The sequence below is a fragment of the Amphiprion ocellaris genome, chromosome 6 (assembly GCF_022539595.1).
Source record: "Amphiprion ocellaris isolate individual 3 ecotype Okinawa chromosome 6, ASM2253959v1, whole genome shotgun sequence".
Taxonomy (NCBI): domain Eukaryota; kingdom Metazoa; phylum Chordata; class Actinopteri; family Pomacentridae; genus Amphiprion; species Amphiprion ocellaris.
Window position 1 is genome coordinate 25,343,835 of NC_072771.1, and position 247,536 is coordinate 25,591,370.

Sequence of the window (247,536 nt, forward strand, 5' to 3'; positions counted from 1 at the left end):
TTGGCACAAAAAAAAAACGCCTCACTATACTATGTCGAAAAAAAATGCCATTTTTCAAACATGTTGTAAAACCGTGCAATATGATGAAATAATGTAAAGTAGGGCATGAAAAACACTCCAGAAAGGTTTTCTTTGAAAAAAAAAAAAACATCATCAATTTTGGCGCAAAAAAAACGCAATAGAATACTATGCCGAAAAAAAATGCCATTTTTCAAACATGTTGTGAAAACGTGCCATATGATGAAATAATGTAAAGGAGGGCGTGAAAAACACTCCAGAAATGTTTTCTTTGAAAAAAAAATCATCATGAATTTTGGTGCAAAAAAAAACGCCATAGTATACTATGTCGAAAAAAAATGCCATTTTTCAACATGTTGTAAAAACGTGCCATATTATGAAATAATGTAAAGGAGGCCGTAAAAAACACTATGGTAAGGTTTTCTTTGAAAAAAAAATCATCATGAATTTTGGTGCAAAAAAAACGCCATAGTATACTATGTCGAAAAAAAATGCCATTTTTCAACATGTTGTAAAAACGTGCCATATTATGAAATAATGTAAAGGAGGCCGTAAAAAACACTATGGTAAGGTTCTCTTTGAAAAAAAAATCATCATGAATTTTGGCGCAAAAAAAACGCCATAGTATACTATGTCGAAAAAAATGCGATTTTTCAACATGTTGTAAAAACGTGCCATATGATGAAATAATGTAAAGGAGGCCGTCAAAAACACTCCAGTAAGGTTTTCTTTGAAAAAAAAATCATCATGAATTTTGGCGCAAAAAAAACGCCATAGTAGACTATGTCGAAAAATGTCATTTTTCAACAGGTTGTGAAAACATGCCATATGATGAAATAATGTAAAGGAGGCTGTGAAAAACACTCCAGAAAGCTTTTCTTTGAAAAAAAAAATCATCATGAATTTTGGCACAAAAAAAAAAACGCCATAGTATACTATGTCGAAAAAAAATGCCATTTTTCAACATGTTGTAAAAACGTGCCATATGATGAAATAATGTAAAGCAGGCTGTGAAAAACACTCTAGAAAGGTTTTCTTTGAAAAAAAATCATCATGAATTTTGGCGCAAAAAAACGCCATAGTATACTGTCGAAAAAAAAAATGCGACAGTTGTAGCTTTGAAAACACAGAGTCCGAATCCGCAAGAACATTGTCACCAAATAAGATGAACTCAGTCTTGTCCTCGTTTAGATGGAGGAAATTTTTCCCCAGCCATGACTTGATGTCATTGATGCAGTGTGTGAGGGACTGAACAGCACCACTTTTGCTTGGGAACACCGGTAAATACAACTGGAAATCATCGGCGTAGCAGTGAAATGCTAAATTATGCCTCGCTATAAGTGACCCCAGTGGCAACATATAAGTGAAAATAGCGAAGGGCCCAAAATGGAGCCCTGGGGAACTCCACAAAACAAAGAGGCAACAGAGGAGGACAAGTCGGCAATCATTACGGAAAAAGTCCTGTTGGTCAGGTAAGACTCAAACCACTTGAGTGCAGTACCACAGATGCCAACATAATTATTTAGGCGGGACAAGAGAATAGAATGGTCGGCTGTATCAAATGCTGCCGTTAAGTCAAGCAGCACAAGGACAACAGGACGCTTGGCATCAACAGACACAGCTATATCATTGTGAACTTTAAGCAGTGCAGACTCTGTGCTATGCCGTGACCTGAACCCAGGATTGAAATTTTTCCAGAATAAAATTGTTTTCTAAAAATGCCTGTAACTGTGTAAAAACAATTTTCTCAAGGACTTTAGAGATAAAAGGCAAGTTAGAAACAGGTCTAAAATTAGATAAAACATTAGCATCGAGATGTGTTTTTTTAAGAGTGGTCTCACAACAGCATGTTTAAAAGAAGCTGGAACACATCCTGAGCTAAGACAAGTGTTCATTAAAACCAAGAGGACAGGCCCAACAGTAGAAAACATATCTTTAAGCAATTTAGTTGGGAAAACATCCAAAGGGCAATTTGTTGTTTTCATGTGTTTAACTACATCAGTAAGGGATGAAAGGGAGATGGGCTCAAAGTGGTCAAACACTGGAGAGTGTGGGGTTGTAGCAGACTGATCTGGGCTGATGCTGCTGCTGCACAATGCTCTCACAGACATCACTTTGTCCACAAAAAAGCATAGAAAGTCTTCACATGTAGAAACAGTGGCGTCAGACAGAGGATCGGTGTGGGGGCTCACAACAGAATTAATTGTACTGAACAACACACGGGGGCAGTGTCCATTTGTCGAGATAATATCCGACAGATATTGTGATTTAGCCTCCTTCACAGCCTTCTGATACTGAACGAGACTGTCCCTCAGTATCTCCAGCGATACATGTAGCCTGTTCTTTTTCCAGCGTCGCTCTGCCTGTCTGCAGCGCTGTCTGAGGGCCCGGGTTGAATCATTCAACCAGGGATCAGTCCTGGGCTTGGTGGACCTGGACCTAATAGGGGCGATAGTGTCCAGGATTTCAGAACAAGCTGAGTAGAAAGATGACAGGAAGCTGTCTGGGCATCCAGTAGGATTAATTCCATCACAAGCATAAAACTCAGAGTCCATAAAAGCAGTCTCAAACTCTGCAGCTGTTGAAGAAGTAACAATCCGACAGCGAGATGCTGGGACAGGAGGCTTTCCAACAGGTGGAGGAGTAAGAACTTCAAAAATAACTGGGAAATGATCTGAGATGGGAGTCTCAGATATTTTAACAAGTGACACCACAAGCCCATGAGAAATAATTAAGTCCAGTGTATGCCCAGCACTATGTGTAGGAGCATCCACAGTTTGAATAAGGTCGACGGATGACAGTAGACGTTTGAAATCAGTGGCCAGCTGATCAGACGGACAACAAACATGAATGTTAAAATCCCCACAGATTAAAAGCTGTTCATATTTGGAGGCCACCTCTGCTATGAACTCAGAGAACTCCTGAATAAAGTTCTTGTTGTATTTAGGTGGACAGTAGAACACAGCACATAAAACTGGACAAGATAATTCCATTGTGAACAACTGTACTTCAAAACAGGAATAATTATTTACATGCAATGGTGTGCAAGTGAAATTATCCTTAAAAACTGTGGCGACTCCGCCCCCTCGACCTGACGTTCGCGATGTGCTGAGGAAAGAGCAGCGAGGGGGGAGGAGCTCAGTGAACGCGCTGTCGTCACCGGGTTTAATCCACGTTTCCGTCAACAAAAGGAAATCCAGCACGTGTTGAGAAGAAATCATTCAGGATAAAAGTTTTATTTGTTAAAGACCTCGTATTAATGAGGGCGACGCACATCGGTGTGTGGTCAGTTCGCTTGGAACTACGAGCAACAGGGCGGAGATTTTCCTGCGCGGAGCCTCGTCTGCAGATGCTGACACGCCGCGGGCGGCTGGGATGTGTGTAGCCGGCATCTGGAACAGCTGATCGGAGCCAGCTGACCTCCGAGGAACACCGCACGATGAAGCCGTCATATTCCCTGGGAAACCGCAGCAGGTGACGACGATCATACTTCGCCGACTGCGTCATGTAGGCTCTCAGTCGAACAAGGACGCCGCTTCGTTTCCCCCGCTTTCTGTGGCGACGTTTGCGGGGCGGGGGAACAGGTAGATGCCGCAGGTAGTGGGGCACAGACGCCAGGAACGGTGGGAGCGTCTTTGATTGTCCACTACAGTCATAGATCGTTGGCTTTTTCACTAAATCACTGAAATCTGGGAGGGTCTGGGGATCATACACCAGCAGCGGTGACACATTATTAACAAAAAGTGAAATTAAGAGTAGTAGCAGCAAAACATGGAGCAGAGGTATACCACCTGCCATACACAGTGGCGCCATCTTGGATAGTATAAACGTGCCATATGATGAAATAATGTAAAAGAGGCCGTGAAAAACACTCCAGAAAGGGTATACTATGGCGTTTTTTTGCGCCAAAATTCATGATGATATTTTTTTTCAAAGAAAACCTTTCTGGAGTGTTTTTCACGGCCTCCTTTACATTATTTCATCATATGGCACGTTTTTACAACATGTTGAAAAATCGCATTTTTTTTCGACGTTGCTCCTCGGCGACCCTAGACAGCGGGTCGTAATGTTTTTTGAGCAACACACCATACTATGACGTTTTTACAATAATGGTTCTACTATGAAACCAGTTTGACATGTTCAGGTGTTCTTTGTGTGAAAACTCAGAGATTTCAACTTTCTTTGTTAACTTTCTGCCTCAACTTTAAACTAAATTTCCTTCACTAACCCAGCCCTCTGGACTTCCAGTAAGCTGTGTTCCTATTGGCTGTCCAGGTGGCTGCTTGGTGTTATCAGGAACACCTGAGCAGCTCAGTGTCTTCCTGCTTTATTTAGCTGCAGCCAAACATTTCCTCTGCTTCTCTTCACTGGGTTTGGCTCTGTTGCTTCAGTTTGTTCTTTAGACGTTGGCTTGCAGCTTCCAGCAGTAAAATCGTCTTTAATGTGTTTCTTGGTGTGTTTTAGGGCTTTGTACTGGATAGTTGTCTTGGTAAAGGTGGTTCTTTAGCCACAGTTAGCACATGGTGCTAATGTGTGCAGTGATTAGTGGATTTGGTACAGCTGAGTTGTGTCTTTATCTTGGCTGTAGTGAGTCTGCAGAGGTTTTTGGTCAGACACATTCTGTATTCTTGTTTGTGAACCAGCGTTGGTTGTCCAGAAGGTAAGAGTTCCTGTCCTGATTCTCTGTTCTCAGAGGTTCTCTGGTAGGCTGCAGGAGACTTTAATGTTTGGGTTGTGCTAGTTTGGTTTTTGTACGGTTTCATTTGGACGACTATCTTGAGGCCCCTCCATGTGGTTTAGTGAGGTTTTCTGGAACAGTTCTACAAAGCAACCTGCAGCAGAAGAGACTGAGAGTTTTTAGGAAGTTCTGGAGAGCAGACTTTAGAGCAGCAGAAACATTTGTCAGCAGTTTGAGCAGGAGAAGGGGAGCTTCAGAGTAGAAATAAGGAGAAGGAAACCTTCTTGACCCGTGTGGTGAGGTCCTGTACCAAGAGTTTGAGCAGGTTGTGAAGAGTCTGTAGTTCTTTGGTCTGAAAGCACAAGAATCGACTCATTGGAGGAGAGAACAGGAGATATTGTTGGTTCTTCTGTCGCTCTGCAGTTTCCTTAGACTGAATATCAAGTTTATATTTTAAATGATTTCCCATGTGAGCCCAAGAAGACTTTAATAAACTCCCTCCATCCCCTGGACACAACATATTTTATTACCATGTCAAATCTTTTTTTTTTTTTTTTTTTTTTTTTTTTTTTTAATGTTTATGTTTTTGAGTTTTAGTTTTAATCATAGTTTTTTCTCTTTGCTTGTTTGGTTTTGCCATCTGTGTAAAAGGTGCTAAACAAATAAAGTTGAATTGATAAACTGAATAATTGACTAACTCATGATTGTGACAACAGAAGTATTTTCATTGTGATTTAAGGGTTTATTTCATTTTTAAGGTTGGGGTTAAGATCTTGACAGAAAAAGAAGATTAAAGAAATAAACTACATAACAAAAAGCAATTAAATCAAAGGAAAAAAATTTAATACAATAAAACTTTTAAAAAGTTTCATTATTAAATTGTATTTTTTAAATGTTTAATATTCTTCTTGTTTAATTGTATTTTTTAAATGTTTAATATTCTTCTAATTTAATTGTATTTTTTAAATGTTTAATTATCGAAAATATTTTATCTGTAATTTTTAATATTTGTATTTTAAAATTTTTGTTTAATTTCATAATGACGTATCTTGTTTAATTTTCTAATTCAATATTTTTCTGTTTAATATCATTTAATTGTATTTAATGTTTAACTATATTAAACAGACAAAATACATGTCATTATGAAAAACAAAATTTTTAAAATACAAATATTAAAACTTACAGATAAAATATTTTCGATAAACATTTAAAAAATACAGTTAAACTAGAAGAATATTAAACATTTAAAAAATACAATTAAACAAGGAGAATATTAAACATTTAAAAAAATACAAAACATTTAATTAGATTATGAAACCTTTAAAAAGACAAAACATTTAATTAAAAAATTAAATGTTTAATTAGAAAATTACATCTTAAAGACAATAAAACTTTAAATAGGAATTAAACAGAAAATACAATGAAGCATTTAAAAAGAAAATTAAAGATTAAAAAGTGGTAAAACATTTAAAAAGAAAAACCTTAAAGGTTTAATCGAAAAATTAAACACTGGGATAGAAAAGGAAGTTTTTCAAACAAGCTGATAAAACATTTGAAAAAACAACAAACATTAAAAAGACAAACCATTTGGAAATCAAATCAGACATTTGAAAAGAATAAAAGGTGAGAAAAGAGCAAAACTAAACATTTAAGAAGAATCAAACTAAAGACAAAACATTTGAAAAGACACCAGTTAGACTTTAGAAGATCAAATTAACAGAAGAGACAAAATGATCAAAAAGAGCAAAAACAGATAAAGGTCTGAAAGCGTTTTCTAGTCTGAAATGAAAACATCAAGTTGTTTCTTCAAACATTTCCTCTTTCTATGTTCTTGGTTTGATTGTGGACAGATTTACTAAGAACTCATTGAAGAAAACTGCTTTCCAGATAAAGTCTACTAGTAGTTGAAGGCATTTATCAAACTAATGTTACCTTCTGATCGCCACAAACTTTACTGTTCAGTGAAGAGAATCAAAGTTTATTGAGGATTTCTAAAAAACCCACAGGTGAAGGTCTGAGAAGAACTCAGATGGATGGTCTAAATGTGAAATCAAGACTCATGGTCACAAGTTTTAAGGCTTCTGTTAACCAGAAAGTTCAAACTAACAGAGAAGTACTAAGAAACTTTCAAAATTTCAGTCCTCAGACTGTCTGAAGATTCAAACTAACAGAGAACTACTCAAGAACTTTTAAGATTTCAGTCCTCAGACTGTGGAAAGGTTCAAACTAACAGAGAACTACTCAGGAACTTAGAAGATATCAGTCCTTGGACTGTCTGAAAGTTCAATCTAACAGAGAACTACTGTGGGACTTAGAAAATTTCAGCCCTCAGACTGTGTGAAAGCTCAGGTCCTGAGGACTCGGGAGGTGTGGAGGCTTTGGAAAGTCTTGGAACTGAGGGTTCCACCCTCCAGCACAAAGGCCGAAGTCCAACCTCCTGACAAAAACGGTCGAGTCGAGACTCGAGCTAAAAAAAAAACTCGAGAACGACAAAAAATAGATGATAAATGCGCAAAAAACTGAAGAATTAGTATCTGAGCGAGTAGCTCAGGGGGATAAGAAGAGAGACTACAGAGTGGAAGGTCACCGGTTCAAGACCAGCCACCGGCAGTTTTCTTTCTTTGTCTTTGTCAGGATTTTGAGAAAATTTAAGCAGGGTCTGGTCTTGAACCAGCGACCTGCAGCTCCATAGGCAAATCCTTAACTCACTGAGCTACAGATCAGATACAAAGAAGTAATTTCGTCGTCCCTTTGGCATCGTAGTTCCTGAAGTCACCACATGGGTGGAGCCAAGGCGGAGTCTGGGTGGGGTCAGGGCGGAGAGTAGGCGGAGAGGTGGGAGGAGTAGCGGGGGGGGAGTCCGCCACCCACCTCCCCGCCTACTCTCCGCCCTGACTCCACCCAGACTCCCCCACCACCCACCACACCTTCCCCCGCCCGACGAGTTCTTCGAGTCTCCACGGGTTTTCCCCAGTTTCTGGAGTTCCCACCAGGTCCCAGGCAGAACAACTTGTCATGAAGAGGTGTTGAAGTCGGCCAGGATGGACTGACTTTTTACAGCCACTGGAAGGAAGACCACTAGAAGAGCAGGTCTTTAACCACCATCCAGAAAATCCATGGAGTTGGTCAACTTTTATCAACCTCCATCCACATGTTCAACTTGATTTCTTTGAGATTTTTAGCACCACAAACCTTTAGTATCACGCTTTATTATCAATTATTAGGACTTTAATGGAATCCACCAGCAGATTTAGTTTTTGTTGACAAACTTTATTCTTGTCGTCGTGGGACTGCAGTATTTAAAACTGTTCCTTCTATTTGACCTCATGTTTATTAGTTTTAGTGGAGAAAGTTATTTTAATTGCCCATTAGTCTCTTAAAAACCAAATAATAAATTGGATTAGTCAAGAGGTTTAAATTTCTTACTTTGTCATATTTTAAATATGACAAAAAAATATAAAGCGCCTTGAGACAATTTGACCTGTAATTGGTGTTATATAAATAAAACTGAATTAAAATTGTATGTATCTTGTAATGTTGGAGTAATTCAGCCATATATGTTGGAAAACACATTTTCTTTGTCCATTAATCTGTTGATTGTTTTCTCCAGTAATTCATTTCTTGTTTTGGTTTATAAAATGTCAAACCCAAATATATTCAGTTTACTGTCATAAAAAAACAAAAAGATTTACATTCATGATTCAGGAATCAGGCAGTTTTTCACTTTTTATCTTAGTTTAGTCAGAAAGATAGTTGATAATGTGTGAATTGCTGCAGCTTGTGAGCCGTAAAAGGTTTTAATCTTTGGGGCCGAGTGTCAGAAAACATTTAGAAACCAACATCAACAAAACACTCAAAGATTTGAACATCATTAAAGGGAAATCCAACTTTTGCATGACAATGTCTAATTAAAGGACATTATTTCCAATGTAAATGTGTGATATTCATCCTCTGGAGCTTTCTCTTCACATCGTCTTCCACCTGGACTGGTTTGGTCAAGAGCATGTGCAACAAATATTTGAAAAACTGCACTTTAATATCAATGAATGACACTGAAGTTTAATCTCTACATAAATGAGACTGAATCTGGATGTGCTGCTCTGTCATTAACTCCTAAGTTTGGGGAAAGTTCAAACAAAAGAGGACAGTTCAGATAAGACTTGAGAATGAGCTTATTTTGAACAAACATCTGAGACTTTCTGAGCTTCAGCACCTCTAGCAAGATATTTTAACAACAAGCAACTCAACAGATCCAGAAGTTGGAGAGAGTTAGCTTTAGCTGAGCCAAAGAACATGTGGGATGCTAACCTAGCAAACATTTCAGACTTTTCTCTGTGAATTCTGAGAAAAAATTTCCTATTTAATGACAGAGCTACACATCTTAACTCAGTCTCATTAAAACAGACTCTAATTCATTGTCATCCATCCATATTAAAGTGCAGTTACCCAAAATGTTTGTTGCATGAGCTCCAACAAAACCTGTCCAGGTAGAAGGCCACTTTGACAAACAGGAAGTGGAAGATTTCAAGCAGATTTATAGAAGGGGGAACCGGACTGTACTAAGTGTGGTGGAACATAGAGGGGTGTTTTGTGGGTTTTTAAGGCTGATAATCATTATTAGTGACACATTTGGAGTAGACATTCATTTGCAGTAAATGAAAGTATTTAAAATCTTGCAGTTAAACTTAGAAGAACACAAACTCTAACAGAAAACTTTGTTGATACGTTTCTGTTTTGTTTACAGATGTTAAGTTAAAGGAGTTTTATTCGTGACGGATAACCAATCAAGTCACTCCAGAAGACAGAGTGACCACAGGTAGATAAAGGTTCAGAGCCAAAGTAGCACCATTTTAAAATGTATTTATTACAGTAAATCAGTAAAAAATAAAATACTGATAATCAGTAAATCAGTCAGCCCACAATTACTACAATTCTACAATGTATGTGTCTTTCCTTTGACTTGTTATTTGTACAATATACGATGTATATGATGGCGTTTTTTCATACCAAAGGTTATACTATGATGTTTTCTAAGATACATACGATGCTACTCTGTTTGTTGTGGCCCTGGGCTGCTGCACTCCTCCTCTGTTGTTTTCTGGATTGTACTCAGCTGCATGCCTTCGTCCACCCGGCCTCCGTTGACTCGTCCCGCCTGCCGTCTCTGGAGCTGAAGCTGGATTGGAACAGACCAAAGTACAGTCCAATCACGATGCCAGCTGCCTCTCAAAAGGTTCCTTCATCTGGCAGGTGGCGGCACTTCTTCTGAGGGGAAGCTGAGCTGGCCCGGCAGAACTTTGGAGATGTGTTCCAGTGGTTGGTGGATCTATAGGGAGATAGAGAGGGACCTTTGAATTGTTCAGAAAGGAAAACAGGAAACCCATTGGTAGTTTTAGTTTAGGGTGCTACTGCGGTGTGTTTTTGGGTTTTAAGAGGTGAACAGGAAGAGGTTTTTTTTGTATTGATTATGTTTTACTTTGTTCCTGGTTGTAATGCCCATCAATGTCAACATGAAGTTCACTTTTAGTTCTGTTTATTTTTATTTTACTAACACCCATTTGCTTTTAACCCCCTCACATGTTGTGTTGTTGTAAACTTCCTCTTTCAAATAAATACTCGTCTAACCCTCTGGAAACCAGCATTTGCCTGTTTTTGTGTTGCTCCTAACCTACTTCAGACAGCCAGGACATAACAACATTTTGTAAAGGCTTTTCTATGACATTTTTAGAGCGACATGCTATGCTATGATGATTTAAGAGCAACATGCTAAACTATGACGTTTTTTGGATGACCTGCTATACTATGACGTTTTTAGAGCGACATGCTATACTATGACGTTTTTTGGGTGACATGCTATACTATGACGTTTTTAGAGCGACATGCTATACTATGATGTTTTTGATGAAATAATGTAAAGGAGGCCGTGAAAAACACCCCAGAAAGGTTTTCTTTGAAAAAAAAAAACATCATCAATTTTGGCGCAAAAAAACACCACCATAGTATACTATGTCAAAAAAAAGTCATTTTTCAACAAGTTGTGAAAACATGCCATATGATGAAAAAATGTAAAGGAGACTGTGAAAAACACTCCAGAAAGGTTTTCTTTGAAAAAAAAAAATCATCATGAATTTTCGTGCAAAAAAACGCCATAGTACACTATGTCGAAAAAAAAATTAGTCGGTGAACTTGTTGGTCTGGTTTGAAGGTCTCCGTGTGGTCCAGTAGAAGTCCACATAGTCGGTGTTGGCTTTGAACCGCAGCGACTGGCCGCCATCAGGTGGACCAGCTCATCCTCGTAGGGCTCCTCCTGTAGCCTTGAGGGGACCACAGGAACATTCAGTAGCTGTTGGGAGTTCTTCCTGTCAGGCTCGTGGTAGAACGGCTCTGAAGAATCTTGTACTCGTCTTATCTGGAACAATCTAACAGCCTAAACTGTCAACAGCGATGTAAAGAAGCACACAGGCTTAGATTAGGACTCAAACTAGATTTATTTTAGAAAACAAATCATCTTAGAGGCATTTGTTCACACATGCGGTGGAATAGGAGGCCGTCCAATCAGATTCAAGGTCTTCACTCTGTAGGTTGTTTGTTGGGTGAGACTCTTGCACCTCCATCAGCTGACGTGGATGTCCCCACGCTGAGAACCCCAGGTTTCTCTTCAGCACTGTAGCCAGGCTGACAAAGAGTCAGTGCTCTGTTGAACCTTGTATTCCTTTAGCTTTGAGCAGTAAGGACTTCATGAGCTTCTTTACAAATAAAATTATTACGATTAGAGAAAAAATTTATCTGGCCCTTCCTACAAATGTCACAGATGTATCATCGAGTACAGATGCTTTAAAACTGGCTGTAAGACCAGATGGATATTTAGTATTTTTCACTCCCATACATCCCTCTGAACTAATTTCAATAGTTTCTACATCCAAACCATCATGTCTTTTAGATCCTATCCCAACTAGACTGTTCAAGGAGGCTCTACCTTTAGTTAATTCCTCAATGCTCGATCTGATTAATCTCCCTCTAGTAACAGGCTATGTACCACAGGCTTTTAAGGTTGCTGTCATCAAACCTTTACTTAAAAAGCCCACTCTAGATCCAGATGTTTTAGCCAACTATAGACCAATTTCCAACCTCCCATTTCTCTCTAAAATTCTGGAAAGAACAGTTGCAAATCAATTATGTGAACATTTACAAAGGAATAGCTTGTTTGAAGAGTTTCAGTCAGGCTTCAGAGTGCATCATAACACAGAAACAGCTCTGGTGAAAGTTACTAATGACCTTCTCATAGCGTCAGATAATGGACTGGTCTCTATACTTATTTTGTTGGACCTTAGTGCAGCATTCGATACAATCGACCACAAACTTTTATTACAGCGACTAGAACATTGTATTGGCATTAAAGGGACAGCATTGGACTGGTTTAAATCCTACTTATCAGACAGGTTCCAGTTTGTGCATGTCAACAATGACTCTTCTGAGCATACTAGGGTTAATCATGGAGTTCCTCAGGGTTCTGTCTTAGGACCAATACTGTTCACATTATACATGCTTCCCTTAGGCAATATTATTAGGAAGCACTGTATTAATTTCCATTGTTACGCTGACGACACTCAATTGTATTTATCTATGAAGCCAGATGAAACTAATCAGCCAACCAGACTGCAAGATTGTCTTAAGGACATAAAGACCTGGATGACCTATAATTTCTTACTACTAAATTCAGACAAGACTGAAGTCATTGTATTTGGCCCCAAACATCTTAGAAAATTGCTTTCAAAGCATATAGTTACTCTGGATGGCATTACATTGGCCTCCAGTACTACTGTGAGGAACCTCGGCGTTATCTTTGACCAGGACATGTCCTTTAACTCACACATAAAACAAATCTGTAGGACTTCCTTTTTCCACCTGAGAAATATTGTGAAAATCAGGAACATCCTGTCTCAGAGCGATGCAGAAAAACTAGTCCATGCATTTGTTACTTCTAGGCTTGACTATTGTAATTCCTTATTATCAGGTTGTCCCAAAAGCTCTCTGAAACATCTACAGCTGATCTAAAATGCTGCAGCCAGAGTACTGACGGGAGTCAGCAAGAGAGATCATATTTATCCTATACTGGTTTCTCTTCATTGGCTTCCTGTTAAATCTAGAATAGAATTCAAAATCCTTCTTCTGACATATAAAGCTCTTAACAACCAATCTCCATCATATCTTAAAGACCTGATAGTACCATATTATCCTAGCAGAACTCTTCGCTCTCAGACTGCAGGCTTACTTGTTGTTCCTAGAATCTCTAAAAGTAGAATGGGAGGCAGAGCCTTCAGTTATCAGGCGCCTCTCCTGTGGAACCAGCTCCCAGTTTGGGTTCGGGAGGCGGACACCCTCTCTATTTTTAAGACCAGGCTTAAAACCTTCCTTTTTGACAAAGCTTATAGTTAGGGCTGACTGGGGGACCCTGACAGGGTGAGCTGGTGTTTTCATTTGCACAACTGACTTCCCCTCTTGACGTCCCTTTAGTTTGCCACTAGTTATGCTGCTATAGGCCTAGGCTGCTGGGGGACCTCTCTTGATGCACTGAGCCCTTCTCTAACTACCTATGTATTTACTATATATACCATTATTGCATTACACTCACTCTGTTTCTCCCTGTGTCCTTTCTCCGAGTGTCCCTGGTCCCAGAGCTGGATGCTTCAGATGTGTGGTTGTTCTCCCACCAACTGTAATCCTCTACCCCTCTATCTCTACCTCTTCTGTCCCTCTCAACCCGCCCGGCCAGCAGGCAGATGGGTCCCCCCACATAAAGAACCGGGTTCTGCTTGAGGTTTTTTTCCCTGTTAAAAGGGTGTTTTCCTTGCTACTGTCGCCTTTTGGCTTGCTCTGGGGGTCAGGCATATGGGTTCTGTAAAGCGTCTCGAGACAATTTGACTGTAATTGGCGCTATATAAATAAAATTGAATTGAATGTCTTCCTCTCTAGCGCCAGATGATTCATCCATGAATTCAGCAGCTACAGACCGAAATGAAGCTCATGCTGCCGTGATTGAATTCCTGTTCCAGGTCAAATGTTCAGAGCTCACCTTGAATGCAGCCATCTGCTGTCTGGATAGTTTTTCTCATTGTAGTCTTCAATAAAGTCTTTTTCCTCATGTCAGGATGTGGTGAGACTCTTTCTCAGTCGCTGCAGACGTCCCTCATTGTGCATCTCCAGAGAAGAAACAGAAAAACTGGTCACTGCTTCAGCATCACAAACGCTCTCCAGCATTGAGAGTGTATTAGGAATTCATTCATTGTGTTGTGAACTTTGAAGGAGCAGAAACTTTACAGCTGCCAAAGATATGAGCTCCAATTCTGGATGTTTTAGGAAATGAAGTTCATCAAATCAAATCAAACACTTGATTTTTGCTGATAACTCACTAAATTACTGAAGAAATCTAACATAAAAACCTGTAAACTCTCAGGCAGCTTTTGTTAAAGTTTGTCTATAATTCTGTCATCATGTTCTGGAACCAGGACTCTGCAGAAGTTCCTTCAATCAGATACTTGTGTGTTTCTATTTCAGGCTTCAGGTTTGAACGTACAGCAGAGGATCAGGAAGGAGTGATTTTAATGTTTAAATCAGTCCAGTAAATGTTTGGAGTAAAAATTACTAAAATTTGGATTTAGATAGATTTGTGTCAAATAATATTGTAGAGTCTCACTTAAATATATCCAAATTAGTTCAGTGTATTTACACTTTATAGAATATTTGATTTCTTAATACTGTAGGGCAGGGGTCACCAACCTTTTTGAAACCAAGAGCTACTTCATGGGTACCGAGTCATGTGAAGGGCTACCAGCTTGACACACTTCTCTAAAATAACAAATTGTGTGTTTATATATATATATATATATATATATATATATATATATACACACACGCAAGCACGCACGCACGCACGCACGCACGCACGCACGCACGCACGCACGCACACACACACAAATAAATAGTTAATAATCAATAACTTAGAGTGGGTAACAGATAAGATCAATATTCAACACTTTATTTTTATTAATCTCAGCAATTGTTCAGATGATCACTTCTACATTAAAAAAATGTTCAGTTTTCACCAGTCCCTTTTAACCAGTCCCTTTTAACCACAAAGAACTAAACCCTTTTAACAATTCATGAACTATGTTGAACCATGTTTGAAAAGGTTATGCAACATTTAAGAAAAATCTACTTTCATATTAAATAAATCTTATCACATTTTTAACTGAACAAATCTGCTGCAATTCTGCTCAAAATCTGTTACATTTTATAAACACACTTTTGTGTGTTCTTCTTCACAGGAATTATATCCATACAGTTCTTGCCAAGAATCATGCTTGAGTACTAACCAGCACTGTCCTTTCATGAGAAGACGCTAAACAGCACTGAGAGTGGGCAGCAGTTTCACAGTTCACACTCTGAGTGCATCTCCTGATTTGAATAGGATTGTCCATATGCTGCAGTATCAGAAAGCAATATAGTACAGTGCAATTTACACGTCACACAGAACCAAAGAACAACAAAATGATCCTTAGATTCAACCAGGTGATTAACTGATGGTTTGCAGCCTTGAATTAAACACAATTTTTCAACATTTTAATTCACCTTTTCTATGACACTACCATGTTGCCACTGACAACATCTGGTATGTTTCTTTTTTTAGTGAGAAGACTGGCATTGTATATTGTTTACCAGTGTATCGTAGTCAGGTGTGTAACTTGACACTGTAACTCTGAGTGAATCTTGCAGATGTGCATCAGTGAGGCGTGCTCTGTGTTCTTGACAAAGTTCATATCAGAAAATGCACTCACACAGATAGGTTGAACCAAACAGGCTAGTGACCTTCATAGCTGCTGTGCACACACCACTGTACTTTTCTCTGTCAACAAGGCACCAAAAGTTTGGTGCAGCCTGGTAGGCTTTGAGGTGGAGGTCATTTTGTAATGTTACAATTTCAATCTCCACCTGTTGAGCATCCAAGTTGAACGTTGCACTGAGTTGCTCAGCAATGCATGTTGTGTCCATGTTCATGAAAGGATTGTAAATGAATGACACACATGGCTCAAGCTGATCAAGGTCACAAAACCTGTTATCAAACTCTTGTAGAAGTCTGTGTATGACTTCACAGTACTTTTCTACAATTCTGTCAAATGTCTCAGATGCAGAAGCATTGTCTTTCAGCACCAGCTACAGAGAGGGAAAGTGCAGCACCTTTTTTTTTCTGTAAATGCATACAGAAAACGTTCATCTTTGCTTTAAATGCATTTAAACCACTTAACATTTCAGCAAGTCTTACCTTTGCCTTGCAGCTCACAGTTCAAGTGGTTTAGTTTCCCAGTAATGTCTGTTAAAAACGCAAGGTCAAGTGTCCACTCTATATCCTCCAGCAGCGAAACGTCTTTCCCTTTGGACTGCAGGATCTCTTTGATTTCACCCAAAAGTGACAAAAAACGAAGTAACACTCATCCTCTGCTGAGCCATCAGATTTCTGTGTGCAGCAGCAGGTCACCATATTCAGCTGACATCTCCTCCAATAGCACCTTGAATGTCCTGTGCTGTTTCGCTTCGGAGCGGATGCTGTTAATGATTTTCACAACGGAGTCATTACATGCTCAAAGCCGATCACTTTTGCACATAACGCTTGCTGGTGAATGATGCAGTGGTAATGTAGAAATTTTGGGAAGTCTGGGTCACCTTTACAGTGAGCGATGAAACCTGTATGTCGGCCGGTCATAGCAGGAGCCCCGTCTGTAGTTACCGCTACCAGCTTCTCCAATGGTACCTTTTTCTGCACGAAAAACTCTTTCAGTGTTGTAAATGTCAACTCCACTTGAAGTTGTCTTGAGGGGCAATAGTGTCAGGAGTTCTTCTTTTGTGGAGAAATCTTCAAACGCCATCCGGATGAAGACCAACAGCTGTGCTGTACTACTGCTATCAACAGACTCATCGCACATTTTGAAAATGATAAATTTTCTGTCTTTTTTTTTTGCCATGTTTTTGGGGTAGGAAACTGCACTCCGCTCACCATTTTCACTGCCCGCTAGCTTACTCTCCACAAGCGCGAAGGTTTCATCATGCGTACAATACTGACCTTTGAACTAGGTCAGAGTTCACCTTAACTTTACGTATAATAAACATATTTTTATTTTTTTTTATTTTTAAGACATTGTCATTTTAAAATCTATATAAATGCAAGTGTGATTTTAAAAAATCTTACAATCTTAACCTGAACATTCATATTATTGAGGTAAATGTACATAAATCATGATATTCTAGAGTCTTAACTGGAATATTTCTAACATGAATCTTTTTGTATTGTGCTAATAAACAACAATAACCCGACTTTCAGATAATATTTATCATCTGTGATTGTGAAACTAAATTCCTCCACATTCTTCTCTCAGCTGTAGGAATAAATAAAAATAGAATCTGTTCATTTCCACATTATGCACAGTTATTTATTCTTAATATCTCAGACTGAATGGTAGCTGGCAGTAAAAACAGATTGATCTGCTGGACTGAATTTCCCACAATGGAAACATGGACAGAATTTAACACTCATGTATCCATGGCAACGCTAAACTTTCTGCTTCTTACCAAAGTTCACAACACAAGTAAAGATTTTAATGTAAAACTTCAGGGATGACTTCTGACCATAAGTATTCTGATCAATACTTCATGATCAATATCAGGACAGATGTTACAATTCCAGCTGTTGCATTAGACTGCAGTTATTCAGAGAAATTAAAACATCACATTCCTCATAAAAACTAGATGGGACTTTTATTAAATAAAGTGTTGGTGAATAAACGGTGTAAAAAGTGCAAAGCAGCTCCATTAAATCAGGAGATGTGAGACTTCCACAGCATGGATCACCATCTGCTGTGTTGATTCATAGCTGAATGTCAGAATGAACTGAGCTAGAAAAGCTGCTTTGAGCTGCAACATTACGGTCTGACAATCCAACACCATCACAGTTTTCATCTGGTTGTTTTGCTCCAACATGCTGTGAAGTTCAGTTTTTACCTGAATAAATACAGAGATTCTATTTCCAACCAAGACTGGAATAAAAATTAGAATGTTATGAGGTTATTAATGCAACTAAATCATTTCAGATGGAAGGAATTACTTCTAAGTTCTAATTCAAGTTTCAGTTGAAGCACATTGCATTCACCAAGAAAAACAGTGAAACCTTCATAGCAACATTTAATAAACCTAAAGCTTCCCTGTTGGCACAATGGTGGAGTTTGTTACTGAGCATCTGAACCTTAAATCCAGTGAGACGACCATCTTCAGTCGAGGCCAGTCAGAGAACTTCAAGACCTTCCATCGGCTGGACCAGATGTGGCATCATCTCCCTCTGAACATCTGGATGACAGGAGAAAAGACAGAAATCAAACACAGATCACAGAAACACAATTTAGTTACTTTCATCATTTTATAAAAGTAGCATGAACTTTATTAAAACTTGACAACATCAGTAATGAAAGTAAATGTTTTTATCTCGTGTTGAAGCGAAATTTAAAGTCAATTTTAATGACAGTTTATCCTGAGAGGAGTGAGAATGGAGTTTTTCTTTCCTTTTTAGAATATTACCTCAAAATACTCTGTTTATTATTGGTTTTAGAAGCATTTTTCTGTATTTATTTATTTTTAGATACCTCAGACTGATGCACTTTGCTGGTTTGCTAATACAACGTTCTGCTGGGAAACCTTGACATTCATGTGGATGTTTGACATGTACCACGACCTAAACACTGCAGGACAAACAACCCCCTAGTCTCCATGGCAACAGCAGTCCTTGATGCCAGCTGCCACCCTCAGCAGGACAAACTAAAACTGCTCAGGAGTGGTCTGAAGAACACGACAGAGCTAAGCTGTTCACCTGGGTTCCACACTCCCCACATCCAGATCTCATTGAGCATCTGTGGGATGGTCCAGGATCAGCCTGGTCTAGGTAGGACCCACCCTGCAACCCACAGGATCCACAGAATCCACAGGACATCCCCAGAGGTTCTGATGAACCACTGGGTCAGAGGAGTTTTAGCAGCATAAAGGGACCAACACAGTATTAGTCAGATGGTCATAATGTTATACTGTTATATTGTCATGCTGATTATATGATCATTAAATGTTACCATCAATTATAACGTCCACATTGATCAACAAAAAACAAACAAACTATCAGTTCATTCAGAAACTGTGGGGTTAAACCTAAAAACACAGACCTCAACAGCAGTTTGTTTCAAAGCAGAACACCAGCTGGTTTTCTCTAAAGAAGCTTACAGAGCAACAATTAAATGACAGTTTTGTTCTCATTAAGTTCAGAGTCGGCCAAAATAATGTACACACATCAGGAAAAGAAAAACTTTTATAAATATTTCATTTGTATAAGTACTTCTACATATAGATACATCTTTCTAAGTTTGATCAAATCATGATAACTCTGTGTCCTGTTGTACGATGTTTTCCCAACAGATGGCGCTACCCTCATGAACGGAGCATCAACAAGTGACGTCTACAACAGAACAGAAATGTCTGGAAGCCAGTGGCCACCACTTTGAGCACCTCTTGTAATTGTAGAGGCCAAAGACAACTTTTATTAATCTCATGATGTCTGAATAAATTTGGTATTGAAATATTTATTCAAGTTTTTCTTTTCCTGATGTGTGTAAACATTATTTTGGCTGACTCTGTATAATGGGTTTCTGACAGGTCACCAGGCAACATCTTTTTATAATAATGGCAAACATACCTGCATTCTACAGGAGTGATTTTCCTCATGTGCAGGTAAAGATGTGTGAGGAGCTTAGAGATGACAGGAGCAGGAGTCATCCTCACTAATTCAGCTTCCACCTAGAAACAGAAAGACCACAAACAAACACACTGATATACTCTCAAACGTTCAACCTCACAGCCTCAAATTATCTGTTTAGGAAGTGTTGTGTTTCTAAATTCTGCTGAAAGCATTGGCAGACATTCTCTTACAAGGTTGTGTAAAAAGCATCCTGTCCTCTGAGCTACTGAGAAATCTTCCTGAACAAAGTTTTGACTTGTAAATCGGCTCAACAAAAACTAAAGCCTCAGTCAGAGATAACAGGTATCGCAAATTATAAACAACTTTCTTTGTTAACTCAGACTCTGCTTCAATCTCACATAAAAAGCGGAGTTTATCTCGTCAGGTGACTGAAAATGAACGGCTTGTGCAGTTCTAGATCCAAAAGTAGGATGTGTCAAATCATGTTTTACTACAAATACATGCAATAATAAATAAATACAATGGCTGGTTGTTAGTTTATTCACTATTAATGTCATTTTATATACTGGATTGAACTTGAGCAGTGGAACAGAGAAGGAATTTAATGAAATTATGGAGATTCAGAGAGGTTATGTTGCGCAATGTTAAGGGCGGTTTAATTCAAACCAGCTGAATGTTAAACTTCAGTGCAGCTGAACGGTTTCAGTTAACCTTAAAGTAAAATATATTTTTTAAAAAGCTAAAATACACAGCAGAGAAATACAGGTTGAGAAATTTATTCTAATAATGACAGACAGCTGTGGCAACAACTAACACAGGTGTTCAGCGATAAGTTAGCCACCTGTGTTTATTAGCCCGCTAGCTAACTTAGCCGCTTAGCTAGCTAACGCGTCCGGACCAACTGCTCAAACACGACAAAACACAACTCTTCACAAGTCGCTGACTTAACGTACAACAAAACAACGCTACTGGTTAGAAGTATTTATCTTCTTACCGTGTTTTACTCCAAAAACAAAGAGAACAGCAGCCAGATATGCTACCAGACATGCCGACCATAGATATATATATAGAAGACTAGATCCGCTAGCGCGCTGTCTTTTACAGATATCTATGGTCTGACCTATCACTGCTCTCTGGCTCCGCCCTCTGAGAGTGTGTTGTCGTTTGGCTCCACACTTGCTGATGACTACTTCCGGTCACAGAAAATGAAAACACGGACTTTTTTTCGTTTCTGTCTCTTACTGATTTTATTTTTTTTTGTTATTCTTAATATAAAATGAAAATCAAAGCATTTTTAAAATTTCGTATATCCCTTTTTGATCATAAAAAGGAAAACGCCTTGTATTAGAATTTTATTTTTTGTATTTTAAAACGAAAATCAAATAACCACTCGTTTTTTGTTTTTCAATACCCGTTTCAGAACGGAAAATCCAATTGCCAAAATGTACACGGATCGTGCTGGTCACACTTTCTGACCATTGTCATTTAAAGTCACGCCTGACTTTGATATGATTAACATAATGATCGAAAATTTATCACCTGTTGAACTACTCTACTTTCTTTGCACAATTGGCCGTATTGAGTCTGTTGCGAACCATAACAATAGGGATGAGCTTTTTAGTCAGAAATTGAAGCAGGCATATGGCATTTATAATTCTATTCAGTGTACTTGATAATTAAAAAAATAATGTTTTTTGAAAACTCCAGCTCTCTGACCTTGTTAACCTGATCTATGTGGAGTAGATGTGGGTAAAGCTGAAGTACTTCCTGGTTTACGAACAAACTGTCATACTGTCACCACTTCAAACTGTGATATTTTTTTTATTTATGCACAAATCAACCCTTATATACTCACAATAAGCGTTCAAAACAAAAATAATGATTTTAAAAAAAGTATTTGTGTAAGTTTGTCTTTTCCCCATCGTGTTTATTTCCCACGTGACCCGGAAGTGCTTCGTGTTGCTAATATTTGTAGCATCTGTGAAATGAACTCATGTTGTAATGTGCCTCTCATTTAACTTACCGCCAGGAAATATGCGAAACGCGACAGTGTGAGTGCTACAGGAACAGTTCTACCAGTTAAACGATGTTAGTAGATCTAAAAGTAATAGCAAATTTTTAGCCACACATTGATTATTCATGATGAAGGTTGCTGCTACATCATGGACAGGATGAGCTAGCTAACATGAGATTAACTCTGGAAGATTTCTGAACTACTTGCTAAATCTAGCAAAGCAGCAAGTAACACGCAGATTAAAGTGATAATCTCGGTGTAACTGTACTTTTGTCTGTCATGATGTCAGCGCTGTATGGATGTGTTTTATTCAACTGTGTTTCCAAATTAAGAAAGCAAACAGCTTTGACACAGGTCAGGAGATTTGTGCAGTGGAAAATGTCTGGGGGTTTAATACGAGCTGGAAACACAGCAACACCACCGACAATAGTAGCGATGGCTAATAGGAAAAGGAATCTCAGTTTTCCTTCTTCGAGGTGCCTGTCAAAGTCAGCTGAGGAGGCAAAAGCTCGAGTGAAGAGAGTTTCTATCGAGGGCAACATTGGTAAGGTCATTATAGTTGTTCCACACTTAGACCAAACTGATTTTGCTAAGCTGTGAGTGTTAGTAATGATCTGCTTTGTTATATTCTTCCCATTAACAGCTGTTGGAAAGTCCACCTTTGCTAAACTCCTGCAGTCGGCTTGTTCAGACTGGGAAGTGATGGCAGAGCCTGTCAGCAAGTGGCAGAACATCAGGAGTGAGACCTCCAAGGTGGGCACAAAAATTAGAGAAGGACGAGCTGATATACTGTATACAGATGAAGTGGGTTCATGCCATGTGCAGCATCACTTAAACGTACAGCATTTTATCACCTTAGAGTAATTGTGTTATTCCTAAATTGAGCAGTATAGCATCTGCACTTTTGTAAACAGTTTAGATTTATCGTATGAAAAAACAGGTTCTTCAGTCGGAATTCTGTGCAGTACATCATTATTATTACTGAAATTTAAATCCTTTATTTTTCATACTCCATATGTCCACCTTTATTTTTGATGACAGACTCAAATCTCCTCAGCATGGACGAGCTGCACAAACTTCAGCATTGCACAAACTTCTGGAGAGATGCTTTGTTGTTGTTCAGAGTTTTTTTTTCCAGATTGGCTTGTTATCATGCTAGAACATTCCTCATCTGCCAAGCTTTGCTGGTCAGTACTTTAGGATATCCACAGACATTCACATTGCCATCTCTAAGTGTCACATCCCCAACACCTTTTGCACCCATGCAGCTCCATATCATTACACTTCCACCTCTGTGCTTCAGTACTGGGACTGTGCATTCACTGTTGTCCTGGCTGATGAGTGGTACCACGACTTGTTCTATACTTCCTGATTACTGCTGCATCTGTGCTTCGCCTGATTTTTAGTTGGCCACCTGTCCTCCTGTATTCTTTTCCATCTTTGTGAAGTCACTCAATCCAATTTTTCAGTTCCTCCATCAGTTCTTTTCCATGTGGGGCCATGATGCAGACATACAGGTGGACATTCACATGTTCACAGGTCATTTTGTAACCATGTTCATACAGTTAGACTGATTGGAATTCACACTTGTACTTTGTTTCACTGACATTGTTTACAGATATTTTCACTTTTGTTGCATTGAGCTTCTACATTTGTATTTTAATACAGCCTTTCAAGAATATGTGTTCCTAACTGTTCATGAGAGGTGATATTCTACTTTTAAACCTAGAAATAATTTAAATATTGAGAGGTGACACAAATTTATACCACACAGGACTGTACTCAGCTTTGGTGAATGCTGTATTTTCAGTTTCCCTGCTTGTGTCTTTAACAGGGGACAGAGCCCCAGTCAACAGTCAGCAACCTGCTGCAGATGATGTACCAGGACCCTCAGCGCTGGTCTTACACATTTCAGACATATTCCTGTATGAGCCGGCTGAGAACACAGCTACAACCTCCTCCAGCTTGCCTGCTTAACTCAGAGGGAACACCTGTCCAGGTGTATGAGCGCTCAGTCTACAGTGACAGGTGAGTGATAAGGGCAGGACCACGAAGTGAAAATGAAATGATGTGAAACTCCATTTCTGGGTCCTTGAATTCATTGTCCAATAAGGTGAGAATGTTTTACTAAAACTGTTTCAAATGGACTGCAGACTGACTCCAATATTTTTTTAAAAAGAAAGAAAAATTCATGTTATTACAGTATTATTATTGTTAATAATTAAAGTTATGATGAAACTGAAATATTACTTTTCTTTAGCATATTGTACAAATTCATTCTCCATCAATATTTATGTTAACTTAAACTTCATTCTGTTTTGTCAGGTACATCTTTGCTCTCAACATGTTTGAGCTGGGTTGTATCAACACTACAGAGTGGGCAGTCTACCAGGACTGGCACTCACTGCTGGTGGAGCAGTTTGGACACCAAGTGGAGCTAGAGGGCATCATTTACCTCAGAGCCCCAGCAAAAGTATGAATAAAATATTACATGCTCTGAATTTTCGACAAAAATTCAATGACTCACAAACAATTTTGTGTATCTCTCAGAAATGTATGGAGCGTCTGAAGAAGCGGGGAAGAGCAGAGGAGAAGGGAGTGAAACTGGACTATCTGGATAAGCTGCATGTTCAGCATGAGAGGTGGCTAGTTGAGAAAAGCACCGAGTGAGTGAATGAGATCACACGCCTGCGTTGTTTTGAATATTTTCAGTGACTACTGAAACTTGTAGAGTGAGATATTTAAAGGTCTCCCTCAAATTTCTAGATTTTCACCTTGTTCAGGTGTGCATTTTATATCCTGTGAAATAAGCAGTCAACACCATGGCTAAGCATTTCTACCTTGAAACTGCAGCATACCACTCTCAAAAACACAGCTGTTAGTCTCAAAAACACATACTCAGCCTTCCGAGGTTTCATATGTAGTAAACCTTAGGAACCAGTCCTGTTATCTTGTGAGGGGGGGCTTTTTCTAGGAATAGTCTTCTTCTGAATCGAAAACTCTGAAATGTCTTCTGTGCAGTATAATACAGTTGTAAGGCCACAGATAATTAGAAAGAAAAAAAACTAAAGTTAAATTACTTTGATTATTTTACAAAAATTGAAACAAGCAGGAATCAATACTTAGAACATTTTTTGAATAGTCCAGAGATTTTACCAATACCAAAAGAAAAATACTGACTGAAATTTTAATACTTGGATTTTTAAGTAATTCCATACTTGTCTCCTCGATCTGCTCTGTGTTACACAACCTGAAATTCAGCATAGTTCCACTTAAGTCCCTTCATTTTTGTTAAATGATTGTTGGTCCAAACTGAGTCAGTCATGGTTCCACGGTTACGCTAAGAAACACAGAATTTAAATTTTTTTGCCGATTATGATTACAGCAAATCATTTATTTTTTGACATTTTTTTGTTAAAAGTCAGACATATGTCACTTCATTCAAGCCAGACATATATGTCTGGCTTGAATGAAGTGATTATGATGACGCATTGTGATTTTAAGCCTCAATTTGTTTTTACAGTTCCCAGCTCTGACAAATGTTGTAATTTTGGCAATTCCAAAGACAACATGTCATTTCATCCTGTCTGCAGGTTTTGTGGTTAAGAGAGTTGAATCAATAACCAGAACGAGCCTTCAAAGTTATTCTTCTCTGCAGTTATGTATGATAAGCCTATCTCATTGGAATGCAGACCCTTTGTTCACACTGTTGCCATGCAATACATAAAGTATGCCTACTGTATAAGCAATATTAATATGTGACTGGTATGACACGCAAGTGAATCAGCCAGAACTTTATGTGAAATGCTTCAACGAGAGATGATTTTCCAGATGCTCTTAGGCAAACACCCTTTCTAAAATGTGTTTCCTCGCAGCTGTTGGTTGCCTCACTGTGAACAGATGACGGTCAGCAGTGTGTGGTCTGCAGACTTAAGGCTGTTAACGTAATAAAGTTTCCGATACAGCTTTGCTCTCTCTTTTCAGGATCCATTTTGAGAAGTTAAAACAGATACCTGTTTTAGAACTCGATGCCAGTGTGGAGTTTAAGAGTGATCCAGTTGTGCGGGAGCAATTTATTACCAAGGTATGTTTATCTACTGTGTGCCTTTTTGACCTATTGGCTGCTGTGCCAGAATCAACCACATGAGGGCCCTGTTCTAGTGTTAGAAGCACCGTTTCTCATCCTCAGACTCCTGCATTCATCTGTTGCACCAACACTTTTTTTGTATCCTGTTTCTGATCCAGTGTGATCCTAAAGTGTCTTTTCATTCGCAGGTGAAGAACTTTTTCAATGCTTTATGAGAAGATGGTCATCAGCAACCATCCACTGTGGGAAACAGATGAAACCGGTTGGACCTCATTCAGTCGAGTGTGTTGCAATCTCTCACAGGACCATACTACATGAAACACACAGACTGAGTTTGTCTTTATAAGAATATGTTACTTCTTAACATTATACTGCAATGTTTTTTTTTGTCTGTTCATTTGTTTTGACACACACTGTGTAGTTCTGAAAGTTACTGCTTGAACTGTACTGATAATTTCTACTGAAATCTACAGAGCTCTGCCTAAAGATAATTCACAAATGTGGCTGACACACACACACACACACACACACACACACACACACACACACACACACACACACACACACACACACACACACACACACACACACATACATACATCTATTTAGTGTTTTTATAGCTTTTATGAAGTATAAACAAAATCTATACAAGAAGAGTTGAAAATACGGTTTACAGTATGTGTACTGTTTCTGGCTACAACAAGCATGTAAAGCAGATAATGTTGAAACTTGTTAATAAATAAAAATCCTCTTTTGTAAAAACAATTCAGATAAACTGTCCATTTATGATATGATCTGTTTTATTCTTATAATCCTTACTTGCAATATTCGATTTACATTTACGGAGAGAGGTGCTAATTTCTGTATGATCTTTAATAGATATTTACATTTCAAAAGAATTTGGTTTCAGACTGAATATAAAAGGTCAGGTAGTTTGGCGGGACAATGACCTTGGCTAAATGTTTGCTTTTCTCTGGCCCTCTGATGTGCTCTGGTGATCAGAGGGGCCATTCAGATGCCTGCAGTGGTCAGGGGTCATCAAAGGGCAGCTGTCCACTATAAAAGGCCTGTCTGGAGCTCCGTCTGCACAAAGCATCACTTCAGCCTGAGACCAGCTGGAGGAAGGAACGAGATCTTTGCTCCTTTCTCATTCTTGTTAGGCTAGATTTTTGAGAGTTTCATTTAAAATGGATGTCAGAGTCCTCGCAGCTTTTTGCATCCTCTGTCTCTGTTTTTGCGGAGCTGTTGCCTCCACTCAGGGTCACAGATATCACACCGGCCTCGAGAGCAGTTTAGCTTTCAGAAATCTATCAGTTAATCATCGCAGCAGATATCCTCTGTACATGATGCAGCTGTACCGCTCCTTCAGGACTGCTGATTCCTCCTCGTCGTTAGCTGTCAACACCGATGCTACACAAAGTGACAACCTGTCGGCGCGTAGCTCCGATTCTGTCGTGAGTCTAATGGCCAGAGGTGAGTGAACTGGATATTAACTGTGCTATATATTGTATTTATTAGTTTCTACTCAGTGGTATCCAGCAGCTCTATGGTTGGTGCATTATCTGTGTTATCAGACCCTCCCTTTTTTACAGCCCAGCAAGTGTCAAGATGCTTATTCCACTTTAAAGGCTTGCTCTGTTTTATGTGTGTGGGGGTGTATATGAGCCCTCAGACGTCCTTGCACAGGGGGGTCCAATACACATCCTGTCCTCTTCACTCTGTCACTCCAGTGTTTTGACATTTGTCCAGGGATCTGGTTTGCCCAGATCCATCCAGACTCCTGTTAGTTAATTTCAATTCTCATCTCCATGTTTCATTTTTAGGTTGTCATCAAGTGGGTGAAAGATGGACAGTCACATTTGACATGTCATCCATCTCTACTAATGAGCTCGTCCAGCAGGCAGAACTTCAGATCAGAATACCGGCTTTCTCTGCCTCTAAGCAAGCCACCGTGGATTTATATCACTCCCGGAAGCAGAGCTGCGACCTCGACAGCACGTCATGTCTGGATGAGCAGCTTTTCTTGGGGAGCTTTGGCACGTCACCCAGCAGTGCAAAGTCTTCCTGGAAGGTGTTTAATGTGACTGCTCTTTTGAAATACTGGCTGTATCAGGGAGAGGAAGTGTTGAGCCAAGAGGCCTCAGGGGAACCCGAGAGAGAAGCCGGGAGCGGTGCTGGGGATGAAAGGAAAATGACTGACAATCCTCTCTTCAAACATTTGGGATTGAGGCAAAGAAAGATTCACCATCCAACCACAAACAGGGTCATGATGGTCATCTTCTCCAAACAGAATCGGCATCATGAAGGCGACTCGGCTTACAGCCTCATTCATACTGTGGAGAACTCCAAGTACGTGACCATGGACAGAGTCAACAGTGAGGGTCAAAGTCGGCGGCACAAGAGGAACAGGATGGAGAGGATGCGAGTAGCTGCTGGAGCTGCGCCTACTGTGACACCAGCAGCTGAGACGGTCCAGAAGCCGTTGTGTCGGAAGGTGGACATGTGGGTGGACTTCGAGCACATCGGCTGGGACGAGTGGATTGTGCATCCTAAGCGCTACAATGCGTTTCGCTGTGAGGGAGAGTGTCCTACACCACTGGATGAGACTTTCCACCCTACCAACCATGCATACATGCAGGTAAGATGACAACTGGATTCATAGTCCCGTTTACTTTTGAGAAACTTTAATAATCACAAGGTTTTGTAGAGATGCTGATCAATTAATTTGAATGACTGATGTTATTTTCCAGAGCCTTTTGCGACACCACCATCCAGACAGAGTGACCTGCCCGTCCTGCGTGCCAACGCGCCTCAGCTCGCTGTCCATGCTGTACTACGAGAATGATGATTTGGCCCTGCGACATCACGAGGACATGATTGTAGAAGAGTGTGGCTGCCACTGAAGACAGTCCATCACCACTGACAACACATACACTTGAACTTTAATTCAACTGTTGTGATGTAAACATTACTATTAAAATATTAAACTAAGAGTTCCACATTACGGCCTTTTACAATAAGCAACAGCAGGGTTGTTAAGGTGGAATGACTCAAAATAATTTTCATCACTACTGAAACACAATAGTATTATTTATCTTTAGTATCACTATAGCACCACTATGCAAATATTAAATGTTTTATACATAATATTTATACGTTATCATGTATATGTTGTACATAAAATATGAAAAATATATTAAAATGTTTTATTTTGACGTAAGTGTGCAGTTTTTTCTTTTTTGTACTCAGCTCTTTCAATATAAATTCTGTCAGTTTTCTGAAAAGAAAAAAGTAAAATATGCAAGTGCTATAAATTAAATATTTGAGTTTCAGCTTAAATTAAAGAGTATTTATTTGCATATAAGATTTCAGACTTAATCCTTATTTGCTACTAGTTTTTTAATGTTTCATTATTTGTAGCAATTTCCATAACATTTTTCATCAGACTAATATACAGAATACATACACTTTGCTTGTGATGCGCTTGAGTTAACAAATCCGTTTGTATTAACAAAAAGCACTCCAGAGAGGCTCGTAGATACTCATTTACATTTTAATCCCACTTGTCCTTACAGTTTAGTATATTTGCCTTTCTCACCTCACCAATACACATCATCAGAGGTCATTAGTGTTTCCCCGGTCAGGCGTCTCTTGTTGATTGTGATCAACAGGCGCACTGGGGCGGAATGACAAAAAACATTCTAAAGGATGGATCAGTGGGGGAGAAAGAAGCAGTAGTACTTGTTTATCTTGGAGAGGAGGGGGTTGGAGTGTCAGGAAGCAGAGGTGACAAGGGGATATTTAGACCCCAAACAAACGGAGCAATGTGAGGGCATAGAAAGACCTGACGGGTGAAGCTACTGTGGAGGAAAAACAGGGCGAACTGGAACTGCTCAGATGAAACTGTTCAATCCACACAATCCAGACAAGACCAGACTGAGTTCACATTTAAATTATGCACAGGCTTTTTACTAACAATAACACCTTTTAGATTTTAACCACTTAGAGACTGAAATAATGGAGAATGATCTGTTTCATGCTCAGTTAAGCAACAGTGAAAGTAACTGTTTGTGCTCAGGCTTCATATTCTGACCACATTCAGTGATGGGCCTTTTAGAATGAGTACATACAGAGGGACCTGGTGGTAGAAAAGTACAATAACAGGAGCAATATCATGAGACAGTTCTAACACATCGAACTAATCCTGAAATAACTGTCTCACTCCACCAGGGAAAAACTGAAAAAATGGGTACAATAATGGCACAAAACATGTCTTCTACTATGTATGACTTACGAGGCCTTGATCTGTATATTAATGCAGGATGTATCATGCTCATTGATGACAAATTATCAAGTTACTATAACTTTATGTGGATTATAGCTGGATTTCAGCTATAAAAATAAACTGCTGGCAGCGATAAATGAGGATAATTTAGTTACCCGTCCACCTGACTTGCAGATCTTTTGAAAGTGGAAACACACAAAAGAACTTGGAGAACATTCAAACAGTAAGTGCTGCCAAGGAACAGTGAGTAATTTAGTGCAGCACATTCATCTATTCAAGCACATTTACTTCATCCAGGTGATGAAAAATCTCAGATAATGACATCTTCAAAGTAAAAGCCTGATAAGCCACTTTACAATTAACTTAGAAAAAATGTGGGCACAGTCAATTAACAAGGTGCCAGCGATGGAAGTAGAAGTGCTGTATGGAAAAAGGAGTTTATCTAAGATATGTGCAGTTGTATATTGACCTCTCTTTATACAGTCCACTGACTGAGGTTATCAGTCACAAGTGAGCTCCTTGAGGAATTCCTCTGATGACTTGTGCTGAATCAGGGAGCTACAGGCTGCTAAGCAAGTCGCCAAACATTTATCACTCTGAAATGTATATTAGCTTTTCACTTTAACAGATAAAAATGCAATTGTGTGTGTGCGTCGCTGCAGGAACTACATTTATTGTTTTTTGCTCTTTCAGAGGGCTAAGAAGAAATTTGTTTTTAGAGTGATGAAAAATACAATCCATTGACTTGACAGCAAAACTCATTAGTAACACACATGCTGAAAAAACACATGCCAAAGACAAAACTTTAGTTTCATTTGTGTTTGCTTTAATACTTTATGTCACCCTACAAACCGTGAGAAAATCTGTTTCAAAATGTCTTCAAAAAATTTTGTTTTACATTCCTTGAACAACACTTCAGGAGATGAACTCCTTTTCAAGAGCATGACCGACAAATGATACAGTTTCTTAAACATTTCAAGGCAACATCTGAAAAGAGGTGTCAGGAAATGTGTGGAAATAAAAGCACATCAAGTGACAAACCCTTCTGGAATGGTAGTAAATTGTGAGAATTAGATCTTCATTTTCATTCATTTCTCTCTTTACTGAGCGACGAGGCATTGTTGGTGTTAAGTACTTCTCAGTGTTGATTTTAGCCACTACAGGAAGGCACACTTTGTCACACAAAAATCAAATTTAAGCCTTGAGGCAGACAGAAAAAAAAACTTCCTTACATGTTTGTTCTGGACAAAACAACCAAATGAGAATGACAAAGACGGACGTTAAAACGACGAGACACTAAAGAAGAACCTCTGATTGGATGATGGGGAAACAGAAGGTGCTCCTGAGCCTCTCTTCACATCATCTTCATACTTGTTCAGCCCCACTTAGATGTCCATTTCGAACTGTGCATCTTCACCTTGAAAGACAGAAACACACATTTCATGCAGAGCAGAACACTAAAACCTACATTCCATTACTACTTTACATGTCTAAGGGTGCAACACCTGACTGTCAAATTTCAGGGAGACTTTATTAACTAGCTGGTAAATAACATACAAGCAGCGAGTATGGCAGCAAATAACCTGTTGCCACTAAGAAAGAAGGGATGTCTACAACTAATCTGAAGTTAATGAGAGTGTCAGCAACGAGTAAAAATGTTGCAAAAATAAAAGCACTACCATTTTCTGACAGTTACTTCTTATGTATGTATTAGTGTAAGTGCTCAATCAATCATTTTAAGATCACAAAAGCTACAGATAATAAGAAAATTAATCACGGCTGCTTCTTTAGCTTGGTTTGAATCACAGCATACATCACATATTTGTTAACAATTAAAACGTACCTGATGAGCTTCATAAAAATGAAACATTTAGAATGAGGCACCACCACATTGTGCTGGAGCCAGACAAATGATGACAGGAAAAATGCTGAGAAAATGGTTCCAAGCACTGATGAAATGGATGCAGCTGTACAGAATACTGCAAGTTACTGAACAGAAATATCAACTCTTTAACTGACATTTTTCTCTGAAAGACGTGACATTGTTAAATGCTCCTACAACTACAACTCCTGAGTCAACTGAAAATGATGTCGATGGTCACTGAATGCCTCATTAGTGCCAAATTACAAACCTTCTCTACAGAAATCAGCTGACAGGAACAACCTCAGGCTGAACCATGAAGAGAAATTAAACAGCAAAAAAAACCCTCTTGTGTCTTGTGTTCAAACCGTCTTCTGTCATCCATTAAAGGCTGAGCATGGCAGCAAACTCAAAAACAGTTTCATGGTGACGGAACCAGGGATGCAGATTTATCAGAGGTTATAATCAGGGCTGGAGATGGCAGTGCCTTTATAGTGTGTGAGGTGGGAACATACCGGCGTTGCTACAGTCGGGTGCAATGATTTTGTTGTTGTTGTTCAGTAGTTCTCCATTATGGGTCTTCACATTGGTGTCTTTGGAGGGAGGACTGGTCACCCCTGGAATGTTGGGCAGACCTTGCGGAGGAGTCTTGGCCACCGGAGAACTGCGACACTCCAGCAGGAACTTCCGGTCGTAGATGATCCTGGTGCCTTTTGTGTGAAGAGGCAGCAAAAGACAAGAGAGAGAGATGAGATCAGACGGAGCACCGAGGTTACACTAGCATTAGCTGATTGCCGACAGCACCTTTGATGACACTTCACAATCAGTGGCTCGAACATCATTCAACTTGACCTGCAAAACCTGATTAGTACGTCTAAACAAGTGCACTTGGAGCATGTTTGTCTGATGGTTTACCAGCATGCACCAGGGCATTGGAATTATTCATTATATTGTGTGTGTTGTGCTGTCACTGATTCATTGCGTTCTGCAGGGCTTCCGCTGGTCACATTTCCATATCGTTAAACAGTTAATCAATATGAAAACACTCTGGTGGTGCCGGGTGCACAGTTATTTATAGTTATTGATATCGTCACTGTTGGCAGTCATCCGATAGCTTGCAATTTTGAAAATGAATTTAATTAAATATGTGAATCCCATTAAACAAGATTTTTTTTTTTTTACTTTTTTCCTGTCTGGAAACCTTTACTCTTGACTGGAGCTGCAACAATCAATTGACTAGCTGTCCACTCCTAAAGTAGTTGTCAACTATTTAATCTGTTTAAGTGACATTTTTAAGACAAAAGAGTAAAAATCATTACATCTTTGGGTACTATCATTCCTCTCATACAGTAAACTTAATATTTCTGGGTGTGTCATCTTGGTCTGCTATTCAGTAAAATAATCAATTGATTAATTCACAGTGAAAATAATTAATATTTGCGGCTCCATTCTTGACATAAGGAAGATTAGAATTTTTTAGCACAAGTCCTTGTACCTTTGGTATCTCACTAGTTGATAGAGTAATATTGTTCTAAACATTTCAGTCAGATCATATCATACTGTATTTGCGACTGTTTTTCTTTTGGACCTACTATGATGGATTATTGATGCTGCATATCTATAACCTGCTGTACGTTCAATATTTCTTGCAGTAAAAATGTGGTGACTGAACTGAATACACAGATGATTATTTTTGTGAGTTTTACAGCTGACAACATGCCCTTCTTGATAATCGGTAACCTTGTTTACAAAAAATGAAACAAGGGAGAAGTGACATCAGTGGCTACAGCCCAGAATGTTTTATTGTTGTTCTGTCATTTTGATCAGGCATTAAACTCTAGAAAATAGGATGAAGTTGTTAAGAGCGCAGGTAGCCTATGTTCTGGGTCCTCTGTGCGTCATTTAAGCAGCTGATCTACTTCACACTTGGCACTTGGACATTTTATATGTGCCAGTGTACAAAAAAGAACACAGCAGTTACAAGGCCTGTCATTGTTGGTATCTGGTGGCAACCAATAAATTAATTTACTGAGGCAAGACTGGGAGATTGTGTATATGAAAAGCTTTTTCAAGAAGTAAAAGGATGAAGGGGTGGACAGGGAAGTGGAGGAACATTTATATCCAGTTGCGGTAGTTACAGAAGTTGTCATCAGACTAAACTTGGACAGAATTTTCTGTGTGTTTTTTATCAGCAGTTTATCAGGTCTGATTATTATTGGTTATCTAATTAGATTTAGTCCATTAATTACGGGACTTGTTAGTTGATTTTTTTTCTCCCTCATCAGCACTTGTATCTTTTCTCCTCAACTATTTAAAGGGCAAGACACCAAGATTACAATTAAATCATATTCAAAAAATTTTAAAAGAGCATTAATAATTTGTAGAATATATGAATCTAGCTCTAGCTGGTAGCTAAAACTGGCAAATCTGGTCAGGCTCAGTGGTTTGCAAACATTTTTGTTTCACCTTTACACACGATTATAGCCGTAAATCATCATAAATCAGACTAAAGTAAACAGTCTGAGCACCATTCTTCTACTTGGCCTGCACTCTGTGATTTTACTTTGCAGAGAGCACAGTGGATACCATTTTATATTCATGTTTACTGTGGAATAATGTGAATATGTTGCAATTATCTGGTTAAAATCTAAACATTATACCATGAACGACACAATCTCACTTTTCCAGTTTTACAGTACTGCCTTTAAAGGAAGATGCACGGTAAATGATCTGCCATTTTAGGTATCAATAAAATGCACTGAGCTGAACTTACTGAACTTAAACCTCGAGTTAAAACATGTCTGCATAAAGATAAGATAAAACCTCACACACAGTGACCTTTAGAGGAGTTTATCTGACTCCTGCACAACACCTGGTGCAGACTGAAGCACAGGTGCAGTTGGAGCTGCACACAGGTTTGGTTATGTGACCCACTCAGCTTCAAACTACACCCGAGACCAGCTGATGAAAGACAGAACAAAACCTCGAAACACGTCTCATTCACTGAGAAACAACCCACCACAAATGTAGAAAAAAAAATCATTGCGACTGCGCCAGAGTCAGCACTTCTTTTCCAATAACAAACACTTGCTAGCTAGCGTTAGCCGCTAGCCGAGCAGAGCTACCAGCTGACTGCAGCCGACCTCATGGGGTTAGCCTGACACTAGCAATGCAGCTCTGTGGAGGGGGGCCGTGCTAGTCACGAGTGGCCGTGGGTAGTGGGCACAAAGGGGGTACATTTAATGTGTAGCGACAGTACGTACCGCCCGGAGTGGTGCTGAACAGGGTCCCTCCGGGAGTCGTGGAGTAGTCGTGGGGCATGTGCTCCGCGTCGCTGATGGTCACTCTCCTGCTCGACGGGATCGCCTTGGCAGTGGTCTTCTGGCAGTCAGTGGACATCTTCTCTAAGCTGGAATGAACTAAAACTAGCTAACTAAAGAACATGGGACACAAAACTAAGTCTGCACGAAACAACAAAGCCACGCCGTGCCAGCTCAGGTATTGCTTTGGCTCAACGGAATGGCTCCTTTGTGATAAATAAAAATAAATACCTCTATGTCATAAGTGCAAATGATGGTAGGTAGTATGTCTAAACGCGTCACATCACAACATGCACTCTCACACACACGGTGTCCAGGATCTTTGTTAAAAAGGACCTGAGCACACGTTGCACTCACTCTCCACACGCACACAAAACAACAGTCAGACAGACAGCCAGACAGGCTGCGGGGAAAGACTCCCAACGTGGTCAAAGTGGGCTCAGTCCGCCCTCTGCTGGAAAAGACTGGCTGTGCAAAGGCTGCAGAGTTCAACACGATGTTAGAATCACATTAACCCTTTTTCTTTTTTCTCTCTCACAAAAATGGCAGCTTTTACCTGAGCAAGACACTGTAAAAACAGAGAAAATTGTGCTGCTTTCAGCTTTCCGAGGGTCCTTGAACTAATCATATGTGATGTGCAGTTCCATTGGGAAAATGATCAGAATCTTACCTGGAAAATACAGTACATGTCCTATTTAAAATTTTTCCAAAAAACTAAAAATTCTGGGTTTTGTAGCGCAACTCACAAACCATGATCAACTCATCTGTGACCAACAGTCCCATGGGAAAAATTCAGAAAGTTTTCCTATGTGCTGTAGGCTGTTTTTTTGTTTTGTTTTTATTACACAGACCAGAGCGTGGACAATCATAGAAAGAAATGACTCTTTTAGAGGGAAATAAAGCATGCAGCATGGCTCAAAGACAGTATACAGATAAACAGTTGTTGTCTTGCATAGTTAGTCTTCTGTGGACTGTGTAGAATGGTCTGACTGCACTGCATTATCATTCTGAACCGGGAAAACAATTTCTGGCATGTATGTATTTCTTTATAGCAATCACAATTGTCTTGTGCAGAGCTAATAAAAAGCTGCAACAGTTGTTCCCTCAAAATATTGACATGGGATTTTTTTTTTAGTGAAACACTTGCATGCTTGAGACCAGCACTGTTATTAAAGTGGCTACATCACAGACATGGCACGATCCAAACCTTTGGCAAAACTTGAAATTTCTAGCATGTAGATTGCTTTTGAAAACAGTAACATGGAGATAGTAAAAGGGGAAGAGACAAGCACATGAAATGTACAGCCGTTGGCAAGCTGATAGCTGCAATCTACAGGTAGTGATGGCTGATCGAGGCTTTGTTGAAGCTTCGACACTTCATTCAAAACATGGTTCATTACTCGAGGCCTCAATGACACACAGTGCTCGAGTAGGACATCTAGTGGTCAATAATATGAAGTGCAATCAAGACGTGGTCGGTTCATGGATTGTTTTGGATTTGATTCGCCATGCACACATTCCTGTTTGACTACACTAGATGATTGTATGGGTTGTAGTGGACACAAAAATAATATTACTAGTAATAATAATGACAATAACTATTGAAGAGCACGTTTCTTATTTCCCATGTTTGTCTGTATCCCTATATACTCTTTGCTTATATTCTGTGTTATGAAACATTTAAACGGTGCTGCTACATTCATGAGATGCTCTACAAATACAGACTGATGTCATTTTCACATGGGGCTGGTGCAAATAAAGATTTTATGGATTATTATGGATTTTGGCAAAGTATGTCTTGGGGTTTATTGGTAAAGAGGTCAGTAAAGAGGGTGTGCTTATGTAACTGGTTATGAGGTTTTATTGAGAAATAATTTATCAACAGTTTTGGGACCACTGTTCCCTCTAAGCTGTGCGCGATACTTTTTTTTTTTTTTTTTTTTTTTGCGCATTTATCATCTATTTTTTTTTTTTTTTTTTGCCATTTTCGAGTTTTTTTTAACTTGAGTCTTGACTCGATCGTTTTTCTCAGGAGGCTGGACTTCAGCCTTTGTGCTGGAGGGCTGAACCCTCAGTTCCAAGACTTTCAAAGCCTCCACACCTCCCGAGTCCTCAGGACCTGAGCTTTCACACAGTCTGAGGGCTGAAATTTTCTAAGTCCCACAGTAGTTCTCTGTTAGATTGAACTTTCACACAGTCCAAGGACTGATATCTTCTAAGTTCCTGAGTAGTTCTCTGTTAGTTTGAACCTTCACACAGTCTGATGACTGAAATCTTAAAAGTTCTTGAGTAGTTCTCTGTTAGTTTGAACCTTCAGACAGTCTGTTAATGTTTTGATTAAATCTTTAAGGTTTTTCTTTTTAAATGTTTTACCACCTTTTAATGTTTAATTTTCTTTTTAAATCCTTCATTGTATTTTCAGTGTAATTCCTATTTGAACTTTTATTGTCTTTAAGATATAATTTTCTAATCAAACATTTAATTTTTAAATTAAATGTTTTGTCTTTTTTGGATAGATGTAGTGAGGACAGACAGGAAACAGGGGAGAAGAGTTGGGGGAAGACTTGCAGCAAAGGGCCACTAAGGGGACTCGAACCCGGGACGCTGCGTCAGGGACCAGCTCCTGTACATGGGTCACCCGCTTAACCCATTGAGCTATATGTGCACCCATGTTTTGTCTTTTTAAGGGTCTAATAATCTGATTAAATGTTTTGCATTTTTAAAAATGTTTAACATTCTTCTTGTTTAATTGTATTTTTTAAATGTTTAATGATGGAAAATACTTTATCTGTAATTTCTAATATTTGTCTTTTAAAAATTTTGTTTAATTTCATAATGACATGTATTGTACCTTGTCGAATGATCTCATTCAATATTTTGTCTGTTTAATATAATTTAATGTAATTTAATGTTTAACTCTATTAAACAGACAAAAATATTGAATGAGATCATTCGACAAGGTACAATACATGTCATTATGAAATTAAACAAAATTTTTAAAAGACAAATATTAGAAATTACAGATAAAGTATTTTCCATCATTAAACATTTAAAAAATACAATTAAACAAGAAGAATGTTAAACATTTTTAAAAATGCAAAACATTTAATCAGATTATTAAACCCTTAAAAAGACAAAAACATTTAATTAAAAAATTAAATGTTTAATTAGAAAATTACATCTTAAATTTCTTAAATCTTTTTAATAATAAAAATTTTTTAAAGTTTTATTGTATTTTTTTTGTTTGATTTAATTGCTTTTTGTTATGTAGTTTATTTCTTTAATCTTCTTTTTCTGTCAAGATTTTAACCCCAACCTTAAAAATGAAATAAACCCTTAAATAACAATGAAAATACTTCTGTTGTCACAATCATGAGTTAGTCAATTATTCAGTTTATCAATTCAACTTTTTTGTTTAGCACCTTTTACACAGATGACAAAACTAAACAAGCAAAGAGAAAAAACTATGATTAAAACTCAAAAACGTTAAAAAAAAAAAAAACATTTAACATGGTAATAAAATGTGTTGTGTCCAGGGGATGGAGGGAGTTTATTGAAGTCTTCTTGGGCTCACATGGTAAATCATTTAAAATATAAACTTGATATTCAGTTTAAGGAAACTGCAGAGCGACAGAAGAACCAACAATATCTCCTGTTTTCTCCTTTAATGAGTCGACTCTTCTTGTGCTTTCAGACCAAAGAACTACAGACTCTTCACAACCTGCTCAAACTCTTGGTACAGGACCTCACCGCACGGGTCAAGAAGGTTTCCTTCTCCTCATTTCTACTCTGAAGCTCACCTTCTCCTGCTCAAACTGCTGACAAATGTTTCTGCTGCTCTAAAGTCTGGTCTCCAGAACTTCCTAAAAACTCTCAAAGTCTCTTCTGCTGCAGGTTGCTTTGTAGAACTGTTGCAGAAAACCTCACTAAACCACATGGAGGGGCCTCAAGATAGTCGTCCAAATGAAACCGTACAAAAACCAAACTAGCACAACCCAAACGCTTAAGTTTCCTGCAGCCTACCAGAGAACCTCTGAGAACAGAGAATCAGGACAGGAACTCTTACCTTCTGGACAACCAACGCTGGTTCTCAAACAAGAATACAGAATGTGTCTGATCAAAAACCTCTAAAGACTCACTACAGCCAAGATAAAGACACAACTCAGCTGCACCAAATCCACTAATCACTGCTCACATTAGCACCATGTGCTAACTGTGGCTAAAGAACCACATTTACCAAGACAACTATCCAGTACAAAGCCCTAAAACACACCAAGAAACACATTAAAGACAATTTTACTGCTGGAAGCTGCAAGCCAACGCCTAAAGAGCAAACTAAAGCAACAGAGCCAAACCCGGTTCACTGGTGAAGGAAGCAGAGGAAATGTTTGTCTGCAGCTAAATAAAGCAGGAAGACACTGAGCTGCTCAGGTGTTCCTGATAACAGCAAGCAGCCACCTGGACAGCCAATAGGAACACAGCTTACTGGAAGTCCAGAGGGCTGGCTTAGTGAAGGAAATTTAATTTAAAGTTGAAGCAGAAAGTTAACAAAGAAAGTTGAAAACCACCTTCTGATCCCTGAAATCTCTGAGTTTTCACACAAAGAACACCTGAACATGTCAAACTGGTTCCATAGTAGAACCATCATTGTAAAAACGTCATAGTATGGTGTGTTGCTCAAAAAACATTAGGACCCGGCTGTCAGGGACAAACATGTAAGAAACATGAGAACAGAGAGAACCCAACCAGTAGGTCACAGTTTATCATCCCCCAGTCATCTCCTGAAGTCCATATGGTGAGAGACATCAGTATCTGGTTGTTAATTTACCAGAGGATGCTTATAATCATGCTGATGTGGTCTGTACTCTACAGTATTTTAGTGACTCAATAAATGCCTAAGTTGTTTTTTTTTTTTAATGCTTTTCAGTTTTTAATAAACATTTAAGAGCCTATATGTAATCAATAAATGGCCTTTGCCTATCTTAAGAAAAATTCACTCAGAACTCTGATATGTTAACAGTACTAAATAAGTCAATAAATACATGCATACACACAAAAATAAGTTAATACATTAACTGTGTTAAGATAAGATTTAGATTTTTTTTTTTAAAACGTTGTTTATGTTTTTGCAGAATCCAGTATTACTCACTGGTTGGTCATTACATTTTGTTAGTTTGATTTCACTGTTTAAAATGATGCCACCTCTTTTCAGACAGAACCTGTGATAATAAAACAATACAAAATGTTTAGTTCCGTGTTAATAAAGCACTTAAAGCTTTAAGTATGGCTAAATGCTTTTTTCAGAATTAAATATATCACTCCTTAGGTGGTAGTGACCCCAAGTTCAGTAAAGTTGGAAAGATATTCACAGATTCGGACTTCCAGCATCAATAACTCGTGAGATATAGGTTGTCAAAACATAAACGGTGCCTCTTTCCCATTGTTGCAAGGCAGACAATGTGCTACAAGCCCAGTTTTATCAAAAGTAGCTGTCTTTCAAGCTACAGGAATAACATTGGTGTCTATGGAGTGAACAGGGTCCGTCTGCAATTTGCAAAACCACTGCAACAGTAAAGAGAGACAAATATTCAATAACTTCACTCTTATACATTGTAGTGTCACTAAAATCACTGCAGCCTTCAACTGGCTCCTGTTGACAAAGTGTTTTAACAGAAATGTAAATGCTGTAATTTGATTCTTTTAATGAACCATGTAACTTGAATGGATGTGATGCTGGTGTGACCACAGTGCACACGTCTGATGTTGGTCACAGTGGTCCAAGGAACGCTCAGGGAGTTTGTGTGTTTGCTCACACTCAGGAAAAATTACAGGGAACATTGTTTGGGACTCAAGCAGTTCCTTCTTTTACTCACTATCTCCCCAGCCTTAGAAAAAAAAACGTGTTCACACAGCACAGATGAGGCTGAGGTACACAGGAAATGTTTGGCTCCATTGTACAAGTTTGGGTAAACAGTTTTGTGGGTTGCCCAGTAAGCCAGTGGGTCTGCCGTTCTTTCTACAATTGCATTCGTTGTGGCGCTTTGCATTTGCCAGGCTCTGCTTGCATCTTCGTCTAATAGGCTTCACAGTTGAACTGAAAAATATTGAAGATCATCATCATCATCACCAGAAATATCAGTCATTCCCTATTCAGAAGAGAAAAAGAATACCAGGTGCTGCTGGTGGTGGAGGACGAGGCTGTGGTGGTGCTTGTGACGTAGATGACTGCTGCTTGGCATTCTTTATGTTAATTGTTGTGCATTCTGTTATTAAACATTCTTTCACACTGGCTGCCACTCTGATTGGTGAATCCAAAAGTTTTGTACTGCAGAGCCACAAGTGTAGCAACAGTCAGTGAACTGTTCTTTTCTTTGGTTTGTAGTCTGTCAGCTAAGCACCTGACAAGGTTCTGTGCCAGGTGTTGTGGCATGGGGGTGGTGAGTTGGGAATATATATATATATATATATATATATATATATATATATATATATATATATATATATATATATATATAAAATCTATATATATATATAATCTATCTATCTATCTATCTATCTATCTATCTATCTATCTATCTATCTATCTATCTATCTATCTATCTATCTATCTATCTATTCTCTACGAAATACAAAATCTGACATACTACTAACTCTCAAAGCAAAAACAACAGCAAAAAAAACAATCTATTCTGCGAAAAACAATTCAAATGAACAACACTAAATAGGGATCTCCTATCCCGGAACACTCGATCCCGCTGAGTGATTCACATAACAAACCGAACCAATCAGGTGATTCGAAGCAGTTGAGTGCTTCAAACGTCACTGAAGTGATTCAAACGTCACGAGTCACGTGACCAAACCACGCCTCGGCACAGTGGCTCGATACGTTTGCTTCATCAGCTACAACGCATGTGTCGAAGCCTCGGGTATCAGAGGACCATCACTATCTACAGGTAGTGATCCAGGTTAGCAAGTTGTTGGTAAATACATTTCACATGGCGAAACATCTTTTTTTTTTGCATGCGCATGTTCAGTATGTTCATACCATCATATAAATTTGATCTGGGTACTACCACTAGTTTGATTTCACTGCAGGAAACCACATGCAACACCTGCTGGTTTTGTAGAGCTGTATCAATTTAATACAAACTAAAAATAGATAAATTACTATCCATATGATTCTCAGGAGTATGCACAGGAGCAGGATGGCTGCCATTCCGTATATTTATAACATTTGACTTGTGGTGATCATCAGCAGTTGGGTGCATATGGATGAAGCGCCTCACACAAAAGCATACACACTATACACAAAGACATTTCATTTCTTTATTAATTTTGTAAATGTTGAGCTGGTGTACAGAGTAAATTGTCAATAGATGTCCTCGGATTTGATTGGATTAAAAGGCTTTTACATGTATATTTTAAATCCATGTTTGACTCTCCATAACAATAAAAAAGCAAACAAAACAAGTTAAAATACCCACAAGACCCCTATTTATCCCCAGGTTGCAGGCATTACCCAGAACTCAACAGTCTCTTGGTAGCTACAGCTGTATGATGCTAAAAGTACATCCATAACATAACTAGAATCCCAGTTGACAAGTAAGGGTGCATAGCATTCTAAGTAAATATATATATTTATATATATTTTCATATATTTCATATATATATATAGCCTTTTATGTTAAAAACATTTTCTGTGCATGTGCGCAGTTGCATTCCTTAGTATTGAGTAATATGCTATTGCGTTAATAATGTCTTCAATCCATTCTAAAGGAATATACATGTGTTCTCTAGTTTTTGCAACAGTTAATATTTTTGCATGAACTTGGTGCATGGCATCATCTCAGTAGTCCCTCAGTGCAGGACTCTCCAGTGTTCGGTTTTCAGATGTAACCACAGCTCCGTCTGCTTGCACTTAGTTGGACTTCTTTCTAAACATGTCCAAACTGTCACCATGTGGAAGCCGGAGAATCGGCTCAGTCTCATATTTGGTTAGAGGGCAGAAAAAGATCAGGGGTGGGCTGTGTTGAGGAAAAATGCTTGTCATCTTGAAAGACTAGCCATCGAAGCCACCAAGCGTCCCCATAATTCCGTCTGACATCAAAGTGCTTCCTCTTATTATTTTTTCATCAGATCCCCTCTTGCTCTAACCCTGACATCAGCAGTGGATTTATAAATGGCCCAAGCATACCATAATATGAGCCCATAAAGAGCAAACCATATGTTACACTGGAAAGGGTACTGCTCACACTGCTGTGTAGCTTTTATTGACATCTAACTTTTAGTGGTTATCAAGCAAGATAATAAAACAAAGAATATCTGATGAAGGGATATTAGTTAAAAAGTCAAAAACCAATATGAGGCTTCGCTCGTTAAAACTCTCCTCTATATATGTTTGTGATGAAATGTGAATGAAGTCATATGTATTATAATCAACAGCAGATACTGAGTTGAAACAACAGTGTGAACACCCTACTACCTACTGAAGTACAGAGCCAACACAGATGACTACTTCATAACAAGACTCACAGTATAGCAAGACTTTACATTCATCATCTCTGGCTGTGAAGCCATACTAAACACTTATTGATGGGTGCTTATTGCAACGGTTTTGTGACTTACATATTTTCTATAATAAAGCATTCAATGTCTGACGCAACATTTGAAAGAAATGCATGTAGGTAATTGATATAATGTGAGATGGCACGCGTATTGAGGTAAATCAACTTTAAAAAATATGTGATTTAGAATTACACATATACTCTTTGTTCCATTTGCAATATTACTTTCTGTGATATTATCACAACTTTGACATGTCCCAATATCCAGGACTGAATATTAAAATCTCTTTCACATCCACACACACACACACACACACACGCACACGCACACATACAGCAGGATTTCTTCCAAGGTGCATATGAATGTCATTAAGGTTTAAAAACTGGCTGAACACACCTACATTCCCAGATGAGTAACAAAAAAACAAACAGTGGGCACTTTGCAGATGAGATGGCCGGTACGAAGTCATACCAAAATACTAAAAATTTACTATTCTAGAGAGGCAAAGTGAAAAAATGTGGGATACTTATGTACTGACATCATTTCTGAGTAGAGTGAGGAGGAGTCTAAAGCTGTGATTGAAAGCCCACGCTTAGCAATGACATAAACTATGATCCTAAAATCCTCCCTCTTCTGTCTCACACATACACACACACACACTTGCACACACACATGCACACACACACACGCACACACACACACAAACAATCCTTTCCTTTCGTAAGCAGTTATTGCTTCGTCTAAAGAACAATTAAGACAGTAAGTCATGAAAAAAACGACGCTAAAGAAAAGGAGTGAAACAAGAGACATGCTTCAGGAAGGGTCAGGCTCACAGTTACGGGTCAGTATTACAGTTTCTCATCACAGTGATTGGTGACCGACTGTCTTTGCTACACTCCTAAGATCCACCAAGGAGACAAACATCAAAGCTCAACACATCCTCGACCCTTGACACGACACTTTCCTTTCTCCAACTTCATCTTTAACCCAGTCAAACCAGTGCTACATTATTACCAGCATTTCAGCTACTTTACCCTCAGCAAGTGACATCTTCTGGTGGTGGTGGTGGTGGTGGTGAGATGGTCGATAAGTGCACCTCGTGTGGTGGTTTCATTTACTGCATGATGAGGTCAAACAGACACAGCTACAAGCTGAAGGTGGGATCCTGTTCCCCTTGCTGGAGGTGGACAGGACTGCTACATCTACTCTGAGAGGCTGACTGCAGAGGTGAGGAGGAGGAGGCTGGGTGATGAGGGAAAGATTGAGGGCCAAGGGAGACATCTTATTAACACAAACCTCATGAGGATACAGCACGAGAAACAGGTGGAGCAGAGGGATGGAAGAGTAGGTCGATCTCTCGTGATAATCTGTCACTCTGCCAAATATCTCATTGTCAACCTCTCACCAAGGCAAACCACTCTGAGAGAAGGTTGGGGAGGCAGGTTCGCTGCAGAAAAAACCTGCTTCCCAAAGCTCAAAACACCCCCACGGCACAATAAATGACTTACAGTGTGTCTTCCCTCTGCAGTTTGACATGTCAAAAGCAAATGATGAGAGCACGTGAAAAGCACAAAGAAACAAACAACCGGACACACATAAATCCAACGTTTAAAACAGGCAGAGCGACACAACATTTGTATGTTCTTGTACCCACAAAGATCTCAAGATATATAGAATAATATATAGCTTCTGACCAAAATGAACCAAACCAGGAAAACAGGGAGGAATTTCTTATGTACCTGAAACAGCAGCATCAGTGGCATCGCATAGGGATCTTATAACATAAACAACACACGTAACACACAGTCACGTAGAGAGCATTTTAGTGCATACATTATGTACAACACTGATATCCTTGGGTAATAATAGTAGCTTTACTGGACTTAGAGAGCACTGGGACAGGTTTTAAAACTAGTTTGTGATGCTCTTAGCTGGAGGAGTGTGGCATGGAGAAGGGGGAATAACCTGTTGCCTAGAGATGTTGTAATTCTCAGTATTTTAGTCTGTCTTTTTCTTACGTTTGACTGATAAACATTTCCCCGTTGGTTTAGAAAATGGGCCAGTGGTCGACCAAAGCCTACACTGCATGCCTGTCCCACACAGACGTGTCTCCTCCCCATCCCTCCCCTTTTACCCACCCCTATATTCCCTCAGTATTTGTAGTTAAAGACAGGCCATGCGGCAGCAGTCACTCATGCTGATACAGATAACAGGAAGCACGTTTTGGTTGCTAGTTTTTTGTTTTGTTTTTTTTTTTGTCGGTGTTTGTTTTTTTGTTGTTTTATACGAAATCATGCTTCTAGCCTAGTAGTAGATGTTTTTTTCCCAACGGTTTCTTTAAAAAAAAAAAAAAAAAGGTAATAAAAACTACAAGTAAATCCGTATCCTTTATCTTCTGGTGCGTGCTGATAGTCGGCATAGCCACTGTGGTTGTCATTGAGTCGGTGTCTGTTGCCGTTTGTTTCCATTGGTCTGCCTTTTTTAATGTGTGGTCTTCCTCCTGTCAGCTGCTGCTGGTCATGTGTCCATGTAGGATGGTTTTGGTGAAGGGGTCGAATCCTGCGGAGAACTCTGTGGAGAAAAGGGGGGATGTGATGATTTAGGACAAGAAACACATTTGTCTCAATACTGCACAGAACAGGTGGCATGCAGGCAGGAACAAGTCAATGCAGATGTCAGTATTTTTGAGTAGGAGATGTTCAAACTGCTCAGTACTATCTGTAAAATGACCTCTTTTTTTGAAATTCCCTTCAACTGATCTTCATATATCACCCAAATTGCTCCTTTCTTTTAAGATGAAAAAATAATGAATGTCTCATTTCTTATTAATGGAAGTCCTTAGTGCTGGTCAGCAGTCTAAAGAATGTCCAAGGCACTCTGATTTTAAATATACAGCAGTAGGTGGAGAAACCATCACATTTTCACTCTGTCTATTCATGTATTAATAAAAGCTTTTTATATTTAACATCAATTTTTGGACTGCCAATCAGAACAAAGGGCTTCCACTAAGAAGGTATTAACTACCAATACTTACCCTATCCTTGAAGAGCTCCTGATTTTGTCTAACATTACTGCTCTAAACCTAGTGCAGACCCTCTATGTTTCCTTCATTAGAGTTGTCTCTTTCTTCTTTTCAAATCATGCATTGTGTCACTCTACAACACATTAGTTCTGCAAAAGCGTTTAAGCAAAAATGGTTGGCAAAAGTGGTTTAACATTCAACTGTGAGTCACTTGAAATATCAGTAATCTCAGGAATGTCATGGCCTTTGCGTTAGAAAGGGCAAGTCTCTCTCTCTCTGTCACACACACCCACACGCACACACACACACACACACACACACACACACACACACACACACACACACACACACACACACACACACACACACACACACACACACACACACACACACACACACACACACACACACACACACTCCAATTCTCTAGACAACTGGCCTTGCAGCTTTGACCTTGAGAGCTGTCATTTCATGGGATCCTTCTTGGAACTTTGCTTTGCTGAGCACACGTTGTGCCAACCTTTTTACAGCCTCTCACAACATGCATGAACAAGAAAACAACTGAACTGATAGAATTTATTTCAATAAAAATTATTTTTCTATTTACATCAAACCCATGGCGTTATATTTGTGTTCCATTTTTGAGTGTACATGAGAAGCACAGATATATCTTACTGCTTTAAGATAAATTATATATTGTAGAAAAATTCTAAGACTAATTTGTTTAAGCAAAAAAAAATATTGTCCGTTACATGTAGTTATTCACAAATATAAGTCCATACTCAAATGTGAACATGATAAAGCATTTGCCAGGAGGCAAGCCGCTGTGATTTCTATTATTTGTTCAGGCTGCAGCGCTAGTATGTTTTGTGTGAAGCACAAGAGTCAAAAAGAAAATTACTGCAGCATTCACCTCAGGTTTCTAAGGATATGTCTTTCTACCCTGTATAAACTGTATTAAAACTAACTGAAAGTATCCAAATCAGTTCTATACTAGAAAGATTTGGCAGCATTTGTCATGACCTAGGACTTCCTGGTGATTAATTTATTAATTTTTTTGTACTTTCTAGACAAAAGAAAGTTGAAATATGGCAGCCATACATTTTTTTCTATATTTTTTGTGTCATTTATATTTTAACCATTAGTTAAACTGAAGATTCACTTTTGCTGTGCCAGCATCACGTTACATATCATTAGTATTGAATTAAAGGTACATTCAGATGCATTTAATCCAGAGAGACTGGATTAAATGGTCTAGCCCACAGGTCAGAAGAGGCACTGTGGGTCAGTCCCGTACCTGCGGGGACGCAGCACTCAGTCTGCCTCACTGCTTAACTCTCCGCAGACTGGCACATTTCACTATCTGAGCACCTTTCTTCACATCCACAGTATCGGGCTACATCGGGGGGGAGGGAGGGAAGGAAGGGAGGGTTGACGGCAGAAGAGGTGCGAGGATCGAGAAGAGGTGGGATGACAGGAGCAGAATGAGAGGGTGAGGGAATATTAGTAAGGGGAAAGTAAATAAAGGAGAAAGGGACAGAGGCAGAGAAATATGAGAAAAGAAAAACAGAAATAGACCCGCAGAGGAAGCAAACAGTACCACAAGGAGAGCGAGAGGACAAACAAACAGGGAAAACAACATGGGAGATGTAACAGAAATGTGAGAGACAAATAAGTGAGGAGAGAGGAAAAAGAAAGAAATTATGTATAAACAGTCGAGCAAGGACAGAAGTGATGGCTGGCAGTTGGAAAGACAGATAAGACACCATAATTGCAGTTCAGAGTAGTGTCAAATAGTATTCACAAAGACATTTTTAACAACGTTTTAAAGCTCCAAATGGATGGAGGTAAAGCCACATAAGACAAAACACCAATTTCAAGATATTTCGCACAATCAAGGTAAATTTTTTTTATGTACACCCGTTCAATGACTTTAAATATTATCTGACCCCACTCTGACTCAGAGACTTGTGTTGATTTGAGTGATAAGGCACACAGTCACAATTGAAGGACTACAAACTTTAATGAAGGCAAAAAGACACAAGAGTGAGATAACCGATGGGGAGAGGATGGAAAATAGACCCACTGCAAGGAACCACAATCAGTTCAGTCAGTCATTAATGTGCAAGAAACAAATACGTGAACTGTGGGTGTGGCTTAGTGACGACTGAAATGATGAAACCCTGAATGAGTGATGGATTGTGACCAGCAGCAGAGCAGAGTGGACTCAGCTGTTCCTCATACATGCAGAGGATAAACATTAGACAGGAGATTAATGTTACAGAAAGTCAACAATCAGGCAATTAACCAAACAGCCGTCCCTCTATCTTCTGTCTGAAACACAATGAAACAGGGCTTTAAAAATTCATAAGACCACAGACTGTGTTCATGCAGGTTAAGCTACATAAGGACTGTCAGAGAATCCATGATGAGGTGAGAATTTCAAGCCTGCTGCAGCACAGTGTCCCCGATTCACTATAACTAGCTACTATTTAAATCAAACAGGGCCTCGTGAGATGGTGTTCGGATGTAAACCCTGATATAATTCAGTCCATTTCGGCTCTAAGGGCTCCCTGAGCAACCTAAAGCTAACAACGGGAGCCTCAGGTGAGACAGAGCTGCCTGCAGATCAGAAGCCCACCTTGCTGCTGTCCCGACCCAAGATGGCGTAGCTCATGAACTGCTCAGCATCACCCTCCAGCTCGTTGGCGTCCAGCAGAGAACTCTCCACGCTCACCTCCTGAACCCCCTCCTCACCTGAACCCTTCCCTCTGCGCACCACCTTACGCACAATCTATCACATAGACACATATACACAACACAGGAGGGTGGGAGAAAGTGGTAGATAAGGTGGTGGAGAAGGTGGTGAAAAGACTGAGCTGGTGATATATGAATAAATGGAGAAATAACTCACTGTCTTTAAAAAAAAAATAATAACAAATTTATCCATAATGTGACGGCATAAAAGATGAAAAACTTTGTCATGATTATTAGTAAATAATCATTCTGAGGGGAGATGTTGAGTGAGTTTGGTGTCAGGAAAACAACAAATCTACTCCTGTTTAAAAAAAATACAATTTAAACACATTTAAAAATGGCTGACCTTTTTTGTGACAATGTTTCCATGTTCATCCGTGAACTGCTCCTCGCTTACTTGCTCCCCAGGAAGGTCTTCAACCTCATCGCCCTGCAGAAAGACAAACATTTGTACCCAGACGTCCTTCTTGAACTGTGGACCTAATTAGAGGAGCTGTCACTGCAGTGCAATTACTTGTATGCCATGAATCCCCCCATTAACTGGAAACACAGAGAAGCAGATGAGCGACAGATGGGTGAGGGGTTAGAGGCTTGTTTGTTGGAGTGACTAAATCCACAGTTCACAGGGATCCACTGTTCTCACCAATGTGTCTTAGCAACACTTTAAATTACATTTCATGAGGCTCATGACAATACTGTTAAACCCTCTAATAATCTGCAGCGCGTCTACACAGCTATTTATAGGTTCAAAGAAATTCCTGCAGCAGGACAATCAAGCCAAGCAGGACTAAATAAAACTCCTAACTTTTACAGCTCAAGTGTTTTGGTATTGAGAGAGTTGGATATACAGTAGGAACTAAATGCCAGAGAGCCTGTGTTTTTTATAGAACTGGAATCCAAATCTTTTGAGCTGAAGACAATCTATTTACATCCATAACAGCAGGTGATAAATTTAGCCACATTCTCAAAATAATTTGATGGTATTTTCACCAATTAAAATTATTGGAGAATTAATTGCTGTCATGCTATAGATTTGACTCATAGCTTTGTTATTGCCCAACATATATGCAAATGTCTTTATATCCACAGCATCCTTGGTTAATCCTCATTGCCACTCTTATCATGCTGACTCCACTCAAATGCAGTAAGCCTGTCCAATCGTTTACCCTTATTACCACAAACCTATCGTGTATCACTCCTACGTGGCAGCTGATCAGCAAGCAATATCAGGAAATCCTCTGTCCAAATCTGCTCTCGACTACCCTCTGCTCCTCTTTTTGTACCTTTAGAATGACTCTGCGGCGGACCACTCTGGTGGTGACGTTCTCCTCTTCGTCAGCTACTCCCTCGACCTCCCCAAGCTCATGGTCGAGCTGAGTGTGTATGTAGGTGAGCACAGACCTCACCGAGCCACTGGCTATGTGGAGGACATTCTGGCAGCTGATCACCAGGAAAGCCAGCAGCACGAAGCTGAAGAGGAGCTCGGTCACCAGGGCCCACATTGCCCCACGTTGTTCCCCAGCAAGTCAGCACAGTCTGCACAAGCCAATGCACGACTGCAGCTTCAGTCCCTCAGACCTTCAGTCACTTCCGTTTCTGTCGCTGCAGTGTTTTCTCCCAGCAAAGACAGAAGTTAACAGCTGCAGTCTTTTGTCTTTTGTAACTGGTTCAGTCAAACTGGCGTTTCAGTTCATGTCCGTCCTCCATTAGCTGGGCAGTGGGCCCCGTTTCCCCTGCTCTCTGTTCCTTCTCCTTCCACCCGTCAGGTCAGGAGTCCCCAGTCAAAGACATCAAATCCAACCTTGGGTGGCTTCTGTTCCCACCTCTCCCATTTTCTGATCATGTGATCTGTGGGCTTTAAATACCTCCAGCTACTCCAGTGTGGCTCTGTGTGCTGTGGTACGTACACTGAGAAACTTCCCTCTCATATTTACTACTGTAGCTACAAAATATTTGCAGTTCCTCAAGATCCATACAGTCTAGTAGGCACGCTTCTTCAAAAACACTATGCAGATTTAATTATGCAGCACACACCGCCTCCAAACAGAGCCTGCTTGGGCTCTTTAATCACCCATATGAGCCACGTACAGTATGAAGCCCACAACGGCCCTAAACGCAGCACTCTATTTTTGCTCTCACACAATTTTGTGGCTGAGATTGTCCTTTACAGTGTGATGCGTCTGTGTTGTGCCAGAAAGTGACCATGTGGGAATGACTGGGGTGGGGGATCATGTAACATGAGTGAGAGAGTGAGACGCTTTCTAATTTTGGCGAGACATGCTGTTTGTGCCCATCTTGGGCCGTAGACTATGTGTGTGTTTGTGGTTGTGTGTTTATGTTTGCTGTGTGATTCTAGGATCTATCTGCATAACATATTGCTGATTCGAAAGTGAATTCTGATTTCAAGGTATGATTTCTGGGAGAAACTCTAACAAATGACAAAGTGTGCCAGTTTTCTGCTTGTGTTTGATCAGCATGGTGGTGAATCTGCTGTACTGCATCATATCTGCCAAAGAAATTAAGAATACTGGCAGCAGTTGGACTGTGAGCTTTAACTCACTGTTCTTTGCAATATTTTTCTGCAAATGCAGGTTGAATTCGTTGAATCAAATTAATTGAACACTTTTGGGTCTTACTCTGAATATTTATTACAGTCAGTTAAAGTTGTACTTCATATACTTTTGTAAGGTTTTAACATTTAATATTGAAGTTACTCAGGCACACTGTATATACACACTGTACGGTCTTAACCTCAGCATTTAAACTTGTTAGGTGAATCTTATTGTCCTACTGAAAAGCAGTTGGGCTCAGCAGCTTTTGCTTTACCTGTGCCCTGAAAAATACAGTGGATTGAATGAAATTGACTTAATACCCAGGTAAAGATATCACAGTGGCTTTAAGCTGTGCTTGTGATGTGGTTGTAAGGATGATATGTTTTGATATATCTCAGATATTGGATAAACAGCCACAACATGTTGTATGGACATTCGTGCTTCCCAGAGGCTGACTCACCTGACCCTTCAGGCGTACGTCGTCCCAGGCCCTCAGCTCTGGTACCCGGTGTGGAAAGCCCAAACCCTTCTCAAATGGCTGGGTACCTCTGAAATGCCCCCGCAAGATCTCAGAATGCCCCATGTCCCTCACAGGCTGAAGCAAGGCCTCCTGGGACACGCGGGATTGGTCGTCCACAGCATTACGCACTGATGACATCATGGTCTCCATGGCCTGCCTGGGCTTAGGCTGGTTGCCCACCCAGGTCTGAGTAGGGTCAGTGACAGGGATCCACCCTGGACCTGTCTGTTCCTGCAGGTAGGAAAGGAAAGAGCCTCCACCACCTCCATTTCCACCATTACCTGACCTGAAAGGAAATCAGTGCATCAGTGAGGAGGTGGTACGTGCACTATGCAGTCTTACTGCAAAAACAGTCAAACAGCTTTCATAGTCCGTCAGTGATCATCTTCTCTACTTTCACTGGCATGCAAGTAAAATGGGATTTATTGTTTTGCTGTTACTTTGCAGCACCTGAGAGGTGAACAGAGGTCAGACTCACCTGTCTCCATTCCGATCTGCAACACAGCTCAGACCAGGTGACTCACTCAATCGAGCATACACTCTTTGCTGTCCTGCAACAAGAGAAAGCCCTTCCTCTGAGCCCGTCCCGCCTTCTCCTCCTCCTCCTCCCCCTCCTCCTCCTCCTTCTCCTCCAGCTCCGCCACCACCAGTCGTGCCCGTGACTGCTGATGCCTCTGAACTTGCCTCTGACCCCTGACCATTGTTCAGCCCGTTAAGATTGATCCCAGCGATGGTGCCCCCAAGTGAGGCTGGCGTGGTCGTGCTGAGCGAGTCTACGCCCATCTCTGAATCGTCTTCGGGTAGCTCAATGGAGCCACTCAGCACAACACCCCCTCCGCTGGCTGCACTGGCCTGACTGGCCGGCCGACCCAGACTTCCGTATGGCAGCCCCAGCAGACCTTCCGAATCATCAGCATTGCTGCACTCCAGCGAGGAGTCCTCCACAGGCACCAAGGAGGGACTGTTGCCTGAGGGCCACACCTGCACATCAGACATCTCCATCAGGGTGTCTTCTTCTGTGGTGGCAATGGGTGCACAGTCCAGACTGGAGACCTCCTGCCAGTAAGGCTCAGCACCCAACGGGGAGGGCAGGCTGTACTGCATGGAGGCCGGCGAGAGAAGCTCTTCCTGCGCGAGCCCATAACCTGGAGCGGGACAGAGAGAGGCACACTGACACCCGGCCCCCCGCCTCGCTCCCCACCTCACCCCCACAGCATCGGGACCCTGGGAGGGGGTAAGTGCCCCTGCCCAGGAGCTGGGCATCTAGGGGAGGAGTAGAGGAGGCTGAAGGGACAAATGGGAAAGGTGTGGTGTGGGGGGAGAGAGGGGGAGGGCCAAGACAATAGGAGCTAGAATAAAGGTGCAAGGAGCTTAGGACAAGAGAGCAAGGGCAGCTTTTAAAAGAGGGGTTGTCAAGCTCAATCAGCCAGCGCTGACGGTGAGAGCAGCAGCGGCAGCAGCAGCAGACACAGCCAGACGGACCGAAAGACTGAGACTGAGGTTCGAACCCAGCAGTGACTGATGCTGCTCTGCTGGCTGCCACCTGCAGGGAGACGGAGAGGGATTACTGACACCTGTCCAGCAGGGACACACACTCTCTGTCTTCATACTGACACGCACATACACTCACACTCAGATAAGCATGCTTTCAAACCCACTCAGAAACAGGCAGGTTAATGTTGTTGTCAGGCTGGATTGCATGCACGCAGGCAATCTCATTTTCTTCTCACATTCGAGTGCGCACACACACACACACACACACACACACACACACACACACACACACGTCAGCTCACTCCACACTGCTGCTTCCTCTCTCACTGACACATACATTTATTGTAATGCATTCAATATACCACGGCTATATAAACATAGAACTTACTGTATTGGTATTATTTATGCAAACACAATTAAAGCAGACATCAATTTGTCTTCTGCTGTGAAAGCCACACAGTTGCTGCCTCAAACAAAACTTTTCATTAGTTCTATTTGTTAAATGCAATTTTGTCAGTGAGTAAAACTGCACACTGGCAATGTGCTGTGGACTCAGGTCACTCCTACAGCTGGTACTTGAACACCACTGATAACCTTATTTTTTCCTTGTAAAACCAGACCTGGCACGATAGAGCGCAATGTCACAACATCAGGGAGGATTTTTGTTTTTTGTTTTATTGAGATAACAGTACACTCAAAAAGAAAGAAAAACCCAGTTGAAGACAACAAAGAGTGCACTTTTAGCCTACAGATATACAAATATGTCTGTAACCCTCCAAATGAATTATTCTGAAAATGACCCTGACCTAAGTGAATCATTTATGTGAACATTTTGATGAATGTAAATGCAGGTGAAGCAAAGTGTGACTGACAGTATGATGATAACATATTGCTAAGAGGTATATTATCCAGAGGATGAAACTGGAGATGCAGTGCAGAGCATACAGTATGTAGATAATAGCAAGAAGAGGAGACAGTTTCCTTAATGCATGGTCATGTGTATGCATATGAGACAGAGTGGTAGAGAGAGACTGACTGTATACAGTATAGTGATGCGAAAACTGTGCAGGGCAAAGGGTGTAACTTGATTCATGGCTGGCAGCAGACTACTGCTGAGAGTGCAGGGGACATTTGAGACACCAAGCAGCAAAATAAACCCCTTGTCCTACTTTCTCTTTCACCTTCCAAACTGCTGCCGGTTGTCTGTAGAAACTATGAATGAGAAATACATACAGTCTTTTAGTGCTTGGTCTTATGAAGATTTGTGCTAAAAAAGAAACAAAGAAAAAACAAGCTATACAAACAGCAATTGCTATTGAATTTTATTGTATTGATGTATTACTGTACAAGTTTAAAATTGGTGTTCATTTGTATCTTTGAATATACTGAGGTCTCTGCTTTGTCAGATACTTTAAAAGTGTAAGGGTCTCAGTCACAAAAGCCCAAATGGCATTTTGTTTAAGTTTAAATGTTGCTTTATATCTGTCGTTATACTGACAGTTTAAATCTGACTTACATCACCAGAAGAAAGAACAGTTAAAGCTATAATAATATCATTAAAATCTCATTTCAGTGCTTTCCTAATTCCACTGAAACTAAATTATCTGCCTTTTGCCTGTTCACTATTCTATAGATTCGCTGCCGATGAAAATGCGGGTCATGACTGTGGCAACATTTAACTTCTGTATGAATATATTCAATGATGTGAATATCTAATTCAGAAAAGACAAGTATATTCTGGACAAAAAACAATGACTTCACTAGTATCTGGACACATTTCTTAGTGCAAGATCAGCCATATACTGGGAATATATATTTGGTGATATGCTTTTGAAATATCCCGTATATTCGATCCTGAAGCCATGATTAAATGCTGTGAGTCTGTTTTTGGTGAAACAATACAAAATATGAGGTGAGAATTTTTGATTGCCATGAATTTGCCAGTCCTCTCTCCATGTCAGTAGATTTGGGCATGATAGTAAAAGAAATATATCTATTAAACACTAAAAAACCGATGAATGTTGAGTGTGAACTATGAAAAATGTGACTTCTTGACCCACCCTCTGACTGAAACACAGAAAAAACACAGAAAAAACAAGGCAGTGAAGCACACATAAAAAATATATAACACTCTTTTTGCCCAAACACACTGGGCAAATATGTATATGGAAACCACAAAACACTTATATTTTACAAATTAAAACACACATGAAGACGCTCACACTGATACACACACACACACAGACTGACTTGACAGGTCACAGTAAACAATAAGCACATTTACAATAAGGAGGGACAAGTTCAGATTGACCCTCATACGCCACTCACAGAGTCAATAAAAACATATATTTCACACAAAATAAGATGGACAGTTTATGTGGAATCACACAAAACAACCACAGCATTCATACATGAACAGAGCAGACACGAGTCACAGTTCACAAAAAAGGTCTGTGGCCTTTTTTTAACCCCCATTAGGACAGATCACTGAGGAGTAACAGAGACAGACTGTAGGATCATTCTCAGTACGCATGCCATGCAGAGACACGTCTGTTGGTCAAACAGCTTTAATGCAGTGTCTGAAGCCTTATCTCCAGCATGCCAATGTTACTGCTGCTCCTCGTCCCATTGTGTCCATGCAAACACAGAGGGAGACGAGCAATGAGAGTCTTGTGCACATGCCGACATGCAGGAGGGCAGGGAAAGAAGGGACAGGAAAAGAGTAGGGGGGGAAAGAGAGAAGGGCAGCAAGAGAGAAATAGAGGAATATAAAATAGGGTGATGAACACAGACAGAAACAGTGAGAGAGAGTGAGGGTCACCTCCCCCCTCCCAGTGGGTGCTGAGTACACAGTCTGTGTGAGGGGTATCTGTCACAGAGCGGACATTTAAAAAGGTGGGGTTTTCAAGAGTTAAAAAATAAAAATAAAAAATGCACTAGTCGCAAAAAACAAAACAAAACAAACAAACAAAAAAAGCTAAAGATATGGGTCAGAGGTCAACATGAGGTCGGCATGAGGTCAGAGTTCGGAGAGGAGTGAGAAGGAGGAAGAGTAGGGCGGCTAGGCTGCAGATGACATGTCCAGAGAAACACATAGAGAGGGACAGATTCACAGGGAATGAAAACAGGGCTCCCAATAGGACATTCAGTGCACCAACATTAACCCTAAAGAGAATACTCCTCATGCAATGACAGGCAGACAGAATTTAAATGCCCCCTTTAAAAAGTCTGAAAGAAGATATCTTACTGTATTTTCATCTACTGTATTTTGTATATTTTCTGACCTGGAATTTATCTTGAACAAACCGCAGAAGTTTGCTTACCTACAGTAGAGGTGCACAAGAACTATGAGGGAAAATGGATAATTAAAATCCTACAGATGAAAAGGAAAGTTTTTTTTTCTGTAAAAACACTACTAATGAGAAACAGGATTCTTTTGCACGGACGAGCGAACCTGACTTTTTGGATGTACATATGTTTCCTTCCATTGCCAAGCATTAGATGAGAAGAATGAAACCACTCTCATGTTTCTGTTGTAAATATGAAGCTACTGCAAGCAGCCAGTTAGCTTAGCTTAGCATAAAGACTGGAAACAGAGGGGAAAAATTAGCCTGGCTGTCTGAACATTAATCTACTTCTACTACAACTACCTCTAAAGTTCAAGGTTATACCTTGTTAGTTTAAAATGACAAGCTGTGGTTTTGCAGGAGTTACTTTCTTGGCACGGTAACTTGTTGCCAAGAAACTTGTAGAAAATTTAGCTCGCACACTTGACCAAAAATAGAGGCAGAACAAAGCTGGCGTAACAGGACAAAATATACCCACTTTTAAAGTAGGCTGGCCTGTTTTGTAGTCTGGGTATATTCTAGCCTAGTCCAGAATATACCCTGGGTATTATATGGGCTAGGCTGTTTCATACCCTCCTATTCAGCTTCATACAAACAAGCTGTCCTTAAATTATCAAATATAATGCAGCCAACAAACTGCTTCAGTTTTCTTGCCTCCTGTCTGACAGTAATCTGACTTTTAGCTCTCAAGTTCAGTGGCTCTCATATACAAATTCAAAGCTATCTGGATTCTAACTAAATTAAAACACAATATCACACAACTCTAACTACTTTACACTATTCTTAAACTTTTGCCTTAGTTTAATTATGATATCGTGGTGTTGGACTTCCACATCCAAAAGTAATTTACCCTTCAATTAAAACCCATTTGTATTGTCACAAGTCAAAATAATATGTTCACATAGACCCATATTATACAGCTAAGTATTCTGTCCGCCCAGTATGACAGAATGTTGACTTTTTATATAGAAACTTTGAAAAATTCTGATGATTATTTTTAAAAAATTACATTTTTGGAGGTGGAAAATCGTTTTCTCAATAAATTGTGGATGAATTTTCATTTTTTTTCCATTGTAGGTCTGTTATGTTATGGAAAAAACAGGCTACAGCACTGTATTGTGGATAACTTTGATATGATTAACCAATAATATTGCACAAAAAGTGATACCTCTGATTGTGAAATAGACAAAAAGAAATTATTAATAGTTTTTTGAACATTTAGTGTTGATCTTTTACATTGCAGTATCATGTTATATCTTGTTATTAAAGTGTTGGAAGAAAAAACACTCCAGACATTGAAACACACACTTATTTATGAAAAACACAATGAGGTATTATCTGGACCGGGAGTGTATTTCTGGCTAAGCCACAATTTACCCTAGGGGTATACAGAATACCAGGGTTAGGGTATAAACCACCCTGGGTAGGGGGTTAAATGGAGGTTAATCTGCCCCGATATACCCTTATAGCTGTTTGCTCCTGTCTCCAGTCTCTAGATTAAGCTGTTAATCTAAGCTTTCTAGCTGTTGAGTGTGGCTTCTTAGTTAACAGATTGACATAAGACTCAGATCATCTTCTCATCTAACTTGTGGGGGGACAAAAGCATATTATGATTTTCTTTCATATAAAATAAATAAATAGATAAATTAACCTGTTAAACAAATGAAGAAATATATTATTTAAAAGTGAATCCAATGCATAAAGAAATTGTAAATACATGTATGTGTTTTGTCCTTCACTGCCCACCACAATAGGTATTCTAAGTGTATGGCCTCATAGTTATTTGCAGTTTCTTTGAACATTTATATTTACTTTGCTTGATTTTAATTTGACTCACTGACTCTTCACTAAAAGGTCAGGTTGCATGTGGCTGCTGTGCCTTTAAGTTCTACTAAACTGGATCCAGAAAGTCATAAGCCTCTTGAAATCTGCTACCACTGTAAAATAAGGACGAAGACACAATATCCAGATATTTGAAGCCACCAGGTCAAAGCAGGAACAGCCTTTGGGAGGAAGGTAGCCGGACAGATAGACAGAGAAGACAGATACACGGTAATCAGATTCACTGCAGCTGTGATCTGAGCGTCTCCCTTTTCACCCTTTGACCGTCATGGTCACATCTGTATGCATTGTTACATCTCTGATTATTGCTCCAGTTTTCACAGAGAGGACCTGTCACCTCTCCGACTAACTCATCATCTGCACGGGATACAGAGAGGAGAAGCCAGTCCAGGAAGAAAAGGAGGCTCACACCAGTCCAGAGGTGAAAATGGAATCAATAAGATGTAGGATATGCATGTGTGAAGGAAACCATGAGGAAAAGGAGTAAAAGACTGAGGACTGACAACTGGTTAGAAGGCCAGATCTGCTAGACTATACTTATGATCTGTGGACTGATCATGTATGACAGATTATCATGCTAAATTATAGTCCATTTAAATGTTAAATGGTGCACAAGAGTCTAAAATATCATCATATACTATATGGTTGAACACACCTTAATTAGCTAACAAACAATAAAAAGACGAATAAACTATTCATGATAGGATAGTTTATTTACCTGTGTGTGGAATGACTAGACCAGTACTCCACTGAAGATAGTCTAGGAAACCAGTGACCCCCCCAGCATTCATCATATAATCATCATTTTCTCTAAATTTCACTGCATTTCTCTATGACCTTCCATCGCAGTAAATAAACAGTGATAAATGTAAAGCCAAAGGCTCTACAGAGTCTGCAGTACAGTAGGAGTGTCCTGAGTCCCTCTGCATGTTGCTGAGGTAAAATCCTGCAAAAGTCTGACGTTTGTGGCAGCGTTCATACGTAAGTGTATCATACGGAATAATAAATGAGAAAGACACAGAGACATTAGAGAGAATTCAGAGGGAAACTTCACTTTGTGTTCTGGGGACTTCAGGGAAGGGGGATGTATGTTTATTGGAAAAATGGCTTGGAATCAAGGCAAAAGGGATGATGGGAAGGGGCTGCATTGTGGGATCTGGGGAAGGGAGCTTACCATTGGTCATACCAGGGGAGAGGTGCTCTCTCTCGTTATGTCGGCGTCTGCTGAGATCACGGGATCCTTGTCTCGTAGGCTGAGGCGGCTGGCCCTCCAGCATGTTGATGATGTCCATACGGTCGATGCTCTTCAGAGCTGCGTACAAGCTCTCCACTGCAGTGAAGGCACATGAAGAAGAGACACCAGCAGACGAGGATAAAGAAAAAGAGGGGAGGAATTTCCAGCAATTACAATTATCTAACTTAGACTAGATTAAAGAGGCAAAGAGAAGGAGGGAACAAGAGAAATTTGCAGCCAACTCAAATCTCATTGACTCACTCTTGGCCCTCTTGCCCTCTCGGGTGGCCCAAAGGTTGAGCAGTGCAGAGCTCTGCTCCAGCAGAGAGTTTGGATTCTCCACACGGATCTTATTAATGTCATCCACACTGAGCTGAAGCTCACGTGCCAACTCTGTTTAGAAAATGAAACCAAGAAGATCAAGTAAGCAAGGGAAATATTTATATCATTCAGTGCATGAGTCATGCTGCTGTAGCAAAAACAGTCTGCTTCTTGAAATGGTTCACTGTTTTTCAGTAGCTCTATCCAGAGGAAAGGGAATATTCTCTGTAAAATAGCTGTGGATCTTGGCAGGGGAGCAGAAAATAATTAGTTTCATTGGCCGGGCACCATATTATAGCTTTGTTTGCTCAGCAGCGTGCTAGGCAAGCTTGTCAGACACAAGATAAACATGGATGGTTTCAGTAAATTCTCACTGTTCACTCACCAGCCCAGCTCAGTCCCAACTGTTCTGCAATCACAGCCATCTTCAGCTCTGTCCTCTCCATGGCACTCATCGAAGCTGCACAGATCAGAGCACACAACTGAAGCATTAACATGTGAGTCTGTTAAACATGAAGCTGAGATGCTTGTGGATTCTGCATATGCTCTAGATTGAACAGTAATATGAAAAATGCAATCACACTTTGCCTTAAAATGGTTCATCAAGAAAACAAGTAGATATAATAATTTCAGTACCCATCGCTGGCTCATTTAGAGCACTGTATCTTTCTCTTAAAGCCAGTGGGGTCAGGGTTCGCCTCCGGTCTTCACTCCCAACAATCTACCAGTGGCAAGCACACACTTTAAAAGTCACATATGTCAGGGAAAGTGACTGTAATTAAATACAGTGTATGTGTCTTGTTCATAGCTAACTTCGAGAGCTTTACCTTGATACATGGAGGCATGGTGATGTTGAGGTTGCAGAGCACATGTTGGCTGTCCTCATACTTTGTGGTCTTACGCAGGAAAGACAAAAACCCGGTGGGCTCTTTACTGCTGTCTCTCACCTTAGAAACAGGCCAAGCAAGGATGAGCACAGTGGAAATAGATCTGACAGGGGAATAGTGAGCAGCAAAGAATATGAAACTGAAGAAATCCAGGAGTTAATACCTTAACAGAGACAGGAAGTCGGTTATCTCTGAAGGCCTGGAAGCTGAAGCAACGAGGCTGCTGCGTGGCCTTTCTAACTGGCACGAGATTCCCTGAACACTCCAGGTGAAGTGGCATTCCCTCCATCACCTGCAAGTCATAGAGGCATTAGTCAAAGCTGAAACACAGAGCATGCTCACATCATGAGTTTAGGGTGTTTAACCAACAATGTAGAATACTCAGTTGACCTCTATGTCTCTGCTGCGAGCCACTTCTGTGAAGTTCTCGTGTTGCTCCAGAGTTTTGTCCATCTTGTCGTCAGTCATGCAGTAGCAGCGCAGACGGCCTTCGCGCAGCTCGTTCATCTTTGCAAACACCACAAACTTGGCCATGTAGGGTACAGCTGACAGCTCTCTATAGAGCAGGTTGGCAAAGGAGACGGCCTCAGCTGTCCGAGGACAATCTGCCAGCCAGAATCTGAGAGGAGGCAATCATGTAATCACAGAGTTGCATATAAATCTACTCTGTCTTCATTAATCACAGTCAAGCTGCTTTGCTGAGAAGGTTTAAGATGGTAAATACTTGGAATAAACCACGTTTTTCAGTAGGGTGTGGATAGATTGTATATGTTGCCAAGTGAACTCACCGTGCTGAAACATTGGTTGTGAAACTGGCGCAGTCATTAGCATAGATAAGCTTGGTGGTGCCAGTAATGTCCTCCCACTGGGCTGGAGCTGTACCACCTTTGAGTCAGACAGGATAAGAAAAGGCAAACTGAGTGATCAATGCTCATAAAGTCGCATGAAGGCAGGTTTCTACAAAACATAACAAACATTCCTTTTAATCCAGTTGTGATGCTGGCATGTTTCTCCTGTAAATTAACACTTTTGCACCATAATTCCTTCTTGCAATCTGCTGCCATTGAAACAAACACACATAATCACTCGCCCACACGCACACAACGCTGAGTTGTAGCATGTGGTACCTATGACTGAGCAGAGCAGACGCAGGCTGGTGGTGTCGCCCTCCCCAGAGTCTCGGGGGCTTTCCTTCCAGGACGGGGGCAGAGGGATACGCAGGCCGATTGGTCGGTGAAACTTGCGCCGCCGAGGCTCCACAGTGACGACGGGGCTAAAGTTTGCTTGGTTACCCAGCAGCTTTGCAACAAGCTCATCTGGAACCGGCTGAGCCTGAGGTTGAAAGTAAATGATGGAGAGAGGGAGCACATGACGGGGGCACAGGTTTGATGATGTGGTAGAAAAATGGAAATAACACAAAAGAGGGAAACATAAGGAAGCAATGGAGATTTTTTTAAAAAGATAATGAGATAAGGTAGGTGGATAATGAGGCAAGCAAAAGGAAAAAAGGGTGAAAGCGAGGACAACCAACCCAGGAAAAATTGAAGAGAAAGAGAGAAAGAAGTCCACAGTGAATAAAATGTCACACAGTTGAAAGAAAACATTTGGGAAAAACAATAGTAACACAAACTGGTTGTATGACTTTATAGATTTTTTTTATTGTAAAATGTAACGTGTGTTAACAACAAGCTTTTACAATCATTAATACAAAAGAGATATCAAAGAAGAAAAGGCACTGTGGCTTTTCACAAGGCCATTCAACACATGATTAATACAATAACATCTTTGTTAAATAGATAAGGTCCTAAAAATAGTTGTGAAATAGTTAAAATAAATCTGTTCTGAATACTATCACAATTTCTATTCAACGTACATTCAGTTCTATTCACTATTTTCATCTTAGAGGTTACAGGATGTGTGGTAGCGTGTTAGTCTACAAGATATATTTAGTTTGTTGTAAATTCATTCATGTGTCTTAAGGACAGTTAAACATGCAGTCGAAGGTCCATTCACACTGTATCCATCTTTCATTTTGATTTACTGAAAAATACTCTGACATCTGAATTACAAGTTTCCATCTCATAATTAAAACCAGACCTACATATCAATAGAAGATTTTGAATTAGACATTTTTTTAAAGTTTGTTAAAATACGAATGAATGCAAGCAGAGCTGAAATAAAATCTTTCCAGGAGAATGGTCATGCAAAACAGTAGAATGGTAAACAGCGGGGAGATTTAACGTCTCAATAAATATGAAATCACATGCAACCAGAGCCTTAAAATCCCAAGTCAGCAAATCTGAGAAAATGTATAACAGATATATCCACAAGGAGGGAAAGATTACATTTAATGTACTTTTTGTTTCAAAGCTTTAATAAATGTTGAGATAAATGGTATGAATGAAAAGAACCATGGTGCCAGAATGAATAAAATCTTATGACTGTTGACTGGATTGTTGCTTTAGTTTAGAGTTTAATCTGCAGTTAGCCATATTAAAGAATTGAAAGCCCAAATGTTCTGATTTTAATCTTACAGTTAACAGTCCAGTGAAACGGTATCATTAATTCCTTGATTTGAAGCAGGATGTTTGAGAAGGACATTGGACACTGAGGACTAATTTATAAGGGGATGTTTGTGTTAAGAAAGCTGTTTGATATGACAGGATGAGCAGAAAAAAGGCACTGAAAAGCACCCTTATAAATATGTTTAGAATGAAAATTTACTGTAGAACTCAGTGTGGTATATTATTTTATTATTTCTCTTGTCTTTGGTGTGCATGTTTGAGAAAACTTGACCTGAAATGTGCAGCCATACATACCTAACAGGGCCAAAAGCTTCCACAAACAGTGATAAAAGTAAAATTAAAAAGGGTTGAAGCGCACATGCTGAGGTGTCACTTCTTTTGTGTCGAGAAACATCTTTGTTTTTCTGAAAAGAAAACCTTTCAGCGCATTTTGTTGACATTAATGATACCAAAACTACTAGAAAATGCATACACAGTCTTTCCTGGATAAAAAAAAAGAATGCAGATGATTAAATATTTCCTAGATGTGTTAAATATACTAAATATAAAGTACAGGGCTTTGCCAGTGACATAAATACATTAGTGAGACAGACGTCACTGAAGGCAAAACAAACAAGAACAATATCAGCACTGAATGAGCAGTCCACTGTTGTATGAAGGTGCCAAGTGCATGCATTGAATAAAATAAAAGGCAAAAAGGTCCTCTAACAATGTGACAAGCAAAACAAAATATATCAGAAAATGAAATCGGGAAAACTTGGCACACGTGCTGATATGATCAGGTCATTCGACGGTCAATCAAAGTAAATCCAACATGCTTTTTGTTTCAGGCAACACAGGCATTAACGATTCTGTCTTTGCTCTCCTTCCTTCTCCTCATCGTCCCATCTCACCTGCAGCCCCAGGCGGACTCGTTTGGTGACCGCCGTCTCAGGAAACGTGGCCTGGACCATCGGCACCAGTTTACTTGTCAGAGAACCGCCCTCTGGACCAATCAGGTCGCTTTCTTGCTGCACTCGTGACACGACAGCGAAGTAAAGGGGGAAGTCGGTGGAGATAATGCGGCGGATCCGCTTCTTTCCAAGTTCCTCTTGACTTTCCAAGTCTGGGGAGAGAAGACACAGCTATATTTCTGACAAAGTGATGCCACCCAGTGACGTGTGTGATTGTCCATCTGAGGTTAAAGTCTCACCTTCATCCATTCCGTTGAGGATTGTTTCTAGCACCTCGTCACCATAGCGATTGCGGTGTTCTTTCCACACTGATCCATTTTCGCTCCTCAGCACGACGAGCTCCCGGTCACCACGACCCAGAGCAGCAAAGTGGGGGATCTCCACAATCACTGGTCTGGAATTACACAAGAGTGCACACAGAAATATATAAAACAATTTTAAAAATGAGCATGGCTTTTATCTGTCTGCAGGATATTCTACTATTGTTGAGCCTTTATATGAAAAACTACAAAAAAATTACACCATGTCATGACTTGAGTAATAAAAAGCACAATAATTTGAAGATGATGCATCAAATCATAACCAATTATGTCCACAGGAGATGCCAATCTCATCAAAAAATTAAAAACAATAAATCAAATGCACTAAGAAACTGGCTGCTGAACAAAGAGAAGGAAGTTTCCTCACCCCAGGAACTGCATGCTGGCTGGACCCAGGGAGATGATCCTGCTGGCCAGCCCCTCTCCCTCCACCAGCGGAGGGGGGCTGGTCAGCTTCTGCGGCTTCACCAGGCGGCAGGTGATGCGGGTGGGTGCCGCACACGTCCGTGGAGGTATGATGACACGCAGACCATTATGCCTGCTGCCTCGCATGGAACCGCCCCGAGCGTCCACCATAAAACTGACCAGGAACCTGTTGTTGGACAAAGATTGTTAAATTTCAACCGCCTGATCTGAGATTAAACGGAGATTAAGTTGAATAAAGTGTCTTCCTCTGTGCGCGGCGTGCTGACCCTGTGTGTATGGGACTGGCCACTGGGCTGACGTTGTCAGACGTCTCGGTTGCCGGGCTGCTGGGAATCAGCGAGTCCTCGTCGTATTCTTTGGGCAGTGGAAGTGGAGTGTGTTGCTACAGCAGAGATAAAGAGAAAGTGTTTGTGATTCTTCAACAGTGCTTAAAATAATGTTCTATAAATTGAACTAATGCCATGTGATTATCAGAGAGAGTAATGACAAGGCTGTGGTGACAGATTACACAATTTGACATAGAAAAGCAGAGATTCCCAATTTAAACTTTTGCCATGCCACAAAAAAAAAGAACTGAAAATGACCGTATCAATGTTGGTGCTTCCCAAGAAGGTCATCTATAGGTTTAAATGTAGAAGTTCTAATCAAAACTGTGTATTTTAGATTCTTTAAAAACATGTCCATAGTCTCTACACTGGTAAGATTCCAGCCTTACCGGAAAAATTGATTCTTGACCTTGGAAACAGAATTTTGACTTTAACTCAAAATTCACTCAGAGCATTATAAAATTTTTTCTGAGCTTTAAGCCATATCTCAAAATGTTTATTAGCAGATGGAGGTTATTTGGTTATAGTGCTTACTAGTCCTAAGACTAGTGGTCAGACACCTTTGTGCATATACTACAGAGCACAAGTCTGACTTTCTCTGCTTCTTCAGTTTTGACCATTTAGCCACATTCTGGAAGTGCAATGTAAAATTCCTTGTGCAGCCCTTCATGCTTTTAAGTATCTCAGTCATACTGCTCTGTACAGTACCTGATCTATCTCATGTTCTCTCAGGATGACAGTCTCTGGAGAAACACGAGGAATCCTGGGAATGGCTGGCGAATAATTCCTGTTGTATGAAACGAGAAACAAACAAGTCAGATTGATGACATCTCTTTACATCTGAGCTCCTCCCCAGTGTTCAGCCCGGTGCTTAGTGTGTGTCTATGGTACATCCTCTTCTATCCATCCACCTATTAGCTCATGGCTACTAGCTTGGCTCTCTCCCCCCTGCTTCCCCGCCCAGTCCCCCTTACGCTGTGCCCAGCCCTCTCTCGTACTCCAGTGATTTCTTGGGGGAGAGGAAATCGTCATCATGGTCTTTCATGTCATCCATCTTCATGTACCTGGCCCCTTCTGTCCCCAAGAGCTCCTCTCCTTCAGAGAACAACATGCCAAAGAGAGCGAATAGACCGTGGTCAGGTTGGTGAAACAGCACAAGAGAAAGAGAGAAACAAAAGAAAAAGAACGTTAACTGGTGGTTAGAAGGGTTAGACAACATGACAACCCAGGATTTAGGTGATAGTTCTGTTATGTTGTGGTTAGACTGGTGAAATGAAACATCACTGACAGTCTTCTTAACACTGACCTTGTTACTACAAATCAGTGGCAAAATAAATGCAACTACTTCCACAGAACACTTTAAAAAGAAGGTACAGGGACATGAACAATCATCCGGCGTAGTCACAGGATGCTGAGTCCAACACTTTTGATTCAGAATCCCTGATCATTACTACATCGAAGTAAAAGAGGAAACTGTAGACTTCAGACTGGACCAGTTGAAAACATGACAGATATGCACTATCTCTGATGAGAGCATGCATTAGCACAATCTCATTCCAAAAACTGTTGTCTAGAGAATAAACAGTTACTGAAGTGGGAGCTTTAAAGATCAGCTGCTTCAGAAAGTGATGCATGAGGAGATTTGCTCTAAAACACACAACTACAAGCTCAGAGACAGTCAGAACAGCATCATTCCTCAACAACACAGGAGAACACCAGCACAAGCTGTTCTCGACTCTCCTTTGAACAAACAGCATTACTAGATCGTAGTCAAGGTGGGTTTCGGTTACTTACCCCCCAAAAAGAGTGATAACGTTTAAGAATTCACCAGCAGCGACAAGGAGTCTTCCCTGTGTGTGTGAATTTGTAACCGTATCAGCACAGCTTGTGAGAGTGGGTGTCTGTATGAGGTCTGCAGCCAGAGTGATGTCGTAGGTGTCATTATACTATGTTTGACTCTGTGAGAGCTCTTCCCACAGACAGGTTCATATGAGTCAGCTCATGTCTTGTATATTCTCTGTCTTGTGTTGTGTAGGCAAAGTGTTACCATATGCACGGGTGTGCGTCACATAATCTGCCAGTATCACTTTACCGTTCCGGATACGTGATGTGTCTTTAAGATGGCGACTCAGCTACTTTCTATATTTAGAGCAACACTGACAATCTGTTAGTTGAATTATCAAGGGACTAAATATATCAAGACATAATATCCGCTGACAGTATTATCAGCAGTGCTGCAAACTGCAGGAATTAAAGCGAAACCTACCATGAGGGACTTGTGTGGCCACTTGGGGGCAGCAGAAATTAGCTGTGAACTGTGAACTGACATCTCACTCACAAGTCACAGAAACAGCTGCTTATTCACACACCTACAGATGCAAAGAAACTATGGTATTTATCACCAGCAGCGAAAACAAAGCTAGTATTGTTTGACCTTGAGTCTGTTTTTGTGTGTGCCATCATGGAAAAATGTGGTCCTGGACACAGTTTCTGCAGCAGAAACTGCCACAGAAGAGTGGTTTGTATGTGTTACTGTGGCATAATAACGTCAAAACTGTACACGATGCACTCACAAAACTTGACATTCATGTCGTTGAGATTGAAGAGAAAGCTGAGCTTGGAAATGCGTGTGGTCCAATTCATGAGTACTGAGTACTCATGTCATGATGTAGTAATGACTAGTAAATACTTAGGGATCAACATGTTGATGCGTGTCAAAGCTGGTGTGATTCCATCACAAGATAGACTATATTCCAGTGCTGTGTTTCTGTCCGACTGATGAATCTAACACCAAAATTCTCTGCCCTTTTATGCTGTCTACCAAATCCTGGAGGAAATATCTGACATATTATCAGCTAAATGCTAGACGGTGGGTTATTATAGCTCTTTTTAATTCAGAGCAGCTGCATATCAGAGTGGAAATTCTACTTCATTGAACCAAAAAGTGGCTGCAAGACCAAAACAGTACACTGAAAGTTGCTGTAAGTCTGAGAATAACTACTGAGCCAGGTGATGATTCTTTGTGTTCATTACAACAACTGACTGCTTCCAGATTCTTGTCGTGGCATATATTTAATACAAAAATGTTCATTATAGCTATTTAAGAAATTTTAAGCTACCATTTCCTCTAATTCCCGACCGACAAACACAGATCACATGACAGCAAGACAAGACAATCAAAAACAACGTGGCACATGATCAACACCACACAATGAAGGTAGATTTGAATGTAGACACGACTGTAGACATCCACATTTCAGACAACACCACTCCACTATGAACTCTAAAACCTCACAGAGCAGGTTTCTAAGATTTTTACAATCTGATATGATATTAGTAGTAATGGATGCAATGCTTATAGGTAGGCGATCTATGTGTTGGCTGTCACTGTTATTATTAAAACAAGGACTTATGTCAGAACATGGAGAGAAAAAGACACCTGGAGAGTGTGAGAGTGAGGATGTTATTGAAGGGACATTTAGAGGTTACAGATATGAGTGTTATGGGTGCATGCCAATGAGAAACTAGAGCCACCATCACAGTGAGTACCACTACAGAGGGAACGAGAGAGAGAGCGAGGCAGGGGCACAAAGATGGAGTGAGCTTGAAATGGAGCACCACACTTTTTGACAACGACCTATGAATGCCGCACAAAGAAAGAAATAGACATTCATACCTAATGTTAGCTGTGCAATTCCTAAAAAAAGGGCAAAAGGCAAAAAAAATGAGTTGGAAAAAAAAGAATATTTCATGACCATTTTTAACATCAACAGTTCCCTACAGTTTTGAGAAATCAGTAAAAATCTAAGTGCTGTACCTTCATCCTCAGACACGTCTAGTATCTCATCCACTGTTTCTGGGAAACTCATGCGGTGTTTCTCTGTGGTCGTCTGCAACAGCAGAGAGAAAATCTTCAAGTTTTCTAACAGTATTTCCATACGTTTATCATGACCACATAAAGCCAGTGTTGTATCCATAGTAGCTATTCTAAACTTCTCACCATGGAAACCGTCTCCTCAGTTACAAGCTTTAGGACGTCAATCACAGAGATGTAGCCCAACCTCTTAGCAATAGCCAGGGCCGAGGTACCATGCTGATGGAAAGAGAGCGATACAGCGATCAGATCTCTGAAGACATAACTTTATGACTGAGGATGAGGAGGGGGATGTATCTTCATACTCACTGTGGTGGTCTCATTGGGCTGAGCGCCATGCTTCAGCAACAGCGTTACAATGTCTGTGTGTCCCTGCTGGGCTGCCTGGTGCAGAGGAGTGTAACCAAGCTGCAAGAGAGGCAAAAGGTGAGCTAAAACAAGCCATCTCAAAGTCAGCTGGTGCTCTGAGAACTTGTAGATAAAATTGCTGCTGCTATCTGACAATTTAACTGACCATACATGGAATTGATTAGCAGGTGTCAAGAAACAGTCTGTTGATGGTGAGAGGCTAGTTGCAGCCTTACATCTAACTTTATTTATCAGCTAGTTTTTTTGCCCCAGCTAGTGGGCAGTGATGGCTCGGCAATCTTGTTTAAAGACTCAACACGGCCAAGCTGCCACTGTTGGGACCCTGAGCAAGACCTTCAACCCTATCTGCTCCAGGGTTTCCTTATCATAGCTGACCCTGCACTCTGACCCCATCGGGGATATGCAAAAAGAGACTTTCACAGTGCTGTAATGTATTTTTGACACTTTTAGTCACAACACTTTGTGTGTATGATTATTTGAGTATAAACTAGAATTCCTCCCTAATGACTATATCTTCTGACAACTCATCAAGTTGCACTTTTCATATAAGTCTCTTTCTGTTCCTGAGTCTGGACACTGAGTAATAGCTAGAAAACAACTTTTTTGCAAAACATTAAGATGTTACAGTGAAAGTGATGTTTGACCTGTTGGATATAAAACGTCATCACATCATTTTGTCTTACTAGACATTTGTGTCCAATTTTGTCATAATTAACGTGGATTCTTGAGTTATGGCCATAACCGTGTTTTATGAGGTCACAGTGACCTCTGACATCAACATCTGATTAGTTCATCCCTAAGTCTAAGTTGGAATTCCTTTAAATTCCCTTAAGGCGTGCAAGAGAAATCATATATGGGAAACAGATGGATGCACACACGGACAAAACAAAAATATAATACCTTCAACTTCAGTTGTTGCTGGTGTGGTAAAATAAAGAAGCACCAGTTTTAAACAGTTTCTGTAAATATTCCAGTAAACCATGTTTTCAAACAGAAGCACTCCCACCCCCTGATATGAGCATAAAAGTCTTCTCCCTCCATGTCCGGTCTTTGCTTTACATGCTAATAGATTACACTTGAGAGACATTACGAAAGCCCATTAAATCACCCTGCTATCTTCACAACCTGTGCTTTTAACTGAGTAATGGACTCTAACTGTATTTACTCACACAGTGTACAGTAACTGTGACTCATGCTCAGGATGATTTTGCTGTAGTTTTATAACAAAACCAGGGGGAGGCACTCACCCTTGTTTTGCTGTTGACGTTGGCCTGTTGCTGCAGGAGGAACTTCACCATTTTGATGTTGCCATAGTGACAAGCTACATGGAGAGGGGTGTAACCCATCTGATGGAGGAGCGAAACAGTAAAAACTCTTAAACACAGTCCCGATCAGACACATAACTTCAGTGTCTTAAGCACCTTCTACTGTGATTTGACAACATTATGCAGATTTGATCCCATATGAGGTTCAGCATTTAATGAATATTTCATAATGCTTGCTTCGAAAACAGATTATTGACATAAAAATGCATTCAAAAAGCCTTTCAGGAATCAACAAATGAGGATGTAATTATTGTGCTCGTCATATAACCACACAGTACATGAATTTTCTAAAAGGACAAGGTTTTAACAACCCTACAAGAGTTCAAGGTGACGCTGTCAACCTGAATATTCAGTCTGCTGGCTTTTCTGACTGCAGAACCATGAAGCGAAGAAGGTCTTACCCGTGTGGCTGCATAGACTGAAGCTCCCTGCTTCACCAAGATATCAGCGATGCCAACATGACCCTCTTGTGCCACCAGGTGGAGCGGGGTTAATCCACTCTGTGTCAAACACATCAAGCACAAAACAAATCAAGTCACAGTTAATTTGGTTTTACATCAAATAAACACTTGGGCCACATTTCTTTCATTCTTTAATCATCTGTTCTTGCCTTGTTGCCAAGGTTGACATTGGCCTGTTTGGAGATGAGCAGTGAGACCATGTCGGGCCTTCCTTCCTGTGAGGCCAGGTGGAGAGGTGTGACTCCCTGCAGTGACTCAGCATTGGCCGAAGCTCCGTACTGCAGCAGGCTGTTAGCCACCTCAACCTGGTTCTGCTTGGATGCTATGTGGAGGGCAGTGTAGCCGTTCTGCAGAAGAGACATGAGTTGTGGCTAGAAAAATGTGTCCACGATCGTAAGTCACTCTGCTTGAGTTACGTCCAGACTTGAGTGTATCTCTTTTTTATTTACCCTGGCTGCACTATGCGGTGACCCTCCTTTGCTGACAAGCAAGTTAACCACATCCAGGTTGTTGTGATGTACAGCGACGTGCAGCGGAGTCAGACCATTCTTTAAATAGAGGATCAAAAGTTCATTGGACTGGGGTAAATCAAACCACACTTTATTCATCTTTTGGCAGTTCCTTTCATATGGCCGAGCCCTATTTTTCTCACCTTCCCAGCTGCATTAGGGTTTGCTCCTCTCTCCAGCAGCAGCTCAGCTACATCCACCTTGCCGTACTTGGAGGCCACATGCAGCGGAGTGAAGCCTTTCTACAGAGGCACCAACAGGGAAGTAGACACAGTGTTAGTGACTGTGTAGCCTGACGGCCTTAAAACAGCCAAATGATACAGAAAAATAGCATGAGCAGCATGGCTTTACCTTGGTCATCTTGGTCTGCTGAGCCTCCATGTCCAGGAGGATGCGTACAGTTTGCACATGGCCTTCCCGGGCAGCGATATGTAGAGGTGTGTGTCCTGCTGTGGTGGTGGAGTTGGGGTTGGCTTTGTGCTCCAGCAGAAGCTTCACTAGTTCCTTGTGGCCCATCCGAGCAGCACAATGCAGAGGTGTTTGGTCATCCTGAACAGGGAGAGAACAGTAAATATGACACCTAACATACTCTGTGAAACACCTGAATTTAAGTTTTCTACTGTAAAAATATGATACTGTTTTAATTGAGTTCTCCTATGATCTCCATTACTAGTCAAAATGAGGCTGTGGTGTGTAGGAGGGAAATTAGAGTATCTGCTTCCTCTGCCAGGAATCAGTTGCTAAACTGGATTTTTTAATCACCACTTCCAGGTAACAAATTGAGGCTTTCAGGAAATTTACTGTATCTATGAGGAATCTGTTGCATGAGTTCATGGATATGCAGATTGTGCTTTGGTGTGTGAAATCTCCACCTTGGCCTTGGCATCCACTGGTGCTGCATTCTGCAATAAAAACTCTGCCACCTCATAGTGTCCTGCCCGAGATGCCATATGGAGAGGAGTCTCCACTTTCTGTTTACAAACAGACAGAAAAAAACAGTCAGATTCAGCAACAATGCTATAGGAAGATGTGAGTGGGACATTTGAGTTAGTATTGAAAATTCTACTCACTACATTGGAGGCGCTGGGGGAAGCTCCTTTCTGCAGCAGGATCTTTACAATGTTGAGATGACCCATAAAGGATGCCACATGGAGGGGGGTCAGGCCAGACTGTTGAAAAGGAGCGCAGAGATAGAAGAATTATAAACAGATTTTCAGATTTATTAAAGCACCTGACAGATGCTCTTACTTTTAGTGTTTCTACACCTGTGATTTTGATTTATTTTTGCTCCTCTTGATTGTTTACCTCAGTCACAGCCTCTAACGACGCCGAGTGTTTGAGCAGAAGGTCCATCACACGCATGTGGTTCTTTTTACAAGCAATATGCAGAGGTGTAAAGCCATTCTGAAAAAGCAAAGGAACATTTCTCATCACTACAAAGTGTAAAAGCAACTTTGTCTGAACTGATTGTGATGACAGTGTATGCTTTTCACTAACCAGAGCCCGGGAGTTGGGTTTGGCCCCTTTGTCCAGTAGTACTTTGGCCATACGGTGGTGGCCACAGTGTGCCGCCACGTGCAGAGGGGTAAGATGGTCCAGTGTGATGTCGTCAATTTCTGCGTTGTACTGCAGAAGCTGCTTGACGCAGTCCATGTGGTCCCCCTGCGCTGCCATGTGGATTGGAGACAGGCCATTCTACAAAAAAAAAGAAAAAGAAACTGTGTTGACTTTTTCATCACTTGCAAAACAGGAAGAAAGCAAATGATCTTGCAGTGAAAACAATCAGAGGGAAAAGCAGCAGCACTGGTTGTGTTTGGTGAATCCCCAACCTCCGCTTTCATTTACTTAATTAAATCCCGAAAGGAAAAGCACAAAAAAGCTCACTGATCAGCACTCAGAACCAAACTAGACGATGTTCAGTACATTTGTTTAAGAGGAGTGAATAATTTCTTTCAGCTGTCATACATAGTTTACCTTCGTCTTTGCCTGGATGGGGGCTCCATGGTCCAGCAGGATCTCTATGATCCTGACATGACCATTTCTGGCTGCACAGTGCAGAGGAGTAAGCTCATCCTGAGGAGAGACGATTGTTAGTGATTTAGTTAATGATGCATCAAATTAGAAACAAAGACAACCGGTGAATGAAAGAGCTTTGGAAACGACAGGATAGATGTCTGCTGCACCTTGGTCTTGGCATCGATCTGTGCCCCTCGGTCCAGCAGGAGTCGGACCATGATCACATTCCCCCGTCTGGATGCAATGTGCAGAGGAGTGATGCCGTTCTGCAGAGAGACACGGATGAGCTTAGACAAACACAGAGAGAACAGAAAGAAAGGACAAATGGTCGACCTTCTATCACCATTAGCTGTTCCCTACCTTTGGGGTGAAGTTGACATTGGCTCCCCTGTTGAGCAGCAGTTGAGCTACGTTCAAGTTTTCATAGTGTGCAGCAATGTGGAGGGGTGTGAATCCAGTCTGTGGGGACACATCAGTGTGAATAAATGGCATTCTCATTAGCTTTGCATTTTAGAAAGTCAAACTGTACAGAGACAACAAACACAGATGCCCATTCTTTCAGTGCATGTACTGTACTAAATACCTGCAGCCGTTCACACATTCAGATCCACACACCTTGCTGAGTACATCAGGATTGGGGTCGTTCTGCAAAAGCACCGCGGCTGTGCGGGTATCGTCGTTGCGTGCTGCAATGTGCAGCGCAGGGAGGCGGACCTTTCCCTTGGTGCCGTAGTTGATGAGCAGGGCTACGACATTTTCATGTCCCTGCTGAAGAGCCACGGCAAGAGGAGTAAATCCATCCTGCAGCACCAGAGAGAGAGTTAGAGAAGAAATGTTGACTTGTGGAGAGAAAACGAGGGTCGTGTAAGGAGAGAGGCTTATGAGAACAGAACAGAATGGAAACACAGCGAGCATGGCTCAGCAAGGATGGGATTGAAGAGTTTGGGGGATTACTCTTTAAAAACTTCTCGCAGTTCTTTGGGTACCTCTGTTGGAATGCTCTGATTGGCTCCGTTCTCCAGAAGAAACTTCACAACCTCTAGATGGTTTTCTTGTGCAGCCATGTAGAGTGGAGTGAAACCTTTCTGTCTCAGAAAGACAGGACAGACAGGCGCACACACACACAGCAGCAGCAGCAGAGGAGACACAAACACAGCAAGAAGGAGACGGTCACAGATGCACACACAGGGATGTACACAGAGAGGAAACAGCAACCCACAGAAATATTGGAACAGAGACACGCGTTAACAGATGGAATTGCAATAGTTACTACAGTGGCTTCGCAGTAAAGTTCACATAGTAAGTAGTGAAGAGCAGCCTCAGTGTGTCCTGTAACCAGCGCTGTGAGAGCAGCTCCGAGTCTCACCTGGGACTGAGCGTTGACATTGGCCCCGTAGTTAACCAGCTCTGTGACAACCTGCTCCTGCCCTGCCAAGGCTGCAATGTGCAGGGCCGTGTTGCCTTTCTGTTTAAACATGGATGAGCACACAGTTATAATAAGCACTAAGCATTATAGGTGAGATCTCACATGCATGTGTTTTTTGTTTTTTGGACAGATTGCAACATAATTTATGTCAATACTGGTAGCAAAGTTTAAACTAGATTCAAACCAGAAGTGCTACATTTAGAATTTCAATACCTGACAGATTTTAATGCTCAGACACATTTTGGTCAGAACATTTCATACGCAGTCGTGTAGAAAAAAGTAAGTTTTAATGATGGAAATGGCAAAGAAATAGCTATAATAGAATAGTAAATCATGTTTGGGAAATACAAATGAGTTATAACAAGTAAGCGTAAGTACCAAGCACCAAATAAGATGAGGAGATTTATATGACTCCTATGTGCTATAATAAATATGAAGCTACGGTGTTACAAGTAGCCAGTGTGCTTAGTTTAGTAAGAAAGTAGGATAAGCAACTAAGTAAGTAAAAAAAAGAATTGCATAGTAATTAGCATTGTATATCCTGTTTGTTTAATTTTGGGGCGACCTAATTGTAAGAATAACAAATTAGGGTTAAAGACTAATTCTTGGTCAGAAGCAGCAACTTTTTGCAATAGTCAAGGAAATGAGATCTTCATCTTCATCTCAAAACAATATATTTACACATATTTATCCAAATGTCAAACTATTCCTTCACTTCTGCAAAAAAAAAATCCAAAAAGTCCCAAAAAAATCAAAGCAAGTTAGATTTTTTTTGGACATCGTTGTTTTTTCAGAGTTAAGACTTTTTTTCAGTAGATTTTACCTTCGTGGTCGTCTCCAGTACGATTCCATTGTGGAGAAGCTCCAGCACCATTTTGACGTGACCTTCTTTCGAGGCGAGATGCAGCCCATTGAGCCCATTCTGAGTGAGAGAGAAGAGCAGACCTCATACTGAAGGCTCCTCCACACACTGTGAGCAGTTTTCCCTGATTTAAGACAAATAACCACACGCACAGTATATACCAACAAACACATGAAGGCCATGCCGACTGAAACAACAGGTTTGTTATCACAGTGACTGAAGCACTCACAAACCAGTGCAGGCAAATACTTACACTGGACACCATGCATGCGGCACTCTCAGAATCAGACTGGTCATTAGCAAAAACAACATCTACAGGGATGAAAATCCAGATGAGAAATTTTCATTCGATTAATGATGATGAGAGGAGGAGGAGGAGGAGGAGGAGGAAGAGGAGGACGGGAGGGAGATGGCAGGCCGCTGGTCTCGTGGCTGGGAAGAATACGAGCCGTGTGGGATAGGTCTGACCTCACACAGCCTTCCTTCAGCCGCACAGGACATGTGAGGTTGGACCTTTCCCACACCACTGATATTATTCCTCTGAGTGGGGAGACCACAGCACACCATCACTCTACTGCAGACACAGGAGAGAGGGAGGGAGGGAGGGGAGGGGAGGAGGGGAGGAAGGCGATGGAGAAGGAAGAAGCAAGAGAAAAAAAAAGGAAGGTAAGTTAGAAAAACAGTCCACAAACAGGGAGAGAGAATGTGGTGGAGCAGTTGTTAGACTGAGAGGGATAGAAGAGGAAAGAAAACACGGTAAGGGAGGGCAGGAGTGAGGCAGCGTGCTGGGGAGCGAGCCATGGCAGAGGTTTCCACTCAGACCAGGAAACAGAGACACGACTGCCACAGTCACGCCTCCACTGGGCCAAACTCCCACCATGCTGACAGTCACACGACCTGAACAACAATGCTCTCACCACTGAGCTAAAGTGACAATCTGCAACTTCTTCAAAAAAATGCATCACTCTGCATCATGGTACGACTGTGTTAGATGAGTAAATAGTGTCATTATTTAGATCCGTCAGAGGCCTGTGTTAGAAATAGGATTGTGAATAAGTACAATCATATTAATGAGAAGGCTGTAGCCTAGATTGGGCATTTTAATTAAACCTTTGCAATATTAAAGGTCCCATGTGCAGAATTTGAAAATTCTTGACTTTGCTACATCAGGTAGTAGTGTAAAAAAGACAATGTATCCTGACTGTCCACAAAACATGAAGTAAAACACCCACATTTTTCTATAAACCGAAAGACGTTATTTAGAATTCAAATAGAAATTCCACAAATTGGGGCCTATCTTTAGTGTATGTGTTAAGCTCCAGATTATCACTTTTACTCAAATGCAGTTAACACGAAACAATAAAAATAACAACAAATACATAATGAATATCAACAACAAAATGCTTCATTCAGAAAAAAAAAATCACAGAACAAGTCAAAAGCTTTTCTGTATCAGACTGTTTTTCTGCATGTAATTATATTTCTAATCCATGGGGTGTCTCCCTTCATCGTTGTCAACGAGTGTGACAATAATAGCTACTGTGTCACTGTACACAAATAAATGTGTGGTTATGTGGGGTCTGCTATAGGGCCTGTGAATAGGCTTCATGGAAATCCTGACAGAAGCATTACCAGCAGTAATTACAAAATGTTGAGGACAGCATAAAATGAATGGAAGAGAAACCATGACTAAGTTAGATTAATGAGGCAGAGGAATCTCTCGCGCACACATACAGGTTTTTGGCCAAGTTTCAGTAGCCTGAGGGGCAGTAGTCGTAGCCCAGTAACACTGCCTCTTCTTGGGTACTCGAGGAACGACTGTCAGGGCAAAGGAGGCAGGATGGAAGAGACGGGGCGAAGGAAAGCCTCTGCCCCATTTATTACCTTCTCTGGAGACCCTGTAAGCTCTACCTGCCACCTTTAGCCACTGATTAACGGAGCATGCACATACAGTGTAGTGCATGACTGAGTACACTGGCAGACAAATAGGCACATAACAGCACAGTGGTCGTACTCAGATACATCATGCACAGGACACTCAAAAGACATACACAAATAAAAGTATAACAAATGACTGCACACACTAACAACTTCTGAGCAGAAGATAATGCAAAATGATGAGTTTGAAACCATGTATCTGCTATATAACTATTTTTCCTGTAAGATAAACATAGATGCTGAAAAATGAACTAATCATTTCACTGTTTGTAAATAGCATTAGCTAAATTATGCTGCCTGTTCAATTCACACATTGCTGTTATCTTTTGAATGAAAAGTAAGAAGTCCACCCACCTTGAGAAATTTATATTAATCAGTTAGAAAGCAGACGGAGACTTGGAGTGTGGCTACACAAAGACTCATAAATACTCAAGTATTTCTGTTCTCGCTATAATGCAGTACATTTGAGGATCAGTTTTGCAGATAAGCAGAATTACCCAACATGAATAAAAAGCCAAGAATAGCATGTACAGTATAAATAAAAATCCTCGGCTGATAGATGAGCTTGCCAGTCAGGCAATTCAATCTGGGGAATGCGCTCTCTCTCACCTGATTGGCTGTATTTATATCAATGCCATTTTTGATATGTTCCAAGGCCTTGTCCAGGTTGCCAGAGCGGGCTGCTCGAAGAAAACTGTTGCCAGCATCTGCCTGCAAAGTGAAGCGGAGATGGGAGAAAAAGAGGGGGGATAAGGGGTATAAGAGAAAGTGAGAGGCACATAAAGTAGAGGAATAGAGAGGGAAAATGGAGAGGGAGACAGAGTTTGGTTATTATTATTGGAGAAAAAAAAGGCATTTAAGGGCTGAGAACGATAGCAAGATTGGCAGTTGTCCATCAGTTTCCCTCTCATTTCACTCCTCCCTTGGGATTTTGGACAGTGCAGTTTCAAAATCTGGCTCTGCACCTTGAAATTTGCGGGTGTTGTACCCTCCGAGTGTAAACTGGTGTCCTAGCGCCACGAAATCTCCAAAAATGTGCCCGTACATCTATCTGCTACTCAGATGAGCTTCATAATACCAGCAGTCTGTGATTTATGTATCGTGGCCAGCACATTTTTGGCTCTTTGTATGCATTTATGTGCGTACAAATGAAAGAGTCAGAGAGAGACAAAGGTAAGTGGAGAAAGGAGAGAGAGAAAAATGCTTGGGTGAATCCTGGCTCACGGGCCGCCACATGGCACGTCTAGTGTTTTTGTCTGTGTTTTGCTTGTGTCTGTGGGTTTCATGCCTCTCCCAGGCAGCCATGGGTGCTGCCGAAACAGAATCACTCATGCGGCACGGAGGCAGAGTGAGGAGAAGAAGCTGGAGCCGAAGCGAGGGAGAGCCACGGGGAGAAACTCGACTGCGGCAAACCCTGCACCTTTGCAAGCCATTTACATAATCTCCTCTCTCGTCGAGCCCATCCCCACCCTGCATCATCCCCCCTTTTTTCATCTAACCAGACATCTCACAACATGCTGGTCAGGGAAACAAACAGACCCGCAATTGCTTACTGTATCACACGAATGCAGATAGTAAATTCATTCGCAGTGCAAACCCCTCATTTTCTGTTCCAAATGAGAAACACCAAAGACACACAGCACAGAAGCGGCTTGTCTCAACTTCATAACACAACGCTTTGAGCTGCATTGACTATTGTTGTGAAAGGGTTGTTGGTCCTCTTCTGACAGAGAGGGAGAGGGTCTGTGTAAAAGAGAGAAAGGATCCACATGCCTGAAGTAGAGGCATAGCAACAAATGACACAACACACCCTCAGCATGACACCAATGGCACAACGCTGAGCAAAGACAGAGGTCATTTAAAAAAAAAAAAAAAAAAAAAAAGGAAAAAGCAGAATGGCAATGGCAGGGAAACACAAAATTTTAAAAGGAAAAGTTGCTTCCAGCTGACTGTGGCAGCAAAACATCATCTGACAGTCCTGATATCTGGGATAAAGATGAAATTTATTCAGTGGCAAAGTTTCCACTTATCAGATGAACCTCATACAGTACAGAGCGTCCTGCGTGTAAAGTGACAATTCCTGGGCTTTTGAAGACACTTATGCAGGCGGAGTCACTTGCTTGTGAGTCTTTGTCATGTTTGCTTTTGCATTGTTTTTAGCTTTTTGGTCACAAACAACTGAGAGGCATATCACTCTGCAGTACAAAGCCTCTGAATCACTCACACACATGCTGACAGGCTAAAGACCGATCAGACATTCCCACACACAAAATGTCAACAAAACAACAAAAAGGCGAAGCAAAAACACGACTAAATACACTTTGAGATATTTAGATATTACAATAATGGCAAAAAAATAAATAAAAATCCATAAAAACAGCAATCTGAATTTCTAAGCTACTGTTTTTGGATCATTTTTTTCAGTGTCTAGTTGGTGGGTTTTGGTGCGAATAATTTCAAGGCTTTCTTGTGAAACCATGTTCCTAGAGTGTTATTTTCAGACTCTTGTTTACTTCCACTTTAAAAAAAAGATAACAGCCCACAAACCTCCTCCCTCTGGACAGCAACATAACAACAAAATGACCCCAGTGTGAAACACAGAAGCACCTGTTACAAGAGTAATGATCATCTCACAGCACCTTCAACCTGCACTGTTGTGTCACATAAGTCTTTTTTGTATATACAACTTATACAGTTTTTCTATACAGAAACAGAAAAATGCAATATTCCAATTAGTCACCAAATAGCTCTTGCATGATTCCTAAACTTGCATGTCTTGTGTATGCAATAACTAAATATAAATATCAGAAGACACACGCTGTACAAGTGCAGACTGTGTCAAACTGCCATGGTGACACACTGAAAAATCCTTTCATCAAAGCTGGGGCAAACACAGCTGATGTAAAGACACCCAACCTCACACAATATACATGGTTTCACAGCAAATGGTAGCATGGCAACACCACAGTGACCCTGGCTGAGGCCTCTCTACAGTTGTCCAACCCCCCTCCACTCAAAGCTCTGCTGCCTCCCTCCGAAACAGCCTGCTGAAGTTTACAAGGCAACGGAAACTCATTCTAAGACCCCTCAGCTGGTTACTGCAAACTCTCTTCTTTCCCAGTGGTCAGTCAGCATTTCCATGTGTGCATCTGCATGTTTCTGTGACTATCTGGTTGCGTCAAGAAGCGAGTGAGTGGTGCGGCAAGATAAGGATGCAGGACAACCACACCCATCCCCGACCTCACACATAAACACATACAGTGCACATACATACAGCAGTATGAAAACATTACGTGGTAGTTCCCCTGCTACACTGTGCTGAACTCTGGCATGATTTAGACGAATGAGTCCGTCTCTGATTATTCCCAAAGAGAGGTGGACAGGCTTGAGGTTCCAGGGCTGAGCAGAAATGAGCAAACACATTAATCATACTGTTTGAAGCACAAGAAACACAATAACCTGCTCACAAGCTAAACAGCTAACACTGGCAATATCAACACGCACAGTTGTGCCACGTACATGCAACTGTCCTCAGGCTAAGACAGTGCAAAGCGGCTCATAATGAAACTCATAATTACCCAGTAAAATTACTCCCCTATCTCATCACAGAAAATCCTCTTTCCCTGAACTCCCCTCAGCTTGTCGTTCCCTCAGCTTTTTCTTTCCTGTTGCTTTCTTTCCCTCCTCTACCGCCTGCATCTTACATGTTTCTCTATCTCCCCCTCTTCGCTTGCCTCCTCTGCTGGTGCTGCAGCAGACAGGATGACATCACCCACTCGCCGGTGGACTGCAGTGTTCAAAAACTCAGTGTGCACGTATGCATGAGGGGGAAACTTCCCAGCCGTGAACAACGCAGGACTGGACCTGAAGAATCATGTTCACAACGATGATATGACTTAATTTAAGTGTTTTTTGTGATGACTCTGAATGGGATTAGACTGAATGTGTGTGTGCGTGTGTGTGTATGCGTGTGTGTGTGTGTATGTGAAGGGAAGAAATGACACAATGTGAGACTTGAATGGAAATGCTGAGATTCTAGAGGGTAGAAAACAGACTCTTACTGTCTGAAAACTGTGCTTGCAATCTAATTATAAAGACCAGGATTTGACAAAATAACTTCTGTATCTGAAATTAATGTCTTTCTATCTTTTCGCATCACATGAACACTGTAGCAGAATGTCATTCATACTGGATTGTAAAGCCAGTAACCCTTTTCCGTCTGATTTTGTTATATATAATATAAGAGTAATGTGGAAGACCATTGCTATATTCTATATACTTTTACTCAAGTGATTACAGCCCGCTACCTGAGCATGTTTCTATAATCACATGAGTTGGAAGTCAATTAATTTCGGGTTATTTTAGCTAAGGATTCTTTCTAGGATCACTCCAAAGACTCACAATTTGTTGCCCATTTTTGCAGCCTTACATATATCTTGAAACTATGACTACATTCATATGGAGCACTTGCATCCACAGTATAACTCAAGGGCTCCTGACCTGTTTTTTTTTGCGCCCTCTTTAATGAGTCAATAACTGCTTGTTATGTGTCTCCACAGGTTAAGGCCTAAATGTGGTGTAAGCATTTTTAAACTCAAGCCTCTTTAAAATCGAGAAAAGAGGCCAAACACTAGGCAGAATGTAGCTTGACAGAAATACACAGCATGTATTTATTTTTTTCTGATACCTTAAATGATCTTTTGACCCTGGAGATTTCTCTTAGGAATCACTGATTTAACACAAAATGTTTTTAGTTCAGACAGGGTTGTCTAAATCTAAAGAGGTGTCATTGCCAGACAAAGGAACAAAAAAAAAAAAAAAAAAAAACACACAAAAAAAATCTAAGAATATCTTGTTCATGCAATCACATCTCAAATCCTGGAGCTCTCTCACCGCATGTCAGTGGAAGAATCTCTCTGTCAGAGATCAGCGAGTGATTATCTACTTCAGAAAACCTCAGCATTTTTGTTCAAATTAGCATAAAACTCACAACAGAGACACTTAGTCCCTCTCTCTAACACACACTCGCAGCCATACGCAGGCATTCAACACAACAACATGAATCTGCAGACACAGCACCAGGTGCAAATCATAAATATTTTAAGTGCCACCACAGCCATTTGCACAGCCAGCAGAAAGGTGAAAATAAGGTGCCTGTGTATGTTCAACATGTCACAAGTACTGCTTCACTTGCAATAATTTCCTGAACTTTAAACAACATAAATTGCGCACATGCACCAAACTCTGGATAATGTCTCATACTTTTACATCACTAAACTCAATATCTGGTTGTATTTAAACTCATCTGATTGGAGGGTTTCTGTGTATTTCAGGGGGACACTAACAGCGGATATGGAAATTCCTGCAAAGTGCTTAAGCAGCTATTTCATCTTGCCTTTCTGCTGACTTGCATTTGTTCTAGAAATTGATTTTCTTTTCTCTGTCCCTTTTTTCTCTGCCCTGCCTTCATGTCTCGGGCTGCTGGAGGAGGTTGAGTGTGCAGCAGGCGGTTTCCGGCTATATTTGTGTAGTAAGTGTAGAGTCTGTCAGGCTGAGACCCGGGGGACTGCTCAGCTATGGGAGGATTTACAGGAAGACAGCACCAGGATGAAGCCGTTACATTCCCCCACTCAACACCGTCTGTCTGCATGTAAATCTGCCTGTCCGTCCAACCGTTTGTCTGTCTGCCTCTATTGCCTGTATGTAGCGAAGCATATTGTCTCATTTTTACTGTTTACTTTCTCACACTCCCAGCCTCCCCCACTCTGTAGCCCACTGTTTGTCCCTCACTGATTGTCTCTTATTCGGCTCTGCTGAAGCCTCTGCGCTTGTAGATGAGATTGTCATGGTTATTATTGTCATGGTTATTGTGATCTTTTGTAAGGGTGACAAAGAGGGTGAAAGCCATAAGGGTGAAGATAGGGCTTGGAACCTATAGAGGATCGGATCAAGATAAGATGGTAAACATCCTGTGCTTTACTGCACCATAATTATACAGAATATAACCATCTGGAGGACAGCGAGGCTGTATAAGAACACATGTAACTTTATTCCAGGTGGCGAACTGATCTAAAAACTATCAAACTAAAGTCTAAAACTCTAAAAGTAAACATTTGAACTTTATATAAGTGATGGCATCATCAGTACTGCAAACTGAAGGTTGCTTCAGCATCACACCTGCTAAAACAGCTACAGAAAACCCATTGAACTCAGTGTTGTAAGCACTTTTTTTTATAGTTTTGGAAAATACATTTATTCTAATACTGCACACCTTCTTTTTGACACCTAACGCATCTTCTCAACAAGTTTTTCAATTGAAATGTTGCACTTTTCAGTCCACTACTTTTATCTGACTGCTTTTGTGACAGTAACTTTTTCAGATTTTACCTACAAAACATGACAAATTGAAAATGTAAGTTTCATTATAAATTAAAGTACCTCACAACAAAACACTGCTTACATGTTAAGCAGTAGGAAACACTCAGAAAGGGGTCATTCTTTATGAAAAGTACAGTTAATTTTAATAAGCATTTCTGCACTTGAGTAAAAGTTGAATTCACAACTTTATCTTGAGTATTTTGACACTGTGATATTGCATTTTTACTAAAGTTAAGAATCTGAATATTTCCTCCACCACTGCTCATCGTTATTCTGAGTTATCTGAGGCCGCTGTCATTACTTTAACTGATCACTGGCTTTCTATTGGCAAGTTTGTCTGCTTCACTTCAAATTATATTCGGAGCGAAAGTGAATAATGCAAGTAGTGAAACAGTTCTAGAAAACGAAGGATTCAGAGATGAATAAACTCTACTGACAGCATTGTGAAACTGTCTGTAGTTCATCCTCGGACTGATAAGTTCTAAACACAACCGGTGCATTTCTATGGGTTGCATCATCTGCAGTTAAACCTTACAAACACTTCTTCTATTGCCCCAGGTAAACTCAGGCAGACACAATATGAGCACTCATACAAATTCTAGCAGCAGGGCCTTGTGTGCAGTGTGTTGCTATTACCTGTGCTGGTTCACTACATGAAGCAGTCTATAGTTTTTCACTGAAAGCATCTCGTTAACTGGCGCCGCTAATCAGTTTACTGACCTCTAGTTTACTTACCACAGCTAATCCTGTGTGACATCATACAATCTGAACATCAAACAAATGAACAAATGAGGTCAAAAACAAGATTAAGGAGAACAGAGAACACGATACACACCCACACATACACGCACCAACACTAATCTTGGTTGCACATGCATCACAACTCTGAGAAGATACTCCAAACAACCAGGCTCACTCCCATGTTGTCACGAGAGGCTCTACCGAATAGACTGTGTTTTTAATACACTATTATCTCTTTGAAGCTTTGATTAAAACCAGGTTAATTTGTGTTCCATAAATGACAGATCATTTTCATAATAATCAGAACCAGCGTTTACTTCGCTTCCTTTCTCCGTCTTGTTTTTCTAATCATTTTCATCACCAAACACAAGGGAATATTCAGGACTGAAAACAAGAAGAAGCAGTGAAAGCCGGGCCAGTGATAAGTCTCCAAAACTGTTCACATGGACGGATGGAGAACAAGAATGGTACTCAGCAAACAGAGAGAGGCGCGTTCTGAATAAAATGAGCTAAAGCAAACTGGACAAAGAGTAAATGCAATATTCATGTGTGAGAGAATGCGAATATTCAAGAAAAAATGGATTTAAAACGGGAAACAAGTCTGGTGAGAAAAGGTACAGGCCCATCACGGTCTGATGTGAAAGGGTGAAGACAGGGAGAGCTGGCAGGTGCATTAAATCTGAGAAAATGCAACCACAGATTTTATAGCAGAACAAAACATTACAAGGAAAAAAAGACAGCACTAAGAGCAGCAGAGAGAAAGAGAGTTAGAGAGAGAGTTACAGGACAAGAGATGAGTGTATCAAGAGGAAGGTGAGACGGAGAGCAGCAGAGTTTGTGGTACTCACTCCCAAAGTGACGGTCTTGACTGGCATGCCTGTTGGCCCTCCACTCTGTCTTTCTTACGTTTTCTGTTTCTCTCAAACACACAGCTGTCTTTTCTGTTGCCCCCTGCAAGTTCTGCCGTACAGGGCACGCAGACCCCCATCCAACGTAAACACGAACGCACACACGCACACACACACAGACACACACACGCCCAGACACGCACACTTGAGTAAGCATGGTGGGTGGAGAGACTGAGGAGGGTGGGGGTTGAGGGGATGGGGGGCCCAGGGGTTTATCTCTGGAGGAATGCTGCCTGTATCTAAAGACACACATTTCACACACAGGAAAAAAACAACCGGGTGCCCCCAACACTCTCCCCACGAATTTTCCTCACTGATTCTTGGCTACTTTTCCCCATTTTTTTTTAGTTTCTCAACCCCTGCCTCACTTGCTCTATTTTTTGTTTCTCCTTCATCTCCATCTTTTCCCCCCTGCCCTTCCTCTCTCCTCCATCACCCTCTATGTTCTGCCGTCCACCTCATCCGTCCTCTCCACCTTTCACATTTGTTGCACCCCAACACTCCGTGTCACCCCAACTTTATCCCTCCTTTCTGCTGTCCCTTCTTCTCCACACGTCACGCCCATCTCCGTGTCTCCTGTATGTTTTCTGACAGCCAGACAATCCATTTTTTTCACGGACCAGGCGATACCAGAATAGTGTAGTTACTGTGGCGAATGGGTGTGTTTTTTTCCGAGCGGGTCTGTTTCGGTCTGTGAGGTGACTTACAGTGACAAAGCGCCTGGTGGGGGGGTTGCTGCCACCGCCCAGTGACAATAGGCCAGACACATGGGGTGGGGGGGGGAGCATGGAGGGGCCAGCCTCTCAAAAGGCCCTGCCTCTTTTAATAAAGCGTCCGTCATTCCTCGCTTGAAAAGGCCTCCTTTTCTCTACCTCTCCCCTCCTCTCTCCCTCTCCTGGCTAAATGCTGGGAAAAGCACATCGCTGCCAAAACCATGCAGAGAGATAAATGCTAGTAGGAGAGGGGAAGGAGGGGGCATAGCAGAAAGAAGGCCATACACTACTCAGTACCACTGGACCGTGACCTGGGCAAAAACATCACGTGGGATCTCTGTCCTGTCCACAGAATTGAGTTTAGACAGTGATGAGAGCTGCACTGAAAAAGAATGTGAGACAGGGGACTACGGACACTAATGTCCATGAAGACATGACAAATTATCCCGTGGTCCTCCAAGAAAAGGGGCTGCAACTCTGACATAAACATCTTCTGGCTCAGCCTGCATCGAGTAAATCGACTCACCTGAGGAGAAGTGAGATCTAATCAGGTGCTAACTGATAAGACCTTCTTAAGGTGTGGCAGAATTAAGTTGCTACTCATATAAAGCCATTTCTTATCTTTCTTCTTCTTCTTCGGATGTTCAGGCTTTGAAGTTACTTGTGTTTGATACTCTGTTGACAGAACTTACACAAGCCTCCAATATTACAGTCCAATTCTCCTCCAAGTGAATCAACTTTACAGTAAAGTCTTCGACATCTTGCAGTCAAAAGTTAAAGGACAGGCAGGGTTTGATTTTTTTCATATTTGTCTAAAAACCTCTGTCAGATGCCTACATCTGTACTGAAACCCTCCTGCTTGCTGTAATCCTTCAATCTGCGTATGCTGGACTATTAAAAAAAATCCATTCATGAAATCTTTGTTTTGTATAAAAGAAAAACAGCAATATTGAGACTTCAGCAGTTTTCAGTACTTGGCACTTTGTACTGTTGTTCCTCTGTCTATGTAAGATGTAAAACATATTATCATACATTGAAATAAAGTGTCTGTGGAATCACAAAGATGGAATGTGGTATTAAAAAGATTGAAACTTTGGAAGATATTTATTGACCTGATGAAAGTTCTGAAATCTCTAAATATCTTTAGATACATTTTGCTGTTAAAAAAATGAAAATATTAATATATCAGCCTATACTCTTTGTATATACATAAAAATGATGGAGTTGTTGTTTATTATCTTTCCAGCAATGTATTACACAAACTAGTTAGCAACTTCTCATGGAGAGAAGGTTTAACTCAGCCCAACTGTCGGCTCATATGTGTTACGTACTCTGCTACATGTGCTGCACAGTAAATAATGGAGATGGCACCTAACTAACTAAACTATGCGATGACACATTTTCTAAATTATCACCTTTTTCTTCATTACAAAAAGTTATGAAACTTATTGCATTTATTATAGGCCAATATTAGCCAATGATATCGGCTCACTGATATATCAGTTAGGCTCAACGGATGTAACTGTTTCTACTGGAAATATACCAAAAAGGGATCTTTTTATGGTCAGTGTGAACAGGAGGAATGATTACAGCGTACAAAAACAGTTTCAAAACACACATGGGCACATGGCTGCTGTTTGGCCAATTTAAAAAATGTGAACCTAGTCTTTTAACATTTTAAGTGAAAACTTTCTGCCTAGTCACAGATTCTATGTTTTTTATATGAAGAGAAGGTGAAAAGCATCCAGCCGGCATGCGATGCAGATTGTGGGATGAACTCACAGCATCATGAGTATCTAGGCTGTAACTCTACACCCAAGTGCAAAAATGCAATCTTGTATATTCTCTTAAAGAGGCAGGACACTCACTGAGTCTGTGACTCGGTGTGGTTTCAGGTCATTATCAAGCATATATGCCACACTTCTGTTTTGTAATAGGGTTGATTTAAGTTCAAGAAAGACATGGCCTCTGCACCCTGTGTCAAGCTCCTCTTGTTGGCGGGATAAAGGACGGCAGCTGTCCACGTGCTGCTTCTGGTGGTTTATTGCCCGTGTCTTGATGTCTACGACAACAGAGACTAGAGCTGAGAAAGTGAGGGAGAAATCAACATAAACAGTCTGTCAGCTGTCTTTCTTCAACCTGTTACACTCTTTGCCCTTGTCTGACCCTTACACTCACTGCCTCGATCACACCCACATGCTGACTAACGTCACACAGATAAAACTAAATTCAGGGTTGAAGGCCGAAACATAAAAGCAGGTTGTGGTGACACAGACAAACATCACTTATCCAACACCTCCATCTCACAATGCACTGCAGCTCTGATCTCAAGCTGCGAAAAGAAGTGGCTGAAGATATGTGGAAAAACAGCAGACATATGGCGCTGTAAACACTCTGCAGGCCAACAGAGATTGTGGTGGTGAAGCAGCAGTAGGGACTGAACGCATGGGGCAAGATTAATAAGGAGAAAGAAGGGCAACAAAATTCTGGGTTATAAAAATAACCATATATTACTTATTTCAGGTCTTTACAAAACAGGATTTCAAAAGCAAAACATGTGCAGGGTTATCATTTGAACTGAAATACTTTCTACTATATTCTCTTTCTGTGCTAGCTCTGAATTCACAAGTATTAACGTTATGTGTGTGTAAGGTTGCACTACTCCGGTTTGGCATAACGCCCCTCTAGTGGCAGCATGACGCTCTGCAACATTGGCCTGCAGGAGCTTCAAAAACTATGGGCTGGGTCGGGCTGATTACTGCAGCCCTGGCACAAACCTCACAATCACACACATACACACACAAAACACACACATTCAATAGCTTATCCTGTACTTTAGCTCCTCCTCATGAGCTACATTAAGCTTCTCTGGTCTGTGAACTGACAGGAGCAGTTTAACTCAGCGTTAACAGCAGTGGGTGTTAAAACTATCTTCCCTCTGCAGACAGAGTGCATATCACATGTCAGAGCACTCACGGCTCATTCCCATATATGCATACTATCACACATAGGGCACATACAGACGCCTCAAAAATGCACGTGCACCTCAACGTGACAAAGCCAGACTGACCTGTGGAAGACAAAAACGGGGTTAGAAACAGTGAGACGAGGGAGGAGAGCAGAAAAGATGAAGGCAATAGAGAAGAATGACAGCGGCAATCTGTCAGCGCAGGATCGGGCTCCCATTAATCTTCGTAAGTGGAGAAGTAGAGATCGGGAAATACAGAGTGAAGATGTGCAAGAGGGGAGAAAGAGAAAAGAAAGCATCACCGCAGAGAGAATATGTCTTCACAACTCTCCACGTCTTCCTCTGCTGTATCTACACAGTACCTGAGCGCTCGCTGAGAACACGGACTCCATCATTTAAAATAAAGGGTCCAAACATCAGTCACAACTGGGCTTGAGTCAGCACCAGACAGAGTCTGAGCAGCCAGACCATAATTCAATCAGTCTGGTTAATAGACGCAGAGCTGAAGTGGCCCAAGTATTTAGACTCTATTCAGAGCTAATGTACTGCCCTGAAACTACAAGATACGAACTCCACCAGGACCAGGAGTTCACCTGCTGCTATTGACATAACTCAGTTAAAGTGGGACATAATGCAATTCTATTATAAATCCCTTGAGAAAATAAACTGCACTGTTTCCTCTGTGGGAAAAGAACAAGAACAACCTACTGCTTCAGTGTTACATATCATTGGCCTATGATGTTTTAGGATTATATTGCGAGAGGGTTAAAATGTTCTGTATCCATCCTTTTATCCTCAAACAACCTAGCCTACTTTTTACTCTTATTTACAATGCCTCACTTGTTGTAATTCACTGCAAATCCCCAGAGGACACACCGATTGAAACCTTTATATGAGGATGTTTTCAAGGCATGAAACAGCAAAGCTAGCAGCCTATAAAGCTTTGTTGAAAATGAGCAACTACAATAAACATTAACTATAGCTATATGGTAAACTTTTGTTTTTGAAAGTTATATCAATTATGAAAGTAGGACACTTTCTTGTTACTCATCAGTTGGTACATACACAGAAATGAACGCATGAAAGAAAAGCTAGAATCAGTCTTTAATGCTGTACTGTGTTAGCTTTACTGCATTTGAGGAAAAAAATCACCAACTAACAAGATGAGGCCATTAATCTGAGGTTTGGGTTTGTTTTTACAGAAGTTTCATGTAACCTTATATGGCACACAATCAGTCCTGTGGCTTTCTGCACTGTATCGTTCTCAGTGCTCTATTTTTTAAACCTGTCTGTATCTCAGCTTGCAGTACATCAACATCATTTGTACAGGGACAGTAACGTTTCCACACACTCGTTCCGACTTGCCTCGGTGCAGCACCAGCCTCATTTCTCAAAGAGTGGAAGCGGTAAGGAAATCAGCCGGGAAGGAAAACATGAAAGAAGAGATTGATGCAAAGAGCAAGAGGTGCACGCCAAAGCAGAAAGAAGAGAGGACGTCTTGGGCCTAGTGGCAACTGCGATGACAAATAAACACACATTGGGAGCTTCTCTGAATCTGAGCCTCGGTGGATGTACAATATCTTCGTTTCTTCCACAGTCCTGTTAACAGTATGATGGCCTCTTCATCTGCACAGCAGTGCTGAGTCAGACCCCAGTCCCTCCCTTACACAAACCCTCCATCATCATGTTATTGACAGCAAAACAGCAGAGCGACCGGCTGCAACAAAGCAGGGCCCATTCGTACTTAACTGTATGAGCTGCTCTTAATTAAAAAATAAATACATATTTGATGTGGCTACCATGTTGTTTTCCACTTCAACAGTTAATATCTTGCCTCAGGGGACAGATGCTGAGCTGCCTGCTGTATCAGAGATTGACGTGTTAATAAATATTAAATATAAGCAATTAATGGAGATGCTCTCGTCAGTCGGGGCGAGTGCAGTCCAAAGAAAGATTTTAGAGCTGGCGTCAATCATTCAACTTCCTCTATTCGACTACTTTAAAGCTGCCTTACACGCTTACACATCCAAACACACACTCACACACACGCACATTCACCTACAGTGCAGTGCATGCAGGTGCATAACACACACTCACTTACATTCAGCACACACACACATATGCAGCTCACAGCAACCTTCCATATGCAAGCATTCAGTTCAGGCAGCGGTATACTCAAACTGAACAAGGTCGTGCAGCGCATCGTCCGACCATGTGAGGAGGAAGGTCTGTGTGTTTGTGCCTTTTCTTGGAACACTTGAAGGTGGTGAGAGAAGCCGGTCATTAAAGTGAGGTGTGTAAGTTACAAACTGGATGTGCAATTAAATGTAGCAGACGTGTAACTCAGTGCAAACCACAGGGGTCCAGGGTAGTGACGTTTTAGGGCCAAGCTTGTTTTTTCACATGCAATCTATGGATTTTGGTTGAGGTAGACCTAAAATATGAATAATTTTGTTAAACAGGAAAATGCAGTCAATATTAAAATTACAATCGTACATTGAATGCAATCCATACTGATGATTTAGTTCATGTCTTGTATCATTTTATACATCATCATTTGTTAGAAAATGTGCTCTTTTCACCACATTTAACTATTAACTTCTGTTTGCGACAGGTGCATGTGCATTAATAAATACTGATACCTACACCACAATACAGATGCTATAACTAATATACACTTTTTCTTTAAGGTTTAATGGAGATGATGGCATGAAAATAAAATGGCTTTATACCATATGAAAAGGCTCTTTAATGCACTGGAGGTTGTGGTTATGTTCTTTATATCTTTGTAATAGGCTCTTACATGACAAATGACTGAATAATCAGCTTAAAGCTTGTCAAAATGACAGAATATCGCTGGTACAGGTGGCTTTTCTCCTCTGCTTTGTGCTGAACATGAGCAGGGTTCACTTGGAAATGTCGAACAGACTGAGAAGATCTGTAATGGCGGTTTTTTTTTCAGTTGTACTCTCCTGGCTCTATAGTCAGACAGCTCTGCCGGTCTTCATCACTGAAACGCTGACAGGGTGGAAGCAGGAATGTCGGTAAATGTTTGGAGGACTGGAAACGGTGTCCCTTGTTACGCCTACTGTGTATATACCTGGTAAACTACAGCGGTGAGTGCAAACGTCTAAGGGATTGTTCATCATAGAGGATCTTTTTGACCGTTTTTAGACTTTCGACCAACACTTTCTTTTGGAGTATACTTCCACCTTCACCATGCACTCTGCGCATTCACCTAAAACACATGCACATGCACGCATGCATGCACATTGATTGTTGCTCAGTTTCTCTCTCTCTCTCGCTTTGTCAGTAAACATACACACACAAAAATGAAACGGATGATGTCTAAGGTGCTTCAAGGTTTCAATGGAAAAAGCAAAACTAATGGTGCTGTTAAAAAGGTTACTGAAAATAAAATCTGTTTAGAACCGTGGGGAAAGAAACATGAGTCATTAATAAAATTATTTGAAGGCTAATTAAGTCATGTAAATAAATACACTGAAAGTGTAAAATTAAGTAGGTGGATGGACTTGTGGCTCAGAATGGGAAAAAAAATTAAAACAGTTTTATCAGATGGGGAAAAGTGAGGTAGTCTAGGGATGGTTTTAAAACTAAACATTGAGAGGGAAGTTCAGTACATTTTTGGTTTATTTCAAAAAACAAAATTGTACTTTTCAGATTGAACTGGTAATGCTGATCTTTCTTAATAGAAGGACATGTGCACGACGTAGGGGCTCCTTGTGACAAATATCTGGACATTTATACCTGTACCAGTGTGAAATATCTTGTTTGGTGTGTAAATTGTGCTCAGAGATGCAATGAGGGACTATAATATGCTATACATAGGTTCACAGTACTTATAGTATTAATATATGCTCCCTGACTATTTCAAGAAAATTTTGCCACCCATAATGACATCATTTTTTCTCAAAGTCTGGGATCTCCACTTTTAAAGATGAATTTACTTTGAGCCATTTAAAACCTAGTGTAGTGCAGGTGTGGGACTGCAGTTATAAAGTCATTTAGGCTTTAGTTACTTGGGATGGCTCTATTCAAAGTATTCTTTGTGGGCCAGCTTGTTCCCATGAGGCATCTCACTTGCCAAAAGCCAGGAAAGATCAGTTCCTAATGGGTCAGCAAGACGAGAAGAATCCTGCTCTCCTGTCTTCTTCCAAGAGTTGGTAAGTGGCCAACTGAGACATTATTACACGACTTCTGCAGTCTCGTACAATAGCAGTAAAACTTTAATCTGAATTCTGTGAAGCCCGCAGCAATAACCCTGGGACAAAATGAGAGTTACAATATTTGAATGCGTCGTGGCCTTTCACATGTAAATTACACTCTGGCCCCCCTAGCCGAAACAAATTACAGCCAACTGCTGGTGGCTGGATATGAATGGGCTTCCTAATGTAGTCTGCATCTACAGTGGGCTGGGGAGCAGCTGGAAAAGAGAAACTGAGACGGGGGAGAATTTATGTGACAGTGCAGAGTGTGACAGTTTGCTTTATTTTCATATTGAGTTTACCATGCAGCCGTACTGTGACGAATGGGGCTTGGCTCCCTGAGCATCTGTCTCCAAGGACTCACTGAGGGGTAATTAGAGCTGTGGGATGATAAGGGATATTCTCCAGGCCCACTAACTATTAATGGTGGCAAAGGGGATGGGGCCTTTACACAGACCTCTGACATCTCACAAAGCCGTGATACAGGAGGGGGTGGGGGAGGCTGGAGCGTTTGATAAAGCGTTAGATTTTTGTGTAAATTACGTCAGCCCTCGGGGGAAGAGTCATGGTTTGTGCGACCAGTTTGAGGTTTAGGGAGAGTTTCATATCATCACGCCACTGACTGGCCAATCTGCATGATGCTACTTAATGCTTTTGGACGTATTTGCTCTGACAGCCGAGAACAATACAGTGAAGCTATAGTGCATGGTGTAATACATTTTTTTGTTTTTATAGCTTTGGGCATTTGGTTTCATTGCTGTGATAAGATTAATTTCATGACATATGCTACATATGCTAAAGCATATACTAAAACTATGTCCAACTGGGTAGCAAACATCAACAGTCGCACAATCTGGATGTGTTATATGAAGTGAACACCACTGAAAAATGCTCTCCAAGCGGATCAACTAAAATAAGTTTTCAGTCCTCTTGTTTCAATCTGTCCACAGACTTTACATTGGAAGTGACTTTTTTTGTTAAATGTGAAAGTTTTACATTTTGAAAAAATGTAGGAAAAAAGGGGGAAAAAAATGCAGCAACCATGTGAGTTTTGCACCAGCAGTTTTTCTGTGCAATACAGGATTATTATTGACTCAGTACAATCACTTATGGTCGTAGTTTCACAGTCAGATGTTTTAATCTGAAGATGGATGAATCAAGCTAAACTGGTTAGAACCTGCATGATCATGTGATCACTCATGTTTGTTGCTCCTTTGTACATATTGTTTTTGCAGTTTCGCTGCATGTTCAGATGTATAATGCCAATGACAATGGTACCATAACTGAGCTGATGACTGGAATGACAAAAATATAACTCGAGTTGTACTAAACTTTGTTTTTAAAAAAAATAGAACTTAAAGGATGTTGGCTGAAAGGGACATTGTAGCAGAAAACACTAGTTGGAGAACTATTTATCACAGTTTATCTTTCTTTCTGTACTTTGGAAAAAAAATACGTCGCTGCTGCTGCCACCCAGTAATCACCATGAGGCAATTTACGTGACATAGGAACACTTGAATTTATTCTGTTAGCTGACTTGCTGATTTTTGTCTTTTGTAAACCATCTGTGGTTTTTACCCTGGTAGTATTTTTTGGAAACCTGAAGAATGTCAGATTATAGATATAGCAGGATGAAGTTTATAGTCTTGGCAGATAAAAATAAACAAAAATCTCATCTTTCACACATTCACACAAAAGTAAAAAAGAATATTCCAAACAAAAAAAGAAAAATACAACTGCCCAAGTGCACACGCATTCAAGAGCATCACCAAGGGAAAGACTCCATATTGTTGTACGTTGGGCTGTTTTTGATGATGGTTTACACACTTATTCACTCGTCTTCTATGTTACCTTCATTCTGTGTTAAATGTGTTCACCTCATCTTTTTAGTCATTAAGTTCTGCACTTCCAAATGGTTCACACATTTTACTTTGTCAGCTGAAAATGGTTTGGCTGAGCTTCAGTAAAAATTTAACCCAATGATGCTCCAGAGTGTTTGGGAGCAATATGGAGATCAGGAGAGTAGGTTTAGGAATTTGACATGAGAGCAGAAGGGGGGAGCTGGGATCTGAGGGGAAATCATCAGGGGCAAGAGGCGTCTGGGACAAGTTTCCCAGCAGCCTTATTGCACTTAGATGATCTCTCCTCCAACAAGTGAGAACGGATTCAAGATCATCTATCAGACATAGGTGCAATAAAACCTTTGGCAAACGTATCCCAGACTGTTCAAACAGATAAAAAAACAGACAAAACACAGGCACAGCACATGACAAACAGTGACACAGGAAATACACACAGCCACAATACACAACACCAACACATCAAAGGTGCAGGCAAAGGCAGGCACAACCACAACATCTACAGCACTGAACTGGAACATCACGATAAAAAATACACCGAGCACAAACACAACACGGATGGAGATTCAGATGGACAATCAAATCTCACTTTACACAAGATACTCAGATTGAAGCCATGCAAGGACGGAAATGAAGCATGCATACAAACTCACTGATAACAACAAAGAGATCAACCTCCAAACAAAACGCACACACACATCCCTGCACGTTTCTTCACACTCTCTATTTCTCTCACACACACAAAAATTGTGATTTAACCCTATACACGAACACACAATGACACAAGCATATTTTATAAATCAGAAGAACCCACAGGAAAAATACTTAGACTGTTGTCTATTACCACTACTGTAAACTGTTATGTACTTTGTGTAGCAGGAAACGCAGACCTAGTTGAAACTTGTATCGAGTCTATGGAAAATATATCAAAGCTATATTTTGCCCGTGGACTCTTGCCATGTAATATGCTGCTTGAGAACATTAATTCCAAGAGAAATCACAGACACCGATATAGATATCAATAGAGATACAGATACACACTCATGTTATATATAGAATCATGTGAAACTAAAAGAAAGAACGCAAAGTAAAAGAAACCAAATGAGGAAATTAAAATCAGCAAGTTAGTACAATACGTCAAGCAAAGACAGGAACAAAGGAAAAGCTCCAGCCTGATCCCACGACACCTGACTGAATCAGCTCACAGCACAACAGCAACACTAGAAAGTCAAAGGAACCAGGACTACAATACCATAAGCAACACACAACAAAAACAAGAGAGATAAAGATAAAAACAACAACAACAGCAGAGCAACAACAGTGACACAAACTTTAAGTGACAGATACAAGATGATTAGAAATACATAATGTATATAGATACATATAGATATATAGATATAAAGAAGTAGGAAAAGCCAGATATACGTGTTGCAGATATTTACTTCATCATCATAGTGCCATACTCCTTGGCCATCCGGCATCTCAGAGCTCACACTACTGTCCTGATCGATTAGCCAGCGATGCACGGCGTGGGCCTAAAAGGACATACGACATAAAGACAGAGCCCGGTTAATCGCAACAGCGAAAGGAAGCAGAGATGGAGAGACAGAAGAGGAGAGGAGGGAAGGCAGAGGAGGAGAGCAGCAAAGCGGACAGAAACAAATGGCAAGGAGGAACAGGTGAACATCATATTGAGACACAGAGAGAAAACAAGGTGGAAGAGGGAGGGAGAGGAGGAAGAGAGCAGGAAGAGGACCCTCCCCAACCCATCCCACCTGGCTTGTACAACCCCCCTCCAAATACATAAAACTCTCCCTGCGGGAAACAGGTCAGGTTAGGATGAGTGGTGTATGATGTAGCGCGACACGAGGACATCACACACACTGTGGTGAGTCGGAGGCAACACCACGCTGATGGCGATGGAGGTGGGTCTGGTGTAGATGGTTTGTGGCTCACGGATGGATCAGATATGTCGCCGTGGAAAGCTGCAACTTACACACCGGGAGTGGGCTCGGGATTCCTTGAAATCACGCTTGTGCAAGTGGCACATAGACACAGGAACATTGTGTACTTACCCCAAACTCTCATATACAAATGTGCAACCACATATGTGCAGTACAAAACACACCACATGAAAAATAGATCAAGAAACACCTTTAGACAATAACAGAGAAGGAAACAAAACATAGAAACACTGAGAAAGAGTGCATGTGCTGCCATATTTCAGCATTGTTTCATAGCAAAGAATACACTCACACATCTTCATAATACGTAAGCAGATGGACAACAACAAATATGCAAAAGGTGTGAAACAGCAAGAACAGCTTAAACAACATTCATTTATTTAAAACATGGCCAACAAAAGTGTGTAAACTCTGCAGAACAACCATTTGTTTTTTTTCCAGAAAGGCTCCTCTCAGAGAGTCAACTACAACAAAACAATTTCCCAAACTTCTCCCTCCAGACAGACAGACAGACAGACAGACAGACAGACAGACAGACAGACAGACAGACAGACAGACAGACAGACAGACAGACAGACAGACAGACAGACAGACAGACAGACAGACAGACAGTGAGAGGTCTGCCCAGACTCCCTCAGTTCAGATTCAGATCAAACACATACTGCAGCCAGCTCTAGTCCCGGTCACCCTGAAACACGCACACACACACACGCACACGCACACACACACACACACACACACACACACACACACACACACACACACACACACACACACACACACACACACACACACACACACACACACACACACACACACACACACACACACACACACACACACACACACACACACAACAAGCCCCATCTGTTACTCTCAACTGTTGTTGTGTCAGCACCAAAAACAACCGAACACAGCTCCTTTTGTGACATGCGCTGCCCCCTTTGCGGCAGGAATACTTGTCAAGATTTGCAATGGGGTGAAATCGCAGAATCCAGGGATTAATTACCCTGTCATGGCTGCTACTGCACATTTACTATTTACTTTACGAAAGCAATTTTACAGTGTGTGTTGTGTTTTTAAGATGCAGCGATGCAGGCTGTCATACCACCGGCCATTTAGCACATAAACTGTTGACTGAGGCTATAGACCGGTTACTTTAACACACAACATGACAAGGGGAAGAGAGGGTGTTACATAACTACATGTGTGAGCATTCACCCATCCACATTCACAGGGTGTAATGCTTTACTTGTAAGAACCTACTCTAACAATGTAATCTCGGGGTGAGGTTATGTGAACCACATGAGATCCATCCTTTAACCTAACAAAAAAACTAACTCAAATTCAAATTTGGCCCCAAAGTCCTAATCCTGAACTAGCATTAATCACATTTCATACTGTAACCTGAAGTTAATCCTGATTAAAATTTCAACTTTAAGTCCTAACCTGAAAAAATCCCTCCAAAAAGCCTGGGAACAGACAAAATGTCCCCTTCTTTGATGATTTTCCTCTTCTCTCTACATGTGTGAGGACATTTGATCCCCACAAAGACGCAGATACAAGAAGCGTACATGGACACAAACACACTCAGAGGGAGCAGGACCTTCTGCACCAGGTTGTGTGACTGCGAAGACAGATGCTGGTAAACACATAGCAGGGAAGTGGAGGACACCACACAGAAATAGACAGAGTCACCTCAAGGGTACAGTGAATCAGACGGTGACAGTAGAGGCCAGAGCCTCTGTTAGGACACCTGAAAATAGACAAAAACAAGCAGAAGAGAGCTACAACGCTGTACGATCAGAAATCCCTGCAATACATGCAATCCTTCTTTAACTTCCTAAATTTTCCCCACTTTTCACTTTGCATGACCTTTGTCTGTGAGGAATATTTGCAGCAGTAGCGGTGCCCAGTAAATGTCTCTGTGCATATGGTTGTGTGTGTGTGTGTGTGTGTGTGGAGGTGGTTGTTTGTGCAGTGTGTAGACGTGTGGATGTGATGCACAAGGGCGTCAACCGTAGAGTTTGTGTTGAGTTACAGAGCGTGTCAGCTTAAAGGAATAATTGGATTAAGTGGCAGACGGCTACTGATGACAGGGAGAGCGGAGTGGAGGGGTGGGGGAGGAAGAGGAGGAGGAGGAGGAGGAGGAGGAGGAGGAGGAGGAAGGGGGAGTCGGACTGAGGCAGAGGGGGGAGAGAGGTGCTGATAAGTGTAACAGGCCACTTGCTGTGGAGCCTCTGGGAGCCTCAGGACAGTGAACAGACACTCAGAGGGAGCTCAAACTGCTACGCTGCACATTAAAGGGATAAAAGAATAAAACTCACAGTCTCCGAACAACTAACCAGCAGCCTCGTGGCATTTGGTGTACTTTATATCAAACTCAAAGACCAGAAGAACACAACCGATATGAGTCACGTAAGAAAAAGGACAGATCAGTTTGTCTGCTCGCTTTATGGGCTTTTAAACCTTCCTGAGGGTCCTGGGAGGAGGGTCACTCTGGAGGCTACCTGTCTTATTCTTCACAGTGTCAGCTGCAGAGTTGACAGAAAGTCTCATATGAAAGAAAGATGAGTGTGAGAGAGAGGTTAAAGGATGTTTAGAGAATGATGCTCTGAGGAAGTAGCACTGATGAAACAGGACATGAGAAGGCTTCCCTGCATGAGCTGCATGATGACGAATATAACCTCAGTAGGAGGGGAGACTGTGGTTCTCCTCATGAATGCAGTGGAACAGAAAAGAAAATGTGATTCTACTGGATGAAATCACAGTCAGTGTAATATATGAACTGAAGTTAAACTATCAAACGAGTTTTTGCAAAAAAAAAAAAAATCCTCATATCCATGTTTTGTTTATTGCCATAAGTGCACCGATACCGACTGCCACATGACAAAATAACCTTTTATTTTTTTCCTTCTCAGTCACATAAAGACCATGAAGATGTAGACTACAGCTGCACTATAAGAATTTATAGTGCAGGCTCACTGGACATCATTACAGTCCTGATTTAAATTCACAAACAATAAAAATGTACAGCAACAGCAGCAAAACAATATCAAGTAAAAACACGCCACACTTCCTTCAATTGCTCATAAAGGTACTGCACAAAATGCAAAGATGCTTGTTGTAGTGCCACCATCTGGCAGGTGGGGAGAGATTTTAAATCTACAAAGATACTGGAAAAAATTGTACACATCATTTGCAGTCTGATGGTGGTTTTAGTGATTTATATGAAGCTGTCAGGACCACCGGCTAAAAACACAATCATTCAGAATTGTTGGAAATCAACACGACAACTGTCCTGAGATTAAAGAATCACAAGAAAAATATGAGGCAAAGGCACAGAATTATTGACAACATGGAACAAAAAGCATGGATCTGTCCTGCAATCATCAGAAATGGAAGAAAAGTCTAAACAAAATTTTTGTAGGATTCCAAAAAGTAATTTACAATTTTTTTGGTAGTTTGTAACTGTATTGGAGTTTTTACAGCTTAATCCTTTATTTATTGTTTACTTAAACACATTAAATCTCTTGAACATCTGTACATGGACATGAAATGAAGCTTTATATTTTACTCAGTGATTACTAAAAAGCAAAATGGCCTCTTTGCTAGTGACACTTTTTGAATATTAAGTAAAAGTCTGAAAGTAACTAAAAAGTCAAGGTCACATGCGTAGAAAAGTGCTATTAACAAATTAAGCATAAAGATACCACTAAAGATCACTGCTGGGTTAATTATTAGTACATATGAAGTACTGCATAAGTGGCTTCACTAAACAGAGAAGAGCTGTGCACTGAGTTTTAATTTAAATAAGAATCTACATGGAAAGAGCAGCTCTCTGTTGCTAAATGAACCTGAGCTGCTTTCGTATCTCACACTCCCTTTGTGTATCACAGCACTGATGAGCTGTGATACACAAATTACTGCAGCATTAAGAACCAAATACCTTCCTCAAGACAACTATTCATCAGTCCAGTTTGTTTTAGTCCTGCAGTGCATCAGCCTTGGTCTCGCTCCTCCACCTTCCTGTCCATTATCCTCAAGTGCGGAATAAACGTCAAGTAATCAAGCTTTTAATGTCATGGGTCAAACTAGGCCAGTAGTTCCTTGTGAAAGGCTGACACAGTATCTAAACTAAATGGACCCCTACTAAATTATTCAAGTCCTGAGAAAAAAAAAAATCAAGTGGAGTTATAACAAGAAAGCATCTTCACTGAGGTGGCGGATCGTAGAAAGCTTCTGAGAATCCCAGAAGACACCTGATTTATCAGGTCTCCAGCTCTTATTTCAGCACGACGTAACTGATCACATCAGGAAAGCACAGGAGATTTGCCCCTAATTTGATCAACATTAAGGGCAAAAAGGGTAATTAAAGACAAGATATTGGTGTGTAGAGCCTGATGAACAGTACACAAGTGAAAGCATAACTGTTGTGTCTATTAGTTGAACCTGAGCAAAGCGAATATAGAAAGTTAGGCAGCAGTAGAATCTGTTTTTGTCTGTATGTAGCCTATTGCACTCAGGCAGGATATTAAACTTTTTACATTTCTAACGCTGATCTAATAGCTAATTTTAAGTATTACTTCATGGGTGATTTAATAATATCATTGTCATTTAAACTGATATAGAAAAATATTCCACGCCAATCTTTGTGTGTTCTTAATAAAGGAAAAAAGGCCTGACCAACAATGGAATAAGAACACGGTATTTAAATTTGGTCTCACAACTCATAGTGCCAAAATCCATGTTATATATAAGTTACGATATCCTTACCGAACAACTTATCCCGTACAATATAAGAAGCATTTTGCTGTATCATTAAAATACAATCAGGTAAACTTTCCAAAAACAAATAAATAAAACATCATTGCTTGAAACAGTTGAAATGGGTGAGAGGTTTTACATGTAAGCAGGCGTAGATGAGTGCAGATATAGAAGAGGAGACTTCCAAAGTGAGGCAGCCAAAGTGAGACAGAGTAAAAAAGTCCAGAGAGAGAGACTGAAAAGCAGAGCTCTGCAGATATCAGCCTGATTAATAATGTATGGCAGAGATCTGCCAGCTCTGTGCCCAGCAGCAACCAGCCTGAGCTCTATCAGCAGAAGAGAGGTGGTTTCTGGAGGGGCACAGGTGGAACTGCCAGGTGGGATGAAAGGAAAGGTTGGTGCAGTCACCTCCACCTATCACCTCTACCCTCATTTTTTCTCCCGCTCTCCGTCTAACTCTCCATCTGGGTTCACATTCCGTCTCTGTTTGGTGCATGCTTTGGTATGAGCATGTGCAAAGTCATCCTCTTCATCCTTGACTGTTCACTTCAACTCTACCTGTGTCTTCATTCCTATTCAGTTCTAACATGGGATCCACAGCGTGACGCACAACTGATTTCATACACGAGAGCAGGCCATTGTTACTGTATATATCACCTCTGCATCACATCCTATGACTGTTATGACTGCTAAGAGCTGTGGATTGTAGTGTTGTTAAAGGAACTATTTTTATATAAATAGATCAAATGACTGCATATGTGAAAAGGGTCACATCACAAGGGTCATAGTGACAAACCCAGAGATGTATCACATGACTCTGCAGTTCCCCACAGCTTTACTGCACCTTAACCTCATTGGTTTTGTGTCCATGGTGTAAAACCTTATTGTTTTTGTTCACAGTCACTGACTCTCACAGTGTTTTTTCTTGATGTACCGGGGAGTTCGCAGCTCTAAAAACCCAATGTGCACCACCTACCTCAATTAAGATGCAAATTAGAGGCTAGCTGATAAACACTAAACGGTCAGATATTTCCATCAGGCCTTGGTAGAGATCAAAAATTTAGTAAAATTTGCAAAATTAAAATTATAACTTTAAATCACTAATGATGTTGCTATAAAACTATTGGACCTCCCTGAACCAAGAGGGACTTGAAATGTTTGAAAATTTGATTTGGATATGCAAACAAGCAATTGTTTACTACCATGTTTGCCAAGCCATCTTGATATTTTGATAATATGTCAGTGGTTTGAATGCAGGTTTTTCCTGATTCCCCCAAGGGGCAAAACAAATCTGTTATTGAATGCTTAAGCAAATATCTATTACTCGCCATTCAGTTAATTTTCATTGAGCTCCAGAATGCGTTTGACCTCTGTTCCTATTCAATAATTCAGCTTTCCTGTGTTTCACACAGCCTACAGTAGGTCACTTCCTCACTATGGATTGCATTACACAGCAGTGTGTTCCTATTATTTTGTCCAGCCCTTCTCAGTTCTCCTTGTCCTCCCGTCTGCCTCTGAGCTTGTGGAGGTCAGAGGTCATTAAAGCAGGAAGATTAACATCACGGCACACAGACCACAGAGCGTTTTGATGTTCTCTGCAGCTGAAGCAAAGTACACTTTCTCATGATCTGCAGCTCTGTTTGTACCTTTTTTTGTCCGCCACAGAGGATACTTACCGGGGGATTGTTGAAGCGGCAAGTGGAGGCGTCTGTTTTGACAAAATGACCTTTTGAGAGCCTGGGTATGAGTCCCTACTGACGCAAGTATAAGTAAACATTTGTAGCGCTGCAGCAAAGTTAATGCGAGTATCTTGACACATGTTGTTTTTCCAAGAAAGGATTATTTGATTCCAGGCAGCCACGGTGAAATTACAGAGATGTACAGTCTGCACTCTAAAGCTGAACTATGACGTGGACACAGAGTGAATTATATTTTCAGGTTTTCTGTGAACCCATAGAACTTGTTATGTACAGATTGAAGCTTCGTTAAGGAAAGAAGGAGTTCAAGTTTCTTTATGTGTTTTATCAACGACATTTAGCTGCCCCCCTGCCCCTTCCTCCTATTTTTCCCCTCTTTCCACCGTTGGTCTTCCATCTCAGACTATTTTTATCCAACATTTCATTACCATAATAAAACACATGCATGGAAAAAAGATAAACTCAAAGAGACAGCACAGCCAAAAACCTGGATTTGAGAGGCTTATTTTCATCTTTCTTTCTTGTCTTCTATTCTTTTATCTTGCTCTTTTCTTTTCGCTCAGAGAAATGGAAAGAGACATGCCTTTTCTTCCAGCCTGTGCCTCATTATGGGGCTTTTCAGGTCTGCTCTTTTGTATGGGGCCAGCCCGGAGCCGTGCACAGGCATAGCGGAGCAGCCGGTGGATTACCCAGGCTCACGTCAACACTTTCGACAGAGCCACCTTAGCAAACACCCCTGCCAAGTGTAGCATGAATGCTACATGCTTTAATAAGTGTAGCCAAAGAGCCATGCCAAGACTAAACCAACAGGAACAGTAGCTGTACCACAGACATCAGCGTGGACAATAGATTTAGGTCTTTAAACCAGGGCACGGCCATCACAATACTGGTCAGAAAGTATTACAGTCCAGCAATAATCAGCATGCAGTGTGTAGTCTAGCCACACAGAGCATCATGTCTCAAAGTGACCGCCAATAAGATTAAATGTTTAGAAGTGATAGTCTAGGGGGGTTGGTCACTAAAAAGCCTGAGGTCAACGCCTACTTTTGAGGCATCTTTCTGCTTAGCATTTGGCTTGTGATAAAACATCTTCAAACAATACATGTCACATCACAATGGTCTGAATTCATTATGAGGCATAAGAAATTATACATGATGAAGAACAGATACATTTTATCTGGTCAAGACTGTACAAAGTCAAAAACTGCTATAAAATGACACACAGAAAGAAACTGTTGTAATTAATCTACCACTTTGACGCATAAGTTTAACGTTATATGTAATGTTTTATGTGATGACAGCAAAAGCTACACCCATAATAATGATATTCGAGGGAAAGGTGTGACCACAAAACCTGCTCTAATCTGTATTTTATATCAATGCACATATAAATACATTTTGTGTAAAATTAAAAAAAATCGAGCTGTTTTCAGTTAAACAGTTCTGTTAAACCAACTCCATGCTATGTGTCAAAAAAGCAGACAGAAAAAGTTAGTAACCAGCCACAGTTGAAAGGATAAGCATTGTTAAAATTAAGTGAACAACAACAGCTGTTCCACACGAGGAGATAATTTGCAAGAAGGCAATAAATGCCATCCTTTAATAAAAAGCGAGCTGATTGTTGTGAGTGATGGTTAACACATAGCGCATTCTAAAACCTAAATATGTTTTGTCATAATAATCATCACTGTCCTCTGTCAAAGCACTGAAAACTCATATTTCACATTGGTGCTGCGGTTTCAAAAACCCAGTAAATTCATTCAGTGAATCAATAACCAGTAGAATGTTATCGTAATTTTTGCTCAAAGTTATATTTAAACATGGATCATTTGGACAGAAAAATTACGATTGAATAATGAGTTACATTAAGGAAGAGTGTAAAATAGTTTTGTAGTCTGGCCAAGACTCAATCCTGCTCATTAAGCAGTTTTTGTTGCACATTTCTAGCACTTTGCCTACTTATTTTATGTTAAACAGTGCTAAAAATTCATTTGGAGTTGGAATTATCTGCTTCTGCCCCAAAAAAACTGGCCTTAAATAAAGAAATATATATTTCTATATTTTAATACAGTTTCATTTTGTTAGCTACCTGTATTTTGTCAAGTATTTTTGGAAAGTCCAATAAACCCAACAGTTTTTTATTTGATAATATTGGGAATGCACAGAAAAACAAAATACAACCTAAAAAAATAAGTACAAGTTTGGTTTAGCAAATAAACTCTTCCAATAAATGCCACCGCTGTTGTATTTCTGCTTGTACTGAATGTGTAAGGCAGGAACAATAACTGCTGATAAATTTGCCAATGCATTATGCAGTGCATGTCCATGTTGTGTTTACAGCTTGCTCCCCCTGCTGCAAAGTGGCCAAACATGCAAAATAAAACACCGTTTGGTCCTGCACACCGCTAGAATAAGATACCCCAGATTGTGTTTTATAAATGTATTTGGGTGTGCGCTTGTTCATCTGTGCATACACTGTATGCTCAGCAGTGAGCAGAACAGAGCAGCGGGTTCTGGTGGTCATCCATCAGAGCTGTACTATCACCTTCTGCTGCTTCCTCCTGGGACACAAAGACGGATGCCCCCTCTATCGCTGCTACATGCGACGCTCGTTAAGCCCCTTTGCTGTTGTAAGTCACCGTTTCTCCATCTCACACCTCTGTGTTCTCATTTACACACAAACACACACTACACAGGCACCAGTAAACATGCATAGGAACACATACAGAACCTACACACTCATCATATAAACACAATTGGTCTAAAATATGCGTTGGGGTCATGGTTAAAAAAAACTGTGTTTTTTGTGTTTCAAACACTCTCCGGCAGTATATTTACCTCACAGCTTTTAAAAAAGTACTGCATCAGTTTAGCATTTCTCATCTATAGCATTGTCAGATGCAATGAAAGTGAAAAAACAATCAAAACTGGCACAATCCCCAGATGTTTCTAACTAATCTATAGTCTTCAGACCCAACTGCACACGAGGAAAAAAAAACAGGTTTCATGCAGCTCCAACAAAAGACAAATGCAGTAGTACTCCAGTAAATAGACTTCAAACCCAACACATCTGGAACTTTCAACAGTTGCGACATTGTTCACACTGCAGTGCCACAATGTGCACAGACATGTCATAGATGGCTGCTGCAATGCTCTGAAGATTAAACTTTATTGCATGTATCCTTGATTAGATTTAAGCTGGGGAAATTGAATCTCAAGGGTAATATTCTCAGGGCGGGAAAGGGACAAAAACAGCAGCCAGTGAGGTGTGAGGGTGAGAGACAGCACATCAAGCCTGTCAAAACCCACAGAAAAACTGATCTTCCTTCCTAACCTTTAAAGAGAGAAGGCCTACAAGCAGGCTCTCACATTAGGAAAGTCTGACAAAGAAAGGCAACTAGATTTAATGCGACCCCTGCAAGTGTGATATGAAAGTTTAACTATTTTCTTTGTTGCTTTTGTCTGTTAAATTCACTCATGAAAGAAAGAAATGTATTTATCTGGAGAAATTAACCCTAAAAAATACACTTGATGGCAGCTTTGGCTCATTAACAGTACATTTTTACTCAAATAAGTTACCCTCAAGTCAAAAATAGTTGATAAGTACACTAAACAGATGTTAATATCAGCAATATGCACTGAACCAAAGAAAAATTAAAAAAAAGATACAGATTTTGAGGTTAGAAAAATAGCATCATGGGCTGTATTGTACTCATTTTAAAAGGAAAGGAGGGCTAATATGGTTTAGTTGTATTTAAGAGCTGAGTTGAAACTCCTCTGTCATCTACCTTTTCTTCTCCCTTCATGCCTTTCTTTCACTCATTCCTGTTGTTGCTGATTCTGCCTTCAGGGAGACTCTTACTGAGTCCAGTCCTGGTTGGTTTCATCGGGGCAGGAGTAGTGCTGCTGCTGGTAAAGGTTTCTCTCTGTGTGTGTGTGTGTGTGTGCATGTGTGCATGTGTGTGTGAGTTTTCACAGTACATGTACGTGCCAATGTGCCGCTGTGCTGCTGGACTGCTCTGTAAAGTGTAAACACACATAAAGATCTTTCATCAAGCTTTAACTCAGTAAAAGTGTGAGAGGAGGAGGATGCCAATGCGAACATCTTGGCCATTACTCGACCTGTCAACTCACATTTCTACAGCTCAGTTGGACAGGAGAAAGCCACAGCTGCAGCGCCCTTTGCAGCAAAATTCAAAGGTCAAAAAACTAATATAAAAGCAGTATTACAGATGAAAATTTTCAAATTATTATATGTATTTTATACATTCTTTTTGCACTGGACCTCCGCTGATGTAAACATCTGCTTTCACTTCTCTGTGGCCTGAGTGTTTGCACCAGCAACAGTATGATAGATGGACGGTGACATTGATTTGTTTAGGATTCAAATGTGGTTAATTTAAGAGTTAATCAAGAGATCAAAATTAGGAATAGAATACTTGACACCCCACTGATATTGCAACATGATTACAGGGTTGCAGGTTACTGTTATAAAGAAACAGTATAATTTTTTACATGATTATCTTCATAGACTCATTCATGAATGTTTTTTAATTATCTATATCATTTACATTTCTTTTTTGAAAAGTGCTGTATAAACAAAGAATATGTTTATAGTATTTGTTTGGTTTGACCAGTATAGTGAAAAAAAAAAACCCCAAAGGATTTACATCCGAACTTGTGAAGCCCTCGGTTTCTGAGCAATTTTTGTTCCTGTCATATTTATATTTACTGTGGGCTCATTTTTCACTGCAATATAAAGTCCTGCACCTCCATGGAAACAGAAGCAGAGAGAACTCAGAAATTGCTTTTGTGCACCAATACAAAACACCATAAACCATACAAAGAGCATAAAGGAAAGTTGAAATTTTTTCATTATTTATTTGACAAAATTGAAAAAAAAATGGAAATAACAAGTACAACATTTTTCCAAGTGCCCACAGGTGGGGACAATATTGGAAAGAAATGGTGCCTGTACATGCTCTATATATTTTACTGCTTACATTTCATATTCTTTTCCACGCTTGTTTCCTTACTGCTCTGTGTAAACCGCCCAGTTCAGCTGAAAGGTCCCAGAATTTTCGTCAGATGACTGTTAATCACAGCTGAGTCAGTTAGGCCCCTTTTAAACCTGCTGACAGGTTTTGGAGTTAACATGTCAAACCAAAACAGAGAAATGGAGCAAGTAACACGAGTAAAAGCTGGAACTAAATGGTTTAACATTTTGTGAATCGAAATTATAAATGTTAAGTGGATTGACTTGTCAATTTCATGTTCATTTCATTAATAGTTTCAGCATCAAATATATCAAGTAAACTCATTATCTGGTGCACAAGTCTCATTGCATGTAAGTCAGCATTCCTTACTGCGCATATTTTCATGTGCTCTTTATACAGCATAAATTCAGATAATCAACGTCCTGAAAATAAAAGAGGTCATATTGTTGATATAACTTTCTCCTATTTGTCTCAAAACATTAACAATTTTCTACAGAGCTTCGCTTTTCCACTTTCTATCGGCTGTCCTTTTACACTTCAATCCATGCGCAGTATTGACACACACAGCAGTAAAGCACCTTAAGCACTACCACACACACAGACACACACGCACACGCACACGCAGCTGTTGAAAAGCCATTTTCTCCGTGTTCATGAAGAGGGCACGTTGAGCTCCTCGCTGCAGCTCTTCTCTGATTCTGTAGTCAGCACTAACGGCACGTGGCTTAAACCTGCGCCCATGTGCACACCAGGACAGCAACGATACACGTACGCACACTTTCACACACCCTTGGACGTAGCTTTACATTCACCCTTGGATTTATACAGCCCTGCACAAATGGCCTGCGCACGTAGAAAGACGCCCATGTAAAGGAACATTCACTCGCTCATACAGATAGTCGTACAGAGCAGCTGAATGCATCTATAAATAGCAGCCCATTGGCACCCCCACTGTCATCATTATTCCTTTCATCATCCTTATCAGCAGAGTGGGGCTCATTCAGTTGGTGGACAGTCAAGCCGCTTTCATGGAGCTTTCCTCGTCTCCCCATCGACACCGACAGTGACATCCCCATACTCTCTTTTCAATTCTTGTCCTTCGTCTCCTCTCTCTGATATTTCCATTCTGCGTCCCTAAGCTCCTTCCCTCCTCTTCCTCCTCATCCTCTTTCTCTCTGCCTGCTTTTTTAGAGGGAAGCACTGACGAGTGACACCCACCAGAGTGGAGAGAGAACAAGACGAAGGAGGACGGGAGGCCAAGTCCCAGAGGACGACCTTTATCTTATCAGAGCAGACCCACCGATACAGGAGATGTAATGACATCAACCGTAACTAACAACAGATGAAACATGGCGCAAGTAGAAAACGAACAAGTGGGCAAAAGAGTTGAATAAGTAAAATGTGACATCTTTAACAATGAAATCAAAAGCTATGCAGCTATAAATTCTGCAGTTTCACCAAGAAAAAAGTCTCCTGCAGGGAAAGGCTGCTTAATCTGCATAACTACAGTGTGTTACCTATTAATCCTGCTATTAACAGCTTATCTTTTTTATCATTGATTAATCTGTAGATGGCGGGAGATTAATCCCTATAGTGAGTCGAAAATTGTCAGAAAACATTAAAAATCTAACATCACAAAGCTCAAGGTGACAGTGTGCTGCTGTCCAATAAACAGCTGAAATCCAAAGACATTCAGTTTACTGTCATGAATGAAAAAGAAAAGCAGCCAAACTAGAACTAGTTAGAGAATTTTGCCTGAAAAATGACTTTAATCAATTTGCCAAATAGTTACTAATGAATTTCGTTAATTTGAAAGGCATGTTTGTTTTTTTTTAATCGCAAAGTGATACTAGTAATCATTGCCAGAAACTGTAAAAACAAAAAAATCACTGGATTTCATATTTTCACACAGTCCTTGAACGCATCGTGTGATGTCTATTCTTAAGATTGTGAGAAATATCAAAATCACTTTATTTTACATGTCTCATATAATAATTCACCAAAGGAGAAGCAAGTAGTCAGTGAGCTGTTAGAGGATACATTCAGCATGGTGAAATATCTTTCTAGAGTGCAGAGCAGCGTGAAAACCAGCTAGTTTGTCAAGGTTGTAAAAATGTAGATAGTTCTATGGGATGGAAGCCACCACTGTTTTTTTTTTTGTTTTGTTTTTTTTTAAATATCAGTAAAAGCGCATGGGAAAATGCTGCATATTCCTTTAAAAAAAAAAAAGGTAAAATAAATAATCAAAGACATTCAATCTGTGTTTTCTTTTCTTTTTTATGATTTATGGCATTGTAACTTGGCTATGCTGTACAAAAAAAAATCTTTATTTCCATAAAGGTGAAGGTCTTTATATTGAAGTGAAAAATGAGGCCACAGTGAGTAAAAATGTGACAGGTGCATAAAAACTGCTTGGGGTTTAGAGGATTAATAAGGTATTTGTTGCAGCTCTAACATTGAGTCTATTATAAAATAAGCAACAAACACAAAATTAACATCTAAGGAACATACTGGTTTGTAAAAAGTGGCCACTACTTTCACTTTAAGAAGAACTTAATAGTCCCAGGATAAATGTAAGTTTTAATAGCTGGTCTGGGTACAAAATGCAGATAAGATTTACAAAAGGGCAATAATGATGATGCCAAATATGCACCTGCAAGACAGAAAGTTTTAGTCATTTTGTAATATCTAGAACTGATGCATGGCACTGGCTCTGGGTGTGAAATGGCTCCAAAAGTAGGTTAATAAATCTAATGGTGAAAAATGATCTGACAAAAACTAATTGGCTGACAACGCTCTTTTGAAGAAGTTTACTTCCACTAAAATGAGGAGCGTCTATTTTACGCTGTCAGAGCAACAGTGTGGAGGGTCTGAGGGTAGTCGGATGAAATCTTTCTTGAGGGACAGAAAATCTGTAAACCTGCAGGGACATGTCCATGAGGTGGTAGCCTTGAGGAAAAACATGCAAGAGAAGATTATGCAGACTTCAAATTTAAAGTTGAATAACTTCAACAAACCCTTGAGATTCTCTTTTGCAACAGTTAATCTGTACAATTGTTTGCGGTTCCTGCCCTTTATGGTTTACAGATACAAACTCTCAACACCTAAATTAACTTTCCTCTCGCATTATTTAAGTAAGAGGAGAAACATACGATAAAAGAAACCCCACTGATGCACACCTGTGGCCTGAGAAAAACACACTTCTCTTCCTACAAAGCATTTATTCCCCCTTTGAAACGAGACACATACCAACCGCAGAGAAGTCCCTAACCCCCAGCGAAGCCCTCTAAAACAGGAAGAGAGCACTTGAGTCGGGATTTGATGGTGAGAGCAGCTCAAGGGGGCTGTCAAAACTGAGAACGTATAAAGAAACACACATAGAAGGGCTGGGGTCAGTGCGAGTACTGAAGAGAAAGAAACGCAGAAGAGAGTTAAAAAAAAACGTGAGCATCTTGAAAACTGGAGAGCTGGACACAAAGAGAGAGAAGAAGAACAAAAAGAGGGAGGAGAGGAGAGAGCAGAAAGGTTTGGATGTGATGAGAGCGAACATTGTAAGTGAAGCTGTACGCGATGAGAGGGGTCAAGAAGAGGAAAGAAAGCGAAAAGTGAAAAGGTGATACACTGTTGGCTGTGCTGAGGGAACGTGTTTGTACTGGGAGGAACAATGTGTGGGAAAATACTTTTAGAAATTGAGAATAAATTATCATCACTGAGAGGCGGGCTGCAGAGGACAAATATTTTGGATCAAAAGAACTGGCAAATCAACAATTTGTTCAGTAATTTGAAGTGAGAGGATAAATGCTCTCAGAGATCTCTATGACGTGGCACAACAAAACATCATTTTTGTGCAATAATCAAAGCAGGAATGTCCCATTCAGTGATGCTGCTGGATGAAAATACTATCCCAGCAGTGTCAGTCGGGTAAAACTCAGAGAAAATATGTATTTAACTTCTCTTGTGTACAGTTTTTTTTATCGGTGTAGCACCATGAAGGGCGACACTATTCTTACCGAGAGGACAAGGGGGCACACGCTGCTTCTAGAGTGCTGAATGTATATATCTGCCTCAAAAAACTGGTCTCATCAGCATGTACAAAACAAAGTCTGTAACCAGGGGCAATGCCTCAAAATAGTTTGAATCTTAGACAGCACACTGGCTGCCATTTTGAATAAATGGAGCATGAAAGAGGGATGAACAGCCAAAGAAAGTGCCAAGTTCCATATTCACCAGCACCATACGCCCTCCTCAATCTGCTGCACACATCTATAGACACACACACACACACACACACACACACACACACACACACACACACACACACACACACACACATTTCCCATCCCTCTGTCGTTTTTGCTCATTTCTTTTTTATATTCAAATTCTTGCTCTGTCATGCTCTGTTATTAATCTCTGTCAAACTCGTCCTTCTGCCAGTGATGCCTGACATGTGTTCTCACACAGGTGCTCTTCACCTCCGACAAAGGTGTCCTTTGTGTTTCAGTAGCCTTGCTGTTTGTGCTATGTAGAGGACGTTTATTGAAAAAAAAAAAAAAAGCTGCATATCTGCATATCTTACCTACAGAGCATCACCTTAAATGAGCATTAATAAATATTTCTTTGATACATATGTGTAAAACAAAATTAAAGGAGAGGTCTGCTCAAGTATTTTTCTTCTTGTCCACAAACTGAGCAATGGCTTGATCCTTTAAGCACAGTATTGTCTATGTACTCAATTCTAATTCCTGTGCACCACAATTCACAGTTGCCCAAAAACTAGTAACCCTTAGATAGATACCTTGGATCTGTAATGACCTGATGCAGTCTAATTCACACACTTCATTCCTCATGTTATTTGTCATAATGTCAAAATGTTAAAAAGCAGTTTTTCTGATGATTTTCAGTAAAAAAAAAATAAAAAAAATAAAAAGTACAAATTATGCTCAGCAAGCACTTTCTCACGTTCGCATCATATATTATTCAATTAACTAATCACGTGCCGGCAGTGCAATGCATTCTTTGATGCCAGCAGAGGTCACTTATCAACATCAGAATGGGGGAAAATGTGATCGTGACTTGACTGTTAGGGCCAAACAAGCTATTCTGAGTGTTTCTGAAACTGCTGATCTCCTGAGATTTTCACACACAACAGTCTTAAGAACGGTGCGCAAAACAGAAAACAGCAGCGAGCGGCAGTTCTGCAGTCAGAAACGTCTTATGGGTGAGAGAAGCCAGAGGAGAACGACCAGTCTGGTTTGAGCTCACAGAAACGCCGCAGTAACTCAGATTACTGCTGTTTACAACCGTAGTGAGCAGAGAAGCATCTCAGAATGAACAACATATGGAGGCTACAGTCAGCTTCCACCACTGTCAGCGAGGAACAGAAATCTGAGGCTGCAGTGGACACAGGTGCACCAAAATGGAGCCTCAACTCACGAATCACAATTTCTGTCTTTTTCATCCTTTTTTTTTTTATCTGATCTCATGGGCACACTACTATTTCACTCCCACAATGAGTAAATGCAAACACAATGACAAACAGGCCTATTATAACATCACAGTAACATGAGGGGATTATGGGTTTAGAACAGAGGATCATTTTCTTGATATTGGAGGATTTAAATGAGCATTTCTTTGCAAATGAGCACCTGGGACCACTGATGATGAGGACGAATTAGTTTTTGCAGCATTCATGAAGCCGATCATTTGAAAGCAGAAGTGGGGCATGACAAAGGCAGCTCAAATGATATGCACCATTAATGGTCTGGATGCATCCAATCGAACCTGCTGCTGTAAACGCACAAGCAGCGTTTAGCCTTTGATTAGTGATTACCGTGCTAACTAATCTGGAAAGGGCACGTTTTTGGACAGGTATCTACAAATTTGTTATTGTAAAATCTTCATAAATGGCAAACATATTTTTGTGTATTTGTTATTGTTTGTCAATAATACACTGTGAGAGTGATAAAGTCAATGTGATTCCAATAGAAGGCTTAAAGAAGAGATCTCTGAGGTATGTAAGAGTGTTTGAAAAAAAGTGAAAATGAGGCGACAGGAGTCAAATCTCTCTGGACTTTTGCTGACAGGACAAATTGGAATTAATCGTTTAGTAAGTGCAATAAGAAAGGTTAAATGAATTTCCCAAATGACGCGTGACCTTTTCCATGAATAAAGCCATGTCTTGAATGTATATGAAGATGCTCACTGGCAGCAGCCCAACAATAGCTTGGCTATGATGTGCTATGTTGGAGCAGTATTACCATGGGAAACATGATGCTATTCTCACCTAGCTGTCATACCATAGCACTGTGTCGTTTTTTTATTGTGAGAAAATACTGACATACAACGAGCATTTCTGTAACACACTACCCAAAAAGTGGATTGCCAAAGAAATTCTCCACTTCACTTGATAGTTGCGCAAGTCTCCACTGTAAACGTGTAAGGAAATCACTGACACGAACGTAGGAGTGGGCTCTCTGTCTCTCTCTCATGATAAACTGCAGCAAAATGCAGCAGCTATACTGTTTGTGGAGCTATTGACATAAATATAACCGAAAGAAATCCAATTTATTCAGAATATCGATACAGCAGTTGGTCTGGTCATGAAAATGAATCACCTCTGAGGGTCGTAAACGTCTACGTACATTTGGAGAGCTGGAGGACTGAGCTCACCTCGCCTGCCATTAAATCATTCATGACCCTGCAGTGCTGTGGACCACACAGTGCCAGACCTGCCTCCACTAATCTGTGTCTCCACTCTGACAGTAAGCACACACACACCCCTAAACTCAGTGTTTTAAGCCCTGCACTAAAATCTGCCTTCCCAGACAGCAATTACAAATGCTCATCCAAGCAGGTACACACATTCACAAACACTCTGGCAGTCAGAATTTATTTGCGTCTCCATGCTCCTGTTTCATGCATCTGTATCCTCTGTTTCCATCAGTAGCAATCTATGAAATATGTCTAAATCTGCTTCTTGCTCTGATGGTCCTTTCTCTGCACAGCAGCCCCCATACCATCGATCAGCCTCATGTCCATATTCCTGAGCTTTGCAGAGGGTCTGGCAGGTTGGACACCCATCCTCTGCAGTGGAGGGTTCCCTAAGATATCGTCCTCTCTATACTAACATTTTCTACCATGTATTAAGAGCAAACGAACCTCCAAATCCCTGTTTGTCCTCAAATATCTGCTTAAAATCTGCTTGCGTTTTTAAATTTTAAACAAGCAACTTGGAGCTCAGGGGGGGACTTTTACTTCAAACCTTCGCCACTGAGTCCTAAATAATATACTGTGCTGATGTGGTTATTTATAGGAGCCACCCAAGTTAAAAATCCAGAAAAGATGGAGCCATGTGTTGGGTTTACAAGGCAGGTACAGAGGGATGGCATTGATTCACTGGCAATGAGACAATTGTTGAGCACATGACAGACAAATCACAGTCCAGATCATAATTATCTATCTACCCACACAGATTTAAGGTTGAGAGTAACTGATACATGAGGATATCTGTTCACTCAGTAACATAAATGATCCTAATGGACTAAATCTAATGTTTCATTGATGTTTTGGAAAATCATATCAATTTTTAACCTCTCTATCCATTCCATCTCTCTGTCTATCAAGCCCATGACTGAACGAGTGCAGAAATCCTTAATGAATAATTGATGACTCTGCGTAACAGTGTTGCAGAACAGCGTTGAATTGCTGCACTGGATCAGAGGGAGCGGCGGGTGTGAACACAGCTTGTGTGTGTACTGGACGCTCGGCTGGTATCTGGGGCAATGTGCGACTATGTGTGTGTCGGATAAAGATGGAGTCCTCCAGGCGTCCCGCACAACACAACACAACTGATTCCACGTGAAGGAAGTGCAGACGCCAAGTCTTTCACACTCCCTGTCCTTTCCCCGTGTGTCTTGAGGATGATCTCTGAACCAGCTGTCAGTCGACTGACCGTCGTGGTGAGCTGTCAAACCGCTCAGATGCTGACCAAGTCACAGGGAAGTTGAATGTAAATGAGGTGTGACCTTCATCTGTCCAGTAGGGGGAGCTCAGACCAGCTCATCCCTCATGTGCCCCCTGCTATTCATCAATCCAGATAATCCAAACCACATATATCAGATACAGCTTCTTCAGGCAATTTAGGACAAACATCAGGTTAGTTTAACAATCTACTGCAATTTAATTTAAATTGCGCAACCACGTTAATTTCTGTACACTTCTCCCTCCAACTTCTACCATTCTCATCCGTGCTGTAACATCTGTCAGCTATTTCTCATTAATCCCACTACTGAGGGAAGCAGATGTCCGGATTACGGTGCTAAGACATACATTAGGTGAAAACACACATATGCATGTTTACACACAGACATGCAGTGCACAGTATGGTTCTGACACTTGTTTACTTTTGCACTGACATCAGTTCAAGTTTTAGGTGAAGAACAACAATGAACTTTCCCAATAATTAATTGGAAAAACTTAAAAAAGAACTTATTAAACTACTTAAACTTGACATTTTTAACTCTCTAGTGGTTTAATATATTTGTCAAACTTTGCAGTAAACTCTGCCTAGAATCTACTGTATCTTACAATGTTTAGCGTAGTTGAGAGAAAAATTATTAAAAAGAGAAAGCTCATTAAAGTGCTGGGTCTGTGACGTCTCAGTAGACAAACTAAAAATAAAATACAAAACTATGCCTAACCAGTTGTTTTAGATTAAAATTGTTTAAGCCAAAAAAAAAAAAAAAAAAGGATTTCGTTCGACAAAGTTGCTTGCAGCAAACAATGGCCAGATATTTACACTCACGCATACACCTCTGCTCAGTATCGTGATATTCTGAGCACATTACACAACAGCACGGCTGAAGTTCAAGGATGCTACAAGTGAGTAAAAACAGGCATGTGAGACATAAAAATACATCTACTGCACATGGTGGAAATACAGAACCTGGCAGCAATAAAATGTGCAACTAAATGAAATCAAAATACGTTTCAGTCATGTAGGAATGTAAATGTCGGCATCAAGGTACAGACGTCAACTTCAACTGCAAATGAAAGAGGTTTAGTGGAGCATATGTAGAAATACTTTGAGCATTATTACATCATGCAATATGTTACTGCGTTATTTAGACTGAATTATTAATTATGCTGCAAAATATGAATCATGCTAAATATGACCAACTTGTACAGATGATAAGGATTTAAAAACCTGAATATGGAGAAAGCGAGCATGAGGGATGACAGACAGGCGTGATGGGCTGAAGAGGGGGAATAAAAAAAAGTGAATAAGTGTTGAAGTAGATTCAGTTTCATCGATTCAGCAGAAAGCCAGAATGCAAAAATGTCTGCAATGAAGTGACAGCAGGAGATGTGGGGCAAGAAAACTGATGAATGGTGGGAAAACAGCGAGCCTTCTGAGGAAGCTGCTTTATGGTGACCTTCAGCTCGCTGACCAAGGACAAGCAGAAGAAATGGAGGAATGAAAAAAGAAGGGGGGCTTGTTTGGATGGTTCTGTCTTTACATTTTAAACTGTGAGAGTTATTCCACTCGCAAAAAATAAAATGATTGAGCTGAGGAAATTTTCATAAAGTATTCATATCTATTAATAATGAATGCAAAATTTTACTAATGTCATGTTCTCTTCGGGATACAGAAAGATTATTGAGACGGAGCATTTAACACAAATGCATTAACGGGATTAAGGATGCAATGATTTTATATTTCTGTGATGAGTTGATTATTTACTGACTATAAAATTTTAAAAAACATCAACATCAAGCTCTCTGAAACCAAGGTGATGTCTTTCTAGGGCCGAATTTGTTCAAACAACAGACCCAGACTCAAAGACGTTAAGCCCACGATGCAATACGGTATTATAGAGAATATTCAAAGCTCTTAAAGAACAAAATTACTCAGTTAACCGATTAAAAATGATTCATTTTCTGTCCACCAGCTGATGATTTCAACTTGAAGCAGGAATGCTCTTTCTTTTTAAATACAGACTAACATGTGTGTACGCGTTTGCACAAAGCATGTGCAGTGAAGAGCTTACAGCTGTAACACCAGACTGTCTACACATCTTAACCCTCACCAAAGCTTACAAAGATACTCATCATGTTTGTTCAAGAGATACAGACATGAGCTCTGTGAGCTTTTTATTCCATGACAGTTTCATCAAACTATTACATAACTGAGAACAAGTTTAGGCGCAAAATCTACTACACAATCTACATTTAGAAGTGCAGGAACTCCGGCATTATTATCCGCTATACCTGCGTCACAGATTTTCTTTTCTAAGAAGAGAAAGGAAACCGAGCATTATATTGATCCAGGAGTTATTTTAGTCACACCCAGAGGCTACAATATGGTCACATAAAGAGGGAGCCACAAAAGGCACACATATAAGTACTCCCTCACTCACACACATACACATTTGCGTCAGATGCACAAGCATTCCACCAGTATGTAAGCAATTAAAGGTCTGTGCCTGAGGGACGCTGAGGCCAAAGTCACAGGGCTCTATGCTCTGACAAACATTTTCTCCATTACCACCAAACTAACTGTCCCGCACTGCCTTGAGCTCCACTATATATTCTCCTTCACTTAGACTCTGCAGGGAGGCAGCAGGGAAAACGGTGAAAAGGAAGAGTGGTCGCCAGAGCGAGGAAGAAAAGAGGGGGAAGTGCTGCTGTATGAGTGGACAGGAAAAGGAGCAGAAAAAGACATGAGGACATAATGAGAGAAGCCAAATGCAGAGTCATCAGGATTTAAGTGTAGCCGTCAATAAAAATGAATAATTCACCTAAAAGACAGGTCGGAAAATCTCTGTGCTTCCGTCAGTGTCTTTGTGGCACTTTGACCAAACTGGGCTGTAAAAGACAGAAAGCAAAGAGGACACAGAGGCCAGATGTGGTGACCTCATCCACCCATGGCTAAGATGGATTTAAAGTATGGATGTGTGTAAAAGAGACTGCATTGTTAGTGTGTAGGCTACATTTAAAGCAATGTGTTTCTGACGGGGATAATTAGAGCCGTCACTCGGCCAGCTGTTGGCGTTCAGCAGGGTCACGTACACACACACACACACACACACACACACACACACACACACACACACACACACACACACACACACACACACACACACACACACAGTAGACAAAGTATCACACAGATTTCCTTTTGCTCATCTATAGTTGAACTTTTCAACCCTTTGGAAAAAGATTTCTTACACAAACAAAAAAAAAGATGCTTGAAAAAGTCTCCTAAAAGATCAAGATATATTAAGATTGTTACTACGGAAGATTTGTGTTGTTGTTGAGAAAGATTAAGTAGGAGTCCGGAAAGCGGAGTGTCTGGTTGGAAGAAAGACAAGAACACACAGGAGAGCAGCTGATATGATGTCAGTTTTCCTATCATGATCAGAAGCTCCTCTGTACCAACACTAGGTGGCGACATCCAACCCTGTGACGGAGCAGTGGACACTGTGCTGACTAAGGGCTGGCTGACAGTAGGATGTGTGTGTGCCAAGTCTATATACATGTGTGCTTACATGTGATCGAGTGTGAGGTGCGGTTGACCTTGTAAAGCTGCTGCATACACGCAGATTCTCCTTCATCCTGAGCCGATACCACTGCTATCCCCAAGGACTGACATCCTCCTCTTCGATCCAAACTGATTTCATACGTAGAGGATGGCAAATGCAGCTAAAACATTATACGGACAAATGTCTGTTTACAAGATCAAACGTTTTACAAATGTGTGTGGTGGGAGTTGATTATTTTGCATCTACCTACACTGCATGCCCATTTTCCTGCCTATTGAAAACATTATGTTGCTGCAACAGTAAAAGTGACTGATGCTCCACCATCCCCTCATTCCTCTCGCTGTTGCTCACTTAATCTCTCTCGTTTCTCTCTCTCTAAATGTGGATCTATAGTGTTTAGTGCAAACTCAGAGACTGGAAGAGGGAAGAGAGGGAGGTGTTAAGAATCGAATCTATGATCTTGCAGTGTTGCAATGTGCTGCAAGTAACTGCGGCAGAAAGAGGGGAAGAGGGAAGGAGTTCTAGTCTGTATTGAAGCAGCAGAATTGATTATGGGAGGGATGAAGGAAAATACTCTGGCAGGGAGGGAGAAAGGGAAGGGGGTGGGCACCTGGCTCTGCATCTGCTCAAGAAAAATCTCTGGGGTCAGCCAATTAGATGCTAGGTGACACCACTATCCTCGCAGCGAGCTAGTAAATCCTGCGCCACAAGACAACCCACGTGCCTCTATTCAATGAACATATGAGCTCATACGGAGGCCCACGGACAAGCAAAGAGAGACACACAGCAAAATCGTCAATTTATAGTAAGATTGGATGGAGTTAAACATGGTGAAATGTTCAAGAGATTATTTCCTCAATGTAATTCAGACATCACTGAAATGACAGACATGCTTCACGACCGAAGACGCTCATATCATACCTGTGGCAGCATCCTGCCTTTGAAAATACAGCAACACTCCTGCCCAAATCTGCCCGATCCCTGAAAGCAATTGTAATATGATTGTAACTTGTTTACAAAAAAAAAAATCTTGTATAGCCAGGTGGATAAATCAAGTTTTATTTGCCTGAGTTGTAGCATCTGCACCTTTGCAATTTCTGTCTCCACACCAATACAGCAGATGAATTCTGTCTTAAAATTTCATTTCTGTTATTAAAAAATATCCCTGTTACTTGAAATAAAACAGAAACCCTGCTCTGAGCAGCTATGGTTGGAGCTAAAGTCTAATAAAGACATATATTCTCTCAGAAACTAATGCATAAAAACTTTCTCACCAAGGTCAACTCAGGAGCCGTTTTAGGACTTTCTGTCACATTACATAGTTTTAACAGATGGAGCTGATCAATTGGCAGGACAAAATTGAAATATCCATGTTTAAGCAAACTTATTCTGTATGTTGAACCTGAAAGAATGGAAATTTGAATCTACATTTGATAAGTGGTTGTGGGTATCTTCTGAGGAGAATCGGAAACTGCTACTGAACAGACGGTGTGTTTAGATGTTTCTGTTTCTTTGGTAGTTGCAGTCACATTGTCACAATGTGTCCACAGTCAGGCTTACAGATTATCCAGAGTAACTGGGACATTGTTTATAGAAACAAATGTCATTTTCAAGGCTTTGAACTCCACAAGTGAAATTCTATTTACCTGCATAGCACTGGAACAGAACTACAGATATATAACTGCGTGAGGCAACGTTCTGCCATATAATAAGAGATCTGCGATACCTTCTCTGGGTATTTTCTAATCTTTCATCCATAATCGAGTCAACTGTTTGAACCCAACACTAAATTCTAGTGTGACTGATACAAAAATATTCTGCTGATGTTCAGTGTGAAAAGATTCCACAGTTCCTCTAGCATTTTAACACCAACAAATCTTACTACACTTTACAACAGTTACTGAATATAATTAGTAAAAACACATGAAACACTTGCAGAAAAGACTGTCTGTGCTTCTACACTGAATGTTGGTGGTGTGAAAACAGAGTTGCCAGAATAATTGCTCACTAAAAGAATTGTTAGTCACAAACTTGGCAAAGAAGCAATATATTTTTACATCCAAGGCAATTAAATAGCAGTTTCCACTTGCTGCTGCAGATGATTTCAACACAGGAATGGATTAACAAAGGTTGCTCTGTGTCATGTTTTTGTCCTCTAACTGATACCTGATTTATTGGTCCTCCTCCTGGAGAGCAGAGCCTCTCTGTGCATGCTGGGTGGGATGAGGAGTGAAGAGCATCAAATCAAAGTGACACCACCTTTCCCTCTAGGGGATTCAGATGAAGAGGTTTACAAATGGCTAAGCTTTTAATAACAGGTCCATGATGCTACAACACTGTGAGGACACTTGACACGAGGATTAGATGACTCAAGAAATCTGCACTCTGCTAAGTAAGATTTGTCATAAGGGAGCACACAGTGATACTCCAAAGCATCAAGCAAGGTCTGGTCTCTTATTGCCATCATCTGTTACTCCAAAGGGACTTAAAGTCATGAAAACCACATCTGAATCTCCTGCCTTAAAAGCCGCTACTAAGCTTCTGAAACATATAGACTGTATACTATACTCTGGGTGCCACTTTTGACTACATAGGTTTAATTCAGTCTGAAAATTCTAATCATGGACTCAATCTTCTCCTGCCCATTGCAATAAATGAATCAGACATTCTCTATTGTCCGCACTCCGAGAGCTGGAACTGAGAATTACAGCCGGGAAGCTATGCTGCCGTAATGACCTACTGTACTGCTGGGTTTTGAATTGAATTATTCCTCTTCCCTCCGGTAGACAGAAAAAAAAAGGAATCATCATATCAATCAGGTAAATAAGACACCAGTCATCCAATACAGAGGAAAAGGGTGCAGAGTCACCCTGGGGTCACCCACACTCCTCTGATATTTCACTCCTTCTTGCTTTCACTCTCCTCTCTTCTGTGGTTCTACCCCTGGGCTATATTCCTTCACACCAAACACTCGCGCACAATCACCAACACATAAGGTGCCTCCCACACAAATCGGTCCTACAATGGCCTACACTCGCCTTCAACACACAAACACTCAAACTTGCGGCAGCGCTTTGAGCTAAACAGCAACACCAGCATGCTCAAAATGAAGATGTGTAATATCTACAACGCTCACCATGTTCGTTTAGCAAACAAACATTAAATACAACTGAAACTGATAGGTCATTAGTCTTGCAGGAATTTTTTCGGAAGCAGCATTTCATGGAAATCCATCCAGCAATTGTGCAGATAGTTTATAAAAACTAAGAACCTCATTGAGACGCTAGAGGAAAAGTCAGTAATATTTGTCCTCTGGTGAATCTCAATGTCAAATTTACACTCCATCTCGTGGATGGAGATGCATCAAATTGTAACACCTACTGTAACACCTACATGTTGTATGGCCAGTTGTTTAAAAGCTGAACACACAGGACGAATGAAATCTTTTCCTACAGGGCAAAGTAGAGCCGATCAATACAGTAAATGGTAGGCTGCACCGTGCAGAGGCTCCTATGGATATCAGTCCACGAGATGCTGCAGAGTCTGAGGATATCAAGGCAGGACTCGGAGTACCTGGATATCAAACCGCACTAAGCTTCCTATCCCACCTTCTGTCCTTTCCTCTCTCTCTCTCCTCTTCAGGAGCTTAAAGGGAAACAGCTCAGGTTGGGTAACGGACACCAAAAGCTGTCCTTTCTCATTCTACAACAAGCAGTCCAGCAATGACCTATCAAATTCCTCTCAGAAGATATTGCCTCATTTTTTTCTCCTTCTTTTCCTCTCGCTCTTTTATTTGGGCATGATGAGGATCCATTTCAATAGCCCTGATCTCTCAATTCTTGTTTCAGGCAGTTATGTAACAGCTGCACTATCAGAATAACAATTGGGAGAAGAGATTAGCGCAATCGGCCAAGGAGAGAGATGAAGAGGAAGATGAAGGGAGGAGGGGAGGGGAGGGGCGAGGAGCAGAATCTAAGGAAGACCCTCTCAAAATGACACATCATTTTGCATGTTGTGGGAAGGCAGCGATGCACAGATGCTGCTACTCACGATTCTGAGAGGTTCACACGAAACTCAGCCGGAGACTAACGCTATTCTGAAAGCACTGCAGTCCCAGGTGTCAGTTCAGCTTCATCTACAATCGTCAGCCAGCAAACACACCAATAAACAGTCTGTCTCCCGGGCTTATGAGGATTATCAAAATCATGCATCATCCTGCCGTTTATTACAGAGACAATAACGTGTAATAAGCAGGTGAGGATGATTGTGGCTTCAGTCTTAAAACAAAAGAAAGAATCACTGCAGTGAGGATGAAACCGACAACACGGTGAGACATCTTGATCGCTCATCAACATTTCAAAAATATCCTCAGGCTTTGGAGTTTCGGGGAAGCCGACTTCCTGCAGAGAGAGAGAGTGCCTTCTGGATGCTTGATGTTATTTTGTTCATGTTTATTTCATTCTTTTTTCTTTTTTTTTTTAAACAAAGAATAGATGCCACAGTTGGAGCAGGGGAGTTTTCCTCTCTAATGAACCTGAATGGGTGTGCTGGGGCATCTCCTTTAAAAATCACTCAGTGTCTGCGAGCTCATAAATAAAGGGCTGCCACTGGCCTGGTAAAGGGAGGAGGAGGAGGGTGGAGAGGGGAATGCATTGGCTGAATTGGCCTCGCGAGCAGCTTCCATTCCCCTCCTTTAATTAAAGGAGAGTAGGCTGCAGCTCCCGGCCACCTTGCCCCAGCAGCACTTACTGTAGAGCCAAGAGCTGGACTCACTGAGGCTCAGGCCCAAGTTCCATCAACAGGAGCAAATGCCCCAACTCGACCTGCTGAGTCATCCGTCTGAGGGGTTCCACAGGGCCACACACACACCAGCGTATAATGTGGGATTCATTAACGTGCACAAACATGAGTGAAGTTTGAGCAAAAACAAGCAACATGAGTCAACTGCTGGTGGGTTGAACTAGTGAATATTCATTATGTCTTATGAGGCAACAGGCTGCCACCTTGTTATGAAGACTTTTTATTGAGCTCTGTCTTTTGTGCTTCTTCTATCTATTGCCTATACTATAATAGTCAACAGATAGATGAGCAAATTATTGCCTGAATCTGCAGCTTTGCCCAACTTTACAGCTTCATATAGTCTCTCCTCACTGTTTAGCTGTCCAGCCCCCAATTTTACTGTTTCACTCTCCCTGACTCATAGCAACATTTTTGGACACAGCAAGCACGATTTCCCTCAGCACCAATCAGGAGACTGACACAGTTAGAGGCAAACTGGTGGAGCATAAAGAAGTTAAAGAGCCTGATATTTCACTCAGCATCTGGCTGAGACCACAGAACTGAAGGAGACTGAATGTTAAAATTAGGTTTGACTGACAGGTAGAAAAACAACTCCTAATACAGTCAACATAACTGCTGGATGTAGGAATAGGCAGCTGAGTTCAATTTAAAAGGTGAGAAAGTCAATAATGTGTTGAAAATTTGTCTCCACTGCTCCCAACCAACCCAAAAAAGTTTGTTGATGTATATTGAAGTCTAATACTAACATAAAATCTGACATGTATATTCATTGAGCTTCTGCATACCTGTTTATTCATGTAAAAACCCAATTATGTCGCAACAGCACAGTGGACAGAATCGTGCAAGATACATGTCAGGGGCTTCAATTAACACTCACAGCAAATATCAGAACAGGGAAAATATGATGTCTGATACTTTGACCATGGCGTGATTGAAATGATTGTCTGGTTTCATTGGTTCTAAACTGTTGTTCTCTCCTGGGATTTTCACACAACAGAATCTCAGAATGGTGCGAAAAACAAAAAACATCCAGTGAGCAGCAGTTCTTCAGATGAAAACACCTCATTGATCAGAGAGGTCAGAGGAGAAAGAACAGAAAAGTATCTGAGAAGGATTCCACTATGCTGGCTATGAACACAAATGTGAGTTTGCACTGGGCACAGAGTCACCAACTGGACAGCTGAAGACTATTCAAAAACGTAGCTGGCCTGATAAATCTTAATTTCTGCAGAGGCTGCATTTGATAGGATCGGAATTTGACTTCAAAAACATGAATCCATGGACCTAACCTGCCTTGTGTCAAGAGTTCATGCTGCTGCTGTTGTCACTGTTATGTTTTCTTTGCACATTTGGCCTCTTAAGATCAATCAATCATTTCTGAAATGCCACAGCGTATCATTGGTGATCATGTGCATCCCTTTAAAGACACAGTTCATTAATATTCCCTAATAATGCAACATGCCACAACAGCAATACTTGCACTAAACTGTTTTTGTGAATAGGACTATGGGCTCAGTGTTCTTCAGTGGCCTCCCCAGTTATCAGACTTGAATCCATCTGAGATGTGGTAGAACAAGACATTTGCATCAGGAATGTGCAGCTGACAAATCTGCAAAAATTTTGAGATGCAATCATGTCAACATGGATCAGAATCTGTCATAAATCTTGTGGAATCCATGCCCTGAAGAACACTGACTGTTTGGAGGGCAAAAGGAGGCCCAACCCAGTATTAGTTTGGTGCTTCTTATAAGATACTGGGTGAGGTATAAAATCAATCCAGAAAACCCCAACAGCAGAGGAGGGAAAATGAAACCCTTTAACTTCTCTCTCAGCAACAGAAAGTAAATGTTCATAGGGGAATTTAGAGGACTAATTTGACATTCTAGAAAGTACATTTACCATTAACAAAAGCCCTCAGAGAGCGCAGTACTCTGCCAAGGCTGTTGAGTCGTATGATGTGCGACAGATGAAATCTTTAAATAATTCGTGGTCTGCAGCGGTCGAATTGTAGTTGGATCCCAATCATGTAATCATCAACAAGCAGCTGATGTAGCGTTCACTTGTAGCCATAGCTACGGTGACGACATGACTCTCTCACCATGATACGAAAACCTTTAACAAATCCATGGATCCAGACTATAAGCCGCATCACTGCCAAAATCTAATCAGGTGGTCCTTGTGTCATTTCTGACCTTGCCTGAAAATTTAATCCAAGTCCGTTATTCCGTTTTTGAGTAATGTTGTGAACAGACAGACAGACAAACAAATGGACAAACAGATGGACAAACCAATGGCGATCGTCACATAATTTCACCACGTTCCTTGGGGAAGCAATTAACTTAGCACAAAGGCAAACAAAATCTCAGCTCATTAATCAGAGCACTTATTTGTTTTTAAGTGTTAATACAACAAGTAAAGAGTTTCATAGGGGATTGAGTTGGGCTTTTTCTTTGCCAAGAGCTGAGATTTTCTGAGGTCACATCTTTACCTTTGAGTCAACAGTCACAGACTCCAAGTAGTTATTGCTCTTGACCAAGTCAGAGCTTGGCAGCTTGAGTTGCATCGACTTTCCCATCTCATTTTTTGCTAGAAACGGAATGAACACTTTCTTTAAAATACTCTCAGCAGCACATTCGATCTGATGCACGTTACCTGGTTTCAAAGAAGCCTCAGACAGAAGTATTTGGTGCACCTTGGCCGACAGGTGTCATAGGCTATCACACTCAGACACTGATGTTGTTTCACTCGGCTCTAACCAGACTTCAAACTGAGATGTTCTGGCTCCAAACAACTGACATGACAGAAATGAGTTTTCGATTTTCAAAAATCTCCCTTTCAAAAAAAAAAAAAAAAAAAACAATTGCTCAAATTACATGTTGGGTAATATTTATTTTAAATCACTTTGATGAGGATGCAGGTAAGCAGGGCAGATCAGCAGACAGGCGCTACAGTTGGCTCTGATGGGCTTAGTCACTGCTGCAGCACCCTAATCCACTGCACCAAACTCGAACACACACTCAAACACACAGTCATACACACAAAAACACAGCATCAACACCTAGGCGGCACTACAGTACCAATCAGTCTCAGACATCGACACATTAACCTCAGTGAAGGCTCGGCTTCCTGTGGAGGATGGGAGGGTAAGAGATTTTGGAGGGCAGACAGAGACAAGGCTGGAATGCTGATCTACGGCTGCTGCTTCTGTTTTATATGAGGATGGAGATTGAGGAGGGAGCACTGAGATAGTACTTTCAACATCGCAGCGTTCTCTGGTAGCCATATCAGCTGCACAGTCCTGCACCAGTGTTGCTTTTTGACAGAGTCGATGCAGCTGATTTTCACCCCTAAGATGCCTGAAGGGCCGCTACACATTTGCAGCCAACAGAGTGCCAGACAATATACAGCAACAACGGAGCCATAGTGCAGACTTAATGTATTGATGAGTCTGAGCAGTAGCACCACTGATGGCTCAGTTCTCAGCTGCCACAACGCCTCTCTGCACTTCAGGAGCATCACCAGCCAAAAGCCATATAAACACTAATGCTGACCTTTAAGTAACATCAAGCACAGACTAATACACGGACTCCTATTGCTCTAATTAGCTTGAGATACATCCATTAACACAGTATTATGGGGCTACAACAATAATTCGTTCAGTCAGAAAATTAATCTTTTGATGACCGTTTTATGATTCAAGTCATTTTAAAAACTAACAAATATTTGATAGTGTCATCTTCACAAATGTGAAAATGACCTTTTTCTGTTTTACATTGTTGAAAATTAAACAATTATGGGTATTAGACAATTGGTCTGACAAAACATCTGATAATCACCTTGGACTGACAGGCATTTTAACAGTGTTTTTTTTTATAGTTTTATAGACCAGTACAAGAATTGATCAACAAAAATGTTATATTTTGTCACATTACCTGACAATGACAACCAGCATTAGCTGCAGATCGACAACAACACACACTGCATCTCGTCAATAGAGGGTGGGAACTTGTTTTCTTTTTACTTTTGCTTGGAAGAAGCAGCTTTTGTTCCAACGTGCTACAGTGTTTTATTTACTGGCAGAAAAAAGGCTTCAGATTTACATTCACAAGCTGATGTTGCGAACTGCAATGAGAGCTGAACAATTCATTGATTTCAAAACAAAATGGAAATTTGAAGGAATGCAATTTGCAAATTGCAAAGGCTGCAGTTAAGGATATACGTTATGCAGTGCATCTGATCCAGGAATTAAACTGTTCTTGTCAGTGTCTTTTATAAATTCATGAATTTTCTTCCTGTGTGAAAGTTGCACTCATGTTGTACTGCTCCAACACATTAGAAAACTATTACACAGTCAACACTGAAGTTTGACTTGAACTGAAAATACATATTGCAGATCAGAAATAAATGCTGGCAGAAACATTGTAGTGATTTCCCCAAATTCTTCAGTCCAAATTACAATATTTGTTCCTACCGTCACAGTTGTTTTTGTGTTGTGTACATTTTTAAATCAGTTTTATTAATCAGGGTTTAGTTCACTCAGGGACTAGAGATTTATTTATCTGTTGTCAAATTGTCAGAAATAACAGAAAAATTTGCATTTTCCTCAAATAAGGTAACACAGCCTCCTCTACACCTTTACAGTACACGGACCGATAATGCTAATTGTCGTGTAGTCACACCCCAAAGGTCCATTCTGACTTACATGTACATATTTTGAAGATTTGTCCAAGAACAAAGCTAGTGATGCAAAGATAGTCAATCAATCAATTAGCTGATCAACTAAAAATCAACCAGAAACAGTTTGGATCATCAACTGATAGCATATTTAAAGTAAAAATGTCAAAAACTTACTGGCACCAGCTATAGAAACATAAATATTTGCAGTCTTAATGTATGACAGCAAACTAAATAAGCTGCTGGTTGGTAGAAAACACAAAAATTGGAGAGAAAAAAAACCATCTGATGAATTTCTAAGAGCACTCACTAAAATAGAAAACTCATTCATGCTCTAACCAAATGAGCAAAAGGAAAATGACACAACTGAGAAATCGATATTATTGTCAATATATTCCATATTACTGCATACAGAAATACTACTCTTAATGTACATCCTGAATGGTACCACAAGATTTGTTCAACACCCTGAGGGTAGACCAATAATAATGACATCCTGTAGTACTAAAAACTATTACTAACAGGAGGATGCAGATGGTAGAATAGTCATAATGAAATGTTTTCTAAGCCACTTATTACCAATTTAGAAGACAAATTGAGCTTATTATTTAGTCAGGAAATTACAATTAGATATGGAACTTTAACTTTACTCAACTAAAGCTCTGTATAAATGCCTTGATATTTCAACAGAATAAATAACAAGAGAAAAGAGTCTAACAATACCATAGAGCACACTGTTTTCTGGTCACAGTGCTACGCGTCTTTCTACATTATTTTAATAGCAGATCAACATAATGAAAAATAATAAAAATAACTGCAAATGCCAAAGCTTTTATTCCCCTGCTTCCAAAACTAAGCCACCAATATGTTCATGAATGCAAGGGCCAAAACAACATTACTAAGATTGAATAAACAAAAAAATGCGGCCTTGGAATGTTATCTTCAGTCTTCAAAATGCCTGTTAATAAATACAGTAAATTCCAGGTGTTTCCCATGACCTTGGAATAGACCTTAAAATCTAATAAACAGCCTAAAATTAAAACTGCACTAGATACATTTTTCCTCCTTTTTATCTGTCATGCTGATATGAGACAAATAATACAGCAAAGCACTCCCTCCTACTTCAGGGCCATTGTCACCAGGTAAACCGCTTCACTTTAAAGCAGCCTCAGATGTAGACACAAACGCACACGCAGAATGAGGTGAAAATAGGTGCTGACTGGGACAATAGGGCTTTGTTCACGTCCTGACAATGCTCGTTTTTCAAGAGGAGCAAACTCATCAATAAAAGTAATTTGAGGACAACATTATCCACTGCTCAGCAACTGACCTGCGCTGTATAATGCCACTACACCATGAAGCCAATTAAAATGGCACTTTCACCCTTTGATGACGAATTGTTAGTTTTATGATTCTGGACGTTCATCACTGTACGCGGGACTGTGTTCCCACAGGGATGGAATAATCATGTAAAACACCAACATACATTAGCCACAAACAGTGAGGACTAAAACAATAAAATGAATAAATAAATGGGGCGCAAATCAGGTTATGGCTTTAAGGGATAAATGAAAATGCTTTGCTAAAAAATAAACAAGGCTTTTGATGCTAAAAGCCCAGCTAGCATTCCCTAGAGGCTGTTCTGCTCATGAGACCCAACTGGACCAAAAGACCAACTGCCACCCTTTTAGAGCTTCCTCCTATTGAGACTAAAAATACCTCAGTTACAACAAATGAACCGCTACGACTTTAACACTTCGGTGCACAAAAACCTGTAAAGATCAATATAAGAAGCTCAGTGATTTTTCATATAATGACTCAAAACAAACGAGTAGTGCAGGATAATTGACTGAAATCCCCCCCAGAGAAGGAAACTGAAGCTTGTGCAACAAAACTCTGCTTTACTGGCTTCAAAATGATAAACTTGGTGAGTATGCATGACTGGTAAATGCTCAAAAATAAAGAAAACACATGATTGTGCCACAGCTAAAGTGTTGACCTTGTCTGCACTGCGAGGACCATGACACTTCTGAGGTGGAGGCGGATGCAAAGGATGGACTACCAAATACCAGGTGCTGAGTGGCAAACAAGGAAAGAGCTGAAGCACGACGGTGGTTTGTTAACAATCGAACAATGTGAAGACACACAGTCGGTTAACTTATGAATTGCAGACGGCAGAATTTCAATACGTAGCTGCAGCGTCACAGAGGAAACAAAGACAGATAAAGCGAGAGAATTCCCCCAGTGTTAACATCTGCTCCAGAAAGGGGGAATGGCTATAAGCCGGCGTTAAAAAAGGAAGAGCGACTGGGAGGGAGGGAGCTAGAGGGGAGTCAGGAAGCTTGTTTGAAAGACTTAAGCTGCATGGTTACGTAAGTGATATGGGATCCTCTGAAACGATACACTTTCCATCAAAGTTGGACTGCATTAGCACCCTCACCAGAAATCTCATCCTTGTCTCATCCATACTGTTAGAGCTGCAGGTTTTTCCCATCTTGGACCCTCATCTCTGCACGTACACACATGCATAACACACATGCACACAGTCATCACTCTCTGATTCTTTAAGCAAAAGAGCTGACCAGAAAGAATCCTCAACTCAGGAGTCATTGGCTCACGTCCATCATGGCAGACTGAGTGGTGCCATGTGTGTTTCTGATGGAAGGACTGGATGTGACTGAGGTGTAAACCCCCCACTGACAGGTATCTGAGTCATACCACCTTTCCCTCTCTTCACGCTCCTTCTTTTTTTTTTTCATTTTGCTCAAATACACCCAACAATCTCGTCATCCTAAAGAAGGAAGACCTAATCCCTACACCGGCCTTACAGCCCTGCCTCCCCTCTATGGGAAAGTGGAAGCTGTACTGTGTTTCTGTCCATAACACTGTCTCTACTGCATCAGCATCAGATTGGTTTACAGCCAGCCTGGCACAGAGTAGGCTCACAGGGCGGCTGGACTCTGTTACCGAGGACCAATTTGCCACCAATACACAATCTGCGGATGACTCATTTTCATTAATGAGTTTGAGTGAAATGCGACGAGCGGCCGGAGGAATAAAGTAGACTGGATGATATGTCCCTGCAGTCAGCGGGTGGCGGAGATTTATTGTACACAACGAACCTTGCCAGTTGTTCCAGCTCTGCCTGGTACTTCTCAGTCAGTCAGACAGAAGCCTGCAGGTATTGCTCTGCAGTCATTACAATGCCACACAGAAGGTAAAGAAGAAAAAAAAACAACAGACAGGAAAAGAGAGCAGTTTGTTGCAGAAACAAGCAAGCACTTCCCTAATGAAAGATTAGTGCTGTGGTGAAATTTTTTGCTCGCTAACACTGTACTGCAGTGTGAAAACAAAGAGCAGAGAAAGAGAGAGAGAGAGAGCACGAGACGAGAAATGTGAAGAGGGACAGAGACACAGTGAGAGGTAGAGTACTACACTGCCTTATCAGACGGCTTGGACAGGACAGTCAATAAAGCAGGTATAAAGCAGTCAAGAGGAGTAGGAAGGCATGCAGTGTGTTGTACCGTTTCCCCATGTCTGTATGCACAGGGCATACATGTGTGCCAGGGGAGAATGTGTACACACAGTAGAAACACGCTCATGACTGGGTTTCCATGTGTGCCCCGGCAGCCCTGACCACAGCAGAGCATGACAGAGAAAGAAGGGGGGGGCGTCTCAACCTTCCTGCCCCCCTCTCCATGCAGCCTCTCCTCCCTCCCCTCCCCTCCCCGCCCCTGGCTACCCCACCTGTGAATAGTCCCCAGTACCTTGCGCTTTTTATCCCGTGAGCGACTCCTTTTTTTGGCCCTCTCCTCCTCCTTCTCTTTGCGATCCGCCTCTAACTGGGCTTCTAAATCCTTGTTCTTGCGGAGGTGTTTGGCCGCTTGTGCCATGGCGTTGTTGGCGGGGGTCCGGGCGGCGTTGGCGCGTCCAGATCTTTACGGCGGCAGTCTGCGGGGCGGCGGCGGCGGCACTGGGACTTCTACCTGGTGCGGGCCAACACTAGCGCTGCTGCTGCTGCTGCTGCTGCTGCTGCTGCTGTGTGCTCCTCTATGGCCCTGCAGAGTCTGCGAGCGTGCTCACCCTCTGCCTCCTCCTCCTCCTCCTCCTCTTCAGCAGTGCAGTCACACACACACCGGCAGTCCTCAGCCGTCTGCTGTGGGATGCTACTGCAGCGCCGCTCTCTCCCTCTCTCTCTCTCTCTCTCCCCTCGATGCTTGCACACTCTCCTGGTCTCTCACTTCCCTCGTTCAATTTTTTTCTCCTGCTTTCCACTCTGATCTCCCTCCTCCCCTGTGCCGAAGAAAAGGGGGTAAATAACAGTGAACAAACAGGTTTTTCCTTCCTTTTCTCACTTGTTCCTGCTCTACATCTCTGTTCTGTCCACTGCTTCAACATGCTGGGAAACTGCTGCGACCCCCCCCATCTTCCTCATCAACAAAGATTAAAAAGGGATGAACTGAGAGTCAGTTGAGAAATAGCTCGAGCAGCTTTAAATCAAAGTCAGCTCTCCCTCCTCACATTGCATTGATTTTGTTTCCTTTTCCTGTATTTAATTTCTCAGTATCTCATAGTCCTGCTGTGTGTCCATCTGTGTAGGATTGCAAGGTTGCACAGGGAACCCATCATCACCACAGCCAATCACACCATCACTCACACACACACACACACACACACCGGGATACCAGAGGAAATGAAAAAAAAACTAAAACATGCATGAGGGAAAAAAGCTGCCTCTTACTCGTTTACTCTCCCCCTCTTTCTCCTTCTTTCTCTCTCTCTGCTCCCTCCTCCTGCTCTATGGTTCAGGCGCTGCAGCAGACGGGATTGGTACCCATGCAAGGATGTTGGTGCAGTGAGCTTGTGTATATCAGAGTGAGGCTGCGAGCAATAAATTGCTGTTCTATATCCCTCCTTCTCCATCTATTGTTAACTATGATACAGTAGCATCATCAAAAGCTTTGCTTGATTGACTTCTTTTTCTGGTTACTTGCATTCTTTCCCCTTATCGCCTGTTTCAGCTTTGTACACAATAAAGAAAAAGGATAGAATAAATACACGTATACTTGTATTACAGTATTAAATAGGCGTGTGTCCAGAGCTTATGTACAGTGTGGATATGAATGCAAAGAGGAAGAGGTGCATAGGAAAAGAGGTGCTAATGGAGTCGGCACCTGTTTACTGGTATTGCTCAGCCTCTCTCATGCTCTTGCTATCTCCCTTCCCTTCCCTTCCCTCTACTCCCCTCCCCTCCCTCCTTTCTCCTCCCTGCAAAACTACTGACGCAGGCAGAAAAGATCCTTTAACATCTCTCTTTGCCCGGCTCACTATACATCACACGTACAGTTCACAGTGATACTGTAGACACACAAACATGCACACACACACACAGTCCACACACATGCCATCACATGTGTTTCGGCGTGACACACACACACACACACACACACACACACACACACACACACACACACACACACACACACACACACACACACACACACACACACACACACACACACACACACACACACACACACACACACACACACACACACAAAGACGTGCAGCTGGTGTTGGCTGCTATTGGAGAATTCTGCAGCCACATCTTTATTTATGGCTGATTTTGTTGCCTTCCAGTAGTTACTTTAAAGGAACCCAATAGAAAATGCACAGAAACAGTCAGGATATCGTTACTCACTATCCTAATATCTCAGTCTATTATGTCTTTTCCTGTTCTTACAGCAGTTATAAGATCTTTTCTGAATGAAATATCTTCTAACTGGAATGAAATCAAGGTAAGAAAGGTTAGTTGTTGCTTTCTTATTTAATGGCAAAATGATGTTGCAAACTTAAGATTGTTACCATCTTCTTCAGCCATTCCACATAAACTTCCCTCCTTATCTGCTACTGCTTCCTGTCCATAGCAATGTGCTTATAGAGATTTGGCCTCTGCTGTCCTGCAAAGGCTTTCCCTGATCTGATAGCAGCTCTCTCTCTATATATACTGCAGCATACTAATGAATAGCACTGGTGATATTGCCTTCTGCCTGCAATGCTACTACACAAATCACTGGCTCATGTGGCCCAGCTATGACACAAACAAACACAAATACTGTCAAGCTGACAGCTCTGTGGCAAGAGATCCATCACAATATTGAACCTCTGGGGAATGTGTCTAAATGAATCACCAGCAGGACTGACTGCTCTAGTAATAAGGAGGTTTTTGCCTAGCCAAATAGATTGGTCTTGTTAAGCTACACTCTTGCTGAGCTAATGGATGAGCAGCTTTACACTGGACTTTATCACAGGCAGCAGAAACACTTATAGCTATGGGATCATTTGGGGCTGATAAACCTTATGGAGAAGAGAAAGTCTCGTATCTATGACATACTGACAACCTCAGTGTGTCTCTGAAGGTTTAAGCATAATCAGAGTGACACTTCATGAAAACACCATGGTTCAAAAACCTTTTGATGGAGTGCTTTTTGATAGTTGACTCTGAAACCTGAAACAAGCTCCTTTAGATGCACCAAAAAGGACAAGATTCAATACTGACAGTTTAATCATGTATGATGGAAGTTAAACGTACTTTGGAAGGTAATCTAAAATATGTCTGGACAATAGGTTTAAACATCCTTGAATTTTCAATAAATGTCCATAACCTGATATTTGCCTCAGCAACCAACAACATCCAGTAAGCAAATCTATCAACAGTCCAGTATATTCCACTGTTCAGAACTTCAGGTTAGATTCAGTTCACTCAATTCAAGAAGTGAGTCCACATGAGAAAAGAAGCACTGATCTGAAGTTCAACATTCATTATCAACCAGAGCCATCAGTTTACAAAATGCAATGTATGATTTAAGCACAAGGTTCATTTTCCTCCTGTTCTTTTTTAAACATTTCACATGCAACCACTTGCCAGAACATTTTCCAATCATGTTACATGATCTCTACTATTTACTATCCTTAATATTTAAAATTTGGTCAGTTGTCATGGAATTTTAGTTGTGAAAAACTTTTTTTTTCTGAATATGAGGCATAAAACTGTGGTTTAAACAAGAAAAGAAGACTTCAACTGTTTCACACAAGAAATCAAGCAAAAGTTTATGGGTAGGTCTTAAATGGGAGCCCTGTGGTGACATTCTGCTCTTAACAGGCTGTAATGTCCAATAAATTAATCATTATACACAGTTTCTGTTAGAATACAGCCTAAAACACACAAAACCACTGGAAAGAATCTTAAAACCCACATACAGTACAGCCTGATTTTTGTGTTTCTGAGTGCACCCAGTGTAGAAAGACTGTCCCAGGGGTGGTCCTGCCGGGGACACAAAGGGACAGGTTGTGTGGACCTGGGGGGAGAGAGAAACACACAGCTATGGCCCAAGCTTTCTTCAGTGTGACGGCCAGCACCCGCCAGCACATTAACTGCTCCACTGCTCCTCTAAAAACAGTGGACGGGACATGACAGAGCCACACACAGACGCACACACACCATCACACAAACTCACCACAGCGAAAAGAGACGCGAGAGGCAGCCTATTCAACTCACGGAGGCATACTGTACGTAACCTCGCCCTGCAACACAGACAGTCAGTCATGCAACCGATGAAGTGTGGCCGGTTTCAGTGACATGTCTTCACTTGATACTCAAACAGAAACGGTTTGCTGGAAGCAGGTGGACAGTAAAGAGCGCGTACAGTAGAGTAGGTCAAGAGTGTGTCAACAAATGAGAAGCCACAGCGTTTGGGCTGGACTTTCTCGCCAGTCATTCTTAAAAGTCAGTGTCAGAATTAGACTAATTTACACCCACGGCACAGGTGAAACTCTTGGGACAACACTCTCATTTCCTGCTCTCATTTAGTCCTCATCGGGAACAGGTCACAGGGACATAAAGGTCTGGAGAATATTTCTCAAACAAACACTTCATTAGATAATCGTTAGTCATAATGACAGGAATGATAATAACGGAGTTTATTGCTTTGCATTAGTCATATTCTCACATCATCAGCAGCAGCTTATGTAGAGATGAAGCCAACTGTGCTGCTGTTTTTTTACTGTGCTACTTATGTCGAACCCACCTCAACGTTTCTAATACAGAGAGTCTCCAGTGTGTTTGCTGGCAGAGATCCACAGCCTACAGTGAGTTACAGTATTCTGCAAGCCTGTGCCATCCTCTGCACCATCAACTGTGGCTTATAGCAGAGTTATTTTAGTAGCAGCCTTAGTCACTATCCGCCAAAATGAGACGAGGGGATGAGCAAAAAAAGCCCTTGCTGTATTTGGGCTTCGACAATATGGATGAACACGATTTTTGTGATTTCCAGTGGATCAAAGCATCATAAATCTGCCCCTTTAACCACGTGAAAGAGATTATGGCTGGTCGTCAAAGATCAATTGAAAAGGAAAGAAACATCCAGCAGCAAAAAACAGCAGTCCGATAGCACCCTCTATGGATCAGTAGGAGGTACTGCGACAAAAATGGATGGAGACATTCGCTTTCTGGGTCTATAGTCAAAGGACAATGGATCTTGGTTAAAAACCTGGGGTTGAAATTTCAAACAAACTACTGTACGACAATAATCACAAGAACCAGTTCCAGAGGAATCTCACTGGATAAAATGACACCACTGCTGAGACAGAGACAACAAGTGATACAGAATCTGGAGTAATCCATAAAACTGATTGAACTGTGGATCAGAGCGCCCCCTAACGGTGACTCTTACAATACTGTGAGGAAGCATATACACACAGAGAGCTCAACACTGCACTGCAGCACAAAGCAACACCATCAGTCTGCACAGCTCCCTGCTGCTCTGAAAGAAGACACATCATTCAGATACAATCACACCCATGAACAAGGCGGACTCAGCAAGAATTTTGTATTTAACTACTGTTTAAATTGTGCACAGAATGGACATTCAGTGAACAGATAGCTGGTTTGAATTGACAGTTATTCATGTGAGTGATTTATGAGGCAAATATGACAAATATCTGCTGACTTCAGGTCATCAGATGTTTGGATTTGTTGCTTGTATCTGGTTTACATCAAAATAAATTGAACAACATGAACAATACAGGCTGTTGGATTTTTTTAACTATTTAAAAATCCTGTTGGATTTATGTAGATGTCTAAGATGTTGATATTTTCCAACTGTTTTTGGCTGGTTGCTGATGCTATTACTGATGTACACGTGGATATTTTTTACACTTAAATGCAGAGAACATCAGGTATCTGATGTAGTGCAATGAACATACTAGACCTACTGTTTTTGTTTTGGAGACATATAAATACACTTCTTTAAAATGTCCACATTCACTGAGCAAAATAAGAAACATTTCCAAACAAAACTGTGAACGTAATCTTACTTTAACAGCCTTGAATAAAGCTCCCTCTTAGATAATCCTGACAAAAGACACAACGAGGGCAAATCTGACCTTGTTTACAAGTTGCAAAAACAAGTAAATAAATGTAATCTCTATGTAATCTCTCTCCAAATGCAACCTCCTGCCCCGTAGTCAGGGTCATCTTATCTGCTTGTGAATGCACATTTTGGGCCACCATTTCATTTTAAAGCCTTAATCATGCCGATAACGTTGACATATGTTGAGCATCCTCACTAAAAATGACTGAACCAAAAGATACATCAATAATAAAACTGAATAATAGGGGCTGTATACATGAAACAAAAGCATATTATTACTGTTTAACCCGTCAAGCCCGGTATCCCATAAAGGGCCATATCTTTACGGGGAAGCAACAATAACTATAAAATTAAATCAACAAATCTGCTTTAATATTAATGTAACTATGTTCATTCGGCTATAAGGTGCAGCAGGTCTACTCGATCATACTGTATGTTCAGGTTATTTTGTTCCCCCTCAGTAAACGTAATGGCTGCTGGACATTTTGCTGTCCTCCTGACATTTAGCTAGTGGAGCATGAAGGGAAGATATAGTCGGTTAATTCAGAGACCTAAATGCTCCTTTAGAAGGATCGCTCACTCTCACACACACACACTAACGCACACACACACACACACACACACACACACACACACACACTCACACACACTCACACAGTGTCTCCCTCCACCTCTCTATTGGATCTGCACCAGCAGAGACAGCACTGATTGGGAAAGCCATATGGCAGGTAACAAACCAAGGGCAGGCTTCATGTCCACACTGTGCCGTTGCTCGGGCATCCTGCCACCTCATCTAAAGGCCTCATCTGATTTGGCTCCGTATTCAAGGGAAGTATGTAGACCAGGGATCAGTGTAAATACGCCCTGACTGTTGAGGCTGCAGCATCACCAGTTTGGAGGTGGGAACAGCAGTTCAGAGTAGTCTCAGAGCTACTCAGGCACCAGTGAATATCACCATCACACCAACTGGGAGTGACAGTGGCCTTAGGCAGACTGACAGTCACTACTGTTGTGTGATGCAGCCCTATCAAAGCGCTGCACAGCAGCATGTAGGCAAAGCAACGCTTTGTTCTGAATTGGTTGTCAAAAGGGAGCTTGTCTGGTGATTGTAACAATTACATAATGGGCACTATCTTTTTTACTGTGCTGGTAAATTTTCTTGATTGGAGAGTAAAAAATAGCTTAGAGTGAAATCCTCTGTTTTTCTCAACCATTTAGGTGAGTCCCTGTCAAATAGCACAAATAACAGAAGCTGTGTGGAGTGAAGTACAGCAGTAGGATCAGCAAACTGTTAGTGACAGAACAGGCTAAACTCCCAAAGCAGTCAAATAGGACAGCAGAGGCAATGTTTTATCTCTCATGATGTCTTATCAACAAACTTCAGTCAGTGATTAAAATCTGCGAAGCACAGTTCTACAAACGGGAAAAAAGAAGAAGCGGCTCAGTGTGTATTACCCAAAATACTGACTGAAGCATTTTTGGACACATTTCTGGCTGATGAATAAACGCTGAGACGATAAAGACACAGGGAAGGCTATGTGAGGTACTTGAAACATAAAGCTAGATAAAGCTAAGGGACTTTATTCAGTTTACTACTGCCATCTAGTGGAGTCATGGTGCACTTGAACCAATATCAGTGACCTGTTGTTTCAACCTTTCTGACTGATGCTAGAAACTCCAACGTTACGGCACAGCACTCTTTTCTTGTCAGCAGCTGTCAACCGATTGTACATGTGAAGAAACACCTTCAGCTGGTTCCAGAGGCTCAATAATGGAATGTAAAACTTTTAGTAGAAACATAAGGGGCACAGGATGTGAGGATGAAAGAATGTTACGAGGAAAGCGGTAAGACAGCGGAGAAGATTTACCACCTCAGTGCTTAGCTGGCATTGACAGGGAGAGACATTGTGAACTTTAAAGGTGTCTGATCAGAGAAGAAGATGAATGCATACGAGCAGGACAGCTTTATGTGTTCTGGAGGCACTAAATCACTTTTAAATCTTTTTTTTTTTTTAATCCAAACAAGGCAGCTTTTTGCTTCTTGAATGAACCGTGCTGGTTTCTTAAAATTATACTTACTTGACACTGATTTTAAGCAGCTACTGTTTCAGTTCCTATCAGCATGAAGTGACAAATTGTACACACTTAAAACAAGCTCAAAATAGATAACTTGTGTTTTATGAACTAAAAAAAAAAAAATCCTGAAGTTACACCAAATGTTTGACCTCCACTACTTAAATGCACACCAGTAGCAATGACAGAAATAAGTCCAGGCTTTTATTTTGTTGTATCTGTAAGACATACTGGAGTATCAATAAAACTGAGGTAGAATACAAAGAAGGTTTTGAAATCTTTGGAATCTTTACCTGCATCTTCACTGCTAAATGATAACAATGCGACTTCAACAATGTCACAGTTTCCACTCTTGTTAAGAAGTAATTTTCCAGGACATTTTCTGTGATGTACAACTGGTACAATGAGAGAACAGGACAGTTGCTTTTAAAATATTCATAAAGAACTGTCCTCAGTCACCACGAGAACAAGGAGTCATGCAGCATGAAGAGACGGGAGATACTGAGGAAATTTGAATTCACGGAAGAACTGAACAACTCACCTGTGAATTTCCTTGAAAAACTGTTGTGCTCTCAAGGGAAACAGAGATCAAACCAAATATTGATTTTATTAATTTTTTTCTGTTTTCTGCACTTTATACGAAGCTCTTGATAAAACACTATTCATTGCCATAGTTTTGAAAGCATCCGTACGTTACTTTTAGTGCCTAAAACATTTGCATTGTACTATAGCTGTTGGTCTTCATTAAGAGGACTTGATTTAGAATCACATTTACTTATTTTATTATTGCAAAAACTACACTATATGTAGTCAAATTTCTAAATGGCACTTCTAACATTATAATATGGCAACTACAGCTCTGTTTTCTGACTTACTCATTATGGAAAAGGCTGGTAAGAAATCCCAGATGGCAGTTTATAACTTATTTCTATATTTGTGGTGTTATTATTCTATTCATGCAAACATTTTTTTTCCAATCAGACAGCAATGATAAGTGGTCTATGTTAAAAAAAAAATACACTTATCAAATATGGATTTGATTAAACATTTTAAGCACAGTTTTAAGTTTGCCAAATCTTTGTGAAGAGTTAACAGCAGCATGTACTTTGGGAACAAGGCAAGCCAGCAGTGACAGAGTGATGTTCTGGATATTGTTCATTTTCTCTCTCCTCTTTACCCTCACCCAAACCAGTGGAGGTAGATGACCAAACTTCCTAAGCCTGGTTCTGTTTCTATTAAAAGGGAGCTCTGTCTCTCTACTCTTGCAAATAAACTTGTGGTTTATGATAAATCTTTGGATTGGTTGGGGTTTCCATGTGTAATTTTGTCTGGTCTTAACTTTAGTTTTTAAATGAATCAGGTAAATCTCTGTATGATTAATAACACTGTAGGGCCTTAACCTTAAGCTACTGTTTAATTGAGTCAGGTACGATTATAGTTTATATAATTTTGTACGGTTTAACCCATAATATTTAAATTACTCTGGTAAATTCACACCAAAAATAACACTGAAAATACCAAACGTCAAAATTAACATCCGACTTAAAACTAGGAAAAGATGCTGATACTCACACACTGAGTTTATATTCATTTAACTCCAAAAGTAAAGGACATCACAGTATGTTCACACCACAAACCTGACACCCGCACAGGAGAGACAGGCAGGAAGAGTTAAACAAATATACAATGAACATTATCGATATGTTTCACGTTTGTTTTCACAGCTGACGTTGGCGACATAAAACGATAAATGCTCCAAGTGGCGCAGCGTGAAATGAATGAAAAGTGGAACTCGTTAAATGTCAGCATTTGAAGTTATATCTTACTTACATTTTTTGGATGTCTGGTTTCATTTCAACAGTGACTTTATCCGACTTTGTATTTTTGTTCAGGAAGTGCATGTCGTCTTCAGCCTGATATTTCAGGATGCGTTCAAAAGCCCACACCTTTGTGGTGCGTTCAGTGGCTCGTCCTACAAACTGTATTCTGCCTTTCTAACTTTTTGGTTTCAGCATCCGGCTGTTGTAAACATCTCACACTTTATACTCTCGTCAAAAAGAAATTATTGTTCAGGGCAGTTCAGAGGTTTTCATGACATTTTACTATTTGTCTACTTCTGGGAGTAGAAACAGGTCTGAAAAGTTCCAGGTTTTCCAGAAAGTGTGTGAACCCTGAACATGATCCTACCGTTTGTTTGTTTTTGTTTTGTGAAAATATGGAACGTAGAAGACAGTTTCAAGGAATTTAAAACTCAGATAAAGTCAGGAAAGGCCATTTGGCAAAAGTAGGTTTTAAAAAGTAATTTCAAAGAGGTCACTGAGTCAGCCAACTTTATTTCCTCTGGCAAAGACTGAGTACTGGTGCATTAAACGCCTCAAAGGCCAAAACATAGAGTTGGGAGAGAGGCCTCAAAAGTACTCACTAAAATTTCAAATCTGTCTTAAAATATGCTGAAAGAGCCAGAGGAAATTGCTGAAACATCAGATATTCTAGGCTAAAACATCAACAGCTCAGTCTGATTTGATCATCTCCTCCTTCAGTACATTCAAATTACATTTCTCCAGCTGTCTTTTTAAATTTCCCTCCATAATCAATAACACTGTACCTTAACCATACTACCGCATTTAGCCAGGTGATTCATTTTGTAATTTATTTAAACCAGAATATTTAAATTACTTGCATCTAAAATAACACTGCAGTGTCTTAATCTTTTGCTATGTAAATTTGCAACTTTTTTCTCTACTTGAAAACACATATGCTCCCTGGGTGATGTTCTAAATGTGAAAATAGCTGTGGCTTGACTTGAATTTTGCTGTTTAATTCACTGACCAGACTCTAACGCTGCTCTGGTGAATGTGCAACATTGGCTCAATGAGGAAAAGAGCCAAGAAGAGTGAAAAGGGCAAAGAGGGATACTCAAAAGAAGAAAGGAAATGGAACGGGAAGTGCCGAGGAGGAGGAGGCCGGAGGCTGGTGTCGCCCCAGCTGTACAGATCTGTCCCCCTGAGTCCAATTCCCTTCCTTTCATTTCTCCCCCCTGTCATTCCTCATCTCCCCTCCTCGCCTATATCTTCACCTGTGAGTGTATTTTTCTTCCATAGATTCCTGACACATGGCTTCCTCCGAGCCCCTTCATTAAAAGAAATACTCCACCCTCCTCTCAGCTCCATTATCCATCTTTACCTCATAGGTGACGTATTCTCACCACAAAACACTCCCGGCTTACATGCACATTCTGTGATCTTGCATCTGGAACTTGTTGGTATTAATCTGTCACTGTAACCAATATTAGACATATAAATCCTTCTAGTTTGATTCGGTGTAGCTGCAATAAAGCCAAAGCATCCTGTGATATTGTTTCGAAGCCAAAAACCTCAGAATACAAGAACACCCTCTGTGGACCGTTAGAGTAATTACTGGTTATCTTTTACAAGGTGTAGCCGGAGCCAGACTAGACAGCGACTCCCCTCATGACACCCAGCTAGTCCTCACTTTGTCCCAATCTGTTCCTTTGGATGTACAACCCGCCTCCCTCCACCTGTCTGCTATTCTTCCTTTCTAATCAGGCGTCCCTGCCAATCAATGTGATCGCCATGACAACATTTCGAATGACAACCCCGCCACCACCCACCCCAATAAACAAAAACAAAACCAAACAAAAAAAAAAAAATAGAAGCTGGATTCCGACAGCTCAGGATTGATGAGGGGGAGTCCTGTCAAAGGCCAGAGATTAGATTAGGACTGAAGCAAACACGCACACATCCCACATCGCAGCTCAGAGGCAGCAGGTGCTTTTGGTTAAACCTTAATTACATGATCTCTGATTTCTCTAATTGATATGGTAATGACTATGTAATTAATGCAAAAGCAGAAATACCAGCAGCTCCCTTAATGAATGGATTTATTTGATTAGATATCCTTCTGCATATTTATGCATGCTGGTATACAGAGGACAGGAACACATATAAAATCCTTGTTTCTGGTTGTTGTCACAGTGTTGCTGCTGCTTCTGGCATGCAGCGACTGCAACAGTGACAGAATTTACAGATACCAATGTAAACACCACATGAACCGGCATGCAACAAATCAGAGAGAGAGAAATTTTGCAGCTAACTAGATGCCATATTTGTTTGTTGCTTCATCCAGTGCAAATGAATCTGGTGAAGAACACTGAAGATTGAAAGATAAGAAAAATCAACCTGCTCTTTCACAGGTAGGTGGCGCTATCGGGCTGCTTCATACACACAGGAGCCACAGTTTGCATGGATGAAGATGATACTGAATGTTGCTTTGAAATCTAAAAATTAACAAAAAAAAGTTGCTTTTGTGAGTTTGATTGTGCCTTTTGGTTTAAAATGAACTCACTTCATTTAGAGCAGCAGCAAAATGCTGACATACAGTCACTTACACACTATGAACTATAACTTCATCACTGGCAAAGGGTCAATTGTGACAACTAAATGTGACCCAGCTGCAATTACTCTCTGCTTCTCTGCGCTCTGGCAGGGAGGGAGGACAGCGGATGTTTGGGGAAAGACTCTTGCGTGAAAAGTCACCTTCTGGGGATGAGAAATCATTCCTCTCCTGCTTACATCGAAATGTCTGCGCTGCCTGCTGACTTTAATGTATGTCTCCATGTGTCTTCCCTTCTTCTCTTGTGAGATATCTGCAGGGCTGCTGCACTGGGGAAGTGAAAGCACATGTGGGCCAGGTGTGAATGGCAGAGACCTCACGGTTCTACATCCTTCTTTCTCTCAGAACCAAACCACCCAGACACTGATCTGACAGCTGATCTGAATGGTATTATGCCTGGTTCTACTATTTATACTCTCAAAGGTAATGTCTGGGCTCAATTAAAAAGGTTTACATAACAGTTTGGATCTTTTTGAGTCATGATGACCTAATGAAAATGACTTCGACCCATAAACTACACTGACTTAATGGAATTAGCTTTTCCTCTACTATTAAAGTTTTTTTTTTTTAATTGCCAGTCTTAACTGAAACTGCCCATGTTTAGTAGTAATTAGAGGAGGGGACTTGAAATCCTAAACTCATGGTAAAGACAATTTTATTAAGCATAGTTATTAAACGAATTTCATTAAGTTAGATCAGACATTTTAGTTTAAGTGACAGACAATACTAAGTTGATGCAATTACCAACATCATTATGTCAACCCAGCTCATTAAAATAATATTTGCAACTGAAATGGTTTAACTAAGTCAGTAAATTATGTTTTTAATATTGCAACCATCCATTTAATTAAGTGGAGAGAATTAGTTCCTTGATCTACTTTTTCAAGTGGAGTTTGTATTTTCACACCGTTGCATTTAGTCATGCTTGCATTTTCTTGAAGCACTGGAAAAATTTGCTCTGAAGGTATGTTTTGAATTTTAAATGCCTGCCTGAGGAATTTATGGTAAATAAATAAATATTGCATTTTTACGTCAAGGCAGGCTAATCTCACTGGTTTAAAAAGTGTGGTGAGAATGATTTTCACTTTTAGTTAGGTGTTTTTAACATGGGTTGTTCATTCTGGGCCTAGCTTCTTTATCTTTAGTGCTCTAAGGCTGACAAGTACAAATTAAGAAAATATCAGTAGAAATACCAATGAAACTTAAAACTTTCCACAAGCTTGGTTTTGGTTATGCTGCCTTTAAACTGCATTTGAAAAACTGTACATTTCAGGGATGCGTCGGTTTGCAGAGAAAGACAGGAGAGGAGCTAATACCATTAATGAATGGTGGAGCGCTAGTTGGTTAACTAACTTACCTCTGAATAATGTGTTTCTTACGGGGCCACTCGGGCCACACTTGATGGATGGCCTTACAGAAGCCGGGTCAATTAGCCAGGCTGGGTTTCCCTCCATGTCGGCTGCAGACAGCACTGGGAGAGCTCCCACCTCTGTCACGAGGCCTGGCTGTAATTAATCACCAGCGTGGGGCCTTCTCACCTCACACAGCCGTGCACACAAACAGCCAATACGTGCATTTGGCCCAAATTACATCCCCAGTCCTCTAATCTGGCTAATTGTCAATATTGTACCCAGAGGAGGAGAAACATTGTGACATAAAAGGCCTCTGAACCAACAAACAGATCACAGTAGGCTGAAAGTGTGCTTACTTCACATTTTACTAAGCGGATGTTTCACCAATCAACTAACTAGGTCGACCTTAGAAAGAAATAAAAAGAGATCCAAGAACAGACAAGGGAGGGAAAATGATAAAGGATAAATTAACAAGTGGGTGACACCAAATAGCTTTAGTTTGTGTATATTTGTACATCAGGGTGCAGTAATCTGGATTAAGGCACAATGTGATGCAAATGTCAATAAAAGAATAGATTGGGAAAAAAACACAGGTTTGGACACTAGTTACAGTGAAGTTGTTTTAATGAACCAACATGTTTAAATGAAGTTCAATGTGTGTAAATATTTGTTTAAACTAAATCATGGTTAGAACCGCATGCAAGCCCTACAGAATACCCATGTGTATCTTCAACTGTCTATTAATGAATCTAAATCAATATGATAAAATGGATTTTATATGGAATAATTCATGAAACCTTGCTAGATTTGATAAATATATACAGGATATAAGCATCTTAGGAGCAACATAAACACATTATAATGATTTCTAATATGTAATTTGTCTTGGAAGTGTCATTCCAGTTAAACATTTCATCCCATGAAGCTGTTTCTGTGCACTTCTGTCTCATACACAGAAACACAAACCCAGGTATACCCAGCACAGATTGAGAGGCAGGGACAGAGACGTCACTCTGTGTTCACAGAAAACACACTCCCTGGTCTGGACAAAAGCAGGAGGCTGACAGATGAGGTTTGTGTCTGGGGGCAGGGGAGCTATGTGTGCTGCTGCTGTGTGTGTGTGTGTGTGTGTGTGTGTGTGTGTGTGGTGCTTATGCATTTGTGTATGTATGCATGTCTGAGCGCGTGTGTACACCTATATGTCAATGCACGTGTGTGTGTGTTTGCGTGTGTGTTGTTGGGGTGGGGTGGGGGGGTCTCATGGGGCAGCTCTGTGTCTGTCCCATCTGCCACCCCACTCTACTGACACCCAGGGGAATGGCAGAAGGGGTGAGGTGGGGGGGATTCATTTTCGGAAAAAGGAATCAGGGTCCAGTGGTCTAATGGGCAACAATGCAGGTTTTCCTGATGGGCCAAAGGCAAAGGACACTGACTGGGTGCGTGGAAGCCAATCTACCAATCTATGTGACAAATCAGCGGGCCACCCCTGTCAAGCTTTGCCTCAGTCTGCCTAATAAGGCACGCACAACCCTGAAATTATGCCTCCAATGAGGAAGGGGTGCACTGTATTTTACACACATGCACACAGACGCTGCATACACCCGGGGCTAATGTCAGCCTAATGCATGGCCATGCTGTGGCCGGAGGGCTAATTGGGTATATAAACACAAACACATCCCTAGAGAGGGAGGCAGGGAAGGGTGTATTTTGTGCTCCCTCTATTGTAAGGAAGACAGTACTGTAACTTAAACATGAGGCTCATCAGCACTTCAGCAGTATGGATAATGAAAGATGACATGGATGTGCTGCCACATACCCAGCAGCTAGATGCTCTTTTGAAGCTGCGCGTGCGGTGTGATGTGGAATGACTTGGTGGCAGGTGGCATCCCATCCTGTCTTTATCCAAACTGTGATCAGAAAAACAGCGAATGGCGCCGCTACACTCGCAAACAACAGCAGCAACAAAACAGTCATGTGGAAGAGGAGCATATGGCTCCTGCACCACTGGGCAGAAGGAGCACTCAGCAAGATGAATGCTGAGGTGCTGGCAACAAAGCTGACTTTAACTTGTCAAATTAACAGCATATCAAAGGAGGGAGAAAGAGAGAGAGAGAGGGAGATGATGAGGAAGAGCAGGTGCAAGTGCTACTTGATGGCGACAAAGACGGCGCAGAGAAAAAGAGCGCCTTGCTGTCGAGGTCAGATTACAGACAGTGTTGGATGTTTGAAGTCCACATGCCTTTCAGTGTCACCGGGACACAGTTTGTCCATATGCGTATCGTATAAATGCACACAGCACCATGCAGACGTGCATCCACTGGGTGCTACCCTGCCCCCTCACTGCTTTGAAGGCTATGTTAATGAAACAGTTGCTGTTTCCTGGCATAACATTAATTACCCGATCAAAATAGAGTGGGTAATTAACTGCCCTTCTTTACCAGTGCTAATTACATTAACAGAGAAGGGCCATTTCAAGGGAGCAAAAAGAGAGGAGAGAAAGAAAGAAGGGATGAAGCAGTATCAAACAAAGACTGAAAAACAAGGCGGCAGCGAGGCACATGCCTACGAATGTGTGTGTGTGTGTGTGTGTTTTAAGAGAGAAAAAGAGACGGAGAGGAGGAGGAGGAGGCCGCGATGGAGGGAGACTCATGTGGTTCTCACTTGGGCCCCCAGAGGCTTGGTCCTCAGAGAGAAGCAGGCTTATTGGAGAGGAGAGAGACGGGAGGGGGTGTTGTTTATCTTGACATGCTCTACTCAGTCTTTAACGCTCGCATCACAATTAAGATGCTGCGGCTCATCAGCTATGTATACAAAACAGTGTAACAAGCTGCACGAGCACACAGGTGATGGGCACAGTCAAAAATAGATCCAGCACAACCCTGAGATGCGGAGAATTGTGGGAAGTCTTAATGTCCAGGAAACTGTCAGATGATACAGTGAGTGTGGAAATACTTACTGTGCAATTCTGTCTGTGCTCACACATGAAAAAAAAAAGAAACCACCAATGAAATTCACAATTTAATACAATGTAAAGACTTTAGATGTTTTTTTTCTCATTTGTTTTATTTGGAGCACAAAATATAATTACACCTTGAAATATACAAATCACATTTGCACTTTTTTTCCGTATCGTTTCAAAGAAAAAATGGCTTCAAAAAACATAATATTAAATTGCTAATAATTTTTAAATAAATAAAGTTAACCAAACTCTAAAAACAATTTTGCAAATGTCATCTACTCTTTGTGTTCTTTGTTTTCACGTCCTGAGAATGTGGTTTTTGTTGCGATGACAAAAAGTTAACAATAGCAGTAAAAACAGGATGATGGGGGATAATGAACACCTAATACGCCTGGTTCTTTTCTTTTGAGCAGTTGTGCTTTTATTTACTGTACTGCATAGTGACTAGAAACCTGTACTGGGCTGAGACGTCTAAAAGGAAACTGTAAAATCTATAAGCCGTAGTCACATAAATTTAAATTTGCAATGTGGAATGAAAAAAAAAGAAGTATCAGGGCACTGGTGTAACAAAGCATGCATTTTAAGTGAAATGAAAAAGGATATGGCTACCTAATGTTTTCCTTTACACAAGGACAATATCCTTCTTAAACTGTGGGCATAACATTAATATTTTGCTATGCAAGAACCTGCAAAATGGGGGTATTTAATTCCAAAAAAGTGAATTTATCCATTCCAAAATTGAAAAATCCTTTCCCTTTGATCATTTACCAAATTATTTAGCAATTGCTGAGATAACTTCATTTCAGTAACAGATGGAAAAAGGACCACTTTATAAAAACACGTTTATATTATTCCCTAAACTAACTATAATAAGTTAAATTGCTTGTTCTTAAATAAATCAATATATGAATTCCTTTAGTAATAACCCTTGAGACAAAGACTTCTCCCTTGAAAAACCGTAGACATCAGAACAAAAAATAAAGAGTCTATTTTTCTGGAATGTAAATTGTCTTCAAAAAGTCTACTACAAAAAAAAAAAAAGCAAAAACAACCTCTTGCTAACTCACAGACAGTGTACATACATGCCATTTAAGGTGTCCATACATCGACAAAGTAGCACCCTGCTTATTAGAGCTGCAACATTACATCAGAGTTGTCTGTCATCCATCAGTGCTCTCACAGTGCATCCTGTAAGTCTCTGGCCAAGGTTTGGGCAGGTGTTGAAATACTGAATACTGCATGTGATAGTAGGCCAGAGGTCAACACAGATGCTTTTGAAGCTTGAGGTGAAACTACTTTCCTCTGTTTCCTTTCAGATGCTTCATTACACACATGGTGGTGTTTGGTCCGGTCTTGTGCTGTTAGCTAAGGAGCACAGTCTGTCTGTAGTTGTGGGTGACGTGTTCTCCTCTGCATCTTGTGTAGATGGCTGGTCTTTGGACATTTTCATACCCCGTCCTGTTCATCCAACTGGATGACAAAGAGACTAAGAAATGGCTGAAGGGGGGGACAGGGAGCGGTCAGGGAGGAAAGTTTTATATGGTCGCTAGTGATCAATTTTCCGTTCTCCCTGCCCTCTCAGTGCCAAAAGAGGGGCTAAGTGAAGCAGTGGTCTGGGGTAGATTGGGGCGGGTGCTTTGCTACATCGGGGGAACAACCAGGCCCGTCATCGCTGGAGAGAAAAAAATATACAAAATCTATGATTCTAATCAATCAGGTCTTGCATTTTTGTACATCCAGCAACTGTTCTCTGTCTTGTTCAGTCATAGCTTTCGGGTTAGTTAGTATGAGGGGTTAGACTGCATTGGTAAGTTCAGACAGGGGGGTCAGATAGTGAGTTGGGTGACTACCTCTGAAGCTGTTGCCCCCTGAGGCGGGGCAGGCAGGGGAGGGGGAGCCCTGGGGCCTGAGCACAGGAGCAAAAGCACTCTTCTGTTTAGCAGCGGACGGGAAGGAGGAGAAAGGCAAGAGAGACGACGAGGAGCTGGAGCTTCCTGGTATAGTGGGACTGGAGGGCATTACTGTGGAACAGAGAGCAGCAGTCAACACTGAGTCTGAAAATCACAGTAGAACCAGCACAGTGAACTTTATCAACAAGACACGCAGACATTTCAAGAGCAGATGAGGTCTTACTGTAGGGAGAGCCTGTGGGGGAGGCACTGTTGAAACCAGGAGATCCAGGGACTCCTAGACTAGTCATGGGAACTGTCCCATAGCCTCCGGTCATCCCCCCACTGCTCCCATAGCTCGACTGCTGAGGGGTGGAGGCTGATGGGTAACCCCTTGGAGACAAACTGCTGGAGTTACGGATGTAACCTGGACGGAAAATGAAAATGTTGGGTCATATGTGAGCTTCATTAGTGGTAATAATAATAGAAGTAAGGAATAGCTTGTAGGTCATTCTGCTCACCTTGGCTGCTCTGTCCTGGCTCTCCGATGCTAACACCTAACTGAGACGGGTAGGAGCCTAGTCCCATGACGCTGCCGTGGGCAGGCGAGCTGGGCAGCGCCTGTAGCTGACTGTGAGGACGAGGAACACTGTAGAGCGCCTCAGCAATGTCAGCTGCACGCTTCAGCAGCATGTCCTACAGGAGATCAAATAAAATGGCCAGCAATGGGTCAGTCTCACAGTCGCAGGAAGATAAAACAGTTTTGTTCAGCTGCCAACATGCTGTTAATTCATATATCTGTGGCCTGCCAGTAAACAGGGATGCACTAATTAGTGTCTGAAGCTGAGAATGTGTAAGCTACACCCAATTAGCACATTAACTACAAGTAACATAGACTAGCAGTACTGCTGACAATTTTCCGACTCATGCTGGTGCATTCAAGTGTTCTCATTTCATCTGCAAACTGAAAATCACCTGCCACGAACTATAAGTGCAGCAGAGCAGTTGCATATTGCTTTATTTTATGGGTTTTTGCTTCAGACAACATAGCTTCTGAGCTCCACACTTATTGGTAGCCAAGTCAAACATTATAAAAATTCACTACAAATCTTTTTAAAACAGTCCCTTCTCAGAACTGTATTATTATCCCATATAGTTGAGAAATGACTGGAAAACCAGTGATTATTCTAAAGTAGGAAATTAATCTTTAAACCAAAGCTCTGGAAAATGTTCAGCAGTAATCTATGGTATTCACTATTAATACTTAATGGGCAAAACATACAAATATCTTCATGTTCCATTTATATAGTGTCATTGTGATGTTAAATCTGCAATTTTTAAGTATTGTATTCAAGTATGATATTGCATTACACACGGTTCTGTTTACCTGATTACTATGTGGATTTCCATACAGGGCCTCCACAAGATCTGCTGCTCTTTTTAAGAGGATCTCCTGCAAAGAACAGAATTCATGGCATTAACAGCTTAATAACATGCATGTAATGTGCATAGCTTCTTGAAAAATAATCTTGCGCATGGTAAGGTAATTTATTTAGGAGCCTTGGCTCACCTTGGCTAGTTTCTCTGGATCACCAGGATGGCGAGGAATTACTTTCTGGAGACGCTGAAAACCGTAGTCTATAGTTGGCTCATTAAGGGCTAAAGAAAAAAAAACATATAGTGAACCACAATTCATCAAAACTTAATGCATAAAATTCCTAAGACTGTGGATAACAGAGACAAAAATAGCACAATCATGTGTATAAATACCCGTGTAGATGAAGCGTCCAGGTGCTCCCTTACAGAACTGCTTAGATTTATAAGACAGTGTGACCTCCACGACCCCGGGGATGTGTCGAGGAGGCGTCTGAACACGGATGGCGTGTGGCGTGATGAGCTGAGATGAAGCCCAGAAACTGTGTCACAAACTAGCAAGAAATGACTCTCACCCTGTGCTTTGTAAATATTTAGGCTAACACAGCACTAAGGAAAGATTAATTTGTGTGGACTGCCTATACATCATCTGAATAATGGGACAAGCCAAGTGCTTTATATTTTATTTCAAAATCTGTTTTAGTCCATGCCATCATTAGCGAGATGTTCTGAAGACAACTCTCACCTCACTCCACACCAGCATGCTTCCAAACACCACCTGCAGCCCGTCAAAGAAGTTCTCCCCGATGACTATGACCATGGCCCCACCGGTGGTCCAGCCCTCACTGGGACTGATGGCTTTAATACATGGAGTGGCTACACAGGACAGAAAAGCATTTACTCAATGGGATTCAATGCGGGATGTTAGACAGTAAAAAGAGATGATAGAGTGCTTGTAGTGAATAAGTAAAGATGAATGTGTTGAAGATTGTTTGTGTGGAGTTGTGTCAAACAAAATCAAAGGGAAGTTAAAGTTAAGTGAAAAAAAAAGCATTGGTTCATGTCTACTGCAGCACAGTTTCATTCATGATGTGGCTGTTCTCCATTAATAACTCCACAAATGGATTATGACAAAAAATGAGGAGCACGTTGTTGGACAGAAAAAGAACCATTTCCAATGTAGATCAAGAAATTACATGATCTCCATTCATTGTAATTATATACAGCAAAAGTTCTAATAAACTGCAGGACAAAGAACCAGCGGTGGAGTAGAAACGCTCAGTTACAAGTAACAATCCTGAATTTATGTTCTAAGTAAAAATCCAGGTGTATTACCAGTAAAATGTAAAAAGCACTAACATGGTGGAAAGTGATCCATGTCATTCGTCTGAAATGGACTCATGCACAGAACTTGTGGAACTGTTCTTTGTTATGTTCCACGACTGCACAAAAAATGTGATGTTTGCTTCTTGCTTTAGAGATCAATTAGTGATTTCTGGACTTATGAATTGGAAACTGACCTTAATTTATGTTTTATTTTGTTCTTCGTGCTTTAAGATGTTGATTTAAGATAAGATCATCCAGAGATGGAAGTGACATCTTATGACAAGTATTTAATTAATGCAATAATTAGCTCAGTTAATGACCTCAGTAGCATCACTGGTAATGTTTGATCTATCATGGTGATTATGAATGGACATTAGGCAACTCGAGAACCTGCTGTTACAGTTTGCTCTACAATGTCTTATGTTTCTGAGAGTGAGCGATGAAGTAGATATGAAGTGATTTTCTGAAGGTAAATGAGGTGTGACATTGTTGTGTAGTTTATGTGTTTTTTACCATATTCCATGGTATTCTCCACAGACTCGCCCGGCTCCAGCCTGCGAGCTCTCCGACCGTGTTTTGAGTTGTTGTGGACAAACATGTTGTCGGACACGGCCAGGACGTGACCGTCTACACTCACGGTGCTGGACAAGACCACCTGAAAGAGGGGAAAAGGGCCAAGAGGAAGATACATGAGTGCATATGCACCACTTGGACAGCACGCTGCGAGTCACAATCTCCGGTTACAACACTAAAATCCCTGAGCAACAATTTGTTTCGGGATACAGGTGATAGTAATATTTCTCAATAGGTAATGTGACGTCCCTGGGATCTCCATAATATGTCTGCATTCTGGGGATGACACAGCTCACACACCCCTCCACTCCTCCATCAGGTCTCCATATGGCCTCTCTGCTGCCTCTTGCCTAACTTTTTGATTCATACAGCATGAAGCAGGCTCATCGTTGTCTCCTCCTGATCCTTCAATGACACCAAACATATGGAGCAAATCTCCCATTTTAGCCGGCCGTTAAAGCAGAGGATGATATATAGTGGCCTTAATTGGATTTTCTGGCCACAGCATGTGTGTGTCCCTTCTCACATCTGCCTCATATGGATGACGCACATATAATTAATGAGAGGATACATGTAAGCTTTTTCTCTTTGGATATTTATGAGTGTCGATGTGATGCTATTTCTGAAAGTGATAATGAGTTTGTGCGCGTGTGTGTTTATGAGCATGTTTTGATAGTTAAAGGGAAGGGGTCAGCGTGAAAAAGATGCTTTAAATTAAATGCTTAACCGCAGATATTTTATCATATATAAAGAAAATCAGACAGCAAAGATAAAACCTCCCTTGGATATCAACACATGGCAGTAACTTTGCAGGTGAAAGAACATAAGAAAAAAAGGGGGGGAAGCATATGTTCTATAGGTGGTGGAAAGGGAGGGAAACCTAAAGGAAAATAACTGTAAATTATCGATCAAGCAGCAGACTCCTGTCCAGCTCTGAACACCTTTTAACCCAGAGATGAGAGTCTTGGAGCGCCTGTGTGCTCATAACTTCTCAGCATGTGTCACATCACAGGAGTTAAAGCAAACATGGTGGAAAGACAGGGGGAGCACAGAGAAGGAGAAGGGACCGAGAGGGTTTGCTGGGAGAAGGAGAATGCCAGACAGAGGCCGCTGGTGCTGAAAGACGGCGGAGGAAGTGAGGCGGGAGCGTCCCCTGTGACCACTTCCTGGGTCACGGAGCATGACCTCTTCCATCTGGAGCCAATCACTCAATTCTTGACAACTTCCTGAAACACCTCAACCTATTTCCTGCAACCCGGCACCCCCACGACCAAGTCTCCCACATATCTAACTCCTTGCGTTTGTCTTTCCGTCTCCCCAACTCCTTATTGATTTTTAACTTTCACCTTTAACTCTCTGCTCTCAGTCTTCCATCAGAACACTTCTCCTGGCCCTCATTAGAGAGTTTATGGTATAAATGCTGCAACGGGGCAGACTGGATAAAAAATTAAATGCTTTCGTCCAGATTAAGGGGCATGAAGGGTATATTTTCATGACTGTGAAATCTTTTTTCAGTCTCATATTATCACCGTCCCTCTCTCTGTTCTCACACAAGGACACACTCACACACATACTTTTTTCACATTTATTTGTACCTGAAATCTCCTCATATCCCTCGGGTTTCCTGCTGTCTTCAGACAATTCTGGTTACATTTCAGGAAAAACTTCAAGAAAAACCTGCAAAGGTAAATGAAAGGACACGTGTTTGTACATCAGCAACTAAGAAAATCACATGAAAGAATCATGTACATGATTTTTTTCGCTGCCCTGTGGTTGGGTTACAGTAATGCACTTGCAGTCAAAGGAGACGTTAATTATCTGTTAGAGACAGGTTTTGTATGTATGCGTGAGTGTGTGTGTACATCTGATTACAGTTCTGACATCAATCCCAGCTGTTTAGTTTAATATTAAAGTCAATGTTATTACACTTTAAATCAAGTAATGAGATTCTAAAGCACAGTCCAGTGAAAAGCGCTGCTCTGTTTCAAAGTAAACTAGAGACAGTGATGTATGCCAGCGGACTCAGGGGACTGTGGTATCCCGCAATGCCGTATTTGAACCCCCACATGGGAATGGAGAGAGAAACGAAGTAGAGACAACTAGACAACTACAGAGAAAGTGAAATGAGGAGGTGGAAAGAGGAAGGTAGTGATAGAGGCACAGGCGCTGGTATGGACATGAATTTCGTTTTGAAATATATGTGTCTCATTACGTATGTGAGTTTACTTTAGAGTGTGTTGTGCTGTGAAGACACAGAGAGGGAGAGAGGGGTGCTGATAGCCTCTGCTGCACCAAAGAAAACCTGAGAGAAAGGTGGAATAAATAGGAGAGAGGGAGACTACGGAGAGAGACTCCAAATCCCAGGTGAGCACAGTTCGGCAACACGGCCTGCTGCCATGGCAACGCAGCTCTGCCGCAATCCCAAAGTCCCCATGCTGAGAGGCAAAGACAGCGATGGGAAAGAGAAGGCAACAACAAGAACACATTCCATCACTGAAACACAGCGAGGAGGGAGAAGGGAGACTTGGCAAGGTGAGAGGCAGGAAAGTATGGAAAGAGGACAGGTGCAGACGGGGCTGAGAAGATCCTTTCAAATCTCACCGTGATGAGAAATTAAGCAGAAGATGCATGTTAAAACAAAATAAAAATGAGCTGGGAAATGATGCAGTGTTGTGGTAATTAGCAAACATGTAGCCCTCAAAGTAGATATCCACTTGCCTGCACAGTGAACACATCACTGTCCTGTTAATGTTCCAATTAAACAAAGAGAAACAGCACCGAGAGAAATGCTGCACAAGGAGGCAGTGTTTTTTGTGTAGCTCCAATCCCACCCACACTGTGCTCTCTACAAATATAAGTCATCTTAATGGAGAGCGGTTGTTTGGAGAGGAACTTCATATTGGCCCCATAGCCCTGAATCCTCCTGTCGAATACTAATCTCTCGTTCATTCTGTCAGATTTCACTCGCTATTCTTCCATCATTCGCTCCAGCTTCCTCCCTCATGAACAGGATCTGGCTCCAAACTAGTCCTCAGTTCCAACCAGCATGTCCAATATTTCTTGATTTGAGCTATTTCGTCGGAGGACAATCAATATTGTTGTTGGCACGGGGTGATTACAATTTATCAGGGAGAGCTCGGACCTCCAACCTCAGAGCTGTGCCAGACCTCAGTTTTTGGGTGGGAACACGTAAAAGGGCACTACGGCACCTCTCCCACGTCCTTCTTCCATTTGTTTCCTCACTGAGGTCTGATTTTGTCATATTTTCTTACAACTGCCTGGACAACTTGATGGAAGATTAACAGGGTTTGAAATCACCACGTGTACGGTGCATCAAACAATGAAAGATAGAAAATTTGTTTCCTGACTGAAGGTGGACCATAATCAAAGGTGTTCTATTTCATTTTACTGCCTCCTTTGAGGGTCATTCAGTGAATACATCATATCCTTGGCAGTGATTCTTATATCGTGGCTCATTTTTAAGGCTTTAGCAGTCAAATACAGTATGAAAACATAATTCATTACAGTACAGGAACCCCACTTTTGACTTAATAGCCCCATCCATGGTCTGGCTGTGGTTTGGCTACACTAGTTTCCTTGCCACACAGTCCAACAGCTGTCACTCATTTGACAGACTGACATGACACATATCTGCTGTGGTGATGCCGCAGACTGCAAAATTACAAGCCTCACTCTGGGACGGCCTACATCTATCTCAGGCTTTGTGCACTTTCTGAGGGTTCTTGACCTTGTTTGTTGACTTCTTCTCATCATTCCTTGTTTGTATGACACCAGATGCCTCACGCACACATGCACACACACACACACACACACAGAAGCACACATTCACATGCATGCATGCACACTCTAATACACTGACACACCCACCTTTGCCCCCCTCCCAAAAACCCATTGAGTCAACTTTTCACCCCCCTCAGTTCGGACGCACACAGCTGCAAATGCTGAAATTAAAGCGAGACATTGACGCATATATTAGCATGCATTAGCCGTTTCCCCCTGCCCACTTAACATGCAAATCTCCCAGCCCCGTCGCCTCGCACCTTCTGCCACACATTCATTTGCTGAATTATAATTAGACTAATCTTGCATAATTAATAAGAAGTCGAGGACCCTCTGTTTTTTATCCCCTCCTCTATTGTGGTTGCAAAAGTTTAATATTGCTGTTGTTTGTTTTTGTTTTGGTAATGTAATACACCCACACACCTCCCCGTCCACAGGGAAGAGATGAGGAGAACATGCAAAGAATAGGAGGTGATCTTCATGTCATGGGGAAATTGCAGAGAAAGGCTATTTTCAAAGAATTCCACTGGCGTTAGCATGTTTATAGTTAATATTTGCCTTGTTGTACATTTACAGATTATTCCACTTCTTAATGCATGTGTAAAATGGTGATTCTGTTTGGTTAAAACACTTTCAAGTGGGTAACTCAGTGCAAATATCAGTGATGGGAAGTATAAAACTACTTTAAAAATGTCTTTAATAATAAATCATTTAGTTTTTAATGACTAACAAGATAATTGGCAAAGCTCGACAAAAGACTTACAAAAACTAAGTGTAGTGATGTTTTTTTTGTTCCATAGTGATGAAACTTTCTTAAGAAACTGAATTTCGCAGTCAGCAATGGAAACAAAGTTTTATCTTCTGCAGCATCTTCCCTCCACAGACACACTTAAAACAGGAAACACAAACAAAACACAGACCGAAGTCTTAAACCTTGGGATCGTTTTACGCTGTGGAACCACAGGGAGTGTGTGTTTTTTTTCTTTTCTGTCTTCACTTCTGCATCTCTGTCAAGGCCTCCAATCCCTTTTGTCTGCATCTGCGTCAGTTCCCAAGACTAAACACAGACCTTGCAGCATGAGGCGGGCATCCCACTATGTCAACAACTAGTTTAACTAAAACTCATTCAGTGACCAGACAGAAAATCATGACCGAAAAATTATATAAAGTTTTCATAAATTTTCATTTCTTACTTTAGACGCTCAGTTTTACATTTTTCAGTCCAGTGGGTCATCTGTTATGCAGAAGTGTTACTGACTCTGTTTTACATATGGACTTAATCATGCTCTGAGCACTGAAGCAGTGCAGGATTTAACAAAAATGTTCATAGGCATTCATCAGCACTAATCACTGTTGACATAAACTGCCTTTTCACATAGTCATAAAACACATCACCCTCTGTGGCCATTGTAAATGAAGGTTTACTGGTAGCACCGGCTCTTGAAGCATGTCATGCAAAAGGTTTAAATGCAGAGTTCAAGTTAGTTAGAAAACTCTCCCCACTTCTCTCCTTTTCTGAAGTATGCTTTGGTCTTCCAATTTTAGGTTACTGCGCTAGAGATGACAAATTTATGCTTTAATACGAAAATTATGGGAGGAGAAAATGTAAGGGAAAGAATGAGGAGGAGGAGATTATTTTTGTTCAGCCAGTGTGAATGCGCTGCTGCTCACACAGAGGCAGAAAAAGGGGAGAGGGGTGAGGACAGAGAGGTGGAGACAACAAAATAGAAAAATTGCTTCTTTTTGTGCTCTAAATATATGTAACTCCTGAGCCTCTGTATAATGCCTAATAGTTGTAGGAAACAGAAAGAAACTGCACAAAAGAGAAAGATGAAGAAGAGAGGAGGCAGAGGAAGAGAGGGAGAATGTTGACGTCCTGTATGCAGGGCCATCACTCATCAGAGATCCCCTCCATCACCCTCCCACCGCCACCCTGAAAAAACAAAACAGTGTCCTGACATCGTGGCGGAGGGGAGCCGAAGGGAGGGCAGGGGGGAGGAGGAGGAGGAGGAGGAGGAAAATTAGGAAACCAGATGTGAAGCATTAAAACATACTGACATGCTGAGGGCCTTCCTCTGCCACACTCACACACTGAGAGTACTAACTCATACAGCAGGCCGAGATACGTTCACGTATGCATGCATGTGTCACACGCAGGCTGCACAACCTACACACACACGCACGCATGAGCTCACAGAAAAACACACACAAAGACAAATACTGACTTGCAAGCAACCATGTGTGCACAATCCATCAAGTGAAATTATACACATTAGCAAAAAAATGATGCCTCAAAATCAAAAAGTCACATGCATGTAAGTGCTCGTTGATTTTTAATAAAACACGCAAGTAGCGGGCCAAGCACACTGTAGTTCATAGCTGAGGACGAAGATTTGGATAAACTGGTGTTGACCCAAGAATACTTCATGCCGAAGCACAAATCTACAGATGGGTGTTCATGCATCACTGTATGGATATGCATCCAATTAGTACATGTGCCCTGGCTGAGGAATGACTGGGGGAGATTTGTTTTCCTCCATGAAGAGAGCTGTGTTTGGGGGATGGAGCAGGGTAGGTGTGTGTGTGTGCTGGGAGGGCGGGGGTAAGTAATAAATACCCCTGGACCAGGGTCCCCTGGCAGACTGGAAGCTAGACTGGTCACCAGGGTTAACACCCGGGGCACATGACCTCTGACACTGCTAATGGGGCACAGAAAACCCTCCACGAACTGATACCCCCTCTGTCGCATACCACCACAGGACCTTTCACACCAGCTACCCCGGTCTACTCCCCTCCTCCTCCGAAAACATACAGAGATATCTGTGGCATCAGCTTCACTCACCACTCTCTCAAAACTCACTCGATTTAAGTCTTCTCCTTCCTTTTCTTACATGATTCAAACACATTTAGTCCTCAATAACAGCTTATGGCATGTCAATTTTCTGGATTTTTACAGTTTAAACCTTTTTCTATGAAGTATGTGCTCACTGTACTATCGTGATCTCACTCGACAACAGCATTTATCCAGCATCAGCGCCTGAGTGCACCTCAAACCTGCCAAGTGAAAGTGTTGTAGGAAGCATTCAGATCTCCTATAAAATACAGCAATGTTAATATATTCCACACTAAACTACTAAAAGTTATATCCGAATGCAAGATCAGATTCTCTAGTTTGTCTTCGTTGCCCATTCCTATCCTTTTCTCTGATATTTACGTATTAAATTTTGGGCCTATTTTAAATTGTATTTTATTGATGCAAAAGTGTTGTATAGTTGGGGTTTTTTGTAGACAAAATGCATAATTGGCTTCTTTAGCTAAACAAAAAAATCTAGAAAAGCATGTTTATGTTGCACTAATTAGTAAACACACACATTGCCTCTCTTATTGGTCAGTACTGACAGAATGAGAGAGTAAATCCTCACCAGCTCTAGTTTCAAGCAGACAGTGGGAACATGAGGAAGTTCAGCTCTTTATACATTTGTTGATTGGCTGTGTTCCTTTTGGCCTCCTCTCCATTGCCTCCCAGGCTGGTTTCACCCCTGCAACCTCAGCCCAAACCCACCCCGCCACTAAACTTGAGAACTGTGACAAAGCCAAACATTTTAACCAGCAGTGCTGATTTATAGAGCTTGGTAGCGCTGTAAAACCTTCAGGCTTGCCACTGCAAAAGTGACTGTGGCACGGCAGAGCTGAGAGGGAAGGAGGGCTGAGAGGAGGAAAGTGGAACGTCGGGAAGAGTACGCGAGAGGCACTCCAGCGTTTCGACGAGGTTCCTCCTGGGTGCAAAAAGTGTTTTACTGCATAACCTCTAACCAGCTGCTAAATGTGCATTTCAACAATTTAAAATAAATTAATGTTTCAGTCTCCCAAGCTTAACCAAAATATAGATTGCATACAGAGCTTGGCCACATGGGACTGCGGTCAGCCTGCCAAATAGATGGATATGGATAGATATTCAGAGTCTAGAGAACATGAATTCACAACCAGGACAGGGAATAGAAGTCCCATCAGTGGTCTGACCTCTCCCAGCATGCTTGGTGTGTCCTGAGGGACGAGGATTCAAAATATACTCTCATAACTGTCAGATGGAGACACGGAGCACCCTCCACAGCTGAATAGATACCAGAAGGTCATCTGCAATACACCAAAGCTAACCTTACCTTTTCAATCCTCTTTCAATCAATCAGCCGCTAATCAGATTTACCAATAACTTGTATGCATCAAAGCTTGACCCAAACCTTTCTTCAAGAAGAACAATGAATCTGGGATGGATGCCACCAAGAGGGAGAGGAGAGGAAAGAGAAGCAACAACAGAAGGAGAAGAGATGTCTTCTTAATTAGCCAGTAATGATAAGATCTGACAAACAACATCTGTTTCCAGAAAGAGAGGGAAGGAGGGGGGAGGCAAAGAGGGAGAGGGCGAGAGAGAGGAATAGGAAGCAGGACAAGAGAGAGAGAGAAGCTGCGAAGAAACCTGTGAAGCCTAGACAACAGGGACCTGCTTGTAAGAAAGTAAAGGGGGAGTGGAGGGGATGTGTAAGGGAGGGAACGCTGTGTAGCGTGACACAATAGAAGAATGGAGGATGAGAAGTATAACAGAAGTGAGAGAAAGACAGACAGGGGAGAGAAATCTGACAGGGTTGAGGGAGTCGAAGAGCCAGGACGAATATGACAGACAGAGGGAGGAAAACAGATCAAAACGAGAGAAAACGAGGGAGATAGACAGACGCAGAGAAGGTGAGCTGGATAATGGTGCTGAAGGGAAAGAGAAGAGGAGGAACGTGTGAAGAGATGGGAACGGAATCACTCAGAGGTCCAGGGTGCTGTAATTTACTGTCCGTGGCTAATACACAGCAAATGTGTGGGAGCCGAGGACTGCGAGACGAGAAGGGGAGCCGGGTGGTTGGGGGGCTGCAGGGAGGGCACACAGCCGGTTGGGGCTCTCAGCAGGCCTGCTGGGAGGCTGTCAGCAGTCACATCACCCCCTGCCCTCAACCCTGACAGATTCATCAGGACCATTACACACAAACACTACACACACATCCCAAGGATTGCAGTGGCAATACAATCGTTAAACTGCTCTGACTGTTTTCCTCATATTTTTTGCTCATGATAAGAAAAACACGACATCTGTTGCATAAACACTAAAGAGTCAGCAATGATTTCTGCTTTACTCTATATGTGGCAGTTTAGTACAGAAGTCTATCCTATTTATTTCTCTGTTAGTCTGGGATAATAAAAGTACCCATAAAAGCTTTTTAAAGTGTAGATCATTTGTACTAAAAATGTTTCTTGACAACATCCTTGCCTGCCTGCTTTTTCCGTGGCCCACAGGAAAAGTAGCTGTTGCATTAAGCTCAAGCCAACAGGGATACTTAATCAAATTTTATTTAACAAATGCAGCAGATGTGTAAATATTAGTGCCTAGAAATGTTTTCACAAAGTGAAAAGTGGGGAATTCCAGAACAAATCCAACTCCTGAGAAAAAACATACCAGGCTGTCTAGATCCCAGATAAACAGACAAACAAAAAAACAAGGTGGCTTGTGGGGCCGGCCCAGCACCAGGGGGCATTGTTAAGTCATTAGTGAAATTTAAGATCTTAACAGTGGAGTTTGACCAAACCCAGATACACACACACAGCCTCATAGCTCCACCCCCAGCAGCAGCATCCAGCCAAAGAAAACAGCCCTTGTTCCTAAATACCACTGCTAACTGCCCTCTGACTCCACACCCACCCACACACAAGATCCTGATTGCACTGATACAAGATCATTTTACAAAATAAATGGCAACTGCAGGAATTTTACATGTAAAGCAAACCCACAGACAACTAAATCCAAGTCACACACGCATAACCACACTTGCTCCTGATCTGAAGTACCTCTAAATCACACTAATCTGCCCCCTTCTGATCCTCTGAGTGCCCCTCCTTAATCTCTTCACTGCTCAACCAAAGGTGAACCCTATTAGTGGTCAGACAAATGGAAGGGTTGGCCCCCATCAACTGTGGGAGCACGAGGGCTTTCAAAGTGCCATTGAGCAGCAACTCCAAACTTCTAATTCCCCCCTCCATCCTCTGTGCATCCCACCCACTCTAAAAGTGCCCCCGCTGTTCCTCCACATTAGCCCATTGATAGTTCATTCCCATTTCCTGTCAAAACATTTCTCCACTGCTCTCTGTTTCCTACTGCCCCCTCTGTAGGCTCTCTAAGAAAACAAACCGGCCCTACTCCTTATGGTGGGGTTCAAGCCACAACAGGCGACGCTGGCCAAAGCGGAGCAAAGGTGACCAAACACAAACTCGGCCCATAACCTACCACTCATTATACACTTCCTGTGCACACTGGAGTCCAGGCTCTTCCCGGTTCACATGAGACCGCATCGGAGAAAGCTCGAGCCTTTCCAAAGGTCCCTGAACTCATTTTCACCAGTCTGAGTCCGAGTGATGCTCTTGCTGTTTGAAGCAGTACCTGTCAGTGAATTTGATATTCTAGACATTGCATCGTCTCTCCCTGTCTGTCTTCGTGTCATTCTCCTGCTTGCATTGCCCCAAGGGAGGAGCCATCCCCATGGTCCTGTGCCAGCTGCTCAGTGGTCCAGCCTGTGTGCCGCTCGGCTGTGTGAGGCGGTGTGCACCAGAGCCTTAGGGCCCTGTCGCCACGCTGCCTGGTCCCCTGCCTGAGGGGCTCACTGACAGGGGGTCTGGAGGGACTGGACAGTGCTAGCCCACCAGGGAGGGACCTGTGACAGTGGACTGAGGGAGGCACAGTGTCTGATTTTGTCTCTGCACATGTATGCACGCGTGACGGGCAGGTAATTTATGCATGCATATTAATATCTGCACCGGTGAATGATTGTGAGTGCAAACCACCTACTCTACCTGAATTCAAACAGCAGCTGTAAAGCAGAGTTTGCTTACACAACCTAAAATAGATTCAAATTTTCTGACTGGATACCTCAAACATATTGAGCAGGGTATACTAGAAGCCTAGGTAACCATAGCAACATAGTTCATGTTATTCTACGTCTTAACTACACTTGATAAAACTTACACCGCCAAGCAAACTGGCCACACAACCAGAGTAATGGTTTTTAACTCCATTTTGTCCATTATGTTCTTATATCAGGACAGCTCATTGTTCATTGTTGCTCACATAAAAAACTCATAAATGCCTTGCCTGTTTGTCCTGAGTAAATAAAGATAGGCAGTGAAATAAAATGCTTGATTTGGGCCTTTGCTCTAACTTTTCTTACCTAAAAATTCCAGTCATCTACTTAACTAGCTCTAGTAGCAACAACATTAGTTGAAGATAGGTCTGTCTTAGTTTGTAAAAACTTCTCCATCAGCTGCAGCTGCACACATCTCTTCCAACTCTGTAAGTTGGACAGCAGAGGAGGAAAATCATCCTCATAAGTTAAAAGACCATTTTGCAGTCAGTTACGGAAGAGGCTTACTGATTATTTGTTTCAAGATGAAATACAGTGAGCTCCAAGACTGTGTCTGTAAAAAACAAAAACCGTACCTGATTTAACTCAGGCCACTACCCCCTGCAAAGTAGTCTTAGTTGCAGTGAGAGAATGGGACATCCAGGGAGTGTCCTATAGATGGCAGATGCACAAAGAAGCGTATTGGTGTACAAGAAAGTGCAATCTTGAAGGTGCTTGATCACACCTAATTAGACTGGTTGAGCAACTTGACTGGACTGGTATTATTCTGTGCAAAAACAGATGTGAGATCATACTGAGAATGTGAAACTGAGTTGTGTTTTCTGAAATGTGTAAGTCAAAAATCACCCTCCAACTGCACCGTATGATTTTCAGCTCTTGACTAACCTTCGGAAAGGTCATCTTAAAATAATGTGACAGAAAAGGTAACAGCAGTACAAGTACAGTACAGCATACCAGTATCCACAGAGAGAGTTATGGGTTTCACTTTACAACTACGGTAAAGCAGAAACTTATACTGGGAGTATGAGAAACAGTCTCCTAAAATGACATTGTTGTCTCACACATAAAACTCTCAAGTGCATATATGACGACCTAACAGGGTGACTTGGCTACAGAACTTGAGTATGCATCTGGGAAAGGGGAGGAATTCGACCCCTGACACGGTCCAAAAAATGTTACTGCATTTATTCTTTGGCTGATAGTTTGAGGTTCTTTTCCCAAAGACTTGCGGCTTTTTATTTTCTTTTTGGTTGAAGCTGAAGAATGAGGAGGCAGGCGTTCCCTACCATTAACAGGACAAAGAGAAACTCTACGGCCTGCAGTGAGAACAGGTAGATGCCGATGCCCTGCAGGAAGCAGAGAGGGTAGCGGTCTGCATCATTGTGTTGTGTTTTTTTTAATTAGTTTCTGAAAGGCAAGCACGAGCAGGTGGAAAGACTAACATCAAAACAGATGGTCACATTGGCGCTCTGATATGTTGCAGAAGCAGAGGCCAGACATGCACATACAGCAACAAATGATATCTGAACAGTTTATTGTCAGACTCTCCATAAAGTGTTATTCCATTAAGAAAAAGGATATACAGTTTAACTGCACGGAAAATCTGACACCCAGTGTGCACGTATGTTTGCGCTTAACGTTGTATTTTCACAGGAAAATAGGACAATTCACATCAGCATAAAGAATTAACAACTAATAACTGCTACAATATTTATTAAACTGGAAAATTGTATAGTTGCTCTGAAACTGAAACAATCTTCTGCACATTGATTAGCAAGAAATACAACAAAACGCTGCTCTGACTAGTTGAAAACAAACCTGTGGTACATGTACATAACCAGAAACAAGACTACAAACGGATCAATACAAACCACAACTGAAGATTAAGTGTAATGGATTCTTCTTGGAGCCAAGCATCTGAAGTCATCTCCCAGGACAACTAATCATTGTTTAATTAGTAAAAACATAAACTCAGAGCGCAAAAATGGAAGTAAAGAAATCACAAAAGTACTGAGGGCTGGTTGTTCCAGATGGATTTTTTTTGCTGTTTTTCCAGTATTCAAAATGATATATACATGAGTATGTTAGAGTCTTTGTGAGCTCATTTTGATTCTGGGGGAGGGAAGAGCCATATTGACCATATTGGAAAATTCTTATTGATCATTCTTCTTTTCTCTGAGCACCGGCTTGTTAAAAAAAAGACCCCTCTTGGAAACATGATCAATTAGTGAGATAGTGCTTGCCATTGATCACCCCACTGCTCTCACAAGGCTCTTGCCTGGCGATGCATCCCTCCACACACTCTATATGACCAACTATTGATCTCAGCTTCTTAGCCAAATATAAAAGCACACACTCACACTAAGCGCTGACCCCTCCCATCCAAACCACACAGTCTAATACTAATACTGACATCTGCTTGTCTCCATTGTAAACCCCATGGTTTGCTCATAAATAGTGAGGCCAGCTTTGGCCCAGAACCAATATAGTTTCTCCGAGGTCAGAGGTCAGTATGGCAATAATGCCACCATTAACAGATCTGCCTGGGCTTATATCGAGAATTTCTTAAAGTAGATGAGTTTCACAGAGTGAAAGCAATGAAGAATAAAACACCAGTATGATGGTGTACATGGGGTTGGTTATTCTTATTTTTTTTGGAATTAGAACCCAAAGGTGAGAGAAAAATGGTGAATTCTCATTTTTAAGTAGCCGAAAATAGTAATTTTTTGTCTTTTTTAACTTTATAAATGCCTTGATGAAGCAAACACTAATCCTATCATGCACAAATAGAAGGTTCACCTAAATGCTTTCATCAAGAATAAAGAACAAGGGAAGACATCGACTGTGCGACTTTGAAGAGCCACAGTTATGGTGATGAGGCCAGAGACATCGATCTGTCTATCTTTCTATTGATCAATCATCTAACCAATCAGTGAACAAGTCAGTCCATCAGTCAAAGACAAATGACATTCTGCAAACAGTGAAGCCACATTAGGTCTGCGAGCGCAACACTTCACCAATGTTATGATTAGACAATTGTAAAACTATTAGGCACAGCAGGCAGTGGGGCATTAGATAATTCTCTCCCATAAGCAACTTGAGTCATCTCTTTGTCAGCGAGCTGCTCTTGCCCTCTCCATCCCTCAGTCCCTCCACCCTCTGTCCCTTCACCCCTCCCTATGGATCAGCTGTGATCTCCTCTCTCTCCTTTCACTCAAATCAGGATTAGGGAGAAGAGGAGATGGAGGGGGTGCAGCAGCAGCAGCAGGAGAAGGGGGAGAGAAAACTGAAACAATATGGAAAGGAGATTAGAAAAGAGGGGGTTTGGGCCGTTTGGGGAATTGCAAACTCCCTTGTGCTTGGGTAGGTGTCCTAATGACACTGCCTAATTATGGCAAAATTAGACAGGCTAAAGGGAAGGAGGGGGGTGGTGGTGGTAGTGCTGGTGGGGAAGGAGATGGCAACATGAAGGAAAAAGAAGAGGAGAAGGGGAATTAGGCAACAGGGAGTGAAAATGGTAAGTGCACAGTAGGAGCATGTGAGAGCAAACGGAGACAGCGAGAGGGGAGTGTGCAGAAGTACAGATACAAGCTGGGAGGAAGGCAGCAGAGAGGGGTGAGAGTGAGAGAATAAAGAGAAAAGAAAAAGGGTAGTGGCTGGGCGATAGGAGAGAGTGGGCCCCAGCACGCTGCATGTTAATTGGAGAACAGGTGTTGGGGCTGGGAGCAGGAGGCTGATTACTGGAGCCACAGAAACAGACCGTCTCCTCCACACACACACACACACACACACACACACACACACACACACACACACACACACACACACACACACACACACACCACCAAAGAGAGACACACACACATGAATAATTTAGGAACCAAACAGTGTCTAGGGAAAAAGGTCAGTATAGGGGTCACAGAGACACATAGAGAATCGCACATACATCCATATACATACATAAGCAAACGTGCAAGGATCCCCACACGAATGAAAATATGCACCGTTTGTCAGCACGCAAACAATGCATGCATGCTGTGAACATGCACCCACAGCTTGGTCTGTCAGTGTCTTTATTTTCTCTCTTTTTCAGAGCACATACAGTGAAAAGTACCCAAGAAGTGGGATAAAAGGGCACGGGGCCACGCAAAATTCCATTGGCTTATCAGAAATTAACTGGCTGCTAATAGGAGACTCCCTCAGGAGAGGATTTTGCAGGCCAGTCAAGAGGGAGAAGCCCCCATCAGGACGGGATATGCCCAGTGTGATTAGAGAGTACAGTAGGTCAATGATTCCATTTAAATCAGTCCTCAGAGCTGCACAGCGGCCTGCACACACTCACACATACACACACACAAGGAGTCACAAACACATATAGATTGTTTTTCCCCCACCAGCACACCAAGGAACTCACGAACAAATTTCGAAGAGCTTTAGCCATGTTAGGAGGATGTATGAAAAAGGCTGCAGAGGGGGTTAATGTGGGAGTAATACGCTACAGTAAATGGGAAAAGCAGCTGCTCTAAGGTATTCTGGGAAAATTCAAAAGACAACAGCCCGATTTTTCCGTTATATGAAAACTATCTTCAGCTGAGATCCTTTGAGACACACTGTCAACAGCCAGCCAGCTTGAACTGAGGAGGGGAAAGAAAAGGGTCCTTGACGTATATGAAGTGAGTGTTTTCTAGACAGACAATTGTGTAGCGAAGGAGAGAAGGAAGACGAGGGAGTGAGGGAGGAAGAGGTGATGAAGGTTGCATCTATGAGATCACAGAGAAAGTATTTCACATACGGTCTGCTTATGAGCATTCATCACACTGGTTAATGCCAGGCAGACAGTGCGAGACCTCCAAACTCTCCTGGACGTGAAAGCTCTCGCACACGCTGATTACAGGGGTGGTCATCTGCCTTTAAGCCTGGTAACTGACTGTCAGGGTGAACATTTACTACATATGTGCGCCTGCCTGGTGGTATGAATGCTCCACATGCTTCTGATAAAAAGGAAATCTATGCTTTCTTCAGGCTTCAGGTGCAATGTTGAAATGAGTGACCAAATTGAAACAGATCCCAGCAGGCTGAAGATAGATCAACAGATAAACAGAGAGGAACACATGGGAGACAGACATGGACAATGCACTGTACAGTTCAGCCTGCTTGGATTGGGGCAGTGTTAACCGGCATGGTGGATAAGCTGACAACTATGAACATTTTTCACTGTGTTTTTCATATTTATGTGTAAATGCACAAATAAATCTTATATGTAAACATATATAATACAATAGAAATACATCAAACCCATACATACACTGCAGTAGGAGCTTCTACTCTGTATATAACTACTTTTCTTTCTGTTGACACTATTTTTAGCATCTGTAAATGCAACGCCTGATTGGTGAGATCCCACCACAAGAAACTTCACATCAAGCCATAATCTCGCTGTGTCACTGAGTGTGAACATGTGGATGTGTGCTCACAACGAAGGGTCAGCCTGAACATGGAGTGCAGAGACGTGCTTATTGGAGGTGATGGACACCGTGTGGGACATGGTTTGATCTCATTACCTGTCGATGATGACTGGATCAGAGGGCGTCTCGTTTCGATTGCCACAACTTTTCTTCTCACAACAGCGACTGAGTGGGCGGTTAAAGAAACAGAAAAGAGGAAAAGTCAGTGTTGGGGGAAGAAAAGAAAAAAAACAAATTAAACAGGAGGAGTCATGGTTTGTCTGGCCCATCCACAGCCACAGACTCAGGCCACTCTGCCTCGCAGTCGGCCAAGATCCAGGAACACACAAAGGAGGCATGAAAGGGGAGGGGAAGAATGGACAAAAGAATAAAAGAGGAAGAAAAGGTACAACAACACACCCTACAAACAGTGAGAGACCATTCAAAAGTGAAAAGCCAGCCAGGCAATCTGTCACATTGATTTTGAAATCAAACTCAACCCCCACGCAGACTCACCACACACGCACGCGCGCACACACACACACACACACACACACACACACACACACACACACACACACACACACACACACACACACACACACACACACACACACACACACACACACACACACACACACACACACGCGCGCACACGCACACACCGTCCCACAACATCCTTCCATTCGTCAGCAGTCCTGTCCGAGGAGCCTGCTGGCCACCCCCCACCCCTTCCCCAAAGTCCCCTTCACTGCATAACAAAAGTGCCCCCACCCCTAACCATCTGCCACCCCTACACCTCGCCTCACCCCTCTCGTGTCCCAGCTTGGCCCTGCCCTGCCCCCCTCCGCCCCCCTGTCAGACGGCCTCACTCCCCAGCTGTGACGCTTGCCCTCTGCCTCTTCGGCTCTGTTATTAGCCAGCTGTGAGTCACATTCGGGCATCTGCTGGCTACACAATGGCAAAACCCACTCCGTCTTAGCCCCTCTCCCTGTGTCCCAGCCCCCTATCCTTCCCCCTACTGCCCTCCAATCCTGGGTCACTGCCCCACTTCCACATCACTCTCTTCATGTTCTTCTCCATCCCTCTGATCACCTACTTTCTTTATTCACCCAAAAAACTCTTTGGTTCCGAAGCCATGACTATATTTGCTAATCTTGGTCTGCTTTTGAAACAACTCGCTGCCACTGGCTGCACTTCTGTTGCACTTGTCATCACATCTTGACAAAGTTCATACATGGTGCCCCGGCCAAACATAAGTGCTGAAGTTGTATTTTGAAGAGCAAAAGGCAGCTTATTCCCCGAAACTGTCTGGGGCTGTCAGTTGAGGGTTGGCTGCGAAACCCCAGGCCAGAAAGAGAGGAACTCCAAGAAGAAACCAGAGCTGGCCCAGGGACATGTTGCGTTACAGCAGACAGCAGCAGGGGGTTACCACTGTAACAAGGATGATGACAGACAGGCCCGACTTACAGTTCAATAACAGACTAATTCTCAAAAAACTCATGCCCCAAGCGTCATCCCCAAACCACATTTCAAGCTGTCTGAGACAAAACAGAGTGAAGGAGAGTAATGGATATTTGGATTTTGTCCCTGTGGGTGAAGGTTTCACTGAGTTGTGTGTGTGTTACCACTCACCTGCACATAACCTCGTGTGTGAGCAGAACTCTGCACATTTCTGGATTCTTGTTTTGTCCCTCATACGATATGGGCTGAGGGGAGAAAATAAGGGGCAACGGGACATATTCAGTTTCATGCAGGATAAATAAACTCCTGTTTATACAGCTGAAAGTGGAATCCCCAACAAGCAGACTTAAGGGAAGTTTACTAACCTGTTTAGTGACGGAGTCGATGAGTCGTGCGTAAAGATCTTGCTCTGTACGAACACCTGTCATGAGAAATTGGAGGATTTCCATAGCTTTAAAAACTTATTTTAGGCAAGAAAAAGATTTTAATTAGCAGAAAAAGTTTTCCAAGTAAACTGAAATCTGCTGCCCTTGTTCTTTCGTTAAATGTAACATTTTATAGTGCAGATAAAGTAGTTTATCACTGAACAACAGGAAAACAAGGCTTACTTAGTTGACATTATTTTTAAGATACTCTATAACCAATCTGTCAAATTGAGTTCTTAAACTCTCTAACCTGCTCTGTTCAGTCTATAAAAACTTACATTTCACAGTGGGTTCTCAAAATAAAATGAAACGATTTGTGATATAAATCATTTTCTTTCTCAAACTCTGGACACGCTCTCAGACAACACACTGATCTCTGTCCAGCCAACATAGACGAACAACATTGGCATGCAGTTCACATTTTCTCTCTGATGGTTTCTGAGGGGATTGGGAGCTATTTGATGTTTGATGATTATTAGTCATGTTCTGTTTTGAGGCCACAATTTACAACAACATTCTCATGATTTGTCAAGCTGTTTATTTTTGTGGTTGTCTCAGTGTTAACTTGTAAATCAGTCCCAAGTTTAGTTAACTGACATGAGGTTGTGCTATACACTAAAATAAGAACCGATCAGTCTGTGGAGAGATTTAATTGAAGAGAAAAGATCTTTTTTGAGCATCTTTTCTCACTTTCCTGTGATCAAGTAAACACCTGAACCTCTGGATGCTTTAAACCCTCCTCTGTAAATCACATAAGAGAAGGAAACAACATGTAATGAATTGCTTCTTGAGAGAAGAGCGCATTGCCCACGGATTTTTTTTTTCTTATGGAGACTTTGGAGAGTATCGCTTTTAAAATGTGTTCCTCTCATCAAAGTCTCGATTGAGATGCCTTTGATATTGCTTGGGGGAAGGGGATGAGAGGAGGGGATGTAGAGGAAGTGCTTTTGGTGTGCTTGTATGTACGTATGTGTGTGTGTGTGTGTGTGTGTGTGTGTGTGTGTGTGTGTGTGTGTGTGTGTGTGTGTGTGTGTGTGTGTGTGTGTGTGTGTGTGTGAGGGGGTTGCTCTGGAACACGGCTTTTATCTTCTCTCCCATGGGTGCCACTGCGATGGCAGAGTATAGGGGCAGCAGTGGCTCATGGGAACCAAATTTCTCTGTGTATCCCCTGATCTGATGTGGAAGCACCATGGGGGGTTGGAGGAGCTGGGAGGATGAGGAGGGGTTGGGAAGGGGATGGCAACATGTACCCCAGTGTGCCCAGAAGTGGCTGCTCGCAAAAAAAAAAAAAATGAACATAAAACTGTACAAACCAAGTGATTAGACAATGAGCTGAAGGTCATTTATGAGCTTAGAGAGGAGAGAAGAGGCGGGGAGGAAGGCGAGGTAAGTGGAAAGGTGAGTGACTTCTAACTTTTTTCTCTGCATGGTGCCTAAATGAGGGCAAAGAACCAACCCACAAGCTGCTCACCGTTGCTGTAGAGGAGCTGAAGCTTGTAGTGGGTGCCGTTGTTGGTCTTTTCTCCCGTCTGCTCCTTGGAAAAGAGAGGACAGACACACAGACAGATGCAGGGCATGCAGTTAAACACAGAGAGAACTACAGCTGGGCATCAGAACACAGCGTTAAGCACAGCGAGTCTCTCCTAATCCTGCTGCTCGCCCTTCCCATGGAGCAGCATGGAGATCAGAGAGTTGTCGGCTCTAAGCTCATGTGGGACTCTGCGTTGTGCTCATAAGCTGAACACTTAACCTTGACTCGGATGTTCTTTATGGAGGGTTGAACCATCATCTCCGATACAAACGCTTAAAAAGCTAATATCAAATGCAGCGCTCCTTTCTGCAGTGAGGTAGCAGGAATGGTTATATGTGCATGTGTGTCTGTGTGTGTGTGCAAAGTGTGTTCCAACGAGTGGAAAGTACTGTGTGTGAGACTGAGTAGCAGTCGACCTTGACAGAAAAACTTCCTTTCCGCTATCCCTCCTTCCCCCAGGCTCTCCACTAGCCTCGCACTTCTTCCTTCGTTCCCCCTCTCTGTCTCTTGTTCCCCCTCTTTCTTTCTCCTCCTTCTACCTCTACTGGTCTTTCTAAGTGGTCTCAGAGGAATGCTCTCTGGTCCAATAACCCAGGAGGCTGGCATCACAGAGATGAGCACAAGAGAGGAGGAGAGAGAACAGGGAAGTCGGGGGGAGTAGAGAAAGTGGAGAAAAAGAGAGACAGTTACGAGGAGGGAAGAAGAAGCGGGGAAATTAAGATGCGCGTGGATAAAGTTGGAAGGTAACAGGCTCAAAACTTAACGTGAGACTGAGACACAAGGAGATGGATGGATGCCTGGCTCCATAAGTTTTGCAAATGCACACAGAGGAGCATTTATTTCACCATGCCACCGTCGCTACCTTCTGCATAATTACAAAGCAAAAACAGATGCCAGGGTAACCATGCAGAAAATGAACTTCTCCACTGCCATCATATTAGTCTGCGCTGGCCTGTGTGGCACAAAGGGGAGCACACTGACAGCTTTCAAGCCTGGCATTAGCACTGCCACCTTCCTCACTAACAAAACTCCTAAAGCTGCAGCCTGAACTTCAGCTGACAGGACTGTGTCCCCTTGTCTTTCTCTTGGGGTAAAGCTGTTGCCAGCTAAGGAGATTCTCGCTCCCCTCACCACAAGGCAAAAGCATCCATCAACACCGGGCATGAGGTTCACTCCAGGCAGCCTCTTTCTAACTCTGTCTCCACACTGCACCCTTCCTTATTTTGGTCTTGTCCAACCTGAGGAATCCAGCTCCCCCCACAGCAGTATTTTCGAGGATGGGAGAGGGGCATGAAGGAAAAGAGACTTTGATGATTAGTTCACTGTATAACTTAACAGGAGCAAGCATAATTTGCATTTTAAAAAGTAGTGATGTCCTCCTAATGAGGCAAGCTGCTAATTAGTCATTAGATATTCTTTTTCAATCCCACATCATCAGCTCATTGAGGGTAAAGCTTGTGTAAACATGTAGCCGTCAGCTGTTCGATATGCTTGGCTTTACTGGGGATGGGGAAGATTAAGTTGAGCACCTGGTTACAGCTGAAACGCTCTATATTACTAACACCTTCTGATGCTGTTGGTCGTTTTGAGACAATATTGATTTAGATTTAGAGTTTGAAGGGTTAAAAGTTCCCCTGATGCAATGATTAACTGATGAATTCATAACGTCCTCAAATAACCACAAAGACAGACATCACACACCTTGTCGTGCTCAACAAAGTCCACAAACGCAGTCCTCTCCACCTCCACAGGTTGGCCATGTCTGTCATAGAGCGCCAGGACAAAGTGGAAGAAGTTGGACTTGCGGAGATTTGAGGGCGGCTGCTTCTCAAAATGAGCTCTAGACAGAGCTACTCCACTGCAGACACAACAGGAAACAGTCAGCTCACATTTAACATCATTACTATCACAATACTTGTGTGCAATAGAACAATTTATACAATTTAATATAAAGACTTTAAAAAATTAAATTACCATCCAACAATGTATGTAATCTACTGTGGTTGGAATAATGGCTCAAACAAATATTAATCAAACTAACTAAAGACCAGTCACTTCTCTTTATACTCGCAGTACATTATGAAAACTACCTGAAATATGCATTTGAAATATGTTTGGTTTAAAGAAGGCAGTTGTTTAATTTTTAAATCTTTTTTCAAAGCATGTTAATCTCTCAATTGTTGCAAAATTAAAAATTAAAAATAACAATTCTTTTAGGCCTTATGTTTATCCACACAGTCACAAGTAACAAAAATTTGAGATAATTTACCTTCTATTTTATCTGTCAATTAGAACCTAATTTGAACTGGAAAAAAATCTAATATTATCCCAAATAGGAAAAAAATCATAAAGAGCAAAACTTGTTGAAAGTTTGAAACTTTGAAAAAACAGAATCAAGGATTTTTCTTGGGCTAATGGTGGAGCATGTTGCTTTAAAAAAAAAAAAAAAAGACAATAGACCATTGATTATTTAACTATTAAAAAAACAAAAGATCCAGGCACGTTGGATTTCTATCTTAAATCCGTGCAGAAAAGATTAACCAATCTGCAGTTTTGTACAACAAAAGCCTGCACAGGATTTCTGCAAATTTAACTTCGGCTGCAAAATGGCCTATTTTATATCTTCTCAGCACTCAAACTTTAGGATTCTGTGTTTTAAATATTGTCTTGTCAGCCGGAAACGTTCCTGTGAGAACAAAAAAGGGCCGCAGTAATTTTTCCCATGAAGATTTTTTTTTTAATAAAATGCAGCAGTGTGTTTTAAATTGAATGTTAACGCTCAATAAAATATTTAATTAACTAATAATCGCTATTGATGACCAGCCTGTACTTTCATGTAGTGTCTTCTAATTTGTGCTTATACTATTTAACTTTTTGCCTGCTTTTTTGTTTAAAAATGACACTGCGATTTTATAACTGTCTCTCAACTTTGGATTCAGTTAGTTTGGACTATGAGAAGTGTGTGTGGTGAAGACATAAAAAATGTGAGGAGGTTAATTGAAAATTTAGGAGAATGTGGCGAACAGTCTGTTAGTTGAAGTGTGACTGAACAGTAGAAGGGAAAAAAAACACTATTTTAGTTGATGAAAAATCGTAATTTCAAGGTTTAAGACCTGAGAGGATGAAAGGTTTTTTTTTTTTATTAGCTGCATCATCTGAAACTGCTGGCCCGGAAAAAAATACATATTTAACTTCAGCCACATCTAGGTTTGGGGATTTATCCAAGCTGATGTAAAACAATAATGATAATAATAATAAAGTTAACCATGTGTGAAAATTCTCTAATCAAATTCTTCTTATTTCTGACTCTGGGAAATAATAATTATCACTTTTACTTTTGGGTAACAGACTCACCTTCTGTTCACATTTTATTAGTATAAACATCATAAAGAAAACGTCAAATGTTGCTTCCTCATCATAATTAAAAGCATTTTATGAGTTTGGGGGCAACGGGTTTTATGGGGGACTCGTGTCATATTTTGCAACAAGTAGTTTGCTGCTCTTTTTTCTGAAAGGACGCCTGTTCTGCTGTTCAACATTCATGCTTTATAAACTATATTATATAGATGTCATCGTACTGATCGTTAAAATAAATTCTGTCAAGCTGCTGACAAGCCTGAGCGCACCCGATGAAAAGCTGCTGAGAAAGTAATGTCAGCACATCAGCTGGGTTTGTACTGTACCTTTGCGCCGCGACGTTCGCGTCCACAACCCCGACATTACGCACCCACGACCGGACTGGATCCATCTCCTCTCCGAGACTTCTTTCTTTTAATCCGCTCACTTCTCGTATGAGGTGCTCCTGGATCCCGAACATTTAAGCCCTGTCCTGTTCGTGTGGTGCACTTTTTTTAACTTGAGGGGGGAAAAAAGATACTGAGCTGGACAGTTTAAGCACTTTGGCAAACAACAGAAGGTCCACTTCAACGCGCTGCGCTCATCCAGAGCGCCGCAGAAAAAACACTGAGCCTTCGCAGAGCTTTCAGGGGGGAAATGAGGGTGTTTAATGCTGCAGAAGGCGTCTTAATAAAAACAAAAAAATCCACACAGACTTAAGGTTCAAACGACGGCGGTAAATATATCCCTCCACTGATTGCCAGCATTGTCCAGGCGCATATCTCCAGCGTCAGTTCGAGCGCAGCGGATCACCTGCTCGGCTCCACGCAGCGAGTCTGTCTCAGGATATTCTTTCAAATACGTGTGTGCAAGAAAGTCTTCCTTTGTCACAAGGCCAGATCGGATCAAAACAGTTGATCCGAGGGCCAGGAAGCTTGTAGTGAACTGCTGTCTTGAAGCATGAATGAGACCCTGAGCCGGGATGGAGCGTGGAGGAGGGGCCTTAGTGCCATATGGGGGACCGATTGTTGAAATGGATGCTCTCATTGGTGTAAAGTGCATCCGTTGTTTGGACTTCTGCCAGTTTCAGCATCCAACCGGTGACTCTCTCTGCAAACTTTCCACGTTTAAAGTTCGACCGGGTTGATGGTATCAAAAAATCACAACATTTTGCTCCTTTTTCAGCTGCAGCTTTGCACGTCTGTGAATTCTGCGAGGGGGAAAAATATTATTCTATAGATGGAAACGAAAGGTTCCCTTTGTGTTGAAGTAGGAATGGGGGTGCAATTAGTATTATTCGATTTCTTCAACCTCAGAACTCTTGAACAATTTTAACAAAAGCTTTGAAAATGCTCAGATTGTTTGGATGTCTTTGTGTTTTATTTAAGCTACTTGTTCAAATTTGGGCGCAGATTTTAATTTTTGCTCTACATGCTGCGCAGCTCCTGCCCTGAATAGCCTGTACAGCAAATCCTGTTTGGTCTATTCATTCAAGTCAACATTTAACACAAGTGCGCTCTCGACAGGCGCGCATTCAGCAGCTCCACCGTCTGCTCCTTTGAACGCAGTGATTCCGCTGAGGACGCATCGCATCAGTGTCAGCCGCAACAATGGCCGTCTGGTTGGTCCATCAATCTCCGCCAGCAGCCGACAAGGCTGCGCTCTGATTGGCGTTTGGACCGCAGCCTGACAGTGCCCGAAATGAGTTCGTAATCAATGCAACAGACTGTGTTACCCAATGCAAACTACTGCTGGAATCAGCCATGAATAGACCAACGCCGATAAGGAAACTGTTTCTTTAAACGTTATTGTGATCTCTATAGAAAAGTGCTCTGCTGGGATATAAAAGTGAATTTTTAAAGTTTCATTTGCTGCTGATATGGATAATTTGCTGACTTCAGGTTTATATAAAACAATCCGAGCTCACCGAAAGACACTTTCTACTATTTTAGACAACAATGTAAAATCACAAATTCTCCATCTTATAGACTATTTATTCTATTTTTCTTTAAATGTTTTAATATTGTTTGTAAGCGTATGATTTGGATTGTTTAGACTCAATAAAACCAGCATATATCATGTTTTGGGGCATTTTTTCCAGACTGAAAATTAATTTCCGCTCCCATTCGTTTGGCTTTGAAAAGGAAAGTTTTTTTTTCTCCCAATCCTGGTTTTCTTGCCCCTTACTGAGACTATTGTTTCTGTGTGGAGTTCGTGCGCCTGGACAATGAATGTAAATCTCCCCCCTTTGGATCCCGCCTCAACCCACCATCTGCCAGCGCGGGACAAAGTCAGATGTTCCCCCAATTACGAGAGCAGTCTTGGGGAATCCTGCTGCCGAGTCTCCGCCCTGTCGCCGTGTCCCTCACACACTTCTCCGAACGTGACTGACAGCTCTACTTAACCCCCAAACCATGAAAAATCCATACATGATGACACATACTTTCATAGAATTCCTTCAGTCAGTCAGTCAGTCAGTCAGTCAGTTCAGTGCAAAACAAACAAACTGAGATGTGCTCTTTTGGGTACGTCGCTTGTATGGATTTAGCCTGATGCTTTTGGATGGCCCATTAAAAGTGCAGCCAATTCGGTGTTTAAATGCATTTATAGTCGACTAGGAGTTTTTCATTATGTGCAGGAAATTTATTTTTTTTTCTGATGGTGCCTTTGTAAACTTAAAGGAACCAGAAAGAGAAAAGATTAAGTTAAAACTTTAAAAAACAAAACTTTAACACAGCAGTTGCTCGTGGATGTGTGGGACAGTTGCCACCATCAGAAATCAGTCATGCCATCATCATGTGGAAATCTTTCAGCTTCATTAGTTTGCACTTTTACTCCATTTAATCACATGTGCTTTTTGTTAATTTGCTGTAATAATATATCTGTTTTGTTTGCCAAAAACACACTAATTAATGTGTCTTTTTAAAAGCCTGATTCCAGTTAATACTTCACCTTTACGCATCTTCCAAACTGGCAATACTTTCATTCCGTATAAAGGGCACTGCTGCGTGGCCTAAGTTTGCCGGATTTTAGTACAGGTAGAAATAGTGTGCAAATTAATAGAAAATCTTGCTCTGATTTGTGCAGTTGATCGTGGTGTTGCGCACAGACTCGTCTCCACTGTTCAGACCCACAGGTGCGCGGGGCTCCGGCGGGATTATCACAACCCGCAAGACTTGCTGTCTAAATGTGTGGCTTTCTCTCTCTCTCTCTCTCTTTTTAATTTGGTGAAGCGGAGAGCCGGGGCGAAAATGGGGGATTAGTCCAACCACAAACGTCTTTCTAATCAATTTAACCCGCTGAGACGGTCAGCCCGTGTGTTTCAGGGAGGAGAGAGGGGGGGATCGGTGACTGCTAAACCAAACAATGGGGTATCGTGTGCCGCTCGTCCTCTCCAGCATTCCCCTGCTCCCGTGGGACACCCGGAGCCACTCTGTGTGGATGGGACGGTGTCCACGGAGGTCAGGAGGGGGCGTGGTGTGTGTGTGTGTGTGTGTGTGTGTGTGTGTGTGTGTGTGTGTGTGTGTGTGTGTGTGTGTGTGTGTGTGCAGGGGTGGGTGGGGGTGAGGGGTGCTGGAGACGCAGCAGCTGGTTCCCGTCCCTCCTCTCTCCACTGTGAAGGAAACAACAGAGCTAATGCGACCCACCACGTCTCCAATCGATCGCCATATATTGCGCACGTTTTTGTTTACTTATTTAGGCACCGATGCAGGTCCCCCAGGGAGCGTCGGCATCTGCAATTAAAGCCGGGTGATCCCCTCTAGCCTCATTTCTTTATATCACAAACCATCATCTACTAAACCTTTTGGAAAACACTCTCCAAAGGCCCATGTCTTCTGTTGCAAATTTGGAGTTTAAATGTTCCCTTAAAGAAAGAAACACACTTAAGGGGAAAAAAAAATGTTGGATCGACTTAAATGAATTGCTTCAATAGCTGACATGCAGCGAAATTGAGTTCATTTAAATTAAGTAAGTGTAAATAATGCTACTGGTTCCAGTTAGATGCACTCCAATCAGTTAAAAACAGTTTGCATTGTTGCAACTTGAGTTACAAGAAAGTAAGCTTTCCCCAAAGTAAAACTGAAAAACATGATTATGTCATCAGATTTCTTTCCTTTTTTGTTACTCTGTAATCCAACAATAAGTAAAATGCAGCTGAGTTGCATCAGAAAAATACTAAAGAAACATGGACTTTAGATGCACAATGCTAAAGGAGAAAAGTCAATTTTCATCCTTTAAAATAACAAATTGTAATTTCAAGTTGATAAAATCCAGATTGCCAGAAAGATAAATGAGATTCATTCAAAACAGTCCTTTACTGCAGCTCAAAGAAACTTTTATGGTGTGTTTAGTATGAACAAATGTAGGAACTTCCACAGATAAAAATAGGTCCACATTAGGTAGAAAACAGAAAAACTTAAAGGGTGCATTATTGTACTAAAACTGAGACAGAAGTTTAACCGTTCTGATCTGAATAACACAAGAAGGCTCCATATTACTGTAGGCTGCAGTCTGTTTCGTGAAATGAGACATCTGAGTTTTCTGCTAAATTGGTTCTATAATATCAGCGCAGTTTAACATCTGCTCGGGACATTATTTTAAACTTTTCACCTTCACTGCAGATACCATAATTTGCGATACCATAAAAAGCACAGGTGTTGCATTTATGGTCCTTCACTTTCTGTGATTTCAGTGTCCCATTTACTTAGTTTGTTATTATTGTATTTATTGTTTCGTGCACATACAAGTGCCCAGTCCACAAAGATATAAATGACACCAAAAATGGTGTTACAGTGTTCAGATTTGTCAGGCATGAACTGAAAGTCTAACACATTAAATTGAGAAACTTGGTATTCAGTGAACCAGAATGCACAGAAATAAGTTCCTGAAACTGGACTAAATATATAAAATCCAGCTATATATGATTATTGTTTTAGTAACGATGAGTCTTAGGAGTTATTTTAAACAATTAAAAGTTATTATTAAATGAGGAATTATTGAAGTGAAGCCTGACTAATTGAGAGGACAAGTGATAAATAAAATATATTTATATAATATGCAACTGCACTATGGGACCTGTAGGATTATTATAACATGTGATGCTGTATATGACGAAACACTGCCAGATGATGAAGAGCTTAGCTTGAATTCATTACAGTATAACAAGTCATAGTGCACTCTGGCCTGTCGGAACATTAATGTACTGCAGGTAAACACATCCTAACTCAGTTCTTTATTGTATCTCTTCACCTGTTTTTAAGATGGCATCTCTATGCCATATTGTAAATGTTGTTTGTTCTTGAACATCTCTTAATGGTATCATAGTTTTATTGTCTACAGGATGTCTTATCATTATAGTAGGAACTTTGCATGTACACATTCCTGTTGAGAAAAAAGAAGAACTCACAAAGTATTGAACAGGGGTTCTCCCTACAGTACCTTTCCAGTAAATATGAAGCTTTTAAAGTGAAAATAGCATTTTTAAAAAATATAATATAGCAATGCAATCGAAATGCATGCTCTCCTAAAATATGCTCTCTTAATTTAACTCCAAGTGATAAACCTACTTGATTATTAGCTTTAGTTTCATTGAATCTGTCACAAAGTACAAAATTGCAAATGTGTAAAGCAAAGATTAAACTTTATTTCATCAGATTTTTTTGCATGACATTGATTAAAAATCTACATTTTAACTTAACAGCAAGCATTATGTCCTATGTGTAGTGTAGTGACTGAAATTAATCCAAAGGTGGTTGTTCTTGTGTCTGCCTTCTCTTCTCTCTTCTTAAAAACTGGTATATCAGCGCCATCTACTGGTCTAGTTAGGAACACTGGCAGCTGTGGGTTTTCTGAGTTGTCAAACAAATGGTTTTATCTCCTAAAGTAGAGTGCTGTACCATAATCCACCGTCAGAGATTAATTTGCAATATGTATTTATTACTGTCAAACTCACAAGGACTTAAAATTATACACTCAAACTTTGGGCAAACCAAAGTTTGACCCAAAAAGAATAAGTTAAAAGTTGTAGCTCTAACTCAATTTCACCTCTAACTCAATTTCACCTCATGCAAGGCTTACCTGATAATTTACATTCATTTGTCAAACAAAGGCTGCAAAGCAATCATTTGTAAAAGTTTGTAAAATACAATAAAATGATTAATTCAAAAGAAAATATAGCAAATTAGGTATTTTTTTTTTAAAAAGTTCACATTGTTTCTTTTACTACTTAATTAGGTATGTATAATAAGTCATCCTTCCCTATTCTCGTACACTAGTGCTTTTATGTATGTTCCTTCATTCAAAACAAAGTTTTAAAACAGTAAAGCAAAGTAACAGGGTATACAGTATTGTGCTTTTTCCAGCAAGGTTCACAGCAAAATAAAATTCCATTTTAAGACATATGTTGCTTTGGAGTGAGGTAACTCTCAATGTATGGGCTTCTAACAGTAGAAAACTACAAAACAGGGGTTGGAAGCATTTAAAAGGTGTGAAATATAGAATTAAATGGAAAAAACTACTGATTTCTTGCAGGGTATTGAGAGTGTTGTGGGTCAGCAAGCATAGCAGGTCTACTCAAAGAGAAGATGCCCATTGAAGAAGCTGTCTTTGAGAAGACCATTCCCTTTATGGTTAGCCACCAGCCAGACTTTGTCTCCCTTCACAAGCTTAAGGATGATCCCGCCACTGGCTGTGAGGAAACCTCTTCGCCGGGTGGTATACGAATGCACAACCCGGCCACTGTTAAGCATCAGATCCACACTGGCGGCATATTTGTTGATCCTACAGTAGAATGTAAACTCATAAACACCTGGGTACTTACAGATAAAATACCCAGTTCTACTGTCGTAGGACTTCTGCTCATTGTAGACTTCGTCGGGGAAGACAACAGGTTGACCAGATCTGGGGTAGTCATTTGCCAGTCGCACAGAGAAGGCCACTTTGTGCATGTTGGAAGAAGGTCCAGGGGGACCTCTGGGGCCAACTGGTCCTCTGGGTCCTGTGTAAAAAGGCAAGAGCAAATATTTTAAAAGAATGTTCCCATTACAGTATTTCACTGTTTTTAGTATATCAGTTTTAATATTCATGAATAGTATTGTCAGAAATATGATGGATTTACCTGGAGGTCCTCTGGGTCCAGGAGGGCCTGTTCAGCAAAAAATATTAAAGGGAAAAATCTGTATTTTTAAAATGCACTTACAAGAAGTCCTGCTAAAGTGCTGCTGAATGCAAAGCAAAGGAAACTTTGGATTTGTTGGGTTTCTATGTATGACTTTGTAAGTTCTTCACTTCACTATGTGAAAAGCCTTTTGATGACATATGTTGTGAAACAGTGCTATGTAAGTAAAACTGAATTGAACTGAATTGAAGTTACACAAAATGAACCTTTCCATCACAGTGTTTTCCAGCAACATTGCTAGTATATCAGTTTAATATGTACAGCTAGTAGGACAGGGACTGCTAGATTTACCTTGGTTTCCAGGGGATCCAGGTGAGGTACCTACAGAAAAATAAAGGCAAAAATCAGTATTTTCAGCATTTCAAAGTTGGCACTGATTCAGACAACTCAAAGCATTACACACCGTTCTCCTGCCATGGGCTCAGGTCAAAGACAGGCATGTCCGTGCACTGAGTGTAACCACTACCCCGAGGTCGGAACAGTAAAGGTCTCTCAGGTACTTCCGTGATGCCAGTGTTGTCACAGATGATCCGGGCAAGTGATGTTTCTGCCAGAGACTCCCTCTGAGCCTCAGTGAAGACACCGTCATGTTCCCACCAGAATCTGAAATTGGACAGTTTGTTGAAGGTTGAATTCTACGAATCTACATGTGTGGCTCACAGAGCTAACTTCACATCATTGGTAGTGTCAGCTGGATAATTTCCTGCTTCCTTACCGGTCTCCTTCACGGATCTTTTGGAACTGAGTGGCAATCAGGCAGGCAAACAAGGGTCCAACTCTTCCTCCTCTGACAAATGGCTCAGACACACCTCCCAGCCACAGATCAATGTTGTCGGTTGTGCCATAGAGATGCAGCAGCCTCTTGGCTAGATCTGTGTTGTTCAACACTTCTGCCAACTGTGTCAGATTTTGTGGTTGTGATAGTCCACAGAACTTGCGCCATTTGTTGTAGCCTAAACCGGACCACACACAGTTGAGGATAGTGTGTATTCAGTAGAACCAACAAAAGTTAATATATGTGGACAAAGTTAATTGTAGACATAAAGAAGGCATAAAGCCTAAAAAAATACCAGGAAGTGCATGGTCTCGCCCTCTCTGCATGTTCAGTGAAGCCAGATCCAGTGCCACATGATTGGAGAACTCGAACAGCCTTTCCCTCAGTTCATTACTCATCATGTCATCCTGAGTGTTCAGCTTTGCCCTCTCACCTACCAGCCCTCTCACGATTAAGTCCAAACCACCTGAGGAACACATGAGATCATTTATTTTTGATCAGCTGATTCACTGTCTGTTTATGGAGGTTTTAGTTATCAAAGTTCTTTGTAATACCTTCAAAGATGACCCTCCATGGTGCAAAGAAGGCTCTGTGCAGCATCACGTTGGGGTATTGAGGGTGCTCCTGGTATGTCTCATTTAGACGGAATATGAACGACTGAACCTGCAGGTGGGCGAATCGGAAGGCAGCCGTGGCAAACGAATTGGAGATGCTTGCATCCACAGTCTCGTCATACCCAGGGTAGGTGGACAGGTGCGAGGCCATGAAGTCTGGGCCAACAATCAGGCCTAAGTAGTCTCTGTAAGTGATAACCTGAAAGACAACAAACGGACTGAGTGAACTGCAACATATGTGAGCATACTATCCCATCCTTTAATCCAGTATTGGTATTATTATCATGTAGCTAATCTCTTATCTAACCTGAAAGTATGCTCCCATGATCTTGCGGGCTTCCTGGTAGAGTTTCTCTCCGTTCCAGTGAGGATTGAGTTGGGCCAGGGCACGGGCAAGTCGGTTGTGCTCGCGCATAAAGAGTGTGTGTAGAGAGGTCAGCGCAATGTTCTCATTTACGCGTGAATCACCTTGAAAAGTCATGTAAAAAGTGGGAAAATAAATGCCAGCCCTGCTTAGAATACCTGTAACACTTTTAAGGATTGGCTGTCACAATATTTGCTGTTGCTCACCTGCAAGAAAGCAGAGCACCTCCTCTGCATTACTGTCATTGGTAATGCGTCTTCGGGTGGCACACATTCTGGAGTCCATGCTGTCGAATGGCAGCAGCTCACGGCCGTCATCTGTGTACTTCATGTTGACCTTCAATAGGCCCTCGTCTGTCGTGAGGTTCCGGAGGAGGCGAGCTTTGGTATCATCAGCACCGTAGACCTGACCTGCATCAATGTAGGCTGTGAGAGTGTTCATCTGCTGACGGGGGTTTCTTGCGCCAAAGATGTGGCCTGTGTTTCCAGAACCACAACCTGGTGCTGACCGGAAGAAAGGTATGCACTCATTTGAGTTCCTGCCAAAGCGGGGGTCATAGCTGGGAATCTGTTTGGATGACAAGTAGCAGATTGCATTTAGTATACGTGTGTTTGTGCTTTAGATGTAGGTCTATAAGAAGATACCTCTAAAAGTTCTTGGCCTCACCTGGAAACAAGGGGTGTAACTCCCATTTTGGGGCATAACTGTATACTAGAAAGTCCAATATCACTGTCTACACGACTATATACAGTTTTGGTATACATTTGTGCCCCAAAACTGGAGTTACACCTCTTGTTACCAGGTGAGGCAGAGACCTTCTTGAAGCACCCTCATACGTGTCTTTTCTTGAGTAATGTAACAACACTGACCTGGATGGGGAAGCAGGGCTCTGTGTTTTCACAAGTTTGGTCGCAGTCAATGCCATCATTGAATGAGCGGATGACGGGAGAATGGGGGGTGAAGGACAGGTCGTGGTCAGTCCACTGCCCAAAGATTGTCACCAGGTGGCTGTAGAGGGGGTCACTCGGAACCATATTATTAGCTGCCACGATACGGTTGGACACCACCCGGACCTGAGAAGAGAGCGCAATGAGAATCATGTAAAAAGAATTTCTACAAATGCAAGTTAACTTCACATTGTAACTAGTAAAGATGATATTCTTCAGTGTATTACCATTGGAAGAATAAATCCGTTGACTTTTTGACTTGGGGTCCAGCCTCTAGGCCTAGAGATGCCATCCTCATACACAGCAGGGAGCCAGCGGGTCAGAGGTCTGTTGGATGATCCCCAGCGAGGGTTCTCTCTGGAGAAGAGAAACATTGTACACTGTTCATCTTCTATGTCTTTAAGAGAGCACAACAAAGACTGGAAAGCCTGCCAGTTAAAAGCTGCCCTACCTATTGTTGCAGACGCTGGTTGCAGTGCGATACACGTTTAAATTGGGAGTCGTCTTGCAGGAAGGAGGTCGCTGGAGTGGAGTGCAGCCTGTCAGCTCAGCGATGGTCTGCAGGTCCTCCTCGGAGAGCAGATCTAATTAACACAGGCGAGGAGAAGAAATTAGCTCTGACTTGAAGCCACCTGTATGGAAAGTTGAAAAACACATTTTGGATGCTGACCTGTGGCGTTGATGGATCGCTTTTGGCGCTGTTGGAGAGACTTGGTGATGAGCTCCACGGTGTAATCCATGTAGTCTGCTGCTCGCACTGCCAGTCTGGATACACCACGGGGTTGCTTCATCAGGCGCAGGACGTCTGAGGGGCTCACCGCATTTCTTCTGACGCGTTCGACGGAACTGCGTTGCATTGACAGGTCAGAATTATAAACATGTGCATTTAAATAATCTCCAATTACATTATTTTGAATACAAATGCCATATCTATTTTCATTGTTTGGAACAATTTATACAACAGCTAAAGCCTCTGAACCACGAAATCTTTTTTTCTAGATTAAAATTATGATATTTGATCAAAGTCACTTGATTAAAAAACGATCAAAGAAATTCAACTTTTTCAGCTTAAGGCTTCATGGAGTTGTGGCTTTGATACACTAGGCAAAAAGACATGTTTGAGATCCCTCTACTTCTAGCCAGAGTTGCGCTATTTCTATAAAGATGCAGGACTTTATACAGCAATGAAAAATGAGGCCACAGTGAGGGTAAAAAATGCATGTGAATCAGAAGATTGACAGGTTTGCGTTCTTACACTTGTCTCGAGTAGGAATAGGCCGCGTCCACGTTGGCTTTTGCAATGAGCACATTGCTTTCGATGAAGCTCCTGCTCAGCGCTAAAATGGAAAAAAGGAGAGAAAAAACACGTTTAATTTACTATTTGGGGCACTCTTTATACTGATGGTAGTGGACACTGATTTTATTTTTTTTGACATTTTATGTTTCACTCATGTCACACAATTTCACAAAGTATTTATCACGTAACTGAGGAACACAACTTAGACATTTCTATCAACTTTCTGATAAATTTAATAGACGAACGAGAGAACAAATGGCAGAAAAATATTTTAAAATCAACTAAATAATGACTGAATTTGAAGCTATTTGCTGTAAGTAAGATGAAAGAAGTTGGACTCACTTGCATCGGTCTGGCATTGCAAGCTCAGACTTAAAGCCAACAGGTAGAGAAGAATCATCTCCGCAAAAGGTCAAGGTAAAAGGTAAAAGCTCCTGTCCTGTGATGGCTGTGTCCACCTCGAAGTGCCAAACTGATGTGAGAGCTCAGCTGCCAGCTTTTAAATAAGTGCACTGTCGGCAGTTTTGCTCTAACAACGAATTAATTTTCTCCTTTCTGGCTCCTCCTCTGTTGCCTCCCCATCGGACAACTTCGGAGCAGATTCAGCAATTACGAGAACATCGGCCTTTTGCAAACTGGCTTTTGCTTTGTTTTTCGTTTATCAAGAAACGATTGTGGTTTAGCACAAGAACAAGCCGTCAGATATAAATCAATCCTGTGGTTTGGCGCAAGAATTAAAGGAAAAAAAGTCTCTCACAATACATACATACAATTTTAGTCAAAAGTGTGTGTGTTTGCTTGTTTTAATTAGCATTTCTCTCTGCGCATTTGCGCAGAAATTGATTATTGTGTATATAAAATGTCCCAGTATTGAACTTCTGGAAGATGTTTATTCTTCCTCATCGGCCCTGGTACTTTGTTGTTGTTTTTCATGGGTTGCACTGCTAAAAGTCGTTGTACTCTTTAAAAAATAGCAACAGTTTAAAAATATATGTTTGGATAATACGAATTAAAATCCTGCCATTTGCAGTTTTATTATTATTATTATTATTATTATTATTATTATTATTATTATTATTATAGCTTTGACGCCATAACCTCAACTGGACAGTCTTCTGTAGGAATATTCTGCATTTCCACACAGGACCTGTTACTATTTGGATTATTGTAAGATGAATACATAAAAAAATGAAATTTTATTGACGTAGACACACTAGCAAACATTGTTTGATCAGTTGTACTAATATAAACTGCAATCACATCTGTTTAATACCGAGTGTAGATTAAACTTAAACTTCTGAATTAACTGGTTTAAAACAAAATTCAAGTTCCAGTAAATTAATTAGATTGGTTTGGGGACATATTTTCTCCATTTGAGTCCAGGATTTCTTTTAAAAATTATATGTGTGCTTCCAATTGTCAAGTAATTGTTAAGGAAAGAGGGATTCCCTCAACTCAACTTCGTAGTTGGATTAACATTATTTCAAACAGACTGCTGTCTGGTGTGTTATTTTTGATTTGATTGATTTTTTTTTCTTGCCTAAACACTTGTTTCTAAGGCGCACAAATGTATCAACTACTTTGATTATGCGGAAATCAGCTGTGTTTTTTAACAGCGCTTATCAAAACGTGTTTAACAATGTTAGATATGTCTGGTGTTCTCAACTTCCTGGAGGGAAAAAAACACTCACCAGATTTTCTGAGAAGCCACACGATGAGTGGGAACTCCTCATTGCGTGACAAACGAAAAGAAAACTATTTTCTGCAACAACGAACCCCAATGGGCAGAAACGCAATTATACAACCACTTTAGTCTGCTAAGCCATTAAATGATTTTAATAGTTGCTTTGTGAGAAACTAAACATACAAACATTATGTTCTCTCAAAAACTATTTATCTAGTCACGCTTCGAGTAATGCTGCGCAAAACAGACCTGCAGTTGGCTGAGTTCTGTGTTCCAAAAACGAAATAATTTTATTTAGCTCAAACGCATGCTTTCACACGAGTTTCCATATGCATATTCACAAGTCTTTAAGTACAAGTTAAAGCAGCTCCTCGTTGCTTTTAAGTCCATTCGCACCCTCATGCATCCAGACGACAAATCTGTGTGTGTGTGTGTGTGTGTGTGTGTGTGTGTGTGTGTGTAGGGGACACAGTATTGCGCATTTAAATCAACACTAGACTATCTACAATCTTAAAAACAACCTTTCATCCTTCATCTTCTGTGCGTCTTTTTGCGCAACAATTAAATAGATTTCCAGCGCGTTAAAAACCATCTTATTAACGGGCGCAGCTGGCACAGTCTGCACAAGACACAGATTTGTTTGTCTCGGCCTTAATCAGACTTCATTAATACCATGTGGGTTAAACCTAACACGAGAACTAATTGCATGATTTCGTTTTTGTGGTTTAAACTTCTGTCTATATTTTAAGTTTCTGCGCTTTACATGAATGCCATCGTATTGAACCTTAAATCTCACTGTCTATACCAAACACTTCGGGTTTTTAAAAAATTTTTCACTCACTGCAACTCTACATTTAAAGCCCCAGATCTCCCAGCTGGTATGCAGGATACATAAGGAGCCTTTTTGGCATTATTCCCCACATATGAGTTTAGTAAATTAAAGAATCTTTTGATACTTCTACAGTATGCACACCTTCTCATTCAATGGTTTTCATTTAATTATTTTATACATTGTACATTAATACTGAAGACATCAAAACTATAAAAGAATACATATGGAATTATGTTGTAAACCAAAAAGTGTTAATCTTCAGTATTAATCTACAATGTAGAAAATAATACAAATCAATAAAAAGCATTGAATGAGAAGGCGTGTCCAAATTTTTGATTGGTATGTGTGAAGAAGACTAGGTTAATTAGGCAGCCACAGGGGTACTAAGGTGTGGTTGGTCTGTATCTTGGAGCAATCATACTAGATGATAAAATGAAGACAGAATATAATGTATATAAACTGCATATGTTTGGCTGCTGGCATAAAAAAGTCGACACATGAATTTGCCCTCTATAAACCTATGGAATGTATTGAGTGTTGATCAGGAAGGTGAGCAGGTCATTTACGCTACACTGAAGAAGTGTGAAGTTTTGGCATTTACTTGCTGTTTGCCAGTTTCATCACAGTTGACTGTAAATTCTGAACATAAAGGCAAAAGCACCAAAAAGATTTCCCATTATCAGTTGTAGTTGAAGTTGTAGTACTTTTTATACACAAATCATACTTTAAACACAGATTCAAAGATTTTGTCACAGCCTATTAGATGTGAAAACGTTTGTTAAGAATTTGCTTCGTGATGCTTCACATGCTGATGTGCGTGTTTGATTTGTTTGCTTTTATTATTAGCATCTGTTTGTTCTGGCAGCAGTTTCCTTTGCCCAGAAGAGATGAGTCACTGAATGCCAACCAGCTGCAGATCTGACAAACTGGTTTCCGTTTTTTGCTGCTCCATTTAGTGTGAAAACTTGGCTCTTAAATAGAAACACTGCAAATAAATGATTCCCTTTAAATTAATTTTCTCCTAATTTAATCTACAGAAAATGTGCAAGAGATCAAGCTTGAAAATAACTCAGGAGTGGAGAGAATTCTTGGGCTTTTGCTCTCACTGAACCATTTCACCTTTACGCATCATTATGATCACATATTATTTTAACTACATTCCTCATATGTCCTTTCAACACATAGATAAAATTAGTTTACGTGACGTGGAGGCAATCACATTCAGACCTACATATATATTGCCCTTGCGTCATCATTTGATGGCTTGACAAATGTTTTCGTGACCTGTTTAATTGTACTGCTACCTGTTTTGATACTCCTCCAAAAGAGGTTAAGCAATCTGTAAGTATTTTTTCTTTTTAAATCACCTGCTCCAGTGTTGCACAGTTCAACATCTAAGATCTTGCAAATGCATTACTATGAACAGTGGCATTTTTCATATCATAATTACTCCTGACATTTATTCATTATATACTTGAGGTGGTTGAGATCTTACATTCATGTAGATGTTTATCCTTTAATTTAAGTTTAGGAAGACTGTTTCTCTAAGTTCAACAAAGCAAGCAATACTCCTCTCCAACGTTTTGGTTACAGTGTTTGGATGTCTGGCCTTCACTGTGCAGACTCTGACACTAGACAACTCAGTTTCTTCTGCTGAGAGTACAAAGTTTCTCTGTGTTCACCTAAAATCTGATTCCCTTTATTGAATAAACTTCTAAGAGCTCCCATCTGCATTTCAAAGTTGCATATTTCCAAGTTTTTCCATGACATCAATCTTTTTCTGTTACCCACCGTGCAAGGTGACAGGGTTGGTTTATGTATGCCTCCAAGGGCATACCGAAATATATGAAACTCGAGAAGTCTGAAGCCACAAAACTGTCATCGATCCTCTCCAGTTTTCTGATGCAAATGCTCAGCCATGGCATTAACTGCTCAGGTTGTGTCTTTTAGAATACAAAAAACCCCATACAGACACACTAACAAGCCAACAAATGTAGGAGACATTTGTATCATGAAGAATTTCTAACAGATAACTGAATTTTATTTCAAATAGCAAAAATACATTATAACAAAATATAACAGAAAACTAATTACTTATGTAAAAATCAGTTTTATATCTAATGTTTGGAGGTGTTTTTCAAAGTCATAGTTTTTCTTCTGTAATGTTCTGTGGATGTCATGAGTGAACCGCAGTGTGAAGAAAGTTAACATCTGATAGTCAGACCTCTTCAGTGAGTCTACTCAATACTACCCCTCCAAAGTCAGAGGTATGTTCTTCCATTCTTTGGTATGGTACTGAAAGGGCAGGTCTGGTACTTTAATGATACCAGTGAAGATTCCCTCATTGTCACACTAAAGTCTAAAACTGACAGTTTGTTAGGATATGTGGCCAACACAGCTAACTCCACATGTTTATGAGTGTCAGTTAGATAATTTCCTGTCATTAAGGGTGGTGACTACATATCACTGTTATCAGGTGTGTCATAGAGGTCCAGCCACCAACCCTATAGTCAGCTAATCCTGATGCCATGACTGTAAGGGCTCACAGTACTGGTACATTTTATTGTGACCTCAAAAGGAACAAGACAGTATGAAAATGGTGTGAATATAACCTACAAAGGCTCAGATACAGACCGTGGTCTCAGATCAGGTGCCAACTCAGTGGATTTTTCCCTCAGCTCATCATGTAATACACTCTAAAAAATGATTCATGGGGTGAGTTAGTAAAGCTTACAATCATGTTCTTTTGTGCATAAAAAATAAAGTTTGTTACTTTATTTGGTCTAATGCATGCTGGGATAGAAACCAACCTCCTGCAACACCGACCAGACCCAGGCTTCAGCTGTGGCCATCCACCACCAGGCCATCCATAACCAGGCCAGCTACCACCAGACCCAGGCTTCAGCTGTGGCCATCTACCACCAGGCCATCCACCACCAAGCCAGCTACCACCAGACCCAGGCTTCAGCTGTGGCCATCCACCACCAGGCCAGCTACCACCAACTACCACCAGGTACAGGCTTCGGCTGTGGCCATCAACTGCTGGCAGCCTGGATCTCAAGCCCACAGCCTGGACCTCTACTGCCACTACCATTGTTGCCGCTGCTGCCACTGCTGTAGCTGGCCTGTTGGTTTCCCCTGCCTGCCTGTCTGCTATCATTTCGAGGAAGCTACAGCCCAAACCTCTTCATAAGTCATGTCAGGATGCAAACCAACACCCCTGCAGTCCACAACAGGTAATTAGTTAGTGTAGTTATTTTTTTTCCTGCTGCTGTCATGATTTTCCCTCCAATTCTCTGCCTTGTCATGGCATTGTATCTCCATGGCTATGCTATTGGCAATCCAGATGGCCTACATCCACGGTTGATAATTACAAATTGTGTAACATCCTCACTAAGAAGTGGGCATAATGGATGGTCTCTGCATGCAAGTATTGCTCAAATCGACTCTCATTTCCGTCTGCACTGCCCGTGGGTTATGCAACACTGCTGTTCTCGTGGCGTTTATTCTTTTCAGATGATCTACAACAAGGGCCTTTGCCTTAAGACTAACTCTTGTAGTAATTTGTCTGTTATAAAATTCACTCAGAAATGTTTGGTAGTTATATTTCTACTGCTGCCTCGTATCCAGCCTAATCCTGATCCTTTGACTACATGTAGTACACTAGCTGATTTTAAGAATCTGTCTGGGTTACATATCTTGCATATAAATGCCCGCAGCATGCTTCCTAAAATGGACATGTTGCGTATCTGGGCACTACTGCAGATGTGATTAAATGTTCCATTTGTCACTGTTCTTTGTACTGTTGACTACTGTTGTTCTTTTGAAGATATAAAAATACTGCATAGACGCAAAGGAGGAAAGCATTTGTTGACTTCATACTTAGGCTTCCAACCTTTAGAGGGAGAGACTATATTGTACTCAGCAATTAGTCTGCTGAGTGCAACTGAGTACACGAGTGCTGAAGGATTGCCAGGGGATATTTTTTTGAAAAGAAAAAATACATCACTTACTGTTCTTTCCCTGTGTGATGCACATGGGTGTATCATTCACAGGAGGCACCTGTTTTTGACATTGGGAGGAACATTCTTCACAGGGTGTGTTAGGACAGAAACTACCATGTGCTATTTTTACATTTAATAACTTTGAATCAACAGAGTCCTATTGTTAAACAGCGTAAATCTGGAATTGAAGAGGAAAAAGACAGAAAACTTGGATGGAAACTTTTGGCAAGATTCAAATATTCAACCAGTCAGTCAGTTGTAAACATGCTCGTAGTTTGACATTTTTGTGTACTTTCACACATGGAGGTTACCTCAGCTGTTGTTGCAGACGCTGCTTACACTGTTAAACTTGTTTAAACTGGGAGTCACCTTGAAAGAGCTGCTTTCAAGTTGCCAGGTTTTCCATATTTTCTTCTTCTTTCTTAATAGTTGTTTTTTTTCCAATGGATTACTGAGGTTAGATTTGTTTACTGAGAATAGAATAGAAGATTTTTATTATCAATTTCTCTATATATATCCAGGACATACAGAAGAACGTCTCTCTCTCAACTTTGTATTAGTGCCATACATTTAAAAAAAGGATCAATATACAGTACAAGAAAAGCACTCAAAGAGCACAGTACTCCATCAACGTTGCTCAGTCGTTGTATGATAAGTCCCGATAAGTCCGCAGCAGTGAATTTGCAGTACGATCCCAATCATGTGATCGTCAGCAAGCTGCCAACTTAGTGTTCACTTGTTGTCATAGTTACAGTGACAACATGCTGCTATCTCACAAAGAAACATAAATCTTTAACCCTTTGATGTGTAGACCACATGAGGAGATACCTATTTTCCATTGGATTTGGGTCACTTTTGACCCAGGTTATGCATCAAAGGGTTAACAAATCCGTGAATCCAGACTATAAGCCGCATCACTGCCAAAATCTAAAAAGGTGGTTCTTGTGTCATTTCTGACCTTCCCTGAAAATTTAATCCAAATCCGTAATTCCGTTTTTGAGTAATCTTGAGCACAGACGGAACAACAGATGGAAAGACAAACATTCGGAAGGAATTGATGGGACTCAGAAACACCCCACAGTTTAATCATTTGTTCCTTGTATGATTTCCAACTGATAAATCAGTCAATTTGTCGTAGGATCGTAATCATGTGATCGTCAGCAGGTGACTGACACTGTTCCTGTCATGGTTACAGCAACGCCGTGCCAACAGCTATATCTCACAATGGGAAATCCTTAACAAAGCCGTGGACCCAGGCTATAAGCTGCATCACTACCAAAATCTAATCACTTGGTTCTTGTGTCATTTCTGACTTTCACTGAAAATTTTATCCAAATCTGTTTGTCCGTTTTTGAGTAATGTTTCACACAGACAAACAGATTCACAGACAAACGTACGCCGACATCACATAACTCCGCCATTCCTTGGCGGAGTAACTACATTCCTCATATGTCCTTTCAACACATAGATAAAATTAGTTTACGTGACATGGCGGCAATCACATTCAGACCTACATATATTGCCCTTGTGTGATCATTTGATGGCTTGACAAATGTTTTTGTGACCTGTTTAATTGTACTGCTACCTGTTTTGATACTCCTCCAAAAGAGGTTAAGCAATCTGTAAGTATTTTTTCTTTTTAAATCACCTGCTCCAGTGTTGCACAGTTCAACATCTAAGATCTTGCAAATGCATTATTATGAACAGTGGCATTTTTCATATCATAATTGCTCCTGACATTTATTCATTATACACTTGAGGTGATTGAGATCTTACATTCATGTAGATCTTTATCCTTTAATTTAAGTTTAGGAAGACTGCTTACCTAAGTTCAGCAAAGCAAGTAATACTCCTCTCCAACGTTTTGGTTACAGTGTTTGGATGTCTGGCCTTCACTGTGCAGACTCTGACAATAGACGGCTCAGTTTCTTCTGCTGAGAGTACAAAGTTTCTCTGTGTTCACCTAAAATCTGATTCCCTTTATTGATTAAACTCCTAAAAACTCACATCTGCATTTCAAAGTTGCATATTTCCAAGTTTTTCCATGACAACAATCTTTTTCTCTCTTATCCCCCAAATCTATCTCCACCCACCACTCCGCCGCTCGCTGCAGCTCGAGCACAGCAGCTCACATGCACAATTTCAGCTTGTAATATCGCAGTAATTTAGCCACACAGAAACCTTTTCTAAAGAAGAACAATGACATTGGAAGCCCCACCCTGCAAGGTGACAGGGTTGGTTTTTGTGTGCCTCTAAGGGCATACCGAAATATATGAAACTAGAGAAGTCTGAATAAACAAAACTGTCATTGATACTCTCCAGTTTTCTGATGCAAATGCTCAGCCATGGCATTAACTGTTTTTCCTGAGGTTGTGTCTTTTGGAATACAAAAAATTGTGAACTGTGTTCACTTGTTGTCATAGCTACAGTGACACCATGCTGCTATCTCGCAATGAAACATAAATCTTTAACAAATCTGTGAATCCAGACTATAAGCCGCATCACTGCCAAAATCTAATAAGGTGGTCCTCGTGTCATTTTTGACCTTACCTAAAAATTAAATCCAAATCTGTTATTCCGTTTTTGAGTAATGTTGAGCACAGATGGAACAACAGACAGACAAACATTCGCTGATCCTCACATAACTCTGCTGGATTCCTTGGCAATAAAGTGAAAGCTTACTGAGGTAATAGCGGTGCAAATGGTTCTTAAAGTGAAGACAGATTGCAGATTGTGATATAATGTAACATGCAGTGAATGTATGAGTCTTTGTGCAGTTACTGACAGATGTACAGAATCAGTCCTATCACTCCTGCAAAACCTTCGATGTACAGTAAATGCAAACTCATGTTCTGCTGCTTTTATTATTTAAATTTCAAAAAACACTACAGTAAGACTAGTTTGTATTTCATTAAATTTGACAGAAGTCATACTCACCAGCATTAATTTGTCTTTGTAAACACAGGTAAAGACCTGCTGTTATCACTAAAACCAAATTCACCTCAGACTTCACAATCTTGTTACGTACACACTGACTAAATAACCAAAGTGTACAAAACACTGACATTTTCTGACTTTTGTTTCAAATAAATACTTATATATGAGACAAGCTTGTATGGTTATCTGAATGGAATCTGTACAATCTGCTATTCACAAGTGCCAGGAAATGCTATGTGAAAGGTAAAAAGGTTAGACACAGAGTTTGAAATCATGATCTACAACAAGTTTCAGTTTTATCTTCCACCAAGTAGTTTACATTGCAGGAGACACCTTTTGGTGACAACTAGGGCATCTTTGTTTGAGCACGTTTGAACAGAAGTAAGAAATGAACACGCTGTTTTACAGGAATCTAAAACCCTTCCCAGCTCAGCATTCCAACATGTAATATGTTCCTGTATGTATATTGGATTTTTTCATAGATGATGAAGATTTCTCTTCTTTTAAGACAGACAGTTGTGAAAACAAAGTCAATTCTAAGCTCTTATGTTATCATTTATGTGTTAATTATCTGTTTATTTTATGTTTATGCATTCATGTTTCAGAGTCAGAGGAGTGACTTTCAACTCGCTCAGCATGTTTGTGGCAGGTTGCATAAGGTTCCAAGAAAAGAGGTCAGAGTAAAAGACGCTGAGGTTCATCTACAGAGATGTCTTCACCTCTAATACGAACTTTGTCTTCAGAAAGTTAGATTCAGTATCTCTTAAATGATATGGGAAACTGAATATGAGACTAAACTTATAAAATTACATATAACCACCAATGAAAATGAATTTCTGAGTTTCTGTTCACTACAAAAGCTGTTAGATTTGTGCTTCTCTGACAATCTGGACAAACTGTTAGCAAAGTTTATGACCCAGCCAACGGTCACAACAAATTCTCTTTGACACAGTTCAGGTTGTCGGAAAGCATGTTAATCATAGAATGACATTTCCACCGTCAAATTATGTTCCCTCCCGATACACTGCGATATATTTCAGGTACTTTTACCTGAACTACATCAATACAAATTTTTCTGGAGTAAAAAATAAGTTAAATTTGCTATCAAACCAAAAACCAAGTATCTGTCCCACTTCTGACTTCTTCTATTTCAGTGTCTGTCTCTTTTTGCTAATTTGTCCCCCTCTTCTTTGCAGAACTGTTTCACTGCAGCAACACTGAAGAGCTTGTGAGCATGAACTGCCCTTCCCTGATCATTACACAGCACCTCAATAAGGTTCAAGTCTAGATAATAACTAGGCAACTCCAAAACCCAAATTTTAGTCTTTGTGAGGAATTCAGAAGTGAACTTACTTTTATGTTTGGGATCATTGTCTTGTCACTAGACCCATCTGAGTCTCAACTCATGAACTGGTGACTTGACGTTCTCCTTCAGGATTTTCTGTAAGAGAGAAGAATTCTTGTTTAGCAAAGCCTCCCCACAACATAACACTGCCACCTCCATGCTTGATCACAGGTATAATGCTCTTATTGTTGAGTACTGTGTTTGGTTCAAGTCAGACGAAACAGTCTTTGATCCCAAAGAACATTGTCCAACAAAGTTTGAACCCTAATTTTCTCCTGAGTTAACAGTGGTTTTCATTTCACCACTCCAGGCCATTTTTGTGCAGTGGAGTCATGAACACTGACCTTTATGGGGTGAGACGGGCCTGCAGTTCTTTGGATGTTTTGTCTCTTCCTGGATGAGCTGTCACTGTGCTCTTGGAGGCACTTTGGAAGATCGACCACTTCTGAGGAGGTTCACTATCGTTCTCAGTCATCTCCATTAGTAGATAAAGTCTCTCATTGGATCTCTGAGGTCCCAGAGTCTTACGAATGGCTTTGTAATCCTCCCCAGACAGTATCTCTGTTATCCCTTCTGGATGGTCTTGATTTTGGGACTGTGTGCAACTGGTGAGACGTTTTAGCCAAATTCATGCTTCTGAAAATGAGCTATTAATTTTGTACATTTGTCTGCACAGTCAAATTATGAGGACGCTTCACCTTTATGGGGCAAAAACAAGTCTGCATAATGTAAATCATTGAATTTTAAGGCAAAACGTGAGGTTTGAGGAAGTCCCTAGGAAGCCCCAGTAAATAAATGTCAATCAGCGTGAAGTCCTCTTAAGTCATAGAAAAACCCAATAGTGTCAGAGCATGCACTCAAGAAAATTTCCAGGTGTGCAATTAACTTCAGGGCGAAGGTGATGATGGATGTAGTTCAACTTATTGATACTGTGTACTCATAAAATAACTTTAATGATCAGTGGGTATGTGGATCACAACAACTCTTCGACATGTTGATGGTATCATGGCCAGTCTGATTCCATCGTAAAATGGTTTCTAGTGTTTAATTTTTAAATGTAATCGTTTATAATTATCCATCCATTATCTATATACCACTTAATCCTCATTAGGGTTGTAGGGGGGTGGAGCCTATCCCAGCTGACTTAGGGTGAAGGCAGAGGACACTCTGGACAGATCACCAGTCTATTGTTTATAATATTAACATTAAATAACTGGGGCTGCACAGTGACTTGGTGGTTAGCACTTTTACCTGGCAGCTAGAAGATCCTCGGTTCATGTCCCGGAAATCCCAGGATCTTTCTGCATGGAGTTTGCATGTTCTCCCTGTGCATGAGTGGGTTTTCTCAGGCTTCCTCCCACAGTCCAAAAACATGCTCAGGTTAATTGGTAACTCTAAATTGTCCGTAGGTGTGAATGCGAGTGTAATTGTTTGTCTGTAAATGTAGCTCTGTGACCTGTCGAAATTAAATAATTGCCCGAAAATAATTGCCTTAAAAAAACAAACAATAAATCAAGCAGAAAAAAATTTACTCACAATGTAACTTTAAATCACTCACATGTAATGATGAGTGATCAAAAGACTTTTGGACTCATCTTTTAAATCTGGCCTTTTCTCAGTTTAAAAGACATTAAGAAACTCCTAAGTTGAGGAGCATTTTACATTAAACATTTAATATATTAGTCTTATTATTTTTCCATTTTTATTCCAACTTCTCCATCATTTTGTCACCTCTGAAGGACTTTGACCTGAAATAACTCATTTGAGTTTTTGAGCTAGTTCACTTCAGTTCACATGTATCCACAGAGCATCAACTCCAAACAGTCAAGTAAGTCATTTGGGCTTTTATTATTTCTATTATTGTTGTTGTTGTTGTTTTGTGTCTGTTTTTGGTGAAAGTTAGATAAAGGAATGATAACATACTATTCTCCTCTTTTATCAAACATATTCAGTTTTATTTTACTCCTCATAGGTCATGTTTACACATTTTTTTCTGCATCCACTTTTAAATGTTGTCCTAATGCCCGTATGTGATACACTACCTATGAAAATACATTTGTCTTGTCTTACTCTTAATGCTATTATATTAAATGCTTAAGGCCATGGTAAAATTCACAAACAAACCAATATTTGTAACATAACACCTATTGTGTCCATGTTCCTGATATATTTAATCGTGAGCAGGGCTCTGCGTGAGAGATGAAAAGGTTTTCCTCATAGCCTTACGTGGGTAGAGCTGCCAGGTATTTGCTCTGGCATGTGAACCCTCTGGTTTAACTTGGCTCCATGACAAGGTAAAGCTTAAAAGAAAAAGCCCTTTTATGCAAGAGTGACAAACGTTATGAAACATTATGATGAATTCAGAATAATAATAATATTAATGTTCTGGTTATGATCAAAATCTTGCTACAGTACTACCAAGGAAAGACTATTAAATGTTAGAGACAGTGCTCCAAATATGTACATATATAATAATTATTAGACAAGAAATGCAATGAATGAAGTAATGCAGAAAAAAAAAAATTCTGCCTACACATGCTAGAATACTATGATGAAATCAGTCGGAATCTGCTTCTTTCCAGGCTCCTGAAATGAATACTGCTAAAAAAAAGAGGCGATAGAGGCTTCTTAGCGGCAGATCCTAATCACTGGAACAGTTTACCGTTTCAACTTGAGAACTGTTGGGACTTTTAAAGTTTCAAAAACTTGTAATTTACTGCGAAAAACCCATTTCTTCTGTCTGTTGGGCATTTGACATCTTGACTTCATTCCTTATTGTATTGCAAGTTTTTTTATTATTTTATTGTCTTTTGTTCAGATTTGTCTTCTAGTCATTGTACATTACTGTCTCTCTTGAGTTGAATTTTAATTATACAGTACTTTGGTTCTACTCTAGCCGTTTTGTGACTCTTGAAATGATCCATTGTTGTGGCTTTAAAATAAAAATTGGAGAAGCTTTCCAAGCTGAGGCGACAGATCTATAACGAAAACTTTGCTTTATGGAGGAGACCATCTGTGGGCATTTAATCAGGGTTTACTGTTGAAAAAGAAAATGTTTTATGACAGGAAATGTCATGTGATCACGAAATGGGTTGATTGGAACGTGAGACACTCCTTGTGTTGAGTGATGCAGTGACGTGAATATTCACTCTTTTGTTACATAAAGGCAGAGCACAAAGGGAAGGAGTTTCAAGTCTTATTTTAGCAGTCATTAAAAGTACTGGTACTTTACTTCCCTGAAATAAAATGCTTATAAGAAATTTTAGAATCCATGAAGGCAGAATCTCTTGCACAAAAACAAACACTTTTCTTGACTGATTTGGTTGTATGGTAGTATTTGCTATTTGTTGGCCATGTGATAATAGTTCAGGTTGCACCATCTCAGCAATTAATGACATTTCTTGCACACAGTTAAATGTTATTAACCAATGCAGAGTAAAAACTGCAACTATTGGGAATGATTGATCGACACCATGTAGGATATTTTTGAACACAGCTATATAAAAAAAACACTAACAGCTCTTTGTCCTGCCGGCCAGCAGGCAGATGGGTCCCCCCACATAAAGAGCCGGGTTCTGCTCAAGGTTTCTTCCCTGTTAAAAGGGTGTTTTCCTTGCCACTGTCGCCTTAGGGCTTGCTCTGGGGGTTCAGGCATATGGGTTCTGGAAAGCATCTTGAGACAATTTGACCTGTAATTGGCGCTATATAAATAAAATTGAATTGAACTGAATTCAGTTGAATTGTCTTTGATCTGCTGCCTTTCTGCGCTTCATCAAGACATTTTAAATAAGTTTTTCATCCATCCATCCATCCATTATCTATACACCGCTTAATCCTCACTAGGGTCGCGGGGGGTGCTGGAGTCTATCCCAGCTGACTCAGGTGAAGGCAGGGGACACCCTAGACAGGTCGCCAGTCTGTCACAGGGCTACATATACAGACAAACAAGCACTCTCACATTCACACATATGGGCAATTTAGAATGATCAATTAACCTCAGCATATTTTTGGACTGTGGGAGGAAGCCGGAGTACCCGGAGAAAACCCACGCATGCACAGGGAGAACATGCAAACTCCATGCAGAAAGATCCCGGGAAAGCCGGGACACGAACCAGGGACCTTCTCGCTGCAAGGTGAAAGTGCTAACCACTACACCACTGTGCAGCCCAATAAGTTTTTCAGACATTTTAATTTACCACAAATACTGCTTTAGCTGGTTTACAGCTTGGAGTTACAAGTCAAGTCAAATGTTTTTAAAAAGCACGTTGAAAACCAGCAACAGCTGACCAAAGTGCTGTACAATCAAAACACATCACATATTGGATCCTGATTATTTGAAATTTTCACCTTCTTGATTTTAAGACTTGCAGAGAAACGCAGAGGAAGCTGATAAAAAAAAAATCATCTGCCTGTTTGCCTTGCATGGATGCTTTTTCTGTTTAGTCTGTGTGTTCACACTGGACGATGATCCTAACACTAACATGAAGACCTACGGCATCTCTTCATCATCTCGTCAGTGCTGAGGAATGTTCACTGTAGAATATGAGGTTAAGTCACTGCAGGAAATGATGGGTGTGTTGTTGTGATGCTCCCTTTTCTGACAAACTTAATTACTGCTATCAGCGCTTTGATGATGTCCTGTCAAGATTTAAAATGCAGCGTTAAAGGTGCGCCCCCATGAAGCACCTGATGAATAAAAGGAATTTACATGTGTACAAGTTCATAGCAGTTCAGTGCCGTGTGCCAAATAACATTACACATTGTTATATGAATTCTGGCATCAATTGTAGGTCGACTATTATCAAGAGTCCAAGTTACTGTAGGTTTCAATGATATTAATTCTCCTTTCTTTCTATTCTGACCATTCAATAATGCATTTAATAATAATAATTATCATAGCAGCTCATCTGTTACAGTGGGTCTGTGCTACAGTTTGGGAGCCACTGGACCAAGCTAAAATAAATTGAAGTGATCATTAATCCGCCATTAGCTAGTGAGATTATCACTGGGCTGATGCAGATTCATGTGGATTACATCTTTAGACAACATTAACTCCATGACAAACAAGCAGTAACATCCATATTAGATATAATTTAGTGGGATTAGGCACACTGAACTGACAATCTCAACACCCCATAATATATCCTCTGTCAATACTTAATGATCCAGTTGATTGCTATATTGCTTAAATATTTATATTATCACCAACATTCACAGTTAAACAGCAAAACTACCCTCATTCTTGGTGCAACATAATGTTTTTCTAGTAGTTTGTGTGAGTTATCCAATGTGAGCCATGTGTGAAAGAAAATGCTCTGCTCCTGAATACTTCACTGATAAGAACAAAAAGGTCAGTAGATATTAGGTTTGGCCTGTATTAATAAAAGAAAGAAAAAAAAAGATAGTGCCCTTTGCCTTCCCACTGTGTAGTCAGGGAATGTTTTTTGTTTTTATCACAGTATCTTGACGGCTACAATGTAGCTGCAACATTTCTGTAAAACAGCTGGGAGCATGCCGGCTTCTAGGAAACACAAAAGACAGTAATTTATTATTTGGGTTAAAATTCAGTTTAACAAACTGTTGATTATAAATTTAGATCAGCACTTCACTCTGCACAGAAACTCCTCGGATCTGACAACAGAAGGTTTTAATTTGACCACCAAAGTCTGTGTCACAGTTTAAACTTGCGCGCTGTTTTCTATAAATTTTGTTTTGCTTTGTTATTTAATGTGCACTTGTGAATCAACTTTGCAATTGTGTCTTTGAAAAGCCTCAACAATACAAAATAAACTGTGTTGCTAATGTGAACAAAGCAATTTTTATTTTTCTTTCATGGAAATGTTTGAATAGCATCACAGTCTGTAGAAGCAAAGCAATTCAAACAATGTATCAGTCCAGCTGGACTTGAAAAATGATGACTTCAAGATGAGGGATTGCAGTTTCATCATTTAAACATTTAATTAAATAAAAGTTATACTGGCATCCCCAGCCATGTGACAAATGTGCTACCGTGTGTTTAATAAGGAAATCATCTCAGTTCATTAACCTGTAAATACCTTTTTTTATAAAGATATGAGGAAGTGGTGGTGGGAATATTCATGGGAGTCTCCAGTCACATTCCTGGCTGGTCTTTTTGGTAAATGAATTATTTGATTGAAAGATATGTAGCTGATGTGTTATGCACGAGGCAAAGAAAGACACTAAACTTGAAAAGTGACTTCCTGCTTCACTGGGAGTGTCTTGTCATGGAGAGCCAACATCAAGGATGGAATGTGGTGAGGGATTTTTTCTACTCCTTCTTAATTTATAAAACATTTATAGTTTGACAATTTTGGTGAGTTATCATTTGCATTCTATTGTTATTTGGGGGAATCAATTAGGAGACAACTTCACTGATATCTTGGTCTTTTCTGGGCTCACTTCTCTACAGGTGGAAAGTCTGGTATGTTTTAGTGTTTCCTCATATTTGGCATGAGCGTATGTCTGCAGCCTCTTTCCAGAAAATAAGTAACTTGCATCCTGTTTGCATTATTATGTAGACTGTTGTTTGCAGTATTTACACCGTCTTACTGGAGCTCAAATGTGACTAATGTGGCATTAGTGAACAAAAAAAAAAAAGAAAAAAGTCGCTAGAAGGATGCAGGGAGATAAAAGAGTTTCCTGCTAACCCTAATTAATATTTATTTGTTTGTTTCTTTACACAGTTGCAATCCAAGCTATTTGTCCAGGCTCCATTTGCAAGGGTTTACATAATTCTTCACAGTTATCTAGAATTATTACAAAGTACACTTTTATGAGCTGAATGACAAAATAAAATTTTAATCTTTCTGAGATGCAGGATTTTTTTTGTTTATATATAAGCAGTCATATTATAATTACTTCCAATCTAATATTGCTGTTTTGTAGGTGATGAAGCTAACTTTAATATAAGACTACCAAACTGTTGTTTAAAAAAAAAAAAAAAAGTTTTTGGGAACTTTGTAACTGCACAGATTTAGCTTCAGCTGTGATACAGACATAAATCTCACCTATGCTGGTTTCAAAACATAGTAGCAAACATAGCAAAGATAAAGAATCTGTTTTAAAAGCTAAGAGACAATGATACTACGCTCCAAAAAACTCGGTTGGTAGGATACACAAGTTTAAAACTCAAGGCACAGAAAACAACAGGTTAGAACATTTTTACTTTACTGTAGGAGTTTTTTACACATTAAGACCAGGTCTTGTCAGAAACATGTAAGGAACTACCAAAAGCATTTATTAGTCGTCACAAAGACCAAAAGATATCACTATTTATCACTGGCATTCGGGCTTGAATAATTTTGCTCATGGGCCCTTTTGGAGAAAAAAAGTATTTATTTTTAGCATTGTTAAGCTCAACATTATGTTGTCAAACTGAAATTAAACTTTATTTGATGTTTACAGTGGTCTTAATTGATATTTTTTCAATATGTCTAGCAGGTAAAAATAGTTGCATACATTTGATTGCTGTATTTAATTTCATAAACAAAAAGATTTCTCATTATTTATTATTAACCAAGAGTCAGCATAAAGAAATTAATGCTAATGTCTTTAGCTCAGAAAACACATTATATCAATCCACTATGACAATTAGACCTAAAAAAAAAAAAGATGCACTGCAAATTTATTAAATGTTACAGAGAGTAGAGCTGCAGAAACACCGTGGAAATATAAATTGACCTGTTAGGATTTATTATTTTTATTATTTCCATTAAACATACTGCTGGCTTAATACTGATTTACACATTGCATTGTGTGCTAAATAAAAGAGTTGTGTTGACCTGTGAATAAATAAAAGTGATTCAAGCATCTGCCCCACGGTGTGAAGGGTAGAGAGACGGTAGATTGACCAGGCCAACAGAGGGCAAACTGCAGCTGCTTACACTTATTTACACACCAACATACACTGCTGACACACATACATAAACACATACACACTGTCCGTACACACACACTAACTTGGTACTGAAGGCCACTCCATGTCTAAGGACTTCTCATGAGAACAAAAGCTGTTGTGTATAAAAACTGATAAAATATTGATGACTGGAGTTGGTGTGTCAGCTAGAAGCTGTGATAATATACGACTGAAAAAGAAGTCAGCAGTTAGCGGAGAAGGGAACAGTACAGAAAGATACATATGAATCATAACGGGGAGGGTCTCATTTACAGTATCTGGGATTTTCTGATTGGAGGGATCATGTGTCAAGAGGTTATGGACGTGCCTGTTCACCAACGAAGAGAGGGCTGAGTTAAACGCAGTTCCTCTCCATCAGTTTTTGGCCAATAAGATTGTAGCACATTTTGTGCCAAAGCCCAATGAAGGTGTCAGCCAAGCGAAAGTTCCAGAAAACGTGGGCAAATTACATTATTTCCTTATGCAGAAATAATGGAATGATGCACCACCAGGGGGTTTTGCTCCGCATTTCTGCAGAGCAAATGCATAGATGTATCGTAAACTGCAAGATGGAAACTTTTTTTTTTTTTTTAATTGCATTCACATAGTCGTAAGCATTAAGTAGCTTCATTTTCATATGCTCAATCATTTTCTTAGAGGAGCCTGGGGTGTTCAGTGTTACCGCGAGTTTTGAACAATCAGAAAATGTATCAGCTAAGGAGCGGACAGCTGTTATTGACAATTCATAACCTGCCTACAAACCCTAATGACTAGTTTAAGCTTTAACCAGGCAATTAAGATAGCAGCAAATTTATGAATGTTTTTATCTTTCATACTTTAAGTAATGACATAAACTCAACATGAATTGATGAGTTCTTAGCCCTTTCAGCACTATAATACTCATTTCCACTCGTTTCCTCCCTCTCCCCACACAGGACTCAGTCATTACCGTAATGCATGTAATAGCACCAGAAAGCCCCGTTTCACAGTTTTCAGGGACAGTTTGAATGATTAAAATTGCATGAAATAGCGAGGAGTTACAGTAATTTGAAATACACATGCGCTACGGTGTCACCGGTGATCCCTGTGGTTTTAAAAGGGTTAATGGTGACACAAAAAACAGAAACATGATACCCGCTGAATTAATTCCTGCCTTAGCTGTACACTGCTTAAGAATGTGTTTTGTAATCTGTTTACATGTTTGCAATGTGAGCAACTTGATCTGTGCAAAAGACAGCACCTCCCTCGAATGTATGAGGAAGAGCATTAGCAAATCATCATGGTGAGATTATTATTTACAGTTTTTTAAATTTAATTCAAACCCATAAACACATACAGGTTTGAAACATTTTACTTGAATTCATAGGGGAAAATAAGCTAGAAATCTGAACAAAGAGTAATTAGTTATCATCATCTTTAATGAAGGACTCTGGTCTGAGAGTATAATTTTCCTGAGACAAAGTTAAATTTGAATAATAATTATTTCTTTGTTGAAGCAGTTCCTACTGTAATAATGCACATTTATGAGAACAATGAAGTACAGAGTAACCTGCACCAACACAGGTACACAAGTAATTACACTGCACTTGTTACTGGCCCATTACAAAGGCACGGCAGCTGCTCAGCCCAGTTCTGCTGTAATGTTTCATCAATGCACTGGTAATGACAACCTGACAGATATGAATATAGTTTAATAACAATAATGCAAAAACATGGGCTCTCTGGAATCTCACGTCAGAGACAGTAAATTAATGTCAGTGTTTATGTAGGCTGATTGTGTTTCATAATCTTATGTCATTCATTAGCTGCTGCTACGAAAGAGTCTCCTGAGGATTTATGAACTGCAAACTAATGAACTTTTACAAATAATTTTATTACTATAATCTAAATAAATGCATCTAGTGTGAAGAGAGCCGCACATATGCAACAATAAAGTGGCTTTCAGTCACTACATACATTTTCATCTCAGCAAATGTTTGAAGAAAAGGAATTTCAAAACACACATTCACGTGAAAGAGCTCCACCTGTGGCTTATGTCCAATAATACACATGAAGAAGGTAGATCACAGTTGTGAGTCCGCATGAATAGTAATTTCCAAATGAATATTCCAAAAGAAATGTGTAATATTAATAAAATAAAACATAAATGTTTCTCTACAAAGTGTGGGGCTGTGTACCTACATTCATGCTTTACTTCCTGTTGTCAGGAACAGTGCTGCCTACACTGCAAAGTTAGGTGCTGATGACGCGGTAGTGGTAAGTTGGATCACAAACAGTAAGTTGAAGTCCCTCTCCAGCCATTGATTCAACCCTAAAAAAAAACTTGTCTCTGTGTATCAGAGGTGCACGTTCAGAAGTTTTTTTATATTAAAATAATCCCCTCCTGCCACAAAATGGTGTGAATGGAACTCAACACTGTTGCTTCCTTTAAAACATGCTGATCTATGAATTAACTTTCAGGTCTTAAAGGTCCACTATTTGTGATCTAAAAAGTCAGTTATGGATGAACGTGATCCGGTCCCTAAAAATGATCATCAACTTCACCAAGCCCTAGGCAGCAGCGTCAACAGCCAGACAACAACTATGTATCACAGATGTGACTCATTGCTAATTTCTGATCCATGACTCGACTCTCCATCTGCCTGTTATTCCCAGTGCTGTCCATTTAGTTGTAGAGATGTGTGGTTGGAAAACTCATACTTGTTCTCTCGTATTAAATCAAATGATTAAAATGTATGAAAATCTTCCATACATGCACTCATACTTCTGTTCAGTATAAACAGATCACAAATAAATCATGAAAGGTAGCATACTATGGGGGTTAGGTTGTGTCCATGTTGCAAATTTTAACAGAAAAACGTCATTCATACATTTTGCCATACTACATAGATTATGACTACTGAGTGGTTGCCAGTTTGTGCTAATTTACCGCTGCAGTGTAAATATAACAAGGGAGAGATTTACAGCAGGGCTCTTTAATTACTCATAACAGCGCCTGCGCATTACGCACGTAGCTCTGATTGGGTGAGACGGTCACCTTGTGTTTCCGGAGTAACCCAAACAGTAGCTGATGTTTTTTGTAACCAGAATCATCTGCGTCTCATTTCCTCCTCCGTTCCGTCCAACCATGGCAGCTGCAGGCTTCATGCTGCTGGTCTTCACGGTGTCTCTGTGGCCCGGTAAGATCTACTCAGCTACTTATTAATAACGATTTCAATGTCTGCATCACCTGACCAGGCGCCATTAATTCTGTTACCATTGATCAGGCTGATTTATGGAAATAACTTACAGTCACTGCAGCAGGGACGAAGCTGTGTTCTGACCAAGACTGAACCTTTAAATGTTCCTCTGAGTCATCATTTCTCTTTGTTTTTACCGAAGGAGAGTCCAGGTTGATTATTGAGCCTTTGTCATTCATCAAACAGGAATCTCAAGTAAGCCTTTATGGATTAATGTAACAGTAACACACACACACACACACACACACACACACACACACACACACACACACACACACACACACACACACACACACACACACACAGACACACACAAGGTTACTATATTACAAAAATGTATTCAGCAGTTTGAGCAATAGATATTTCACTACTGTCTACTATTTAACATTAATTTAGCGTAATCTGCACAACACTGACAGGTGTTGTTTTATGTGTGCAATTAATAAAATGCTTTAAAAACTTCTCTCCTCACCAGACGCTGGATATCTGCACAGAATGTAGTCAGATCATCCAGCTGTCTGAGAACATGATTTCCAGCAGTGACACTAAGGTAAGAGGCTCATTGACCAGTTTCGTTGGACTTTCACTTCACTGCTTTACTGAAGCTGGGTTTGTGGAAGTGGTTAATACAGAAACTAGCAGCCACAGCCATCTGCTTTTGTATTCTCTTAAAAAGTTAAACCTTAAATTGAAGTTTATAATAGTTCAATTTAAGGTTTGAGCTATTGTAACGATGTATTAAATGAGAGAAAATCATAATATTTTAATGTCAGGGCGCTAAAATGCAATTTTTTTTATTACAAATGTTTAGGTTTTTGATCTCTTTTGCATGTGCTCGCTTTGATAAATATGTAAAATCAAACAAATAAATGTCCTCCACACAAGCTTCCGTGACGCAAAATAGAAAACTGACCACTGTGCTTTTGCAGGAGACCGTGTATGAAACGCTGCATGCTTTGTGCCATCGCCTCGCAGGAGATCAGGCATCCGAGTGTGATTCACAGGTGAAGGCTTATCTGCCAAAAATCCTGCAGCAAACTCCTGGTCACCTGGTGAGTTTAACCTCGATTTACTTCTGTTTACATTTACTTGTAGGAAAACAATGAACACTACTACGCTTCAGTGTTACTCTTATTGTAATCAGGGCTCTTTCTGGCTTAAAATGGGCTCTTGGGAGGCAACTACATGACAATAAGCATGTTTCAGTAAATAAAACTTCAAATATCCAACCTGATTAATATTTCTTTTTGATATCTTATCATTTTGAAGCTCGTAATTTTCCTTCTTCTGTGCAGGAAAAATCCTGTTAATGTGTAATAATATATTAATTTATAGTATTTTTTTGTAGAAACCTGGTGAGATCTGTGTGGTTTTTGGACTTTGTGCGACCCGCAAGGAGGAGGAACTGCAGAAACCTACGTACCATGTCACCAGTGAAGACGGATCCAGTTCTGCACTTGGAACAGGCACCAAAACTGTGGTTAGTGTGAAAAAGCAGAAGTAGAAGATAAAATAGAAGCTGAAGTAAAACTTGTGTCACTCCATTAACATGACATTTCTTTACTTTTCATTTCTCTAGGGGCTATTCAACCCAGCTTGCACTCTGTGTATGTTATTTATCAAGAAGCTGGAGGCTCTGTTGCCCCAAAATATGACTGAGGTGAATCTTTCATCATATCCTTTTACATTCACTCAGATGTCCTAACCATCTTTCAAATCATCTAAAAGTCACCATCTTCTCTTTCTTTCCCTGCAGGATACTATAATTAAGGTCATGGGAGAGGTCTGCTATCTTCTGCCCAAAAGCTACAAGGACCAATGTGATGATTTTGTGGAAAAATATGGGGCACAGATTGTCGAATTCCTTCTGTCATCTGCAGCTCCTTACACCGTATGTAGTCTTTTACACCTCTGCTTGTTTGAAGAGAAGCCCGCTGAAGGTTAGTCACGTGTTTCATACAAATAAATCTGGTGATTTGTTTAAAGGTTAGATCTGATGCTCACACTTCCTCATTTACAACAAGTTGTACTGACTTCCTCAGAGGTGTTGATCCCCACGGACTGCGACTCGTGCCGCACGCTGGCAATGCTAAGCCGACTGCACCACGGACTCAACGCCACTGAACCTCAGACTTCTGCTTTCCTGCAGTCTGTGTGCATCAATCACCCAAATGCCATCCCCAAGGTCTGACTCTCAGCTCCTGCTAGGACTCTTCCAACCAACAGCATCCTTTACAAATCACTCAAACTGTAAAATACCTAAACCAGCCAACATATGTAGTTACTCAGCTGAATATACTGTCATTAACATTTGTTAACCCTTTTGCATGTAAAACCCTCTTTTCAGTGTGATGCTTTCATCAGAATCTATGGCTCACAGCTGCTGAAGGTGTTGGGAAACCAGATGGAGACTCCACATGCTTGTGAAGTAAGAAAAAGCTGAAGGTGATAATTATAATAACCTATCTGATCTCCCTGGAAGAAAAACATACCTGAAAGACAAAGTATTACCGTTCAATTAGAGGTTTTCTCCACAGTAATCTGCAGAGTAGTTGTCCAGTCAGTGGGTCTACTTCTCAGTATCAACACAAGGCATCACCAGGGTTCAAACTGGCTCACTGGCTGACATGAGTTTTACTGCTGCTTGCAGCAACACTCTTTGTTTTGGAAGATAAGAAATGCACACAAATGAGTTCATTTGCCAACATAGTGTTAAAGTGTATGAAGAGCGCTAGTCCATGCAACACTAATCATGAATACAGCGTAACCACTAGAACAATTATCACTCTTTGGTGCGGTTCATGTCCTTAGGATCTTTTGTTTCATCTGTCTTGCAGAGAGCTTCTCTCTGTACTGCCTCCAAGAAGCTGGACTCGCTGGGAAACAATCCTTGTACTTGGGGACCAAGTTACTGGTGCAAAGACACTGAAACTGCTCAAAAGTGTGGTGTAAGTGAAATTCATCATGATTAATAGATTAGCTGATAAAAGCATCCAGTCATCTAACAACTGAAGCACAGAACATGCAAACCCTTTCAATTACATGTGTTGCTACTGGAGCGGTGGTGAAATGTAAGTAAGTCAGTATTTAAGTACAAGTTTTTCTTATTTGTGCAACTTTACACTTAACTAAAAGATATTATATATATATATATATATATATATATATATATATATATATATATATATATATATATATATATATATATATATATATATATATATATACATATATATAAACAAACTTTTTTGGTGATAATACTTCAAAACGTTTTTGTAATGGACTATGTTTACAGTGTGGTATTAGCACTTTTTCTTATGTAAATTATCTAAATACTTCATCCACTGCCTCAGACACAGTTTTATCGTAGCGAAACTTGACCCAGTCTGTACTATTTTACAGGACTTGATAAACTGTCTAGCTTCTTTAGTAAATAATTTAAGCTATTGATTTAATGTTTAGTCCTTTGATTAATAGGTAATACCAAATTTATAGGAATCAACAACACAACTATCAGGATCTGTGTGGAAAGTCAAGTTCTTCTGTACTGACATACACACTGCTATAGTCTGATGTAGTTCCGTGATTATTTTGCATCTCATTTCTCTGTGTTTTTAATCTGCAGAATCGAGTCTTCTGTGAGAAATACATTTGGATGAAGAATGAATGAACCCAGCGTCAGCACTGAAACTATGTGCACAAAAATATCTACTTTCTACAAATGTACTACACTGATGAACAACTGTTGAATGTTTTTAAATGTAATGCACTGATCAACTTTTTTTTCAATTTTTTTTTTTAGAGAAATAATCCATAGCCATACATGCTCATCATAAAGTATTTAAATTAGCATGAAGTGTCACAGGTCTGAGGCTGGTATTCAGTTTGAAACCTTGGTTTATGAAGGAGTTTGTGAACTGTGTTATTCAGTATATAGCTACAGCTTTGTCAATATGAATGTGAAAAGTGGCCAAAATTTTGCTGTTGTGCTAGTCATAAGATGAACTCTGCATGTATCTTAAAAGCAGTCTGGACTACTGATTGTATAACTCAACTGCCAGTCTGCTTTCTGTAATCATATTGCACTTCTGATAATAATTTGTTATGTAAATGACCACATACAAATAAAATTACTAAAATTAAACTAAGTATGTTGTTCAAATTTAACATACAGTTAGGAGACATGTGTCCTGGAGGTGGTTTATTTAGAAACTTCCACATAGTAAAAAGACAAAACAGTGAAAAAAACATGGAGACATTTACATACATTTATTTGCTTTTGTGGCTATAAAAAATGTCCTGATGTTTTCTTGCCACTTTCTGTTATTTCACTTACACCCCCGTGTGGTTGTTTGTGTCATCACTCTCTTGTCTCTTCCAGATCTGAGTGAAAAATAAATTACATTTAGAAAATCTTGGATTCCTTGTTAGGATCAAACTTTTTACTTTTAGACATTTTTACTTCACAATTATTTAAATTGCAATCAGGTATGAAATTCAATTCAGTAACAACTAGAGTGAAGGACTTTTACATCTAAAAAGGTCAGTTACATTAAAGCCTCTTCCAAATAACCAAAAAGAAAAAAGACTTTATTCAGGTGGCTATTTATTGATAAAATTGTAAAAACATACACGATCCTTGTGCATGTTAAAATGGAGCTGCATCACAACCAACGCGTATCAATGCTCTCGGTATTTCAACAGCAAAATTTACATTTTGTTTCTGTGGTGTCATTGTCACACTGGCACACAGGTAGCAATGTGTTTTAAATCAGTCAGCAATGACCGAGTTGTCCGATCTGAAGAGCAGAGCAGACGTAGTAGTGAGTATCCTACAGCAACTAAAAGTATGAATGGGAAAGTCAAGGAAGCGTCCAAGAAAACTGTGAGGCTTCAGATAAAAAAAAAAAACTGATCAGAAAAATTACAACAGTCTAAAAAGAATGTGACTGATAGCAATGACATATACACCGTCCAGGCACAACATTATGACCACTGACAGGTGAAGTGAGTAACATGGATTATCTCTTCATCATGGGACCCGTTAGTAGGTTGGATATACTAGGCAGCAAGTGAACATTTTGTCTTCAAAGCTGATGTATTTGAAGCATGAAAAATGGGCAAGTGTAAGGATTTGAGGGAATGTGACGAGGGTCAAACTGTGTAGGCTAGACTGGGTCAGAACATCTCCAAAACTTCTTGTGGGGTGTTCCTGGTCTGCAGCAGTCAGTATCTATCAAAAGTGGTCCAAGGAAGGAACAGTGGTGAACCGGTGACAGGATCACGGGCGGCCAAGGCTCACTGGGGAGAGGAGGCTGGTCCGTGTGGTCCGATCCAACAGACCAGCTACTGTTGCTCAAACTGCCGAAGAAGTTAATGCTGGTTCTGAGACAAAGGTGTCAGAATACACAGTGCATCGCAGTTTGTTGCGTATTGGACTGCATAGCTGCAGACCAGTCAGGATGCCCATGCTAACCACTGTGCACCATCGAAACTACCAACAATGGGAATGTGAGCATCAGAACCAGACCACGGAGGTGGCCTGTTCTGATGAATCAAGTTTTCTTTTACATCACATTCATGGCCGTGTGTGTCACGTAAATGGGGAACACATGGCACCAGGATGCACTATGGGAAAAAAAATCAAGCCGGCAGAGACAGTGTTATGGTTTGGGTAACATTCTGCTGGGAAACCTTGGGTCCTGCCATCCATGTAGATGTTACTTTGACATCTACCACCTACCTAAGCATTGTTGCAGACCAGGTACACCCTTTCATGGATATGGTATTCCCTGATGTGTGACCTCTTTCAGCAGGATAATGCACCGTGCCACAAAACAAAAATGGTTCAGTAATGGTTTGAGGAGCACAATAACCGGTGTGAGGTGTTGACTTTGCCTCCAAATTACCACAGCATACTTTGACGGGTCTAGTGCAATCCATGCCTCGACGTGTCAGGGCCATCGATGCATGGGGGGACTCAACCCAATATTAAGCAGGTGGTCACAATGTTATGCCTGATCGGTGTATCTTAAGCATGAGTCGACCGTGTTGTTGTAATTACTGTCACAGCCAGAAAGGGGAGACTAAAGCACAAGTACAGTTTTTAAAGCTCCAAAAAATATAGTTAAACTAAAACTCCTATTTCTCTATTCAACCCTCCTATTTTATTGCTACTGTTCTGCTTTGTAAATAAACAAACCCTACATACTCTAAGCCATAGTCAGAAGCAGCAACTGTCTGTTGCACTGCAGGTTTGCCTTTAATAATAACAAGTTTTTTAAAAAAAGAAAGTGGGCTGTAAATGCTGCTCAGGAAAGCATGGAGCTTTCCAATATTTGCATTTTCCAACACACACTCATAGAGAGCAGGTAGACTTGCCTGAATGTAAGCCTCTGACAGTGTGATCATCTGGGGGAGAATGTCGGTCACCTGCAGGTCCTGCATCTCGTACCATTTCCCAGTCCCCTGTTTAAACACATTATAGTTGCTTATGATTGTGCATTTTTGTACTTCATCAGATGTCCTCAGAAATGTCTGACTGTAACTTACGTGATGCAGAACATGTATTCTGTAAGCTCCCTCAGTAGGTTTCCCATCATGCACTACGTTTGCAACAAGGTCGTAAGTTGTGTTCTTCTCTGTTGCTTGAGCTTCTTCTGTCAAGTACTCACGAAGGTCTACATTCCTGGTAAGGAAAATATAAAGTATCAACATAAGTCCAGATTTATGACAGAAAACACATATACACAAGATTTACATTATATAATAATAACCATTAATTTCTATTACCAACGTGCAGTTCAACGTTCTGTCAAGGAACTTGCACTAAATTCTTGATCAAGGTTACATACTTTAGCTTTCAGTATATGAATAGTCCTTACGTGATGGGGAAGTTGACAATTGTGGGGTTCTTTTCCACGAAGAAGTTGTTCTTGGTGAATCTTTTGATGCAAAAGACGAGGTACGGAGGCAGTTTGGTCAACTGGAACCTTTTAAGGAAATTTTCTTTGTAGGTTTTGTATTCCTGAATGCAAAGCACACATGTATATTATCACTGTTACAATAATAGTTGTGTAAATCTCAGATTTAAATGAAATTATTTGTTGATAAATCACTTTGTTTTAGGATGTACTATGTCAGACCACAACAATACAGTCAGTGTTTAATTGTAAAGAAAATAAACTGCACTGCAATGTTGGAGCTGCAATATTTGAATTGGATCAGTCTAAACAATGTGAAAGAAATAGTACCTTCTCTGTGCTGCCATTGAACTTGCCCAGGATGTTGAAGAGAGGGACCTGTGGGATAATGAGCTGCTCCTTCTCATCTTTGTACAGTGGAGCTGTTGGAAGGTCGAGGGTCAGAAACAGGAAGGTGGATTCAGACATCTGCTCCTGGTACTCCTCCGTTACAAGCAGCGCTTCTTTTTCCTCTGGTAGCTGGAAATGTTTGAAAAATAACATGGATTCTTTCAAAAAAACTTCAACAAGAATAAAAACACAGACAAATCCAGTGAGAAGTAGGGTAATTTTCTCATAGATTTCTATGCAATCTGATTTCCATGTGGTGCCACAGGTGTCACCCCCTGCTGGCCATCAGACAGAAGTTTAAGACACTTCTACACTGGTTTCACTTTTTAGACCTAGAGGCGACACCTTTTATGTACAGTTTATCAACCGAAAAGAAGATAAGTGAATGGTTTTTCTGTTATTTGCCTTGCATTTGAACAGAACTGTCTCAGTTGCTTTAGGATACATGTTTTTACTAAGGCAATTTTCAATGTGGAGCTTTCAAAGTTTAATTACAAGTATTCGACACCATATCAGAAAAACTAGATACTAATGCCACCTTAAAAATAAGTTCATTCAGGGAAAATATGTATCAATGTATGTTAAAATATGTGCCAAATAAGAAAACAAATTCAAAGGTGAAATAAACTAACTGAAAAACTAAAATAATAATATTAAAATTATTCATACACCAGATGTCAAGTAATTTCATAATATAACCAGGAAACTTACTAAATCTGGGTGTGGAAGTTTCTTGGAGAAAATCCGCATGGAGCCTTGAAATGCCTTTGTAATGATTGCTGTAAGAGGTGCAAAGAAAGACAGGGGCAGAGGTTAATTGGTACCATTCTTACAATCAATAATATGTCAAACATTTTACATGCTCAGAATGCTGATTTTAAGTTATTTCAATCTGAGAGAAAGAAAAAAATTTTAATATAATTTACATTATTACAACTAAACTATTTCCGTATTGTGATAAACAGCCTAATTTGCATATATAAGGACCTAGAGTTTATTAGTCTAATCCACTTTGATTGTTCTTACACTTACATGGCTTTTTCTTTGTGCCTCCAAGAGCACCATGCAGAGCATTCAGGAACCACGTCATGAAGTCCACAGCATCACCTGCAGAGCAGAAAACAAAAAATCTGAATAACAAAGTAGCTTCATTATAGAGGTTTCTAAGTACAATTTAGGCCATCAAAAGCTTTACCTTGCTTGGTAATTTGGAAGTTCTTCTTGCTGCACAGGACTACAGCCTGGAGCATCTCATGGGGAGACACATGGGCCTTGAAGTTCCTCGGATTCCAAAGTTTGCGCATCAGCTCACCAAACCTCTGCACCAAGAGAAACATGATATCTCCCGGTGGCCTGCGGATTCCTCTGTAGTTTTCCTCCTCCAGAAAGTAATTTCGCAAAGGCGGTACATTGGAAAAAGCCTAAGAACAAGAGACAAATGTGAAATAGTTGGTATTATTCAAACATTCGATACCAACATCCAGATCAGATCTACAGTGGCAGGTATTCATACCTGTAAGACCACATTGGCGTAGTCATTGGCTTTGATGTTGTTGAGCCCCACAATGCCTGGCAGGTAGGTTGTACCATCGTAGGCTCTGTACAGTTTACCCTGCTTGTCCAGTCCTGCAATGTGCTGCTTGGTGAAAGTTGGTTTCAACACATACTGTGGAAGAGGAAGCGTCAACAATTACTGACACAAAAGAGTTTGGAAATACTGAAAATATAAGGCTGAACTCAATATTGATATTTTGAGCAACACGTTACACTCATAATTTAAAACGATACTGTGCCGTTTAATAGTGTCATAACATACAGATTGCCCAGCAGGTGTAGAGTCCACTAGAACCTCAGTAAATTTAGTACAACTTAAATGTCATGTAACTTTTCACACTAGGAATGACCAGAATATTCAAGCTGTATCCCAAAAACATAAAAATCAATTAACAATCTTACAGATAACCTGAACATCGAGCCAATTTATTTCTCCATGCTAGTCATTTGATTCATTACAAAATCTGAAGTTCTCATATAGTGAAACTCCAATTTTATTATAGCCTCCCAGCTTTACAAGCCAGTGGGTATTATATTCGGTTTTCTGTGAATAAGGTTGCCTTTATGTTAGATCATATGGACACAGGTCAGAGCTCTGTGGATAATGTAAACCCGAGGGACATTCAGAGAAGGTACACACTTTAACACACCAATTTGAAATCAATAAACAAGGACTGGGTGTGCTACTGTGTGCCTGTTGGGCTTCAGTGCAACTTAACCTCAGCCAATGTTTACATGTGTTTGCTTCTCTCCTGCTCATTATGCACACACGCATACTTTTCTGTTTTTCTTGTTAGACAACACAAGAGTAAACAGTGACTGAGATGCAGCCCATTAGGACCACATATTAACCAACAGCCACTTCACAGCTATTTCCAAGTTGCTGCTCTGCATCGCTAAACAACTGCTTTTATAACTTCAATGTTGTTTTACAAACTTCCCATTTACACGAGTTTAATAAACATCTGTATTGTGATTTTTGCAATATTTCAATATGAAAGGATTGCTAAGAGAGAAAGTTAGCCACAACAGAAAGTCCATGGACCCATCTGCTATATTAAACACAGACACAGAGAGTCTTCTTCCTGAAGGGAAAGCAGCAGCTAACGTGATTTTAAGCTACAGACACTGAAACAGCCCCAATTTAGAACTGTACTAAAACCACAGGGTATAAAGTCATGGTAAAATTAATCATCTTTGCAGTGTTTTGAGCTGAAAAATTGAAACACACATTCTGGGAACATGTATTATTTTGAATAACTTGCTGAGAAGGAACACAATATGGGACCTATCAGTAACTAAAGATGGTGCTGAATGTAATATATCAATTTCAGATTCGGCAGTAATAATGTAATGACATTATCAGGATATAAGCCCATGGCTTCACACTTACCGTGATGTCCTCTAGTGACGAGTCGATGATCTCATAGTTATCTGGCAGACAGTAAAACTTGAGTGTGTGCAGATTGAGGAACACATGGTGGGTAAACTGGACACTGTGAGTGTATGCATGAGACTTCAGACCTCTGCCTACAAGAGAAAGTACATGAATCAGTCCAAACACAACAAAGGTGTTTGATCACTGCTGAAATAGACAAAACACTTGCTTACCTTGAAAATATTTCCCACATATAAGGCAGGCGTAGACGTTGATGTGTGAGAGAGAGATGGAGCAGAGCTTCTCGAAGTCAAAGTCTAGCACACTCCTGGAAGTTTATCAGAGAAACTGGAGATCAGCTACAGAGGATAAGGTAAACTAGCATGAAGCGCTAATGTTAGCTGCATACATAAACTTTGTCTTGCCTGTTTATGGTGTCAAGATAAGGGCAGTGACGGCTTCTCCGGTCTTCTACTACACGTCCTCGTACTACTTTAGCTGCCACTGCAACATGAAGTGATCCACAACAAACAGAATAAATTTAAATAATGTGCGTTCCGTAAACTAGCTAAACATGCTAGCTCATCTAGCGTTTAGTTGTTAATGGGTGATTGTTTATCTCCATGGAGTGCTTTAGAAAAGCGGTGCGTTTGTTTTAGCAACACGAGGGTAATGCTTGTTGAACCGCCCGTGTGTGACCACACCGAGCCGTGCATCAAATCAAACGCAACAGCGGCTAGCAACGTAGCCGTTAGCTAGCCAAACGCGGGGCAAACGTCTGAAGGAAACAAACTTACCTCCGTCTTCATTGTCATCATCGTCGAAACCATCCTCTCTTTCTCGCTTCAATGAAATCATCGCAACAGTTTGCTTAGGATCTCGTTGGCAAAATAACGGAGAAGGCACAAACTTCACGGTATTTGGAGGAGATGAATGGGTCCAGCACCGAGCGCCTCGAAACTCGCGGTGGTTGAACGTCGCAGCTAAAGAGTAGCGAACTAAAACCTAACCCGGAGTTAGCTTCCGAGTCAGCGGCTGAGGGAAAAGTTAAGGTGAATTAAGATCCAGATCACAAAACCACGATATAGAGACATGTCACATCTGGACTAGATTGCCCCAGAGAGGCTAAAGAATCTTCAAAACACAGTTTCTGATGTAAACCACAGTAGACTAGCTCTAAATCCAAAACCACTACGTATAGACGGATCTAATCTGCACTAATTTATGCCAGAAAGGCAAAAACATCATTTAAATAACTGTTTCTGATGTGTGAAACTCTACTCCGTTTATGAAAATGAAAAAAGAGACCATTTTACTGCTTTTTTACATCCAGGCCCAGATTGAGAAATAATCTGACCCATGTATAGGGTTTTAGATCTGGACCTGGTGTAATATGGTCTATTTTTTTTTCTTCAAAGGACGACAACGGCCCCTTTTGCATTATACCAAGCAGAATAAAGATTTACATTCAACAAATGGATTTCACACAGCAATGATGGTTTAACAGCAATAAAATATTATTTAATAAAACTGATAAATGTTCAGTATTACGCACCGGCATGCCTAGCATTGCTTAGCAGTGTCAAAATCAATGTGATTACTTGCAGCCTTTTCAGCTATAACCCGGTGTATAAACTGAAACATTTGTGATAGCTGTGTTGTTTTGTTTTGTTTGTTGTACAAGGTTTCACCTACATTTGTGAACTCCGGGAGTGTTATAGTTGGACAACAACTTACCTTTAGTTAGCTAAAGCTATGTAGCTTTTTGTCAGCTCACAGTGCTCTGATTGAGACTTGTTGCAAACATTAGCGCCATTAGCTCATAAATACTGTGGCCGTATTGAAAGTGTTCGCGGAAATGGATATTTTGAGAGACGACGGGGTGCATGAGCTGAAATACAAACCTGGGGGCCGTTTGGATATGAGCCACGGCTTCCTGCACCATATCCGGAGGAACCAGATTGCGAGGTGAGTCCGTCCACCACCGTTAGCTAATGCTAGCAGGTTATATACAAGCTAGTAAGCTAGTTCACAACATCCAGGTTCAAAATCCGGAGCTGCTGCTGCCTCATTGTTTGACGAAAGTTAATCTGGTGACGAAGGAAGGGTTACTGACAGGACAGGCAGTGATTAATAGTTATACTTTCACGTTCAAAACGAATATAAAGTGGAAGGTCGCACAGGCCTGTTAGATAAAGTTATCGATGGTTTACGACAGGTGGACAAAACAAAATTTAACTGCTTGTTACAAAATAAATGCATTTCTAAAAACACATCTGCTGTTATAAACTGCAGGTTTAAGACCGTTTTAAATTCTGTTGTCAGTATTTTACACTGTAGCTCCTGTAGTTTTTCTGTTACGTCTACTGGCTGGTATCTGTGTCAGGGTTTTAGAGGATACAGTGCTCGACCTTAAGACTACAGATACAGCAGCCTGGGTGCTTGTCATTGTCAGAGCACAGCTGTATGAGTGGTAGAGACCACTTTTTGATATCTGAAATGCATTTAACTAAAGCAAATATAGAATACAACCTACATCTATCTGCATTTTGTAAAATAGAATTGAACATGGGAAAGGGCAGAGTTGGTGCCAAGTCAGTTTATTGATATCTCAACTCTACAAATGAGATACTTATAGTGGATGGAAATGCATTAATCCCAAGACCAGTGCAATGCTGTGACAGACAAGAATACACATATCATAAAAGAATCACACATTACTACATGTTAGTAAGCTACGTGAATAGAAAAAGCTAGATGTTGTTATTCGTTGCTTCTTGGTATGTATAAAACTTTTTAAAAATACTAAAAGTTATATGCTATACGTTTCATTAAAGAACCAAACATCACCATATGTAAAATAGTGAGTGATCAAAGTGGCTTTTGGCTATAACAGTTGTTAGAACTGTTGTTCTGTGCTCTCTTTTGTAATATTCGCTAAAAATACTTTCAGATATATAAATTTCAAAGATTTTCACACTATATTCTATAATAGGAGAAAGTACACAGTCTGATGCTTCCTACTGTAACTGGGGGCACCAGTGTGGTATAAAGGTGTAGGGGTTAACAAGTCACCATTATTTTTTTACACAGTTTCTATAACAAAAAAAAAAAAAAAAAAAAAAAAAAAAAACAGCTACTGAGCCAAAGTGGTCTCCGTTAGTGAAATTAGATTTACCTAACAAATTTAAATGTTAACGTTAAGATGCAGTTACAGTATTATTTATTATGTGAATTTACCTGAGAGAGATAATAGATATAATATTTTAAAAAATAAATAAAACAGTACAACAATAAAAAATAGGAAGCATTCAAAATATGACAGCTCAAACTCTACAAAATTCTGTATAAGGCAAATTTACCTGATGAAATAAAATATTTAGGTTAAGACTCAAGCATATTATTATTAATGCAGCTTAACCTGAATAATTTAAGTGATAGTGTTAAGATCCTAGAATAGGGTATGAAGAAGTGCAGACGTAAGTTTGGATGTAGTGTGTTTTAAGGTCAGACTGACCATGTAGCCCAAACAACCATAAAGGAGTAACAGCATGAATTAGTTTGCTCATTTTTAGTCAACCACTAGATTGACAAGTATTTGCCATGTATCCCTGTCTTATCAAGAGATGACTATGACAAAGAAGTGAAGCAAGCCAAAGAGCTTCAGCGGCGGAGGCACACAACAACCCCAAGAAGACCCCGTCGGCCAGACATCCAAGTGTATCACCCTCGACGAAGACGTGAGATTGATGTGCTTCCTCTTGAGATTTCTGCTGATGACTGTGTATCCACTAGAGTAAAGATAATGCGTGTGTGCTAATTTTCCAGATGGTTCAGAGCCAGGGGCCGGTGCTGACGCTGAAGAGTGGAATGAGAGTGGGTCAAGCACAGAGACTGAGACCCACGGGACTGAACTCTTCTGGCTCGACTATCAGGCGGACTCTGGCGCCATCACATCCTTCCTTGTGCACAAGGTTAATGCACATCTCTTTGTCTGATATTTCTGGCTCTTTAAACTTTGCCTTGGTTTTAATCCCCTTAATGTTCTCTGTGTTTGTAAAGGAGGATAAGCCTGAGAAGGTAGCAGAACGTGTGGCAGAGAAGAACATTCTGGATTCAGCCATGAGGGCAGTCCTGGTGGCTCGAATTCAAAAGGAAATTGACAAAAGACGAGAGAAACGCTGAGTCACGATTGTAGACAGTTGATTATGATGACAGAGGAGCTGCAAACAGAGAGGAGCGACGCTTCTTTTGCTCTTCTGTGCTCTTCCAAAGCATTAATGCTGTTGTGTCAGGGGAATAAGGAGGACTCTGGGATGTACAGTAACTGTCAGCAGAGATCTAATGTGAAGACCTACAATCAATGCATCTTCTGTTTTTAAAGGAGAAGGAGCTGCACTTATACACAGACTGGTTGGGATGAGGCTGTCAAGATTATGTTTATTACATTTTATGAACTTTGGACTGTTACGTCACACCCTGATTCACAACTCTGGGGACGTGTACACAACAAGACAACAGGACCTTTTAAATCATTGTTGCTTTGTTATAGTAAAATTCAGAAACCAGAGGTACTCTTTGACAGAGAGCCCTGAGAGGATCCTTTCTCCTCCATTGAACGTTTTTGTTGTGTTTACAAAGGTCTACTTTTCATAAACAATGCTATAATGCTATAAAAGTCTGTCGGCAATTTCATGTTTAGAAAAGCAGGAAAGTAATTTTGTTTCTTATTAAGTCGGAGTATAGTAGATGTAGCCATAATTATGTGTTGGCCACTGTGTTTTATAGTTTTCAATGTTCTAATTTATTTTGGGTTGTTGAGAGACTTATTTTTGATACTGTAATATTTTTTTGAGGAAAAACTCTTTGCATATAAAATGACATATACATGAAAGCTATTTATTGTTGTCTGTGTGTCTGAATGCGATCTTATGGAGTTGAACAGCCATGAAATGAGTGTCTTGATCTTGTTTTTTTACGCTCACATCTGCAAGGCAAAATAACAGATCAACACATTTACTCTGATTACTTATGTTTTCTGTAATCGTTGGGAACATGTAAAATTGGGATACAGAAAAATGCTGTATCAAGTTCAGTTGATAGAAGTGTTTGACATCATGTCGTCAGCAGGTGGCAGTATCGTTCAGTTGTACAACTGCAGGCATCTGCTGTACTTTCAGTGAACCTCCAGAGCCCTTCTTATCCACTGTTATATTAGATTTTATTCCTTAGGTGTACAGTAACTGTCCATTTGAGGTATGCGGGTCTGACTATAAAGTGTCTTTTCCATACAAAGGGTGGTTTTAGTCCTTGTAAAATTTCACATATTGTGTTACTTTTACTAATAAGTGCTTGGAATAACTACAACTCAGGTGTTGTGAAGGCTGAGATGTGAGGGTGTTGAACATTAACTGTAAAGCCCAGGGTTTGTATCTGGCTGGGGTTGTTTGCTACATGTTAGCCCCCACTTATCTGTGCCTTTTCTTCCTGTCAACTATCTGATAAAGTTGCGAATGCTCCCAACATACAGCAGATTAGGAAGGCGTCGGATCACCATGTCGCATCTTGGCATTGATTCTCCAGGTCTTTTGAACTCTACTGGGGGGATTGAATACCATTTTTCCAAATGATATTCCCTCATTTGATGTTTTTAATTGTTGTGGCGGAGAACACTATAACACTTTTATCCAAAGTCTCTCCTGAAGTGTTTGGATGGGTTGAGATCTAGTGGCTGTAAAGGCCATAGCATATGTTTCACATCATTGTCGTGCTCTATTGATATGTACGCATTAACATCCTGGAAGAGACCGCTCACATCAGGATAGAAATGTTCCATCACAGGTTAAAGATGACCACAGAACAACTTTGTATTGATTTGCAGGGACCCTGTCTTCAAAGGGGACACGTAGACACAAACCATGTCAGCAAAATGCTCCACACAGCATAACAGCTAACAGATAACCTCACTGTAAGGGTCAAGGGTTCAGGTTTTTCTTTTTAATGTGATTCCAACACAGAAAAACAGCATTGAGTGCTTATTGTCTGACAACAAGCAGTGGATTTTATAGATGAGATAGCAATGTTCGGGGCAAGCTGTCATGTACTAGCCCAACTGAGAGTTCAACATGATACTTAGCAACGAAATACGATTAAAATCAGGTTAATGTGTTACTTAAACCTGTTTCAGTGCTACAATAATGAACTCCATTTTTCTATAGCAAAGCAAAAAGTCCCCTTCTGCCTTCTAAGATGCTGTGTGACATTCAAGAAATTTAAAAGTCCCTCAGGTGATTGGGGTTTTGTGTAGCATTTTTCACTGTTCAATTTCTTTACCCAACCACCAAGCTGCAGCAGGAGGTTGCTAATGTTACTCTGGTTTCCCATGTGGGACAAACCAAGCAATGTACAAGTGTTAAGGCCACCTCCAGTCAAATCTTTGAAACACAAAAGCTTGATTCACACAGCAAGGCTGTTTTAAAAAGAAAAAGGGATGGTGATGTCTGGCTGCGGATCACGAACAGCATCCTTCAAAAAAGCTTCATTCCAATTCAAACTTAAGTGACCAGTGGCAGCATACAGGTTAAATGTGTCCCATCAAAGAGAAAATTGCAGCCAAATTCTTCCCTGTGCATGAAAAGGGGAGACAGACAGTTCCACCAGCAGTCCTTGGTCGAATCAAACACAGTTGATTTGACATTTGGACAGACAAGCTGCTGATCCGCACTACAGTAGGAGATCAGCTCATTGTTTTCATTAATGCATGAAAATATGCAAACTTCATCCTGTGACCACATGGCAGGCCAAGTCTCCACAGTGTTATGCAAAGCCTTGTCAAGGAGGAGTGGGCTCTGCGAGGCTATTGGTGGAGCCCAGACACTCCCCTTTAGATTGCCAACGGCTTCCTCCGGTTCACTTTCATTCCCAAGTCAGCATGTGACTCGAGATATTCACATGTCTTCTACTCCGCTGTTCACCAGACCATCTACAGTTTCGCAATTCCTCAATTGGCTGAAAATTACCCAATCACAACTCACACTTTCACACCTTCCCTCTCATTAGTGTAGCTTCACAATTAACAATTACATAACCCCTAACCTACACTTCTGCCATTTACCACCTGGAAACACCCACTGAATGTTTTGAAAATGTGCAGTGAAGTGAAGGCCTGTTTGGAAAAGGAAGGGTGTATTTGGTAATACTCGAATATTGCCTAATGTCTTACATATCACATGTATCAGGCTATAACTTAACCGCTGTGATTATACTGCACTGTAAGGATTTCCGGCCTGCTGTAGTATCAAGATCAAGATAACTGCAGTGCCACCTCAAACATTCTGGCCCTTGTAACAACAAGCTGAAGGTTTGAATTAAAACAAATTTATCATTAATAGTAGATGTTCAAATATTGAACCAGTTCCCTCATCTAACCCTTGAAGGGCCTCCAGTTTTTCAAATAATGCAAAAACAAAACTGCACAATATCTCCAGACATTCTAAAACTGTATATTTACATCATGTTTCTGTCTCTCTTATTTGTTCATGCTGACTAAAATAGGGATTCTATTGGCCGCCTGCACCATCTCACCTTGTCTTCTGAATTCTCGCTAATTTTTATTTACAGTAAATATAAACAAAACAAAAACATTTACTTTAATAGTCACCATTTGGTTTGAAATTTGTTTAAAAAAGATCAACATTCTTGGATTTTTGTTTTTCGCCATTTTTGCAGGAGACTCTTTTCTCGGCTGAATGAGGTGATCTCAATAAAGCTGTTACATAACATACTGTGGAATGTAGACTGAGTTGGACATGGTGACGTTCTGAGTTTATTGCTGCTTTTATATCAAAAAAGATAAGTTTAGGGGAGAACTGCAATACTCCTGAAGACACAACTGTGTAAACGGTGGAGCCGACAGTGACAGCTCGATCAAAGTGTAATTGACTGCACCTCTGTAACCGTCAGTACGAGGGATTTACGAGATAAGGTGTGTTATTCTCCACAAACAAATCACGTGAAAGCCTACAGTGTAAGGAAACTCACAACTATAGGTCGAAAATACTTAACTATTTCATAATGTGTCCAGTGAAGAACTATCATAAAAAAACTGTAAAATTAAACCTCTTTGCACCCAAAGTATAAAGAAAAAATCTTTAAAAAGAAGCATTTAGCTTCTTCTACTCTATAAAAAACACACCAGTTTACATCTGTCCTTTTAAATATGACAACTTCTAATGAAAATATCTTGAGTCAGGGGAATTAGCTTTTCTTTTACAATCAAAGGTATTTTTAATTCACAGTCTTACCAGGTGTGTTAAGATAGGTTAGAGGACTTGAAATTCTGAACTCAAGATGAAAAAAAATGTTCTCAAGCCAGTTTCATTAAATTATATCAACTTGATTTATTTTTAAATCAACAAACCGAGAAATTATGGTTTAAATTACATGATCAAGTTAATGCAATTACCAACAATATTATGCCTTCCCAGCCCATCAAAACAATGTTTGCAACCTAAAAACATTATTTAAATCAATAAATTATGCTTTGTAACCATGCATTTAATTATGCGGTGGGAATAGGGCTTGAATTACCTTTTAGAGTGTACTTGATACTTAAATTCACATTTTTACTGTGAGGCTTCCTGCTGAATGGAAATCAGTGCAGTGAAATGGTGGAAGTTATCAGGTGCAAACATCTAAAAGAGGAAGGGGTGGGTTTGATTTCAGTTGCCTGTAAAAGTACAGTAAGAGCAACCTCCTACAAATATTGCATCAGCTGTCACCTAATCCTTACGCTAAATCCCCCTGACCTCAACTAAATAGCTGACCAGCTTCTGCCCTTCTCACCATGACTGCTGCGCCGGCTGTGAGAAAATTAAAGGCACAATGAGACGCTGTCTTAAAAATATTTGGTCTCAGCATCAGATTGCGCTTGGTTACCGTGGTGGATTGTTTGGGCTCATGTGTGAGCTGAGCACAGGTGGGCTGAGCTCTCTGTTGTGGGAAGAATAGTGTGTTCTTTTTTGTTCCGGATCGACAGATAATACCTCACCTGAGTGCCGTAAAAAGCTCATTTCCTAACTTCGCTCCATGACACTGCAGTTGCACAACGCTCATGCTGATCACCGATGAAAATCTGAAGCTGTATCAGCACATGGCTGCCTCAAAAATCCAGCTTAGTGTGTGTGTTTGTAACGCAGTGCTCTATTTCCCAGACCCTCATTACAGCTCAGTGCGTATCCTCTGCAACAGTGTGAGCCTGTGCTGCTGTACTGTTGGAGTACTAAGTGATCTCTTGCCCATTCAAGGCTATGGACGTGTAGCCGCCCTCCCCCGAAGCACCAACAATCGGTTAAATATAGCTGTCTGGCTGAGCCTTCCTGGTAGTGGAGATGCACAGCTGCTGTGGTTAAGCTGCAAACACGACAGAGGCTTTGATGGTATCATTTGCCTATGAATGCTATTCATAACTTGATATACTGTAAGTGTAGGGATGAGCAGGGCTCGATTTCAGAGCTATGAGGTACGTCCAGAAGTTATCCGAGGTCACAGAAAGCCGCAGTAGACAGGGTTTCTAATGGCTAATCTAGTGTATTTTCTATTAATGGTTAAGAGTTCTACAGTTTTTTGAAATTCATCAAGGTTCATTAGGAAATATGGCATTGACAGTTTGTCACTGATGTTTGACATCCAATATCAACAACACTCTGACCATCATACACATGCATCAGAATCAAACATGACAAGACTATATAATAATATAAATTAATTTACGTAGTATATTGACATGTCCTCCAAATATTTAACACAATTGCCCATTAGGAGCCAGATGTTATCTGTGTCAACTCTTTGGTGTTGTCATAATAGACATGTTCCTTGTACTAATAAGTCTTTTTTCATATTTTTTTTTCTTTCTTTTTTTTTCCTTTTTTCTTCTTTTTTTTTTTTTTTTGCTTTTTTTTCTCTTTTTTTTTGTCTGCATTTGTTCTCATCGTTTAACTCCACAAGAGGGGAGTCAACATTGTATGAGATCGATGCATATTTTAGTCTTGCAGCCAAATATTTTAATATTTAGTGCATGTGTGTGACCATCACCGGCCCTCCCTGAAAGCTAAGCAGACCTTCTTTATTAGAATTCCCTATTATAAGCCAGGGAGGGCAGTGCTACACCTCAGTGATGTGTGGGGGAAACAAAGACTGGACAGGACGAACAGGATGAACAGGATGAACAGGGATAGAAATTAACAGGCGGTTCTATTGCAATTAAAGATAGGAAGGTGGTGTGTTATTCCCAACTACTAACTGTCAATCAATTTGAAAAAAAAAAATAAAATAAAAAAATAAAAAAAGTTTTGAAAAAAGAAAAGAAATCCAAACCAGCAGAAAAGAAAAAGAGATACAATAAATAAACAATTAAACAAACGGTACTGAGCACCATAATTGTGGATGTCTTGATAGTGTAGAATAGAATAGAACAGGCCAGAAGAGGATACTAGTGCAAGAGAGAATGAGTTTAGGGTAGAGACTCTGGAGAGATTCTCAGCACATTCTGGCGGGTCCCATCATTCACTGAAATGGGACTCGGCAGTAGCTGGCGAGACCTGATCAAACATGCAAGTGTGAAGAACCCGGAAGCCCAGAACAGCAATCAAGGCAAGGCAGGGCCTTATAAGTCTTTTTTCATAACAATAAAACTCTCCATGACTACATTTGCAAAATATAAAATACACCCAGGACTTAACAAAGCTGGCAACATTAATGAGACGCAGTTATAAAGCTAATTATAGCCACACAGTGCATTGGATTACCCATTCAGCACTGAATGGACTCCAGAAACTGTTTGCTAAAACAGATTTTATGCTAAAATATCCAGATGGGTTTTAGTCAGACAAATCTTTTACAATACAATACAATATACTTTATTGGCCCACTTGGGGAAATTTGTCTTGGACTCAGCAACCAACTTTGCCATAAATGCCATCTCAACAACAACTACATAACAGTATTGCACATATCCCATGACATAACACATACATACACCATAAAGAAATGGCAGCAGCAACACGAGTCTGGGTCGCCAGCAGAGCAGCGGCACCAGATGTAGTGTAACAGGAAGCTTTGACTTCTACTTTTTAAAGCTAGAGGCAATTTTGAGAATCAAGAACAAAAGAAATCACAGCGATTCTATTGGGATTACAGTTTAATGTTTAATTCATTTTAACTGTCCCTCTTTTACCAATTTTCTTTAGTGTCACAGTTGCGTACAAAGGTTTGGGCATCGGCTGGGAACATTTCGTACTTTACTGAATTTTGAAATAAATAGAAGCAAAACTAAATCCTGCAAGAAACAAATATTAGACATGGTCCCTTTTTTAAAAATGTTAAATCACTGCTACTTTTCATGTTGTGAACTGAAGAAAGGAGAAAAATAAGTTCTACTTAGGGATGCTCAAACTTTTGCCTAAAGCTGCATTACATAAATGTTTTCTTTAACATACCAGCTGTCTCGTGTGACTCCCTCAAGGCACTGACTAGTGCACACTGCCCAAACTTGTCTTGGTGGGTGTTTCAACAATTTCTAACATCAGGTGTGACTAAAAACTAAGCACTAAACTAATAATGAACTGACATTCCTGTAATAACTTCAGCAGAATCTTCTCACACCATCAAATTCCTTGCTTCATTCAAACGCCACCATCTGAGTGTTTCTTCCATTTGGTCAAACACAGAATACAACCAATACAAATAACTACTGAACAACACATCAGGAGCTCATGTCATTCAAGGTTGTTCTAATACTGTTTTCCTGTGATTAGTTAATCCAGTTCTGTGTTTGCATTGGCTATCAGATGTTGTGTAAAGATTATCAGCTGTACAGGCTTTACAAATGTTTTTGTTATTGGTGAGCCACACTATCTTGTGCAATATTAACAACAGGTATTACAGTATTGGCATATGGTACGTCATCAATCATGTGATAGCTTGCAATGGTAAACAACTCTGAGTCTAAGTGGAACAACAGCATTTCCAAATGACTGAAGATTTGACCAGAAACTACTCTCAGGCTTAAGAAAAAGTGTAAATTGTTCTCGGTTGTCAAAGCTCAAGCAATGGTATTTAGGATTTGCTTCAGGGCTTCATTTTTTGCAGTTATTTAAGTAAACCAGACTATACATCTGCCTTTGCTGTTACACATTACCCCTATAGGTGCGTTTTACAACAGCCATTTTGACATTACCTACATGAAACAGAGATTTTCTGCTATTGCATGTCAAAATGGCTGCAGTGAAAAGATCTACTTTTCCTGTCACATTTGTTGGATAGTAGAAGGTATTCAGCTGATCACTGCAGCAGTTTGGCTTAAATTTCAATCAGAGTCCACAAGGACACAATGAATCCTTAAGTCTTTTGAAGTTTTAATTGGCAATGTTTTATTTATTGGCTTGCACAGAAGCAGAGCATTTAGCCTAAAAAAAAGAATAAAAAATCTCAGAGTCCCAGAACAATTAATTCAATCAATGCATTTTAAATTTAACACTATCTGAATGACAGATTAAACTGTAGGGCAGTATGTTCAGAACACTTACTTCCAAACACATTTTCCTACATTTGTTCCTGGGCTCAGAGAAAATGACTCAAACTTGTGCTAACTATGCAAACGAGCAAACATCAGGCAAACGACTTGCTCAGAGTTGATCCAAAGCTGTTGCTCTGACCTTTTGGCCTAGCAACTAGGGCAACGTGCAATTTTACATGTCCTTCTTTGAAACAACTCATAGATTAGGCAAATCTTTGTTTATGTTCTTCTTTAGCCCTCTATATTTACTTAGGAGGATCACCTTCAGACAAATTGTAGCAACCTTTTCCTTTTTTTTTTTTAACTTTGTGAAGAAGTTATTTGTATGGACATTGAATGCATCCAGTCAAAGTTTACAATCACAAAAGCAATATATTCTAGTACTGTTCCCCATGTTTGCTCGTTCAGTCTTTATGTTTCACAATCTCTGTATGCTGTAAATATTATTACATGTTCTTTTTAACAGTGAATTCAGGTTTTTGCGGTTCCACTGTGGCAAGTATCTTATGAGACTTAACTATTGGTATTATTTAATTACATTTGTAATTCATTTACATTTATATACTTTTGCATTTTTGCTCAGGAATGCATTTGTTCTATCATAGTGTTGTCAAAACTGTTAAAATTACAGTAGCATGAGGTGGTACCATGGATAAAAACAGATGGGATTTGATCATTGTTAAACCGAGAAAGTATAATACATAAAGCATATACAGTATTTGTGGAAACATTATGGATTTAATTTTGTTTATTGAAAATGGAATTAATTTTGTGATTATGGTTGTAGTTAGTGAATGATATAGTAGAATGTAGCTGACAGTATTGCTCAATTTCCCCATTGCTCATTCTGTGCTGCTAGATCAAAATATCACATCTGTCATGAACTCTTCATCACTATTTTCTGGTATAAAGTGGTGACCAACAAAACAAACGTTTCTTTGTATAAAAAGTTGCAGGTTATAAAGCACAAAAGAAACAATGTTGAGACACTTTGTAAGTGAATGCATTTACAGTATAGAATAAAAGTGAATCAGTGAGTTCATGAGTATCATTTAAATGTCACAAGATCCACCTCTGAATAACTGCATTATTTCAAAGTTGACAAGTGTAGTATTTCCTCTTATTAACAATCAAAGACAAATATTTCAGGAAAACAATATGTAAAACACAGACACTAAAGTAGAAACTTCTTGTAAAATGAGTTAATACACTAGTGAGCATGACAGCTCAACCAGGGAGAAGGACATTGCATGGCAGGACTACCACAGTGAATGCATAGTCCTAGCAGTGAAGCACAGAGGTGGGAGTGTCCATGAATGATGGCATCACCTTTAAGCAAAGTTTTGTGTGTGTCTTGATTATTCAGAAAATGTATGTTCTCAAATCTTTCACATACTAAGCTTCTGTCTTTGATATTCTTATTTCCATATCTAACTTGATAAACTGGTTTATCACACTTTAGCCTTGGATTACATTGTTTTGTTACACAAGCGTTTTGTTTCAACCAAGACCAAGGTTTCCAAGATCACTGTTCGCTTCATTTACAATGCTAATGTGTCAAAGGAACAAATGTGCTGGCTGCAGTTTTATAGAAAGGTCACACTATCTCAGCATTTCTATGTTGTGTCTAAACTCTGTTATCAAGTCAAGGGTCACTTTGCCACATGTGAATTCCACTGTTAGATAAAGGCTAGCCAGGAACTGAGCCATTTTTGACCTGACGGACACAAATGGTCTGCATGTTGGAATTCCATTTTCAAAGAGAGTAGAAGAGTGGGTGTGTATTGAATAAGGAGCTCAACAAAACTTTTTATTTTGCAAATTTCATCCCAGTTATTGGCTCTTCATAAATAAAGTCAGTCTTTCTTTTCTACAATCTATTGCTCCATCTGAAATTACCTTAATAGGTAACTAGCTGACAAAATCTGCATGGATTTTGTATTAAATGCTAAATCCTTTGCTGACTCACCTAAAATGTGTCTATTTTCAACATAGTAATGTCTGCTTGAAAGCAGAACATTTTGAAAACCAAATAATTGAGACAAAATGCCACTGCATGTTGTCTTTGGCCTTCATAGTTTATTTTTCACTGACCTACAATGGTTCAATAAAAATGCAAGTAGTAGGCCAACAACAGAACAAAAAGAAAAAAAACGTATGTTTGATTATGTAATCACTGTTTTGAAATTTGCTACACAAATAACAGTAAAGAGCTCCACCCTTTGTACAATGCAGTTCCTATGAACTCTGAATCATTAGGTGGAAGCGGGATCTTGGCTTTCTGCCACCTTAGATGGTTGAAGTTGAATTAAAAGGGGGTGTTGGTGCTGATCTGGTAAATGGCATCGCTAGTGTTTTCAAAGAAGCAAAAAATAAATAAAAACTGATGTGTCCACATGATGTGAATTATAATGCGGGAGGTCACAGCACAGTCAGGTGTATTTAATATTATCTACTGGTCGCTGCTCAGTGGCGAGAAAACAATCTCAACTGGTCTTCAATGGCATTAACAGAAAATTCGTAGTAATTTTACGTCAAGGAGTAAATTCCTGAATTTTGAAATTTCACAATACAAAAACCACAATACTTCCATTGTCTACCAGATTCAACAGCTGAAGCAGCTGGCTTAGCCATTTACCTCCATTATACCCGTCACACTAAAAGTACAATGATTTTTTTCATTAGGTACATGCAGCTGTTGGGGCCAACCAGACGGAGGTTGGCTTGGGGTCCAAGTTTGCCGCAAGCACTGTTCAGTGCTGGACCAGGTCCAGTGGCAACACAGATGCTTGCCCTGCCTACAACCCTGCAACCTCCTTCTAGCTGTTTCCTTTTGGTTAGACAAACTGAGGCCTCAGAATGACTGCAGAAAAATGCTAAATTCAAGTCACTCTGAGGACTTTTAAGGTTTCAGGGAATTTAAATCATGGACCAAAATGCAATTCACGTTGGCTGCAAACAGAAAAGTGACACTTTTTAACATAGTTTTGTGGTCAGAGATTGGCAAACCATACATTTTTGGAAACCAAACGGTAAACAGATTCTCAACATACTGTTGCAACTACGTGCTATTGTCCGTTTTAGTGTTTATACGAACAGTCACTATAATGTAGACAAACACTTGAGGTCCATAAGCATTTACTGGTGCAACTCACACATCAGTGTTGATGGAAATTCCACTATACATTAACTATTATGCCTTCAAATGAATGTTGAAAGCTATTCAGATACCCTGCAGTTTTTCTTGCATACCAGAAAACTAGACAGACAGAAGACAGTTTCCATAATATATGGTCGTCAAGCAACATGCCACTCATTCCAGTGGAGATAGTTGCCTTAAAACACAGATGCGTTGACAACACATTGTTCAGTCAGTATGCAGAAATTTTGTAAAGGTGAACCTTAACAAAACAGCATAACTTACATTTAATTCCTTCATTTATCGGACTAAGTTGCATTTTTGATTCTTAGAACTCCTGCTCGGCATCACCTTTTAATAAAATGTCTGGTAAATACACTTACGAGCTCTTACAATGAATGCAAGCCTCTAAAGGTAGGCGTTACATTTCTGACTTCCATCAGTGGAAATAAGCTTTAATAGGCAGACATTTTTAGGTGTTCCAATTAACCTGTTATATATATGTATGTGTTGAACTGTAACCATCTGTGTTTTTTTTTTTATTGTGAGATATCAAAATGTCTAACAGAAAGGGTCGATTGTAAATTTCATTATATTTACAGCAATACAGGCTGGTGCAAGCATTGAGCACTGCTTTGTTGTTGAAAACTTTTTCAGAACAATGGGTAAATTTTAAAGCAATTGTTTGACAGTGAGGACTGTCTTAAATGAAGCATCACAAACACAGGTAGCATTCTGCTATATGTACAATGAATATGCAAGTAAAGTAAGGAGACCAAGAAAATTCAAAGGAGTAGTCGTTTATTACAGAGCAGAAGGAAACTACCCAGTCTAGACATGAAGCATATTACAGTAGGAGCTACTTGTTCCTCTGGAAGTTGAACGCATGTTGGTGGGGAGGGAGAAAAGCAAATAGGGGGGTAGAGGAAATAGAAAAGGCACTCTTACACTTACTGTAGCCAACGGGATGACTTCCGAGTGGTAAAAGGGAACAAAACCAAAACTTGAAACTATCCCTCATGTGGCATGGCTATGTAAACAAGGCTGGTTTCTCTGTACTACACCAACCAAATGTTGCCATCGCAATAATGAGGATAGGTAAGAGCCACAGAATTGCACCCGACATTTTAAATGGGATTTCCAAACTGACCCACTTAAAAAAATAACATCTTCAGTCCAAAAATAAAAAACGTTTTAAGAGTCATTTACAGTAGCCTGTGACACTGCTGTTGAGGCGGACCAAAGCTTTTCTGTACAACACTCTGGAGCCTCAAGCCAAACACTGAAATGATCAAGTCAAACGGAATCCAAGATTCAATAAGCAAGTCTGATTAAAGCTGCCTTCTGAAACCTCAGCTTCTCTGTATCCACGCCGAGTTTCAGAGAACAAATAAATAGTGTTGAGGTTCGATTTCTAGCCAATAAGACTGTGGCAAGAACACACTCCTTTAAGAATAAAGATGGTACTCAGGTTTCTCTGTAGCTACACCTGCCGTCAATAAACTTAAGGAGTGAAAGGGCCTTTAGTCACTTCAAACCATAAAAAAGCAAGTGAAACTACATTTAAAAAGGACTAATTTAAAATTGATTTTCAATGCATAAACAATTGAAATTTTCCCTATCGCCATCAAGTATAACCAATACCTCTGCAGACCAGAGCAGTGACATAGCAGCTTCTGACTTTTCTGTATTACGTCAGAAAACAGCAAAGGTCTGTAGGGGCATCTGAGGCCTTAAGCTCATTTGAGAGCTTGAATAATTAGCATTTGGCTTGCCCCTTAGCCTGCAATGCATAGCATTTTTAGTGACAACAGCAACAACCCTTGAAATTCAATTGTGCCATTCTAGCATCCTCCACAAAGAAGAGGGGATAAAGCCAAGCTAACAAAAAGGATAAAAACACTGGGTCAAGGAATAAGTATACCAGACTGACAGAGGAGGAATGTTAAGAAAAAAGCTAAGCTTTTTGGGGGGACAGTGCTAGATCAGTAGACACTCCAACTATCAAATGATGCTTATAAATGGACTTGAATAAATTTAGATGTCATGCAGACTCCTTATATCAATAGCACCAGTAAATTAAGAGGGGTATCGCATATAGCCTAATATGCTACCGCCATGACATTGAATAGAAGACTGACGATACTGACATGTGGAATGCCAAAAGGAGAACAACTGCACGCAACTACTCAGTGTCTATCACAACAAGAAGCAGGGGGGCCTCAAGACATGGGAGAACATGAACTTAAACAGTGCATGAGTTCATGGAACCCATTCAATTCTTTAAAACATCAAGTTTCAGAGGTATGCCTCCTAGGACCCAGCACGATACTGCAACCAGTAGAAAACAGTAACAAGACAAAAGGGAGGTGTGGAGCGAGGAAAGGAGTCATGTGTTAAATGATACCATTATTATGTGAGAGATAAGTGCATTTCACCCCGGAACCTTGGAGGCTTCTCTGTAGTATACACCAACAAGCCTGGGGGGAAAAGCTTAACAGGTTTAGTATTTGAGTTTTTTGGGCACCTCCCATGGGAAGGAGTCTCGGCCAAAGTGGCCATAGGCTGCTGTCCTCTGATACAAGGGTTTCTTCAGATCCAGCTCCCTGGAATACATAATCAACATATTTAGCAGCAGTCACACCCAGTGACCTTAGATCCACACAATCTACTCACACAGGCATAACCCCACAATCTGCCAGTGGGGAGTGTCGAGTCACACAAAAAAAAAAAGTTAGACTGGCTGATAAGGAGGGAAACGTGAAGCTGCGACACTTACCCTGCCAACCAAAGAGGACACTGCAGCTTGCAGATGGAAACCACACTCATCCAATTTACAATGCAGCAGTTATCTACCTGAGCTATATGGCTTTACTACACCAGATATCAGTCACGTTTGCCCCAGTAAGTGACTTTTTGCCCCACTGATGCCCACGTGTAACCTACTGCACTACGTAATTAAGTAGGAAGAGATAAGGCACTCAATTTTTGATAACAGAGGTCAAACAAAAGATGCCAGCTGGGACAAATGGAAATGTTCTGTAGTTTCACAATTAATAGATTAAATTCAATCCTGGGCAGGGCAACTGAATAAAGACGACACTCAGGCACGGGAAACACAAAGGAGCCAGGAACTGCTATTTGAGTAGCAGTGGGCTTCTGAGGTTATACTTTACCTGACAATGACTCCAGGACGGAGATCAAAGTTCTTCTTCACAATGTCAAGCAGCTCCCTCTCACTCTTGTGGGAGGTCCCATAGTGGAAGATAGAAATGGAGAGGGGATGGGCAACTCCAATGGCATAGGACACCTAATACAGCACACATTGATGTATTATATCAAGCATTAAAAAACACAAAAAACTTCAGGTAGGAACCTCTTGCAGCCCCTCTCTCTAAAATGAAAACCGGTGGAGTTTAACATGACAGCTCACCTGGACCAACACCCGCTTGCAGAGCTCAGCCTTCACCAGAGACTTGGCCACCCAGCGTGCAGCATAAGCAGCAGAGCGGTCCACCTTCGTGTAATCCTTCCCAGAAAATGCTCCACCACCATGGGCTCCCCAGCCTCCGTACGTGTCTACAATGATTTTACGTCCCGTGAGGCCAGCATCTCCCTGCAAAAAGGTAGAAGAGAGGTTACCTATGCAAGCAACTCAAAGGCTGAACAGGTGCTGAAAACCACACCCTTTGACATTACCTGTGGGCCACCAATGACAAACCGCCCACTGGGCTGCAGGTGGTAGATGGTGTCATCATCCAAGTAGATGCAGGGAACAACAGCCTTGATGACTTTCTCCTTCAGAGCATCTCTCATCTCCTCCAGGCAGATATCCTCATCATGCTGAACAGAGATGACAATTGTGTGCACACGCACGGGGAGCATGGCACCACGGTCCTGACGGTACTGCACAGTAACCTGTGAGGAAGGTGAAAATAGAAATTAGCCAAAGGCCAATACCAAAAAGAGAGAATTTAAAACAATGACCATTTGGTTTTTAAAAAAAAAAAAAAAAAAAAAAGAGGAAAGTTCTACCTGTGTCTTCGAGTCTGGTCGGAGCCATGGAAGGGTGCCATTGCGTCGCAATTCAGCCATCTTCGCATTCAGCTTGTGGGCAAGCACAATGGTAAGAGGCATGCACTCCTCAGTCTCATCAGTGGCATAACCAAACATCAAACCCTGCAAAGCAAAAGACAGTTACTCAGTATTTAAAGTGTATTCAAGGTCAACAAAATCAGCAATTTATACTTGGGGTAAACCTAAACACTGACAGCCACAACTGACCTGGTCCCCAGCTCCAATGTCCTCCTCATTACGGTCAACGTGAACACCCTGGGCGATGTCTGGAGACTGCTGCTCCAGAGCCACAAGAACATTGCAGGTCTTATAGTCAAAGCCTGTGCAACGGAGACATGGCAACAGATCAAGATCACAACATGCCACAAACAACTCAGTAAAAACCACAAATCAGTAACACAACAACACGCCGCACCTTTGGAGGAGTCATCATATCCAATTTGGCGGATGGTGTCGCGAACAACTTTCTGATAGTCCACTGTGGCGCGGGATGTCACCTCACCTGCCAACAGGATCATCCCAGTCTTGGCAACAGTCTCTGTACGAGTCAAGAAAATAATTAACCGAAGGAATGCATTTTCTGACAGAATATTGATATCTGACTGGAGATAACGGTTTCCTTACCACAAGCAACTTTGGCATCAGGATCCTGCTTGAGATGAGCATCTAGAACTGCATCACTGATCTGGTCGCAGATCTTGTCTGAAAAAAAAAAAAAACAAGAACGACGAAATGACTAAACACCGGCATCGATAGCGGACTGCAGCAGACCCAGCGTGGATGTAAACCACCGGCCCGGTTCGTGCTCAGTGGGAGTGGCTCGGAGTCTCAACAGTCGCCATTTCATCAGATGCACATGTGGTGGGTAAAGGAGCGCGGGTACATCGAGGAGGACCGGAAGACAACCACGATGCACTTCTAAACACTGTACTACTTACAATATATGAGCTCGATTATAATTAAACACAAAATATCGCCACGGTACTCACACCAGCGAAGCAGCTACTGTACCCCGCGTGTCTCGATTTTAGCCTTGGACGATTCGGCACCTTAACAAAACCGTTAACCGATTAACAAATTAAAATAGTGATAAAACTGTCAAATTAACGCCTACGGCGAGTGTGTGACACGAACACCGTGGCATGTTGGCTGTCGGTAGACCAGACAAGTGACTGCTCCATCTTTTCAAGAAAGGTTTGCTAGCTAACATTAGCTAACCGCGCGTGCTCTGGAAACCGGCCCAGCTCCATTCAAGTAGCAGAAAAGGCCGTAACGTTCAAACCTCGACTGTGTCTGTGCCGCTTTTCCTTACTGGAGTTACATTTTAAATTTACACGGCGGTAGGCAAACTCACAATTATAAATGTAGCTTGTTTCATGAGACAATATGACGTGGGAAAAAAAGGCCGGCGTGTCGAGTCTTACCGGGGTGTCCTTCTCCGACTGACTCTGAGGTGAACAAGAAGCAGTCCTCGTCAATGAGGGAGTTATGGAAGCCGTTCATCTGTCCGTTCATCATTGTCGACGGCTGGTGCGAATATATAATATTACGACGCTGCTATGAAAGCTAACTCAGTGTTTCTTATTGTTATTTGGAGCGTCTCGGCGTTTTCCCGGCTACCCCAGAGGACAGTCTCAGTCTCTCGGTGTATTGCTCGTCGAGCCTTTGCCTCATGGCGCAGAGCTCCACTATTTATCCTGCGGAGTCAGACGTGCTGACGTAACGAGGAGGTGGACTGTACCACTGAGCCCAAAGAGTGGGGGTTGGCGCTACTCTGTAACACAGAATGCAGAGCGGAGTTTGACAGCGACCACGTGGTGACAAAAAGGCACGATCACACTAGAGCCTTCGTGGATCAGCACATTTTTATCTTAGAAACGTTATGACATCTGAAATGTGGTAATTGTCGAACGGAGTGTGTGACGGGAATTTGATGTAATAAATCCGTCGGTGCACGCAAAGGTGTAGCAAACACAGTGATGTAAGATAGAAATAGTTAAAGTTGTTGACCTCAAACTTAGCAAAACGACAGTGAAAGCAACGAATTCTGGTACCGTTTTCTATGCTTTTGGCATACGCTGAAGCACACTATGTGACTGCATGTCAAACTAAGGGGAACACATAATCAAAACACTACTGAAAATGACATTTATGTCAGTATAGCCTATTGTACATACGGCACTCACACAAAAAACACATATCTGCTGTTGCTTTCCCCATTCTCTTTTTTTACGCATTAATTTTATTTATTCCACTGAGTGTTGTTGTTGTTGCTGTTTTTTGAATTATTATTTACTAATTTTAAACAGTCTTTTCCATACTTCTTTGACAACATTAACCTGATATCCATGCCAGTAAAGCATAGTGTTTCACATATTGTCATGTCGTTTTATATTAAGTGTTCAGGTTAGAATCCCTACCAGTCCTAAAGTTGTTAGAACTGAGAACAAAACTGAAAATTTAGAATCGTAAACTTCCCTCAGGGTTGCTTCACCCGCACATCCAATACTTCTTGTATTTCTTCATTCCGTAGTCTTGTTAAATAAGTGCAGCAGTCCTTCACTTCAGACCCCAACACAAATGTTCTATCACTAAAATAATTCTCATTTGAAACAACCTCAAAATTAACATCAATCCCTAAACCTGATCAGATGTTATTGTGCTTTGTCTATAAGATGAAACTGTTTCTTTTTTTTTTTTTTTTTGGTGTATTATATAAAAATTCCTGCTGTCTGTATGCGCTGTGTATTTTATCATAGGTTTAAGTGTACCACACAAGTGTTTCCTAGAAACCATTATTAAAGTTTGGTATACACCAGTGCCCAGATAATTAATCTGATAATATTATTTCAGCTATCATTGGAACATCAGGACATGCTCTTCCTTGGAAACAAACAGATTAACCTGGAAAGACATTTGCAGCAAAATGCAAACTGGACAGTGGAGAGAAGAGCAAATGCTGAGGACATCATATCTCACCATAACTTGATTATATTCTACTCAAAAAGCTCCCATCTCCCTCTTAGGCTTTAGGCCCTGTTGTGTAATATAATCATCAACTAAAATTGGGAACATTTCGTACCTTTATAGGCTGCGGATTGGTTTAATTAATATTTGTAGAAGAGCTAGATGACCAGGATTTCAGCTCCAAGCTGGGCTGTTTTATTTTTTTAAGGAGACAAACACTGAAACTGAGGGAGGTATCTCTGAGAGTCTTTCTACTGTCACTTTAGGAGCACTCTATTCATTCAAAGCACCCTTCAGTTAAGTTTGTTTTATCCCCAAAAAAGAATCTGGTGAACATTTTGTAGATGGGAAATAGTTCCAAAGTTTGTGACTCCAACCACTCGCTCATAAAGCCAGCCAATGTACATGTTTTCAGCTTTTCCTGTTGAATGTTTTGACATTTTGCACCAATGAGTAATCCCATTTCCAAGAATTTTTGTGAATACAAGCACTCTGCTTGTCACTGTGACATAGCATTTTTGAAGGTGTGTACCTCACGAACACCGTGGAATTCCAATCAAAGCTCACTGTTACGTCATAAAGCAAAGAGTCCTGACATTTTATCTGACCTGAGATGTAACACATTCACCATGCTCCAACTGAGGTCATCAACCAAGTCACTGTGCCAATTAGATAACGATAAGAGTAGTGGTGAGGCAGTTTTTATTGTTATCATTTAGAGAAGTAATAAAGGCAACACTGACAGCCAATACCATTTATGGAATAGGACTCTTGCATATATTACATAGTGGCACAGTCATACTGTTTTATTTCCAAAAAGAAACAAAAAATGAAACATTTCAGTTTTGAAGTTTGGTTGGTTAAAAAAAAACATCTAAAAGAATCATGCCTCTTCACACGACAACCTCCATTTCCTGACCTTTGTTATTAATCAGGCTGACGGTGTTTAGTGTCACTAGAAACTAAGCAACTCAATCCCTGTCCAGTGTTGCATCAGTGCAGTACAGTCAGCATGAATTTGCATGGTGGACACTTTCTTTTCAAAGCGCAAGAGCATGATGCAAGATTCACTTGCTGTTGCCTTCTGCAGGATGTGTTGTTGTGTTTGTTGCTCACATGTATTCAGAATGTCTAAAATAACCAGCCACTCATTTGCAGTGTAAACAATTACAAATCACTATGAGCTGATTGATAGTCAGATTATTAAATACAAAATGGCGCCGTGTGAGTGGCAGCCAGTTACAGCAGTGTGGTCTGCTGGGGAGCAGGGAGCACTAAAAGGGACAGAAAGAGACTGAACAGACTGGTCAGGAGGAGGTTCTGTCCTGGACTGTTCCCTGGACTCCATAGAGGAGGTGGGTGAGAGGAGGATGTTGTCAAAGCTCACATCCATCATGGACAATCCCTCTCACCCACTGCATGACACTGTGGGGTCTTTAAGCAGCTCCTTCAGCAGCAGACTGAGACATCCACCCTGCAAGAAGGAGCTCTATCACAGGTCCTTCATCCCATCTGCTATAAGACTTTACAACATCAGCATCACTGGCTGATGTTAACATAAACTGGACTATATCATTACCACCCCAAACCATAAAATTTGCACAGACATTCTTGCACTGCTACAGCTTTGCACTTTTTAAACTTATTTTTTTAAGCCACTTTATACTGCATTGTCTTACAGTGTGTCAATACTGTACTATTTCATCCTCATTTCTCATATCTGTACATATTGTAAATATTATTACTACTATTTTATTATTATTTTATTACTATTATTATGTTTATTGCTACATAAGCTGCTGTAACAATGTGAATTTCCCCTGGCGTGGGTAGAAATAAAGGACTATCTTATTATTAATAGACTGGATGCCTCCTCTAATGCTGGCAGTCATTGAAGAGTATCTCTTTTACA

The 247,536-nt window shown here is 40.7% G+C and overlaps 11 protein-coding genes across 37 annotated transcripts; 4 read left to right on the top strand and 7 right to left on the bottom strand.

Annotated features, from left to right (window-relative positions):
• Positions 1–424: 424 nt before the first annotated feature.
• On the bottom strand, positions 425–20,076 carry LOC129349059 (uncharacterized). 2 transcript variants are annotated; one of them, XM_055011091.1, is made up of 5 exons: positions 19,476–20,076; positions 17,988–18,088; positions 13,770–13,916; positions 9,740–10,022; positions 425–5,048 (listed from the first exon to the last, which is right to left on the bottom strand). In XM_055011091.1, exon 5 carries the CDS (start codon positions 3,237–3,239, stop codon positions 1,731–1,733), a length of 1,509 nt encoding a protein of 502 aa, XP_054867066.1. In that variant the 5' UTR covers positions 3,240–5,048; positions 9,740–10,022; positions 13,770–13,916; positions 17,988–18,088; positions 19,476–20,076; the 3' UTR covers positions 425–1,730. The 2 variants fall into 2 exon arrangements, with proteins under 2 accessions (XP_054867066.1, XP_054867067.1); XM_055011092.1 differs by lacking the exon at positions 19,476–20,076 and adding an exon at positions 18,606–19,045.
• Positions 20,077–21,433: 1,357 nt separating this feature from the next.
• LOC111575853 (deoxycytidine kinase 2-like) lies at positions 21,434–26,175 on the top strand. The gene is made up of 7 exons (XM_023281232.3): positions 21,434–22,036; positions 22,136–22,245; positions 23,327–23,520; positions 23,818–23,965; positions 24,043–24,158; positions 25,477–25,576; positions 25,768–26,175. Exons 1-7 carry the CDS (start codon positions 21,772–21,774, stop codon positions 25,792–25,794), a joined length of 960 nt encoding a protein of 319 aa, XP_023137000.1. The 5' UTR covers positions 21,434–21,771; the 3' UTR covers positions 25,795–26,175.
• A 232-nt stretch (positions 26,176–26,407) lies between these two features.
• Positions 26,408–28,760, top strand: spaw (southpaw). The gene is made up of 3 exons (XM_023281306.3): positions 26,408–27,052; positions 27,403–28,217; positions 28,330–28,760. Exons 1-3 carry the CDS (start codon positions 26,767–26,769, stop codon positions 28,480–28,482), a joined length of 1,254 nt encoding a protein of 417 aa, XP_023137074.1. The 5' UTR covers positions 26,408–26,766; the 3' UTR covers positions 28,483–28,760.
• A 1,908-nt stretch (positions 28,761–30,668) lies between these two features.
• On the bottom strand, positions 30,669–35,441 carry eif4ebp1 (eukaryotic translation initiation factor 4E binding protein 1). The gene is made up of 3 exons (XM_035953417.2): positions 34,989–35,441; positions 32,241–32,435; positions 30,669–31,281 (listed from the first exon to the last, which is right to left on the bottom strand). The coding sequence occupies exons 1-3, from the start codon at positions 35,122–35,124 to the stop codon at positions 31,250–31,252; spliced, it is 363 nt and encodes a 120-aa protein (XP_035809310.1). The 5' UTR covers positions 35,125–35,441; the 3' UTR covers positions 30,669–31,249.
• A 9,759-nt stretch (positions 35,442–45,200) lies between these two features.
• ank1a (ankyrin 1, erythrocytic a) lies at positions 45,201–135,322 on the bottom strand. Of its 21 annotated transcripts, none has more exons than XM_055011590.1 (45): positions 134,919–135,286; positions 98,152–98,244; positions 79,526–79,627; positions 76,940–77,038; positions 76,057–76,155; positions 75,677–75,775; positions 75,306–75,491; positions 75,051–75,149; positions 74,858–74,956; positions 74,649–74,747; positions 74,172–74,369; positions 73,980–74,078; positions 73,745–73,843; positions 73,547–73,645; positions 73,026–73,223; positions 72,818–72,916; positions 72,615–72,713; positions 72,315–72,512; positions 72,106–72,204; positions 71,627–71,725; positions 70,320–70,418; positions 70,137–70,229; positions 69,954–70,026; positions 69,813–69,833; positions 67,201–67,231; positions 66,845–66,923; positions 66,077–66,192; positions 65,752–65,976; positions 65,304–65,458; positions 65,005–65,216; positions 62,714–62,918; positions 62,375–62,471; positions 61,977–62,205; positions 61,750–61,878; positions 61,527–61,646; positions 61,336–61,420; positions 61,085–61,159; positions 60,640–60,771; positions 60,319–60,474; positions 52,940–53,606; positions 52,402–52,747; positions 49,736–49,819; positions 49,274–49,426; positions 47,930–48,028; positions 45,201–46,181 (listed from the first exon to the last, which is right to left on the bottom strand). In XM_055011590.1, the coding sequence occupies exons 1-44, from the start codon at positions 135,042–135,044 to the stop codon at positions 47,957–47,959; spliced, it is 6,042 nt and encodes a 2,013-aa protein (XP_054867565.1). In that variant the 5' UTR covers positions 135,045–135,286; the 3' UTR covers positions 45,201–46,181; positions 47,930–47,956. The 21 variants fall into 21 exon arrangements, with proteins under 21 accessions (XP_054867565.1, XP_054867563.1, XP_054867561.1 ...); XM_055011588.1 differs by having other exon boundaries at positions 67,135–67,231; XM_055011586.1 differs by having other exon boundaries at positions 60,331–60,474; positions 67,111–67,231.
• Positions 135,323–151,462: 16,140 nt separating this feature from the next.
• On the bottom strand, positions 151,463–180,477 carry ebf2 (EBF transcription factor 2). Of its 4 annotated transcripts, none has more exons than XM_023281122.3 (16): positions 179,840–180,476; positions 177,858–178,014; positions 176,097–176,160; positions 174,566–174,621; positions 174,372–174,445; positions 172,854–172,922; positions 158,137–158,218; positions 156,482–156,623; positions 155,388–155,518; positions 155,039–155,165; positions 154,839–154,927; positions 154,656–154,721; positions 153,790–153,964; positions 153,513–153,695; positions 153,230–153,400; positions 151,463–153,051 (listed from the first exon to the last, which is right to left on the bottom strand). In XM_023281122.3, the coding sequence occupies exons 1-16, from the start codon at positions 179,971–179,973 to the stop codon at positions 153,020–153,022; spliced, it is 1,752 nt and encodes a 583-aa protein (XP_023136890.1). In that variant the 5' UTR covers positions 179,974–180,476; the 3' UTR covers positions 151,463–153,019. The 4 variants fall into 4 exon arrangements, with proteins under 4 accessions (XP_023136890.1, XP_023136887.1, XP_023136878.1 ...); XM_023281119.3 differs by having other exon boundaries at positions 176,097–176,154; positions 179,840–180,475; XM_023281110.3 differs by having other exon boundaries at positions 151,463–153,400; positions 179,840–180,477.
• A 4,639-nt stretch (positions 180,478–185,116) lies between these two features.
• LOC111575817 (eosinophil peroxidase-like) lies at positions 185,117–191,167 on the bottom strand. Its single transcript, XM_023281168.3, has 15 exons — positions 191,009–191,167; positions 190,625–190,706; positions 190,040–190,215; positions 189,821–189,953; positions 189,597–189,726; positions 189,292–189,495; positions 188,629–188,989; positions 188,366–188,526; positions 187,999–188,257; positions 187,740–187,910; positions 187,385–187,622; positions 187,073–187,272; positions 186,961–186,990; positions 186,610–186,636; positions 185,117–186,489 (listed from the first exon to the last, which is right to left on the bottom strand). Exons 1-15 carry the CDS (start codon positions 191,064–191,066, stop codon positions 186,062–186,064), a joined length of 2,658 nt encoding a protein of 885 aa, XP_023136936.2. The 5' UTR covers positions 191,067–191,167; the 3' UTR covers positions 185,117–186,061.
• A 21,238-nt stretch (positions 191,168–212,405) lies between these two features.
• On the top strand, positions 212,406–216,766 carry sftpbb (surfactant protein Bb). 2 transcript variants are annotated; one of them, XM_023281282.3, is made up of 11 exons: positions 212,406–212,562; positions 212,765–212,817; positions 213,098–213,172; positions 213,552–213,674; positions 213,971–214,102; positions 214,202–214,282; positions 214,379–214,562; positions 214,647–214,807; positions 214,970–215,050; positions 215,460–215,570; positions 216,248–216,766. In XM_023281282.3, exons 1-11 carry the CDS (start codon positions 212,454–212,456, stop codon positions 216,290–216,292), a joined length of 1,155 nt encoding a protein of 384 aa, XP_023137050.2. In that variant the 5' UTR covers positions 212,406–212,453; the 3' UTR covers positions 216,293–216,766. The 2 variants fall into 2 exon arrangements, with proteins under 2 accessions (XP_023137050.2, XP_023137058.2); XM_023281290.3 differs by having other exon boundaries at positions 212,407–212,562; positions 214,665–214,807.
• A 42-nt stretch (positions 216,767–216,808) lies between these two features.
• On the bottom strand, positions 216,809–223,871 carry usp39 (ubiquitin specific peptidase 39). Its single transcript, XM_035953446.2, has 13 exons — positions 223,665–223,871; positions 223,293–223,371; positions 223,101–223,195; positions 222,883–223,019; positions 221,449–221,601; positions 221,131–221,356; positions 220,968–221,042; positions 220,647–220,714; positions 219,876–220,064; positions 219,507–219,649; positions 219,175–219,310; positions 219,004–219,090; positions 216,809–217,005 (listed from the first exon to the last, which is right to left on the bottom strand). Exons 1-13 carry the CDS (start codon positions 223,723–223,725, stop codon positions 216,955–216,957), a joined length of 1,500 nt encoding a protein of 499 aa, XP_035809339.2. The 5' UTR covers positions 223,726–223,871; the 3' UTR covers positions 216,809–216,954.
• A 706-nt stretch (positions 223,872–224,577) lies between these two features.
• On the top strand, positions 224,578–227,765 carry c6h2orf68 (chromosome 6 C2orf68 homolog). Its single transcript, XM_023281300.3, has 4 exons — positions 224,578–224,835; positions 226,492–226,607; positions 226,696–226,841; positions 226,930–227,765. Exons 1-4 carry the CDS (start codon positions 224,726–224,728, stop codon positions 227,050–227,052), a joined length of 495 nt encoding a protein of 164 aa, XP_023137068.1. The 5' UTR covers positions 224,578–224,725; the 3' UTR covers positions 227,053–227,765.
• Positions 227,766–239,364: 11,599 nt separating this feature from the next.
• Positions 239,365–244,328, bottom strand: mat2ab (methionine adenosyltransferase II, alpha b). Of its 2 annotated transcripts, XM_023281209.3 has the most exons (9): positions 244,082–244,328; positions 243,282–243,359; positions 243,073–243,195; positions 242,865–242,977; positions 242,616–242,759; positions 242,280–242,498; positions 242,014–242,196; positions 241,757–241,890; positions 239,365–241,186 (listed from the first exon to the last, which is right to left on the bottom strand). In XM_023281209.3, the coding sequence occupies exons 1-9, from the start codon at positions 244,173–244,175 to the stop codon at positions 241,084–241,086; spliced, it is 1,191 nt and encodes a 396-aa protein (XP_023136977.1). In that variant the 5' UTR covers positions 244,176–244,328; the 3' UTR covers positions 239,365–241,083. The 2 variants fall into 2 exon arrangements, with proteins under 2 accessions (XP_023136977.1, XP_054867131.1); XM_055011156.1 differs by lacking the exon at positions 239,365–241,186 and having other exon boundaries at positions 241,753–241,890.
• Between the last annotated feature and the right edge of the window lie 3,208 nt (positions 244,329–247,536).

Excerpts from the sequence above, each read along its gene's own strand:
- LOC129349059 (XM_055011091.1), bottom strand. The coding sequence starts at position 3,239 with ATGATTTCTTCTCAACACGTGCTGGATTTCCTTTTGTTGACGGAAACG.
- LOC111575853 (XM_023281232.3), top strand. The coding sequence starts at position 21,772 with ATGATGTCAGCGCTGTATGGATGTGTTTTATTCAACTGTGTTTCCAAA. Across the intron at positions 23,966-24,042 it reads ACCTCAGAGCCCCAGCAAAA|AAATGTATGGAGCGTCTGAA; the intron begins GTATGAATAAAA and ends TGTATCTCTCAG. Across the intron at positions 25,577-25,767 it reads GGGAGCAATTTATTACCAAG|GTGAAGAACTTTTTCAATGC; the intron begins GTATGTTTATCT and ends TTTCATTCGCAG.
- spaw (XM_023281306.3), top strand. The coding sequence starts at position 26,767 with ATGGATGTCAGAGTCCTCGCAGCTTTTTGCATCCTCTGTCTCTGTTTT. Across the intron at positions 27,053-27,402 it reads CGTGAGTCTAATGGCCAGAG|GTTGTCATCAAGTGGGTGAA; the intron begins GTGAGTGAACTG and ends TTTCATTTTTAG. Across the intron at positions 28,218-28,329 it reads CCAACCATGCATACATGCAG|AGCCTTTTGCGACACCACCA; the intron begins GTAAGATGACAA and ends GTTATTTTCCAG.
- eif4ebp1 (XM_035953417.2), bottom strand. The coding sequence starts at position 35,124 with ATGTCCACTGACTGCCAGAAGACCACTGCCAAGGCGATCCCGTCGAGC. Across the intron at positions 32,436-34,988 it reads GTTCAGCACCACTCCGGGCG|GCACCAGGATCATCTACGAC; the intron begins GTACGTACTGTC and ends TTCACACAAAAG. Across the intron at positions 31,282-32,240 it reads ACCCGACTGTAGCAACGCCG|GTGAAGATGCACAGTTCGAA; the intron begins GTATGTTCCCAC and ends CTGTCTTTCAAG.
- ank1a (XM_023281066.3), bottom strand. The coding sequence starts at position 135,044 with ATGGCACAAGCGGCCAAACACCTCCGCAAGAACAAGGATTTAGAAGCC. Across the intron at positions 62,919-65,004 it reads GAGTCCGCCTGGGGCTGCAG|GCTCAGCCGGTTCCAGATGA; the intron begins GTGAGATGGGAC and ends TTTCAACCTCAG. Across the intron at positions 49,427-49,735 it reads GAAACATTGTCACAAAAAAG|ATTGTGCGTAAGGTGGTGCG; the intron begins GTCAGCCATTTT and ends TCTATGTGATAG.
- ebf2 (XM_023281110.3), bottom strand. The coding sequence starts at position 179,973 with ATGTTCGGGATCCAGGAGCACCTCATACGAGAAGTGAGCGGATTAAAA. Across the intron at positions 174,622-176,096 it reads TCAGCTCCTCTACAGCAACG|GTGTTCGTACAGAGCAAGAT; the intron begins GTGAGCAGCTTG and ends TTCTCATGACAG. Across the intron at positions 155,166-155,387 it reads GCATGCTGGTGTGGAGTGAG|CTCATCACGCCACACGCCAT; the intron begins GTGAGAGTTGTC and ends GCTTCATCTCAG.
- LOC111575817 (XM_023281168.3), bottom strand. The coding sequence starts at position 191,066 with ATGATTCTTCTCTACCTGTTGGCTTTAAGTCTGAGCTTGCAATGCCAG. Across the intron at positions 189,727-189,820 it reads ACCAGCGTCTGCAACAATAG|AGAGAACCCTCGCTGGGGAT; the intron begins GTAGGGCAGCTT and ends TCTCTTCTCCAG. Across the intron at positions 186,637-186,960 it reads TGGATCCCCTGGAAACCAAG|GCCCTCCTGGACCCAGAGGA; the intron begins GTAAATCTAGCA and ends TTTGCTGAACAG.
- sftpbb (XM_023281282.3), top strand. The coding sequence starts at position 212,454 with ATGTTTTTTGTAACCAGAATCATCTGCGTCTCATTTCCTCCTCCGTTC. Across the intron at positions 213,675-213,970 it reads AGCAAACTCCTGGTCACCTG|AAACCTGGTGAGATCTGTGT; the intron begins GTGAGTTTAACC and ends ATTTTTTTGTAG. Across the intron at positions 215,571-216,247 it reads AAACTGCTCAAAAGTGTGGT|AATCGAGTCTTCTGTGAGAA; the intron begins GTAAGTGAAATT and ends TTTAATCTGCAG.
- usp39 (XM_035953446.2), bottom strand. The coding sequence starts at position 223,725 with ATGATTTCATTGAAGCGAGAAAGAGAGGATGGTTTCGACGATGATGAC. Across the intron at positions 220,065-220,646 it reads AACTTCCACACCCAGATTTA|CTACCAGAGGAAAAAGAAGC; the intron begins GTAAGTTTCCTG and ends AAACATTTCCAG. Across the intron at positions 219,091-219,174 it reads GAATACATGTTCTGCATCAC|GGGACTGGGAAATGGTACGA; the intron begins GTAAGTTACAGT and ends GTGTTTAAACAG.
- c6h2orf68 (XM_023281300.3), top strand. The coding sequence starts at position 224,726 with ATGGATATTTTGAGAGACGACGGGGTGCATGAGCTGAAATACAAACCT. Across the intron at positions 226,608-226,695 it reads GTATCACCCTCGACGAAGAC|ATGGTTCAGAGCCAGGGGCC; the intron begins GTGAGATTGATG and ends CTAATTTTCCAG. Across the intron at positions 226,842-226,929 it reads CATCCTTCCTTGTGCACAAG|GAGGATAAGCCTGAGAAGGT; the intron begins GTTAATGCACAT and ends GTGTTTGTAAAG.
- mat2ab (XM_023281209.3), bottom strand. The coding sequence starts at position 244,175 with ATGATGAACGGACAGATGAACGGCTTCCATAACTCCCTCATTGACGAG. Across the intron at positions 242,499-242,615 it reads GACCAGACTCGAAGACACAG|GTTACTGTGCAGTACCGTCA; the intron begins GTAGAACTTTCC and ends CCTTCCTCACAG. Across the intron at positions 242,197-242,279 it reads TTGTCATTGGTGGCCCACAG|GGAGATGCTGGCCTCACGGG; the intron begins GTAATGTCAAAG and ends ACCTTTTTGCAG.